General features: G+C 48.6%; 6 protein-coding genes, 2 long non-coding RNA genes and 1 other non-coding gene across 18 annotated transcripts; 5 read left to right on the top strand and 4 right to left on the bottom strand.

The window, feature by feature from the left end:
- The first annotated feature begins 15,738 nt into the window (after positions 1 to 15,738).
- On the top strand, positions 15,739 to 91,608 carry LOC128325635 (PC-esterase domain-containing protein 1B-like). Of its 4 annotated transcripts, XM_053251233.1 has the most exons (10): positions 16,585 to 16,795; positions 35,015 to 35,087; positions 59,416 to 59,558; positions 75,922 to 76,041; positions 76,130 to 76,209; positions 77,335 to 77,555; positions 80,114 to 80,273; positions 83,610 to 83,847; positions 88,225 to 88,530; positions 89,855 to 91,608. In XM_053251233.1, exons 3-10 carry the CDS (start codon positions 59,462 to 59,464, stop codon positions 90,109 to 90,111), a joined length of 1,479 nt encoding a protein of 492 aa, XP_053107208.1. In that variant the 5' UTR covers positions 16,585 to 16,795; positions 35,015 to 35,087; positions 59,416 to 59,461; the 3' UTR covers positions 90,112 to 91,608. The 4 variants fall into 4 exon arrangements, with proteins under 4 accessions (XP_053107209.1, XP_053107208.1, XP_053107207.1 ...); XM_053251234.1 differs by lacking the exons at positions 16,585 to 16,795; positions 35,015 to 35,087 and adding an exon at positions 15,739 to 15,832; XM_053251232.1 differs by lacking the exon at positions 35,015 to 35,087.
- LOC128325636 (uncharacterized) lies at positions 35,332 to 37,457 on the bottom strand. Its single transcript, XR_008307526.1, has 2 exons — positions 37,220 to 37,457; positions 35,332 to 36,192 (listed from the first exon to the last, which is right to left on the bottom strand). It is a non-coding gene; the product is annotated as an uncharacterized LOC128325636 (long non-coding RNA).
- Positions 50,974 to 51,045, top strand: TRNAQ-UUG (transfer RNA glutamine (anticodon UUG)). The gene has a single exon. It is a non-coding gene; the product is annotated as a tRNA-Gln (tRNA).
- Positions 91,609 to 100,047: 8,439 nt separating the features above from the next.
- On the top strand, positions 100,048 to 116,793 carry PCED1A (PC-esterase domain containing 1A). 7 transcript variants are annotated; one of them, XM_053258655.1, is made up of 8 exons: positions 100,048 to 100,479; positions 103,728 to 103,842; positions 107,125 to 107,204; positions 109,020 to 109,252; positions 109,758 to 109,908; positions 113,057 to 113,303; positions 114,987 to 115,208; positions 115,787 to 116,793. In XM_053258655.1, exons 2-8 carry the CDS (start codon positions 103,770 to 103,772, stop codon positions 116,005 to 116,007), a joined length of 1,227 nt encoding a protein of 408 aa, XP_053114630.1. In that variant the 5' UTR covers positions 100,048 to 100,479; positions 103,728 to 103,769; the 3' UTR covers positions 116,008 to 116,793. The 7 variants fall into 7 exon arrangements, with proteins under 7 accessions (XP_053114630.1, XP_053114626.1, XP_053114627.1 ...); XM_053258651.1 differs by having other exon boundaries at positions 100,048 to 100,552; XM_053258652.1 differs by lacking the exon at positions 100,048 to 100,479 and adding an exon at positions 100,495 to 100,702.
- A 3,856-nt stretch (positions 116,794 to 120,649) lies between these two features.
- Positions 120,650 to 127,536, bottom strand: LOC128326397 (N-acetyltransferase family 8 member 3-like). The gene is made up of 3 exons (XM_053253136.1): positions 127,473 to 127,536; positions 127,299 to 127,345; positions 120,650 to 123,798 (listed from the first exon to the last, which is right to left on the bottom strand). Exons 1-3 carry the CDS (start codon positions 127,534 to 127,536, stop codon positions 123,112 to 123,114), a joined length of 798 nt encoding a protein of 265 aa, XP_053109111.1. The 3' UTR covers positions 120,650 to 123,111.
- Positions 127,537 to 129,416: 1,880 nt separating this feature from the next.
- LOC128328322 (probable N-acetyltransferase camello) lies at positions 129,417 to 136,093 on the bottom strand. The gene is made up of 2 exons (XM_053258191.1): positions 135,995 to 136,093; positions 129,417 to 134,656 (listed from the first exon to the last, which is right to left on the bottom strand). The coding sequence occupies exon 2, from the start codon at positions 134,593 to 134,595 to the stop codon at positions 133,930 to 133,932; it is 666 nt and encodes a 221-aa protein (XP_053114166.1). The 5' UTR covers positions 134,596 to 134,656; positions 135,995 to 136,093; the 3' UTR covers positions 129,417 to 133,929.
- Positions 136,094 to 137,280: 1,187 nt separating this feature from the next.
- LOC128328458 (N-acetyltransferase family 8 member 3-like) lies at positions 137,281 to 142,361 on the top strand. The gene is made up of 2 exons (XM_053258473.1): positions 137,281 to 137,739; positions 139,228 to 142,361. Exons 1-2 carry the CDS (start codon positions 137,333 to 137,335, stop codon positions 139,913 to 139,915), a joined length of 1,095 nt encoding a protein of 364 aa, XP_053114448.1. The 5' UTR covers positions 137,281 to 137,332; the 3' UTR covers positions 139,916 to 142,361.
- Positions 142,362 to 151,595: 9,234 nt separating this feature from the next.
- On the bottom strand, positions 151,596 to 190,095 carry CPXM1 (carboxypeptidase X, M14 family member 1). Its single transcript, XM_053258441.1, has 14 exons — positions 189,640 to 190,095; positions 184,206 to 184,304; positions 177,617 to 177,726; positions 172,632 to 172,771; positions 171,542 to 171,626; positions 167,829 to 167,979; positions 167,512 to 167,600; positions 165,773 to 165,896; positions 161,795 to 161,991; positions 161,472 to 161,651; positions 159,667 to 159,964; positions 158,800 to 158,939; positions 154,670 to 154,772; positions 151,596 to 153,284 (listed from the first exon to the last, which is right to left on the bottom strand). The coding sequence occupies exons 1-14, from the start codon at positions 189,950 to 189,952 to the stop codon at positions 153,022 to 153,024; spliced, it is 2,292 nt and encodes a 763-aa protein (XP_053114416.1). The 5' UTR covers positions 189,953 to 190,095; the 3' UTR covers positions 151,596 to 153,021.
- A 32,117-nt stretch (positions 190,096 to 222,212) lies between these two features.
- Positions 222,213 to 226,252, top strand: LOC128328444 (uncharacterized). Its single transcript, XR_008309221.1, has 3 exons — positions 222,213 to 222,327; positions 223,800 to 223,920; positions 225,992 to 226,252. It is a non-coding gene; the product is annotated as an uncharacterized LOC128328444 (long non-coding RNA).
- The last annotated feature ends 9,446 nt before the right edge of the window (positions 226,253 to 235,698 follow it).

The raw sequence follows: 235,698 nt of genomic DNA, 5'->3' as shown, positions 1-235,698 counted from the left end.
CTTGAGTCATTTTTGCCTTTAAAAGGTTCTTTACAGCTTTCCCCCAGCATATTCCAATAAAGTAATACATTAGTACATTCAGCTACTTTAAGTGACAGGATGGCATATGCAAAATTTGCTATCTGTGGGTAATCCAGAAGGGTGATTTTATTTGGCACAGACGAATCCACCAACAACCAAACTCTTCAAAACATACAATTGATACAATTTTTATACATGTAAGAGACATTTTTATTAATTTGCTTACAAAGGGGAATAGTTTGAAATTTGTAAGATGTCATCTTCAAATATTACTCATTTTATAATTAACATATATGGTAAATTTGAATCATAGTAAGTTTGAATCTGAGAAACATCTTCTCTTGGGCATGATGTCTTTTTTGAATTAGTGATCTGACTACTGAGTATTACAAATCTGTTCAGAACACTTAAAATCTGGTGATTATATTCAGAATTTGTTCTTTAAAATACACACACACACCTTCCCCCCAGCATGTTCTGGTATAAAACGTACTTCATTCAGCTCAATTCAGTGGCAGGATTATGTATGCATAATTTGGTATCTCTGCAGCTAATTAGAAAGTATGGCTTTCTACTGCACAAGCACACCCACAAACAAGCTCTTCAAAATATATAACAGATTGTTTTCTTTCTAGTCCTCAGCATTTTTCCTATGAAGGATTTCTTTCTCATTTTTTTGACTTTTTCTTTCTTTGTGTCTAATTCATGCTTTCTCATCTTTATTTTGAGCAAGTCTAATAATTATCTCATTTTTTTCTATCTAATCCTTTCCCCCCCCCTTATTATTCTCTCTCATCTTTCTATTATTTAGTTCTATTTTTTTTAATCCAACATTTATTCTATGTTTTTCTCTCTAAACTTTGTTTTGTTTTTAGGAGATTATCAAAACATAATGGGTTTGCCCAAGGTTAAAAGAGCATTGACCAAAGATGATTATCTTAATTAAAGACAGATAAGAGTAAATTATTCACACAATACACCTTGATGTATAGAATTAATTGTAGTAGGAGGGGGTGACCCTGACTGGCACTAGTTCTGATGACTTTAAAAGGGAATAAGACACATTCCTAGAGGAGAAAAGCTCTATCAATGGCTGTTAGCCATGATGGCTATATAGAACCTGCATGACCAGAGGCGGTCTATCTTTGAATACCAGTTGCTGGGGGAGAACAGCTAGGGAAGGTTGTTGCCTTCATGACCTGCTTGTGGGATGGATTCCTCAGAGCAACTGGTTAGCCACTGATGGAAACAAGACTGTGGACTACCAGGCCTGCTCAACTTCAGCCCTCCTGCAGATGTTGGCCTACAACTCCCATAATCCCTGGCTATTGGGTACTGTGGCTGGGTGTTATGGGAGTTGTAGTCCAAAAACAGCTGGGGAGGCACAGTTGAGCAGTCCTCAGACTGACTCATCCATCAGGGCTCTTCCGGTGTTCTCACACAGAATGTGTTGCATATGGATCTCAAAACATTAGGTTTAAAAACAAACAGACAGATTTTTCGGGTACTGCCAGGACAGAAGCAAGCTGAGGCTCTCCTCCAGCTGCTGCTGGACTACGACTCCCATCATCCCCAGCTGCATTGCACCCCATCCTAGGATTTGGTCTGCAACAAACTGGAAAAGCAAGACTCACCCTGATCTTTACAGTGCAAGGTACTTTTTGCTCTTAATGCAGAGCCATGCAGCCTCCTGGAGAGGGGGCAATTGGAGCAGTGGTCCTCCGGGTGAGGAGAGTTAACTCTTTGTTGACAGAGATCCCTACAGACAGGACCTTTTCTTGTGGGCCAGAGATATCCGGGCAGGCATTTCAAATGCAATAAACACTTCTTTCAAAAAATCTGCTCACACAGCTTTGCAATTGCTCAATAACAAAACCACACAGATACGTGTTGTGAGCCTCGCTTATCTAAACTTCCATCCAGACCCGCTGTTCAGACCTAGTGGGGCAGAATTCCCTACAGCCTGCTTGCACAAGCCCCACCACCTCTGCCTATGGCCCTAAAAGCCCTGGCTGGCTGGAAGCAACCCCTTTTAAAGACTCTCTTTTAGCAGCGGGGGCACGGTGGGGAAGCCGCTTGCCTAGGGAGCAAGAGGCTGTGAGTTGGAATCCCCACAGGTGTGCTTCCCAGACTGTGCCTAGTCAATAGATATTTGTAGTCACTTATGTTGGGCAGCAGTGATACAGGAAGGTGCTGGAGGCAGATGTGTAGAATTATGCTAGCTTTGTGATAGTAGTGATGCATAGAGTACTTGGCTAACTCGCAAGTTTATAAAGATGCAGAAACAAGAAACAATATATTAATTTGTAACAGTGAAATACCTGGCTGAATCACAAGTTTATAATGATCTGGAGATAAGAAACAATATACCAATTTGTACTAGCTCATTTCTGTAACCCAATAAGCCATGTGATCTTGACAAATTAGGATGCATAGGTAGTGCTTACGAACAGTATGTATGGAGGAATGCATGCTTGAGCAACATCAAGCGTGCCCCAGCCCCACTCCCTCTCAAACACAAACAATGTTGGGAAAGACGTCAAAGGCCTGAAGAATCGGTGAGGAGCAGGGGGGGCTGCCAAAGACTTTGTAAATGAGAAAGAACTGGGAAAAGAACAAAGAGATAGGATGAGTACGTCTTGTGATCACGGAAATGGAATTGGACTGCAGATGTACCAATCAGAGTGGAAACTTCCCTTTATAAGTCAGGCAGGATACCAGAAGACCCCTGAGAAGCACCACCACCCAGAGTGAGGCCTCCACACTTCTTCCAACACCCCTTTCAAAGACTGATCATCTTTGGAGTGGGGCTGGTGTGTGTGTGTGTGTGAGAATTAGGAGCTAGCTTGCTGTTTAACTGACTATAATAAACATGAATCATTGATTGACTAAAACCAGCTGGTGTCTGTGTCCGTTTCCTGGGGCTACCTTGTTGTTGGGCCATGCAGTGCTAAAGGACTTAGAGTAAAATAAAGAGGTCCCACAGATGCTCACTTCAGTGGCAACGGCAAAGGCATCATCTCATACTGGCTGGAGGAAGGAAACCCCTCCTGTATTCTACCAAGAAAACCACATGGCCCTGTGGTTGCGACACCAACTTGACAGCAGAATCTTCCCTTTCTTTTCATGCTGCTAAGGAAGGCAAGTCGATTCCTTCCTGGGTGTTACCCCCAAATGCAGGCCTTTGTGCTCTATGCCGAAAGCAGTGGGTGGTCTTGGCTGGAACCTCTCTGGCCATGCAGAGAAGTCCAAATCTAGGGGGAAATGCAGTTAATTATAATCCAGCTATCTACCAGTAATCAAGTGAGAGATAGCTCAGATGAGATCAGCTCAACTATTCCATGCAGCCTGTTAACCCTTGCAGCAACCTCCAAATGACTCAGGAAAGACTGAACTGAAGTAAAATTAACTTCCTTTCATGTGAAGGAGTATAAGGAAAACCACTGTATAGTGAGTTGAGGTTAACCCTGTCCCCCGCTCCCCCTGTGCTCCTGGGAAACAGTGTGACCAGGTCCAGATGGTGAAAAATGTCAATGGACCGGGTCTCACGATCAGTGAGACCCGGTTTTAACCTGTGAGCGGGAAGGGAGCCCTGGGCAGCCAGATCGGCCCCCACAAGCCCCAGTATGCCCTGCGCAAGCACGCAGGGCATACTGGGGAGACCCCCGAGCCGGAATGTGGCTTTTCGCCTCCCGGCCAGGGGTCTGCTCATGAGTAGGCACGGCACAAAGCCACGCCGCGGCTACTCACGATGGTAAAAAGCAGGTTTGCTGGAGCACTCACTCCGCAAACCTGCTTTTTACCAGGGGTTCTCGAGCGGGTTTGCCACTCAAGAACCACCGGGCTCGGCTGCGAGCCCGGTGGTTCTTACAGTCACCAAAAATTGGGCTAGCCTCTGCTAGCCCGATTTTTGCTGATCGTGAGAAGCGCCCCAATATTCATCACCCCCAAAAGTGGAAATAAAGGACACTTTTTACCCCCAAAAAATCTCCCTGAAGTCTCCACTTCGCATATAATTTGCATATGTAAACATATATGTGTATGTTTTGATTCAAATTTGAGAATAAATACAGCTGACCACTGTGAAACTGATGCCCAGGTGAGCTGTATGTTTGTTGAGTCTGCTGTCTAGGGGCAGAGTTCTCAAGAACCTGGTTTCTTAACTGTAAATTTGTCTTCTGGTTAGGTTTATGGTACACATTCACACAGTCAAGAACTGTGTTCTACCCAAGTTTGGGAGCTGTGTGTGTTCACAGTTTTTGGTTGTGTGGAAGCAAAGTAGGAGGAAAACTGGGTAGCTTTTCCTCCAACCTTGTTTCCACACAGTCACTTCTACCCAGGTTTTCTTCCTACTTTGCTTCCACACAACTGAAATTTGGGAGCATGCACAGCTTCTAAACCTGGGCAGAACACTGTTTTTGATGGTGTGAATGACCCCAGAGCGTTCTCTGTCCTATTCTCCCATGGGTCACCCAGACAGCCCTCCCAACCAGGCCATGAATTTCATGTCTTGGCTCGAGGCGGGGCAGCCAGCTAGCTGCCGAGCGAGCCAGCCTCTTTGCCTGCTGGAGCAGTGGCGCATGCACAGCCTCCCACTCACTTGCTGATCTCTACAACACAAACATTTATACAGTGGTCCCTCTACTTACGAAATTAATCCGTTCCGAATGCACATTTGTAAGTCGAAAAATTCGTAAGTCGAAAAGCGGTTTCCCATAGGAATGCATTGGGAACGGATTAATGCGTTCCGGAGCCTAGAAAAAAGACCCAGACCCCCAGTAAGGCTTGCAAACTGCACAGGAACATTTCTTTTCAAGAATAAACAGGCAGTAAACAGGCAGGCAAGTCAAGGAAACCGCATGTAAAATTCGTAAGTCGAGAAAACCCCATCTAAAAATTTGTAAGTCGAAAAAAAACGCATCTAAAACCGGATCTAAAACTGCCGTTTGTAACTCGAAAAATACTTATGTCGAGTAGTTTGTAAGTCGAGGGACCACTGTATATGGCTTTTCAACAGAAGGTTTCACAGTGGTTTTCAAAGGGGCCGGGGGAATCGATGCTTCCCTGTCCCCAAAGGTCTCACAATCAAAAAAGAAATGCAAGGTAACACCACAAGCAGTCTTTGAAGGAATACTGTGGAGGATCTTTTTTTTTTTTTTTTTAGTCCCTAGTCTCAAGTGTAGTGCAGGTTGTAGCTATTTGCATGAATGTGGAATGATTCCCACCCCACTTATGTTATTGCTTTTTCTAGTGAGTTTTTGCTAAGTCACTACAACAACTGAAGAAGAAACAGAGGTTTAAACAGTTAAAAAGAAGCAAAGATTAAACTGTTAAACACACCCAAACAGAAAGGCTCCCTGCAGGGGCCTGTTTGTTATCTTTTAAATTTTTAGGCTCTTATCTTGAATGAGAAGAGAATGGCATTCAGTTAAAGACAAAACCCCTGAGGATGAAAAGGGGTGAAGTAAAATAGCTTGACATTTAGGTGGCACAACCACTTGGATCGTCGAATTGAAATGAACACATATTCTTCCCCATTCATCCTCCACTCCCTCTACTGTGTCCTCCCCGCTTTTGAATTTGAGATTGTAATCTCCTTGAGGCAGGTGTTTGTCTTCTGATATTGCAACAATGTTAACAAGTGTAAAGTGATGCTAATTGGGGCAAAAAAAAAACCCCACCCTTCAAGTATATGCTGATAGGGTCTGAGTTGTAAGTGACTGACAAGGAGAGGAATCTTGGGGTCTTGGTGGACAGCTCCTTGAAAGTGTGGACTCAGTGCAGCATAGGTTTAAAAAAAAAAAAGGCCAATTCCATATAGGGATCATTAGGAAGGGGGCTGAAAATAAAAATGCTAATATCATAATGCCCTTCTACCAATATATGGTGCAGCCACATTTGGAGTAAAGTGTGCAAGAAGGACGTCGTTAAACTGAGGGTGCACCTTGCCCCATAAGTCCCAGCCTGGTCCTTAAGATCTTCTTCGGAGAGGCCCTTCTCTGGGTGTCCCTGCCAGACGAAGTGAGGTGGGTGGCTACTAGGGAGAGGGCCTTTTCAATGCTTGCACCCCATTTATAGAACAGCCTGCCCAGTGAGGTTTGCCTGGCTTCATCGCTTTGTTCTTTTAGACGTCAGGTAAAGATCTTTTTGTTCACTCAAGCCTTTTTAATTTTAAATTTAAATTTTTTAAAAAATGCAATATGATTGTAACTGGTTATTTTTAAAAAGGTTTTTTAAATTGTTTTGGTATTGTCTCTCTCCCCCTCCCACTTTTTTGTCTGTTATGATTTAACGTGTGTTTTTATATCATGTTTTAATGTTGTGTTGTAAGCCACCCAGAGAACAATTTGTTATGGGACGGCTAACAAATAAAGTTGTTTTATTAATTATTATTATTTATTATCATTAAACTGGAAAAGGTGCAGAAAAGTGCAACCAAGATGATCAGGGACCTGGAGCATCTTCCTTAAGACAAGGCTACAGCATCTGGGGCTTTTTAGTTAAGAAAAGAAGTGTACAGGGAGACATGATAGAAGTGTATAAAATTATGCATGGAGTAGAGAAAATGGACAGAAAGAAAATTTTCTCCCTTTCACATAACACTAGAATCAGGGGTCAACCCATGAAACTGATTGCCAAGAAATGTAGGACTGACAAAAAGAAGTATTTTTTCAAACAGTGTGTAATTAACCTATGGAATTATCTGCCACAAGATATGATGGCAGCCAACAGCCTCGGTGGCTTTAATTTAAGAGGGGTTAAGATCAATTCATGGAGGACAGGTCTATCAATGGCTACTAGTCTGAGGATTTAAGGCCACCTCCAGCCTCAGAGGCACAATGTCTCCAAGTACTAGTTGTAGGAGATCAGCAATGGGAGAGAGGTGGCATGCCCGCACCTCTTGCCTGTTGGATCCGGAAACAAACTGGCAGCTAGTGCATCTCTTTCAAAATGGGTGTGATGTGATCCCACCAGGCGGCTCCAGATAAAACCCTAGCTGCTGCATTTTGCGCTAGCTGCAGTTTCTGGATGTTGAAGAAACTGCCCTTGAAGGGCAGCCCCACGTAGAGCACATTACAGTAATCCAGCCTTGATGTGACTAAGACATGGGTAACCGTGGCCAGATCTGCCTTCTCGAGAAAGGGACACAGCTGGCGCACTAGCCGAAGCCGTGCAAAGGCACCCCTGGCCACCGCCTCCACCTGATCTTCCAAAAGCAGAGCCGGGTCCAGTAGTACCCCCAAGCTGCATACTTGCTCCTTCAAGGGGAGTGCAACCCCATCCAGAACCGGTAAAATCTCCTCATCCCAATTGGCTCTCCTACTGACCAACATTACCGCCATCTTGTCTGGATTCAATTTCAGTTTATTAGCCCACATCCAACCCATCACGGCCTCCAGCCCCCGATTCAGGACATCCACCGCCTCCCTAGGATCAGATGACAAGGAGAGATAGAGCTGAGTGTCATCCGCATATTGCTGACAACTCAGTCCAAGTCCCCGGATGACCTCTCCCAGCGGTTTCATGTAGATGTTAAACAGCATGGGGGACAAGACCGAACCCTGTGGGACCCCACAGCCCAATGGCCACGGAGCCGAGCAGTAGTCCCCCAGCACCACCTTCTGAACCCTCCCCTCAAGAAAGGACCGAAACCACTGCAACGCAGTACCTCCGATTCCCATACTCGAGAGGCGGCCCAGAAGGATACCATGGCCGATGGTATCGAACGCTGCCGAGAGGCCCAACAGAACCGACAAAGTGGTTATCCGCAAAGTGACATGCAAACTGATCACAGCGGGCTGTGGATGGTTCCTCCCCCATTACCTAGAGGATTGTGTGCAGCAATGTCTTAGCTATACGAAACAGCTCCACTGGTCTGCACTGAGCAGATGCAATGGAGGCGGAGAAAAAGCATTTCTTTTCCGCCCCCACTGCCAAGGAGTAGTCCCTATAATGGGCTCTAGCCCGTGTTCGGTCAGATTCGTCACGACTCTTCCTCCAGCGTCGTTCCAGCCGTCGCCCTTTTAAAGCCATCCAAGCTGGTGGCCATTAACACATCCTGTGGCAGAGAATTCCATAGATTAATGATGCTCTATGTGAGAAAGTACTTCCTTCCGTCAGCCTCAAATTTCCCGACCTGCAGTTTCTTGGGGTGACCCCTGGTTTTAGTGTTGTGAGAGAGGAAGAAAAATTCCTCTCTTCTCCACCCTCTCCACTCCATGCATAATTTTATAGACCTCGATCATGTCTCCCCTTAGTCACCTCTTTTCCAAAGTAAAGAGCCCCAGGTGCTGTAGCCTAGCCTCATAAGGAAGGTGCTCCATAAGGAATGGGCTCACATGTAGTCACCCATCCATATGCCAGCCAGGGCAGACTCTGCTTAGCAAAGGAGACAATTAATGCTCACTACCAGCTCTCCCTGCCCAGATGCAGCCTTTGGGGGAGAAAAATCTCTTTGAAGACAAGGCTGTGGTGTACAAAGGTTCCTCATTGCAAGACTCTGCAGACTTTAAAAGAGGAACTGAAGTCTTCTCTAAGTTAATTTAAGATCAGTTTTCCAGCCAAGCTGAAATCAGACCAAAGATCTTAGTAAAAACCAGATGTTAATATTTGCAGTTAATGGTTCTTCGGCACCACTGTTTACTACTATTTATTTCTTATTCTCTGTACCCATGTATACGTATGCTTGCCGACCCAGGATCATCCTTCATGCATCTGATGCAGTGGGCTGCAGTCCACAAAAGCAGCTGCTGAAAGAAGTGTTGATTTTGAAGACTCTGCTCATTTTTCAAGGTTTTGACCTGGGCTCTTTCCAGACTAACCCTTCCTGTGTGGTGACACCGTAGTCCCTGCGCTGACAGCAAGGTGCCGTTCACATTTTTGATGCCTTGCTTCGGATTGTATCTTTGCGATTTAGTGCTACAACATTGTAAGTCCGTGGCAGAAAAATGGCTGTATTTTCCCATTGTAGGGATTTGAGATGCTGGGGATCATTTTCAATACAATCCAGCCAAGCCAAAGCATTTTACTGCTGTTCTAGGGTGATATCTGGAAGGCCCCAGCAGTTCCCAATCATACTTAGGAATATAGGAAGCTGCCTTCTACCAAGTCAGACCCTTGGTCCATATAGCTCAGTATTGTCTAGACCAGGGGTTCTCAACGTTGGGTCCCCATATGTTATTGGACTTCAACTCCCATAATCCCCAGCCCTAGTGGCCTTTGGTTGGAGATTATGGGAGTTGAAGTCCAATAACATCTGGGGACCCAACGCTGAGAATCCCTGGTATAGACAGGCAGGCAGCGGCTTCTCCAAGGTTAAAGGCAGAAATCTCTCTCAGCCCTGTCTTGGAGATGCCAGCAAGGGAACTAGGGACCTTCTTCATACAAGCATGCAGATGCTCTTCCCAGAGGGAAATATCTTACAGTGCTCACAGGTATTATCCCTTTCGAGTACAAACCAGGATGGACCCTGCTTAGCAAGATGGAAAATTCATGCTCATTACCGCAGTACCAGCTCTCCTCCAATCAAACTTCACCCCTGCATCAGAGCAGCATTTGCATTCTTCATTGTACCGCATGATTTTTCGCAGCCACATAGAGAGATCCTCTCCAGGATGGTCTGTCTTCAGCTTGGCCTTTAAGGTCTCTCAGTGGAGCATTCATTCATTGCTGTCCTAATCAAGTCCATCTACCTTGCTGCTGGTCGTCCTCTTCTTCTCTTGCCTTCAACTTTCCCCAGCATTATGGACTTCTCAAGGGAGCTGGGTCTTTGCATAATGTGTCTGAAGTATGATAGTTTGAGCCTAGTCATTTGTGCCTCGAGTGAAAATTCTGGATTGTACCACATACCTTCCCTTTTTTGGTTGGAGCACTCTTTGACCTGCATTACAAAAAGTTCTCTACAACCAACTACACTTTCGAAACCGGAAACAATGATGGTCTAGAAGCTATCTTTGTATGACCTCTGTATGACCGTATGTTATTTATGTATATATTTGTTTGTTTGTTTATTCTTTATTTAAAATGTTTATATTCTACCCTTCCAGCACAACACTGCTCAGGGAGGCTCACAACAATAATCATAATAAAAGAGCACACAATTTAAAAAGATGAATTAATCGGCAGCAAAACAGTATAAAACATAGTGCTAGAAATTGGAATACCAATTGAAACAAAGTTTACAACCAAAAATCACAGGCAGCAGATTAAAATGCTCAAAATCCCCTTTAAAGAGGCGGGTCTTTACATCCTGTTTTAAAGTCCTAAGTGGGGGAACCCTGTGAAACTCTTCTCGAAGGGCACTGCAAAGCCGAGGGGCCACAACCAGAGCCAGCGTGGTGTAGTGGTTAGAGTGCGGGACTAGGACCCGGGAGACCCGAGTTCAAATCCCCATTCAGCCATGAAAACTAGCTGGGTGACTCTGGGCCAGTCACTTCTCTCTCAGCCTAATCTACTTCCCAGGGTTGTTGTGAAAGAGAAACTCAAGAATGTAGTACATCGCTCTGGGCTCCTTGGAGGAAGAGCGGGATATAAATGTAATAATAATAATAATAATAATTAATAAAGGCCCTGTCCCTTGTTCCCACCAACTGGATCTGTCAGTGGCAGGTCCAAAAACAGGGCCATGACACAGAACGGAGGGGACGGGCAGACTCACGGGGTGAATGTGTGCCTGCTGCTCCTCTTGAGCTTCCTTCCAAGATCAAAGTAAAATAGAACTTCTCAGCTCAGAGTAGGGTGGTCATCCAGACATTGTTGTCCATTCCATTAGCTGCATTTTTCTCTAGCCCAGACAAGAACCACTGATTTCATAGCAGGGGTGTGTTGGATGAGAAGCAACTCATCAGAGGACATTGAGCTGTATCAGCCTCATAACAATGCATCACAATAGCTATTCCATTGTTGTGGTTCTCTCTCAATGCATGTCTACAGTCCTTTGTAGGCAGACAATAACCTGACCTCCCTTTTACGCATGAAACTCACTTAATGGTTTTGGGCAAAGCAAGGTTCTCAGTCTCTGGTTTCATTTGACTCTGATTTTCCTGCTGTTTAAATTGTTTTGTCTCAATTGTTTAATGTTTAACAGACTTTCTATTCCATTACTCTTATTTTATTTTGTGCCTGTGTGCCCCATTGAAGGTTCTTTTAAATGGAAGGCACACAGATCTTTCAAAATGAACCAATACACCCCAGCAGGCCACAGAACGCCACCAAAACAAAGTGTGCATTTTCTTCTTCTTTTCTGTATTCATGTTTGTTGTTGGTTTGATGTGATTGTTTCACTGGTTGCCTTAGCTATGTAAGCCGCCTTGTGTGAGGCTTTCAGTTTGGAATGGGAAAGATGGAGGAACATAGGAACATAGGAAACTGCCATATACTGAGTCAGACCATTGGTCCATCTCGCTCAGTATTGTCCTCACAAACTGGCAGCAGCTTATCCAAGGTTGCAGGCAGGAATCTCTCTCAGCCCTATCTTGGAGATGCCTCCAGGGCGGGAACATGGAGCCTAGATGCTCTTCCCAGAGCGGCTCCATCCCCCTGAGGGGAATACCTTCCAGTGCTCACACATCAAGTCTCCCTTTCATATGCAACCAGGGCAGATCTTGCTTAGCTTAAGGGGACCAGTCATGCTTGCTGCCACAAGACCAGCTCTCTTCCCAGACCAGCTCTCTTCCTGAGGAGCTCCTGATCCACCACTCACTCTCTTCACCACTAAACCTGCACTATTGACATATGATATTTAATGGGTACAGCGTACACAGGTACAAATCTATACATGTGTTTATTCACATGTTACGTTGACCACAAGTATATACTGTATCTTCAACTCTGTATGCTAAATTTCAGGGGTCTGGATCCAGGTTCCCTTTTAAAATGAACACAGGTACAGTCATTGACACAAAAACACACACGTGTGTACAGACATCTGAACACGGGTACAGCATCACCTCTGGGTAGGGCTTAGCTCTCGGTATAGGACAGACTTTGCCTAACCACCTATCTCCACTCACAGGAGCCAGTGTAGCATTGTGGCTAAGCAGCTGAGCTAGCTATGAGTCAGGGGGCTTCCCTGGTTTGACTCTACCTCTTTCATGAACTCACCAGGTGGCTCTTAACAGGCTGCTCCTCCTTAGCACCAGCTGCAACATGGTGACAATCATATTGATTACCTTTCAAAGTTATTGTTAGGATTGCAGGATAATACCAGTGAAGTGCTTTGAGACCTGAAAGCACTATACTCAAGTCTCCTGCTAACAAGCACGAAGTGTTCCCTTTGCTAAGCAGGATCTGCCTGGTTTGCGTCTGAATGGGAGACTACATGTGAGCGCTGTGAGACATTCCCCTTAGGGCAGGGGTGGGGAACCTTGGCCCTCCAGCTGTTTTTGAACTAAAACTCCCACCATCCCCAGCCACTGGGGATGATGGGAGTTGTAGTTCAAAAACAGCTGAAGGGCCAAGGTTCCCCACCCCTGCCTTAGGGGATGGGGCTGCTCTGGGAAAAACACCTGCATATGCAGAAGCTTCCAGGTTCCCTCCTCCCTGGCAGCATCTCCAAGGTAGGGCTGGGAGAGACTCCTGCCTGTAACCTGGAGAAGCTGCTGCTAATCTGTGTAGACAATACTGAGCTAGATGGGCCGAGGGTCTGTAGAAGGCAGCTTCCTATGTTCCTAGATGTCAAGCTTTTGAGAATAAACTGACTTTGCGCATTTATATGGGCACTGACATTGGGTGCCCAATATTGAGCCCCACTTGCTTTGTTCTTTTATCAAGGAGTGATGGAAACGCTTCAAACGGGAACCTCATATGATCCAAACTGTGTCTTGTGTCTAAAAGAACACATCGTTCAAGTACAAGGGAAACAGATATTTCTCTTTTTTTGCTACTTGTGCTGTGCAGGTGAAACATCCCATTGTGTCATTTTCAATGTTCCATGTTTCATCGCTTCAAAATAACTTCTGCAGAATTTCAGGATAGGTTCACATAGATCAGCCACCTAATGGCACAGCGGGTTAATGATTTGACTAGCAAGCCAGAGGCTGCCAGTTCAAATCCCTGCTGGTATGTTTCCCAGACTATGGAGAACATCTATATCGGGCAGCAGCAGAGATATAGGGAGATGCTGAAAGGCATCATCTCATACTGTGTGGGAGGAGGCAATGGCAAACCCCTCCTGTATTCTAGCAAAGACAACCACAGGGCTCTGTGGGCTCCAGGAGTCGACACTGACTTCACAGCACACTTTACTTCACATAGATGGAGAGGAGAGCTGGTCTTCTGGTAGCAAGCATGACTTGTCCCCTTAGCTAAGCAGGGTCTGCCCTGGTTGCATATGAATGGGAGACTAGAAGTGTGAGTGCTGTAAGATATTCCCCTCAGCGGATGGAGCCGCTCTGGGAAGAGCAGAAGGTTCCAAGTTCCCTCCCTGGCAGCATCTCCAAGATAGGGCTGAGAGAGATTCCTGCCTGCAACCTTGGAGAAGCCGCTGCCAGTCTGTGTGTAGACAATAATGAGCTAGATGTACCAGTGGTCTGACTCAGTATATGGCAGCTTCCTAGATCAGGGGTTCCCAGCCTCCAACCCCCAGATATTGATGAGGCTGCAGTCCAACAATATCTGGCAGTGGGGAGCATGGCTGGGAACCACTAAAATAGGACACACACTTGATGCTTTTGCCAAGGTGGCCAATCTATCATACCACACCGTCATATGAGCCAGTGAACCACCATGTTCATGCACTGGGACCCACTGGCACACACAGAGGATTTGTTCTCACACAAAAAAATATCATGCATATGAGACCAGCCACTGGCTTTAGCTGAAGGGAGCATAGAGAAGAACTTCAAATGACCGACTGCAGGATGTCACAAGGCCCAGCACACCATTCTGGGTGGTGAGAATAGGGACATAGGAAGCTGCCTTCTACCGAGTTAGACCCTTGGTCCATCTGGCTCAGTATTGTCTACACAGACTGGCAGCAGTTTCTCCAAGGTTGCAGGGAGGAGTCTCTCTCAGCCCTATCAACGTACTGTATGCTTTGGTAGTTTGTTGGTTCAATAAAAAAATCTTGTCCTATTAAAAAAAATAAAATCTTGTCCTATCTGGAGATGCTGCCAGGGAGGAGGGAACCTGGAACCTTCTGCATGCAAGCATGCAGGTGCTCTTCCATTCCCTAAGGGGACTACCTTACAGTGTTCACATATAGTCTCCCATCCAAATGCAAATCAGGGCAGACCCTGCATAGCAAAGGAGACAATTAATGCTTACTAACTAGCCTGAAGCCACCTAATGGCGCAGGGAAATGGGGAAATAACCTGCCTAGGGAGCAAGAGGTTGCCGGTTCGATTCTCCTCTGGTATGTTTCACAAACACCTATATCTGGCAGCAGCGATACAGGAAGGTGCTGAAAGGCATAATCTCATACTGTGTGGGAGGAGGCAATGGTCAACCCTTTCTGTATTCTACCAAAGACATCCACAGGGCTCTGTGGAGGGCAGGAGCCAACACCAACTCGATAGCACAACTTGACCTTTACTTAACTAGCCTGAACTACCAGATCCTGGTGGCCTGCTCCAGGAATAATGAATTATATTGTATTTACCTGAATCAAATAAGACTCTGAATTTAAGACTGCCCCCTTACAGTAGAGGTTAAATACAGATTATACCTGCATGTACTCAAAAGGAACAGGACTCTGAACTTAAGATGACCTCCTGATTTATAATACCAAAAAATGGGGGGGGGGACTAGTCTTGGATTCAGGTAAATACAGTATTACATTTAGAGTCTCCAAGAAGGACTCCTTTATTTGAGCTAGACGTTCCAGGAACACAGCAGCCACTTCTGCTGGAGGCAGCCTGTCTCTGCTCTGCAGCACATCCAAGGTTTCGCTTGCAACTTTTTGCTAAACACAAACTGAGGGGAGTTGCAAAAAGTTGCAAGCCAACCTTTGGATGTCCTGCAGAGCAGAGATAAGCACTGAGCATCACTGATGCACTTTTGTGTCCCCTCAAAGTGCTTCACCTCATTAAGCTGGCATAATCCTTACAATCACCCTGTAAGGTAGGTCAGCATTATTATACCCATATGTCAGGTGGGTGGGTGGGCTGTGCTCAGGTTGAGAGAGTGGCTTGCTGAGGGCTACCTAGATGATTCCATTCCGTGCAGAATCTGAACCAAACCAAGAACTTGTTGATTTGTAGCTCAGCTATGCTGCAGTGTGGGTTGTCTTAAGACAAGGGTTCTCAAACCTGGGTCCCCTGATGATGATGATGATGATGATTACATTTATATCCCGCTCTTCCTCCAAGGAGCCCAGAGCGGTGTACTACATACTTGAGTTTCTCCACCCTGTGAAGCAGGTTAGGCTGAGAGAGAAGTGACTGGCCCAGAGTCACCCAGCTAGTTTCATGGCTGAATGGGGATCTGAACTCGGGTCTCCCCAGTCCTAGTCCAGCACTCTAGCCCCAAACCACGCTGGCGACTGACTATCTGCCAGACCCACCCTGTCAAAAGTGGCAGCCTTTTGACAGACCACCTGTGTCGGTTTGCATCAGACACATTTCAGAGCCTGGATCTGAATGGGTGGGGAAACGAACTGAAAAGCTCTGGAATGTGGCAGTTTCGGTTTCTGTTATCTGCCGGGAGGGTTTCCCTTTGCAGTAACCTGGATGCGCTCTTTGTTTCACCGCCTCAGAGTGTGTGTGTGTGTTGGATTTTTTTGAAAACAAAACGAGCATTAGAGAAAAGTTGTTGCGACGAGCTCTCCGACACTGGCCTGGCTGGGTCTCCAGGAATAAGTGCGCGTCTCCAGGTGACTTTTGAAAGCAACTTGTGTGTGTGGGTGTGTGGGTGTCAGTGGGTTGATGCTGAGGGGCGGGGGGCGGCGGCTAGGGCAGCCCCGCTGGCCTCCGAGTAAGCCCCCGCAGGACTGGGCAGTGGGCAGTCTTGCGCGTGCTTGCTCGCGAGTATGCCCAGTGGACGTCAGTGTGGTGGGATGCAGGATCGCGTCGCCTCCCGGGCTGATTTCCGCTGACTGCAGTGAGGCTTGACTTCCGAGGAGATCGCTGGTGGCACCGAGGGCGGAGGCGGGTCTCCGAAGGGGCAAAATGCATTCCTGAGCGGGTGGGCGGGGGTACCCTACCTCTTGGATTTCTGAAACAGAAATGTGGGGCGGCTTGAGGGGCAGCCACCTTGGGGGCACTCCCCCCACCTCACGCAGTCGCCCTTGTGTACCCTCCCACATATCGGACTTCTCAATCAGGGGGAGGAGGGCAGCTGCGGAGCGGGGGGGGGGGGGCTGCCTTGTCCGCGCCCTCGGGGGAGGGAGGGCTGGCGGCGGCGTCTCCTCCCCGCGACCCGCCAGCCCCTTTTCCCGGGAAATGGCCAAAGCTTCTTCAAAGGGAACTGACCCGTTCTATTCCCGCCCCCCTCGCCCTTTCCTGCCAATCCCAGCAGAGAGAGGCTGGGCTCGCCCGGAGCGACAGCGCGCGGAGCAAATGGGGCGGCGAGAAACCCTCCGCGCCCTGCCCGCGGCTACAGCTGCCTGCGGGCTTTGGCGCTCAAGGCTGCCTGTAGCAGCTTTCCCCATTTCCCGCTGCAGCCCGGGAGATCGGAGGCGGCAGCGGCTGCGCTGAGCCTGCTCGGTGGCATTCTGCAGGATCGGGCAGGCTCCCGTTCCCCCTGGAGCGTCAGAATGTAAGACCCAGGTGCTGCAGCCCCCAGAAATGAGGAGGAGTTTTGCGAGAGGAAGTCCAGCATCCTAGGATAACTTTTGGTGAGTTGGGGGCAAATGCGGAAGGGGGCTGGTTGGCCCGGGCTTGAATGTTACGCCTGGCTTGAACTCGCTGGATGGACTCGGACCTAGAGGCTGGCAGCCAGACTAGATGACTCCCGAGTAGTCCCATTCAAATTAATGGAACAAATTATGTTGGCACAGCTAAGTTCAGTAGGAATGCTCAGGAGTAATTTAGTCTGCTTGTTAGTATCTGCAATATAAGAGTATGTAGCATGGACCCACCTTTTTGGGCTGTTGTAAGAAATGCCACCGAATAACTTTATTTTTGAAATGGCATTACTTTCTTTCAACAGCATTTCCAAAGTGGTGTGCAGAAATAAAACCACTATATAAAGTATAAAATCATATTTAAATTTTTTAAAAAAAGGTTTCCACCTTGATCTCTCTTCAGGGGGAACATCCAAAGCAAGCAGTTTATAATAGCATAACCCCCTGCCAAATAACAATGAATCAAGCATATTACTTACAATAAATACAAAGCACAATTATAAAAGAACCCAGGTTATTTTATAACCTGGAACCACAGGAACCAACCTTGGGTTCCTAGTCCCAGTGGCCTTTGAGGATGATGGAAGTTGTAGCCCAGCTCTATCTGGGGACCCAAGTTTGGAACCGCTAAGATAACAGATTCAGAGTAGCTATTAAAGTCATTGAGAAGGCCTGGGTGACTATAAAGGTCTTTGTCTGGTGCTGGAAAGACAACTGCCTAGGCCCCTAGCGAGCATGAATATGAAGCCATTTGAAAAAATTCTAAAAGTGAACTGAGAATTTCTAAAAACATCTAACTGCAAACGGTCCTTTCTTCCTCTGCGGGTGGGATTAGAACAAGCAGGAAAACCCAAATTGAGTAGAGATCAAGCTGTGGGCAGGAGACGTTGTGCTCCAGGGGTTGTGAGAATTGGAGCACTAGGATGATTTCCATCAGGCATTCCCAAGTTTGGGCTCCCACATGTTGGACTACAACTCCCATCCTGCCCAGCCATTGTGGATGGGGATGATGGGGGTTGGAGTCCAACATCTAAGAACCCCTGAGTTAGGTGAAGCAGTGCCAGCCCTGAAGGGGGCAGTGTCAGGCAGAGCGAGGTGATATAGGTGGGCATGGATGCTGCCAGCTGCAGCCATAATCTGCTCTTTCTTACACATGGGTTCCTTCTGCAGAGCTGCTGCCGGCAGCTATGAGGCTTGCAGAATCAACAGTGATTTTTAATACAACCTCAAATTTCACTAACTGGAGCTCATGGTCCTGCAGGCACTTTCTTTGCAGTATCTTTGCTTTTGATGCACTCTGGTGGGGTTTCCACCTCTCTCCCCCTCTCAAAGGCAGGGCCTTTTTTGGCTTTTAAGAGCTGTGGGGCAGCTTGGGAAAGCTATGCCTGTTGAATGTCTACCTATTAAAATTGTCTCTCTTTGGGATGGGGATTTAACAATGAGCTTCTTTGTGGTGGCTACGTTAGAAATATATCTGATATTTAAAAAAACTCTGCCAATTTAAGACCAGAAGGCTATTTCAATGTGGCTCAAGCTCCACAAAGCCGGGGAAATTGGAACCTAAGGCTGATGCCTTAGCAGATATTCTGCCACATGATCTGTAAGGATGTTGTGCAGTGTCACAGATTGTGCTCACTTATAACTGGCTTTCCCAATGTCTCCCCCTCTCTCTTTTCCCTAAGAGTTTTTATTCCAAAGCTGCCATCATATACCAAACTCTACTGTTGTGAATGACACCTGGTTTTGCATTCTGTATATGCTCAGAGGGAAAGTGGCAAAGTCATACCATACACAAACTGAATAGGTTCTTGGAGATGGTGACCATATAGGATCTGGACGCGCAAGCAGAGATAGAGGGAGACACACTCAGAAAGTTCAATGGGCTTTATTATAGAAAGTTGCCCATCAGGATAAAATTCAAACAGTTCATTCAAATTAAAAACATGTTTCCGATTCAAAGTGTAGTGCAGTGTGCCTAGCTAACATATGTGTGTGCAATCAGTAATTACAGCTATTTAACAAATCCTAATAAAACATTTGGAGAGAAGCAGAGAGAGAAGAAAGAAGGGAGCAGGCTGCTTGAATAGGCATCTCACCAGGTTCACGGAGAAGCCTTCAAAGGACTTGTCTGTTGCTGGGGCTTGGGAGCAATGCAGGCTTCAAGCCGTCAGGCAGGCTGGTGGTAAATGCTCAGAGCAAAGCGGAGAGAGAGAGAGCACCATGGCTGGGTAGTCTTGACTTCTCACTTGCAGCGGAGGTCACTGACGGTTCCTGTCCACGGAAAGAATTCCTGCTCTAGCCTCGCGGCTTGAGCAGTAAACTCTGGGATCACTCTTGAGCAAAGATCTGCTGGTTGGGCAAAGCCTGCTGATTTGCCCTGTGCCCATGTCCAGAGACCTCATTTCATAGCAGCTGGCTCCCATAGACCTGCACTAGGAGTTCTTTCAAGACAGCAGTCTCTTATCATAACACTTCCCTCTTAGGACAAAACTGTTTCTTTGTTAGACCAGTTCAGAGCAGCTTCCTCTGCATATGGTCTTTTTGTTGTCAGGATGCAGTCTGCTCCTTTTGTTCTCCAAACATCTGCATTTCTTAAGGGGTTGGTCTGTCTTTCTTGCTCCAAAGAGTGTTAAAAAGTCAAAAGAAGGAAGAAGCTAAGCGATATATGTGAGATATGTGACTTCTTGCGCACATCTACTTAGTGTGTGATTCTAAGAAAAAGAATGTTTAAAGTAACAGCCAAGAGGTACATGCTTGAGGCTAGTTCATCAATGCATTTGACTAAGGCAGAACAATATAGGTGACATCAGCATGATAAGCCTTCTGTCATAGGAAGTAAGGGATTAGCTTCCAGCTTGTCTCCTAGAAGTTGATCATTTCACTGGAGGGAAGTCTTGCAACAGTGCCTTGCAACAGTGTGGCTACGAGTTCTGGTCCAATATGAGTGGCCTGCGCCATAACACTACAAAGTCTTCACAGCTTCTCTGGCGCGGAAGTTAAGATGGGCACCATAACTTTCAATTTCCATTCTTTTTAGAGCACGAGTGAAAATGTAAAGCAGGGATTCTTAGCATTGGGTCCCCAGATGTTATTGGACTTCAACGCCCATAACCCCCAACCAAAGGCCACTGGGGCAGGGGATTATGGGAGTTGAAGTCCAATAACATCTGGAGACCCAGCGTTGAGAACCCCTGATGTAAAGCATCTTAACGTTCATCTTAAATCTAAGGTTTTTGGATTACTGAATTTCCAGGCGTTTTGAAATATCCCATCACTAGGCACTGCCCCTGCAATAGAATCTACTAGCTGGCTCCCCCAGCTGATGTCACACTTCTGGCAAAATGAGTCAGCACCATAGGGTCATCTAGTTCGGGATTGTCTACACAGACTGGCAGCAGCTTCTCCAAGGTAACAGGCAGGAGTCTTTCCTAGCTCTTTCTGAAGATGCTGCCAGGGAGGGAACTTGGGACCTTCTGCATGCAAGCAGGCAGGTGCTCTTCTACTGAGCTATGGTCCTATCCCATAAGGAGAATATCTTACAGTACTCGTATGTAGTCTCCCATTCCAATGCAAACCAGGGCAGACCCTGTTTAGCAAAGGGGACCATTCATGCTTTCTACCACAAGACCAGCTTCCCCCGCCACAGACTTGAATGGGGTGAGGGGGAAAGTCAAACCTTAATGACTTACCCAGCAAAGGATTTACTTCCTGGACAAGCCTGAACAGATTACATCAGACTTCTTGCCTGTAACCTTGGAGAAATTGCTGCCAGTCAGTGTAGACAATACTATGCTAGCTGGACCAAAGGCCTGACTTGGCAAGGCAATGTCCTTTGTTCCTATGTTCCTAACTGCATTTTCCATTTTGTCACCCACTCAGACGACACCCAGTTTGGAGAGATCCTTTTGGAGCTCCTTGTAATCTCTCTTGGATTTCACTACCCTAAAAAATTTGGTGTCATCTGCAAATTTATTTTATTTTTACATTTGGCCACCTCGCTGCTTACCCCAACTTCTCGATCCTTTATGAATAAATTGAAAAGAACTAGTCCCAGTACAGAACCCCGGGGGGGGCACTTCTTACTTCCCTCCATTTAGAAAACTGAGTTTTGTTCTGGGCGGCAGCATCAAGGCAGCATGTGCATACATGCATTTAGAATGAGGCCTTCCTGATTCGACCTGAGTTGGATCTAAAACTAACTGAGCGGACATTAAAAAACTTGTGAGTGTGCGCACATGCGCACGCCTTAGAGGGAACAGTGCTTAGCAGTGTGGTAAAAAGGTAGACATAGGCGTGAGGTGGGACTAAAATAACTGAGACACACAAATAAAATACAGTAGAGTGAAAGAAGCCATAAAAGGGAAGAAGATTTCCTTCCGAAATTGGAAGGCCTGTCCAAATGAAGAGAACAGAAAGGAACACAAACTCTGGCAAAAAAATGCAAGCTGACAATAAGGGAGGCAAAAAGAGAGTTTGAGGAACATTTAGCCAAAAGTATCAAGGGGAATAATAAAAACTTCTTTAAGTACATCAGAAGCAGGAAACCTGCCAGGGAGGCGATTGGGCCATTAGACAATGAGGGAGTGAAAGGGATTATTAAGGAGGATATGGAGGTTGCAGAGAAGCTAAATGAGTTCTTTGCATCTGTCTTCACAGCAGAGGATACTGAGCATATACCTGTTCCTGAACCAGGCTTTTCAGGGATGGAGACTAGAGAGCTGAGTCAGATAGTAGTGACAAGGGATGATGTACTAAACTGTCTGGAAAAACTGAAAGCTAACAAATCACCAGGGCCGGACGGCATCCATCCAAGAGTTCTCAAAGAACTCAAATGTGAAATTGCTGACCTCCTTGCTAAAATTTTCAACTTATCCCTGAAATCGGGCTCTGTACCAAAGGACTGGAGAGTAGCAAATGTAACACCCATTTTCAAAAAGGGACCCAGGGGCGATTCGGGAAATTACAGGCTAGTTAGCCTAACGTCCATTCCAGGCAAATTGATGGAAAGCATCCTCAGGGATAAAATTGTAAAGCACCTAGAAGAACAGGCCCTGCTGGGAGTGAGCCAGCATGGCTTCTGCAAAAGTAAATCTTGCCTCACCAACCTTTTGGACTTCTTTGAGAGTGTCAACGAGTGTGTGGATCAAGGTGATCCAGTTGACATAGTATACCTGGACTTCCAAAAAGCTTTTGACAAAGTTCCTCATCAAAGACTCCTGAGGAAACATAGCTGTCATGGGATAAAGGGACAAGTACATGTGTGGATTGCTAACTGGTTGAAAGACAGGAAACAGAGGGTAGGTATCAATGGAGAGTTTTCACAATGGAGGGAAATAAGAAGTGGGGTCCCCCAGGGATCTGTACTGGGACCGGTGCTTTTTAATTTATTCATAAATGATCTAGAAGCAGGGGTAAGCAGCGGTGTGGCCAAATTTGCAGATGATACCAAACTCTTCCGGGTAGTGAAATCCGAAACGGATTGTGAGCAGCTCCAAAAGGATCTCTCCAAACTGGGGGAGTGGGCGACAAAAATGGCAAATGTGGTTCAGTGTTAACAAGTGTAAAGTGATGCACACTGGGACGAAAAACCCCAACTTCAAATATACGCTGATGGGATCCGAGCTGTCGGTGACGGACCAGGAGAGGGATCTTGGGGTTGTGGTGGACAGATCGTTGAAAGTGTCGACTCAATGTGCGGCAGCTGTGAAAAAGGCAATTTCAATGCTAGGGATCATTAGGAAGGGGATTGAAAATAAAACTGCTAATATTATAATGCCCTTATACAAAACTATGGTGCGACCACACTTGGAGTACTGTGTACAATTCTGGTCACCACATCTTAAAAAGGACATTGTTGAACTGGAAAAGGTGCAGAAGAGGGCAACCAAGATGACCAGGGGCCTAGAGCACCTTTCTTATGAGGCAAGACTACAACACCTGGGGCTTTTTAGCTTAGAAAAAAGACAGCTGCAGGGAGACATGAAATCATGCATTGTTTGGAGAATTTGGAGAGAGATAAATTCTTTTCCTTCTCACACAACACTAGAACCAGGGGTCACTCCATGAAATTGATTGCCAGGAGGTCTAGGACCAACAAACGGAAGTACTTTTTCACACAACGCGTGATCCAATTGTGGAACTCTCTGCCCCAGGACGTAGAGACAGCCAACAACCTGGATGGCTTGAAGAGGGGTTTGGATAACTTCATGGAGGAGAGGTCCATCAATGGCTACTAGTCAGAGGGCTGTGGGCCACCTCCAGTCTCAAAAGGCAGGATGGCTCTGAGAACCAGTTGCAGGGGAGTAATGGCAGGAGAGAGGGCATGCCCTCAACTCCTGCCTGTGGCTTCCAGCAGCATCTGGTGGGCCACTGTGAGAAACAGGATGCTAGATTAGATGGGCCTTGGGCCTGATCCAGCAGGGCTGTTCTTATGTTCTTATGAGACAAGACCAGGTTTACTTGTGGCCAAAGGTTTCAAAAATACAAAACACAGTACAGGAACAGAAATAATGAGTATTTTGCTGTGCTGTATGGGAGATTAATACTATTTATGTTGACTCTTGAATGGAATGCCTTGGAGGGGGCTCCTGTCTCAGATCATCAGAGCTGGGAGGCTGGATCCCACATAATCAAAGAATGCTTGTAGATAGTCCTGCTAATGGATCTTGAGGTCACAGGCCTTGGAATGTGTAAACTGGAGGGCTCATTCCATCTGCATCTTGTCAATCTCGGTGCCTGGTACCTGTGCTCCTTCTTGAATTAGGAGGAGAAAGAGGCCAGGAGCCCTTCTGGTGACAGCAAACTGATGGAGTTCAGTGTTGATAAGCCCACAGTCTGGAAGAAAATGGAAAATGAATTATTGATAGGGTCCAAGTTACATGGATCAAAGGAGATTAATTGGTGTATAATCTATTTGGAAATAGGAAACCCAAAGAGCCAATGGGAACCTTAGGCAATCTTGTCGGATGAAGTAAGGAAGAGGTTTGGTTTTGGGAGCATAAAGTAGACAGGTAGAAGAAAAGAACATTTCTTTAAAAGAAGAAATGTTCCTTTGCTTCTTTCTATTCTATTGTTACCTTTCTGGGACTTCTGCCACTCGGATTCCCTCTCAAAATCACCTCTCTCTCTCTTATATATTACTTTATAAACATGTTACTATTATACTGCTATATTCCAACATTTCTATGTTATCTCTATCTATAATCAGTTTTTATCTCTGACCAGTTGTATTCCTTTGTAATCAGCTATACACAAATTATTTTATTTATTTTTAAAAAATATTTCGCCCAAACTTTGCGTCTCTGAGCTGTAGAATTCTGTAGATTTAGCTGTAGATTCTCTAGTTCTTCACTTAGTTTGTTATTTTACCAAAGAAGAGGTTTCCTGAATCTCTTTGGAGAAGCTTGGAACTCCTCAGGCTGCCAGAAGGATAAATACCGTTTTCTTTTAGGGGTGTAAGTTGAGAGAGTTTAGGCTCATTTGGGAGGGAAATGAATGGGATTTGCAGGCCAGCAACAGCTGGGGACCCCAAGGTTGTGACCCCCTGAACTAGGAAATACTGGGTAGATTGATAGCAGCAGTCTTCCTCATAGGCATTCTAAATGACAAGTGCATTGTCTGTTTCCCCTAGAACACAATACTTTCCTCACTTCCTGCTACCAGTTCATAATTCGTATGCCTTAATTATTCTAGGAAAATGTTTTAAGTGGCTTCTGGGATTTGGTCCCACAAAAGCCTACTGAGTCATAGAAAGAACCACTTCTTTCAAGGTGGCAAATGAGAGGAGTGAGGAAGAAGGTGGAAAAGTTGTTTGCGCTTAAAGGAATGGGCTGTAGCTCAGTGACTTTGCATGCATGTGCTTTGCATGCAGAGGGTCCCAGATTCCATCCTTGGTGTTTTGAGGAAAGGTTTTGAAAGACCCTAAGCGCTGGAGAGGCGATGCTAGTCTGTAGCCCGTGAGAGGTGATGGCCACTAAAGATGGCCATGCTTCACTTAGAAATGGCCAAAAGTTGCCCCGCAGAAGCATTGAACGTGTAAGCAGAGCCCAGGGATGGTGTTTTGTAGATGGAACGTACCTACTGAAGCAGTTGCTTGGAAACATGTATTTTATTTATTTATTATTTAACACATTTGTATACCACCCAAAATGTAAGTCTCTGGGCGATATACAACAAAACAAATAAAAAGGTTAAAACATTACAATGATTTAAAATTTAAAATGTTAAAATTGTTAAAAACCAGGGTGGATTTGATTTAAATCAAACTGATTTAAATCATGATTTAAATCACTAGCAGGGTGGATAAAAATAATAAAAATCCTATTTAAATCAAAAAAATCCTATTTAAATAAAAAAAAATCCGATTTAAATCAAAAAAATCTGATTTTTTATTTAAATTGGATTTTTTTGATTTAAATTGGATTTTTTTGATTTAAATTGGATTTTTTTGATTTTTATCCACCCTGCTAGTGATTTAAATCGTGATTTAAATCGTGATTTAAATCAGTTTGATTTAAATCAAATCCACCCTGTTAAAAACACAAAACAGTATCTAATTAGGGGTGTGAATTAAATATATACAGTGTCTTTGTGTGGAATATTAGGCTAAAAGATGGGAGCAAACAAGTGTGGGGAAGGAAGATGATCGGAGGTAGGTTGGACATACAGGATTGGAATGGAGTCGTGCAGCGGTCACGAACGCAGAGCATGAACAGGTTTTGCAGTGGCTGTGTGGGCTGGGGCCGTGTTCCTCACGGAACGGCCCAGGAGACAGTGGCAGCTGCTGTCAGACCTAAGTGTGGCTCCCTGACCAATTGTTGATTGGGCGTGTGCAAAACTTCAACCAAAGCTAAATACTTGTATGAATTCTTACTGGCATCAGGTGGAGGTGACCATTCTCACTGTGCAGTGCTAGGCTTTGCCCAACACTGGAGGGGCTCCCTTAAGGGAAATGGAGCCCCCTTGAGCCACTGCGCCATCTTGGAAAGTGTGCACGGAGTACTGGGAAGTGTAGTCCTTCCTGGGGCTTTCCTCCTAGAGCTCTTAAGAAGGAGCTCTGTCTCTCTTTAAGGGTCGTCCCAGCTCCGAGAAAAGTACAGTATTGCGCAGAGATCAGAGCAGTGGGAAATGGCTCTCGCATGGAAGGTGTTTTTTTGTTGGTTGGTTGTTTTTTTGCCAGAGTGGCTCTCACTTGAAAAATAGTGAAGATGGTCTAGGGTGGGAGCACTATGGAGTGATGTTTTGGACCAGTGACCATTTGACACAAGGACTGGGTCCTTTATAGCAGGGGTTCCCATCACTGGGGTCCTCAGGTGTGGTTGGATTACAGTTCCCATCACCCTCAGTCATAATGGCCCTTGTTTGTCGTCCAGCAACGTCTTCCAAGTGATGAGAACCCCTGCTATAAAGGATGAGACTTTTGCTTCCAGAAGAACAAGACCATGATCTGCTTGAAGTCCATATGTGTCCAGGGTGGTCTTTGTCATGAGCCCTGTCTCCTAGTAAGATCATTTGGAGAGGTCTGGTTAGAGATGCTGCCAACTCATTTTGTGGCGCCTCAGGGTTGGGCTTTCTCTGGCTGTCTTGGGGCTCTGCAATATACTCCCTGTTGAAATAAGAGCTTATCCTCTGCTTGCTTTTAGGAAGACCCTCAAGACGTACCTGTTTTCCCAGGCTTTTAACTGAAATTTAAATTTTTTATGTTTTTATTCACTGAGATTGTTTTATCTGTTCTATGAATATTGTTTTACATTGCTCTTACATTTGTTATAACTTTGTATACTGCCTAGAGATGTCTCTTTCAGGAGGTATAGAGACATGATAGATAGATAGATAGATAGATAGATAGATATGGTCCTGCCAAAGACTCACTCTTTTCCTAGAGCCAAAAGATCACAAGCTTGATGCTGTGTTTCTAGTCGACAGCTTAGTTTAGCTCAGGTAATGTAGACTTGACTTAGCAAGCCAGAGGTTGCCAGTTTGATTCCCCGCTGGTATATTTCCCAGACTATGGGAAACACCTATATCGGGCAGCAGCGATCTAGGAAGATGCTGAAAGGCATCATCTCATATTGCGTGGGAGATGGCAGTGGTAAACCCCTCCTGTATTCTACCAAAGACAACCACAGGGCTCTGTGGTCGCCAGGAGTTGACACCGACTCAACGGCACATTTCAGCAACTTCTTATATTGCTGCTGCCTGATGTAAGACTAGCATATACCTATGTGAGTGGATAATGATAGGTTCTGTGAACAGTTAAATAGAATGAATGTGTGTGCACACGCTTGGATAAGATTACAAGTGCATCTAGAGAGTGGCTGTGCCCTTACATATGTAATCATTTGATGCAATGCAATAAACTGCTGTGGAAGCCATTTCCTGTGGCGTAAGATCCCGCTCTGTGAGTCTAGTAGCCAAGAGTTGGATATGCTCTCATAGACCATTTTGTGTCTCTAATAAAAGCTCTAATAGACCTTTTGTGTCTTAACAAGTCAGCATAGACAGTTCTTAGCTAAAGTCCAGACTCTACTGAAGGCAGCTTCCTATGTGCCAAGCTTTGTTATTGTTGGGGATGAGGATCAAGGGGGAAAGCCCAAGATCTTGCAGGGAGAGGGTGGGAGGGTTTTGAACTGGGGGGCAGAGGAGGTGGCACTGTCCGCTTACATCTGGGGTGGTCAACTTGAGGCTCTCTAGCTGTTTTGGGGACTACAGTTCATGTGTATTGTGGCTGGGGATGGTGGGAGATACAGTTCAAGAACAGCTGGAGAACTTCAGAGAGGGAGTTTCATGTGTCAGACAGAGTCATTGAAGGGAACAGAAAGGCCTGGGCAGCAAAACAATGCTGTATGATATTAACCCCTAGCCCCAGGTGAAATGAAACTACACTCACTGCATTAGCCTCTATATTAGTCTCTAGTTGACACTCCAAGACTTTGGGATGGGCTCCCTTCCGAAATAAGCGCCTCCCCATCTCTGGCATCTTTTAAAAGGGAAGCTTTTAATTATAGAATTATATGTTATAATTATAGAATCTATTATTGTTTTAAACAGTTGTAATGTTTTAATGTTTTAACTTTGTTTCTAATCTGTGTTGTTCTAATGTAAATCACTCACAGATGCTCTAAATAAAGAGTTGCCCCTTCCCTTTCCCTTGCTGTCATTTGGATTGTAACCCCCACAGGGCAGAGATTTGCCTCTTGCATATATACATGGTGATGGTGGCATTTAAAAACAATAGCCTCCAGGCCTTGTTTCCTTTAACAGGGATTCCCTGATGTTGTTGACTACAACTCCCACAAACCCCAAGCAAAAGCCATTGCAGCTGGGGAATCTGGGAGTTGTAATCACAACATCTGGGAATCCCTGTTAGCAGGAACACTGCCTCCAGGAGTGTGTGTGTGTGTGTGTGTGTGTGTGTGTGTGTGTGTGTGTGTGTGTAAAAACCCCAATAATAAATTGTATCTAAGTGTAAAATGTTTTAGATGCATTTTCCTTAAAATATATTGAAATATTGCTCCTCCACTATGGGTGTTATGGAGCTCTGCCTAAAGTAAGTGATGGGACATAATGATATGCCATCCTTGTTTGATGGTCCAGACCAGGAAACAGGTTCTGCAGAGCTGTGGCCCCGTTTGAACTCTGCCCTTGCTAGTCTGGTAGCCATGTTGGCTCATTAGGAAGAAATCTAAACAGGAGCAGTAGCACCATTCCTTTATTAGAATAAATCTGAAAATCCTAGATGTTTAGAGTTGGAATGGATCTTGGTCTCCTGGTCCAGTCCCCTGCTCAGCACAGGGATCTCCTACGGCATCTCAGACGGATGGCCCTGCAGCTTCTGTTTGGAAACCTCCAGCAAAGGAGAGCCCCCCACTGCATGAGGCAGGCTGTTCCACTGCCAAACAGCTCTTAGGGGCAGAAGCTTCTTCCTAATGCCAAACTTTAATCTACTTGCTTGCAGTTTCAGGCCCTGGGTTCTAGTCCTGCCCTGCAGAGCAGCAGAGAGCAAGTCCGTGCTCTCTCTCTCTTCTGTGTGACGGCCCTTCCGGGATTTGAAGATGGCGGTCCTATTGTTTCCCCTTAGTCTTCTCTTCTCCAGGCTAAACACACCCAGCTCCCAAGTCATTCATCACAGGCCTTCATTTCTAGACTTCTGGCCTCCTTGGCTGCCCTCCTCTGAACTGTTCCAGTTTATCAACCTCATCCTTAAAATGTGGGGCCCAGAACTGGACGCAGCATTCCAAGTGAGGATCGGAACAAAGTGGAATGTTTACTCCCTGTCATCTGGACGCTGTGCTCTTGTTAATGCAGCCTCAGATGACTTTAGCTTATTTTGCAGCTGCTCTTCCTCCAAATGGACGTTAAACAAACAAGAAGCAGAAGAGAGGCACATGTGGCCGATAATGAGCATGCTGGGAGCCCCCTGTGCTGTATTGCCGCTTTAAGGTGGCAATTCAAGAGACGCATGGCTGACCCACAATGAACTTAGTTTGTGCCCAGTGCAAAAGATACCAGGCTCTAACGTAAAAAAGCAGCAAAGAATGTTTTTGATCACTGGCTTAACTCTGACCCACATTTCACATGAGGCTGTCACAAAGTTCTTTTATCAGCAACATCTCCTTTTCATCTTTCTTTGTCTAATCCCCAACCTAAGGAGAAATTCTGAGAAACTTGAAAGCTTGCTTACAGAGAGCTGCTTTGGATGACACTTTACTAGCCCATATGATTGGCAAGAGACAGACTGAGAGGGGCCCCATCATGACATCTTTCATGGATGTCCAGTGCCCTCCTGGTATGCCCCTTTATTGCGTGGAGGTAGACTGTTTGCACAGTGGCCACTTGGATAAACAGCCCACCCCAATGTGACAAAAGGATGTGTCAGGAGAGTGTCAGAACATCCATGGAAGATATCACAAGGCACCTCCTTTTTAAACTCATGTACTGGTAAGTTGTTATCCAGACCAACCCACTGTGACTTTTTAAGCTGGTCCCAGTAATGGTGTTGCATTTCTTCAGCTGTTGAAAGATCTTTTTTGGCCTAGAAATGAGAGACTGTTGCAGCTCACTTCTGTGCTTCTTTACTCAGAAGTAAGTTCCTCAGTGTTTAGTGTGCCTTACTTACTGCCTGCTAAGGTATGTGTTTATCTTAAAGACTAACCAGTTTGTTCCAGGATAGGGTTTGATAGCCAGATATGTGGACAGTGAAGATGTTGTGTAATATGGTGACTCCAACATGAAGATAATTTGTTTTTTCAAGATGAGATTAAAAGATAAAAGATCCTGATAGCAGAAGTGCAAGATGTGATTTTAAGCTGGCGCTTAAAATCAAAAAGTTCACAGAGCAGCTTTTCAAATGACACCTGAGGAATAGCCAACAGGAGCTGGATAGTATCAAATTCGGCAAGTGCCATCCCTTAAGGTGCGAGGGTGTAAAAGATTCAGATAAAACAAGAAGGGGACAGAGCAGAACCACATCAAGTTCAGACAGAAGGCTGTTCTAGCTGGTCAAAGAGATCAAAGAGCTAAAAGAAAGATAGCAGATAAGAGATCCAGATAAGCCTCTGAGCCAAGATGGGTGAGCTGGAGTGCTTGGTAGCTAACACAGAAATAGATATAGTGGGCATAACAGAAACATGGTGGAACTGTGAGAACCAGTGGGACACCTCTCTATAGAAAGGACATGGAGGGGTGCCTTGGAGGTGGAGTAGCACTGTATGTTAAAGAAGGGATAGAACCTAACAAGCTAGAAAACCTAGGAGGACTGGAGTCCTCCACTGAAACCCTGTGGGTGACAATACAAGGCCTGAAAGGGAATGTGCTGCTAGGGACGTGCTATCGCCCTCCCGATCAAAACAGTGACTGGGTGTTGCGGCAGGAAATCAGGGAGGCGTCAAGGAGAGGCAGGGCTGTAATAATGGGTGACATCAATTACCCACACATACCGGTGAAACTCAGAAAATTAGAATATCGTGCAAAAGTCCATTAATTTCAGTAATGCAAATTGAAAGGTGAAACTGATATATGAGACAGACGCATTACATGCAAAGCGAGATAAGTCAAGCCTTAATTTGTTATAATTGTGATGATCATGGCGTACAGCTCATGAAAACCCCAAATCCACAATCTCAGAAAATTAGAATATTACATGGAACCAAGAAAAGGATTGAAGAATAGAACAATATAGGACCTCTGAAAAGTATAAGCATGCATATGTATTCAGTACTTGGTTTGGGCCCCTTTTGCAGCAATTACTGCCTCAATGCGGTGTGGCATGGATGCTATCAGCCTGTGGCACTGCTGAGGTATTATGGAAGACCAGGATGCTTCATTAGCGGCCTTCAGCAATTCTGTATTGTTTGGTCTCATGTCTCTCATCCTTCTCTTGGCAATGCCCCATAGATTCTCTATGGGGTCAGGTCAGGCGAGTTTGCTGGCCAATCAAGCACAGTACACTGTATACTTTTCAGAGGTCCAATATTGTTCTATTCTTCAATCCTTGTCTTCTTGGTTCCATGTAATATTCTAATTTTCTGAGATTGTGGATTTGGGGTTTTCATGAGCTGTACGCCATGATCATCACAATTATAACAAATTAAGGCTTGACTTATCTCGCTTTGCATGTAATGCGTCTGTCTCATATATCAGTTTCACCTTTTAATTTGCATTACTGAAATTAATGGACTTTTGCACGATATTCTAATTTTCCGAGTTTCACCTGTAGACTGGGGAAATTCCCAGTCAGGTAAAGACAAAGAGGTCAGATTTCTAGATATGCTGAATGACTGTGCCCTAGAACAGTTGGTCTTGGAACCAACCAGAGAGAAGGTGACCTTGGACTTAATCCTGAGTAGCACCCAGGAACTGGTGCGTAGGTTGTTTGTTTGTTTGTTTTTCTATACCACCCTTCCAAAAATGGCTCAGGGCGGTTTACATGCAGAAATAATAAGTAAATAAGATGGTTCCCTGTCCCCAAAGGGCTCACAATCTAAAAGAACACAAGATAGACATCAGCAACAGCCACTGGAGGTACTATGCTGGGGGTGAATAGGGCCAGTTACTCTCCCCCTGCTAAATAAAGAGAATCACCATGTTAAAAGGTGCCTCTTTGCCCAGTTAGCAGGGGTTATGTCAGTATCAAGGACCCTTCTGGGAACAGTGCCCATAGTGCGATCAGATTCAGCATACATGTGGGGAGAGAATCACCAAGAAGTCTAACACAGACTCAGAAGAGGAAACTTCTTCAAAATGAGGAGTATGGTGAAAAGACAGTTGAAAGGGAAAATCAGGAGAGTCACTTCACTCCAGAATGCATGGAGTTTACTTAAAACCACGATACTAGAAGCCCAGTTAGAATGTATACTGAAAAGGAGGAAATGTACTATCAAGACCTGGAGGATGCCAGCATGGCTAACAGGTACTGTCAAGGAAGCCATAAAGGAGAAGAAGACTTCCTTCTGAAATTGGAAGGCTTGCCCAAATGAAGAGATCAGAAAGGAACCCAAACTTTGGCAAAAGAAATGCAAGGAGACAATAAGGGAGGGTAGGTATAAATGGAGAGTTCGAGGAACATTTAGCTAAAAGCATCAAGGGGAATAACAAAAACGTCTTTAAATACATCAGAAGCAGGAAATCTGCCAGGGAGGCGGTTGGACCATTAGACAATGAGGGAGTGAAAGGGATTATTAAGGAGGATATGAAGGTTGCAGAGAAGCTGAATGAGTTCTTTGAGTCTGTCTTCACCGCAGAGGATACTGAGTATATACCTGTTCCTGAACCCGGCTTTTTGGGGACGGAGGCTAAAGAACTGAGTCAGATAGAAGTGACAAGAGATGGAGGTGAGTCTCATGATCAGTGAGACTCACCAAAAGCGGGTTAGCAGGGATGGCGGGCTTAGTTCTCACAGCCGGGGCTGTGGGGATCCAGGGGGCGTGTGGCCCCTGGAAGGTCCAGGATGCCCCACGTGAGTGCGCAGGGCATCCTGGAGTAACCCTCAGGGCTGGGAGTCTTGTTTCAGCCTCCCGGCGGGGGTCTCCTCATGTTTTGCTGCGGTGCAGAGCTGCATCGTGGCAATACATGATCAAATATATGGGGTTAGTGGAGCGCTCGCTCCGCTAACCTCGTCTAAGGGGAGGGGTATTCCAGCGGGTCACCTGATTTGGAGAAACCGGCTCAGCTGTGAGCCCGGTGGTTATCACGCTCGGTCGCAATCTGGCTAGGCTCCCTTAGCCCGATTTCGGCTGATCGTGAGAATCGCCTCATGATTTTCTAAACTGTCTGAAAAAATTAAAAACTAGCAAATCGCCAGGGCCAGATGGCATCCATCCAAGAGTCCTTAAAGCACTCAAATGTGAAATTGGCTCTTCTAGTGGTCATCTGTCCTTTTACACGCCCTCCGGTCCTCCCTGCTGGGTCTGCTAAAGGCGGACTCCGTGACTGAGGGGATGTGGAGTGGCATATAACGACTGGGGCGGGAGAATTGAATCGGGAGAAACTGAGCTTGTTAGGTTCCGACGAGGTCTCTGTGCAGGCACATTGCCCATTGGTGTAAAAGCACAAATGACCACTAGAAGAACCAGAGTTACAGATAAGCAGCCTGTAGTTTCTGTAGCCAAAAGGGGTGGTGGCAGCTGCCTTTTGAGCCTACCGATAATACAGAATGGTTTTAGGAGAAGCCTAGCCAGGCAGCTCAGCAGGGATGATTCAGCTTTCCTTTCCCTCAGTTGAGCTTGCTGTGAGACAAAGGCTTTAATCCACTACGACTTCATATCCATGATTTGTGTTCCAGGTAGCAATAGCACTAGCACTTACATTTATATACCGCTCTATAGCCGGAGCTCTCTAAGCGGTTTACAATGATTTAGCATATTGCCCCCAACATTCTGGGTACTCATGGTCCATGGTCCATGGTCCGTGAGGAACATTGGTCATGGTCCATGGTAGACCATGGTCCGTGAGGTCCCCGTCGTTCCCTGCTTTTCCTGAGAATCCCCAGGTGGTACTCCAAAACAGGGGGCTCTGAGAGCTGATTCAGATGTTTGTACCAACCAGCTTCAAGCCAGATGGCATTGCTTTGGAGAAATGCCACAGCCCAGTGCAGGGCCAGCGTAGTGGGTTGGGCAACTTGGAGGCTGACTGAGAGCCCAGGACCATCAAGGAGGGCCCACGGCCACCCCTGAGGCTGTGATGGAAAAAAGATGGTGTCGCTGCGGGGAAGTATTCTAAGCTCCTCCCACCACCAAAGGAAGTCTCCCACAAGCCTTTGTGGGCCCTTGCCTTGTCTGCAGTGGTGGCCCCTTGCTTCTGCATCCAATGACCCAATGTTGGGAGCACTGTACTGTCGGAAAAAGAAGGTGACTGCTGGCACAGCTGCTCCCCTTCGCACCCCTCCCCCAATTTGGCCAGGGGCCCTACACAAACCTGGGACCAGCCCTGCTTCTATTTGGCGTTGAAGTGGAATCTTCTCAGGCTCGGAGGCTGACCCTGTTTGTCCTGTGCAGACTGCTGGAGGGTGTATATTACTATTTACAGAGCAGTGCCAGTGTACGCTTTTAGAGAAACAATTAGTGCAAAAAGCCCCCCGTACACATGCTGTTGTAGCCTGAGACCAAAGATACATCATGTTAAAAAGTGTGTGTGTGGTGGTGGTGGTGGGGGACCCCAAAGATGCATCATGTTAAAAAGTGGAGATTTTCTCTCTTGCAATACAGGGGTCCTCAAACGTGGGTCCCCAGATGTTGTTGGACTACCACTCCCATCATCATCTGCAGCCAAAGTGGCTCCTTCTGTGGGCTGATTTAGATGCAACGGGAAAGCACGGCTTTCCCAAGTTGTGGCTTGCAAACCAGCTTCAGGCGAGCGGATAACCTGAGCTCTGTTCAGACGTTTAGGCTGTTCGCGTGTATATCTAGAGGTCTGTGTCGCACGTACATTATTAAGAGATTTAATATACCGCCCAATCCACAGACTCAGGGCAGTGCACAGACAAGAACAGCATCTGAGATTTAAAATTTTAAAAGAGAGAGAGAGAGAGAGACACAGAGAGAGAGATTTAAAGGGCAAACACCTGGCGGAAAAGAAACGTCTTCAATAAGATCTTAAAGGCTGAAAGGGAGGAGGCAGACCGAATCTAGGGGGGAAGAGAATTCTAAAGTGAAGGGGTGGCAACAGAGAGAGCCCTTCCACGGGCCCTAGTACTACAGACCTCTCTGAAAACAGGGGCTGAGAGAAGGGGAACCTGAGAAGATCTCACAGGATGGGACAGAACTGGCCGGGAGAGGCGGTCCTGAAGGTAAGCGGGTGCTAAGCCCTGAAGGGTTTTAAAGGTGAGAACCAGCACTCTGAATTGGACCCGGAAGATGGTTTTGTGTGACTGACTGTGCATGCATTCAATTTAAAAGTGAACCTGGCTACAGGCCCCCTTGAGTACAGGGTACAGATAGGAAGTGTACTTGTTGTACATATGGGCAGTACAATGTGTGAATAATGTTGTGTGTGTACATGGCACACAGATTGTACAAGTGTTGAACATAATGTGTGAGTAAGGCTTTTATTTATTTACTTACTTACTTACATTTATAGACCACCCCATCCAAAGGCTCTGGGCGGTGCACAACAAGTTTAAAAGGACATAAAAACAAACGCCATTTAAAACACACTGCTTATAACAATTTTAAAACAATTAAAAACCACTTAAAACCAATTAAAATACTAAAAACAATTAAAAAAAATTTCTGTGCTGGTCTTCTGCCCCCAGATCTATGAAAAGCAGCTTGGCTCTTTCTCCTGTCTTGGAGGGGTCTGCCCCTCGCCCCCGCCAGTTTCCAGTTCCAGAACTGTTCAAGAGTTGGCCATTCTTCTCATTGTCCGAAGCCAGAATAATTCCTTACAGGGGAGCAGTCTTTACTGACTAAATAGATGTTGTAAAATGCAAACCAAATGGTTCAGGGTTTTGTTTTGTTTTAGTTTCCTTTGGCTCCGGAAGTTTTTCTGTTCACCAGCTGTGTCTGCTAATTTCTGCAGACACTCTTGCTGGCCACAAGTTTCTTATGTTAAACACCAACTCCAATGCAGGCGAGGATTTTGGATTCTGACCTTGCACATGCCATGTTTGAGTGCTCTGCTTACGAATGCTGATAACCCTTGGTCTTCAGAAGTTAGGCAGTGGGATTCAGTAACAGTTTTATTCTCCAGAGGTAAACAGATTGGTTCTTTCTTTCTTTCTTTCTTTCAAAATGTTTCCACCCAGCTGTGGGTGCAGGATGTGGGTGGCTTCTTTCGTATTAGTTAATCAACAATGGCATTAAGGATCTAGAGAAAAGTTGTATTATAATTTTTTGTCTCCACTTACATTCTGGTCTACAGGGCTTGTTTCTGTTTCCCATTTGCATCAGCCTCTGCAGGGAGACAGTGGTGAGTTATTTTTACACCTCTAAAATAATGTGCCCTAATTGTATGAACATAATAATGTGCTTATATTGAATCTGTCCAGCCCAGAATTATTTACTCTGAGCAACAGCCCTCTCACTTGAGATCCTTTTTGCTGGAGATTGAACCTGAGACCTTTTGAGGGTAAACTATGCACTTTGATGGCTAAATGGAACCTCCATGATCAGATGCAGTGTACTCTTGAATACCAGAAGTTAGGGACTGTTACAGCCCAGTCTCAACCGTTCCCATGATTTTAAGCTTCACCCCTGCCACCAAGTATATTTATATTTCTATGTTCTCTGGCTGAGTTCTATGGAAATAGCCATCCAAACCTGTTTCATTCAGTTAGGTCATGTGGAAAGGCTTCTAAGCTTGAGGTGGGGGAAAACAAACAGAGAGGCTATTCCCATGATCCCTGGAAAGCGGGTTAAAGGAGCTTAGCCCGCTTTCCAGGGATCGTGGGAACCACCAGGCTCGCAGGCAAGCCCGGTTTCCCCAAAGCGGGTAACCCGCTTAAATACCTCTCCCCTTAACTGAGGTTAATGGAGCAAGTGCTACAACACACGAGTAGACCCCCGACCGGGATGCTGCAAGCAGCCTCCCGGGCTCAGGGGTCTCTCCAGGATGCCCTGCATGCTTCACATCTTGGAACTTCCAGGGGCCATGCGGACCCCAATTCCCGCAGCCCCTGCTGGCTCCGTGACGGAGCTGGCCGTCCATCTACAAGCGGCTGCTCATCTACAAGCGGCAAAACCCACTCTCCCCACAGACCACATTAAGGTGATTCACAGCAATCGTGTGAAGCGCCTCTATAGCTACAGACTGTTAAATTTAAAAAAGAGAAACTTTACTCTAGACAATTCAAAATGGTAGTTCTTTAGGAAAATTTAGTACAAAGAAACAGCAGGCATATGAGCTGAACACATAAAGTAGGAGAAAAATGCATCCAATCTAACCTGCACCTAATACTGCCCCTTAACCTAGAGTCCTTACCAGGAGTTTTCTTATAATAACCTCTAATCAGCTTCTGCAGTGAGACAGCCTTTTCCCCTTGCTCAGCTTCAAGTTTGGCTCTCCCTTTCCAGTTCTGGGAAGCTTAATTCCAGACTGTTCCTTTAACTGGTTTGAGGGTGATTCAGATCTCAAGAGAGTTTTCAGCTTAACTTTTCCAGTGACTTTTCAGCTCTTAATTTCAGCAGCTCTTCTCAGCAATTTTCTCCTGGCTCTCCAAGTCCCCAACTTGAACTGAACTCTCTGCTGCAGGCAAGCCTCCTTTTATTCCCCCCCACCAATTCCATTGAATTAAGTGGGATTGCGTAAGGCTACGATCTTACACACACACACAGAGTTACTATCTCCCACACAGTGGGACTCAAAAACACAGTGGGATTTACACTCAAAAACACTAAAAAAAAAGAAGAAAAGAGTGAGATTAAAAAAAAATACGTGGAGTGTGTTGCACAATCCTTAACCTTTGTGTTGCATCTGCATTATGCATAGCACCTTGCACCTTTTTTGTGCTGTGCACACAAAATAATTTTTGTCAGATAGTACTAGTTAGTTCCTTTGGTACTTTTGTCAAAATAATACTAGTTTATTTGGTATGTTTTCTGTGTCCAAAAAGCTCTTTGGTATTGAATCTGGATTAGTTAAGTTATTTGGTTCACATAGATGACCTGAACCTTGTTGAAAAATTGTACAAGAGGGAGAGCATTTTCCTATTATATGTCAAGGTGGTGAGGGTTTGTGCACACAGAACGGACAAGTCTAGTCTTGCCCAGGGCTCTGGTTAATTTAGGGTGTGGATGCTGCTGCATGTACTTCCTTTAGTGGCCATTGTCTGAGAGCTGCAAGTTTCTGAAAATGCCAGCTTTAGATAAATTTGCTGAGAAAGAGAATGAGAGAGAATGAGAATGTGTTAGAGCTGAATCTAATCAGGCTCATAAATATGCTTTACAACTTTATTCAAGCCCAGGCAACAACTCCACTTGATTCTGAAAGAATTAAATGGAGCTAAGAATTGAATAGATCGATCTCACAAAATCGATGAGATATGATTTTAGCTGAAACTGCCAAAGTATCTTATGATTGAGGCGTAAGTTAGTCCAACAAAAAATAGTTTTTTGGTCTTATTGGACTCCGATTAGACTTTGTGAATGTGGGTTGAGCAAATCTGACAGGAGAGGCAGGACTCTTACCTCTCTTCCTTAATTGTAAGGTAATATCTCCATTCTGGAAAAAGATAAGTGACTATGTCAACTTAGTTATAAAGGTAAAGATGTGCCGTCGAGTCGATGTCGACTCCTGGTGCCCTCAGAGCCCTGTGGTTGTCTTTGGTAGAATACAGGAGGGGTTTACCATTGCTATCTCCCACACAGTATGAGATGATGCCTTTCAGCATCTTCCTATATCACTGCTGCCCTATTTAGCTGATTTCCCATTGTCTGGGAAACATACCAGCGGGGATTCGAATTGGCAACCTCTGGCTTGCTAGTCCAGTAATTTCCCCACTGCGCCATTAGGTGCCTATTATAGCAAGGGAATATTCTCTAGAGATCCTATTTCAGTTTTGTTGGGATAGAAGGAATATCCTTTAATCAATGGAAATGGCTCACTATGGCCTTTCTGGTGGCTAAATGCATTATTCTAAAAAATTGGAAATGTAAATATCCTCCAGATATTGAAAAATGGCTGTTTGATTTACTTACTCTAGCAGCCCACAAACGTTCTTGTATTCTTGTTCTTCGTGGGTTCTTGTTCAGCCCATGAATACTAGACCTTGTTTTTCTAAGCATGCGGGAATTTGGTCTGGGTTTTGGAATTATTTGCATTGTGAGTGAGCTGAATGATTAAGGTGGGTACTTATGTGACCAGGGCAGTAAAGGTATTTATCAATCTCAGATGCTGTGGCAAAAGCCATGGTCTTCTCATTTGCATCATGCAGGTCTGAGGGGGAGGGAGTCTTTATGGTGACCAGGTGCAAAGGCTGGCCGTGAAGTTTGTGTTCTTTTTTTAGCTGGGTTGAAGAGGAACTTTTCACAGCTGCAGCTTGTTGTGTGCGGAGAAGGAAGCCTCTTCTCTGAAAATTTTCCATCAACCATTAAAACAACCTTGCAAATCCACAGGCCAAGATATGACTTTAACCGTTTGTGGCACATTTGGTGCCCTAAAAGGAAAATGAAATAAAATAAAAGGTACCCACTGTCTTGCCATTTACACAAAAGTTCCTCTCTGGTTGTCTGGAGGAGATCCTTTCACAGGTAAATGGCCAGGCTAGAGACTATTTATAAGCCTGTATTAAAGGAGTCCTGCATCCTGCCTGCCTTTGCATCCGGTTTGCAAAAGTGTATGTCTGTGTGTTTCTCTGTGCTTCGTAGATGCAGACTGCTTCTTATAAAATCACAGAAGGTTCGTGTTGAATGGAACCTTGTAGGTCTTCCAGTCCCTGCACTGAGCAGGTGGGAGACGGGACTAGAATCAGGGGTGCAGAACTCAAATACCCTGTTGGGCCAGAACCAACCATGATTTGGTATGCAGGGACCGAGGTAAATTTTCAGCACATTAATCATCACATTAGAAGTATTAAAAATATTAATGAAAACAATTATTAGTTATCCATAGCATGAGGGAGGGAACAGGAGGCTCCTAGCAACCTTTCCTCTTCCCTGTCTCCCAGCTTGCCAAGGTCAGTTTTGAAAGGGGGCTGAACCCACCAGATCCATGGGGCAAGGTGGCATTTTACACCTTAGCTCAGGCACCACGATACTTTGGGCTCCCCTGCGGTCAGCAAAGACGTCCCTGTGGGCCCGATCTGGCCCTTGGGCCTTATGTTGTTCAGGCCTGGTAGATGCACACTACAGTATCCCTGGACCAGGCTGAATGGAACAGAAAAGCAGAAAAATGCATGCCAGCCCTTCTCTTTGGGGTTCAGCTCTTCCAAGGGATGTAAACTTGTGCTGCTTTGTTTTCTTCCTTACTGGTTCAGAGAGAATTTGTGTTTGTGAAGAAAAGTGATTAGAACATGCAAGCTGGGAAAACTGATGCGGTTTCCTTAGTCACCTTTACTGTTGCCTGCAGAAATGTTGTCTTGTGAGACATGAAGTTGCCCCTTTCCAATCAGTCCAATACACTGTGCAGTCTGAATCAAGTGAGACTCGCCTTTTTTGTGGCCCAGTTAGTGTTCAAAAATACAGGATGCAGACATTCAAGTCCTACTCCACGCTTCCTTGGGTTGAATGTTAACAAAACAAAAAAGAAGAAGAAATTATTTCAGAGCTAGGTTATGGTGTTACCTGACTTTCTCCTGTCTCTTTGCGGGGGAAATGTCCAGTTAGGGAGCTCTGGGGCAGTTTGGGGTAGAATATTAACAACTGCAATAAATATTAAGGGATGTTGCAATCTCTGGTATTATATAGACCTTGCAAATCTTTGGGGCAGAAAACAGAGGGGAAAACATTAATTGTTATGTCAGTAAAGCTGGAGATGCATTTGGATAGGACACCAGGATTGATTAAAGCCACATCGAATAGTATTCCCAATTATGTACTTAGTTAACAGAGCCAGCCACGTTTTATGTGTTCTTCTGCAGCAATTTCCCTAGGATGCGGAGTCTGCTAGTGATGTCTGCTTGATACTGATTTGTTGTTGTCTAACCAGGGGTTCTCCAGCTTGGACCCCCGGAGCCCATTCCCATCCTTGGACCATCGTGGCTGGGGATGACGGGAGCCCGTAGTCTAAACACTGGTTCAAATGCTTCCCCCCACCACCACCTTCCTTCATCTTTTATGGTTAATGCTCAGATAATTTTGATCCATCTCAGAACTGGAGCGGAAGGCAGGAGTTGTTGCCACAATTGCACAGGGCTTCTGAGGCCCACACAGCACAGTTCAAGGAACACCCCCAAGGCTGGATCTGAGGAGGACAAGCTGGTCTGGAGATGCAGTGTGAGATCAGGAGCAAGCCCTTGGGAAAGGGATGTGATCCTGGTGCGTGCGCATTTTGATTGGCCACCAAGGCCAGCATAACATGTGGACGTGGCTGTTGCCAGCTACTGGCAGGGTTGATAAAAACGGATTTTTTAATTAAAAAAAACAACAGATTAAAAAGAAAAAAGAAAACCAGATATTTAAAATTTAAATTTTATTCTTTGATTTAAATTGGATTTTATTTTATTTTATACATTCATTTAAAAAAAACCCTAGGTCAAAGATATAATGCATATTAACAGAATATTATATTCTATGAACATGTTAACAGCAGTATATGGGGGTGAGAGATAACAGACCTGATCAATCCTATTCTGCAGGTGGTGTACATGTAGCGCGCACACACACACACACACCCAGAGTCAAGCCCTTGCCGCCTCACCCCGAAAAGTGCAAAGACAAAGAAGGACAATGAATGAATAGAGGATTTGGGGGGATGGAGTAGATCTGAGCAAGGCAGAGGAGTCTGGATATACATTACATGCAAGGGATAGGGGAGGGGAATAGAAAGTGAAACTAAAAGTGAACAGAACTTATTCATGCAGGCCCAAGGAAATGTTTTCCAAGTGTATCCTCCATTGTAGAAGGAAATCTACATGGCAACAGGCCATAAAAGAGACCCCACTTGAGAATATTTTAATGAAGTTCCTGTACCTGTGGGTAAGACGGGCATGTTTGCGAAACAGAAACAGTACAACAAAGAAATGCAAGGCCTGATTGCCCAAATGAACAGCATTATGAGATCTGTGCACCTATTATAGTGTGTACCTACCTTCTAATAATTAAACCTACGTCTATACAAAGATACTTATTGTGCGGGGTTCGAACTTGAGAGACGATTTTGATCTGCTGGTTCTGAATTGGGTCATGACCCTCTTCCTGGACTTCCCTTCCGGGTGGCCAGATTGCTGACATCTGGACCAACTGCAGTTTACGAACTACATATAATGGCAGCCCCACGTAGAGCGCGCGACAGTAGTCCAGCCTGAAGGTTACCAGCATATGTACTACTGTTTTGAGGCCGTTCATCTCAAGAAATGGATGCAGCTGGCATATCAACCCAAGCTGATAGAAGCACCTCTGGCCACTGCCTCAACCTGGGACACCAGGGAGAGGTTCAGATTCAGAAGCACCCCCAGACTGCATACCTGTTCCTTCCCGGAGAGCGTGATCCGCCCGCCCAGGGAGGGCTCCATGATAGTCTGTGGGGGCAGCAGGTTGAGCCCCCTCTCCTTGCAAACCCCCTTTTGATGCTACACACTGAGATTATTCTCGCGGCTGCAGGCAAGTGGGCTAAGGGAGTCCAGCCTGCTTTCCTGTAGTTGTGGGAACCGCCGGTAGCCGTGTGGCTCCTGGTGGTCACCCTGCTTAAGTCCTAACCCCCTAAATAAGGTAGTGGGGCGAGTGCTCTGCTAACCCCGTTTGACTGATCGTGTCCCACGGCTGCGCGGCAACACATGAGTAGACCCCCGACCGGGAGGCTACAAGCAGCCTCCCAGCATGGGGGTCTCCTCAAAATGCACTTGCACGGGGCATCCTGGGACATCCGGTGGCCGGGTGGCCCCCCAATCCCCGCAATCCCAACCGATTCCATGACAGAGTCGGTAGTTGTGTGGGCAGCCAATTTGGCCGCCCAGGGCTAAGCCCGCTCTCCCCACACACCACCTTGAGGCGCTTCACTCTGATGGTGTGAAGCGCCTCACTGCTCATGTGCAGAGCCTCATCGGCTCTTTTGCTTCATGGCCCCACTTGTTTGTGTTTCCTCTACTTAGCTCAGTACATAGCTTCTACTTGGCATGCAGAAGGGCTCCGGTTCAATCCCTGGGATTTCCAAGGAGGGCTGGGAATAACGCTCTGAAACCCGCTGCCACTCAGTCTAGAGACAGTACTGAATACGAATACATATTTGTATTCCTATATGAAGGAGCTAGATGGATCAGTGGCCTGACCCGGTATAGGGCAACTCCCTAGGAAATCTACCTGTGTGTGTAGGCGACGTGCACAAAAGCTGCTTCCACAATAAATCTGCTAGTCCTTAGGATGGTGCAAGGCTCTGTTGCTGCAACAGAACAACACAGCTATCCTTCGGGAGTTTGCTCAGATAATAGGTTTTCTCTGCTAATAATTTTTGTTCTCAGTGTGTCTTCTAGCAAGTCGGTGCCATTTTGTTCAAGGTTAAGGTCTTGGCTTGATGGCAGCCCACGGTAAAGTTCTGATACCTGAATCTTGTAACAAATTATTTTGTTTTGTCTTTGTTTTCCGGTCTTGGTGGGCGATGAGATAAGAGTGCACTTCAAGGAGAGCACTGGACATAAATATCCAAAGGAATTTCGGTGGCATTCTTGATAAATTCCATGGGAACAGATCATTGTGAAAGGGCACCAAATGAGTTCTCCGGTAATTGGGTGCTTTGGGGAATATTTAGTACTTCTGTAACCTCCAGTGTTTTGTGGGGGAAAACCATGGGACATTTTCTTTTTACATTTTGGGTTGTGGAAAGGGAAATGCTGGATGTTCAAGTTGGTTTCAGAAAAGGCAGAGGAACAAGAGACATCATTGCTGATGCACACTGGATAACTGAGAAAGCCAAAGAGGCTCTACACACGATCTGTGTGTAGAGACCAGCCAGGCTCTGCAGGGAGAGCAGGCTTAGCAGGGGCGAGCAGGGAGCTTGCCTGCTTGCCTCATGGAGCCGGTAGGGGCAGCAGCGATCAGGGGCCGCCTGGCCCTCGGAAGTCCTGGGATGCTCCGTGTGAGTGTGCGGGGTATCCCGGGGAGACCCCCGAGGCCGGAAGGCTTGTTGTAGTCTCCTGGTCAGGGATCTACTTGTGTGTGGTTGCAGAACCGTGCCGCAGTGGTGCTTGCTCCGCTCACCTCGTTTAAGGGGAGGGGTATTTTGTGAGGTTTGCTGCCAGGAGCTGTGTGGCTCCCATGACAGCGCATGACCAGAAGGAACCAGACTAGGCTCTCTTAGCCCAGTTCCTCCTGGTTGTGAGAACAGCCTCGAAGAATACCAGAGAGAAGTCAATATGTGCTTTATTGACTACAGAAAAGCCTTCAATTGCCTTGACCATGTCAAGTTGTGGAATATCCTTTGGGAAATGGGCATCCCAGAACATCTCATTGTTCTCATGAGAAACCTAGACACAGGGCAGGAAGCCACAGTCCAGATAGAACATGGTGAAACAGACTGGTTCCAGATCGGCCAAGGAGTAAAACAAGGCTGTCTACTTTCTCCATCTTCATTGAACTGATATGCTGAACCAGGCCTGTCCTTAGGGTGGAGCGACTGGGGCCACCACTCCGGGCCCTGCGTCTGGACAGGCCCGTGGGTGTAATGGCGTCAGGCAACACACTCCGAGTGAGCAGAGCAGCCTGTCTCTCTGCTCCGCCGCCTTGTGCTCGCCTCGGCTCCTTGGGCAGCGGTGGGAGCCATGTGTGCTTGGGGGCGGTCCTTGGCGTGTGGCAGTGTGCACAAGGGCCGCAGCAGCAGGGCAGTGAGAGGGAGCAGAGGCTGCTGCGAAGCGAGGGAGCAGTAGCGAGGCAGCTCCTTCTCCGTCCCACACAAGGGCAACATCCAAGCGTGAAGCACTTCCTCCTTCCCTGGGCAGCACAGGAGGACACGACGAGGGAGGAAGAGGAGTTCCTGGCTCCTGAATTTCTCTGTAAGTTGCCCTCCTTGGGGCTGTATTGCAATTCACTGCAAGTCCTTTCTCTTCCCTCTCAAGTCCTTGGTCTTAAATAAATCTTGCAAAGGAATCAAAGCAGCCCCTGTGTCCTTTTCCCTGAATGAGCTGCCCCTCATGGTCTGTTCCCAGCCTTTCAGTTGGCAGCAGGGTGGAAGGAAGACAGGGAGGGACTGCGGGGAGGAAGGAAACAGAAGTGAAGAGGGGAAAGGAACAAGGAAAGGTGGGAGGAGAGAGAAATAGGAGGAGGAGGACGTATAGTGGAGGAGAGAGGAAGGAATGCGAGTCAGCCAGGAAAGAAAGAAGGGTTGGGGGGCAGTAAGCAAAGGGAAGAGGGAAAGAGAAGCGAGGGAGGGGAGAAGGGGGAGGGAGAACCAACAAGGGGCAAATGGGGAAGGGGGGTGAGCCAGGAGTGTCCTTGAAAAGCACAGGAGTGGGGGGTGAGGGCATTGCTGGCCTTGAAGTGTGGGGGAGAGCAGCTCTTCCATTTTATCACTCTGTGTAAGGTCCTTGATTGCCAGTATGAGTAATCCAGTCTGCATTCATGATCTTGTTGTTTGTGGCCAGTGGGGCTGGTGTCTCTCCCCACTCTTGTGCTGAACATATACTGAGAGAAGCTGGATTGGAAGAAGAAGATTGTGGTTTTAAAGTTAGGGGAAGAAAATCAATAACCTGCGCTACGCTAATGACACCACTCTGATAGCTGAGAATGCGGATGATCTGCAAGCTCTAGTAATGAAAGTCAAGGAGCACAGTGAAAAAATGGGACTATGACTAAATGTCAAGAAGACTAAAGTAATGACAACGGTTACAGCAACCAGTCTCAGAATTGACAATGAAGACATTGAAGTGATGGATAGCTTCTGCCTTTTAGGATCGACCGTCAACAGTAAAGGATCCAGCAGTGAAGAACTACACCGCAGACTAGCACTTGGTAGGGTTGCCATGAAGGCCTTGGAAAGGATATTTAGATGCCATAATGTGTCTACACCTACAACGATTAGAATCTTTCGTGCAATGGTTTTTCCTGTTGTAAGAGATTTGACACCCCAAAATCCCTGCAACCAGGAATAAATGAGGGCTCCAAAAATCCCCACACTGACTAATGGGTTCTTTTGATGGTCCTGGTTATCAAGAATCCCAAGACTCAAGAAGACACGAGGTGAAGTGAGGAGGTTATATTTAATCAAAGCAGATTTATTTTCTTACCAATATTCAGATGAGTCGCAGTGTATACACACAGTGATTTTCCTTTCCCTCAGAGCAACTAACATAATATCTAACTGACACCCTATAGATCGTCAGAGCTTTCACTCACTCTTTGTGGCTTATCACCTGAGCTTACCAAGAGAAACTGATGTTCCCTTTTTACGAGGTATCGGGTGTGTCAAGTTGGGCAATCTTCCTCTATTTTCTTCACCTTCTGTCTCCACTGGTCCCATTGACCCCCTCTTGCTCCAGATCAGGGTCTTAAGTACCCTCACCCTATCTGCCCACGCACTGACGGTGATTGGACAGAGAAAGGGGTCTTGACCATTCATGACCTTCGGCTAACCTGTTCGATTTGACATTTAATGTCATTGGCTAGGGGAGATGTGGAAGAGGAAAAAGGCATGGGCCAAGCGACCCCCCTCCAAATGGAACACCGAGCCTTGGCGTACTTTTGATCTGAGAAATGAGGAAGTGTGCCCGGGCCGACAGGCTGACCTTCTCTAATTTTAGACAAAAGCACTAGATGGGGGGCTGCTCTTGACAGCATGGACAATTCGCTGGAACAGGGGAACTTGGCATTTACCCAAGGGTGTTAAGATCAAGGCCTAGACTGTGGCAAGCAAACAAACCCATGTCAAGCATCTATCTAATACAATATGGCTAACCTATCTATGCACTTATTCAATATAAAATTGACCTGAGTAGGCCTTACAACTGTGACACTCTGTGGATGCGAAAGTTGAACTTTGAAGAAGCAAGATAGAAAAAGCATTGACGCTTTTGAACTTTGGTGCTGGAGAACACTTTTGAGGATACCATGGACAGCCAGGAAAACAGACAAATGGATCATAGAACAAATCAATCCAGAATTTTCACCTGAGGCACAAATGACCAGGCTCAAACTATCATACACTGGACACATTATGCGAAGACCCAGCTCCCTTGAGAAGCCCATAATGCTGGGGAAAGTTGAAGGAAAGAGAAGAAGAGGACAACCAGCAGCAAGATGGATGGACTCGATAACAACAGCAATGAATGCACCACTGAGAGACCTTCAAGGCCAAGTGGAAGACAGGTCATCCTGGAGAGAATCTCTCCATGTGGTCGCTAAGAGACAACACTGACTTGATGGCACCTAATTAATCAGTGTCCTAGGACCTTTCGTTTGAGCCAGTCTTCCCTGTGGGATCCCAGATGTTGTGGACTATAACTCCCGTAATCCCCAACCAAAGACCATAGCAGCTGAGGATGATGGGAAGCAACATCTGGGAGTCCCTGTTACAGGGAACACTGCTTTGAACTGTTAACGCTTATTTTAGCTACATACAACCCAGGAAGTATATTTTTCTCTCTCTGATGGATTGTAGAACCCTGGGATGGGGCAATTTGATAGCAAGCTTGACCAAAGTTTTAGACTTTGCCTGTACTAAGCCTCTAAAAGTAAGGAGGCAGGCTCTCTCTCTCTCTCTCTCTCTCTCTCTCTCTCTCTCTCTCTCTCTCTCTCTCTCTCTCTCTGTAAGAGAGCTGGTCTTGTGGTAGCAAGCATGACTTGTCCCCTTAGCTAAGCAGGGTCTGCCTTGGTTGCATATGAATGGGAGACTAGAAGTGTGAGCACTGCAAGATATTCTCCTCAGGGGATGGAGCCGCTCTGGGAAGAGCAGAAGGTTCCAAGTTCCCTCTCTGGCAGCATCTCCAAGCTAGGGCTGAGAGAGACTCCTGCCTGCACCCTTGGAGAAGCCGCTGCCAGTCTGTGTAGACAATGCTGAGCGAGATGGACCAATGGTCTGACTCAGTATATGGCAGCTTCCTATGTTCCTATGTTTGTGTTTTTACTGAATTGTCAAGTGTCAGGAAGGTGCATAGAACAGATGTGGCTCCAATGTATCAAAAATAATTCAGGAAATATGCTTACCATACGGCCTCAGTGTTTTTAAGATCAAAAGGGAGTCGTAGACAGGCAAATGTTTTGAAAACAAGTAGCACTGGATACAATAAAACCACAATTTGCCTTATTGTAGCAGATGTTATGGGGTGATGCATCTGACCAACTGAAAAAGGTAATTTTGGGGTACCAACCAATAATTGGAAAATAAACAAGGGAGTAATTAGGGGAAAGCTTACCCAAGGTGGAGTACCAAAATAAGGCAAAGGGGGTATATGGGCCCCTTTTTTATTACTCTGTCCTTTTGGTCTCTCTTGTCTCTTTATATCTCCCTTGCCTGGGGCTCTGGATAATCCTGTGTGGTTGTGACACTGCCGGGTTGTTAACTGCTCCTGTCAAGTTTGGTGAGAATAAAGTTCTTTGTATTGATAACTTGTGGACTGCCTTGCTTCCTTGGGTCAGTGGGCAACAAATTAACACCCTGGACTTCTGATTCCCTTTGATTCCCAGTAGAATCATTTCCTTTTAAAAACTCCTTTAAAAATTACCCCAGCTAACTGGGCAAAGTGGCAACTTTTAAATGTGGTGATTCTCTTTATTTAGCAGGGGGAGAGTAACTGGCCCTCTCCACCCCTAGCATGGTGTCTCTCGAGTGACTGTTGCTGGTGTCTATCTTATATTTCTTTTTAGATTGTAAACCCTTCCAGGACAGGCATCCATCTTATTTATTTATTATTTCTCTATGTCAAGTCAAGTCATGTCAAGTTTTATTTACTGTCCTAGACCAAGCATGCAAAAAGCAAAAGAAATTTATAAGAAACTCTATGAATTCTCATTATACACCTTAAAAGCAATATATCAAAATGTAGCTATGGAGTTAAGATTTGAAACATTCTCATCAGAAAGTAGAAACTTAACAAGTTGTTTTCTCTGTGTAAACTGCTTTGGAAACTTTTGTTGAAAAGTGGTATATAAATATTTGTTGTTGTTTAAAAAAAACCAACAACAAACCCTTACAGGACAGATGTGTAATGGGCACATCTCACTCCCCAAGCACAAACATACACAGAGTATCAGAATTCAGTGCACATCTGCAATGTTGGGAGAGAGCTGGTATTTCACCTGCCAGCCAAATAACAGTTCGCCAGACCTGGGTAACTGCAGCTTGGGACCCACCTGGGAAATGGGGGTGTGAGTTTGCACACACAAGCCGGTTGTAAGATGTAGGTTGCTCTGTATAATATCATTATTAAATTTATATCCCCGCCTTTGTGTTAATTGAAATGTCCAAGGTGGCTTACATAAGTTGTACGTCGGTCCATCTAAAAAACATAAAAATGGAACAAGGAGTAGCAAACAAAAAGAATCCATTGTATATGCCAAAGAGCCGGGGAAAGTAAGTGTGTGTGTGTGTGTGTGTGAGAGAGAGAGAGAGAGAATCTTGAGTAGTGTTAACTTAGTTCTACATGTATCTTTTCCTCTGCAAGAAAAAAAGGTAGATTATGGGAGGTGATTTTGAGCAGAAAAACAACCCCCGGGTTATGAGTGAACCTTTCTTCTGCTTAAACTTTCAGGCTTCAGAGGCTATTTTGGTCTTTAAACAAGAGTTGGGACAAGGGAGTTGAAAGACACACATATCATGTCTTATTTGAACCTTGGCTTAGATATTTTGCAGCCTGATTTGTTGTGCAAAGGCAGTAAATTTACATGTTGCATTGTACACACAGAAAGAGAGGTCTGTATACTTGTACAGTCATTTGCACAGAAATGTGTATGTGTGTTTGTTTTGAAAGTCCACATGAGGACTGAACCCTTGAACATAGATAACAGCTTGAGTCTGTGTGTTAACAGCCTTCTGCCTGTAGATATGCAGCCTGCTGTCTATGTGTTGAACGTAACATGTTGGTAACTGCATGCACATCCAGATCAGAGTTGTGTGCTCAGTGTACATAGAATGTACGCTCATTGAACATAATGTGTGAATCAGGGCTACTAACTCATCAGCTCAAGCAAGAGACTAATTGTGCTGGACTATCAAACAGGAACTGAAAGAATCCCCATGTCCACACAAATGTGGGTGAAGGAGATTGACAGGGTTATGGCCCTGATCCCACTGTGTTCCTAAGCTAGGTTATGTTGGGGAGAGCAATCGGTTGCTGTGACAATGCTGTTTTTGACCCTGTAGCAGAATATAGCAGGCTGTGGCTTTGAGGCATATGGTGGGGGAAGGATAGAGAATGCCCTGAAGGGTGGCACCGAGAAGCGGGTAGTGTTATGGGAAAGGCAGCGTGAGCTGTGCTGTGGAGAATTCAGGATATGCATAGGAAACGGGAAAGGCCTTGAAAGCCAAACTTGTCACTCACAGTGGACAAAAGTGTAAATGGTAAATGATTGGACAAGAAAGTAAGTGTCTGTGTCTGTGTGTCTGTGTGTAAGACTAATCTTCACTCTGCTTAGGTGGCTGGAGGTCCTGCTCCTGCTTTGTGCCTGTCTTTTGCATGGTGAGGAGAGCTGGTCTGGTGGTAGCAAGCATGACGTCCCCTAAGCCAAACAGAGTCCACCCTGGTTGCATAATAAGGGGAGACTAGAAATGTGAGTACTGGAAGAGATTCCCCTCAGGGGATGGAGCCGCTCTGGGAAGAGCAGAAGGTTCCAAGTTCCCTCCCTGGCAGCATCTCCAAGATCAGGCTGAGAGAGATTCCTGCCTGCAACCTTGGAGAAGCTGTGTAGACAATATTGAGCGAGATGGACCTATGGTCTGACTCAGTATATGGCAGCTTCCTATGTTTCTGTGTGGTGGTGCTGGACACTCCCTTCCTTTCCCTCCCCTCTGGCTCTTGCCAGCTCCTCAGATCATGGCAAATTATAGCTGTCCTGTGGCTCTTCCCAGGCACACAGGGTGTGTGTGTGTGTGTGTGTGTGTGTGTGCATGCAGGTTCTGCCTCAGGCACAACTTCTGAGAGCTGGATAGAAAGGACAGTTGGTTCCATGGTGTAATGGTTAGCACTCTGGACTTTGAATCCAGCGATCCGAGTTCAAATCTCGGTGGAACCTTGTTTTGGGGATCGGGCTGTGAAGCAGTGGCAGGCACTAGACATCTCAGAAGCTGCTGGGAGCTCCTGGGCTTGTCTGAAGTAGCTCTCCAGGTGTTTGGTCTTGCTTCTCCCCTTCCGGCCAATACTGTCAATTTGGCTGGCAGAGGGTGGGCATGGTTGCACCATTTTTAATATCTCTGTTTCTTTGAGTTGCTTTTATTTTCTCTCCCATTAATTTCTCTACAGTTTCTTCTTCCACAGAGGAACCTCTCTTTGCTCCCTTTCTGTCCTGCAACAAAATTCTCTGGAAATTTAAGGGCTTTGATGTGAAAATCCCTTATTCTGTCAATGTAAATTTGTGTACGAGCTACCATTCTGTGATTGGCTCTGCCTCCCCATGCTGCCGTTTTGTGATTGGCTCTGCCTCCCCATGCTGCCGTTTTGTGATTGGCTCTGCCTCCCCAAGCTGCTATTTCATGCTAGTAACTCTCCAGGATTTGCTCCCCCCCCCAAAAAAAGACACACACACACACCTTGTTCTTGGAAATCTTAAGTCCGCATGCAATTTCCACATGGAAGGTCCCAGCTCAATAATAACATAAGAAGAACATAAGAACAGCCCTGCTGGATCAGGCCCAGGAAGGCCCATCTAGTCCAGCATCCTGTTTCCCACAGTGGCCCACCAGATGCCGCTGGGGAGCCCACAGGCAAGAGAGGGCAGGCCTTCTCTGCTGCTGTTACTTCCCTGCAACTGGGACTCAGAGGCATCCTGCCTTTGAGGCTGGAGGTGGCCTATAGCCCTCCAACTCGTAACCATTGATAGACCTCTCCTCCATGAAGTTATCCAAACCCCTCTTCAAGCCATCCATTTTTGGTCTGAGAAGGCACCGGGGCCGTAAGGAGGTATGCTTCCACCCTGCTGGACTGTTTTAAAAGGCAGCGCAGATGGGGGAAATGTGGTGGGAGGGGTAAGAGCACCCTCCCCTGTCCTTAAAAGAGATCCCCTCCCTTCGAACTGGCTGAACCGCTGGTCTTTCAAACTGGTTTGGAGGTCCATTAAGGGCCTCCGAACTGGTTCCATGCACATGCCTAGTTGGAACAGGGCTTTACTGTCCGGTAACCTCTGTACAGATTCTACCTAGGGTCACCAGAAGGCTGTGAAATGTTTTAGATGGGTTGGCCAAAGCAGCTCGGCCTCAAGTGAAGGACATTAGTCTTGGTGATGTGATAAGCACCCCAGTCCTTTCCAGAATTTCTGTCTGCTTTGCAGTATTGTTTCCTCTGTTACTCTGAACAGGGCCTGTGCCCTTGTTTCAATCATCATAGCACAATGAGATAATGCCTGCCAAGGGTGTTATGAACGGAACTATACTGCATAGTCCACGAAGCCTTGCTGATTGCTACATGCGTCCGTCACAGAAGCTAGGTTAGCCAAACCCAAACTCCTGAATTGGGACCATAACCTGAGACAGAACTGGAGAAATTGTGCATTTATTCTGCAGGGTATTTGACATGGGTACCTGGCCCTTGGCTTCTGTGATGGGAAAGTAACCTAGCTAAGACCCTACCCCACCTCCCCTCCTTTCTCCTCCTCCTTTGAAATTCCAATGAGGGACTTATTAGCCTTCAAGAGTGATGTTATCAATCAAGGCTGAAGATGGGAGTGGAGGTGAGAGAGATGCAGGGGAACACCAAGGAACCTCCCATCCCAGACCATGGCTACAGGAGATAGGAACAGTGTTCCCTCTCACAGAGATTCCCAGATGTTGACTATAACTCCTGTAATCCCCAGCCAAAGGCCACTGCAGCTAGGGATGCTGGGAGTTGTAGTCAACAACTTCTGGGAATCCCTGTTAGAGGGAACAGTGGATAGGAACTATAAAGATGAACCAGCTGTGGTGCCAAGGGGAGAAGATAAGAACTGGACAAGATCTTCTGAGACAAGGGCCCTGGAGATGGCATAATTGCACCTCAGGGAAGGGGGGAACATCCAAGACCACCAAAGACTGCCAAGAGTATGACAACCCGAGGTCCGGACCAGAAGGGCTGATACCCAGAGAGACACATCCCCACCACCACCAATGCTGCATGCACCCCGCCTCTTCACTCCCAAGCAACTCTGCTCATGGGTAAAGCTGTGGGCTGGCCATCCACCAGCACTTTCCTGCTCCTAGGGAAAGAACTCTCCCTTGTTCCCCCTTTTCCTGTACAGCATTTGGTCTGTAAGCTAGGCGGGAGTGTTCCCTGCTTGCCAGGACCCAGTTTTGTTGTAACCCCTTGGAACTACTTCTTAAAGTAAAATTCGCAAAGGACATCCATTGAGTCTCCTCATGCATCTGTAGGCCTGTGGTGTGGGTGAAAACTGCATTGGTTCATAACAATGAAAGGGTGCTCGGACAAGTATTAAATGTCCAAGCAAGGTCACCAGTCTCCCAAGACAGCCACCAGTTCAAATTAAGAATGGATGAGTTCAGGGGAGGAAAATGGATTATTTGACAGGTCAGAGGTCACCATTGATCAAATATAGAGAATCTATTTTTCAGTTAGTACAGAAATACCAGGTCAAGACGGAATAATTGACCAATCGGAATCCCAAAGGAGCTGAGTATGGCTTCTTCTGGTATAAGTATGAGTCCCTGGGGAGTACAAGGGGTTTGGCTCTTCTGTAGTTTCATGGGGGCTTGCACATTCTCCTTATGCTTCTTCTCATTTCTGTGGAAGAAAATCTGACCAGATTCAAAGACCCCTTGCCAAGTTTAGAACACGGTCTTATCTTTTCAAAAGAGGAAATTACATAATTGTTTCAGGTTATTTAAACATTTCAATCAGTCAGCTGGATAATTTGCACACATTTATTAAAACAAGGAAGTTACAGTGACAAAACCATATCCACCTTGCATGATCAGGTTGTTGTGGACAGGGTCTTGCAAAGCATAGCTGCAGTCATTGTCTGCTAAAGCATTATTCAAATCTCCATAGACCTTTCCCCATAATCTAGCCAAACCTCAAGCTTGGCTATTTTCTGCTTGCCAGCTAAGCTGGTTGTCTTTTTCTTTTTGCAAAGTGTTGCTTGCTCATATAATTCTAGCATCAAGCTAACAAAATGGCTTCAGTTTGGTCAAGCGAGCAATTTCCCACAATTCTAACATGCTTCCCTGAACAAACTTCCCCTTCTTTGGGGACTTCTTTTGTTTTCTTCACTCTGCATGTGGGCAGGTGTCTGTATAACCTGGACATGCTTTTGTGTGAATGACTACTGTTGTGTGTGCATTCAACATAGTGTGAAGAGCTGTAGGTGTGCACAATGATGCACAGGTTGGACAAGTGTTGAACATACTGAAACATGTGAATAGGGGTATTGTAACTTGGTATTTCTCCGCCTTTTCTTGGAGGGTACACTCTACCTCAAAACATGAGTAGTAGTGGAACTCCATGCCCCAGAAGATTTCAGGGCTTGTTGAAGGCCTGGCTAATTTGGCAAGCCTTCAATTAACAGCTTGTGAGTTTCTTTTATTTGCCAGCTCTCTGTTGTTATGTTTGGTTTTCCTGCTGCCATTAGAGTGATTGTAATTTTATTTGTGAGCCACCTTGATCTTTTTCTTTTGGTTTGACAAGCGGAATAAAGATCTCCTCCTAAATCAACCAACTTGCTTGAGCTCTGCTTACTACTTTCTGCTAGGAAGTGCTTTTTGCAGAAGGGAAAATCTTCTAGTGAATGTCTTCAAATGCAGTTTATGTCCTCTGTGGACACCTGCGCCCACACCAGTCCAGGTGCCGATCTGTGGACCGGAGCACGGATCCCACACTGGCCTGAAAAAGGTCCTGAGACTGCATGTTGGGGATATAACTCTGGAAGAACATACTGTGTGGGGAGGAAAGGTCTGCCCGCCAACAGATCCAGCTTAGCTCTTTATTCTCTTTATGTGTTGCCAGTTCACAGCAGCTGCCAGAGCGACTATCTCTTCCTTTGAAGTGGCTGGTAGTCTAGTTGGGGAGGAAGGCTCTATGATCTGCTTCAGTATCTTCACCCTCTCTTACTTTGCCTCCTCTCTGCCCACACCCCTCCCCAGTGTGAAGAAATCTGAGGGTTAAAAAAATCAGAATGGAATAAAGTGGAGTGGTTTTCACCTCTGGAAGGCAGGTACGTGGCACCATTTGTCAAGACTCTTGTCTTGTTTCTAATTGTATGTATGTCCCCCAGCCAGGAAATTATATTCTTTGTTTAATCTAGAGACATTCGGCTAGACCAGAATGTTCAGAGTGGTACATTTTTGCATTCCAGTGTCAAGATAAATATGAGTGATGTTGAGTGCTGATTGGATGGTTACCGGGACATGAAACAAGGCATTGTATGGCATGTGGCCGGAGGGTGTGGCTGGAAGGTACATAATGCAGCTGCCTTACAAAAGCTAGAGCAGGTCTGAATTTTGCCAGGGCCTGAATGGGAGGCCTCCTGGGAGCTTTGCAGTGTTCTCGCTCTCTCATTTTTTCCATCTCTGTGTGGGTTTTGTTCTGGGCGGCAGTATCAAGGCAGTGTGTACGCACATGCATTCAGGGTGGGCCTTCCTGATTCAACCTGAGCAGGATCTAAAATTGAGCAGACATCAAAAACCATGTAAGTGTGTGCATGCCTTAGAGGGAACACTGGAACCTTGGGTGCACTGCCTTAAATTCCGTCGTGGAAGAAAGGCAGGATATACATGAAATAATTCACATAAGTATAGGTAGTGCCATGGAGTTGGTGTCAACTCCTGGCAACAACAGAACCTGGTGGTTTTTCTTTGGTAGAATACAGGAGGGGTTTCCCATGGCCTCCTCCCACGCAGTAGGAGATGATGCCTTTCAGCATCTTCCTATATCACTGCTGCCCAATATAGGTGTTTCATTCCCATAATCTGGGAAACAATACCAGTGGGGATTCGAACCGGCAACCTCTGGCTTGCTAGTCAAGTCATTTCCCGCTGCACCATTAGGTGGCTGTAACTCACATAAGTAGTAGGTGCCATTAGCCTGATTCAGACATTGTGCTGTACAGGTGTGTGTGTTTGTGTTTGTGTATGACTGTACCTGTGGTCATTTAAAAAGTGAACCTGGATACAGGCTCTTCAAATGCATGGTATAGATAGGAAGTGTACTGCTGTACCAGTGTTCACCATAATGTGAATGACTGTACCTGTGTATAGATTTGTACCTGTGTACACTGTACACTCATACGAGTGTTGAACAGAACGTGTGAATGGGCCTATTGTGTCTGCATCTATTAAGCCTTGCAAAGAAATCTCCAAGAGTTATTCACTGAGTCTCTGCACATGAATCCTCAAGATATAGCTGCTGGTGGGGGTATGGAGCTGAAAACTGGAACTTTAAGAGTGGGGTTGCCAGATATAGTTGGACTACGACTGATGTCATCCTAGGAGACAATGGGAATTGCAGTCCAACATCCACTTTAGCAGTCTTCCTGTCCTCATTACCATGGCAGATATAAACATGCATTTCAGCTAACCCACCCAAAAATGTGCCAGTGTTTATCTGTGTGGTAACTTTTCTGACACCTCCTGCTTAAAACCCCAAAAGTCAGAAGGATCGTGAGGCCCCGTTTTCACGGTCTGTACTGTGTAACAGAACAACATTCCTATACAACATTGTTGTGACTCTCTGGTGACAGAGGAAGTGATTACTTAATGTATACTTCATTTCTTGATGTACATATGAAAGCCAAGTTAAGTGAAACAGGAAGGAAAAATAAAGGTTGATGAGTCATAAGTTCAAAATGGAAAATAGAGAAGACTGTAGAATCTTAGAATATATTGAAGACTGTGGTTGTGATACAGAGTGGAAGTGAAACTGAGCACATTACATTTTAATGTTCATTCCTTTTAAAGAGGTAAAGTAGGACTCCCTTTAAATCTCATTTTAAACTGAAGGTTTTATATGTTTAAATTGATATATGTTTAAATTGAAGTAAAAGTGGGACCAAAGAACGATGGGATGGAAGAAGTATATTATTTATTTATCACATTTATATCCTGCTCTTCCTCCGAGGAGCTCAGAGTGGTGTACCTGCTTATTTTTATTTTATAGTAAGTGGCCTTGATATTGTTACACATGCCCCAGTCTTCATGACTGTACTGCCATTGTATTATGCTGTACCCCAGCATTCACAAGTTTTTGCTGTTTTTATTTTAATCATTTCTGCTGTTATAGCTCTCTTTTATCCATACTAAATGTGAATGCAGGAATGTGTAAGTCAGCAGCAATGGAAAAGAAAGCTATGCCAAGGGCACCAGACACTGAATGTGAGATTCTGGCAGGTTTATGAATGGCCTTGCTGGGTCAAAAATCCCAGTGGGAGTGCTAGATGAGCAGGGTCCCTGATATCTTATTAATTGCTTTTATGTATTCGCCCCATAGACTAAGGAATAATGAGCTTTTCATTCTGTAATCTTGTACATATCATGATATGTGTATTGCTGCGTTTTACTCAGGACACCTGGCATATGTATTCCATATAGCAGTTCTGCATAATTACAATCTTGCCCTATCCTCTCCTTCTTCAAAATTCCCATTTTGAGAGACTGGTAAAGACTTTGTGACCAAAGGACCAGAAAGGAAAAGTGATGACTGTTTAATAATAATTAGTGTTGAAACCACCAAGGCCGAAGACTTGAGATAGGGCAACTTATCTGAACATGCTGGGGTGCAGAAGATGAGCTGCTTTTGTTGATGGGATGAAAGGAGGACATCTGGAGACTCAAGCCTAGATGTGAGGGTTGTCATAATTATAAATTCTGATGGATGGATGGATGCGAGGACTGGCCCCAAGAGCAGTCAAGGACTAAGAAGAATATGAAACCAGAAGACTCCAGACCAGTAGTCCCTCTAACAGGGATTTCCAGATATTATCGACTACAACTCTCAGAATCCCCAGCTGCAGTGGCTTTTGCTTGGGGATTATGGGAGTTGTAGTCCTCAACATCTGGGACTCTCTGTTAGAGGGAACACTGCTCCAGACCCAACTTTCAGAGGGCAGGTCCAAAAGACTGGTCTTCTCCCTCGCCAACACTGCAGTCTCCCTCCATCCCAGCATCGTGCCCCCCACCTTTTCTTTGAAACATAGCATCTTCCATCGCCGGGAGAAACCTGGAATTGGTCATTCAGTTGGTTTCCCTGCACCTTTGGTAACGAATTTTACCTCCAAATGTGGCTTCACGTTTGGAGTACTGAAGTACTCACATTTGGAGTACCGGAGTACAAACGTGACTTCACATTTGGAGTACTGCATGTTTTCACATTTGAGGTTCCTTCAGAACTCTTGGGTGGATGCCATCTGGCCCAGGTGATTGGTTAATTTTTAGTTTTTTAAGACCGTTTAGAACATCATCCACAGATGTTCAGTCATCCACAGACTGAACTGCTAAAGAGTTTAGGTAACAACTGAGAGTATATAAGCTTCAGGGTGTATGAATACGCTGGTCTGACAGGGCACTGGTACATTGGCACACTGGTCCATATTCTCCACATTGATCTGCAGGAACAATGGCATATAGGCCAGGTAGGTAAGTCTCACAGGGAGTAAGCCCCATGCCCTTCTAAAATAGAAACTAGGGTTGGTTGGTGAAGTCTCCAGGTGAAAGGTTAGGTCAATCTCCTCCGCCATAGAGAGTAGTCTCCACCCAACAGGCTTAAGGGGCTTATAGTCCAACCAGCTAGCTGGCAAGGTTGTCCAGGTGCCCCTCCCTGGTACAGATGAGCCTCCCCACCACAGGGAGTAAGTAAGTCTTGACAGCCCAGGGAGTGAGGGCCAAGCCCAGCCATTTGGGGATCGATGACACCTCTGACTGCAGCCTGATCAAGGAATAATCCTCACAGACTGGGTAACTTGGAAGTGACAGGGTGAAGGCAAAACCCTTTTGCTTGCAACAATATGTAAAGTCAAAATGTAAGAGATAAGTGCAGTGACAGTTCACAATAGCAGGGATAGTAGATTAAGCAGTCTTCCTGGCTTTGCTGAAATATTAACTAAAAGCAGGGTTTCCCATCCTTGGGATGGCAAACTTTACTTGCCAGATGTTGTTGGTCTACAACTCCCATCATCTTCCCCAGCCAACCTCCCCCCACCCCCAGCAGTGGGGGTTGGGTCTGCACTCCAGATCTCTGTTCAGCCCTGAAGCGTTCGCTGTGCTGGAGGGCAAGTTGCTGCTTCTTAGTGTAGCCCACCTTGCAGTGTTGTTGTAAGGGGGTTGTTTTATGGATAGATGTCAAGAGATGTGCAGCTCACTCAATGCTGAAACAGGCCATCTGGCTGGCTGGTGCCTTGAGAATGCAGACCTGGCACTCTAGCAGAAGTCTTCTTTCCTCCTCTGAGTTGGGTCTGTCTTTCTTCTTGCAGCAAAAGAAACGTCATCTGGCTGGGGTGCAGTGCCCCAAACGTAGCCATGGAAGGTCTCCCCTTGGGAAGAATCCATGATTTCGTTATGAAAGAAGTCCAGCAGCTGCTTCACAACAAGTTTGTAGCAGTCCTCGGTGATTCCAGTGAGTACAGCTACTAAAATGTCCGTTTACAACAGGAGTTCTCGGGTTTAATCTCTAGATGTTGTTGGACTACATCTGGGGACTGTTGTGACTGGGGATGAAGGGAGTTGTATTCATCATCATCGTCGTCATATTTTTACACCTCCTGATATGTACATCTCTAGGCGGTGTACAAATTTAAAAACCAGTGTTATGTGGTCCCTTCATGTTGGAAATATTTGTTGAAAAGCAGTATATAAATATTTGTTGTTGTTGTCGTCCCAGAGACCAGTCTGGCTGCCGCATTCTGAACCAATTGCAGTTTCTGGACTACGTACAAAGGCAGCCCCATGTAGAGCGCATTACAGTAGTCAAGCCTGGAGGCTACCAGCATATGTATCATGGTTTTATTGTTTGTTTGTTTGTTGAATTTATATACCGCCTAGTATAAAAATCTCTAGACAGTTTTAAGGTCATTCACCTCTAGAAATGGATGTAGCTGACGTATCAGCCGAATCTGATAAAAAGCGCTCCTGGCCACTGCCTCAACCTGAGAAACCAGGGAGAGCTTTGGGTCCAGGAGCACTCCCAAGCTACATACCTGATCTTTCAGTGGGAGTGTAGCCCCATCCAGAGCAGGCAGATCATTTATTTATTTATTTATTTATTTGATCTCTACCGCCCTTCCAAAAATGGCTCAGGGCGGTTTACACAGAGAAATAATATATAAATTTTTAAGTTGTGCTGAGGTTGGGTTGAAGTTGTAATGTGTGTGGGTTTTCTGGAGATGGGGAGCCAGGGAGTGCCTTCGTTGAAGGTGGGGCAGCTATTCCGGTGGTGGTGGGGAATAGAAGAAGAAACTCTGGCAGGTCAGCAGGCTGTTCCGGGGGAAGGGTGGTCAGAAATCTAATAGCTGTCCCCCTTTCCGGCTCTCCTGCCAGCTCTTTGATCTCGGGGAGCACTGCCAACATCCCACATAACCTTACCTTGCTTCTCTGCAATGCCAGGTCAGTCCAAAATAAATCAGAACTCATCCATGATTTGATCATGGATGAAGGGGCCGACCTGATGTGTATTACTGAGACTTGGTTGGGGGAGGCTAGTGGTCCAGTTTGGTCCCAGCTTCTCCCGCCAGGATATTCTGTAGAGGAGCAGGTGAGGGGACGTGGGCGGGGAGGTGGAGTGGCTGTGGTCTATAAGGATAACATCTCCCTTACCAGGGTCCCTGTTAGGGTATCGGATCATATCGAATGTGTGTACTTGAGTTTGGGGACCAGGGATAGACTGGGACTTCTGTTGGTGTACCGATCGCCCCGCTGCCCGACGGAATCCCTTACTGAGCTCACGGACTTGGTCGCAGAACTCGCGTTGGAGTCTCCCAGACTTTTGGTATACAGAAGATTTACGGGTACTGAAGCGGCAAGGTAGGCAACTGGAGCGCAAGTGGAGAAAAACCCGACTCAAATCCGACAGATTACGACATGGAGCACATTTAAAGATCTATGCTCAGGCGATACGTGTGGCAAAGAAGCGGTTCTTTTCTGCCCGTATTGCCTCTGCGAGTTCATGTCCGGCGGAGTTGTTCAGGGTTGTGAGTGGACTAGTATCTGCTCCCTCTCCCTTGAACCAGAATTTGGAGGCATCAGTTACCCGCTGTGGTGTGTTCAATGAATTTTTCGCAGACAAAATCTCTCGGATTCAGGCCGACCTAGATGGAGACTCCACAATTAATTTGATGTCTGAACTGGAGGTGTCCGACAACTCCTCTTATACGATTCAACTGGATCAATTTCAGTTTGTGACTCCTAATGATGTGGACAAGCTGCTTGGAGCGGTGAGGTCTGCCACTTGTCCTCTTGATCCTTGTCCAACATGGCTTGTTCTATCTAGCAGGGAGGCTGTTGTAGGTGGCCTGGTAGAAATCATAAATGCTTCTCTGAGGGAGGGCAGGATGCCTCCTTGTCTTAAGGAGACAATTATTAGACCTCTTCTAAAGAAGCCTGCGTTAGATCCCTCAGAGTTGAGCAATTATAGGCCAGTTTCCAATCTCCCATGGCTGGGCAAGGTAATTGAGAGGGTGGTGGCCTCTCAGCTCCAGGCGGTCTTGGAGGAAACTGATTATCTAGACGCATTTCAAACTGGTTTTCGGGCGGGCTATGGGGTGGAGACTGCCTTGGTCAGCCTGATGGATGATCTCCAATTGGCAATGGACAGAGGAAGTGTGACTCTGTTGGTCCTCTTGGATCTCTCGGCGGCTTTCGATACTATTGACCATAGTATCCTTCTGGAACGTCTGAGGGTGTTGGGGGTGGGAGGCACTGTTTTACAGTGGTTCCGCTCCTACCTCTCGGACAGATTCCAGATGGTGTCGATTGGAGATTGTTGCTCTTCAAAATCTGGGCTTAAGTATGGTGTCCCTCAAGGCTCCATACTTTCTCCAATGCTTTTTAACATCTACATGAAACCGCTGGGAGAGATCATCAGGGGATTTGGAGCTGGGTGTTACCAGTATGCTGATGACACCGAGATCTACTTCTCCATGTCAACTTCTTCAGGAGCTGGCATATCCTCCCTAAATGCCTGCCTGGAAGCAGTAATGGGCTGGATGAGGGAGAATAAACTGAAGCTGAATCCAGATAAGACGGAGGTACTTATTGTGCGGGGTCGGAACTCTAGGGATGATTTTGATCTGCCTGTTCTAGACGGGGTCACACTTCCCCAAAAGGAACAGGTTCGCAGTCTGGGAGTACTTCTGGATCAACATCTCTCCTTGGTTTCTCAGGTTGAGGCGGTGGCCGGGGTGCTTTCTATCAGCTCTGGCTGATACGCCAGCTGTGCCCGTTTCTTGAGATCAATGACCTCAAAACAGTGGTACATTTGTTGGTAACCTCCAGACTGGACTTCTGTAATGCGCTCTACGTGGAGCTGCGTTTGTACGTAGTCCGGAAACTTCAGTTGGTTCAGAATTCGGCAGCCAGGTTGGTCTCTGGGTCATCTCTGAGAGACCACATTACTCCTTTGTTGATGGAGTTACACGGGCTGCCAATAGGTTTCCGGGCAAAATACAAAGGGCTAGTTATAACTTATAAAGCCCTAAACGTCTTAGGCCCTGGGTATCTAAGAGAGCGTCTTCTTCGCTATGAGCCCCACCGGCTGCTGAGGTCACTTGAGGAGGTCCGTCTCCAGTTGCCACCAACTCGTTTGGTGGCTACACAGAGATGGGCCTTCTCGGCTGCTGCCCCGAGATTGTGGAATGTGCTCCCTGCTGAGATACGATCCTCCCCATCTCTGGCAATTTTCAGAAAACACCTGAAAACACATCTCTTCAACCAGGCTTTCTCAGCTTTTTAAAACTTGTTTTTAAATTGTTCTGATTATTTAATTGTTGTTTTATGATATTTTTAATTGTTAATTGTTGTTTTATGCTTTATAATTTTTGTTTAATTATTAACTGATTTTAATGGTGTTTTAATGTAAACCACCCTGAGCCTTTTGGAAGGGCGGTATAAAAGTTTTAATAATAATAATAATAATTAATAAATAAGATGGATCCCTGTCCCCAAAGGGCTCACAATCTAAAAAGAAACATAAGATAATAAGTTAGACACCAGCAACAGTCATTGGAGGTACTGTGCTGGGGTGGATAGGGGCAGTTACTCTCCCCCAGCTAAATAAAGATAATCACCACATTAAAAGGTGCCTCTTTGCCAAGTTAGCAGGGGTGCAGAGCTCTAAACCATCTCTCAGTTCCCAGCCCCCACTCCCCCAGTCAGTACCTCCATCTTATTTGGATTCAACTTCAGTTTGTTATCCCTCATCCAGCCCATTAGGGAAGATATGCCACTTCCTGATGATGTTGGCATGGAGAATTAGATCTGGGTGTCATCAGTATACAGTAATCCCTCGACCTACAAACTACTCGACCTATGTTGTTTTCGAGTTACCAGCGACAAAAAAGACCGTAAGTAGTTGCCGGTTTAGATTCAGCTTACTCGACCTACGAATTTTTAGATGCGGCTTCCTCGAATTACGAATGTTTTCAGACTTCCGTGGTGCGCTCCTCAACTTACGAAAATTTCGACCTCCGAACGTGCGTTCGGAATGGATTATTTACGTAAGTCGAGGGATCACTGTATTGAGAACACCCAGCACCAAATCTTCTGATCTCTCCCAGCGGTTTCCTGTAGATGTTAAAAAGCATTGGAGACAGCATGGAGCCTTGTGGGGCTCCACACTTTAGTTCTCACTTAGTAGAAGAACAGTCTCCAAGTGTCTGGAATCTGCCAGCGAGGTAGGAGCGGAACCATTGTAAAACAGTGCCACCCAATCCCACCTTCCTCAGGCGGTCCAGAAGGATACCAACCATGATCGATGGTATTGAAAGCCGCAGAGAGATCTAAAAGGATTGGCAGAGTCACACTCCCTCTTTCGATAGCCAGTTGGAGATCATCCATCAGGCTGACCAAGACAATCTCAACCCCATCGCCCACATGAAAGCCAGTTTGAAATGGGTCTAGATAATCTGCATCATCCAAAACTGCCTGGACCTGAGAGGCCACCACTCGCTCAACCACCTTGCCCAACCATGGAAGATTAGAAGCAGGTCTGTAATTAGCTAACTCTGAGGGAGCCAGTGCAGGTTTCTTCAAGAGTGGTCTAATTATAGCCTCCTTAAGACAAGGAAGGCCTCCTTCGGACAAGGAGGCCTCCTGCCGTCCCTCAGAGAAGCATTTATCATATTTACCAGACCCTCTCTGATAATATGATTATCAGATGAGATAAGTCAATTTGGGCAAGGGTCAAGAGAACAGGTTGTAGGATGCACAGTCCGAAGCAGTTTGTCCACATCCTCAGGAGTCACAAACTGAAAACGATCCAATCTAATCCCATAAGAGGAGCTGCTGTCCACAATAGACTCTGTAGTAACTGTGGAATCCAGCTTGGCCCGAATATGAGAGATTTTGTCCACAAAAAAGTCATTAAAAATGTCACAGCTAGTGGCCGATGATTCCAAGTTTAAATGCAAGGGGGAGGGGTACATACTAGCTCCCTCACAACCCTAGACAACTCAGCTGGATGTGAATTTGTGGAAGCAATGTGGGCAGAAAATAACTGCTTCTTTGCTGCCCGCACTGCTGGAGCATTGGTCTTCAAATGTGCTCTGTGTTGCACCTAATCAGACTCATGCCGACTCTTCCTCCACTTGCATTCTAATCATCTATCTCACTGCTTTAGCTCCTATAACTCATCCGAATACCACGGGGCTGTCTTTAAAGCAAGTTGTAGAAGATGCTTGTATTGACAGAATCATTAGCAGAGCCAACCCTAAACCCTTTCAAGGCTGCTTGGAATCCTATTGGATCCAGTAACCTCCTCAGGTGGACCAATCTAATAGGTCCTTCACCCCTGCAGAGGTGGGTTGTGGCTGTAAGTTCTACCTTAACCAGATGGTGATCTGTCCATGACAATGGGGAGATGACAGGAGTCCCCACCCATGGAACACCACCCTGATCATAACAAAAGACCAAATCGAGTGTGTGACCATCATCATCATCATCATCATCATCAAATAACAACAACAACACCTGTCTGACTGTGTAAACAAGAAATTATAATTATAGCTATTGTCGCAGAATATAGGCTGTTCCCAGTAAAGCTGCTTTTTGTAATTGGCTGATGGTGATTTCTGTGGCCCCTATGGTGTTGAGGTCTTTTGGAACTGCACCCACAGCAACAACATTGACAATAAAATTCTGGCATCCCAGGTCCTTGGGAAGGACTCGATGTCTGGATAAAACAAACCAGTCAATAACACCTGTCTGACTGTGTAAAATAATAATTATTATTATTATTATTAATTATTACATTTATATCCTGCTCTTCCTCCAAGGAGCCCAGAGCGGTGCACTACATACTTGAGTTTCTCTTTCACAACCACCCTGTGAAGTAGGTTAGGCTGAGAGAGCAGTGACTGGCCCAGAGTCACCCAGCTAGTTTCATGGCTGAATGGGGATTTGAACTTGGGTCTCCCCGGTCCTAGTCCAGCACTCTAACCACTACACCACGCTGGCTCATGTGTTGGACCAGAGACCAATTGGGATAGGTCCATAATCGTCATGGCCGCTATGAACTCTTGAGCCGCTCCCTACAACCTGGTCCTAAAATGAACATTAAAGTCCCCCACCACTAACAACCTGGGCCACTCCAGTGTCAAGTCGGCAACCAGGTCTATCAGCTCAGTTAGGGACTCCACTGGGCAGTAGGGTCATTGGTACAGCAGCAGAAGTCCCAGTCTATCCCTGGTCCCTAGGCTTAGGTACACACATTCAGTATAGGCCAACTCTCTGACAGGGATCCCGGTAAGGGAGATGGTATTCTTATAAACCACAGCCACCCCACCTCCCTGCCCACATCCTCTCACCTGCTCTATCATGGAGTAACCCTCTGGGAGAAGCTGGGACCAAACTGGACCACTGGCTTCTCCCAACCAGGTCTCCGCAATACATACCAGGTGAGCCCTTTCATCCATCATCAAGTCATGGACTACCTCAGAATTATTTTGAACCGACCTGGCATTACAGAGTAATAAGGTGAGGTTCTGTGGGTGGGTGGCATTGCTCTCCAAACTCAAAAGGGGTGGTAGGCCTGCTGGAAGGGGGAGCAGCAATTAAATTTCTGAATTCCCTTCCCCTCTGGCCGCTGCCCACCCTAATAAGGGCCAGGAGATCAGACATCCAGTGGGTGCGGCTCTCACCCCCACCAATCAAGCAGTTTGGCCAGGTGTGGAATATCAAAGCACAATTAGAGTGAGCTCAGCCCCAGACAACAAACAGGCTGCAAAGAGGAGGAAAAGAGCACAGGAAAAGCCTCGGCTAAACCTTTTTCCCACCCAGAAGGAGAGTGAAGCTAGGAAAAAAAACTCCTTAGCCCACAGCACATCTTCCAGTTACCCTTGTAGTCCAACAACATCTGGGAACCAGTATTCCCTCTAACAGGAACTCCCAGATGTTGTGGACTACAACTCCCATAATCCCTAAGCAAAAGCCATTGCAGCTAGGGATTCTGGGAGTTGTAGTCAACAACATCTGGGAATCCCTGTAAGAGGGAGCACTGCTGGGAACCCAAGGTGGACCCCAGCTGGTCTTGTGGTAGTAAGCATGAATTGTCCCCTTTGCTAAGCAGGGTCTGCCCTGGTTTACATTTGAATTGGAGGCTATATGTGAGCGCTGTAAGATATTCCCCTTAAGGGACAGGGTAGAAGATCCCAAGTTCCCTCCCTGGCAGCATCTCCAGACAGGACAAGATTTTTTTTAATTGAACCAACAAACTACCAAAGCATACAGTACGTTACCAAAGCACAGTTATATGCAAAGTGGTTGTTTGTACATCATATATCTACAAAGATTTACACACAAGGATTTGGTAACCCACAGGTTATAAAGTATATGTAGGCAGTACTGTAACTCAGGGGGCGGGATTTCAAGGCACATCAGGTAATCGGGGGAGGGGCGTGTTATGTGCAACGTTCATTTCCACAATTTGTCCCATGGCTGTTTAGAAGAGATACTCTTGTCTCTTTGCACATAACCATACAAACTTTTCCAGAAGAGATTTACTGTCTCATCTGCGTGAACCTCTTGGCCGCGTCTTCCCTCCCTATTCCTATGCAGGAGCATTGCATAAATGACATACAGGTTTACTAACCTGATTACGAGAAGGGGAACATTCCAATTCCCTACTATGAGGGCACCCGTTCCATCTCGTTTCCTTGAAGGTTTCTTTCTGGGACCTCGAAAGGAGGTTCTATCGCTCAAACCCGAGGTTAGTTCTTCCCAAGTCTGTTTTTCCAAATCAGGCCACTCTAACAGCTTGCTTACTCCCTGCCACACTCTTTTGGCTACCACACACTCTTTTAAGAAATGTGAGTGGGTTTCCCTGAATGTTTTGCCTAGCTTGCTAGCTTTCTGTTTGCAGGTGATTTTAGGACACTCTTGCTGGTGGGAGAGACTCCTGCCTGCAACCTTGGAGAAGCTGCTGCTAGTCTGGGTAGACAATACTGAGCTAGATGGACCAGTGGTCTGACTATGTGGCAGCTCCCTATGTTCCTAAGCTTGAGAACCCCTGGCTTAGTGGGTCATCTGCCTGGTGGTTAGGCAGGGAAGATAGATAGGTAGATAGATAGATTTGATTGTGCCACCTCCCTCTGGCACCACCCACTACCCTCCTCCCTGCTTTGAAGATGTGGGTGGCTGGGCATCAGCCCTATAGTTGCTCTGTACTTCTCCAGCTGCAGGACTGGGAGGGGGGAAGGGGGTGGTCTGGCCGCTTCGAGTGTGAGGCATTCCTTGTAAATGCAGGGGCCCAGCAGCAAGCCCTTGACCTTTTTCCTCCATCTTGGAGCGAGAGTGGGAAGGGATAGGCTTGCCTTAGCTCTGTGCTGGCTGAGACCCCCAAATGCCCATTCCGTGCAGAGCCAAACCAACACGGCTTCATCTCTTCCCTCCACCTCAGTTGGAGTGGGGGGTCGGAAGCCTTGCCTTGCCTGTGATGCTTGCATGGACTCAGAGGCGGCCTTCATATGTCCAGTATATGTGGAGAGACACCTTCCCTGACCCATGGTTGTCTGTTGTCACCAATAAAATGTTGGGCATGGGGCTTTTACATCTTTTCCCTGGGATTTGTAAAGGCGAAGGCTATTGTCATTCCGCGCCTAAAGGACATTGAGTACCAACGCCTAGTTGACCTTGGAAATAAATGTTGCTCCCCTTTTATACCTTGGCATTTCTCTTCCAGCTGGGAAACAGGCTGCTAGATATCTAACCACTCTTTACTTTGTTAAATTTAGGTCAGCCTTTGCTAGAGCTAGGCTGAATGTACTACCTTCAGCTTTGCTTCAAAGGAGGTTCTCTAAAGAACCCCATTTCGGGGTTGTGTCCATGTGGGGAGGGCAGCCTGGAAACCGTCACTCATATTCTACTCTATTGTTCCCTTTGTTGTGGTTCTAGGAGTGAATTACTAGATTCACTCTATTGTAATTATCCATTACTAGAGCAATTCTCTGGTAAGCCTGATTCCTTTTATCTTAACTACTGTTTGGCTGATTCTAACGATGAAGTCACCAAAGTGGTAGCCAAATTTATTTGTGGGGTGATGAGACAGACCTCCCGCCACGATCTTTTATAGATTTGATTTCATGGCAGTTTTAGTTTTATCTGTATACGTATTGTTATATTTACTCTATTTATTGTAATTCTGAATGGCTGTGTAATTGTCACTTTTGTTTCTGTTTGGCCCACGGCTGCAATAAAAGAACTACTACTACTACTACTACGATGACTCAGAGGCCCAAGAGACAAATCCCTGTCCTTCCCTTCCCTTCCCGTTCCAGGTAGGGAGGAGGGCTAAGGATGAACTCCCACCCCACCCTTGGGCTTGCAGGGAGCAGGGGGTTGTCCAAGAGCTTAGACTCCATTTTGGAAGTGCAGCATGAGGTCAGGAACAGAAGACCACAACCCAGAAGAGGGGCCTGGCATCCTTGAATTTTGGGTTGGCAGTCATGCCCAACATGGCAGCAACCAAGAGCTCTTTTAAGGAAGGATTGCACCAGGAAAGGCTGGCTCCCAATGGAGGGGTTATAGAGGAGCCAGAAGCCTGGCCCCTTCCTTGAGCTCAGGCCAGTCCTAGTCTAGAGCAGGTGCCTGGGCTGGCCTCCCCCTCCTTCTGAACAGACCCACTAGATGGAGGTCTTGAGCAGCCGGGCATCTCCAGGGGGTGATGGATGAGGCTCTAAAAACAGGAGCCCCACTGCACTGGGTCCCCAGAGCGTAAGAGTCCCAGAGATTGACCGGCCCTGACTGCAAAGCAGAGGTGGGCAAACGTGGCCCTCGAGCTGTTCTTGAACTACAACTCCCATCCAGTGGTCCCTCTAATTTTTAGCGTACTTTCCAGTTGGCTTATGCGATTACCCAGCATTCTGTGTGCGTGTCCGTCCATATGTCCATCCGTGTGTTCCCCCCATAAATTTTTCAACACCTGGAACAATATGAACATAATTGGGTATAGTTGTAGGGACACACAAGGACACCTCAGTGGCATAGTTCATGGTGATGTCATCCACCTCTATCCAAGATGGTGGATGCATAAACCTTTGAGGCGCAATTGGGCTAACTTGTGAACCGCCTAACTGATTTGAACCAAATTTGCTACAGCTGTAGGGACACATAGGGATGCCCAAATGGCATGGTATGTGATGATGTCATCCACTCCAATTCAAGATGGTGGTCACGTGAACATTTGAGTTGCAAGCGGGCTAATTTGTGGACTGTCTAACCAATTTAAACCAAATTAGGTACAGTTATAGTGAGTGACACACAGGGGCACCTCAATAGCATAGTTTGTGATGATGTCATCCACACCAGTTCAAGATGGCGGACGTGTAAACTTTTGAGGCGCAAGTGGGCTAACTTGTGAACCTCTTTCCTGCTGTTGCTTGCTTGCAACTAGTATTGAGGCATCATGCCTCTGAGGCTAGAGGTGGCCCTCAGCCACCAGACTAGTAGGCATTGATAGACCTGTTCTCCGTGAATTTGACTAAGCCATTCAAGCTGGTGGCCATCACCACATCCTATGGCAAAGAATTCCATAGATTAATTATGTACGGTGTGAAAAAGTACTTCTTTTTGTTGGTCCTAAATGTTGAAATTCATTCATTCATCTTTATTTGTACACCGCCCCAAACATCAGTCTCTGGGAGGTTTACAACAACATCAAAGAAGTTAAAACAGAAATAAAAACCTTAAAACAAATTAAATAACAGTCTAGTTAAAAAGCTTGGGTGGAAAAAGTGTCTTTAAAGACACCAGCTAAAAGTTTTCAGGGATGGGGAGGCTCTAATTTCAGAAAGGAGTACATTCGAAAGCTTCGGGTCCCTGAGCAGCCACAAGACAAACTGCTGCAGACGGACCTCTCCGGAAGATCTTAATGGAGATCACTGAGATCATGATCTGATGGGGCTCATCGTGATGAAGATGTTCTCTTAAGTACCCAGGGCCTAAGCTTTTTAGGGCTTTATAGGTTATCACCAGTTCCTTGTATTTTGCCCGGGAACTTATTGGTAGCCTGTATCACTTCTTTAGTATAGGAGTAATATGGTCTCTTTGAGATGACCCAGAGACCATCCTGACTGCTGCATTCTGTACCCACTGCAGTTTCCGGACTACGTACAAAGGCAGCCCCACATAGAGTGCATTGCAGTTGTCAGGTCTGGAGGTTACCAGCATATTTGCCACTGTACTGAGGTCATTTATCTCACGAAACAAACGCAGCTGGCGTATCAGCCGAAGGTGATGGAAACCACATCTGGCCACTGCCAGACAGTTATCAATAAACAAATAACTCTTGCTGAGAGTACCCAGTCCTTCAGTGCTCTGGTGTTCCTTCCTTCATGTTAACTGAGCATAGCTCAGTTAATTTCTCCCTTTCACAAGCCTGCCTCCTCCCTCTTGTTAACTGTGAAACTTGATCTGCTGAAACAGAACAAAATCCTGTAAGCTGTACATTTAACTGGTTATTTATTACTTACTTATTTATTTAATTAACACATTTTTATACCGCCAAAAATGCAAGTTCTCTGGACGGTTTGCAACAAAACAATAAAAACAACGAATAAAAAAATTAAAACATTTCAACAATTAAAATGTAAAACTATTAAAACACAATTAAAACAATTTCTAATTAAAAGTCTGGGAGAACAAATGTGTCTTGACTGCCTTTTTAAAAGGTTGTCAGAGATGGGGAGGCTCTTATTTCCACAGGGAAAGTGTTCCAAAGCCTCGGGGCGGCAACAGAAAAGGCCTGTCCCTGAGTAGCCACCAGACCGGCTGGTGGCAACTGCAGATGAACCTCTCCAGATGATCTCAATGGGCAGTGTGGTTCATAGCGAAGAAGACACTCTCTTAAATAGGGCCCAAGCTGTTTAGGGCTTTATAGGTTATAACCAAAACCTTGTAATTTTGCCCGGAAACCTATCAGCAGCCAGTGTAGATCTTTCAAGCTAGGAGTTACAGTGAGGGAAATAAGTATTTGATCCCCTGCTGATTTTGTCCGTTTGCCCTCTGACACAGAAATGACCAGGCTATAATTGGAATGGTAGGTTTATTGTAGCTGTGAGAGACAGAATAACAACAAACAAACCCTCAAAAGCCCAGTGCCCAAAAGTCAGCGATGGATTTGCATTGTAGTGAGGGAAATAAGTATTTGATCCCTTCACAAAAGATGTCTTAGTACTTGGTGGCAAGACCCTTGTTGGCAATCACAGAGGTCAGACGTTTCTTGTAGTTGGCCACCAGGTTTGCACACAACCCAGGGGGATGTTGTCCCACTCCTCTTTGCAGATCCTCTCCAAGTCAGAAAGGTTTCGAGGCTGATGTTTGGCAACCCGAACCTTCAGCTCCCTCCACAGATTTTCTATGGGATTAAGGTCTGGAGACTGGCTGGGCCACTCCAGGAACTTCATGTGCTTCTTCTTGAGCCACTCCTTTGTTGCCTTGGCCGTGTGTTTTGGGTCATTGTCATGCTGGAATACCCATCCACGACCCATTCTCAATGGTCAATGCCCTGGCTGAGGGAAGGAGGTGCTCACCCAAGATCTGATGGTACATGGTCCCGTCCATCGTCCCTTCGATGCGGTGAAGGTGTCCTGTCCCCTTAGCAGAAAAACACCCCCAAAGCATGATGTGTCCACCTCCATGTTTGACGGTGGGGATGGTGTTCTTGGGCTCATAGGCAGCATTCCTCCTCCTCCACACACGGCGAGTTGAGTTGATGCCAAAGAGCTGGATTTTGATCTCATCTGACCACAACACTTTCGCCCAGTTCTCCTCTGGGTCATTCAGATGTGCATTGGCAAACTGCAGACGGGCCTGTACATGTGCTGCCTTGAGCAGGGGGACCTTGCGGGCACTGCAAGATTTCAGTCCTTCACGGCGTAGTGTGTTACCAATTGTTTTCTTGGTGACTATGGTTCCAGCTGCCCTGAGATCATTGACAAGTTCCCCCCGTGTAGTTCTGGGCTGCTTTGTCACCATTCTCATGATCATTGCAACTCCACGAGGTGAGATCTTGCATGGAGCCCCAGACCGAGGGAGATTGACAGTTATTTTGTGTTTCTTCCATTTGCGAGTTATCGTGCCAACTGTAGTCACCTTCTCACCAAGCTGCTTGGCGATAGTCTTGTAGCCCAGTCCAGCCTTGTGCAGGTCTACAACCTTGTCCCTGACATCCTTCGACAGCTCTTTGGTCTTGGGCATGGTGGTGAGTTTGGAAGCTGAGTGATTGCTTGCTTCTATAGAGAGGTGTCTTTTATACAGGTACTGTAACAAGCTGGGATTAGGAGCACTCCCTTACAGAGGGTGTTCCTCATCTCATCTCATTACCTGCATATAGTGAAAAGACACCTGGGAGCCTGAAATCTTGCTGGTTGATAGGGGATCGAATACTTATTTCCCTCACTACAATGCAACTCCATTGCTGACTTTTGGGCACTGGGCTTTTGAGGGTTTGTTTGTTGTTATTCTGTCTCTCACAGCTACAATAAACCTACCATTCCAATTATAGACTGGTCATTTCTGTGTCAGAGGACAAAATCAGCAAAAATCAGCAACGGACAAAATCAGCAGGGGATCAAATACTTATTTCCCTCACTGTATATGGTCTCTCCTAGATGACCCAGAGACCAACCTGGCTGCTGCATTCTGGACTAATTGCAGTTTCTACGTACAAAGGCAGCCCCACATAGAGCACATTGCAGTAGTCAAGTCTAGGTTAGGAAGGACACACAGTTCAGCTGTCAGTTTCTTAGCTTCTTTACAACCACCTTGATCGTGCTCTTTCCTTCTGGTTCCTGAGCTTCAAGTGTTTGGTTTTCGTCGGGAACTGATCACCCCTTTGTCATCTGCTATAAAGCACAGTATGTGCTACTCCCAACCAGGGTTCCCTCTAACAAGGATTCCCAGCTGTTGTTGACTATAACTCCTGTAATCCCCAAGCCAAAGTCATTACAACTGAGGATTTGGGGAGTTGTAGTCATCAACAACATCTGGGAATCGCTATTAGAGGGAACACTGCTCCCGAGCTGCCACCTTCAGCCATAGGGTAAAAGAATATCCTGGGGCAGGTGTGCTGTGGTTGGCTACAGAGTTGTCTGAATTGCACTACATTTTGGAAGTGCAGTATGAGGTCAGGGACAAGACCACAACGGAGGGACCTGGCCCCCATGTATTTTTGGTTGGTTGTCAAGGGTCTAACATGGCAGCGGCCAAGAGCTCCACTGTGGAACTGTTGAACCTGCGAAGGCTGGCTCTAGAAGAACCAGGAGCCCAGCCCAGCCCTGACCCAAGACTTCACCGTAACAGAGTGGGTGGGGTGGGTGAAGCAGGACGTGGTGGGAAAGCAATGGTGTTTTGCTCTCCATTTATTCCAGTGGGTGCTTTCTTGACTTCTACCACTTCTGAAGTCAGTGTAACGTTAGGCCACAGTCAGGGGTGCCGCTTTGGTTTGGAGTGGCAACACACCCCTCTCTGCCCATTCTGGGCCTTTGCACCAGCTTAGGTTACACGGGTGGTGGAGTCACGTCAGTGCAACTCTGGAGGGTCTTGGGGAGAGCTCAGGAAGCACGGCTGCGGGGGACTTATGCCAGCCCTTATGCTGCTTAGACGCTTGGTCTGGTTGCAGTATCTTCACAGGTGGCTCCTGATTTCACTTTAAAGTTTGGTTAACTTTAGCTGCCCAGAGAACAATCCTTATGAGGGGGCCAGCAAAGAAACAAAGCATAAATAAATAAAATCACTATGCATAAATCAATCAAGTGATTTGTTTGAATTGTCTTATCTGGCAAAGCTTTTCTGAAGGGACAGTGAGCCCAGAATGCCAGCAATGTCACTGAACAGGACAGAGATCAGGTGAAGAGATCATTATCTCTAGGAGTTAACAAATAGCTCAAGGTGTTTTCCGGAGGCTGCTGTCTGGCACACCCCATCTGTGTGTGGGGAGGGAGGGGCTGCCAAAGAGTCCTTTGCCAGAAGGAGATCAAGTCTGAATTATGCAGCTGGCTGCAAGGGTGCGAACTGTTTGTTGGGGGACTTCGAAGTGATGCTTCCTTGCAGATGAGCAATGCTGTCTGCTGGGGCGTTTGCCTCTCCTATCCACCCAGGAAGCTGCCTTGTATGAAGTCAGACCGCTGGTTCATCTAGGTCAGTATTGTCAACCCTGACTGCCAGGGTTCCAGGCAGGGGCCTTTTCCCAGGCGGACAGCGGCAGCCCAACATGTTGAGGGTGCGGGAGGCGGAAGGGCCAGATGTTGTACTGCCTGGTCCTGCTCTCTTTCCCAGGGCAAGCAGTCAAAGATCATTGTGGGAGATCCAGCTAAGAATATAAGAACATAAGGACAGCCCTGCTGGATCAGGCCCAAGGAAGCCCATCTAGTCCAGCATCCTTTTTAACACAGTGGCCCACCAGATGCCGCTGGAAGCCACAGGCAGGAGTTGAGGGCGTGCCCTCTCTCCTGCTGTCACTCCTCTGCAACGGGTACTCAGAGGTACTCAGTTGTGGCAACCCCAAGATGGGCCCCTCTGTAGGGTTGCCCCAGGGCTCCAGAACACACTCCCAAACGAAATCAGAACCTCCCCATCTCTGGTCATTTTTAGATGACTTTTGAAAACACACCTCTTTCATCAGGCTTTTAGTTTATGATCTCTTACAGTTTTGTTGGTGGTAATTTTAATTTGTTTCTACATGCTTTTTAGGTCTTAATTGTTGTTTGGTTTGAATTCCAAACCACCCTGAGATTTTATATAGGGCAGGATAAAAATATGATAAATAAATAAAGGGGGCACTGCCTGAAGAGAGGCACCAGCTTGCTGGCAGTTTCTTCTTGTTCTGACACCCTTTCAGAGTTTTGCAAGTTGAGGGGGTCCAGGATGGGAGGCTGCCCAACAACCGTCCATCTTGGGCCTGCTCTCTTGGTGATTTGCAAGGGAAGAGAGGCCAGAGGCTGCTAGCAATCTCCCTCCTCTCCCCACACTCCTTGTAAAGGCTTGCAAGCGTCAGATCCAGCCTTTGCAGGTGCACAGAGAGAGTAGGAAGGGCTGCTGGCAACTTCCCTCCCAAAGCTTTGCAAGGGCTCCAGGCATCAATCCTGGTTGGGAGTCCTCCGTGCAAGGGTCAGGGCCAAAACTCCCAGTCTAACCCTGGCAGCAAAGTGAGTCCCTCTTCCTGATACTGGTGTGGGCGGGTGGCAGAAGCAGGCAGAGGAAATGGTAGAGGGCCTCTTGCCAACACCCCAGTGATGTACCGCTAGCGGCAACTGCCTCTTTTCCCCTCGTGGCAGGACTACCCCATTGCCAGCTTTGCCGGAGCTGGGTCTGGCAGACTGCGGTTCACTCAGTACTCTCCGCTGGATCACGCTGGTTCTTAAATGCACCAAGCATTCGAGGACACCGTGAAAGATGTAGGTTTTTTTTTCTTAGCAGGGAATATATGTTGTGGTTGTCTCTTGTTCCTTATTATTGACCTATCTTTTCTTCCCCCTTTTATAGTTCACCGATCGGTTTATAAAGACATGATCTACTTTCTGCAACACAATGAGCTTCTTACTGTTAAGCAGCTGCAGTTTAAGGTGATGTCTCTTTTGAATCTGGAGTAACGAGTATCCCTTTAGGAGTGCCCCCCACCACACACACACTTACACTTTGTTAACTATTAACCAACTGATTTTGTTAACTAACCCCAATTTTGTGAACTGTTGATACAGTTGCTGCACCACTGGGGCTGTCAACACCCATCTAAAGCATTTATAAGTACAACATCACAGCACCTAACACGAGCTTTAGAACTTCCGTGGTGACATTCTGACATGTGCATCGCAGTTGGGACTTGTCCTTCTGCAGAGACGATTTGGCGGATGGTTTTTGCTCATGTCTCAGCATATATGGTGTTGGGAATTCCCAACCCACCCACCCCCCTCCAACCCCAACACACAGATACCCCAACCATCAGATGGATTTGAGACCTTGTGTACTTTAATTGGTCCTGAAGGCACCATTGTGTGTGGGGGGGGATGTCTCTGATTGTTTGAATTATACAAGAAACACTGAAAAAAAGGACTGAACACATTAATGGAGGATGGCTGTTAGCCATGATGGCTAAAAGGAGGCTCCATCTGAATACCCAATGCTGGGGACACAGAAAAACCATCTGGGGAAGGGCAGGGTGTAGCTCATTGCAAGGGTCCCCACCCTTGGTTTCCAGATCCTGTTGGATCACAGCTCTCAGCATCCCCAGCCCCAAAGGGAGATGTATTCCAACATCGTCTTCCAACAGTGCTTTGCATGAACAAGGTCCCAGGTCCAATTCCTGGCAGTAGCCCACCACCGGCACTCTCTTAAAAACCGGTCCAGCCAAGTGGCAGCGTACCTCCCTGCCACCCCGTTCCCTTCTCGGTCTGGACGTGACCAGAAGTACCCCGTGTGTGTGTGTGTGTGTGTGTGTGTGTGTGTGTACGTTGGGCACGTGCGGAGTACTTCTGGTCACTTCCGGACCTAGGAGGGAACGGGTGGCTGAGAGGTATGCTGCTGCCCCGCCTAACCAGTTTTTAAGAGAGCCGGGGGGGGGGGGAGTGCACCCTCCCCTGCCCTTAAAGGTCCCCCCTGCCTTTGAACCGGCCCCCACTGGTTCCATACACACCCCTAATTAAAATAGATGCGAGAGGCCTCTCGCATGATGCTGATCTCTCCACATGTAGGGGGAGTCCTTTGAAAATGACTGCCGAGTGGAATGGAAAGGACTACACAACGGAATCCATTATCGCGAGGTCCGCCAGTACTGCACCCCTCACCACCTTGTGCGTCTCTACTTCATCACCCGCCTTTATTCGGCCTACTTGGAGAGTGTCCTGAGTGACTTCCGGACCGGGCCACCACCAGATGTCTTGATCGTCAATTCCTGCCTCTGGGACCTCAACAGGTAACAGTGACGATTGTGGCTAATCTGCCTAGCCAGAAGTCTCCATGGGCCTCCAGGGCTTTTGGGGTCAGATTCGGAGTAGGGCTACACCTTACTCCCCAGATTATGCCTATCTGCCTATCATATTTTTATCCTGCCTGATATGTACATCTCTAGGTGGTGTAAAGGTAAAAGGTAGAAAAAGGTAAAGTGTGCCGTCGAGTTAATTTCAACTCCTGGCGCCCACAGAGCCCTCTGGTTGTCTTTGGTAGAATACAGGAGGGGTTGACCATTGCCTCCTCCCGCGCAGTGTGAGATGATGCCTTTCAGCATCTTCCTATATCGCTGCTGCCCAGTATAGTACCAGTGGGGATTCGAACCAGCAACCTTCTGCTCATTAGTCAAGCATTTCCCCGTTGCTCCACTCAAGGTGACCTAGGTGGTGTACAGAGTTAAAATACAACAAATGTAAAACAGTTAAAATTTCAAAAGATAAAAACGATTTCATAAGATAAAAACAGATTAAATAATTTAAAATGTATTTCCATTAGAAGCCTGAGAAACAAGGTGCATCTTGAGGGTCTTTCTAAAAGCAAACAGAGAAGGAGATGCTCTTATTTCAACAGAGAGCATGTTCCAGAGATTTCTGATTGCCAGGGCATGCTGTGCACTTAAATCAGTGGTGGCCAAAATTGCCCTCACCCGCCTCAAGCTGCGCAGACTGATCATTCACCCAGTTGGGGATTTGTTTAAGCCCCGCTAAAGATCATCCAAGCTGGTGGCCATCACTACATGGTGTGGCAGAGAATTCCATAGGTTAATTATGTGCTGTTCCAGAATATCTTCTTTGAGATATGGTGACTGGAACTATACACAGTGTTCCAAATGTGACTACACCGTAGATTTGCATAAGGACATTATATTGGCAGTTTTATTTTCCACCCATTTCCTGTCTGGCCAACTAGAACAGTGGAGCAGTCTGCCTTATGCAGTGGTTGAAAATCTTCCCTGGAGGATTTCAAAGGCTGAACGTCCTCCTAACGGGTCCTGTCACAAATCCTGCACCAGAGTTGGGGCGGGGTTTGAACTAGAAGCTCTCCAAGGTCCCTTCCAGCTCGAACATTCGATGATTCTAAGTCCCCGGTTCAAAATTCACCACCACTGCCATCTTCTCACTGGATGACTTTAGGCCAACCAGCCCCTCTCAGCCTCTGCCTCCTTCTGCAATACAGAGATGATAATGCATACTTGCCTTACAGGTTGTTGTAAGGATTATAAAAAGATAATACACGTGAAGCACTTCATGCCCTTGAAAGCACTATTCAGATGATGATGGTGGTAACAACTATTACGATTAAATGGGAAATGCGGGGGGGGGGGAGGAATACCTCCCCCTCCGTTTCTGCCCCCTCCCTCCTATGGACAGATTGGAACATACAAAGCTGCCTTCTCTGAAGTCGGACTGTTTATTTATTCGATTTCTATACCGCCCTTCCAAAAATGGCTCAGGGTGGTTTACACAGAGAAATAATAAATAAATAAAGAATATGGCTGCCTGTCCCCGAACGGCTCACAATCTGAAAGGAAACACAAGATAGACACCGGCAACAGTCACTGGAGGGATGCTGTGCTGGGGGTGGATGGGGCCAGTTACTCTCCCCCTGCTCAATAAAGAGAATCGCCACGTTAAAAGGTGCCTCTCTGCCCAGTGAGCAGGGGTTAATCCCTGATCTGTTGATCCATCCAGATCAGCGCTGTTTGTGCTGGCTGGCAGTGGCTCCCTAGAGTACCCAACAGAGGACAGTCTTTCCCCGCCCTACCTGAAGATGCAGCCAGGGATTGAGCCGGGGACCCCCTGCATCCAAAGCATCTGCTTTGCCCTGAGCGATGGCTCCTTGCTGAGGACAGCCCCCAGAATTCTGGGGTAAACGGAGAGAGGGGAACGTGTTGGTTGGAGTGTTTCCTTTCTCAGCATCATGAGTGTTGGTTGTGTTGTGGTGTTGTCTCCCCAGAAGGGGTATGATTCCTCTCTCCCCACCCCCGTACCCCATGTTAGCAAGGAGGAGGGGCAGCATCTCCCCAAACCGTCTCCTCTGGGCTGGTTCCTCCCACTTCTGTCGGGGGACCTCTCTGTTCTCTGCTTCTGGGCGCTTCCCATCCTAGTCCCAATAAATAGTTCATGGCAGACCCTTCAGTCTTGTGAGAGGTTGCTGCCCCCTTCCGGGATTTTGCCGGCCAGACAAGTGAGCTGTGCTCCCCCGCCGCAAAGGTTGCACCCCCAAGCTCTGCAGCTACTAGGGCGCTCCAGCTGTGGCCTCCCTGCATGCCCAGGTTTGTCCCCTCTTCGCCCACCCTCGTCAGACCCTGGCATGTGCTTCCCCCCTCCCTGCTCCCAGCCAGCCAGGCCTGTCACGGACCCCCAGCAAGCCCCAGCAGCCCCCACATGTGCTAAGGGACAATTCTTACCCTGCTCCCCGCTGACTCTGCATGTTCATGTTGAGCTGCCTCGAGCCGGGCTTGGAATGTGTCTCCCGGCTGTGCGCAACGCAGGACCCTGACCGCCGCCTCCTTCCACACAGATACGGGAAAACTCTCGCGACTGCCTTCCGAAAATACCAGCAGAACCTGGAGACGTTCTTTGAGAGACTGACCGACGTCCTCCCTCCGTCCTGCCTCGTCATTTGGAACACAGCGATGCCATTAGGACCAGATGTCACAAAGGCCTACCTCGAGAAAGGGGTAGGAAGGGGCAGGGGCCTCTCTGCTGGGGTGGCATCCAGGCCTCGTTCTCCCAGGGCCAGGAGCAAGGGGTGATGGGAATTGTAGGCCAGCATCTCTAGGAGGGGCGCAGTTGAGGAGTCAACTGGGTCAACCTGTGGCTGGGCCATTTCAGGCTGCAAGCGGGGAATTGCATGATAGGCTCGTACTCCATTGAAAAGAAAAACACTTTCTGCAGAAAATCAGCGTGCCTTGCTTATTGGCTGACATGCTTTCTGTATGCAGGGAAGTACTTTGTTTGGAGTGCTGTTCCACCACATGAACCGCCACCTGGGCTCTCAAGTGGCACAGCCCAGACACGGGCGGACCACTTCGGCGAGAATTAGGCCTAAGTGTCTTGGATGGTTGATATGTTGGGAGGTAGATATGCTGGGTCAGTGTATTAAAAGGGCAATTGGCATCTTTTCTAAGCCAGGTATACATGCCTTTTTAAAAAAAAAAAAGGTGCATGGACATTAAGTGGGAGAATCTGCCTCTGTTGGATGTTCTCTTGGCCCCACAGCTATTAACATGCTAAGATCACTATCACTAATCCTAATCCACCCATGCAGCGTATTAGCTCGAACTCCCCTCAGGTGCAGAATGGGATCTTTTGGCTTCCACTGCCATTTTTTGGATTTTTAAGCGTGTTTCTAGCTCTCATGGTTTCTTAGGTTGGCAATATGTGTCTTGTCTTTGGCAGAGGCTCAAGGGATGACTGCTTCCTGCCCTGCGCTATTGCCATTCTCTCTCCTGTGGCTTAGTTTCAGCTGCGCTCATTCTGTTGACTGCCTGAGGCTGTGCTGGAATATATGAAGAGAGTACCTCTGAGTGAAGTGGAGTCCAGTGAATACACAAATGCACCTGAGCATGTACAGAGGACATTGCTTTCAGTTCCAAAGAATCACCGTTTGCCCTGGTGCATCTGAGATTTAGAGGCAGGTCAGGCAGGGTGGCTGCAGCTCTCTTCTTGAAAAGCCACAACCTCTCTCTTTTAAAGCAATGAGCCATATTGGGGGGGGGGGAGAGATGGGGCAGGCTTGGCCACTACGGTCTTGCTGGCTCACAGAGTGGGTCTCTGTGGCCTCAGCTGGAGGGAAGGAGTTCGAAGGCACCCTTTGTCTTTGCCTCATCCCTAAGCAGAGCTCCAGGGGGCCTCCCCGCTTTGGCTTCGTGCCTCCTCTGCTTTTCTCAGCTGCTCCAAACCTGTGGTAGCAAGCATGACTTGTCCCCTTAGCTAAGCAGGGTCTGCCTTGGTTGCATATGAAAGAGACACTTTATTTGTGAGCACTGGGAGGTATTCCCCTCAGAGGATGGAGGCACTCTGGGAAGAGCATCTAGGTTCCTAGTTCCCTCCCCGGCAGCATCTCCAGGTAGGGCTGAGAGAGATTCCTGCCTGCAACCTTGGAGAAGCAGCTGCCAAGATATTCCCACTTTGGCTGCTCTGGGAAGAGCACCATCATGCTTGCATGCAGAAAGTTCCCTCCCTGGCAGCATCTTCAAGACAGGGCTGAGAGAGACTCCTGCCTGCAACCTTGGAGAAGCTGCTGCCAGTCTGGGTAGACAGTACTGAGCTAGATGGACCAAGGGTCTGACTCAGTATAAAAGCGGCTTCCTATGTTCCTCTTCCCCTTTCCTTGCTTGTAAGAGGCTGCAGCGTCTCAAAGGTTCCTAGAACTCCATGTTGCCTTTGCAAGGAGGCCATCGCTTTATGCACGCCCAGATGGGGGCCATTGAAGTCAACCTCCCATAATGCTGTTGGCTCCTGCCCCTCTTTCCACGGCCCCACTGAGGTGAGGCCTGCTCCCTCCCCCAAGAGGCACAGACAGTAACAGGAAAGACTATAGAATCTCAGCATAAAAGTGCTGTTCTGCCCCCCTTTTCTCAGGGGTCTTCGGGTGCCCTTCTCATGAGAACTCATGCGGATACGGAGGGTCTCCTTTGGCCAGCCTGGCCCTGCAGCAGCCAGTGCCTTGCAGGGAAGGAAGGAGCCCAAATGCTGGGATTGGGGCAAGTGCAGTCTAGCACGGGGCCATCCCTGGCTGCTGTCGTGCTAGCACTTTGGAGAGGTCCAGGTGGGTGTGTGGCTTTTTCTGCAATCGGAGGCAGGTTTCAGAAAAGGTCGGGTAAAAACCAAGTGGAATCATAATAATCCCTGCACTGAAGGCAGCAGTCTCAAGCCTGAGCTGGAGAGGAGAGCTGGTCTTGTGGTCGCAAGCATGACTTGTCCCCTTAGCTAAGCAGGGTCTGCCCTGGTTGCATCTGAATGGGAGACTAGAAGTGTGAGCACTGGAAGATATTCCCCTCAGGGGATGATGGAGCCGTTGTGGGAAGAGCAGAAGGTTTCAAAGTTCCCTCCCTGGCAGCATCTCCAAGAGAGGGCTGAGAGAGACTCCTGCCTGCAACCTTGGAGAAGTCGCTGCCAGTCTGTGAAGACAATACTGAGCTAGATAGACCAATGTTGGTCTGACTCAGTATATGGCAGCTTCCTGTGTTCCTGTGTGAGCCTGCATGCTCTAGCCACAGGGTGCCTCGGTAGTACTAATCGGGAATTGGGGGAAGTCCTGCTTGAATAGATCGACCCTGGAACAAACGGACGACGTATTTCAGTATATGGGTGCAAATGTTAATGGTCTCAGACATCTTGACTTCCCCAGGTGTCACTGAAGGGGCCTGTCAGTCAGTCATGGGAGGGGCACCCCAGGGGTGTCGATATAATTGAACAAGTGTCCCTGGGGCCCTGAGGGGTCTTGACTCTCCCACTCCTGTCTCTCCGAAGGAGGAGGAGGAAATGCAGGGGTCCCCATCTTCCCTTTTTGCTCCAGGGGTCCCTGCCCGAACCTTGCTACACCCCTGTGGCCTCTGTTTGCAATGCAGTGGTGAGCATGGAGAAGGTGAGCCCTCCTCACTCTCCTCATGAGGGTGAACTCCTCATGTCAGTCAGCTGATGAGAGGAAACTGAGCAAACCAGAGGAGGAGGAGGTGGAGGAGATCTCCCACTTTCCAAACGTTGCAGGAACTGAACTGGGAAGGGAAACCTCCACAGTGCCTTGCCTGAACTGCTCCGATGCTATTTGCATTCTCTCCCCAAAAAGCAAAGGGGATGCAAAGGGCTCTTCTTCTTCTTCTTCTTCATGGGGAAAATGAGAGAAAGGTAGGTTTGTTGTTCAATTCCAAGAGCTCAGGACTTGGACAGAAGAGAATTCTGGGAATAAAAGAGTAACAGTTCACACTGCCTGGTTTCTGTGTGCCTAGACGGCTGCCCACCTCCCCAGATTCAACTGTGGTTGTGCTTCCTTTCTTCCTCTCACAACTCAGATGAAGAATCGGTCAACTCCTACAGATGTGATCAAGGCCAACTTCATTAGCGCCACCGTGGCTTGCACCTACAAGTTCGATGTCCTGGACCTGCACTACAACTTCCGCTTTCTCGAGAGTAGCCGTTGCCAGGATGGGGTCCATTGGGATGCCTGGGTGCACCGGCTCATTACCAAACTCCTGCTGACCCACATGGCTGATGCCTGGGGAGTGAAACTTGAAATGAGGAAACCTCAAGGTGAGTGGTGGGTGTGGGCAGAATTGGATGGAAGACAGACAGATGCCAGCTCCGTCATGGAGCCGATGGGGGCTGCAGGGATCGGTGGCCATGCGGACTCCGGAAGTTCCTGGATGTCCCATGCGAGTGCGTGGGGCATACTGGAGAGAGCCCCCAAGCTTGCAGCCTCCCGGTCGGGGGTCTACTCATGTGTCGCTGCGTGCCATGGCGACACATGAGCAAAAAACCAAGGTTAACGGAGCGATTGCTCCATTAACCTCATTTAAGGGGAGGGGGATTTAACGAGTCTAGCTGCCGGGAGCTGCACGGCTCCCGTTGCAGACACGGTCGCCCCAAAGCGGGCTGGGCTCCCTTAGCCTGCTTTTGGGTGATTGTAGGAATAGCCGCAGGGTCTTCTCAGTTGTGACCCCTGGGCTATGGAATGCCCTTCTAGAAGAACTTGGTCCTGCTCCCTTCGTTAGGGTTCTTAAAAAGAGATCTCAAAACCCATCTGTTTAGAAAGGCTTTTAAAATCCTTGAATTATAAATTGATGGACCTCTTTTATTTTATCTTTGTTGTTTTTTAATTTGTAATTGGGGTTGTTTTCATTGATTTTCTTCTATGCTGTGTTTTGTTTTATTGTGTTACATTTTATTTTACTTTTACTGTTGTGAGCCACCCCAAGCAGTATTGTTGTACTGGAGGGGTGGGGTATACATATTTTAAATAAATAAATGAGAGTTTCGAAGCTTGCATCGCATGAAGCAGGCTTGAGTCCTAGCATGATTTTTCTTGCTCCAACCGTGACATGGATACCTCGCTGGGATGCTGGTCAGGGTGGTGTGTCACCACCACAAGGGTACAAACTTCAAAGGAAAACTGATTCTTGAAAAACTGGGCAGTGAAGCTAGGCGTTGGAGTGTCCCATAACCAAATAATATGCACCACCCTTTGGGGACAGCATGAGAGCAGACATTCTCTGCACGCCCACCCCCATGCAGCCCTGTGTGCTTACTGGTGTGGGGTAAGGGTCTTCTTTATGGGAAGCAGAGCCACGCAGTGTCCCAGCAGTGGCTGGGACGGGGTATGGCAGGAGGTCATGCTGGGAGAGGTGGTCCTTTCCGGTGCCATGCTTCCCAGTATTCCTCACACACACACCTCCCACCACAACCTGCATTTGCTATCCCACCTATCACGGTGCAATGTGGGGCTCTGCTTCCATCCAGGGTCCCCCTCCCCCAGCTGTGGATGCACTCCGTACTATGTGCTTGTGGGGAATGAGCCTGTAGGGAGTAGCCACCTCCATGCGGTTCTGAAGGGGTGGCACATGTTGTTTGCTAACCTAGAGCCCTTAAACCCTCTTTCAAACTATTTGATTGAATATTTAAATAGGCTGGCCTGAAACCTGGCTACAGGCGGTATACAAATGTGTTAAATGAATTATACTCTCCTATGGAGTAAAACCTATGGTTTTACTGCCCCTTTTTATACCCCATTGTTTACCCCAGAACTAAAACAGTGGATCACTTGGACATTTGCAGAGATCTTTCTCTGCTCCCCTGCCTATCGTAAAAACAGCCCTGCTGGATCAGGCCCAAGGCCTAGCTTGGCCAGCATCCTGTTTCCCACAGTGGCCCACCAGATGCCTCTGGGAAGCCCACAGGCAAGAGGTGAGGACATGCCCTCTCTCCTGCTGCTGCTCCCCTGCAACTGGTATTTAGCTGTTTACAGGTGGCCTATACCCATCAAGACTAGTGGTCATTGATGGACTTGTCCTCCATGAATTTGTCTAAGCCCCTTTTAAAGCTACCCAAGCTGGTGGCCATCACCATACTGTAAGCCACATAGGTTAAATTCCATAGGTTAATTATGCGCTGTGTGAAGGGCTTGGTTTTCTTGGACCTAAACTTCCCAGAACCTGGTGTTCCTGTTTCCAAAATTAATCGTTCCTTTTGATGTGAATTCGGTTCGTCCCTGGGTCTGCCTTTTTGCCAATCAAACAGACACAGTGGGAATCTCTTTTGAGGCAATTTATTGCACTGCAGTTGCAACAGGTAATCAGAGGGCTTTACGCTCTCAAACTGATTACAAATTGGTTATAGGTGCATCTCACATTTATACAAACTATCTGAATGATGCTGATATCCTAGACATGGCAACAAAATGGTGGACTAAGTATCTAGTACGCATGCGAATGATTCATTGTTCATCTGGTGATCACTCCTTATTTGGTTACATCCTGTTTTCTTAACTGTCAGCAAAAGAACAGTGAGAATCTTGTGAGAACCAAGTTTCATAGATACAATTTAGTGGAGAGAGATAATGACATTGATCATGAGAGGCCGTGATGGCTCTGAGCTGAGCTGGGGTTACTTTAAGTCAAACTGAGGTTTTCTAAGTAAAATGGAGTTACTTTGGTTTTCTAAAACACATCAATTTAATCATTGCTCCATAGTCGGCCCTCCACCCTTTCTAACCCACTTTCTTTTTTTCTCAGCTCCTGCGGTTGCTTCCTCACTTGCCTTGACCTTCTTGAGACCGTCCCTCCTTTCTTGGGCTTATTTTGCCCTCGGCTTCCCCTTCTTCTGTGCCATTGGCCCAGGCTCTCCAGTTATCCCTCTCCTCCTCACAAATGAATCGTCCCAGTTCCAAAATCTTGCTCACCCTTTGTCCTTTTAATATCATAAAAAAACTAAGCTTCGTAGGTCTTCCTCTCATTTGAATCAGCCCTCCTCTTAATTCTCGGCTGCTGCGTGAAGACATCTCCCTGGGTTATCATCCCATGCTCGCTCCAGGGCAGGACGTATGCAAATTAGGAAGCTATAAAAGGAGCTGGATGGTAACCCCACCCAGTTCTTTTTGTCCTGCCAGCGCTCCAGGAAAGGACCCTCAGCCTTGCTTTGTTTGCTCCTCTTTCTTCAGATAAGTTTTTCCTCCTTACTCTGGCCCTCTGCTTGCTCTTTATTGTCCCTATTCTTCTTGAAGTGTGCAAAGCTCCCAAGTTCCACGGAGAGCAGAATGACTTGCAAATGACTGAAAAAGTCACCAAGGGGCTGTGGATGACTCACCTGGAAGTCCCTGTGTGAACCCCTTGGGGGAATGGGCAGAAAGTAGATGGCCATCCAACAGCTAGTTTCCAGTTGGACCACCAAGAACCTGCTGGTAGCTGGGCTTCTTGCAAAGCATGCTGGGCCCAATCCAACAAGGCATTTCATAAAGTCTGTCCGTCCATCCATGGATTTCTAGCCCTCCTTTCTTCCTACAAAAGGCCCTCAAGGTGGCTTACAAACACAATTGAAAACAGCCGTCAGATAAACAGTACTAAAGACAAAAATGATAGATTAAAAGACCAACCAGGTAAAACAGCTGGAACACCAAGGAAAAGCACAGAGACAAGGGAAAACCAAACGCCTGGTGACATAAGAATGTTTTAACAAAGCCTCAAAATACCAGGTGGGAAGGGGCCAGGCAACAGCTGAACCACCTGGGGGCTGCAACCAAAAAGGCCCCCTCTTGGGTAGCCACCACTTTGGGATTTGTAGTGATGGTAGAGCATGAAGCAGGCTGGCCTCTGGTGGGCTGGCAAATGGGTGGGCAAATTCACTTGGGGAGAGGGGTGAGCAAATTCCCATTTCCTTGAGCCAAACCACTTTTAAGCCAGAGGGCAGATGCTGGAACAGTTAACCCAGATTATTTACAGCTAAACAGGGAAGGTATCATAGCCAGGTGGCCGGGCATCTGCTTTGCATGCAGAAGGGCCCAGCTCAGTTGCTGTCAGCAGAATCTCCAGAGAGGGCTGGGAAAGGCCTTTTTGGGGTCTGAAGCCTTGGAGAGGCTGTGCTGTTCAGTATTCTGTTGGGAGTACTGAGCTGGAGGGTCTGACTCAGTAGAAGGCACCTTCTCATGTTCTGAGAACAAGGTCAGGTTTAGGAGAGGAGAGCTGATCTGGTGGTAGCAAGCATGACTTGTCCCCTTAGCTAAGTAGGGTCCACCCTGGTTGCATTTGAATGGGAGACTAGAAGTGTTAACATTGGAAAATATTCCCCTCAGGGGATGGAGCTGCTCTGGGGAGAGCATCGAGGTCCCAAGTTCCCTCCCTGGCAGCATCTCCAAGATAGGGCTGAGAGAGATTCCTGCCTGCAACCTTCGAGAATCCACTGCCAGTCTGTGAAGACAATACTGAGCTAGATGGACCAATTATTTGACTCAGTATATGGCAGCTTCCTATGTTCCTAAGTTCGTCTTAAGTGGTCGGGATAGGCTCTTTTGCTTTACACATTGATAAAGCATTGATAGACCATAGAGGGTTGACTTTAAAAAGTAAACCATTCCAGACTGGAAGTAGCCCAGCCTATCTCCAGAATAACACCTTTTCTCCCCACCTCTTAACTTCACAGGAATAAAGTGTAATGGAAGTGCTACACGTTCGTATGCTTCTCCACAGCGGCCGTTTTATGAACCACTGTCATGGCAACCCTTTCCTGAACCTTGTTCACAATTTCCTCCTCCACGGCCACCGCCTCCTCGGCTTTGGGAGACTCCGCCACCATATTCTATGCCCTTGCCCTATCGCCCACCTGAAAATGGCATCTTCCCTTTCCAGTTGAGATTCAACAGTGATCCCGATTTCCACCATGACACTGTCCCCAGTCAAGGATTTTTCAACTTTGAAAATGACCGGGGTTGTCCACCCCATTTGGAAGGTATGTTCCTGCTTTCTCTCCCCAAAATGCTGTGTTCTTCTGGGGCTCTTATTCATGGCATCGTAGAATGCTAGAGTTGGAAGGGGTTGTGGAGGTCTTCCTAGTCCAAAACACACACACAGACACACACCCCAATGAGTGCATATGGGCCCTTGCTCTTGGGGAGAAATGGGTCTGAAGGGTGGATTTGGAGGAGAAATGAGCAGTGATTTGTCAGCATAACTTAAAACATGGAGATGGGAATGAGCAAAAGAAGACAGAAGGGGATAGAGAGCAGATGACTGTGAAGCTGTTCTCACGATCAGTGGAAAGCGGTCTAAGGCTGCTTAGCCCACTTCCCACCAATTGTGAGACTCACTGGGCTCGCAGCCGAGCCTGGTTCAGTCAAAGTGGGTCATCCGCTTAAGTAACCCTCCCCTAAGCCAAGGTTAGCGGAGCGAGTGCTCCGCTAACTCGGGCTTTCCAATCGTGAGTTGCCGCGCACTCGCGCAGGGCGCGCTGGGGAGGAAGGGAAGCGTTACAGCCGCTGATCAACCACCACCAAAGGCCAATTCAAAGCAGGCACGTTTCCTACCAAATAGCCAGCAGTGAACCAGGGGTAGGCAACCTTGGCTCCCCAGCTGTTGTGGAACAATTTATTGTGGCTGGGGATGATGGGAGTTGTAGTTCAACAACAGCTGGAGAGCCCAGGTTGCCTGCCCCACTCAGTAAGCCCTGATGGGGCCAGACGGACTTTCTTTGCAGGGGGTTCCGGAGGGTTAGCACCCCAGCTGAGAAAGGCCCTCTTCTAGAGCCACCAGCTGCACTTCAGTTGGCGAAGGCACAGGGAGCGGGACCTCGGCAGTGGAGAGTAAGGCGCGGGAGGAGGAGAGCTTACCAAGGAGCTGCTCCTGCATCCAGGGCTCTGCTGCTCACATGCAGTACCCTCATGTGGAGGAGAGCTGGTCCTGTGGTAGCAAGCATGACTTGTCCCCATAGCTAAGCAGGGTCTGCCCTGGTTGCATTTGAATGGGAGACGTGATGTGTGAGCACTGCAAGAGATTCCCCTGAAAGGATGGAGCCACTCTGGGAAGAGCATTGAGGCCCCAAGTTCCCTCCCTGGCAGCATCTCCAGATAGGGCTGAGAGAGAGTCCTGGCTGCAACCTTGGAGGAGCCGCTGCCAGTCTGTGAAGACAATAACTGAGCTAGATAGACCAATGGTCTCTGACTCAATATATGGCAGCTTCCTATGTTCCTGTGTTTCTATGGCTTAGTCTGGATTCTCCTGTCTTTGGTGCCTCTCCCCTGGGTTTAATTTCACTCTGCTCTTTTGCTTTCCCACAGGAAGGCCCCCCAGTGACTTCCACAATCCTGGTCCCGTTGAGCCTGAAGAGTGGCGGCACCTTTCACCTTATGCTGAGTCTGAGCTGCTTCAAGAGCCCCCCTATGGGCACCGCAATGACTTCGTCATGCGCCGCCCTCCCTCGCACCGGGGCCGTGGGGCCTTCCCCTACCGCAGGGCTCGGTTTCGCCGCCCGCCACCTCAGGAGCCTCCCTTCTATAGCTGGAATGGCTCTTGGAGACCTCCCTGCTCCACGTAGCTGCAGCTCTCTTAGGCGGTGCGTGCAGATGGGAGGGGCCCGTCCATCGGAGGCTGCCGAGGGCTTCTGCCTGCACCTCCCGCACCGGCCTACGGCTCAGCCAGGGAACCCCTTTGGTTGCGTGCTCTAGATGGGACTGCACCACTCCTCGGACGCAGGGCTCGAGCCGAAGAGCTGCTGCCCTCCCGATACTCCTCTTTCCCCCCTTCCTCGTAGAAGCCGGACGTCTTCACAACCAGCTGTCTCGGCCATGGTCTGAAGTATAGCTTCTCATAGGCTCTTGCAATACTGGCCTCAACCTCCTTTATTGGTTTTTAGCACAATCATGCTGTCCTTTTCCAACGTTCATGTAGCAAAGTCCTGGTACAGCAGGGTTGCCATATTCTGGCTTTCCAAATCCGGGTGCCTAATTTGCATATTATGCAAATTGGCTTGAACATGATTTCTGAGCAGAATAGTGACTGCACATTTTGCTTCAGAACTCCGCTTCTACAAGGGCTAGAGCTTAGCTAAGAAAGAAAGAAAGAAAGAAAAAGAAAAAGAAAGAAAGAAAGAAAGAAAGAAAACCTGGGCGAATCTGGGTGGGCTAAGCAACCTGGGTGAGATGCTTAAAATCTGGATGAAACCCGGAATTTCGGGGGGGGCGGCATGGCAACTCTATTGTAGAGTCACTTTAAAAGTCAGAGTTTCCCCAAAACAGTATTAACTTTTCGGAGGATGGCAGGGACTTGAGGCCAAAGAGAGATGGGGCCATGTCCCCACGGCCTCTGCTGCCCAGCTCCTTCCAAGAGCATAGCTCTTTGGCGGCATCTCCATTTAGCATGACCAGACCCAGATCAGGGGCTGAAGTGTGACGATAGCAAGCGGGGGGGAACTGATCTGCATGTTGTGCTTTGGAACTGTTGAGAAAGCAGGCTGCAGTGCCTTGCTTCTGGCTCGCGGCCCACTAGCCCACCTGCTAGGGGCTGGCCAGTGAAACCACTTGCACGGACTGGCTGATCCAGCCCCAAGGAAGGGCCGTCCCTTTAAGTGCCTTAATCTCTCCTCTGCTGTTGCCTGTTGCCTTCCCTGCAAGGGGATATGTGTGTATGTGAATGTTGATGTTTTGCACTAGAGTTCCCTGACCCAGATCAGGCAGGGGGAAAGACATAATCCAGCAGGAAGGTCTCTTGCACAAACCCCATTGAAGCGAGTGTGAGAGACATTTTGCACACTTCAGTGGGACGCATGCAGGAGACGTTCCTTCTGGATGGTGCCCACTCCTTGAAACAGCTAAGAGGCCAAAAGCTGTCCAAACTGAATGTATTTTTTAAAGACATATTTTAAAACCCTCCAAGTGAAAAGCAAACCACCTCTCGTAAGCTAAATGTTGGCTTACTGGCACAGAAGAGGTTGTGTGGGATGGAGGGACTTTACTTTTTAAAATAATTATTGGAGACCTCTTTTTTCAGAAGCAACATTTATTTGAATGTAAGAATAAAGGTCTTTTAAAAAATATTTCTGAGACTTCTCGTTTGTTTGTTGTGATGCAGTTTGGGCTGCCACTCAGAATCAGGAATTCCCTGATTTGAACCTTCCCTCTGCCACTGACTTACTAGGTGGCCTTGGACATTGCTTTCTCTCTCAGCATCAGTTTTGCAGCTTCAGTATGGAGATTGCATTGCTGATCAGAGTTGGAAGGCTACTCTACTTATGAGGTGAAGGCCCGAGAGCATAGCGAACAGAGCATAGTGGGCAGGGATAGCAAACAGTTTTGCAGGAGTTTAGCGGGAAGTGTGCAGGGGAGCCTGGAACAAGCCCCTGCGATCACAAGGAGCCTGGTGGAGAAGAGAACGTAAGTACATATCCCTCCCTCGTTTCCCTCATATTCTTGGGAAAGGCTGTTTGGACAGTTAAATAGTTGACCATTACAGCTGAGACCTATCCTAATAAACTATCTAATAAATGGACAATAAGCTCCCTAAATACTGTAAAGAGCCAATTAAAACAGTATGAAGATAGGTCAGCAGGGGAAGGGGCACTTCCCAGTGTATTGCACAGAGTGCCACATGTACGACTATTTGCCCCATGGGCAGAAGTCATGGGTGTGTGTTCGGTGCAAGGAGCTCCTGGCTCTCAGGGAACAAATCCGTTCCCTCGAGACCAAGGTGGCGGATCTGGAGAGGCTCAAAGAGACAGAGAGGCATGTGGACGAGACCTTCAGGGATGTGATAGAGGCATCCCACTCCAGGGCTGGTAGCTCCTCTGCTGTCAGGGAGAATGAAGGTCTCAGGCAAGGAGGACATCGGTCTGAGGAAGAGGGAAATGCTCCTTTAGAAGGGACTCCTTCCTTGGATGATGAGCCCATATCCTATCGCACAGGGGATACTCCTCTGGGGGGTGGGGGCCTCCTTGTAGTGGGTGATTCAATCATTAGAGGGATAGAGAGATGGGTTTGTGACCCGCGTGTTGACCGCACGGTGACTTGCCTGCCTGGTGTGAAGGTTGTGGACATCACGCAGCTTCTAGACAGGCTCCTAGGCAGTGCTGGGGAGGAGACAGCTGTCGAGGTGCACGTCGGCACCAACGATGTGGGAAAATGCAGTCGGGAGGTCCAGGAAGCCAAATTTAGGCTGATAGGTAGCATTTTGAAGTCCAGGACCCCCAAGGTAGCATTCTCAGAAATGCTACCTGTTCCACGCGCAAGTACAGTGCGACAGGCAGAGCTGAGGGGTTTCAGTGCATGGATGAGACGTTGGTGCCGGGAGGAGGGGTTTAGATTTGTTAGGCACTGGGACACTTTGGGGCAAGCAAGGCCTGTACAAAAGGGACGGGCTGCACTTGAACCAAGATGGAACCAGACTGCTGGCGCTTAAAATCAAAAAGGTTGCAGTGCAGCTTTTAAAATGACACCTAGGGAACAGCCGATGGGAGCTGGGCAGTATCCCATTTGGCAAAAGCCATCCTTTAAAGTGTGAGGCTGCAAAGAATTCAGATAAAACAGAAGGGGACAGAGCAGAACCGCATAAAGAGCAGACGGGAGCCTGTGCCAGCAGGTCAAAGAGTCAAAAGAACAGCATACATCCGGGGAGAGATTCAGCATATAGGTGCTTATATGCCAGTGCCAGAAGCCTCCAAGCCAAGATGGGTGAGCTGGAGTGCTTGGTTGCTAACGCAGAAACAGATATAGTGGGTATAACAGAAACATGGTGGAACAGTGAGGACCAGTGGGACACTGTTATCCCTGGGTATAAACTCTATAGGAAGGACAGGGAGGGGCTCCTTGGAGGAGGGGTAGCACTGTATGTTAAAGAAGGGATAGAACCTAACAAGCTAGAAAACCTAAGTGGACTGGAGTCCTCCACAGAAACCCTGTGGGTGACTATACGAGGCCGGAAAGGGGACGTGCTACTGGGGACGTGCTATCGCCCTCCGGATCATAATGCCGACAGTGACTGGGAGTTGCAGGAGGAAATCAGGGAGGCATCAAGGAGAGGCAGGGCTGTAATTATGGGTGATTTCAATTACCCACACATAGACTGGGTAAATTCACATTCAAGTCAGGACAAAGAGGTCAAATTTCTAGATACGCTAAATGACTGTGCCCTAGAACTGTTGGTCATGGAACCAACCAGAGAAAAGGCGACCTTGGATCTAATTTTGAGTGACACCCAGGACCTGGTGAGTGACGTCAGTGTCATTGACCCTTTAGGGAACAGTGACCACAGTGCCATCAAATTCAGCATACATGCGGGGAGAGAATCACCAAGGATGTCTAACACAAACATTTTGAATTTCAGAAGAGGAAGCTTCTCCAAAATGAGTATGGTGAAAAGAAAGCTGAGGGGGGAAATCAGGAGAGTCACTTCACTCCAGAGTGCATGGAGTTTACTCAAAACCACAATACTAGAAGCCCAGTTAGACTGTATACCCAAAAGGAGGAAAGGTACCACTAAGTCCAGGAGGATGCCAGCAAGGCTAATGGGTACCATCAAGGAAGCCATAAAAGGGAAGAAGACATCCTTCCGAAATTGGAAGGCCTGTCCAAATGAAGAGAACAGAAAGGAACACAAACTCTGGCAAAAGAAATGCAAGGTGACAATAAGGGAGGCAAAAAGAGAGTTTGAGGAACATTTTAGCCAAAAGTATCAAGGAGAATAACAAAAACTTATTTAAGTACATCAGAAGCAGGAAACCTGCCAAGGAGGCAGTTGGACATTAAACAATGATGGAGTGAAAGGGATTATTAAGGAGGATATGGAGGTTGCAGAGAAGCTGAATGAGTTCTTTGCATCTGTCTTCACGGCAGAGGATACTGAGCATATACCTGTTCCTGAACCAGGCTTTTTAGGGATGGAGGCTAGAGAGCTGAGTCTGATAGAAGTGACAAGGGATGATGTTCTATCTAAACTGTCTAGAAAAACTGAAAGCTAACAAATCACCAGGGCCAGATGGCATCCATCCAAGAGTCCTCAAAGAACTCAAATGTGAAATTGCTGACCTCCTTGCTAAAATAGTTAACTTATCCCTGAAATCGGGCTCTGTACCAGAGGACTGGAGAGTAGCAAATGTAACACCCATTTTCAAAAAGGGATCCAGGGGCGATCTGGGAAATTACAGGCCGGTTAGCCTAACGTCCATTCCAGGCAAATTGATGGGAAGCATCTTCAAGGATAAAATTGTAAAGCACCTAGAAGAACAGGCCCTGCTGGGAGTGAGCCAGCATGGCGTCCACAAAAGTAAATCTTGCCTCACCAACCTTTTGGACTTCTTTGAGAGTGTCAACGAGCATGTGGATAAAGGTGATCCAGTTGACATAGTCTACCTGGACTTCCAAAAAGCTTTTGACAAAGTTCCTCATCAAAGACTCCTGAGGAAACATAGCTGTCATGGGATAAAGGGACAAGTACATGTGTGGATTGCTAACTGGTTAAAAGACAGAAAACAGAGGGTAGGTATCAATGGAGAGTTTTCACAATGGAGGGAAGTAAGAAGTGGGGTCCCCCAGGGATCTGTACTGGGACCGGTGCTTTTTAATTGATTCATAAATGATCTAGAAGCAGGAGTAAGCAGCGATGTGGTCAAATTTGCAGATGATATCAAACTCTTCCGGGTAGTGAAATCCAAAACGGATTGTGAGCAGCTCCAAAAGGATCTCTCCAAACTGGGGGAGTGGGTGACAAAATGGCAAATGCGGTTCAATGTTAGCAAGTGTAAAGTGATGCACTTTGGGACGAAAAACCCCAACGTCAAGTATATGCTGATGGCAGAGCCGTAACTAGGGAAAACGGCGCCCGGGGCAAGCACTGAAATGGCGCCCCCCCCACCGTGCCCCCCCGCCAGCCCCCCAACATACTACATTATACTTAGGTTTTTCCTCACAAGCGCCCGCCGCCACCGCCAAGCCAGGCCACTGACTGGCCGCCAGGCACCAGCAAAGCATGGGGGGGGGCACAGGTGGCGCGGAAGGGACCACTCGTGGGAAAGGGGGCACCGACGTGCTCCCTTGACTGCTGCAGCGCTGCTGCACTGAGCAGGAAACATTTGTATTAACAAAAATTTTTTAAAAAATTTTAAAAAATTGGTCATGGCGGCGCCCCCCACATGACCAGAAAAGATGGCGCCCAGGGCACATGCCCCCCCTGCCCCCCCTATAGTTACGCCTCTGGCTGATGAGATCCGAGCTGTCGGTGACTGACCAGGAGAGGGATCTTGGGGTTGTGGTGGACAGCTCGTTGAAAGTGTTGTCTCAATGTGCGGCAGCTGTGAAATAGGCAAATTCAATGCTAGGGAGCATTAGGAAGGGGATTGAAAATAAAACGGCTAACATTATAATGCCCTTATACAAAACTATGGTGCGACCACACTTGGAGTACTGCGTACAATTCTGGTCAGCACATCTTAAAAAGGACATTGTTGAACTGGAAAAGGTGCAGAAGAGGGCAACCAAGATGACCAGGGGCCTAGAGCACCTTTCTTATGAGGCAAGACTACAACACCTGGGGCTTTTTAGCTTAGAAAAAAGACGACTGCGGGGAGACATGATAGAAGTCTATAAAATCATGCATGGTGTGGAGAAAGTGGAGAGAGAGAGAGATTCTTTTCCCTCTCACACAACACTAGAACCAGGGGTCACTCCATGAAATTGATTGCCAGGAGGTCTAGGACCAACAAACAGAAGTACTTTTTCACACAACGGCTAATCAACTTGTGGAATTCTCTGCCACAAGATGTGGTAACAGCAAAGAACGTGGATGGCTTTAAGAAGGGTTTGGATAACTTCATGGAGGAGAGGTCTATCCACAGCTACTAGTCGGAAGGCTATAGGCCACCTCCAGCCTCAAAGGCAGGATGCCTCTGAGTACCAGTTGCAGGGGAGTAACAGCAGGAGGGGTGGCATGCCCTCAACTCCTGTCTGTGGCTTCCAGCGGCATCTGGTGGGCCACTGTGTGAAACAGGATGCTGGACTAGATGGGCCTTGGGCCTGATCAACAGGGCTGTTCTTATGCTCTTAAACCAAAGTAAGGCAGCACCTTTTTAGGATGAACTAAAACATCATAAGGAGTGTGTTATGTGCCAGCTGGCTCAACCTGAATCTGTACCTGGAAATGACAGGCCAAAATCTAAGGTGGCTACTAGGCAGGCTCATAAAGCAAGAGATTTCTTGGTATGGGGAATTCTGAACTCTCTGTGAACTTGCTGAATTATGGGAAATGACTGCTAAAATTTTGTTTGTAGTTACTCTGCTATAGTGTGTTATTGCTTGTATTTGGTGAAATGTATATACCCTTTTATTATGCTTATCCTATAAACAAGTGCCCTGAGCTGGTAAGATGAATGGATTGATTGTATCACATCTGGGTCCATGATTTCCTTCTTCCTCTATCTTCACACTTCTCCCTCCGCCTTGAATTACTGAGGCGCTGGTAATTGGAATTAGAACAAGTTGTTCTAGTAAGAACTAATCAGCCTACTTTCCTTTCACTGTCTTTACAACTGGACGAAATTTGGTTCAAATTGAAGCCCACAAGTTAGATCTCTTGTACCTCAAATGTTAATGCATCCACCATCTTGGATCTGGGTGAATGACATTATTACAAACTACACCATTGAGGTGTCCATGTGTGTCAGTCACTACAACTGCACCAAATTGGTTAGACAGTCCTCAAATTAGTGCACTTGTGCCTCAATAGTTAACACATCCACCATCTTGGATTGTGGTAGATGACATCATCACAAATTACACCATTGGAGCATCCCTATGTGTCTATACAGCTGTAGAAAATTTGGTTCAAATTGGTTAAGCTGTTCACAAGTAAGCCCATTTGCATCTCCAAAGTTTACACGCCCGCCATCTTGAATCAGTGTGGATGACATAATCACAAACTATGCCATTGAGGAGTCCCTGTGTGTCACTCACTGTAACTGTACTCAATTTGTTTCAAATGGGTTAGGCTGTCCACAAATTAGCCTGCTTGTGCCTCAGATGTTCACTTGGCTGCCATTTTGAAATGGTGGATCACATCATCACACATCATGCCATTTGGGCATCCCTATGTGTCCCTACAGCTGTAGCAAATTTGGTTCAGATCGGTTAAGTGGTTCACAAGTTAGCTCACTTGCACCTCAGAAGTTTACACATCCGCCACCTTGGATCGGGGTGGATGACATCATCACAAACTACGCCGTTGAGGTGTCCCTGTGTGCCCCAATTGTGTCCCAACTGTACCCAATTTGGTTCATATTGGTCCAGGTGTTGCAAAGTTGGTAAGCGGGGTGGGGGGGACACACATGGACACACAGACACACACAGAATGCTGGGTGATCTCATAAGCCTACTGGAAAGTAGGCTAAAAAGACCAGAGACTGCTGTTGGAGTTGGCATGTTTTTGCATCTGAAGGACATTTGCCTGCTAACAAAAGAGACCCTTGTGGGAGCAGACAGGGAACACTCCTGCTGATAAGAACTGACAAAACATTCAGGCAGGGGCGTAGCAAGGTTGGAGTAGACCCAGAGACAAGATTTTTAAATGCCACCCCACTCACTGAAGCTCAGCTCATTTTGTACATTGTGGACGATGCAAGTCATTTAATGGTACTAGAGAAAGACCTGCTGTTCTGGTAGTTCCAGGTCTGAACACTCACCTCAGTTTCAGAGGATGAATACAACTGAAGGAAGCCCGGGTGGGTGCGCGGCTGGGGGAGTCAGTCATGTGACTTGCCTCTAGCAGTGGGCCCCCAGACAACTGTCTCCCCTTGCCCTATTAGAGTTACTCCCCTGCATTCAGAATATGCCATCCTTGAATGTGAGAACACTTGATTTGTGATAGATGCCTTTATGACTGGCTGCACTGACACTTTTGCCATGTTTGCTGATGCCAGACACATGCTACAGATCAAAGATTGGAGCTGTATACAAAGACCAATGGCAGGAAGCAGGGGCAGCTGTCTCTGGGGCTTGCACTCTTGACTAGCTCATGATCTTGCTTGCTAGCCAGTGGGCATGATCCAGCCACAGGCATAGTCCTTGCCGGTGACCACTTCTGTGAGGAGGACTCAGGATAATGACTGACTTGTCAATCAATCTTTATTATGGGCTTTGACCTACAAAAAGTAGATTCGGAGGCGGGTCTCACGATCAGTGAGACCCACTTTTGCCGGTTTTGCAGGGAGAGTGGGCTAAGCCCACTCTCCCCGCAGATGATCCAGGCAGGAGCCATGGGTGGCCGGATCAGCCGCCCTCACGATTGCCGGCTCCAAGGCTGGGGGGAGCGGGGGCCAATCGGCGAGCGTGCAGGGCATACTGGCAAGACCCCGGAGCCAGGAGGCAGCTTTTCGCCTCCCCTCTGGGGGTCTCCTCGTGAGTAACCACGGCGCGGAGCCGCGCTGCAGCTACTCACGATCTTGAAAACCAGGTTTGCGGAGCACTCGCTCCGCAAACCTGGTTTTAGGGCAGGGGTACTTAGGTGGGTTACCCACCTAGGAACTACCGGGCTGGCAGCCGAGCCTGGTGGTTCACACGATGGGGTGAAATCCGGCTAGCCTCTGCTAGCCCGATTTCTCCCCATCCTGCGAATAGCCTCTCTGACTTGTCAGTCCAATGCGTTCTGGACCTGTGCTCCGAGGTCCACCTGAATCCACGCGGGCCGGCCCTTCCGCCAGTCCAACTCCAACTACGAACACAGCTACTGCCAGCCTCCCTCAAGCCGCACAGAGGTGGTAACGTGGGTGCCTCTTCCCTCGCAATGCATCGCTCCATTCCTTTCTTTCCCCTTCTGTCCTCATTCGGTCCTGCTTCCCCCTCTCTCCTCCTCCTCCCTTGCCCTCCCCTCTTCCTCACAGATGTTAGACCTGGTCAGCAGTTAGATACCATTAGCCACTGAGCCATCACACCTGCCCCCCCCCCACCTTGCCAGCTCATCTCTTTATAATACTTTCATTAGCCTCTTTGAAAGAGGGCAGTATGCCTAATTACCTTGACTCCAGCATAGCTCCAGAGCATACACAGAGTGAACGGTGACTTTGGTGCACAACAAGCACAAATCATGTTATGGTATATACCCCCAAACTGGGGGTCAACTCTATTTATTTATTTACTTACTTACTTATTTAACACATTTGTATACCGCAAGTCTTTGGGCAGTTTACAACAAAACAATTTTTTTAAAAGATTAAAACATTACAATTTAACAACATTACAACAAACAACAACAACAACTTAACAACATTAAAACTATTAAAAACACAATGGAAACAGTGTCTAATTAAAAGCCTGGGAGAACAAATGTGTCTTGACTGCCTTTTTAAAAGTTGTCAGAGATGGAGAGCCTCTTATTTCAGCAGGGAAAGTGTTCCAAAGCCTCGGGGCGGCAACAGAAAAAGGCCTGTCCCTGAGTAGCCACCAGACCGGCCGGTGGCAACTGCAGACAAACCTCTCCAGATGATCTCAGGGGGCGGTGGGGTTCATAGCAAAGAAGGCACCTAGCCTCCGAGTGTGGCTTCTGGGCAGCAGAATGTTAGTCTGGTCCTCTTTGGGACCTGGGTGTGTGTCGGGAGAGCTGACGTCTGGCCTCCTCTGAAGCAGAGCCCTCCCTGCAGGTTTCTGAACCCAAGTTCCACTTGGCAGTTGGGAAGGATACCAGGGACAGAACAACGCCAAGCTGGCCCTGACTGTGTGAAGAAGAGCTCGGGCCGCCATTTGCCAGGCGAGGCAGACTAGGTTATCTCCAAGCCCAGCTGGTGCAGAGGCCTTGAGAGACGGAGCCTGCCTGAGAATGCCCCCCTGCCTGCCTTTCAGCGGCCTGCCTCCCACTCCCAGCTGCAGCTGGAAAACAAGGACCTGGCTGATTGTTGGGAAGGAGGAAACAACCCAGCAGAACACCCGGAAATGTATGTAGACCGGGGCTGCTAAGACATCCACCACTAGGGCTGTTGCTTTTTGGATGCAACTTCAAGCAAGGAAGTAAGAAATATTTCCCTTTCTGATGGGCAACTTCTGTTCTCTCCCAGAACTCTTCTGTCTTTCATTTTTGGGGTTCCTCCTTTTTTCTGACTGAACCTAACTTGTTATGAAAGAACCCTTGAAGAATGGGCTGTTTTTTCTTCCTGGCAGGTAGATATTGCAGGTATCTTTACTTTTACTAGGGTCTGCAGGCTGTGTATGGCTTTGTGAAATTTATTTCAAGAGAGAGAGAAGGCTGGGCGCTCAGCTTTGGGTTCCCAGGTGGTGTTGGACTACAATTCCCATTATCTCCAGCAAAAACAGCCTTCCACCATTGTGGCTGGGGATGATGGGGTTTGTAGTCCAACATGAAGGGAAGGGATTGGGGCTGCAGGGGAGCAACCGCAGAAGATGGGTGCTGCCTTCAGACCCTGTGGTGGGTTTCCTAGAAGCACCTGGTTGGCCCCTATGAGGAGCTGATGGTGGACTAGTCCACTGGCTCAAACCCAAGGTTCACCTACGCCAGGGGTGGCCCCAACTTGAGGCTCTCCAGCTGCTGTTGGACAACAACTCCCAGCATCCCCAGCAACAGCTTGTTAATGTATTTCAGCTAGGAATGATGGGAGTTGTAGTCCAACAGCTGGAGACCCTAAAGTTGGCCACCCCTGGAGTAGGTGAACGTTTGGTTTGATCCAGTGGGGCTCTTCTGATGCTTGTTGAGGTTGAGTCACAGTGGGGGCGCTGGGGGCGCGCAAGGGCCTTTCTGCTTCTCCTCCAGCCCCAGCGGAGGCGGCCAGCAGGAGCAGGGGCAAGGGCAAGTCCCTCCTGGGGTGTTCTGGCGCCTGGGCGGAGCTTTCTTCTTTGCACGTGTTTGGTGCTTCCAGCTTGCAGGCAGCAGCAGCAGCAGGAGGACAACTGGCTAAGAAGACTGGTAGGGCTCAACAGGAGATCCTGGGCTGGGTGGGGAGCCCCTTGGCAGTGGTGGGCCTTGGGCAGCCCGCAACCCCCCCCCCAGCTGCTTTGCTCTGTACTCTTACACGGGAGTCAGCCCCACTGGGCTTGGCAAGGCTCACCTCTAAGTCAGCGTGCATGCACAGAAGAATGGCCGCAGCGGTCCTAGTAGAAAGCCTCTTCTGCTCATTGCAGTCGGTGGGGCTTTGGAGCAGAAGGAGTTGGGGGAATCCCTTCTTGGAAGGGAGGAGGAGGCTGCAAAGTGGTATGATCATACCTGCTGGTATTAGTGGATTGCAGCCGCCTGATTGCAAACGTGTTTCCTCCGAAGTAAGTCCCACTGAAATCCGTAGCGCTTACTCTCAGTTTCCAAGCAAGTCTCCACCAGATTGCACCCTGGCTGAATTTGTTCTTGGATCGCAGTCTTCGGTTGCTGACCCTGGGATAATTCTATCGCGATTAATTGGACTATCCCAGGGTAAGGTATTTGAGAATTGCAGCCGTTTGCAATAATTTTGTTGTGAACCACCTTGAACTCTTTAGATTGGGCGGCAGAAGAAATAAGAAACTTGGCACAATTGTTTTTTGCACCCATCTCCATTTGTAGCCTGTAAAGGGAGGGCCAGAAACTCACCACTTAGGAGCAAATCCTGCTTTCTCCTCAGCTTGGTTTTGCTTTTGAATCCTAGCAAATGCAACAATTTTTGTCTAACTTGTGCCTGGGGCTTGGGGGCCTTTTTAATACACCAGAAGTAAGTTTTATTTTATGTTGTTTTCCCACCCATCTAAATCTGATTTAAACTAAAAACCAATATTTTTACTTCCAAAAAAAAAAAAAATCATCGATTTTAATCAACCCTGCTTATAGGCATGTTTGAAACATAGGAAGGAGTCAGAAGAGCCTTGGTCCATCTAGCTCAGTACTGTCTGCTCTGACTGGCAGTGGCTCTCCAAGGTGTCAGGCAGGGGTCTCTCCCAGCCCTACCTGGAGATGCTGCCAGGGATGGAACCTGGGACCTTCTGCAAGCACAGCAGATGCGTTATCACTGATCAGCAGCCCCATTTGATCAAGCACTTGGACTGTGGCCCCCATTGAATGCCTATTTGGACTGGAAAGAATAGAGTTCCGATCTTAACTTGGCCGTGAGGCTCACTGGGTGACCTAGACTCAGCCCCTGGCTCTGCCCAGCCTACCTTGCAGGTTTGTTGTGAGGATGTTTGAGCTTCCTGGTGGCGTTCAAAGCCAGTTCATGGTTTTGTTTTGAGTGTTTGTTTTTTGCTACTAAATTTACCTAAATGTTTTGAAGCATCTTGCCTAACAAATGTAATTGTGGTGCTTTCTTTTTGTGTGTGCATTAACTATCTTTGCCAAATAAAAATGTCTTTGCTGGTACAGGATAGGTAAAGACAACTAGATAAAACCTACAGTTTAATGGCCCACACAAGTAAAATCAGTCATAAACTGCTTTGCGGAAAAGAGAAATTTTCAGAGCCTGTATATAAAACCAGGAGGGGAGTGTAGGATCAACATGATGGTTTTGGTCTCTGAGGCTGAAGGTGGTCTATAGCCACCAGACTAGTAGCCATTGATAGACCTCTGTCCTCCATGAATTTGTCTAAGCCCCTTTTAAAATGATACAAGCTAGTGGCTATTGCCACATCCCATGGTAGAGAATCCCATAGGTTAATCATGCGCTCTGTGAAAAAGTACTTCAAAGGTCCTACATTTCCCGACCTTCAGTTTCATGGGGTGACTCCTGGTTCTAGTGTTGTGAGAGAGGGAGACAAATTTCTCTGTGTCCAATCACTCTACTCCATGCATAATGTTATATATCATGTCTCCCTTCAGTTGTCTTTTTTTGAAACTAAAAAGCCCCAGATGCTGTAGTCTTGCTTCATAAGAAAGGTGCTCCAGGCCCCTGATCATCCTGGTTGCCCTCTTCTGCACCTTTTCCAGGTCTGCAATGTCCTTCGCCCTGGATTATGACCAGTGGACCAGGTATTTTCATTTGGTGGTCTCCCTGAACCTGTCACCTGAGGCAGGCAGCCTTATGTGAACTCCTGGGAGTGTTGCTTCTTGTTCCCCTGATCTGCAGCTATTGTGCCACCTCTTTCCCAGGACGTAATGCCACAGGCATGTCTGTTTGTTCAAAGAGCAGGCCTTGTATTTCTTTGAGGAATTGTGGGCTGTGCCTAATACTTTCCTCCTTCTCTTTCTATGTTTCCCACCCGTTCCTGGGGGCAGCTGGACTTTTCTTCCCTTCTGGAGAATTGCAGCCCATCAATCATGCTACATTTTAATTCGAAAGAGGTCCGTCAGCTCCTGCACAACAAGTTTCTTGTCGTCATAGGTGACTCAAGTGAGTAGGAACATCTTGACTGTTCTGGATGTTGGAGGCTCTTTTTTTTTTTAATGGGGGTTCCCTGGTAGTGGATCATTCCAACCACCGCTGGTTTGATGGAGTTGGAGGCCTGGTTCACATGGGCCAGACTTCCTGTGGTCCAGTTGCTCAGTCTAGACACCACCACTGTTTCGCTTTCCCCCTTCATTCTTTTTTCTGCTCAGAATGGCTCCGCCTTCCCCAAGCTGCTTTTTCTCCTGGGAAGGAGACGGATACAGGAGAGGGTTAGATCCAGTATTGGTTCCTCCATGGAGAGAAAAGTGAAGAGTGATTTAGAGCAGAAGAATATCAGGAATGGGTCAAGCGGCTCTTCCCTCTGTGGAGGCTGTTTTGTTTGGCTGGACCATACTGAAGCCATTTTGCTCTTATCCTGGAGCTGCCTTAAGCAGAAATGCCTTGCAAGTAGAGGACAAGATGACAGTTAGGCTTAGCACAGCAACTGGAAACTGCTAGCTTGGGGTTTTTTAGCTTGAAAACAGATTTTGGAAGAAGTCCCTGAAATTTAAATAACACTTGAGCAAACAGTAACAGCAGCTGTTCTTTGCAAAAGAAAAAAGGGGGGGGGAATGTTTGGAGCATCCTATCATGCATGGACACAATGATCTGTTGTTGTCAGGTTTGGAACTGGCGTGAGCTCCCTGACCCGTTTCAGCGGAACTGCTTTTGTACTAATAAAGCAACTTAACTTGGATTACCAAACTCAATGTGAAGGCGGAGTTTCTTCCACAGGTCTCTGCCTATTCCTCTGCTTCTGCTTGCAGCCTTCGTTTCCCCAAAAGAGTGGGTGGGGGGCCATTTCAGAGGAAGCTGCCTACTACCGAGTCAGACCCTTGCTCCATCTCACCCAGTGTTGTCTACACTGATTGGCAGCAGCTCCCCAGGTTTTCAGACTCTGTGACCTTTCCCAACCCTGCTACCTGGAGACGCAGTCAGGGATTGAACCTGGGGCCTACTCCATGCAAAGCAGCCGCGCTGCCACTGGCTACAGCCTCATACAGCCTCCGTATACGGAGTCAGACCATTGGTCCTCCTGATCGGTCAGGATTGTCTACACTGACTGGCAGCAGCTCTCTCAGGTTTCAGGCAGGGGTCTTTCCCAGCCCTACTTGGAGATGCTGCCAGGGATTGAACCTGGGACCATCTGCATGCAAAGCAGATGTTCTGCTACTCAGTCCCTTCCTCCACCCTCTCCAAGGTTTGGCATCTCATCACGTGTTTCCAGTATGACATCTTATTTGGCCTTAAGACATGGGTTCTCAAACTTGGGTCCCCAGGTGCTGCTGGACTTCAGCGCCCATCATTCCCAGCCACAATGGCCATTGTGATCAGCACTCCCTCTAACAGAGAATTCTAGATGATGTTGACTACAACTCCCAGCATCCCCCAGCTGCAGTGGCCTTTGGCTGGGAATTACGGGAGTTGTAGTCAACAACATCTGGGATTCCCTATTAGAGGGAACACTGATTGTGACCTTAAGGGATCTTGGCATTTTTAGTTCAGCACATGAAGACTGTGCTGGAAGCCCCCATTGCCATCCTAGATTTGGGTGTAGGATTTAAAAGCGGAGGCAGCTGAAATTTTACCAAGAGACTGAGTTTTTTCACAACAGGGAGACAGACTTTGGTTCAGATGTGACTTATTAAGGTACCAAACGCTGACACGTGTCCAAATTTAAGTCTTTCAGCTGTTTTCTGTACAAGATGGCTTACAAAAATGTCAAGATATAGAAATTTGCTTTTAAAAGGATTTTAAAAAGAGACTTCATTGGGTTTCCCTTGGCAAATTGCTGCTCTGAGCCCACTCCATTCTCTGTATGATAATGCTGGTGGTTGTAAGCCCTGCTGAAGAGCGTAGTTTCAGGGTCTAACAGGGCAACCTCATAGCCCCCTTACATCGACATCCTGATTACACTGTAACTTGGTCAGGTTCCTTGAATCAGCCAGCACCAAAGTTGGAGGAAAACATACCTGAAAGCCAGTAGGCCAGAACAACCCCATTAGCCAAATCCCAAATGACAATGGTAACATTGCTGGCACGCACCAGTCATGGGGTGCGGTGCTGAAGACATTCTCTGTTCCCTCTAAGGCGTGCACACAATCACAATCACGAGTCTTCTGATGTCCACTCAGTTAATCTTAGATCCCACTCTGAATGCATGGGCACACACAGTGCCTTGATATTGCCACCCAGAACAAACCTCATTCCACACAGAGATGAAAAAAATTAGAGGGACCGCTGCCCCCATGTAGGCCAGGCATGGCAGGGTCCAAGCTCCTTGGCATCGCCATACCCCAAACCACCCTGTTGACACAGCATGGAAATGCCCGCCATCTTTGTTCTGCCCCAAGGGCATCGTGGGCTTAGAATGCATGTAGACGAGAGAGTTTGTCCTTTTGCATTAGCCTCTTGGGCATACTGTGCACTGTTGCTGTGTGGTTTAGCCACAAGCCCATGTAGGTGTCTAGAGCTGTAGTCTGCGGCCATTACCCAGGAACACCTGGTTCTGTGATGAGCAGGCATTCACCCGGAGAGCTTTGTTGCTCTCGGCCAACCCAGAATAAGCAGCTCTGCCTTTTGTTCCTAGTTTGTACCCCAGACTTCCTGAGAGCAAGAAGAGGGCTCCCTCTGAACTGTTCCATGGGTAGCAAAGCCCCAGATGCTTTCACCACCTAGCAATCGCTTTTGCACAATTCATAACCTTCAGGAATCCATTTCCTGGACTCTGATCTCTGCTTGAACTGCAACTGTCTCCGAGTGAGCCATCTCTGCATGTCTGGGATGTAAAAATGAAGCGACTAAATTAGTGGAGAGTTTGACTGTCCTGAGTGGCTCTTCCTGCGATCCCAGGATTGGCAGAACAATCTTCTTCAAGACCTTTTAATAGTGAGCTTTCCAGGAACTCCCTTTAAGATCTCAGGAAGTGGGCAGTTTGTTCTGCAACAAGGTTTAGCCTTATTGTGATGTTTGAGGGTGTCCAAAGCACCTGGTCGCAACGATTCCTTGTAAGAACCCAGCTAGGCTAGTATCTATCATGGTTTCTATATATTGGGGAGTGGGTGTCAGGTGTGGGGAGGCTGTGAGAAAATGGCTGCATTAAAGGCCACATTAGCAGCTTCATGGCGGAGGTGAGGAATTCGCTAGCCTCTGCACTACACCAGCACCCCCCTCCCGCCCCCTGGCAAAGCTGGAAAGGCCTGAACGGGATGTAGCTGACTTTCCCCCCCTCGCCTCCTTTTGCAGTCCAGAGGTCTGTCTACAAGGATCTCGTCCAGTTGCTGCAAAGTGATTCCTTGCTCACCTCTTCGCAGCTGAAAACTAAGGTACCCCACTGCAACCTTTTTAATTAATTAATTTTAATTTAGGATGTTTGTAGGCTGGTTTTTTCCTGTTGTCTTTTAATGCATAAAGCAGTCAGCATGATATACCTATGATTCCGTTTCTTCCCCTTTCTCTGTTGTCTCCCCTTTGATTGTGAGTTCCTTGGGGCAGGGACCTGTCCTCTCATTGTTTGTAAAGCATTGTGTATTAGGTTGGCATTAAAACAGTGAAGTTGTTAGGGCATATAGGAAGCTGCCTTCTACCGAGTCAGACCCTTGGTTCATCTAGCTCACTCTTGTCTATATTGATTTGCAGCGGCTCTCTGAGGTTTTAAGCAGGAGTCTTTCCCAGGCCTCTGGGGATGCTGCCAGACACTGCACTTGAGACCTTCTGCACATGAAGCAGTTGCTTTGCCGCTGAGCTATGGCTCTACCCTCTATTCAGATTTAAAGACAAACTAGATTATAAACAGCTAATGGGGGAAACAGCTAATGGGGGGGAAAAGCAAAGTGCTTTCATCTTCCCCTATGGCGGAGGTGATCACTCCTTTCCCAAGAGACCAGAGCTCAACACTCCGCCAGGGGGGTTGGCTCCAGAATGTTTGGAACCGGAGGGCGAGGTACCCTCCCTTGCTGGGGCTGTGTTCCCCTGGAAGTTGCAGGACCTGCGAATAAGTAATTCTCGGCCACTTCCTTCCTGTGACCTTCATACAGAATGGAAGTGGCATCGCTGTTGGGCAGCAGGAGAGGGGGTGGCGTGGACTGGTATTCCTTGAGCTGGCCCAACTGGCTAGTTCTGGGTATTGATGGGGTTGGGCTTGTGTGTGGACATCCCCCTAATCTCTTAGAGCAGGGGTGGGCGAACGTGGCGCTCCAGCTGTGGAACATAGGAAGCTGCCATATACTGAGTCAGACCATTGGTCTATCTGGCTCAGTATTGTCTTCACAGACTGGCAGCGGCTTCTCCAAGGTTGCAGGCAGGAATCTCTCTCAGTCTTCTATCTTGGAGATGCTGCCAGGGAGGGAACTTGGAACCTAGATGCTCTTCCCAGAGCGGCTCCATCCTCTGAGAGGAATATCTTCCAGTGCTCACACTTCTAGTCTCCCATTCAAATGCAACCAGGGTGGACCCTGCATAGCTAAAGGGACAACATCCCCCCCCGCCCCATGTGTGGGAAGGAGAACTGCTCTTGTGGAAGCAAGCATGCGTTGCCCCCTACATGTGTGAGCACTGTAAGATATTCCCCTTGAGGGATGGGGCCACTCTGGGAAGAGGACCTGCTGTTGGCATTTGTGTGTACAAACATTGCCTTTGTTCTTCAGCCTCAATTCTTGCTCTGTTGACACTCAGCTACACCTGCCTGCTTGCATGCAGAAAACTCCAAGTTCCCTCCCTGCCAGGATCTCCTGATAAGGCTGGGAGAGACTCCTGCCGGCAACCTTGGAGAAGCCGCTGCCAGCCTGGGTAGACAGTCCTGAGCCAGATGGACCAAGGGTCTGACTCAGTATATGGCAGCTTCCTGTGCTGCTAACTCAAGTTCAAGTTCTTCAGTGTTACAGCCACAAGCCAAAGCAAAAGGAAAAGGTTACAATTCTATAACAATAGAGTACATATAATTAGAACAGGTCAAAATTAAAATTGGTTAAAATTTTTAACAAAACCGGAAACATAGTGATAATAAAAATTAAAACAATAAAAAGTCCTTACTAACCATCCGGTGACGTATATTTATGGCAGCAGCCCAGAGTTTAGCCACGTTCAATGTAATTAAAACACTCTGCTGACTCTCCCCGCTTCCCGCGGCCCTTTCTCTGCAGGGAGAGATCTGCTTTGAAAACGACCACTTGGTGGAAGGGGGTGTGCTGCGGCAGCTACACAACGAGACCCATTACCGCGAGGTGCGGCAGTACTGCACGCAGCACCACCTCGTCCGCTTCTACTTCATCACACGGGTCTACTCGGAGTACCTGGAGAGCATCCTGGCCGACTTCCAGGCTGGGCCGCCCCCCGACGTGCTGATCCTCAACTCCTGTGTCTGGGACGTCTCGAGGTAGGACTCTCCTCCAGTGGTGGAATTGGCTGGCTGGTCGTCTTCCAAAGCAGGGGTTCCCAACCGCGGGCCCCAGATGTTGCTGGACCACAATCCCCATCATCCCCAGCCCCAGTGGGCAGAGGCCAGGGGGGTGAGATGATGGGAGGTGTAGTGCCACGGCGTCTGGGGACCCATGGTGGTCAACCCCTGTTCAAAGGGACCCTCCTGGCTTATGTCCCAACATAAGAGCAGCCCTGCTGGATTGGGCCCTCTCTAGTCCAGCATCCTGTTTCACACAGTGGCCCACCAGGTGCCGCTGGGAAGCCCACAGGCCAGAAGTGAGGGCATGACCTCTCTCCTGCTGCTCTTATTCCCCTGCAGCTATAGGATTCTGATGGCTTATAGCCATCAAGCCTAGTAGTCATTGATAGACTGGCCCTCTGTGAGTTTGTCTAAGCCCCGCTTAAGGCCACCCAAGCAAGTGGCTGTCGATAAGCCTGATGCCCGTCCCTTCTCCTGGCAGGTATGGCCCATCCTCCATGCAGGAATACCGCAAGAACCTGGAGACGGTCTTCAACAGACTGGATGCCGTCCTCCCTGTCTCCTGCTTGGTCATCTGGAACATGACCATGCCGCTAGGACCCAGGATCACCGGGGGATTCCTGAGTGGAGAAGTAAGAGAGGCTCTCTGTCCGGTCAGGGAGGATCTTGCTTTGCTGGTACTTGGTTTTTAAAATACGTACCGCACTTCATCTTGTAAAAATAATTCAAAGCCGTTCACAACAAAGGACAGAAACCGCAGATAAAGCCTCAAATGCATAAAGGAACACAGCAGTACCACAGGGAGGAAAAGCTAGCAAGAACTCATTTCTGCAGGACCCAGAAGCACATTGAAACCCAGAGACCTCTGTTTCCCAAAGCCCAGTTGATGAACGCCAGATCTCTGCATGGTGTCGGAAGTAATGCAGTTTGGGGGTCTGATGGCATTCCACCAACTTGGCATTATCTCCCCGGCTTTATTTGGCAGAGGCACACGGAGCCAGACCACAAGATGCTGAAGGGGGCTCATCCAAGTGGAGGTGGTGGGGGCCCTTCATGCTGGAATTCCCAGCCTTGTTGGAAATGCAATGGCCATTGTGGCCGGGGATGATGGGAATTGCAGTCCAATAATGGTGGAGCCCAAGGTTGGGAATCCACTGCAGTCTGGGGTTGCCCGGAGCTGCATTGATCTCTCTGGTCACTGACGCGTGCAGATGGGTTGGGGCTGGTTTCTTGTCTTGCACCAGGCTTTGGAGAGGAGAGCTGGTCTGGTGGTAGCGAGCATGACTGGTCCCCTTTGCTAAGCAGGGTCTGCCCTGGTTTGCATTTCAGTGGGAGACTACATGTGAGCAGCACTGTAAGAGATTCCCCTCGGGATGGGGCCGCTCTGGGAAGAGCACCTGCATGCAGAAGGTCCCAAGCTCCCTTCCTGGCATCTCCAAGATAAGGCTGAGAGAGACTCCTGCCTGCAATCTTGCAGAAGCCGCTGCCAGTCTGTGAAGACAATACTGAGCTAGATAGACCAAGGGTCTGGCTCGGTAGAAGGCAGCTTCCTGTGTTCCCATCATCCCTTTTGCCGCTTGTGGCTGGGGATGATGGGAGTTGCAGTCCAATAACAGCTCCCCCCACCCCAGGTTGGAAATCCCTGCTCTTTTCAACTGCAGTCTGGGGTTGCCATGTGCCACTTTGACCCCGCTCTGCAGGTGGGTTGGTTTCTTGCATTGCACCAGGCTTGGGGGCAGCAGCACTGCTGGCTGTCTTGTGATTTTTCTCCTAGGCTGACATGAAGGGGAGTTTCTCTCCTGATGGTCTCCAAAGGCCAGTCTCCAAGTCCTGGGAGTCTCTGTCTGTCTGTCTCCTGCTCAGCACAAAGGGTGAACCCTCCCACCTCCCCTCCTGAGAAGGGAAAACAGTTGCCTCTGACCGCTCTACCTCCAGTCCCCTGTTATGTCCAAATCTGGCCATGGAGTTAAAGGTTCTAAATGAAATAGTTGATTTAGGAAATACATAGGAGAGGAAGCCTACGTGCCTAGCTGCTCACTGCATCCGGAGAGTGGGGAGGAAGCGTTATGTGAGATGAGGGGTGATCTCTCGGCTAGACCCTCTGGAGGAAGAAATCGCTAAATTGCCCGTTTAGGCCTGGCCCTTTTAGTGTAACTTTTATTGTGTGTAACAGGCAAGCAACCAGCGAGCCCAACAATCTGAGAGTCACAATCCTAATAATCAGCAGCGGCACTAAAATCAAAACCACTCGCTTTGCAGCCTCAAGCAACTCACATTCTCGCTCACACGATGTTCACTTACAAGCTTATCTGTTACTTGGCCTGAGTCCCAGAAGCGACTGGTGCCGATCTGGTAGGGACAAGAGAAGCTCTGATTGTGCTCACTTGTCCTCTGGTTCTGATGGCTTCTCTGGTTCTCCTCTCAAAAGGCTGTTTCCTTTATAGTCAGAATGTGAGGAGGGGTATTCCTTCTCCTGGTCACCCCCATTCCAGGAGGTCGGGGTGAAGAGATCCACTAGCTCAGCAGCTGGAAATTCCCCCAAGGTTCCTTCTGGGGGTCAGTTCCTGGCTGCCTGTCATCTTTCCACCTCGGAGTCATGTCAGTTCTTCCACATCATCGGGAGACGTCTTCCTTATGCCATGGGGAGTCGACTCGCGTGGCTTCTGATTGGTCCCAGATGGCTGGTTAGTCCCTGCACTTCCATCCTGTCCTCATTCACTCGGCCAAAGGCTTCAGTAGTTAAGCATCCATTTGTTGTTGATTGATACAAAGCAAACATACAGGTAGACCTTGGTATCCGTGGGGGTTTGGTTCCCTGGTTCTAGTGTGGATACCGAGGCATTGGGGCCATGGGGAAAGGGAGGTGAGGTTCCCAAAGGTCACGGAAAAGGGAGTGGGGGAAGCAAAAGCTGCTGTAGTAATGCGGGGGCGTGTTGCCTATCCTGCTCCGTGGGTCCCCCGCTAGGGCTGTGCACGAACTGTCTGACTGACGGTTCAGCGGCAGTGGGGGGGGGTCCCTTTAAGGGATGGGGGGGGTCCTCTTACCACCACCCTGTGTTTCCCCCACCGGCGCTGTCTCCAAAATCGCTGGCACAGGGCTGTGATTCTGGAGACTGCGCCGGCGGGGGAAACGGGGTGGGTGGGTAAGAGCAACTTCCTGGTTCCTTAAAGGTAACCCCCCCACCTCCAAACCGATTCATGCACATTCCTATCCCCTGCATTCCAGCAATGCCCCCCCCCCACATTCTGCTGTGAAGATTGTGAGTTTTACACTGTTTGCTTTAAAAGTGAGCCACAAAGCGGCTTCGGTGCTCAAAATGGCAGTCGGAAATGACCTCAGAGGTCACTTACGGCTACTCCCAAGCTGCGGATTTAACCCTTTCTCCCCATTCTCTCCCCATAACGTATACCAAGGTCAGGTGCCAATCGCTCTTTGCTGTCTGTATAAGGTTAAGCAAATACCTCTGTGAAATCTGTCTGGTCATTTAGCAAAAAACGGGCCTGATTTTACCAGCTTCCTACCATTACGATTGTTACCCTCAAAACAATTCTCCCATTCTTCCACACATAACAGAAGAAGATGGAAGCCTGTCTCTCAGGTGAGAGGATGAAACCTGAGACTGTCGGTCTAGCAAAGGGGAATCGGAGCAGAGACGGCATGGTCAGCGAGGGGATTCCCTTGCTTGCCCTCTCTCGCCCTGATGCCCCTAGCGGTCAATAGAATCGATGCCTTCAGAGCAGCCTCTCCAACTCAGTGCCCATTTCTTTCTTTCCTCCCAGCTGCCGCACCTGTGCCAAACCCTCCGCAATGACATCATCGAGGGCAACTTCTATGGCGCCACGCTGGCTGGCTTCCACCTCTTTGACGTGCTGGACCTGCACTACAACTTCCGCCGGGACCTGGGGAACCGGGTCAAGGACGGCATCCACTGGAACAACGTCGTGCATCGCAGGATCACCAACCTGCTGCTGACCCACGTGGCTGATGCATGGGGCGTCGTCATCCCGGGCAAGAAGCCTCAGGGAGGTGAGTGGGCAGGATCCCGGCCCCTCGGGGGCCTCTCTTCTGTTTCCTGCCCCCTCCGTCTTATTTGCCTGTAAGCGTCTGGTTGGGTGGGTGATGGGTTGCTCTGTTGAGAATCGAGGGCCGTAGCTGCTCTTTGGAGGCCTAGGACATTTCTCCCCCCCCCCCGCCCCCCCAGTAGGTCACACAATCCTTTCTTGGCTATCTGCCAGAGACAGCCTTTCCCTCCCTCCCTTCTCCTAATAATTTTGCTAGATTGTAGTGCATACAAAAATGCAGCTGGAAATCTAGAACAAGATATGTCTACAGCAAACAAGGGGAAAAGTAAGATATCTGGCAACTACACTGTAGCACAGGCCTTCTCAACCTTGGGTCCCCAGTAGTTGTTGGACTACAACTTCCATCATCCATTGTGGCCATTGTGCCTGGGGATGATGGGGATGGTAGTCCAACAACTTCTGGGGACCCAAGGTTGAGAAAGCCTGAGTTGGGGGGGGGGCTACTGTATCTGCTACAGGCCCATCATTTGGGGCAGATGTCCGATGTGCAAGCAGAGCGGACTGCCATTCTAGCCAAGTTACCATCTGATCAGCAGCCCTTGACTGTCCCTGTGGCTGCAGCTTTGGCCCCTGACAATATGGAGCCCACGGCAAGACCGTAGGTAGGTCGCCAGATGTGAGGAGCCGGTCTGGTGGTAGCAAGCGTGGATTGCCCCCTTTGCTAAGCAGAGTCTGCTCTGGTTTGCATTTGAATGAGAGACTACATGTGTGAGCTCTGTAAGATATTCCCCTTAGGGGATGGGGCTGCTCTGGAAAGTGAATCTGTATGTTTGCATGCAGAAGATTCCAAGTTTCCTCCCTGGCAGCATCTCCAGATATTTATTTGTTTTATCTTTCTATTTACCAAATTTCTATATAGCCCCAAACTTAGTCTCTGGGCAGTTTACAATAAAAACACAATTAAAACAAAATTTAAACATTAAAACAACTTAAAACTCAAAACAGGTTAAAAATATTAAAACAGTAAGTCTGACTAAAAGCCTGGGTGAACAGATGTGTCTCGATTGACTTTTCCAAAGTGGTCAGAGAGAGGGAGGCTCTTATTTCCACAGGGATTGCATTCCCAAGCCCAGGAGAAGCAGTGGAGAAGGCCCGTCCCCGAGTAGCCACCAGACGAGCCGAGCTGGTGGCAGTTGTTGACAAACCTCTCCTGGCGATCTTAACAGGCGGTGGGCATCATGGTGAAGAAGACATTCTCTTCAATACCCAGGGCCCAATAATAATAATTCGATTTCTATGCCGCCCTTCCAAAAATGGCTCAGGGCGGTTTACAAAGAGAAATAACAAATAAATAAGATGGATCCCTGTCCCCAAAGGGCTCACAGTCTAAAAAGAAACATAAGACAGGCACCAGCAACAGTCACTGGAGGGATGCTGTGCTGGGGGTGGAGAGGGCCAGTTACTCTCCCACTGCTAAATAAAGAGAATCACCATGTTAAAAAGGCACCTCTTTGCCCAGTTAGCAGGGGTTTAGGGTCCAGTCATTTAGGGCTCTCTAGGGGATAACCAGCCGATCGGGCTGAGATTCTCCTGCCTGCAACCTCGAAAAGCTGCTGCCAGTCTGTGAAGACAATACTGAGCTAGATTGCTGGGGGGCCGTTTTGAGCCACCTCCCTTGTTTCCGCAGGCCCCGTGTGGGAGAAGCCAACGGTGTCTCTTGCCCTCCTGCCTGCATGCCCCCCTCCGCGGGCGGCCCCTGCCTATCGTGACCAGCGCGGGCCCCTTCACCCGGATGGGCCTGACTTCCATGAGGACTCCTTCTATGTTCCCAGCCCCAGGGGGCCCGGCCAGCCCATCGCTGGATTCATCAGCTTCGAGGATTCCCGCTTCCCCTCCTTCCACCTGGATGGTACATTCAGAAGATGGCCCCTTCCCTCCCTGCATCCTTTGGTGCTCTTTGGCTCTCTCCCCCTCCGGACTGCAAGGGATTTTGTTTGAAGCTAGGCTGCTTTTTGTGTTTCGCTGTTGTCCGTGGCCGTCTGCCTTACATCCCCCCCCCTTCTGCAGTGGGTGGGGCTAGACGGGGGTGAAGAGTCAGCCATGCATTTTGTGGGTCTGTTTATCCAGGTACCTGAATGGCTTCCTGCCCACCCCTTGAAGTGAACACAGCCTTCTGAGCACCTGCCAGCCAACACTTACAGTACCGTGTGGGAGGGGTTCTCAGCCTTGGGTCCCCCGATGGAGTACAGCTCCCATCATCCCCTGCCACCGTGGCTTTGGGCCATTTTGGCAGGGGGTTGGGGCTGTTGTGCCCAGTCTTGAGAACCCCTGGGGTATAGGGACTTGTGTGTCTTGCTCAGTTCTTGTGACTGTTGCCCTGAACAGTGTGTTGGTCCCTGGGCTCCTGAGCAGGATTCCACTGTCTGCTGATGGTTCCCCCGCGATATCCGATGCTTCATGTTCTCTGTGTTTTGGCTCCCTTTCTAGCTGTGGCGCTTAACAACATCCGTGAGTTCGACATTCCACCCAGCCAGCCTCACTTCTCGGCGTACCCCTTGCACAACGAGAACCTTCCCCCCTGCTCCAGCCGACGGAGCAGACGGAGGGCCAAGCATCACTGCGGCTTGACCATGCACCGGCAACCCTTCGGTGGGCGAGAAGACGTCCCATACAGGAGGACCCGCAACGTCCCCTATGATCACTTCTAAGGAGAACTGGTTGGAGCGGAGCGAGGAGGCATACCGGGAAGGATTTTATCTCCACGAATGCCGCCCCCCGAGGCCTGTGCCTGTTGCACTAATATCGATTGTGTCACGTGGGGTCCCTTGTCTGTGGCCAAGATATTTGCTTATGATAGTCGGGTTTCTGTTTAAGATGTCGCAGTTTTTATGTACATGTGACTGCGGGGCCTTTTGTGAGCCTTCAGGTTTTGAGCACGTGTGGGGCTTGTTTCTTTCACACTATGCTGGCTGGTCTGGGAGGTGTTTCTTGTATTAAGTACATCTTTGGAACTCCTGCCCACAGGAAGACAGATCCTTGATCCCTTCGGCATTGTTAAGCCCACAAGGATTCTGGTTTTGAATGAGCAATCTTGCAATTCCTGCTTTGTAGTTGACTGTCTTTCTACAAACAAGCTGGACATTTTGGTTAGCCTCTTCTCTGTCTGTCTTCTATTTTAAATGTCCTTCCTAAAAGTGGGAGTGGCGGCGGCGGGGGGGGGGGAGATGCCTGAACCCTCTCGCCTTCCCTCTTCAAGCATGCTTTGAGGGCACAGTGGATGTTACTCAGGACAACGTCAAGCTACTGACGTCGCTGTTGAATGTGTTGGTATGCAAGTCTTGATTCTGCAACCTTAAAAGAAGCTGCAAATCTGTTGTCCTTTCTGTTTGGGTTGTTGTTGGTTTATCATTATGGGTTGATCTTCCATTTAAAAGGGAAGCTCTTTAATTTGCATGTTCCGCTCGTGTTTTGATATTAAAACCTTCCCCCCTACACTGCATGGCTTGTTCAATTCGACTCCTTGCCTGTACAGTCTGGCCTGTAGGTGGCAGACCAAAGCACTTGATTGCACAGTGCAAAACTCTTTGTTCAGTTTTTGAGCCAGGCTAGAAATGCAGCCCGTAGCTACTTATCAGAGACGGTTGGGAAGGGAATCTTTCTCCAAGTTGCATGCTTCTTGTAGACAGGGCTTGCATGTTTTTGCAATGTGACCTTTGACCACAGACCACCATAGGACAAAAACATGTTCCCTCCTCTTCCAGTTGCTTGGTGATGGCTACAGAATGATTGTCTTGAGCCAGCTGGGGTGGTTGATGCTATCTGGGGGGGATGAATGCAACACAAAAACTGCTAAACAATTTTATCAGTGTTGTCAGAGGAATGGAATTGAAAGTTGGCAGGAATGTCCTCCAAAGATTACTCCATGGAGAAAGTACAACCATTTGTTCATTCTTACTTCAACCCTTTCCTCTGTGCAAAAAAGACTGCCATTTTACTCTACTCATTTGGTGGTAGGGATAAAGGAAAGGTGATAGCACAGAGAAAGCTGTAAGTGCGACAATGCCATCACCTATTTTCCACCTCTAAGTGGGGCAAAAGTCACTGTGAGCATTAGTCATAGGAACATAGGCAGCTGCCATATACTGAGTCAGACCCTCGGTGCATCTAGCTCAGTATTGTCTACACAGACTGGCAGCAGCTTCTCCAAGGATGCAGGCAGGAGTCTCTCTCAGCCCTGAGATGCTGCTAGGGAAGGAACCCGGAACCTAGATGCTCTTCCCAGAGCGGCTCCATCCTCCAAGAGGAATGTCTTACAGTGCTCACATGTAGACTCCCATTCAAATGCAACCAGGGCAGACCCTGCTTAGCAAAGGGGACAATTCATGCATGCTACCACAAGGGCGCTTTGCAGGCTAGACCCTGCAACGGGGTCAGGATGCCTCTCGGAAGTGTGATTCTACGCTTTCTGCATCCTGACCGCAGTCCCTACATGGACAGCTGGGTGCCGTTCACATTTCCAATACTTTGTTTTGAATTTAATCGCTGCAAAATGGAGCTACGGCGTCTACATCCGGCATGGAAAAGCTGCTGCTTTTGTTGGGTGGTTCGTTGCTGCGAGGCTACTCCCCCTGCTGTTTCCATTCTGAATGGAGGCATTTTGCTGCTAATGGGCAGCTGGTCTGGAAAGCGCCCTGACCAGCTCTCCTCTGAGATGGTACCACTGGTCTGGATTTGGGTCCTGACTCATGAACTAGCAAAGAGGGTGACCAGATGCAGAGGAGGAGAGGATTTTTAAAAAAATAAATACATAAATAAATAAAATAAACCAAGGGGACTTCTACCACATTTGGTGTTGTCCTTCAGCTAAACAATAGTGGGGAAGAAACATTGGAACGTGATTGGATGCCCTAGCATTATAACTTGGTTAGAGCCTTTATTTTCTGATACATACCAGTGTTCCAGTACATCAGCTGGGTGGGTGGGTATGTCCTGACCTTGGGGCCCCCAGATGTTGTTAGACTGCCACTCCCACCATGGGATGATGGGAGTTGTAGTCTTAACAATATTTGGCGACTCAAGGTTGGGAAACGCTTGCAGTACATCACGAGGACAGGACTTGTTTGGTGCATGATTACAGTTGCCAGGACACTTGATCAAAAGCAGGCTGAGGTCATGAGAGTATGCCTGGGGACACTGCAGGATATGCCAATGAAAATGTATAGGCACAAATGGGATGGATTCGTGAGCAAGCTGGACATCTCAATTGAATTCTGCAGCAAATCAATGCAATCCTCCGGCAGAGTTGTGTTTCAGTAGGTTACAGGGCTCTGATGCTGGCTTCTTTGTTCTGGTTGCTGAAAGATGAGCAATGCGCATAATTCTGTGGTCTTCGTGGTAAGGCCTGGGGGCCCCCATCCACCCTTTGTGCAAAGCTTGGGCCAAACCTGAATACTCTGCCCTGCACCAAGCAGAGATGACCTTTCTCGCCATGCAATGCTGCACTTTGAGCTCCTGCACCATCATGGTGGGGCATGCACAGAGTTCTTTCTCCCTAGAGCTCTTCAGAGAGGGCTCCATGGCTCTTAAAGGGCCCTCCCAACACTGAGAAAAGTGCAGTATTGTGCAGAAGTCAGTGCAGTGGAAAATGGCTCCTACGATGAAGGTTGTTTTTTTTTTTTTTAACCAGAGTGCCGTTCTCCCCCACTCCCCGCCCTGGCTTTAAAAATCATGAAGGTCTTCAATCCTTCAAGGTCTTTTAATCCTTCAAATTCTTTTTGATATGTAGCACTAGGATTATGTAATGAGAGCCAGCGTGGTGTAGTGGTTAGAGTGCTGGACTAGGACCGGGGAGACCCGAGTTCAAATCCCCATTCAGCCATGAGACTAGCTGGGTGACTCTGGGCCAGTCACTTCTTTCTCTCTCAGCCTAGCCTACTTCACAGGGTTGTTGTGAGGAGAAACTCAAGTATGTAGTACACCGCTCTGGGCTCCTTGGAGGAAGAGCGGGATATACATATAATAATAATAATAAATTATGTAATGTGATAATACTTAATATTCAAATTGCAGGTCATACACAGGGTGAAAAAAGACTTAGGATGACACATCATATAAAATCTTTGACTTGTAATAACTGGATGGCTTTAAGAGGGACTTGGATTACTTCATGGAGGAGAGGTCTACCAATGGCTACTAAAGAGGGCTGTTGGCCACCTCCTCTTGAGTAGTATTAGGAGAGGGCATGCCCTCAACTCCTGCCTGTAGGCTTCCGATGGGCCCCTGTGTGAAACAGGATGCTGGACTGGATGAGCCTCCTTGGGTCTGTCTGATCCAGCAGGGCTGTTCTTATGTTCTTAAACCATAAACATGGCACTTTGTGCTGAGCTTATAGTCGGGCCTGGATGCTGCCTGGCTCTGAGAAGCGGGCTGTTCTTTGCCTTTTTCAAACTAGGCTTCATCACGAAGAAAGAGTGTGGTGAGCTAGACCCAGTCTGCTTTATACACTGCAAACTTGGCTGAGGGGAAAGGATGTGTTCGTACTACAGCCGGGCGGGAAAGGCTGAAGGACAGTGGACAATGGGGAGCATTGCAAAACACTTCTCCACGTTGTCATGGCCAACCTGAGGCTCTCCTACTGTGGTCGGACTACAACTACCATCATGCAACTGGGGCCAGTGGGAGTTGCAGTCCAAGAGCCTTGGGTTGGCCTTCCCTGCTGTAAGTTACCAGGTGGTATGACGAAGGAGCAGCATGATCACACCAGTGTGTGCTTTTTTTGAGAGGTATTAATTTTAGCACCAAAATAGAAAGTGAGCAGAGCTGATCTTGTGGCAGCAAGCATGGATTGTCCCCTTTGCTAAGCAGGGTCTGCCCTGGTTTGCATTTGAATGGGAGACTACATGTGTGAGAACTACAGGATAGTCCCATCACCCCCAGCTACAGTTTATTGTGGTTGGGGATGATGCGAGTTGTAGTTTAACAGCATCTGAGTGAGATGGACCAATGTTCTGATTTGCTAGGAGGCGGCTTCCTATGTTCTTAAACCCCATCCGGAATATGATGGGAATATGAACTGGAACAGGGCATGGTGCAGTCAGTGCAAGCGATAAGCACAGCCTGGAACATATCACACACAGAAATCCACCCAGAGACAGAAACACACAGAACCACCCAAGTTTGGGATGGTATAGAAATATTTTAAATAAATAAATCAGCCGGCATGATTATATGTGATGCTTTCAGCTTATTCAAAACCTAGAATCTGCATGATCCCAAAGGTTCTGGTTTTCTACTTGTAGCTAATTTGGCAAGAACAAGGGCCAATGTGTTAAAAACTGAAATCCTTACACATATTTTCCAACCCCTTTATTGCCCGGCTCTTTGAAAAGTGTGCTGTACTGGTGGGAGAACATGCAGTTGGGGTAAACACTGGAATGAATTACAGCGGTTTATTTTGGCATTAAGTGGTTCACCCAGAAAATAAAGGAAAAATGGAACTTAAAAAAGTTCACCCCTGCTAACTTGGCAAAGAGGGACCTTTTAACGTGGTGATTCTCTTTACTGAGCAGGGGGAGAGTAACTGGCCTGATCCACCCCCAGCACAGTACTTCCAGTGACTCTGGCTGGTGTCTGCTTTTTGTGGCTGGTGTCTGCTGTATTTTTAGATTGTGAGCCCTTTGGGGACAAGGAGCCATCTTATTTATTATTTCTCTATGTAAACCGCCCTGAGCCATTTTTGGAAGGGCGGTATAGAAATCGAATAAATAACAATAACCAAAACAATAACTTAGACGAACATCCATAAAAGAAACCTAGAAACAAACCATTGTTCTCAATACAAATGATAAGCCTGTACACAACTATTATTTATTATATTCAATTACTATACCGCCCTTCCAAAAATGGCTCAGGGCAGTTTACACAGAGAAATAATAAATAAATAAGATGGAACTCACAATCTCAAACTATGCAGTTAATCAGATTCGTTCCCCTTTCTGCTTAGATCACTTGGATGCTCTTCTTGCTCCCAGGAAAAGACATCGTTAAGGAAAGTGCACAGTTCAACAAAGAAATAAAACTTGTCATCTCCCGTACTTCAAGCTGTGGAGTCTGTAGAAGTCTCCAGGAGTCCAAAAGCAAATTAATCGGGCAAAATTAATACAGTGAAGTTCAATTTAAAAGCGGGAAACAAGGGAAGGCAGAGAGGGAGCTTCTCAAAAGTTTCCCTTCAGGCTGAAAAACCATTCGTCCATAAAAGGAAAGTAACTAAAGCCCAAAGGGGCCCCACCGGCCTTACCCCAACACTCCGAAAAGGCTTCTTAACCTACCTGGCCTTTAGAACTTCATAATGTACCTTTATATGCCAACCAAGTTACTCCAACCTTTTGGGCCTCTCATTAGTGGGCTACCCAGCCATCTGCATATTAATTAATAAAATACATTATTTATCGGGTAATGATGGCTTGGGCCACTTCCCAACACTCTCCTTCGTTGTCCTCAAAGTTTCTGTTGCAGGTATCCGAGCAAGCGCCGCTTGATACAATGTGTGAAGGAGGTTAGTTATCTGGATCCCGTGATCCATTCGTGCTAGCTATTCAGCCTGAAACAAGGGAGTCAAGGTCTTCCCACTGGCTTCTGTTGAGACTTCCATTCACCATTGTTAACCCATCCAGAAGGCAACATGGTTTTCACTCCATCAAACTGCTTATCTGGCTGAAAAGCAAATGACGACTCGGAACTGCCAGTTCTAGACTCGGGTAGCTGGATCCTTATAGGTCAAGTCTCCTCCTTGACATATCTGGGTAAAATTGTCACATGTTCTTCATTCCTGCCCACCCTCAAAAACCAAAGGAAACGAACACATCCCTCCCAGGTTTGATCATATAAGCTGCCAGTGCTTCATAGCTACTGACCTCCCCACCACCACACCAGACCAACTTCTCCACGGTGGTTCTCCGTGCTGCATCTGCACGGACTACACAAGCAAGTTCCAACTCTGCAGTTGCCAGGGCTAGGCTGGTGTCTGTGCTGCAGTTTTGCCAAAGGTGCTAGTGCTAACACAGAATATGAGGAGTTTGTTTCCCAGGTAAAGCCACACTGCACTGGAAATCTCCGATGTGCTTCTCAAGACTTTTCAGTTGCCGAGTTGCAGAGATGGGGAATGATTCCACAACGACAACAAATATTTATATACTGCTTTTCAACAAAAGGTTCCAAAGTGGTTTAGAGAGAAATAATAAATAAAATGGCTCCCTGTCCCCAAAGGGTTCATGATCTTTAAAAAACCATGATAGACACCAGCAACAGTCACTGGAGGTACTGTGTGGGGCCTGGATAGGGCCAGCTACTCTCCCCCTGCTCAATAAAGAGAAACACCGTGTTAAAAAGGTGCCTCTTTGCCCAGCTAGCAGGGATCGAGGGGCAGTCACTGCAGATGCTGCTTTCTAATATTTGCATGCCAGGTACATGTTGCAGGGTAAGAAAAGGCTTCCCGTCAAATGCAGAAATTGCACCAAGACTTGGAGAAACTGGTGCAGGGGTGGCCTTTGACTGTAAATACTTTTAAAAAGAAGAGTCTTGGTCCGTTAGAATTAGGGTTAACTCCCATTAAAGAAAAATTAACTTTAATCAAAATTTGCACATGAATAAACATGGTAACTTTTATTCATGTACTGTATAGTATTAGTTGAAAAGCTAATGTAGAAGTAGTAATTGACAAGAAAGCATTACTGTGTGTCAGCATCTTCTTACAAAGGAGGGAAAGCCTCTCCTGTGTGTGTAAAACAGGGGATGCCTCTTCTAAGGTAGGATCCTCATCTGGTCACGTAGCGATAGAGGTAGAGGGAAAGCTGCAGGAGCCTAGCCAATCGTGAGGGGTAGATCTCCGTGACCTTGTGGAAGCCCAAGCCCTCGTACACCCGCTGGGCAGCATACTGCACCATCAAGGAGTCCAGCACGACTTCCTCGTACCCATGTTCCTGGGCAAAGCCGATGGCAGTCCTGGTGAGCGCCTTGGAGATCCCACGGCCTCTGTGCTGCTTCTCCACGAACATGCGCTTCAGCTCCAGTGCATTGCCCCAAAGAGACGGATTTGCTGGATGGCGGGCACCCAGCATTGCCACCACCTCCTCACCAGTCTCCACCACCCAAAAGCAGCAGTCTTTGGGTTCCAGGTAGACTCGCTGGATGTGCAGCAAATCATTGTGTAAGGCCTCGTGGGTGAACTGTGCCCAAAGGGCCTTCTCGCCAAACCAGCCCAGAACCAAAACGGCAGACACAACTCCAAGGGACAGGAGGAAGGAAGCAGAGGTCAGGTAGGCTACAAGGAAGATGCCCAGAAGCAGCAGGTGGGTCTGTGGACACCTGAGGGTGTGTCGGAAGCCAGCAAGAATGTGTTCATTGATCCCTTTGGGGTACAATCTACGCACCACCTCGTAGTCTCTGTCCTCATATTTTCGGATGTGGTACTTGCCCATGATGGCGTTTCGTTGCCTGGAAAACTGATCAAGTGGTTGTCAGTCATTCAGACTGGAATTGGGTGGAGAGAGGTTATTTGCTTTAGGCACAGCTCAAAGTGTTGGATTTACGTTTAAGCTCCTGACAGATTGGGACCTGGATTTCTGATGGACCTCCTCTTCCTCTGCAAACCTGCCTGGGCATGAAGATTTTAGTTGGGAGGTCCTCCTTCGTGCCCCCCCACCCCACCTTGAGAAAGGAGGAGACTGGCAACTAGGAAGGGAGATTTTGGGTGGAGACTCTCCCCAGAGGCTTGCCTGGCATCTTCATGGCTAAGTTCTAAGTGCAAGGTTAAGACCTTTGTTTGCCCAAGATTTTAGTAAATGGAGATCTGGTGTCTGCCTATGGCTGCTGCTGTTGGATGTTCGCAGCTATTAGTTTTTGCTTGTTCAAATAGAATGTTTAAGTTATTTTAAATGCATAGTAATTCCTTAGAAATAAAGGCATAAGATCAAGAGGATTATATTTATTTATTTGGTTGGTATGTGGCTTATGTGAATGCTTACTTAAAAAAAAATGGGGACAAGAAGTTGAATTTAACTACATCTGATCAGTGGGGTTTTTCCCTCTTCTCTGAAAGGAAATTGGGAAATAGCTTACTTTAGTAAAAATGTGTTAATTTTGTTAGAAATCAGGAGGATAGACAGGCAGAGAATTGTTTTGTTCAGAAATAGAGCAGGCTGGCTTTTTTCTGGAATGATAAAGTATAATGCACCACCTTTATGCTCTGCTAAAAGCAATTTAATAAAACAGACCTATTTGTTGCTTCATATGAGGAATATTGCTGGAACTAATTTGGGTTTTGTTCCGGTATGCTTTACGTCCTGTTATTAAAAGTATTATCTAAACAAGACCAGAGTGAAGCAGCAGATTCTGTGCCAGGAGGTGGATTCTGGAATTAGCTAATTTGAGGGGGGAATCCAATGTTCAGAGGCAGTCCACCAGATTGGGTGTGTGTGTGTGCCAGCCTCCCTCTTTCTTGGGCACCCCCCACTCTGCCCCCTCTTACCGTGCAAGGCTCTGGCCGCTGCAGCAGGTGATCCTCCTCCTTTCTGATCACAGCCCAGACAGGTGGTGGAGAGGCACCCACCCGCAGCCAGCCAGCGATTCAGCCTCTCCCTTCTCCCTCAGAGCAGCCAGCCAGAGGGCCGTGCTGCACCCCCACCACTTCCAGGCTGAATGCATGCCAGCCCCAAGAGGAGGAGGAGAGGAGCAGGGCTGCTGCCACTTGTGCTGATTCGCCAGGGGTCCTTTCGCCCCTGCCAGCTGGCCTTGCTTCGTGCATCTCCCCTGCCGGCCCTGCAGTGGTGGCTGCTGCCACCTTCTAGATTGTGAGCCTTTTGGGGACAGGAACCATGTTATAAACCTTTCTATTAAAACTTTTCTGTTGAAGAGTGGTATATGAAGAATATTAATCTGATATTCAATTTTTCCCCACAAAAGGAAAAGGACACCCCATTGCTTTATGTATTTAGAAAATATCCCATGTTAAGGCAGGGTGTGTAATGGTTGGCCCCTTTCAACTCTAGGAAACTGTTCCAAACTCTCTTGCTTTCCCAGGTCGTAGAAAGTTCCCAGGGCAGCCTTTAATGTCCTTTAGGAGGACGGATTTATGGAGGGACTTTTTTTTTTGGTAATATCAGCTTACAATAAATATACAAGCAGGGGAGAGAAGAAGCCAGCAGCAGCAAACAGCAACATCCCCTCGACCTCAGCTGCTTCTTCCTGGCTACCAGCACTATTCAGACTTCTTTCTGAAGAGCACATTACAGCCACCAAGCTTTTTCTCTGCAGCCCCTCTAAGCATTTAAGGTGTTTCCAGCACCTTGCGGCTACCCTCCAGCACTGCCTCGACTGATGTAGGAGACAGTATAGAACTGTAATAAACGCCGATTGCAGCAAGCCTCTTTCAGCCATTGATGCACATGAAAGCCGCATTCTGAGCTATTAAACTAACCAAAGAGTGGAGCTCCTCGACTTTTGCAGCTGAGAAGCTGCACCACATGAGCCAGCCAGGGAACAAATGCTCATTGTGCCTTTTGACAAGGCCGACACCCCTAGAGATGGAAAGTAGGCAATACCATTGCAAGACATTCTGTGTGTTCTCATCCTTTTATTGTCCTGCCTATCAGGCCTTCACAGGCCACCTCTGCAAGGGTGTTTTTAAAAGTCCCCCCAACACAAAAACTATTATAAAATTTGATGGATGATGTCAGAGGAATGGAAATGAAAGTTGACAAGGCATGTTCTCCAAAGATTACTCCATGGAGAAGGTACACAACCGCTTTGTTCATTGTTAGCCCAACTCTCTCCTCTGGGCAATTTTACTCTAACCGTTTTTGGGTAGGGATAAAGGTGGGGTGATAACACAGACAGAGCTGTAAGTACATCCCCTCTTTTCCATCTCTAGGGGTTAGATGCTGCCAAAAATTGCTATGAACATCCATCCCCTGAGATTATACTGATGGCCAAAATGTGTGGGCCTGCCTCATGGACTAACAGTCCATGTTATTCAGCAGAGTATCAAGGGACACTGAATAAACACAATGCTGGATGCATGCCCCACCAGAAAAGCTGTCCAGCGATTTCTGTCTTAAAAAACAAACTTGGAACCTGCAAGCACAGCATGTTTTGGAAAATGGGAAGCAGCTTCTTCGCCTCTTTCTGACCTGTAAACCGGATGGCCAAAACATGAGCCCGCTCTGGTTTTTCACTGCAGCATTGCCAGGAAAAAAAAAATGCAGTTAATTAATCTGAAATAATAATTAACAGTCCAACCCTGGTAAGGTTGTCTCCGAAACTCCTTATGGTCTAATTCCGATCAAATGCAATCTTGCTTGGTAAATGTTTGATCACTAAGTCTGAGCGGAGAAATCCTTGCCCTTGCAGTTCTTGGAAGGAATCTGAATACAAACCAGCAAAATTAGTACATTCCTGGAATTTTATTGTGGGGCAGGATGCCTCTGAGTACCAGTTGCAGGGGAGTAACAGCAGGAGAGAGGGCATGCCCTCAACTCCTGCCTGTGGCTTCCAGCAGCATCTGGTGGGCTAGTGTGTGAAACAGGATGCTGGACTAGATGGGCTTCCTTGGGCCTGATCCAGCAGGGCTGTTCTAAAAGTTCTTAGCAAGCAAAAAGAGTCTCTATTGAGAGGAGCAGCTGCCACTATGTCTCAACCCAGAATATAGTGAGAATGTTTGGGGCAATCGTGAGCAACCCGAGAGTCTCCAGCTGCAATTGGAGATGGACTACCGCTCCCATCATCCTCAGCCCCAATTTATTGTGGCTGGGGATGATGGGAGTTATAGTCCAAGAGCAGCTGGAGAGCTGCAGGTAGGCCAGCCCTGCTTTGGGGCATGGAAGCTACACAGTAACATGCAAGGATACTGTAAGCAGATTGCGGCAGGGGGGATATTTGGCAAGCGGGAGAGCAAGAAGAACCCTGAAGTCCCCTGCTCCAAATGTCACCCTGGCTATTAACTCACCGGATGACCGTAGGAGGCAAAGTGCAATCTCTTCGTCTCGGAATCTCCTTGCAATATGGAGAGAAGTCTGAAGTGTGCAGTGCACCGACCCTCTGCTCTAAAGCAAAGTTTTTCAGACTTCAGGGAGCATTTTTCTCACCCAGACGCATCTGCCAAGGAGCACCCCATCCCTACCCTGTCTCAGGACACCTGCATCCTGCAGATGATTTTGGGCCGTTTCCCAAGCTTCAGGCTCCATTTATGCGGGGCACAGCCAGGCCTCCCTGTCACTCTCTATGCACCGGGTGTGTGACTTAAAACACACTCAACCTTCCCCTGAAATTCCACACATGGCAAGGGCAGATTGACAGCTGTGGCCCAGCCTGACGTTCATCTGAGGAACTCATGATTAGCTGGAGTACATACAATTAAACTGAACACATGTTCTTCCCCTGGTTTATCCTCCCCTCATCATCTTCCAAGGCCTGCTTTGTGCTGAATTTTAGACTGTAAGATCCTTGGGGCAGAGACCAGTCCTGCTGCTCTAATCTCTGTAAAGCACATTTATGGTGCTGCTGTATAAATAACAAGCTTTTGAGGAAGCCCACAGTTCCACTGAACACAGCTTGCAGAGAGAGAGAGAGAGACCCCCACAGCTTTAATGCACTATAAAAGTGCCCAAAATTCATTATATCCCAGGAACCCTTTGCACACTAGAAGCCTCACAGATATACGGACAGGACATGGAGTGCAAAGCAGATCATGACCAGTTGTACTTGGGTCAGCTAAAGAAGAACAAAAGTTAGATCTAACAAGGATGATTGGGGATGTTCAAAGAGAACATGGCAGCCTTCTCTTCCCCAAGCCCCAAATGTGAGTTGCCTCTTTTCTGGTTTAATTTCATCGCAAGATCCCTTCAATCCTCCAGCGGGGTCGGGAGGATGCCAACGTAAGCAAGAATGCAGAGCAGAAGGAAACCCCACTGTATTCAGTGGGGCTTATTTCTAGGGAAGTGTGCACAAGATTGCAGCCTCAAACGTATCACACTCTCTACTAGCACAGAATGAACCTCATGGTGATAAAAATGAACAGACCATTCACATGTTGTCATCAAGAGTGTCTCATGCCGATTCCCTGCCCTACGTCTGTCCTTCTATGACCTGATGCCGGCAAAGAGAGGGCTCAAAGTTTGGGTCCGGGAGGGAGGGATTATTCAGGGCATGAGTGACTGTAAGCAGAGTCCTGGAGAGGAGAGGGGAAGAGGCAGGAGGGAGCCCCAGTGCACAGCCTGCTTAGAAGTTATGACCTTGCATCTCTCCAAACCTGATAAAAGAGATTTGGAAAGCACATGCTGGTAGCCTCCGTCCTGGAAAAGGCCGGATTAAGAATGCTGGGCTGCGTCAGAAGTCCACTTTTGCATATGGACTTGGGCCAGGGCCCACCTCCCCGCTCAGCCACAGGCCTTGTGTGGCCTTGGATGGCTCCTTTTCACTGCCACCTGAGAAATGGGAATCCTTGCCCTGTGTTGCACCATAAAGAGCATTAAGACCCTCCGCTCATGACCACCCTCTTCGGGTATTAATAGCAGCAAATCCATCTGAGTGAATTTGCAGAATCTTGCCCCGTATCCAAGACATTTTGGCAGAGAACCCACATGGTAACCCTCCTCCTAATTAGCACAGGGCGCAATCCTCCAGGAAGCCAAATTCAAGGGAATGGGAGTGCCTTCCTTGTGAATCGGGACCTGTGGTCAGACCTTTCTGCCTCCCTATGCTATCCTAATCATTGTTATTGCCTAGATTGAATTTCGAGTCTGAATTGTTTGATTGTTTAGTGTGTTGTGTAGTGATCCATTGTGTGTACTGATGTATTGTGCTAGTGAAATTCTTAAATGTTTTTGTTTCTGTTTTCAAAGTATTGTGGTAAACTGCTTTGGGTGTCGCAGTGATAAACAAACGTGGTATTGCCAAGCACATCACAAGCAGGGTGAGAACAGAAGCAGGATTCTCTTGCTTGGGCTAGAACTATGGGTTGCACAGCTCCCACTCTGACAAGGGAAGGTTTCTTCTCCCCCCCCCCCCCTGCTTAATAACCTGGAGACAGAGGCGGCATAAAATGAGCAAAGACCATGGCAGGCAATTCCTTGGAAGATAATGAATAATTTATTTCCCCAAAGTTCCACAGCACGGATGCACACAGTAGTCACACATTCATGGACCACGCAGCGAGGCGAGACTCAAGCTTTGGAGAGTGACGTGAGAATGGGCAGTCCAGGGGGGACATTCCCAATGCAGCTCCACCCCCCTGCCCCAGAAACATGCAGGAGTTGCTCAAGAGCACCCTGGAGACTTGGGTCCAACTGTGCCGTCCGCTTTCCCAAACAAGGCTCTGCGGGGGAATGTATAGTAAGACCAGAGAGAGCCACTGTGGTGTAATAAGAGTGTTGGAGTAGGAAGACGCCACTTCAAACCCGGCGGGGTGACCTTGAGCCAGTCACTCTCTCTTCGCCTCACCTCCCTTCAGAGTTGTTGTGAGGACAGTGGCTGGGACAGAAATGGCACCAAGGCAGGAAAACTCTTCATTCAAACACAGGAGTACCAGAAGCTGGTTCAGGCCATACAATCGAGCAAGACAGACAGACAGACAAAATCCACGCACACAGCATGCTGGGATATCTGGGGAAACAAAAAGAAGCCTTCATCTGGCCGACGATGTCGAAAAGACATCCAAGTAGGTACCAAGTGAGTTTTTCTAAAACAGATTCCATCTCAGGGAATATTTTTTCTCACGGAGAGCTCCGGGAGAGTGTGATGCCTAGACCGCCTTCTCCCAGCTCATGATCAAGGGAGATGCAGAAGCGGAGCAACCATCATGATCGGGCAGCTGAAGAATCTTCCCTGTCAGGAAAGGATGAAAGGTCTGGAGCTCTTAGCTTAGGAGGAGGAGGGAAAAAATACTAAGGCAGAATATCACAAAAGCTTATAAAATTATGCACAGTGCAGAGAGTAGTTTTTCCTACCCTAACTGGGATGTGGCTCAGTGGCTGAGCCGCTGCCAGTCAGTGTAGACAACGCTGAGCTCGGCAGGCAGCGGTCTCCTCCTGGAAGGCTGTTTCCTAGAATATTAGAATTCAGGTACTGTTCCCTCTAAAGCGTGCGCACATGCACGCGCTCACAAATTTTCTGATGTCCGCTCAGTTCATTTTAGATCCCGCTCAGGTTGAATCGGGAAGGCCCCACTCTGAATGCACATGTGCACACAATGCCTTGATCCTGCTGCCCAGAACAAAACTCATTCCACACAGAGATGGAAAAAAATTAGAGGGACCACTGAATTCAGGGTGAAGAACATGAGAGCAATCCTGCTGGACAGATCAAAAGTGCATCCAGCCCAGCTTTCCATTTCTCAGCCTGATGCCTCCACAGTAAGCCCTCAAGCAGGGCTTGAATACAAGGCCCCAGATCCCCTACGGTGGCCCCAAGGGAACAGACTTGCTACCCAAGAACCAGGAGTTCAGTGCAGTGAATGCACATCCATCACTTCTTTGAACACATCTCAGACACATTACAATACAAGGGATAGCTGCCACACTCCTGGCTTTCTGCGCTTGTTACTGCTCTGGTTTCTGCAGCTTGTTTCCTTGAAAAGGAAGGCCTTAGAGCCGTTATGCAGGCATTTCCAGGAGCTCAGTGGAATGATTTCAGGGATGTAACACAATACAATGGTATTTTTAATATGATACTTTACGGGTGGTGTTACACCTGCATTAGATTTCAAACAATATATTTGCTAATGAAATATGTTGGAAATGCAAACCCCCACCCCACCGTTTGATGGGAATGTGAATTGGTTCAAAAACAGCTGGTCTTGTGGTAGCAAGCATGAATTGCCCCCTTTGCTAAGCAGGGTCCACCCTGGTTTGCATTAAATGGGAGATGTGTGAGCATTAAGATATCCACCTTAAGGGATGGGGCCGCTCTGGGAAGAGCATCTGCATGCTTGCATGCAGAAGGTTCCAAGTTCCTTCCCTGGCAGCATCTTCAAGATAGAGCTGAGAGAGATTCCTGCCTGCAACCTTGGAGAAGCCGCTGCCAGTCTGTGTAGACAATACTGAGCTAGATGGACCAAGAGTCTGACTCGGTAGAAGGCAGCTTCCTATGCTCCCCTAGAAGAGTTTGCTGGTATTAAAGACGTAACTGGATATGAATATCCGTGTATTACCTCTTGTTATGTTGCTTAGCTATTTTAAAATAATAATCATAATGGGGAATGATCTGTCGTAGCGGCCCTGCAGGCTTGATGGGCAGGGCAGTGTGTGGAGAGGGAGACTGGGAAGCCACCATTGTTTCTCTCCCCTCCACACAAAAGCCTTGTTGCTGTCAGAAAGAGGTCTAGGAGGGTAGCACAGCCGGGTTCTGGCCTGCACAACAGAAGGCTCATCAGAAGCCGGATTCAGCCCATGGGGACTTGTTTGCTGGACCCAGGCATGGCCGAAGGACTCGTGGTGTCTGAGGTGCAAAATGCTGCCTCGTTCCAGGGCCCTGGTGGGGAGCAGCCCCTACTATCTGAAAGGTTATTTATTTTAAAAACAACCTTTGCTAGCTTTGAAAGTACATGGCAGGGGAGTTTGCTGCAGGGGTAGTTAATAATTGCTTTTGTTAATAATTCACTTAAATGAAACAATTAATGCTCTAAAAAATCACCTCGGCTGCTGCACACCAAGTCACGGCTGGCCCATCAGGGTATTTGAGTTGCACAGCTCTGGCTTAGCCCCTGATAGCTGGTAAAAGAGGCACCTTTTAAAGTGATGGCTCGGATATCCAGCAGGGGGAGATCAACGGCCCCTATTCAGCCCAGAAGAGCAGCCCCCCCAGAGGCGGCTTCTGGTATCTCCTGCATGCTTCTTTCTGAACTGTGTGTGGGAGCCCCTTCAGGACAGGGGAGCATCTCCAGGCCCTTTGGTAGCACACTGTTTGGAATTACTTCTGTTCACAGAGCAAAAGGCACATTTCAAAGTGATGGCTCTCAGATTTAGCAGAGGGAGAGCCAGGCCCTATACCTCCCAACAGAGCATCCCTCCATTGACTGTTACTGGTATGTAGCTTTTCTTTCTTTTTAGACTGTGAGCCCCTTTTCAGACAAGAAAACCACTTTGTGAACCTTTTTGCTGAAAAGCTGCATATACATATTTTGTAATAACAATAATAATTCGTAAAAGGCAAGGCCTAAACTTGCTCAGCGGCTTTGCCAGAACTGCAACAGTTAGTCTGCTGGAACTCTCACTTTCTACTGCGCAAGCAGCTTAAATATACAGCCCAGTTTGCTTCCCACACTTTCTATTCTAGCCAATTAGATTAGGAGGACCTACCTGGAATAAGGGTGGGCAATTTAGCTATTATTATGGGCTGCACAACTAGTGGCATTTTATCAGGGGACTGACCAGTAAGCATTGATTTAAGGGCATGAGGTCAACTGCACCACTCTGGAGATGCATTAAGAGTCATGTTAAAATTTGACCAATTTTAAACATTTCCAAATCTACATTTTAGTTTATAAACCAACCGTAGATGTAGGACAGATTAAGAAAGAGTACTTCTTTACACAGAACAGAGTTCATTTATGGGATTTGCTACCACAAGATGTTGTGACATCCACTAGTGTGTACAGCTTTTAAACAGAGACTGGACCCATTCATGGAGTGCAGCTGGCCTTAGTAGTTAAGGGAAACCTCCAGATGCAGAAACAGTATACCACTGAATACCAGTTGCAGGGGCAGGGAAGAGGGCTTCTGTCTTCATATGCTGCTGGTAGGCTTCCTGGAAGCATCTGGGTGGTAAGGCAGTGTGGGAAATGGGATGACGGACTGAGGTCCATCAACCTCCAGGTGGGGATTTTTTGATGTTCTTGTGAGAAGTTCAGGACCAGTTTCTGTGCTCAGTATTGACAGGGAAAGGTTGCTGGGGAGACGTCTTTCAAATTCTTCTGCCCAAGAATGTTCTTATAAACATATTGATCCACATGGTTTTTAAAACATATCGATCCACGTGCTGCACACCCTGAGGAAGCAAATAGAAATCTCTGCATCAAGGCAATGTGATGAAAAGGCCTCTAGATATTCCAAAAGAAAACTGCCCGTGGTGAAGTTAGCAGCAGTCTCTACTGGCACTCTGGGCCAATCATGTGCCACACGTATCAGGAAGCATTGTTCGCTCAAGAAACAAGGCAAAACAGCCTAGGGGTGAATTTAGGGTCACTGACATGAGGCCAGACGAGAACATCCAAGACCAGTGGAGAAGACCACTTTCGGAGCCACTGAAAACATCATCCGTTAAGCTGCACCCCCTTTAAAATCAGCGTTCCCACTATCTTGAAAACATATTAGAAGGGGGAAAGGAAAGGGACCTTCTGAACACACTCATCAGCTTCCTTCATCATCAGAATTCCTTGGGCCAGTGTCCACTGAGGGCCCTTTGCAACAACCTGTACCGGAACCAAGTACCAAAGCAGCGAGACATCCCTTTGTTCAGCAGCAAAACCAACTATTGCCCATTTTCTTCATTCTATGTAACCCACAGCACCAAACGCCCAAGGGGCAAATGAGGTGAGATTCCAGATCCAGCCAACGATCCCGGACCATGCCCCGATTCCCTCCTCAGTCTACAGAAGGGATATCGTATCGGTATTTGGAAACGGTACAGTTCGCCAACCTGCCGTAGATGGTGGGTAGGATATAACGGTGGTACATGGAGAAGCCAACATCCTCGTACATGGCCCGAGCCTCATGCTGCACCATGAGGGTGTTCAGCACCACTGACCGGTAGCCCCGCTCTCGGGCAAAAGAGATCACTGTCCTGCAGAGGGCTTTGGCGATGCCGAAGCCGCGGTAATCTTTCCGCACTGACATGCGCTTCAGCATGAGCTCTTCCTGGTGTTCCTCAGAAGGCCTGGCACCCACAGTGGCCACCACGCTGTCGTCCACCTCAGCCACCCAGAAACCAGAGCCTTTGTTACTCTGGTAGGTGGCCTGGATATCCAGCAGGTCTTCCTTCAAACAGTGGTCGATGTACATGGACCAGATGTAGCCTAGCAGCTGCCGGCCCGTGGCTAGCAGAAGGGTAACAGCGAGGATGGGCAAGAGGAGCGATTTGGAGCTGGTGAGGAGCAGGCAGAAGGTGCAGGCCAGAACTAGGACCAACCAAGGCTGCTTCAGCATGTGCACGCACAGAGTGGGCACATACTCACTCATCCCCGTGGCAAACAAGTCCCGGACCGTCTCATAGTCCTCTGCACGGTACTCACGGATGTGGTAAGTCACCATGGTGGCCTAAACAGTGATGGACGAAGAAGAGCAGCAAGGTGCCGGGAGAATCCTGGCGCCGCTGCAACCAGAACAAAGACATTTGTTACCAGAGGAGTAGGAAAAAGCTGTCTGGGGCAGCAGGGTGTGTGTGCATGCATGCACATGCATGTAATGGCAAGCGTAGTCTGAGAGTAGTTGTTAGAGCAGGGCTGCTCAATCTTGGTTCTCCTGCAGATGTTGGCCTACAATCCCCATAATCCCCGATTATTGGCCACTGTGGTTGGGGATTATGGGAACTGTAGTACAAAAGCAGCTGGAGGGATAATGTTGAGTAGCCTCAGGTTAGAGTGTTGGACGAGCACCAGGGAGACCTGAGTTCAAATCCCAATGCAGCCATGAAACTCACTGGGTGACTCTGGGCCAGTCACTTCTCTCTCAGTCTAAGGTACCCCACAGGGTTGTTGTGAGGATAAGATGCACTGTGCTCTTCAGAGGATGAGTGTGACAGAAATGTAAAAAAAGGAGAAGTAGGTTTCCTGGAAAACCAATCCACTTCCAATCCTGGAAGTGATGGGCTACTGTGGGCTTCCCAGGGGCATCTCGTGGGCCACTGTTGGAAACAAAATGCCGGACTAGACCCATGAAATTGATTGCCAGGAAATCTAGGACCAACAAATGGAAGTACTTTTTCACACAACGCAAAATCGACTTGTGGAATTCTCTGTCACAAGATGTGGTGACAACCAGCAACTTGAATGGCTTTAAGAGGGGTTTGGATCACTTCATGGAGAGGTCTATCAACGGCTACTAGTCGGAAGGCTATAGGCCACCTCCAGCCTCAGAGGCAGGATGCCTCTCAATGCCAGTTGCAGGGGAGTCACAGCAGGAGGGAGGGCATGCCCTCACCTCTTGCCTGTGGGCTCCCCAGAGGCATCTAGTGGGCCACTGTGCGAAAGAGGATGCTGGTCCAGATGGGCCTTCTTGGGCCTGATCCAGCAGGGCTGTTCTTATGCACTGGCGCATGCACTCTTTCTCATGGCTGCAGTCAGGGGGCCCCTTGATTTGGGATGACCTTGTTAGCCCAACAAAAGGTGTGTCTGCCAGGCCCTGGCTCACTCATTCGCCCACTGGGAAAGGGGGAGGCCCCATCTCCAGAGGCAGGCCAGCACCTCGCTCATGGCACCCCGTTTCACGGGGAAGGGCAGCCTCTGCAGCCGCTGCGCCTGAGCCCCTGGAGAGGAGCTGCTGCTGCCATTCTGTGCAGGCTGCCAGTCAGTGCAGGGCAGGCACTAGCAGAGGGCAGCTCTGCCCTCTGCTCCTGCCGCCGCGTGTTTTTCGCCCACGGCTCTTTCTGCCGCCCTGGTCTCCCCACCGAGGCGGGCGGGGGAGATCTTGAGCCTCCCGACCCCCGACTCACCTTCCCCCGCAGTAGCAGCAGCTGCTTCCCTCTCGCTCTACCGCCGCCTAGCACGATGACATCACTTCCCACCCAGACCGCACGTGATCTACCCCGCCCCGCTCCAACATAGACTTAGAAAAAGCCCAGAGTAGCACACATCTCTATGACGGGCCCCCTGTTTTTCATTCGAAATAAAAGGGTGAGGAAGAGGTAGGCTGCCTGCGTTTCCTACAAGACTATGTTTTGTTTGGGGCCCAAGCACGCCCCGCTGCCCTGTCACCCCCGCAGAGGTCGCAAAAGGATGTCCCATGAAACACCGGAAATTCCCTTCGCAATTGACTCTGGCATTTTTATCTCTCTGGTCCAGATTCGGCTCCCAGTTGGCCGCGCTTCCACCCCCAACATCCAATCAGCGGCACAGCCTCTGCTGGCGGAAGGAAAAGCTGCATCTCTATGGTGAAAACCACTGAGTTGGAGTTGAATTCCACCTACATTGCCCAACTTCCGGTTTGGCCGGAAGTTTCGTTTTGTGCGGTGTAAAATCTGAGAGGGGTTTTGGGCAGAAAAAAAAAGGAGCTTCGTTTGACCGTACTGAGCATGCTCAGATGCACCGGGCAGGGCTCGTCGAGGGGCAGAGTTGATTTAAAAATCAACACAGATTAAAATACGTAGATGTGAAGGCATGGAAGCATCCACTTTTAAGTTTGCTTCTTGATTTAAAAAACAACAGTTTGAGGAAGAGTTTAAAAGGGGTTCTCAAACTTGGGTCCCCTGATCTTGTTGGACTACAATTCCCATCAATAGCCTTTGGCCATTGGGGCTGGGGATGATGGCAGTTGTAGTCCAACAAGATACCTGGCCAGCTATTGTTGAACATTAGTTGTTGGACTACAACTCCCATCATCTCCCGCTACAATAAATTATGGCTGGGGATGATGGGAGTTGTAGTTCAACAACAGCTGGAGAGCCAAGGTTGCCTACCCTGCTTGTCTGTGTTTTAGGAGCTCTCTGCATTAAAAGTAGGAAGCTTATAAGAACCCATTTTTAGTAGGGGAAGGTAGTTCGCCCTGAAGCCAGCCTGGTGTAGTGGTTTGAGTGCTGGACTAGGACCGGGGGAGACCCGAGTTCAAATCCCCATTCAGCCATGAAACTAGCTGGGTGACTCTGGGCCAGTCACTTCTCTCCCAGCCTAACCTACTTCACAGGGTTGTTGTGAAAGAGAAACTCAAGTATGTAGTATGTGAGTCTGGGCTCCTTGGAGGAAGAGCGGGGTATAACATGTAAAAATAATAACCCAAACCGTCCAGATTTGATCTCTGCTCCTGCTGACCTTTGGAACCCCGGCCCCAAGCAGTTATGTTCTGCAGCAGGTGCTGGCTGGGGCGGGCCTGGGGAAGAAGAAGAAGGTGTGCCGCAGCGGCACTCGTGGGAGCAGCAGCAGCAGCTTCGGCCTTGGCGGGGAAGGCGAGGAAGCCCTGCCCTCCCCCCCCCCCTCCTCCTCCTCCTCCTCCTCCTCCGGCTGGCGTGCGTGCTTGCAGCCGCGGCCAGGCCGTGCGGGTGGGTGGGTGCAGGCGCCGCTCTGCCCTCTGGTTGGCTCAGCTGCCCTTGGGCGAGAAGGGAGACGCTCAATCGCGGCTCCATCCACCGCCGGCCGCGCTCTTGCAAGTAGCTGCAATGAGAAGAGCCGGCTCTCCGGGCCGTGTGATCAGAGAGGAGCGGGATCGGGATCGGGATCAGGTGCAAGGCTCTGGCCGCCGCAGCAGGTAAGAGGGCGCAGAGGAGGACTGTGCATGTGCTCAAGAGAGAGGGAGGCTAAGAACGACCCCCCTCCCCGGCTGCCCTGGAAAATTGGATTCTCCCGCAACTTCGCCAATTCCAGAATCCACCTCCTGGCACAGAGACTGCGGCTTCACTCTTGTTTAGCGCATGCCTTTGTTTCCAGGAAGTAAAGCACCCCAGAACAAAACCCAAAGGAGTCCCCGCAATATTCCTCCGATATGTAGAAAGGCAACAGAAACCTCTGTTTCAGACTTTTAGTTGTCATTTATTATTCCAGAAAACAACACCCCAAACGACCAGCTCTCTTTCTGAGCAAGTCAGTTGTCTGTCTATCACTCTTAAGTACTCTACCAGAACTAACGCATCTTTACAAAATAAGCCTTGCCCCAATTTCCTTTCAGGCCTGCTGGGTTTTCTCAGGAGCTTTACCAGGCCAGTGGGTCTTTCAGTTCTAAGCTGCAAAGATACATCTGGGTCTGGGTTGTGTGATAAGACAGGAAAAGAAGGGGGAGCATCTTCTAAAAGTTGGAACACCACAGGGGGTGGAATCATTTACTCCTCCAGCCAAGGGACATTGATTGATTGATTGATTGATTGATTGAGTGTCATCAAGTCTGTGTCAACTCTTAGCGACCACATGGAGAGATTCTCTCCAGGACGATCTGTCTTCAACTTGGCCTTTAAGGTCTCTCCATGGTGCCTTCATTGCTGTCGTCATGGAGTCCATCCACCTTGCTGCTGGTCGTCCTCTTCTTCTCTTGCCTTCCGCTATTTCCAGCATTATGCTCAGTGCAAAGTGCACGTAGTTCAGTGCACGCAGAGGGGGTTGGGAAAGAGGAGTGTATGCAGCTTCCTGGGAATCTCAGTCCACTTTTATGTACACTTCTAGGCTGAATGATTGCAACTACAGACATGGAGAATGCTTCTAGTTCTGTTAGGTTTTTAAAGGACAAGGCACCACTTCTGAGCATGAGCAACTCCCTCTGTTCCTAACACTGAACCTGGCTTCAGTCAAGGCTGGGGTAATGCAAAGCTGAAAAGCATCTGCATGGCTGACGGTGTGTGTTGGGTGCCAGCAGCCCTCCCCAGCCCCCTCTTCAGACTGCAACACTGGTTTGTTGTGTCTCTGAAAAGGGATGGATTTGAATCCCCTTTCCAAAGCTTTGTGCAGGCTTCTTTTGGGAGATGAAAGGTTTCATTGCTTCCCTCTCCAGCACGGCTGGGGTCATAGTGCTGAACAGTCTCTGATTTGCCTCTTGAGTCGCCTGTCCTAATTGCACTCATTTCTACTGCATTCCCTGCCCTCAAGGGGAGGGGGCTTAACCATTTAATTAGTTCCTCTCTTTATAATAGTAGAGTTTAGCCATAAAAGCCGCTGGAGCTGAAAGGTGGCTTTCAGTGGGCACCAGAAAGGACCTTTCCCCACCAAATTCCAGTCGCAATAGTGGATGACCACCCATTCAATTTTCCAGGGAATGTGACTCCATCATGGGCGAATACCACATCCGAATATATGAGGACAGAGACTATGAGGCGGTGCGCACCATATTCTCCGATGGGATCAAGGAACATGCTCCTGCTGGCTTCCGGCATGCTCTCAGTTGTCCTCCGACCCACCTGCTGCTGCTGGGCGTCTTCCTCGTGGCCTACCTGACCTCTGCTTCCTTCCTCTTGTCCCTTGGGGTTGTGTCTGCCCTTTTGGTTCTGGGCTGGTTTCATATGAAGGCCCTCTGGGTACAGTATGTTGAAGAGGCCCTCTGCAGTGACATGCGGAACATCCGGCAAACGTACCTGGAACCCAAAGATTGCTGCTTCTGGGTGGTGGAGACTGGTGGGGAGGTGGTGGGGACGGTGGCTGCCGCTCATCCAGAAAGTCCATCTCTGCAGGGCAACGCGCTGGAGCTGAAGCGCATGTCCGTGGAGAAGCGGCACAGAGGCCGTGGGATCTCCAAGGCGCTCACCAGGACCGTCATACGTTTTGCCAAGGAGCGTGGGTACAAGGAAGTCATGTTGGGCACCTCCATGGTGCAGTATGCTGCCCAGCGGGTGTATGAGGGTGTCGGCTTCCGTAAGGCCAAGAAGATCTACCCCTCTTTCTTGGCTAGGCTACTTCAGTTCCATGTTTATCTCTATCACTATGAGATTGCAAGATCTGGCTAGCACATTCAGAAAGCAGCCCAGGGAGTTGAGGACAATACGAAAGCTTCTGCTGATGCAACAGATTATGGCTTGCTTTCTGACCAGATAGAGATCCTGTCTTGGAAGAGGCATAAGAAGAGAGGATAGCTGCTGAGAAGCACAGGGTGTCAATTACTGTTTTGATTCCCAAGAGCGGAGACATACAGTATGTGATCTTTTTGTAAATCTTTGTCGTGTTTAATTAACAAAGGCCAGCCCTGGTTCTAATAAATGGATGCCTTCAATACTCTAGAAGAACTTCACTGAGTAATTGACCAATACTTTTTTTTTAATGGTCAAAGGCCATCATTGGGAGTGCCTGTGCCAGCTTCACTGTGTCTTGAAAGGGCATTGCGGGGTACTTAAAAAATCTGTGGCCTTGTCCCACAGCCCACAATCATCCCCCCCCCGCCCGGAATAATTACATGTGCTTTTAAAAGTCTCTAATATTATAATGCAGCCCTTCTGAAGGTGGAAGCAGCAGAGAGCCAGGGGAGGCCGGGAGCTCTCTCTCCCCTGCTCTGTGCAGGTGCCTCCACAGCTGCCCTTCCTTTCTGGAAGAAGCCATGGAGGAGGGAAGTGGGGGGCTGTTGGGATTTGGGGCTCTGATCTGGGGAGTGATGCCACATGCTCCCCTCTTAAGGACACTCCTGATGTCTTGGTGCCATTCCTGCATTTGACCAATAGCACTTTCTTGCCTCCATGCACCAACTTGGGAATGCCATGGTAACTAATGGTGACTATGGGGAGACATGATCGAGGTATATAAAATTATGCATGGAGTAGAGAGAGTGGACACAGAGAAATTTTTCTCCTTCTCTCACATTAGCAGCATGTGCAGTGAGTGTCCTTCTGTTGTGGAATAATTCCCTGTCTCTGGAAACCTGTTCCATTCCTATCTGCACTGGAACATAGGAAGCTGCCTTATTTTGGTCCATCTAGCTCAGTATTATCCACACAGACTGGCAGCGGCTTCTCCAAGGTTGCAGGCAGGAGTCTCTCTCAGCCCTATCTGGAGATGCTGCCAGGGAGGGAACTTGGAACCTTCTGCATGCAAGCCTCCAGGTGCTTTTCCTAGAGCAGCCCCATCCCCTTAAGGGGCATGTCTTACAGTGCTCACACAGTTAGTCTCCCATTCAAATGCAAACCAGGGCAGGCCCTGCTTAGCAGATTATTTCAATTTATTCTCACCTGTCATGTTGCTGAAATGGGGATACTAACTTGATTCATCACCTGCCCTGTATTGTTTAAAAAGCCAGTTTTCCTGATCAAAAGGACAGGGAGAGATATGAATGTGTCTGTGTTAAAAAAAATACTAGTCCCTATGAAAGGCTGCAGATACCAATAGTCTGGGCAGGAGAGGAATTCCTGTCCAGGCATGGATAAACCACCTTGCATACAGCACAGCGTGCCGCTCATGGAAGGCCTGATCCTGTTGTCTCCATTCATCCCCAAATTGTTCCCTTATTGTATTTTTTACTTATTTAACATACTTACTCTGTGCCCTTCCAGTACACTACTGATTCTCCCGAGCTTGGAGAGGCTCTGACCTGGCAGCGATTGAACAAGCCTTAGTAGCAACAGAGCCTCTTCAAGCTCGGGAGAAGTGAGGGTGTGATTTAGGGGAAGAACAGAGACATTCTTGGTGTCCACCCAGCCCTTCCAGTGGTGGTGTGCTGCACTGTATGTGAGTCACTGGCTTCTAAATTGCCCTTTGCTTGTTAAATAAATAATCAGCCTGAGGAAGGGTCCTGTGCATGGATACCACCACCCACTTTAAATTTGCTGGGATTTTCTGTATTTTAGGAGCTCTGTTTACAAGAAGTAGAGCAGTTACAAAGAGTGGTGTTTGTGCAGATGTTTTGTATATCCTTTGGTTCCTCAAAGACTGTGCCCAGGAACCGCAGGCTGCTCTGTCTAGATGCAGCCAACATAGGCTTAAAGAGACATAGGCTTGAAAAAAAAAGGTGTTTCCCAAAGAAATCTGTGTTCAATAAGTAGATGTGTGGTGCTGCCTTATTCTGAGGGTCAAACTGGATGTGGTATGGGAGGTCCGTGATCTCTCTCCCTCTTCCTTGCGGTTAAGGTTGTTATGGCAGCTGCAGGGTTGGGAGGGGAATCACACTGAGGCTACAGTATTTGTGGGTCTCTGTTCATCCTTTCTCCTGCTCCATTTCCCATATTTAATGTGCGTGGTATGTAGTCCTCAGAGCTGTGGTTGGCAGAAAGGTGCAAGAAGGCTTCTCTGTTCCAGCCACCCGGGATGTGGAACTCCCTGCCCTGTGAGATTATAGTTACTTGCTTCCTCTGGGGTGTGGAAGGCTTGGCTTCCTCAACAGGCCTTCGGTTTGTGACTACCGAGGTTTATTTGCTGGCTCTTTTTTTTGGACTGTGTTGTACTGCTTTTAAAATATTACTTCTTTTTGGACTGCTTTACTGTTTATTGCAAATGCTGTCTTCAGCAGAATGGAGTTGCAAGGTCAAAAAACAAGGAGTAGTTCTAAGAAAAGGTATTGCTTTGTGGTTACAATCTTATGCAACCTCTTTAATGGAGAGGGAGGTTAATTCTGTGTCAAGATGCTTGGGATCCTTCTGCACTTCCATATGCCGGTCACTTCTACTCTTCAAACAGGCTTCAGACCAATCTCATGGTGTGGCAGCTCCCAAGAAATGGTTGGCAAAAGGAGAAAGATGATTGGCCTGGGTTCTTTTTCTGTTTGGATGGGTGCGTGCTTTGAGTTGGCAGAAAGAAACTCGCCTAGCGCACTCTTGTGCCTTTAACTGCCATTTGATCTGCAGGTGAGGATGTTTAATCTCCACGTCACTGCAACCTTCACTTACTGCAGAGGTTCTTAGACTTGGGTTCCCAGATATTGTTGGACTACAACTCCCATCATCCCCAGGGGAAGGGGCTGTAGCGCAGTGGTAGAAGGTCCCAGGTTTAGTCTTCGGCAGCATCTCCAAGATCAGTCTGGGAGAGACTCCTTCCTGAAGCCTTGGGAAGCTGCTGCCAGTCAGAGAAGACAACACTGAGCTAGATGGCCCAATGGTCTGTCTCAGTAGAAGGCAGCATCCTTCGTTTCCATGTAGGTAGTTCACAAGAAGACAGAAGCCCTGAATAGCAGCAGTAAGAGCTCAATCAGTGTCTCAAGTTGATCGGTTGGAGCACAAATTGTCTCCTTTCCTAAGTGGCGTCTGCTCTGGCTTGCATTGGGATGGGTGACTACGTGTGAAAACTAGCTCAGAAGGTCCCAGGTTTACTCCCTGGCAGCATCTCCAGGTAGGGCTGGGAAAGTCTCCTGCTTTAAACCTTGGAGAGCTGCTGCCAGTCAGTGTAGACAAGACTGAACTAGATACAGAGTCGTATCTAGGGAAAATAGCGCCTAGGGCAAGCACTGAAATTGTGCCCCTCCAAACATCATCTTTCAGATAACTTTACCATAATATCAGCTCAAAAATACAAGTCAAGCTTATGACCCCCCATCCTTGGTAATATTATCAATGTCCTCCAAAAATTATTTAGTGTAGTTGTCTCGTATATAACCTTTCTTTCCATATTTTTATCTATGAGGACCTCCTGTATATGAAATGGTTTATCTTCACCAAAAGCACTGATAATAACTACACCATTAGACAATTCAATGGAACTAACTCTAAATAAAATGCAATAATATCCAAGAACTCATACTACACATTTGGTGTTACTTTCTCAAAGAATCACATTTGCTGACTCCAACTGGGAAGAAGGCAACGTTTTCTGAATTTTTTTTTTTAAAAAGGAAAAGCTAAACCAGTGAAGAGAAAGCAAAGGCAATAAGGAAATGTTTAAACTGATATGAACTTTGGGAAAAGCGGATCAAAAAAATTTGTGCAGATAAAAGATATTGAGACACAGTATTTGAAAACAAAAATTTTCTGCAAGATTAAAGGGTAGTAAGGAACTCTGGGGAGTTCCCAGAGACTACAGCAACATGCAAGAGACTTGCTAACAAAGCATTAGCTAGCAGAGGATGCATGTCAACTAACAAATGTGCCAGATTTCAAGCTTCTTGATTACAAGGTTCACTAGGGCTCCCCCCTGAAGACTTATGGTCAGTTTCAGGACTCCGATCTGAGAGATGCAGCTAAATGAAGAGGTGCCAAGTTAATTTCCATGCCTGCTAAGAAGCCACAGCTTCTCACACACAAACAGGTGGTGGGATTCATGATGAGTGGGAGTTTCAGGTGCTCAATGAGCAAAGAAGCACCTTTGAAAAAGTGGCGATTCTCTTTATATTTAGCAACGGGAGAGCAACTGTCCCCCATGCAGCACCAACACAGACACTAGCAAGCCACGGGAAGGATGCTATCTTATGTTTTTGTTTTTAAGACTGTGAATCCTTTGGGACACAGAAGAACCCTCTTTTTGCTTGTTTTTCGGTGTAAAACGCTTTGAAAACTTTGGTTGAAAAGTGGTATGTAAGTATGCACAGTACTTCCAGGAGGGAGCGTGCGACTTCCAGACTGACCTGCTCACTGGCAGCTCTGCCTTCTATAAGCTACTGGCACTACAGTGCAAGGTTCATTCTAAGGTGCACCGTGACATCTTTCATGCAGTGCAAAAAATAGATATTGTGCAGTGGAAACCATGTTCTTGTAATAGGGAAGTAGGTTGTTAAAAAAGAAAGAGGAAATAAAGATGAACACAGTTGCCTTTCAATACAAAAGCAGTATTAGTCCCTAGCTTACCCCCTTTCTTCCTTCTTTCCTTCACCTTGCAAAGAAGGGAAAGAAGGAAGGAAGGAAGGAAGGAAGAGGGTATGTATCTCTCGTCTGCTTTGCCTCTGGCTCATTTCCCCCTCTCTCCTTCCCTTCCTGTCTGTCTCCTTTTCTATTGATTCTGTTTCCCTTCCGTGCATCTTTCCTGCTTGCTGTTAGGCAACTCTCTGGCAAAGGGGGATGCTGTGGATGGACTGCACCTGCACCCACTGCTCATTCTGTAGGAAACAAAGTTCAGATTAAATCTTGGCGCAGCCAGACAGGTCCTGCAAGAAGTAGAGAGCCTGGACAAAGTCCAGAAGAAACAGGAATTGTGTTCAAGCAGGGAGAGAAGAGAGCAAACGTGGGTGACCAGGAACCTTGGCCAAGTGGCTACCAACCAGGAGCATAAAAACCATTTGCTTAAGGGCATGTCGAACATGCTTACTTGAGAGTAAGCCCGCCTGAACTCAAGGGGCTTGCTGCTGGGGTGTGTGCTTTTTGTATCATGCAAAAAAGAAAGAAAAAAGTAGGTTTTTGCATCACCAATTTTAAAAAGAAAACGCTGCACTCCTCCTCCTCTCATCTCCAGGGTCTTTGGAAAGGAACGCCGCTGTTTGTTCACAAACACGGAGGAAAGCCCCCACCCCCCCAGGTGAGAAACTGCAAGAAAACATGCAAAATACTGCAGGTGGTGGGCGAAGGGAAACGGGTGCAAAGAGCCTGCACTGTGGCTGTGTGGTTTTGTTTGCTTTTTTAAAAAATTGATTTTTGCCCTATCAAGAAATTGGCTGCACGCTCAGAGAGGCTTCTCACCCGGTAGCTTTTGAAATCTGCAATCTGGAACTGCACTGCACAGTAAGGAGCCTCATTGAAGCCTGTGAGGTTTACTTCTGAGTAAATGTTTCTAAGCAGTAAAGTAGGCCCAGGGGCTCCAATAAGGCTTCCTCCATAGGGAGCAAGGACAAATAGTTGCTCACAAGTAAGTCCCCTGATATGCAGGCTAGTGATCCTCCGTGCAGCTTGGGGTGGTGGTGGCTGCACACACATCTGAGTTTCCTGACCCACCCTAGACCCCCACCGACCCTCCAGCCAGGACCCTTGACATTTGGGGGGAGCGGGAGGAGGAAGATCCAGGAACTGAGGAACAGAAGTGGTTATGCTGCAGGCGGGGCATGCACGCCACACACACCCCATGATGAGATACCAGGGCAGCAGCAGTCAGTTTACTTACAGTTACTTTGGACTCACTGGGAATCAATCAAGACGAATGCAGCAGCCAGCGCAGGGCAGGCAGTGCAGTGGTGGTGGGCAAAGGAGCGGCACGAAGCACCGAACAGCACGCAGCGACATGAACGCCCAGCAGCAGTTGCTGCTAGTAGTCATGTGGTCGTGGTGCAGGCATGCACAGCTGCCCAACACCTTTGCCATCCGCTCGGACTCTGAGATATCGCACTCGCGAGTGCGCTGGCTTGCCCTGTGCCTGTGCGAGTGGGGTGGTGGTGGTGTGGGCACCACCTGGAGCTGGCGGAGACTCATGCCGCCGTGGCAGCGGTAAGCAGCGGGCCCACCCGGCGCCACTGCTGCTGGAATCGGGCGGGGGGGGGGGGTTAAACCTTTTAAAAAAAATGGGGTTGTGGGGCAGGCACTTTGTGCCCCCTCCAACTTGCACCCGGGGCACATGCCCTGGCTGCCTCATCCTGATTACGCCTCTGACTAGATCATTGGTTTGATTTTGTAGTAATCAAAATACCTTTGGTTTAAAAGAAGAGTTAAGATGCTTTACATTTTCACTTGTGTTCTAAAATGAATGGAAATTGCAAGTTAAGGTGCCCATCTTAACTTCTGCACCATATACGCTGTAAAGGCTTTGTATGGTCTACTATAGGATGATGGCTTTAGAAATGAGGCTCCATGCACCCGCAGTTGCTCTTGATCAGAGATGCATCAGGCAGAAATTCATCAGGGGCATCTCTAGGAAGTGATTGTGGAAGGTGCACCTGCTAAATGACTGCCTGGATTCACCCTTCCCCAGGCCAATGTCCAACTGAAAGACCAAAGCAAAGTGTGGGTGCCTGGAGCCTCATTTCTAAAGCCATCACAATATAACAGACTGTACAAAGTCTTTAAGCCACCTAATGGCACAGCAGGGAAGTAACTTGCCAAGTGAGCAAGAGGTTGCTGGTTTGAATCCCCACTGGTATGTTTCCCAGATTATGGGAAACACCTATATCGGGCAGCAGCGCTATAGGAATCATCTCATACTGTGCGGGAGGAGGCAATGGTGAACCCCTCCTGTGTTCTACCAAAGAAAACGACAGGGCTCTGTTGTCACCAGGAGTTGACACCAAATCATCGGTACAACTTTACTTTACAAAGTCTTTACAGCTTATATGGCACGGAAGTTAAGATGGGCACCTTAACTTGCAATTTCTATTCTTTTCAGAGCATGAATGGAAATGTAAGCATCTTAACTTTCATCTTAAACCACAGGTTTTTGGATTACTGAATTCCCAGGTGTTTTAAAAAGGAAAATCTGATTAGACACTATGGGCAAAAAAAGCTTACCAAGAGTCTTCCCATTCTTAAGCAGTATACCTCTGTGTTCAAAGATAGTCTACCACCACCTTATATGTCACTGCAAGGGCTGTCATCTTGCCTCTGCCTTCCATTCCCTGGGAAGTACAATTACCACCTTACTGCCACCATACGTACCTTCACAAGTCCATACCCTGCTCCCTCTGCCTCAAATAGCTTGTGTCGTAAACTTGTCCCACTAACCTGGAGCTATAAATATCAGCCGCCAGAGAGTGAAACAGACAGGGGCGGAAGTCAAACAACAAAGCCAGGCAGTAAGCAGTTTCTTCAAACCATAGTCCAGTCCGGGGTTGTAACAGAGTCCAAATCGTAACCCACAAACAGAGTCCAAAACGGTCCAAGGTCAAAACACAGGCATGGCAATCAGGAACACAGCCAAGTCTCTCAGTAAGAACAACGTTGACACCAGCACAGCGGCCGTGGCAAAGCCAGCTAATATAGGCTGAAACCATGTGCTGTTAATCATGGATCCCTGACTCAGCAGCCTTGCTAGTTAGTTTAACCGTTCTGCCATGCGGTCCTTTATCTCCTGCTGTGCTGTCTTTTTGAGCGACTCCTCTCCACTGCTGAGACCGGCTGTCCTTCTTCCATAGGAGCTGCTACAACAGGCTCTAACTCTTCTCCAGCCTCCCGGGGGCTGGTCCCACTCTCCTCTGCAAGTTCTGGACCTTGCACTCCCACCTCGGCCGCCATCCCGTCCTTCTCTTGCTCCTCTTCCTTGGAGTCCGTCCACGTGCTCATGACAGCTTGTAAGGACCCATGCCCCCTTGCCACCAGCTTGTGCTTCCCCATAAGCATTCACCCTCCCTTGAGTTCTCTTCCACAACCCGTCGCCACCTCCTTGCTTCCCCTCTCAAGTTCGTACGCCACTGTGCCACAGCCATGGAAATAGCGCTGGGAGGAAGTACCCTTCCCAGAGGTCTCCCCATATGCTTTCCCAACATCCCTGTGTGAATTCTCAGCCATCCCCATGGGCTCTGCTTCCTGCAGACAGAGGCGCTCTTACCCCTGGACTTTGGGGCCAGAGTCCAGGGCCTCCACAGCCCCATGGGCCCCCCAAATCCTCTTTAGTTTATCCTAGGTGGTGTGGTTGCCCGGTGGAGCATGATGATGCATAATTTGCAGGGGGTGGGGGCTCCAAAGGCCTTTAGGTCCAGGCTCCAAAATTACCTAGGTGCACCTCTGCCTGCAGAAGAGGCCCTCCCGGCACCAAGAATGGAACAAACTGCACCAGACAGATGGCCACAGGGGAAGCAGCACCAGATCCACTGGGATTGAAGCAGCGCTCAAGGAACAGTTGCAGTAGCCAACACTTGTTTAAAAAGGCACTGAAGACACATTTATTCACCCAGACTTTTAATTAGATTTTTGGTTTTAATTTTTAACGGTTTTAAATGATTTTAATTGTTTAATTGATTTAATGTTTTCAATGATTTTAATTGTAAACTGCCCAGAGACACACGTTTTGGGTGGCATTAAAATATGTTGAATAAATAAATAATAATGTTAGACTGATGAAACAACTCTCCCATCTTAATTATATTAGCAGAACTGTGACAAAAGGAAAGGTACTTTGGTAGGATTTTTTTCTCCACCATAGAAGCAAGTGGAGGATATATTTTCCTTTCTATTGAAAAACTGCTGATTTTGATCAGTATTCTTTGGAGGGTACTGTAGTATCTTAAGTCTGCTTTGACAGAAGTTACTACCCATGCCTCTCCAGACTAACACACATAGAATTGCAGGTTCAGTTATCAAAATGTGGCTGGAAAAGGAATGCATACTCCAGTCCAGCATCCTCGTTCTTGCAGTACTCAGGTACAAGCTTCCAGAAAGTTCCAAAGAAGTAAAGCAAGGAAGTCCCAGAAACTAGCCAGTGCCGACTAACTATTATTGTGGTGCTGACTGCCCTTGCACATGGAGGTTCTACATGAGAGCCAAACAGCCTGTGAGTATGGAGGCTTCATTTCTAAGGTATGGTTAAGTGAAACTTCCATATTCACAGGCAGTTTGGCTCTGATGTAGAACTTCCATGTTCAAGAACAGTGTACACCAGAATGATAGTTTCTTGGTGCTGGATGGGAATGGCTTTTAGGATTTCCTTGAGGGTTCTTTCTTTGGAACTTCATAGTATGGAGTCCTTGGTCCTAATATTATACATTTTTATTTAGAAGTAAGCCCCAGATAATAAATGGGGGTCCCGCCCTTCTATGTTCTGCTGAAAGGCTGAGAGGAAGGGCAAAAAAGAGAACCCACATTCCTGTCTAGGATCTCTGCTGGTTCTGATTCCTATGTGCTTACTCAGAAGTAAACTTCAGTGGAATCAGTTGACTTCCTTCCTAGTTATTCCAAGCTTTGCTGAGATGCTTTCCTTTTTCCTTTGGTGAGGGTGAGAGAAAGGGGCCAGAGGGAGAACATAAATGCCCATAGAAAGAAAGAGAGGTGGTGGTGGGGGGACGTTTAACTATAAAAGTGCCAGAGTGCTCACAGACTGTCCTTATCAGGCACCTGTATTCAGAACTAGGAAATCACTTGCTAGAAATTGCCAGGACTTGCCCCTCCCAACTTTGGCTTCAGAACTCTCAGTGGGCAGACTCCATTATGCTCTTAGCTAACTTTCTCTTGGTTATTTTTCCTGTTGTTATGGGGATTTCAAACAGTAATTACTCAAAAACCACTAGGTAGATGTTTTTCAAACCAGCAAAAAGCACCAGTCCAGTATGGACTTTAATTTTTAGGGGATGCCCAAAATCCAAGTAAACATTTAAAAATATACACTGAGCATATTCTCACGACCAGCATAAGTTGGGCTAGGAGAGCCTAGCCCAATTTTTGCTGCTCATGTAAACCAGCGGGCTCGCCGGTGGTTTACAAGCGGCTCACCTGCTCGAGAAGCCCTCCCCTTAGCCCAGGTTAGCGGAGCAAGCGGGTTAATGGATCGTGTGCTGCTGCGGCGCAGCAACTCATGAGGAGACCGCCAACTGGGATGCTAAAAAGCAGCCTCCCGGCTCGAGAATCTCTCCAGCATGCTCTGAACACTCGCGCAGGGCATGCTGGAACTCCCGGGGGCCGCACGGTCCCCAAACTCCCAAGTCCCCGCCGGCTCCGTGATGGAGCCAGCAATCGTGTGGGTGGCCGATCGTCTGCAGGGAGAGCGGGCTTAGCCCACTCTCCCTGCAAATCCTTTCAAAGCAGGTCTCACTGATCGTGAGACCCGCCTCACTATCTGTGGTGAAAAAATGTCGCCAACACTTCGAACCCTCTTTTTAGGAGTTAAACGTTTAAACTACTGTATCTCTGCCATTTTGCAACCCATTTGCACCACATTTGGAGGGATGGTGCCTCTTGTCCCCTTGTTGATTCATGCAAGATTTCATGGGGATTGGACAGATACCTTTGATTTTATACTCAACGGACTGTCCAGAGTTTATAACGGCAGAATGTTGAAACCATTCCTCATCTTAACTATATTGGCACAACTAGTGTAGTTGTGCCATATGACTGTGCCAGTATAAGAAGACAACTGCCTGTCTACTCTGCCACAATGGCTGAAGCCCATGGGGTGTGTGTGTGTGTGGGGGGGGGGAGAGCCAAGGTTGAGCACTCCTGGCTTCTGCATATCAAATGGCTGTTAAGGACTCAAGAGGCGGGCTGGCCAGGTTGCCCCCCACTCCTAAGTTGGCAATCCCATCAGGAACTTATTGTCCCTAGGAAAAGTAAGCAAAGAGCAAGCAAGTCCATTCCAGGCAGGGTTTGGAAGGTTAAATAGCACCGTTTATTTGGTAACAATCTGTCTGAATGCCGCTTGGCTAGCAAGGGCATTTCAATGCCAGCATTTTCATTGCGAACAGTCTTCACAAAGCAGATTCCTTCCCTACTGCCCCCCCGCCAGGCAGAGAACAACCCCCACCCCCTGCAGATGGGAAAACCAGGCTGTGTCTGCTCCATGATGGAGTCAGGGCCTGCCTGTCTGAAAATGGCAGCCACATGCCACTGGTTGGTGCGGGCGTCGTGGGGATAGCCTTCTTGTCGCCAGTCCTTGTTTTCAAGAAGGTGGTGTCGAAGGTGTATAAAGCTCTGGAAAGAAATGACAACCTGCCTCCATTCCTAAGCGCCTTCCTCTTGCCCATGGGTGCCAGCATTTTGAAAACTTGCCACCATCTTGGATTTTTTCCAGCTGTAGGTTGCCATAGTGCCTCTAAAATGTGAATGGAGGGGTGCTGTATCACTCAGCTAGAAGGCGGCTAATCTCTTTGTGCAGGCGTTTTCCAAGTTGGGTCCGCAGGTGGTGTTGGACTACAACTCCCACCATGGGAATGATGGGAGTTGTAGTCCAATGCCACCTGCGGACCCAACTTGGAGAATCCTTGTCTTAGTGGGCTCAGTGTTCCAAAAAGAGTTTCCCAGAGGTGGGAAGGAAGCCATGGAGGTGGCAAGGCCTGGGCTTCTGGCGGGCCTTATCCTTATCAATTGTGTTGAAGGACTCAGCCTTGGGTCCCTGGATGTTGGAGCAACTCCCACCATCCAGCCTTTGACCATTGTGTCTAGGGGGATGATGGGAGTTGTAGCCCAACAATGTCTGTGGATTTGCATTCGAGAATCCCCGAAGGAGGTGAAGGAAATCCAGGGCTATGTGTGCGAATCTGATAGGCAGACGTACTCTTGGGATGAAGGCCTGTACTGAGGTCAGAAGCCATGGACAGGCTGAGAAAACTCTGTTGTCTAAGGAACAACTGGGACATTAGCCCAGGGTTGCAGAGGGGGGATTTGGTGAAGGCAACCACCTGCAGAACGTCATCTCCCCTGCCAGATCATCATCATCATCATCATCATCATCATCATCATCCCTTGAGAGGGACTGGCAACCTTTAATTGTTGCATAAAACTGAGCATTATTGCCAGGTGCCGCTTTTCCCTGCACAGTGGGCAATGAAGAGAGAAGTCACACCCAAGGGCACTTCCCCTTCTGCACAACTTTTAAAGGCACAGGTGCCCCCCTGACAACCAGATCCTGCTGCCCTGCCCGCCTACTTTGCCTGAACCTGACATCCACTCCTGGTAAAATAGTGGAAATCTACACGCAGGCAACTCCACTGGGAATGCAATGCATGCACTCAGTACTGCCCAGTACTAATGAGCAAGGCACCGTAATGTGAACAGACAGCACTCTTTTCAACCAGGATGGATCCTGACTTCTGTTTGCAAGGCCAGGGCTCCACCCTGGAATGTGTGAAGCTATAATAAAGAAAAGAGTTTCTCTGTGCACAAGCACAGTGTTTTGCATTAGCCCCTGAGTAACCACAGCCAGTTCCCACAATTCCAGGGGTGAATTTAGAAGTAGGCTTAGGCCTCTTTCTAGGACTCCAGCGCTGTTTCTGGATTCCTAGAAAGGAATGCACACCTTAAAGCAGGGCTTCCTCGCATGTGCACACTTTCACGACGCGTTCAGAGACTTTGTGGGTGTCAACTGCCACACCAGCCAAGCTGGCAAAGTATAAAAATAAGTTGACCTGGATGTTTTGGAGCCACCTCTCTGGACTGATATATTGGGACTGATATACAACTATATATTCTCTCCCCTAAAGCCTGGGAACCACCACTGGGCTCTGTGCCAATGGCACCCATCAGGACCAAGACAGGGAAAAGCCCTGGGGCTCAGGAAGGAAGCGGCAAAGACAGGGAGGAGAGAGCAGGGGCCCCACAGCGCTTTCCGTGTGCAGGGGCAGTCTGGAGACGGTTCACTGCCCCCCCACTCACTGGGCCCGCCTCTGAGAGCGCAGTTTCTTCAGCCGCAGCTGGCGAAGGCGCAAGACAAGGTCCTTTGGGATCTTCCCGCCTGTGGCCAGGATCTCCCTCAGCCGTTGTTTGGGCGTCTTGGTCAGGCGGAAGTCGCAGATGGTGGGGTTGTCCTCGTAAGAGACCCGGCAGCTCCGGGTGACGGGGTGGTAGCCCTCGGCTGAAGCGGTGACCTCGTACTCCCCAGGGTTTAGCAGGCGCCAGTAATCCCCGTCAAAAGCTACCGGAAGCCAAAGAAAAGGGGAGTTAAGAGCATAGGAACCTGGGAAGCTGCCATATACTGAGTCAGACCCTTGGTCCATCTAGCTCAGGATCGCCTACACAGACTGGCAGCAGTTTCTCCAGGGCTGCCGATAGGAGCCCCTCTCAGCCCTATCTGGAGATGCCAAAGAAGGAACCTGGGACTGTCTGCATGCAAGCAGGCAGGTGCTCTTCCCAGACTGGGCCCATCCCCTCAGGGGAAGATCTTCCAGTGCTCACACACGGAGTCCCCCATTCAAATGCAAACCAGGGTGGGCCCTGCTTAGCAAACGGGACCATCCACGCTTGCTGCCACAAGACCAGCACTGAGCTCCATGATGATGAGATCTTTCAAGGCTGGTTACATTGGGAAAGGCTATCTGCTAAATGCCATGTGTCACCACCCACCATACAGGAGAGAGTTCCTCCTGGGCAGCAGCAGGGCAGCAAAGCTCATTTGCTAGAGAGGTTCTCCTCCACTTCTTCCTAGCACCCGATGCACATTTGGTTGGGCTGCCGGGCAGTGAGAGGGTCCTCTCGATGGTCACGCCCAGGAGATGGAATTCTGTCCCAAGGGAGGCTCACTTTCCCTCCTCCCTGGCAGGTCCAATCCCTCCCATTTTGTCTGGCTTCTAGCATCCCTGCCGCCTGACCGGTTTTACTTTGGCCTTGCTGCAGCAATTTTCAAAGGCCTGCTGTCACTGGAGGGCCAATTGGTGCATCAGCCGAGAGAGGAGTGGAGGCAGCCCAATGCATTCCAAAAGCAACACCTCTGGTGGTGAAGGGCTGCCCAGAGCCCTCCTCAGGTAAGGACACCCCCATCACTGGAAACATAGGCAGCTGCCCTATACTGAGTCAGACCACTGGTCCATCTGGCTCATTATTGTCTACACACAGACTGGCAGCGTCTTCTCCAAGGTTACAGGAAGGAGTCTCTCTCAGCCCTATCTTGGAGATGCTGCCAGGGAGCAAACATGGAACCTTCTGCTCTTCCCAGAGTGGCTCCATATCCTAAGGGGAATTATCTTCCAGTGCTCACACTTCTAGTCTCCCTTTCGTATGCACCCAGGGCGGACCCTACTTAGCAAAGGGGACAAGTCAGGCTTGGTACCACAAGACCAGCTCTTCTCTCCGGAAACCAGCTCTCTGCACTCAGGAGTTGAGTGCAACTCTTGGTTTCGGTTCGTGCCTGGAGCAGTTGGAGAGCATCTGTTGCTGCTGCCATCATGGCGCTCAGCAAGAAAATCACAACCTGGCTCAGGTAGCTATTTGCTTGGAATAGGATCCCCCAATGCGACCTGCTGCTACCACTGCAGAGGATGTGAGTGATCCATGCTCAGTAGACCTGCTGGGGATGTCCCATACCTGTCCTGATGTCATGGTTGATGCCATCCACGGCAATGATGGCGTCTGCAATGCCGGCTTCTGTGTCTTTGTCTCGGACAATGCCTTTAATGCCCCTCCGGATCTGCAAGGACATGCACAATTAGCGCCATCTTACAACAACATAATGATGGAATCAGCCCTTTCATGAGGCGAGGTGAGGCAGTTACCTCGCACGCACACAGGGGCCTTTTCGCTTGTGGCCCCTGTGAAGCCCTCCCAGAAGAGCTTCGCCATGCTCCCTCCCTCGGGGTTCTTAAACAAGTTCTGAAAGCCCTCTTGTTCCGAGAAGCCTTGGAATGTGTCTTATTACAGCCCGGTGGGTTTTTAATCTTTTTAAAGTTGGGTTTGTTTTTATTATTTTTATTCTACATTGTGTTTTGTTTTATTGTGTTACTTTTTATATTACTTTTTACTGTTTTGCTCTTGTGAGCCGCCCCAAGCAGTATTGTATTGGAGGGGCAGGGTATAAATATTTTTAATAATAACGAGGTGGGGGGCAGCATTTGTTCTCTGTCTCAGCCACACAGAGGCCGTGAGCTTCCACTGGCTTGAATGAGAGCATGATAGCTGCCACCTGCCTAATCTCTCCTGGTGTGGGTGAGCCTCTGAAGCAAATCCTAAGATTTGGCAGGCTGAGAAAAGAACAGCCCTGCTGGATCAGGCCCAAGAAGGCCCATCTAGTCCAGCATCCTGCCCACCAGACAGATGCCTCTGGAGAGCCCACAGGCAGGAGGGGAGGGCATGCCCCCTCTCCTGTGGTTGCTCCCTTGCAACTGGGATTTGGAGGCATCCTGCCTCTGAACCTGGAGGTAGCTTATAGCCATCAAGGTTCACATGGAGAGTGAGAGCGGGTCTTGCAGTAGCAAGCATGACTTAGCTAAGCAGGGTCTGCCCTGGTTGCATATGAATGGGAGACTAGATGTGTGAGCACTGTCAGATCTTCCCCTCAGGGGATGGAGCCGCTCTGGGAAGATCATCAGAAGGTTCCAAGTTCCCTCCCTGGCAGCATCTCCAAGCTAGGGCTGAGAGAGATTCCTGCCTGCAACCTTGGAGAAGCCGCTGCCAGTCTGTGCAGACAATACTGAGCTAGATAGACCCATGGTCTGACTCAGTATACAGCAGCTTCCTGTGTTCCAATGGGGAAGACCGCCCCTTAAGCAGCCATGCAGGGTGTTAAAGGTCAAAAGGAGCACTTTGGTCTGAGCCCAGAAACACGCTGGAAGTTCAAAGCAGACTTCTTAGAGCAGCAGCAGGGCCCAGCCTAGTATCTGGCTGTTGCATTCTGAACCAGCTGAAGCTTCGAAACAATCATCAAGGCCAGCCTCGCATATCTCACTGGCCTCACAGCCTCCTGTGCCATACAGAACCACGGAGCTGTTTCAGTGGCTTTATCTTGCAACGTTACATGCTGGGTGGAGGCTGGAACCCGCCTTATCATCCAGCATGTTGTTTGGGGGTGACTTGAGTGCCCTCTAATGGTTGTTATTTTCGCTCTTCTCCGACTAGCTATTCCTGCCATCTCTTGCAAGAAATCCTCTATTTGGGAGTAGGGATGCGCATGGAACTGGGTGGGGGAAGTTTGCAGGTGGGGGGAGGGGGCGGGGGGGGTCGGACTTTAAGGGCAGGGTGCACTTACCCCTCCTTCTGCTTCCCCCCCACTGGCGTTCCGTTATCAAAGGCTCCTTTGGGGTGGCAGCATACCTTCCTGCTGCCCCGTCCCCTCTTTGCCCGGAAGTAGAAGGAAGTACCTTAAACGTGGTGCATGGCACCTCTTCCTTAAAAGGGCCTCCAAATGGGTTCATGCACATTCCTACTAGCGGGTCAACTTATTAGGTTGTCTTCGAGCCAGTTCTTTGGTCATAGGAACATAGGAAGCTGCCATATACTGAGTCAGACCCTTGGTCTATCTAGCTCAGTATTGTCTTCACAGACTGGCAGCGGCTTCTCCAAGGTTGCAGGCAGGAATCTCTCTCAGCCCTATCTTGGAGATGCTGCCAGGGAGGGAATGTGGAACCTTCTGCTCTTCCCAGAGTGGCTCCATATCCTAAGGGGAATTATCTTCCAGTGCTCACACTTCTAGTCTCCCCTTCATATGCAACCAGGGCAGACCCTGCTTAGCTAAGGAGACAAGTCAGGCTTGCTACCAACAAGACCAGCTCTCCTCTCCCCTCCCACCTTTCCCCTGCTAAGAAGCTTTGGCTGCACACGGTGTTGCTGAGAAGCCCTGCTTTTCAAAGCTGTTCACGGAGAGGCTAAGCTAGCTGCTGAGTTCATGTCGAAGACAGAATTCAAATGAGGGAATTCTAAGGGATTGAAAATTGTAGCCTGGCCTCTTACCCGCTCCACGGCAGGGATTTTGTTAATCTTTTTGGTAGCTGCTTACTGTGCTACTGTTTTATGTCTTTTCATAAATCATAAAGCTGTACATAAACCAGCTTCTTTCGTGTAAGCATTTGGATAAGAAAAGCCGGATATAAATAATGTACCCTCATTAAAAGCATAACTCTTAAAGACCAACTCTGTAATGTTCCCATTGCTGCCAGGATCCATCCATGAGGCCCCGATCCAAGTTCATTGGTCTGTGTAGTTGAGCCATCAGGACAGAGCTTGTGAGCTGCCCCAGCTGCCCCACGGCAAAGCCTAGGCAAGCCAGCCTCTTGGGGAAGGACTGAGACTCACTGGAAGAGTTGCTGCTTGGCAGCCTCCATCCCTGGCAGCATCTCCAGGTTGGGCTGGGAAAGGTCCCTTCCTGAAACCTTGGAGAGCTGCTGCCAGTCTCAGCAGACAATGAAGTCATTCACACAACCCCAAACTAGGCCGGACAAGTGTCCGATCCAGGTTTGGAAGCTGTGTGTGCTCCCCATTTTCGCCTGTGTGGAAGCAAACAGCTAGGTAGGAGGAGGGAGAAGTGCTTGTGTGGAATCCAAGGAGGAGGAAAAAGCTGGGTAGGACAGCACTGCCCAACCCAGTTTCCATACCCAGGATTTGACCAAGGTAAGAGGGAAAGCTGTCCTGCCCAACTTTTCCTCTGACCTGGATTCCACACAAGCGCTTCTCTCTCCTCCTACCTAGTTGTTTGCTCCCACAAGCTGAAAATTAGGGGCACACACAGCTCCCGCATACAGTGAGGAGAGCTGGTCTTGTGGTTGCAATCATGAATTCAGTGGCGCTCTTCCCCCTGGACTTCAGGGCCAAAGTCCAGGGCCTCCACACCCCTGTGGCCCCCCAAATCCTCTTTAGTCTGACCTGAGTGGTGTGGTCGCCACCGGCCTGCACTGCGCTGGGTGGCCAAGTGTGATTCTGACCTGATGTTTAATTTGCAGCAGGAGGGGTGCCTCCAGTGGAGGGTGGTGGTGGTTCCAAAAGCCTTTAGATCCAAGCTCCAAAATTACCTAAGTGTACTTCTGGTCCCCTTTGCTAAGCAGGGTCCACCCTGACTTGCATTTGAATAGCACTATAAGATATTCCCCTTAAGGAGATGGTGCTGCTCTGGGAAGAACACCTGCCTGCTTGCATGCATGCAGAAGGTCCCAAGTCTCCTCCCTGGCAGCATCTCCAAGAGAGGGCTGAGAGAGACTCCTCCGTGCAGCCTTGCAGAAGCCGCTGCCAGTCTGTGTAGACAATACTGAGCAAGATGGACCGATGGTCTGACTCAGTACATGGCAGCTTCCTAGGTTCCCCAAACTGGGTAACTGGGCACAGTTACCTCGGCTAACTGGGCAAAGAGGCAACTTTAATCATGGTGATTCTCTTTATTTATTTGACATATTTTTTATACCACCCAAAACTCATGTCTCTGAGTTTTTTTAGCAGGGGGAGAGTAACTGGTCCTATCCAACCCCAGCACGTTGTGGGCGTCTATCTTACGTTTCTTTTCAGATTGTGAGCCCTTTGGGGGGGACAGGGATCTTCCTTCCTTCCTTTGTTGTTGCTCTATGTAAACCGCTTTGGAAACATTTGTTGAAAAGCAGTATATCAATATTTGTTGTTGTTGGGTAGGATACTTGTCCTATCCAGTTTTTGGTAGTGTGAATGACCTCATTACTGAGCAAGAGGGACTGCCTTGGTATAAGGAAGCTGCTTTTGTAACCTAGGTAAGACCCTCCAACCTGTTCCATGTAGACCAGCAAGGATTCTTTGTTGTTCTCCCATTCGCGAGGCAGTTCAGACTCGTGGGGAAACTTGTCGCAGGACAACTCAACTGTGATTTCAAAGCAGTTTGTGTGAAGGTAACTGAAGTCGTTCATACCTGCAGAGGTGAGATAGAGGCGACCAGACAGGTGAGATAGAAAAGCCCAGCGGGCAGCCACTGGGGTCAGTGAACCCTGAGTGGATGCTGAGAGCCTCTGGTATTCCTCTCCCCACTGCTTGGCTGATACCAGGAAGGCACCATACAGGAGTGGCCTGCCTGAGACTCTCCAGCTGTTCTTAGACTACAACTCCCATGATGCCCAGTCTCTCCTGGTTGTTCTCAGCCTCTCCTGGTTGTTCTGTTAGGGAAAACCTACAGGTACCCATTTACTTTACTTTACTGAGAGAGACTGCTGCCTGCAACCTTGGAGAAGCCGCTGCCAGTCTGGGTAGACAATACTGAGCTAGATGGACCAAGGGTCTGACTCAGTATATGGCAGCTGCCTATGCTCCTATAGGATGGAGTCTTCCTGTCCAGTGAGAGCCTTGCACACGATCACTTCCCCCACTTCCCACCTTGCGTTTTACTCGCAGGCAATCCCACAATGGCTTCTCAACCTGGGCAGGATGCGTCTCCTACTCTATCCATGACCGTGAGAGCTGCTTGAATGTCTCTGTTCTCAGACTTAGGTCCCCAAATGGGTTGGACTACAACTCCCATCATCCCCAGCCACACAAACTTGAGAACCTCTCTCCTAAAAGCTGAAGACATCAACCGTCTTTGCTGCCCAAGGAGGATGGTGGGGTTCTGAGCGAGCCCTCTGGCCCCAGCCTGCTTCACCTACTTCCGGGCACGGTGTGCCAGTTGGCTCCGTTGATGATGTTGCCCTCCTTCATGAAGTCGTCGTAGTGGCAGAGGCGGCGGTCGTCTTCCACCATGGCGAGGTTGGAGGTGGCGTAGACGGTCGCAAGCCACCGGAAGACGTTGTCGTCGGCTGTGGGCGTGAGTTCCTGGGCTTTCCAGTAGGTGCGGGTCATGTCAAAGGGGTAGGTCACCACCAGCTCCCCTCCGTGCAGGTTGGCGCTCAGCACAAACGGGTAGCGTTGCATCCAGTTGATGACCGCCCGGGTTTCCGGGGCGACCTGCAGCGAGGAAAGGGAAGAGGCACCAGTGAGCCGCACTGCTAAGAGGTGTCGGGGATGAAACTCCAGCGGCATCAACGCTTAGGGCCTTTAATCTGAGTGACCACAAGGGGCATTAGGAAGAGTGTCCGTGAGGAAGGGTCTTCCTCTTTATTTCCCCTCGGGCTGTCTCTGGGTCTGATCTGGCTTGCCACGACTGGTGGGCTGATATTCTCCGGGCCTCTCGCTCTGCCTTTCTCCCTCCCTCCCTCCCTCCCGGACTGCTCTTCAGTCTCGGCTGGGCTGCAGACTCCATCAGCCACGTGGCTTCCTCCTCCTCTGGACTAGGAAGACAGAAGGCTCAGGCACACAGGCCTTCTATCCAAGAATGCCACTTCCCCAATCAAGCTCCCCTGCTTTTCGGTCTTAAGCCACTGTCTCAAGCTCCTCTTCAACGGGCTCAGCTGTTACTCCTCCAACAAGAGGCCTCCCAAGCCAAAAGCAGACTCCCAGCCAGGTCTAAGAGGCTGCCAGCAGCAGCAGCAGCAGCTTAGGCACAGAGACAGCAGCCTTATCCTGAGCCGGACCATTGGTCCATCTAGCTCAGGGGGCCGGAGTTGAGCAGGCCAGATCTAGCTTGTCTTGCCTGCTCTGGCTAGCAGCAGCTTTGCAAAGTTTCAGGCAGGCGTCTTTCCCAGCCCTACCTGGAGATGCTGCCAAGGAGTGAACCCTGGGGCCTTCTGCATGCAAAGCAGATGCTCTGCCACTGAGCTGTGGCCCCCTCCCCCCAGAGGAAGATCTTGGCTCTCTTGAAGTCACCCACCCAAATGCAAACCAAGGCAGACCTTGCTTAGCAAAGGGGATAATTCATGCGCACTGTGAAAAGATGCTGCTGAAAGGCATCATCTCACACTGTGCGGGAGAGGGCAATGGCAAACCCCTCCTGTATTCTGCCAAAGACAACCACAGGGCTCTGTGGGTGCCAGGAGTCAAAACCGACTCGAAGGCACACCTTACTTTACGCCAAGATCAGCCCTCCTCCCCCTTCATAAGCTTCCTTTTTTGCTTCCTCTCTGGGGTAGCCTAAATAGTTATGTGGGGAAGTTATGGGTGGTGGCCCGCATCTGGCTTTGGGGCCTCAAGTTACTTTCAACCCCCCTGCCCCCATGGCCTTTCCCTTGCTTATCTACTATTATGAACATTTATATGCTGCTTTTTCAAGAAAAGTTCTCAAAGCGGTTTACTCCAGAATTCCTTTGTCACAAAGGATGCCAACTGTTGGTGTGTTCACAATGGCAAACCCCTTTCTGAGCCCTCTGGAAGAAAATGTCCCCAGGGTTTCCAGGTTCCTCCATGAGGACTTGAATCTTGCAGAAGCTGATGACAACAGGGTTCTAGGCAATGACTCCTGGAATGGCGGGACATGGACTCACTGTGGCCTGCGAAGGCGTGGCCGGCCGCCAGTGACCGTGCAGAATCCTGGTAGGTCTTAGCAATATGGCCAACGCCGCATGGGGTTAGAGCTCACCGTGGCATTGGCAAAGGTGTAGTACTCTGGGATGGGGATGTAGTGGTTGGGGAACTGATGGGGCACCATCTCGTTGTCCTCCGCATCCCACAGGGCCGTGTTGAGGTCGGCAAAGTTGTGGTTGAGGTCGATGCCTTCGTACGTCCAGCGGCCCATAGCCCAGCCGGACAGCTCCGAGCCCTGCAGGGGGGTGAGGAAGGCAGCCTGAACACCCCCCACTTCTATAGACAGCACTGCCCCTTTCCCTGCCTCCACGGCCTCCGTCTGGCCGCCCCTCCGGGCTATGCCTCCGGTGATGCCAGACGGCAGCGGTTTCCACCCACCAGCTTGTAGGCCGTCTCGTAGCCGTCCGGGTTCATAGAGGGCAAGAGGTGGATGCGGGTCTCGGTGACCAGCCGGAGGACCCGAGGGTTGCCCTGCTGGTACTCGTGGCACAGGTACTCCATCAGGTTGAGCAGCAGCTCTCGGCCCAGGGCCTCGTTCCCGTGCATGCCGGCCACGTAGCGGAACTCCGGCTCCCCTGCAGGCAGCAAAGAGAGCAGGCCAAGGTTCGTCTCCCGCACCCCACCAGAGGGGCAAACCAGAGGGGCTGGGATTGAGCCTCCGAGGTGCCTGGTGGATTACGGTGGTCATTCCCCACCCCCCCGCCAGACAATTACTTTACATAACCCCAGGATGAGTCCTGGCCCTGGAGATGGATTCCGGGACTGTCGTCAGGACTGACGTATCTAATATTTGTACACATAGGGTTGCTCCACACTAGAGACCCTTAGTTCTCCCAAAGAATGACTTTTCTGCAATGAGCTGGGAGTAGAATTAAAATGGAGAGCTGGTCTGGTGGTAGCAAGCATGACTTGTCCCCTTAGCTAAGCAGGGTCTGCTCTGGTTGCATCTGAATGGGAGGCTAGAAGTGTGAGCACTGGGAGATATTCCCCTCAGGGGATGGAGCCGCTCTGGGAAAAGCATCTAGGTTCCAAGTTCCCTCCCTGGCAGCATCTCCAAGATAGGGCTGAGAGAGACTCTTGCCCGAGACCTTGGAGAAGCCACTGCCAGTTTGTGAAGACAATACTGAGCTAGCTAGACCAATGGTCTGACTCTGTATATGGCAGTTTCCTATGTTCTTATGGGCTTAATTGCCCCTACTTATTATTCAATTTCTGTTCCCTGGAGGGGACTTTAACTGTTTCCAGATACACTAGTCAGGAAGCAATTCAACAGGCAGTACTTGCATACAGGAAGGTTTTAATTCACAGTTGCCCTTCAAAGCCTCAACACAGTTTTGCCTGTGCATACTATACTGGGCAGACTGGAGCTACAATTGCATTTTTATTGCATTAAAAATAACCAGAAATTAGATCGGGGGAGGGGGGACAAAATGGGAGAACAACACAGAAAACAATGGAATGCAATGATCTGATAAAGATATTGACTGCATTGTCTGTAAAAAGCAAGTGAACAAAGGACAGCAATTCCAGAGAAAAGGGCTAATGTGGAAGTAACACGGGTGTCCATGAAAAGCAACAGAGGCTGTTCTTGCACTCTAACCCAGCCTAGGGAAGTCCAGCCTGGGTTAGGTTGCGCATGAGAACAACCAGTGGAGCAGGGCCACCTAGCCCAACTTTTAAACCCGGCTCTGAGCTTGAACAAGCCGTTAACCAGGACCCTGGGATTGTGTGCTTGCTGGGACTACATTCAGCCTCAGCAGACACAGAGATGGGTGCCTAGAGTGTCCGCTCCTTGGGGAATCCCCCAATGAATCCTGCATGTGGCACAGTGCATTATGGGATATCTGGAGGCTGGGACGCATCGTGCCAGCCTGCCACACAGCATGGATCATCTGGGAGTGCAGTTCGCGCTCCCAGAAACAATCAAGCACTCGTCTGGAGGCGAGTGGGGGGCAGGGAATGTGAGTTCAACCAGGCTTCCCTCTGCACTGCCCGCCCGGTCACCTCACAGATTTTAAAACTGTGCTTAAGTTCTAAGAAGAGGGGTGGAGGGAATTCTGACACGAGGTGTTTGCTTGAAAACTACCCTCTGTGAGCTTCAAGCAGGGCCCCCACCAACCTCTAGTCCTTCTAGACTTGTGCAGGGTGTGTGTGTGGTTAGGGCAAGGCCCTCTTCACATGCCAAGACACACCCTCTTTCTTCTGCCTACTCACATGTTCCAGGGCTGAGTCTTGGAGGGTCTTTGACTGAAAGGAAGCCTGGAGAATGGGGACCTTTTCCACTCGGACTCTGTGTTCCCTCTCTGTGCTTTAAGGGGCAGGCAGCCAAAGTTAAGACTACCTTTTCCTGAACTGGAGAGAGTGCCTTTTCTAGGTCAGGAGAGGCTATTCCCAGCCAAAAACAATTGAACAACACCTCTTTGGGCCAATTCAGATGTTACAGTTTTTTTAAATTACTTGGCAATTATTTTTCATCTTTGCAACCTTTCTCTGCCTACTAGGCAAGAGCCTCAAGGCCATTCAGAAGATGGATCCAACCAGACTGTAAATGTGCAGCAAGTGGAAGGTATCAAAATAAGGACATCACCCCTCCAAGCTTGGCAGATCAAGACAGAGGATGGGGCTGTATCTCAGTGTTAGAACTCATGCTTTGTATGCAGATGGTTCTAGGTTCAATCCCTGGCAATACCTCCAAGGAGGTGGAGAGCTGGTTTTGTGGTAGCCAGCATGACTTGGCCCCTTAGCTAAGCAGGGTCACCCTGGTTGCATATGAGACTACATGTGTGAGCACCGTAAGATATTCCCCTCAGGGGATGGAGCCACTCTGGGAAGAGCATCTGCCTGCTTGCATGCAAAAGGTTCCAAGTTCCTTCCCTGGCACATCCAAGATGGGGCTGAGAGAGACTCCTGCCTGCAACCCTGGAGAAGCTGCTGCCTGGGTAGACAATACTGAGCTAGATGGACCAACCAATGGTCTGACTCAATATATAGCAGCTTCCTATGTTCCTATGAGGGCTGGGAAAACTCTTCTTTCTCTGAAAGCCTGGAGAGACGGGTTCTATCTAGATGACAATTTATTCCAACATGAGCACAGTTTGCAACAAGAAATTTTCCAGGGCATCCATATGACATGTAAACATCTTGCATAATTTCTCAGGACCATCTGTTGACAATCCACAGAAAACAGGCATTTCTTTTACATATGGTACTGCTTTTATTTTGACTTGGAAAAAGGAAGATTTTTCATGGACTGTCAACAGATGGCCAGCAGATGGCGCTAGGAAATTACACAATCTGCTTAACTATCATTTGGCTGCAATTTGTGTTTGCATTGGAATAAACTTCTACCTTCATTCAGTGGAGAGTCCTGAGCCAGATGGACTAATGGTCTGATCTGGGATAAGGCAGCTTTCTTTGTTCATCAGAAACACCTATAGCTCAGTGGTAGAGCACCTGGATGCAGACGGTACCAGGTTCAATCCCTGCCTGGCAGCATCACCAGGTAGGACTGAGAAAGACCCCTGTCTGAAACTCCAGAGAGATGATGCCAATCAGTGAAGTCAGCTAGACGGGTCTGATTCTGTAAAAGGCAGCTTCATATGTTGTTACAAAGCCTGCCAGAGTCCTGTACAGAATCAGCCTGGTGAGCCCTCTCAAAATGGAATTCTACAGCAAAGGCACCAACGTGGAGAAGGCCCTGCTCCTTATGGTTCTCAGTTTCACCTCAAAAGGCCAAAGTAAACAGAAGAAGGTCCATACATATGGGAGTCAGTGCTCACTAAAGCCTGGTTCTCAGTGAAGGGGTCAACCTGTGTGTGGACTGCCACTTCCAGAATGCAGGTGGGAGCTCGCTTTGAATGCTTCTCCGTACAACAAAAATTCCACAGCATATAGAAAGTTAGCCTGTCAGGAAGAAGGGTTCTAACCTAGCTTCCCCTCTGACATGCTGTCCTTCTATGTAAAGCAAAGGTAAAGTGTGCTGTCAAGTCGATTTCAACTCCTGGTGCTCACAGAGCCCTGTGGTTTTCCTTGGGTAGAATACAGGAGGGTTTTACCATGGCCTCCTCCCGCACAGTATAAGATGATGCCTTTCAGCATCTTCCTATATCACTGCTGCCTGATATAGGTGCTTCCCATAGTCTCGGAAACATACCAGCGGGGATTTGAACCAGCAACCTTCTGCTTGCTAGTCAAGCATTTCCCCGCTGTGCCACTTAAGGTGACGGTATCCTTCTATGTACCGGGGGCCTTTGCTGGTCACTCACCCGGCTATGCAGCTCCGCTCCTGATGTAACTTCCCAACCATCTTTTCTTCTGGTAGAGCTGGCGTGAGCCAGATTGCCTGATGCAACTCACCTGCTTCGTGCTGCCCAGGGTTGTCCGAAATCTCCATGACGTACATCTTCAGGCCCCGATAGCTCTTCCCGATGCTGTATACTCGGGTGATGTTGGGGCAGGCGTCATTCACTTTCTTCATCAGCTGCAGGAATGGAAATATATCACCGGTCACTATTCAAGTGCAGATTACGATCCTGTCCTATTCTAACAGTTCAAGCTGAGCAAACCCAGATTTCCTTTCTCAAGCTGGGGGTCCCAGATGTGGCTGGACTACAACTCCCATCATCCCCAGCTACAATGGCCAAAAGCCAAAGGCCACTGTGGCTGGGGATGATGGGCATTGTAGTCCAACAACCTCTGAGGACTCAAAGTTAGGAGCTCCTGTCTTACCTCATTTTTATCCTCTGGCTGCAATTCCCCACGGGAGAGAAGGGCGACACAAGGGCGATAGAGAAGGGCCAGTCTGCCTTTATTTCATCCCCCGGCCTCCACCAAAGCCTGGTGGTGCAGGCCGGGCTTGGAAGGGCTGACGTGGCTGAGTTCCACCACAGTGAATCTCACAGGTCTTCAAGGAGCTGAACTTGCATCTCCCACCACTGGACTAAAGCTGGTAGGAAACCTCACACTCCTGCCAAAGGCTGCCTGAAACTGCAAAAGCTTCACCCGAGATTTCCAGGTTCTTCTATTTCATCTCGGAAATTCAGTGCCAGGGACACTACAAGAAGCCAAACTTAATAATCTGAGTAACAGTTAAAGGCAACAATGGAGAATATAAATGAATGAGGAGAGTGAATTTGAACAAACGAGTTTAATATTCAAGAGGATGCCTTCTCCATTATGAGCCCCACTGATGCCTACTGGGATCACCTGGGGAGGTCCATCTACAGTTGCCACCAGCTCATCTGGTGGCTGATCAGGGACGGGCCTTCTCTGTCGCCTCCTTGAGGCTTTGGAATGTGCTTCCTGCTGAAATAAGAGCCTTTCCATCTCTGACAGCTTTTGAAAGGGCTGTTAAGAGGCATTTATTCACCCAGGCTTTTAATGAGATTTATAGAATCCATTGTTTTAAAACTGTTTTAATGTTTTCATTTTGTTTCAATCTGTGTTGTAAACTGCCCAGAAATGTGAGCTTGGGGCAGCATATACATATATTACATACACAGATACGTAAAATAATCTAGGAGGTCGGTGTTTCCCAGATGCTTTTTAGCTCTGTCCCACTACCTGCCACCCACTAGTTCCTGGACTGGGTGTGTCTTACACACACTTAAATTAAGGTGTCACTTGCTCTTTAAGCCTATCTGTGACTGTATTGATGGGGCACTCCAAGGCCAAAGGTTTTTTTAAATGTGCAATCAGACATAAAACATGCAGTTCCAGGAAGAAAAAAAGTGCACTTCTGAAAAGCCTTGTACACTTCTGAAAGATTCAAGTGCTGCTTCCATGCAGAGGGTCCCAGGTTTGATCCCTGGCAGCATCTCCAGGTAGGGCTGAGAGAGCCTCCTGCCTGGGACCTTAGAGTGCTGCTGCCAGTCAGAGCAGGCAAGACTGAGTGAGAGGGAGGCACGGCTGGTGGGCTGGGCGTGGTTGTGGCAGCTGCGATGGGGAGCACCGGCCCTTCCAAATTTGCGACTACCCCACTGCTGGACAATACAAGGCCAAACCTCTGTGCTGTTTCCCAGGGGATGGAGTGAGGAGAGACACTGGATATTTTATTTTATTTTGCTGTACAATTTCAAGAGGCTAAGGAAATGCACCTTTCTCATGTCTTTATAATTGTGGTGTCTGAAATCCAGTTTATCGCTGGTCACCGGGGCGTGGTCCCAGAAGTAGATGTTGTTGGGGTCTGCAAAATAAAAGGGGGAGGAGAAAGTAGCAGCAGGGGGCCAAGCCCCTGCCCCCCCATTCTCCAACTATTTTGCAGGGGGGTGACATTTCTGGTTGCCCATCAGCCACAAGATCTAGCCCCCAACCCAGCACAGACCGCTTCTGTCCCTAGACCTTAGGGAGACAGGAGGCAGCAAGAGGCTGACCCTGGCGGGGGCTTGGCCAGAAGGCTCCCCCTCCCCCCTACCTGGCAAGATGCAGCCCAGGACTTCCATCCTCAGGCAGTTGGTCCCATTCTCGAACCAGGTCTGAGGATTGATGCGGATGTAACGAGCCACCACTGGGACAGGGAGCAGGCTGAGGACCGGTGTCTCTGGGTCTTTGTTGCCAGGGAATATCTGGAGGGAGTGAAAGGGAGGAAGACAGTCTGATGCTCACAGCCAGGAATGATGTCCCGATGTGGCCCTCTCGGGCAAGTGCCAATGGCCCAGGACTGCACCCTATGATATCCCCCTGTTGATCCCTAGGCCCTGCTATGTTCCTTCCATCCATGCCCCGTGAATTCCCCTATGGGGCTAAGTGCTGGGGAGTTTCGCCACTCCCACCACTGTGACACACTGCCCCCCCTTCTGCTTCCACTGCTGCTGCTCTTCTTGCTGCCCGTCGTGGCAAAAGCAGCACCAAGGAGAGGAGAGCTGGTCTTGAGGCAGCAAGCATGCCAAGCAGGCTCCACCTTGGTTCCCGTTTGGATGGGAGACTAGATGTGTGTGCTGTAAGATATTCCCCTTAGGGGAAGAAGCCACAGCTCAGTGGAAGAGCACCTGCATGCTTGCATGCATGCATGCATGAAGATCCCAGGTTCCCTCCCTGGCAGCATCTCCAAGATAGGGCTGGGAGAGACTCTTGCCTGCAACCTTGGAGAGCTGCTGCCAGTCAGTGTAGACAAGACTGAGCTAGATGGACCAAGGGCCTGACTCAGTATCAGGCAGCTTCCTATGATCCTATGTGAAGTGTGCACAACGCAGAGCCACAGTGCCCATGCTCCTGAATTTGCCACCAAAGCCACCCTCCTCGTTTTTCTCCCTCTCTTGCTGCCTCACTCCTTCCCTCCCATAGCCCACTGCCCAGGAAGCCCAGTGTGTGTGTGTATGTGGGGGGGACACACACCAGGATGCTCTGTCCAGGGCCCCCTCAAGCCTGGAGCTAGCCCTGCTCACCATCTAGCAAAAGACCTGTCTGATGGACTGGCTGGAGGGGGGCCGGGTCTCCCCTTTGCTGAGGAACTGGGAGGAGGGGGGGAGGAGGTGGCATCTCATGCCAAGACTTCTCTGGCTTTTTGGCTTTAAAAAACCCAAAATCGGAAGCCTAGGACCGAGGACCCAATCAAGGGCAAAGAGGGACTCGGACCAAACGACGTGACACAACCAGGAGTCACCGTTTCTCCCCAGCAGTGCAGAGCTGGAAAATTGTGTGGAGACCTCGCGGTGTTGGCCTTTCCAGGCTCGCGGCTCTGCTTCACTGGCTGCTGCTTTTAGGGCAGGGAGAGACTAATGTGGGACGTCATTGCCCCTCCCCAACGGCACCATCACTGGGGAGACACACGGTGGCTGTGCCATGCAGCTGCCCGCAGCACAAAGGTTAGCATCACCGGAACATACACCTAAATTCCTTGAGATTACAGTAGCTGTTGGAAGAAATGGATGCTGTAGGAACATAGGAAGCTGCCATATACTGAGTCAGACCCTTGGTCTCTCTAGCTCAGTATTGTCTTCACAGACTGGTAGCGGTTTCTCCAAGGTTGCAGGCAGGAGTCTCTCTCAGCCCTCTCTTGGAGATGCTGCCAGGGAGGGAACTTGGGACCTCGATGCTCTTCCCAGAGCGGCTCCATCCCCTAAGAGGGGAATATCTTCCAGTGCTCACACATCAAGTCTCCCATTCATGTGCAACCAGGGCAGACCCTGCTTAGCTAAGGGAAGAAGTCATGCTTGCTACCACAAGACCAGCTCTCCTCTGGTCTCCTCACGGCCGGGGTGTGTGTGGCGGGGAGGACTCAGTGAAAGACTCCTGACAGTCAGTGTAGACAATACAGAGCCAGATGGTCCAATGGTTTTGACTTGGAATAAAGCAGCTGCCTATGTGAGAGGGATGGATTAGGTGAAGGCAGCTTAAGGGTGCCCCCCCCACCTCTCTCTGGGATCTGGGGTGGCAGCCTTCTAGGAGCAACTCCTCTTTGCCTCCTCTTGTGCTCTTTATTTGTCAACAGTGCACAGACGACCAAAAAGCCACCCATCTCCAGTGTGCTCACACCCACAGGGAAATCACCCCGGGTGGCCCTGTTCCTGCTGGACCTTCCCACCCTGGAGAAAGTGTGTGCAAGAGTGTTTGATGGGGGCTTGCTCTGGGCTTGGCAAGTTGCAGGTTGCGCAGCCTTGCCCTTGTGGAAAGCCGCCAAAGGGCCGAGTGGCCAGGGGCACGGAGGACTTGTCGTCACGGCCAGAGGGGGAACCAAGGGCCCATTCCAAGCCGGCCGGCTTCGTTTCCTGTTCTGGCCATGGAGGGCATCTCCTAGCCTACTCCTGGCTCCGAATCCCTGGGATGGAGAGCACAGATCTTAGAGGGGGAGGGAGTGAGTCAGGCACCCGGTTCCCCTTGGCTGAGGGCACAGAAGTGGTGGCCTTGTCTTTGGTCTGCTTGGCATAGCCTTGTGGCACAAATCCCAGGCTTGGATCTTTGCAACGGCCCTGGTGCCAGGATCCTGCTCAGTTGCATGGCCCTCTTTTTCTAATTAATGGTGGAATAGCAGCTGGGCGCTTTCCAGATGACACCCTAGAACGGCAGTCAAATGCTTCGGCTGGGCAGGACCCCCCAGAATCTCAAACTCCTACAATGGGAAAATGCTGCTATTTTTCTGCAACGGACTTGCAATGCTGTAGCACTAAACCGCAAAGATAACATCTGAAAGAAGGCATCAGAAATGTGAACGGCCCCTTGCTGTCAGCGCAGGGACGGCGGTGTCACAACACAGGATGTACGGAAGCACACTCGGCAGATCCGTAGTGACACTGTGGTAGGGGCAAATCTGGAAAGTGCCCTGGGGAGGAAGAGGGGAAGGGGCAAGGCAGGAGGGTAACTCACGGCATGCTAAATCAAAGCAAATACTTGGCAGGGCACGGGGGTGGGGGGTGGGTGGGTGCTATCTAGTATGCCCCCCTGGAGGGGTCTGTGTGATGATCCCACCCTGGAGAGAATGCCAGAGTCCAGAATTTTGCACAGCATTGGAGATTCTGAGAATCTTGGGTTTCATTTCAAAAGTTGTGTTTTTTTTAAATTCTGGTCCTTAAGAGGCCAAATTTGAAAATGTACAGGCAGCACCTGAGGACATTATAGTCAGAAGGAAAAGTTGTTCTGAGCATCTGCTTTTGTATTCCCTTTTACAGGAAAGCACCAGAGCCAAACAGCTTCAGACAAACAAGCTCACCTTTCACTCAGAGCCCCATCTGTTCAAATGGCTACCAATGAAAACTTTCATCTAAAGCATTAGCAAATCTTGCTCGAGTGTGTGTGTGTGTACATGTGTGTAGTGTAGAGTGTTGGACTTAGACTGCAGAAATCTGGGTTCAACTCTCCACTCAGCCACAAAGTTTACTACTGATCCTCTCTCAGCCTAACCTGCTTCACAGGACTACTGTGAGAATAAAAGAGTGGAGACTCTTAATCCAGACTCTTCTAAGCTCATTACAGGGAGGATGGGATCATCATATGAGGTTTACATAATTTATTCCAGTCGCAGAATGGGTGCAGAATTTGGGTTCATAGCCAATTTATAGGACTGCAAGCGAATTCTGCAGTATTATGCAATGGCATCCTTTGCCACTAAACGCAGGGCCACATGCCCCAGCCAGTCCAGCCGGTCACGGCCCAGAATCCTGCCCCCGGCCCCTCAGACCCCGAGGAACTCACCACCTCCTCGCTCCCGTTCTTGCAGGGTTGCCACGTATGAGTGTCGTTGCTGAACTGGATTTTATATGAGGTCACCCAGTCGTAGCTGGTGGAAGAAAAGAAGATGGAAGAGGTGAATGCACAAAGGGAAAGAGGACACAGTTTGGGGGTTGGGCAGCGAGCGGAGGGGAGACTCCTGCATTACTCCTGCACACACTTCCCCCAAGGTTTCTCCCATTTTTGGGAGATGTAAGAGGAGGAGGAGGGAAGCAGGTAAGAGGGAGTGAGATCACTTGCTGCATGGTGTTTGTGTGAGTCTTCTCCCTCCAGCACAGAAACTGATGCCTGGAGCAGAATCCAGCACATTAATAATAACAACAATAATGATAATTAATAAATAAATATTTAAGGCATGACTAGTCTTTAGGGTTGCAGATACAGATGTAGATAATTAGCAATAGACAGGGCCTTCTCTGTTGCTGCCCCCAGGCTTTGGAATGCTCTCCCAGTGGCCATTCGCTCCTCAGACTCGGTCACAGTTTTTAGAAAGCTGGTTAAATTTTGGCTTTTTTTATCCAGGCCTTTACATGATTGTTTTATTGCTGCTTCTTTGTGTTTTTATCCATGTATAGTTTTCTGTATTTGTATATTATATATTTTAATATCAGATTGTTTTTATATTTTTAGATAAATACATTTAACTCATTTTTATTATGTGTTTTAACTTTTGTAAATCGCCTTGGGATTTTTAATGAAAGGCGGTATATAAATCTAACAATCAATCAAATCAAATCAAATCAAATCAAATCAAATCAAATCAAATGAAAAGATAGTTACTAGTCCTTATGGTTTACTGGACTGTGCCCAGTAAACGTTCACAAGCTGCTAGGAGGTGGTTGGTGAAGCTGATCAGGAATTCAGGGTGTGGGTTTTAGCACAGGCAGAATAAATTACACAAAAGAAGCACAATATGTGCAAATGTGCTTGACTTGCACAATTTAAGGAGGACACCGAATCTGCTAAAGAATCTTGATTTTCTGTTTTGAGGGTTAAGTCTGTTCTGTTTATATTCTTGAGCTGCACTTGTCCTCTTAGCCACTCCTCTGCTTACGTCCAGATGGAGTTCAGCCCTTGCGTGATGACCCCGGTGAAGCGTGTCGGCCGCCTGGCATCCATCTCCAGCCACTGGTCCTTGTCCTCCTGCCCAGCACACCAGCCACCGTCATAGAAATCCCCGTCATGGATACCAGACTAGAGCAGAGGAAGGCAGAAAGCGTGAGTGAATGGACTGCAAACGCAGAATACAACCACTAAAGGCATCCAGTCCCTGCTAACTGAGCAAAGAAGCACCTTTTATAAAGTGGTAATTCCCTTACATTTAGCAGGGGGAGAGCAACTGGCCCTATTCAGCCCCAGCACAGCATCCCTCCAGTGGCTGCTGCTGGCGTCCACCTTGTTTTTGTGTGTGAGCCCTTTGGAGACAGGCAGCAGAGACTCCATCCCAATGAGGCAGGGGGAGCCAAACGAGGCTGTTGTCTTGAGGTCCCAGTAGTCGGATTGCACTGGTTTGTCCCCACATTAACGAGGGCCACATTCCCTGCAGGCTGGCCATTCATCAGGTAGAGCTGTGTGGGATCCCACACAGCTCTACCTGACAAATGGCCAGCCACAGGCAGTATGACTCTTGTTAACGTTGGGGTGGGCAGAATGGGAGAAACGAGCAATCGGGATGCGGGGAACCAAAGGCAGATGTGCCTCCTTTGACGCTCCTTGGCTTGTTAGGATGGTGCCACTGCTGGGGACAGGGAACCCTCTTCTTTATTAATTTTTCTATATACACCACTTTGAGAACCTCAAATAAATATTGGTAGCTGTATAGAAAAGTTGCATATAACTTTTGAATATACAATACAATGTGTAAGTTGTATATGAAAGTAGTTGTATTTATTTTATTTTTTTACATTTATATCCTGCTCTTCCTCCAAGGAGCTCAGAGCGGTGTCCTACATACTTAAGTTTCTCCTCACAACAACCCTGTGAAGTAGGCTAGGCTGAGAGAGAAGTGACTGGCCCAGAGTTCACCCAGCACGTATCATGGCTGAATGGGGATTTGAACTCAGGACTCCCGGTCCTAGTCCAGCACTCTAACTACTACACCACGCTGGCTGCTTATAGCTGAGGTAGTCTTGCTGAAACTCAGCCTCGGCCCATGGGTTGGAGAGTAGAGGAGATGTCATCAGGAAGCGATCCAACCGTTGTTTGAGGCAGCAGTATATTTATGACACATAATTATTCCATCTCAAGAGGTGGTTCCTGGGATCCCTTGAAATGTGGCAAAGGATACTGCAATGCATGTAAGCTGTGAGTTGCACACTAGCATTATTGGACAGATGCCAGCGATCCTGGGGTGCATCTCTCAGACTGCGCACAGCACCAGGTTTTCCAGTTCTCAGGTAGGGATGTGCAGAATGTTTCAATGTCAAAATGTTTCGACTCGAAATGCGCCATTTCGAGTGTTTAAAATAAAGGGCCTGGTTCAGGCTCAGAGCAGAACAACCCCGTTTGATCGAAACGTTTTGCCATTTCAAGTGCCATTTTCCAGGCCTGTTTTTCTCTTGCTGATTGGTTTTCTGGCACTGGCTTCCAATTGGCTTGTGATCTCCTTGCTTCTTGATTGGCTTGTTGTCATGCAAATCAAGTTTTGACATGGGCAACTGTGCCACCTTTGGCTGGGGGGAGGGAGGAAGGTGCCAAAAGGAGGGAGTTTCCAAATGTAGGGATCCTATCCTATGATAGGCGGTTAAAAATGCAGGCTCCCATGGGGGTTTTGGGGAAAGGTAAAAAAATGGTTTAAAATCATCCCCCTGCCCATTTGCTTTGTGGGTTGAGTGGTAGGTAGCACCCATCATGCCCTACCACCGAACCACCTTGGGTGTCCCTAAGAGCTACCTATAGGGAACAATGGGGTGTTTCAAGTTTCCCTATTGTTCCCTATGGCCAAAACACTTGAAATGTTTCAAGTTGTTTTGTCGAAACAGCCAACTTGACCACTGTTTTCGACGAAACATTTTGTCTGTTTTTGTTTCAGGTTTTTTTTAGGCCCCCCTGAGCGAGCCTGAACTCGAGCCGAGTGGTGTTTGGGAGTGTGCAAAACCAAACATGCCTGGTCCAGTTTGGACTCAAACCAGGCCAGCTGGTTTTGTGCACATCTCTAGCCCTTTAGTAAGCAGGGCATTCTATCCAAATTCCAGGAAGGAATTCTCCTGCTCTGCATTCATAAGGCCTTGCTTGGCATCTGGCACCCATGTCTAAGTAGGTTTTGCTGGAGGAAGCTTGATGGAGAAGGTTTGATGGATACAAGATAGAATCACTTTCCTATTTCTAGTGGCTGCTTGTTCTACTGTTTCATCTGTTCATCTTTTGATCTCACTTCCTTCGGCTTTCAATGTGCTGCTTTGAAAATACTGTATGGTTGTTTCATTGCATGCCAAAAGAGCAGCTGGTGGAAAGGTGGGGTGGACATCTTTCAGGGGAACAAAACAACGAGCTTTGAGCTTTTTAGGAAAAGCAGTAAATAAATCTAGAAAATAAGCAAACAAATGCCTGGCAAAGCTTCACCTGCTAAATTTCTGTGTGCTGTTTTGCTGGGGGAAGCTCAGGAGCCGGGCCTGTGGAAAATGCTGGGAACTTTGCACACTCTGGAAAATGAATAAGCACTATATACATCTTAAACCAGGCAGAGTTCCCAACCTTGGGTCCCCAGGCGTTGTGAACTGCAACTCCCATAATCCCCAGCCACAGTAGGCCATTGTAGCTGAGGATGTTGGGAGTTGTAGTCCAACATCTGGGGTCCCAGGTTTTAGTACATGAACTAGCTGGGGTGGCTGGTACCATCTGGAAGGAAGAATGCTCATGCTGGTCTTTTACAAGAACTACACCCTTAGAGATGGAAAACAGGGGATAGCATTGCAAACTTTCAGTGTGTTCTTCTGCATTTATTGTCCTGACCATCAGGCCTGCAGTAGCCAAATGTGTAATGATATTCTATAAGGTTTTTCAAACACAAAAATTACCACAGGAGAATCCCATTCTTCGCAGGGGTTCCATTCTGTAGAGGAGCTGTGGAAACCGAATCAGCAAATAATGGGGTGTTAGAGTAATGGGAATCGGGGGTGGGGTGGGGTAGTAGGTTCCTGGGTGCAAAAAATTGGCCGAAAATTGTGGGTTTTGCCACAATTTGCCTCCAGATTATCCCCCCAAATGCCCTACCATGCTGCAAAGTGCCCTACTGCACTGAAACCCGTTGTTTTGTCCCGGCTTCATCCATAAAATGGCTCCCGATAACTCTAGCAATCAAAATGGGGGCCAGAAATGACCTCCAAGATCAGTTCCAGCCACCCCAACCTGCGGATACACAGGTTTAACCCTTTGTTAATCGTTTCCTCCTGCATATACTGAGCTGAGGTGCTAATTACCCAACCACAGATATGCAAATCCACGAGTGCTGGACTTGTGAATAGCGAGGCCCACCTGTATAAAATTTTATCATTGTTGTCAGGCGAATGGAAATGAAAATTTGTATGGAGAGAGCACCACAATTTGTTCATTGTTACCCTTACACTGACCCTTGGCTCTGTGCAAAATGACTGCAATTCTACCCTAATTGTTTGAGGGTAGGAATAAAGAAGGGGCGTTAGCACACAGCAGCAGCAGCAACAACAACAACAAATATTTATATACCGCTTTTCAACAAAAAACTTTCCAAAGTGGTATTCATAGAGAAATAATAAATAAATAAATAAGATGGCTCTCTGTCCCCGAAGGGCTCACAATCTAAAAAGAAACATCAGATAGACACCAGCAACAGCCACTGGAGAGATGCTGTGCTGGGGGTGGATCGGGCCAGTTACTCTCTCCCTGCTCAATAAAGAGAATCGCCAGGTTAAAAAGGTGCCTCTTTGCCCAGTTAGCAGGGGCTAAGCAACCATGCTATCATCTATTTACCTTCTTCTCTAGGGAGGTAGATGTTGCCAAAAGTCACGATGAGCATTTGTTCCCTGAGATGTTACCAATGGCCAAAATTTGTGGGCCATCTTAAATGTAGAAGTAATAGGCCCTCAGGCTTAATTTAATCCAAGGCTCAGCCTTGAATTCAGTTTTAAAGGTAAGGTAAATTGTGTTGTCAAGTCGATTTCGACTCCTGGCACCCACAGAGCCCTGTGGTTTTCTTTTGGTAGAATACAGGAGGGGTTTACCATTGCCTCCTCCCGCACAGTATGAGATGGTGCCTTTCAGCACCTTCCTATATCGCAGCTGCCTGATATAGGCGTTTCCCATAGTCTGGGAAACAGACCAGCAGGGATTCGAACTGGCAACCTCTGGCTTGCTAGTCAAGCATCCCCCCACTGTGCCACATAAGCCATATTCTCTCCAAGACGGTGGTATACATGAGACTGTCTGCATCACAGGCACATAGGAAGCTGCCTTCTACCGAGTCAGACCATCTAGCTCAGCATCGTCTACACAGACTGGCAGCGGCTCTCCAAGGCTTCAGGCAGGGGTCTTGCCCAGCCCTACCTGGAGATGCTGAATGCAGGGACTGAACCCGGGACGTTCTGCATGCCAAGCAGATGCTCAGCCACTGAGCTGCGGCCCCATCCTTGGCAGGCAGGCTAGGCTGAGGGATGGTAACTGACCGGCAGTTTCTGCGATCCGCCCAGATCAGAAGCCCAGAGATGAGACCAGCTTATTTTTATGGGAGTTCCCTCTTGCTATGGACTCTAGAACAGGGATTCTCAACCTTGGGTCCCCAGATGTTATTGGACTTCAACTCCCATAATCCCCAGCCCTTGTGGCCTTTGGTAGGGGATTATGGGAGTTGAAGTCCAATAACATCTGGGGACCCAATGTTGAGAATCCCTGCTCTAGAAGGTCACCTGGGGCCTACTCTGGTGCAGGAGGTGCCCACAGTATTCCTGCCCGTTCCAAAGAAACCGACCCCTCCCTCTCCCGTGCCCAGAATACCAGTGGGGATTCTCGAACTGGGGTGCAGACAGAAGCCCCCTCCTCTTCCAGCCAGCCCCCCCTGCATCTCACCTGTATATTGAGGCGCCCCCGGTGGGCTCCGAGGCCGTAGCGCTTGATGCTGGAGGCCCGCAGCTGCGAGTCCCGAACTCTGAGAGACTCCAGTCCCAGCGGGGGGCATTCTGCTTTGAGACAGTGGAAGGGAGGGGGGCAAGAGAGACAAAATCAGCTCAACCAAGCCCTCCAGGCTCCTTTCCCCCTTGAGCGATCCCCTTCCCCTTGAAGCGGAGCACAGGTTCTCTGATGCTGCTGAACATCTCTGTGTGAACAAGGGCTCTGGTCCGTGGTTCACTCAGCGTAGAGGCACCAAGTGCAAAAGAAGACTTGGAATTGATGGCCAGGAAATCTAGGACCGACAAACGGAAGTACTTTTTCACACAAAACAATATACACGCCAGTGCTTCATCCAGCCAGAGCTGCTGCGACAGAACAGGTAGAACTGGAGAAGGTGCAGAAGAAGGCAACCAAGATGATCAGGGGCTTGGAGCACTTTCCTTATGAGGCAAGGCTACAACACCTGGGACTCTTTAGTTTAGAAAAAAGACAACTGTGGGGAGACAGGATAGAGGTCTATAAATCCATGCATGGTGTGGAGAAAGTGGACAGAGAGAAATTCTTCTCCATCTCCCATAACACTAGAACCAGGGGTCATCCCATGGAATTGATTGCCGGGAAATCTAGGACCAGCAAACGGAAGTACTTTTTCATACAAAGCATAACCCACTTGTGGAACTCTCTGCCTCAGGATGTGGTGACAGCCCACAACCTGGATGGCTTGAAGAGGGGTTTGGATACCTTCATGGAGGAGAGGTCTATCAACGGCTACTAGTCAGAGGGCTACAGGCCACCTCCAGCCTCAAAGGCAGGATGCCTCTGAGTACCAGTTGCAGGGGAGTAAAAGCGGGAGAGAAGGCATGCCCTCTACTCCTACCTGTGGCTTCCAGCGGCATCTGGTGGGCCACTGTGTTAAACAAGACGCTAGACTAGATGGGCCTTCTTGGGCCTGATCCAGCAGGGCTGTTCTTATGTTCTTAAGACAGAGTACAGGGCCAGACGTCCCGCTCCAGCCCAGTCAGTCATCCTTGTCAGTGACTCGTCGTCTGAAACGCCTTTACAACACATGTCATCATACTAACCTCAGGCTCATTCAATGAGTAGCTGACCAGCAGATTCAGGGCAGGCAAATGAAAGCAATTCTTCTCACAATGTATAGTTAACCTGTGGAACATGCTACCACAAGATGATGCTCACTGACTTAGATGGCCTTTTTTTTAAAAGCCTATCAATAGGGCCTACCACTATCTATTAAGTATGTGAGTTAAACAGCTATTAGGTATGCTACATTTACAGAGAGCCTCCAAGTCCAGAAGAAGTATACCTCTGGATATCAACTGCTGTGGGACAAACAGCAGGGGAGGGCCAGCTCCATCTGGTTTTGCTTGTGAGCTTCCCAGCAGCATCTGGCTGGCTGCTGTTGAGAAACAGACTGTTGAACTCGATGGCACCGGCCGAAAGGAACTCGATGGCACCGTGCCTGAGGTGAGGCTCTGAAGGCTGCCTTGCCCCACGGCCCTGGTGGGGGGGGGGGTCAGCCCCTTTTGATTCTTGCAAGCTTCGAAAGTGGTGCAGGGTGTGAGGAGGAGGGGAGGAGAAGCTCCTCTTCTCTCCTTGGGCTTCTCGCAGACTTCATGCCCCTTGCAAAGCTTGCCAGGGTCAGATCAGTACCGAAGAGCGGCTCTGATGTGTGTGTGTTTGGGGGAGGAGGGGCGCGTTTTGCCACCCGGCTTGTGCCCAATACTCCGCTGACCGAGGCGAACACCTCAGCCTGCCTCACGAAAGGGCCGCCCCCGGATGGCCCTTTAGGCTGATCCAGCCTTAACGATTTATACCTGCAATTTATCCTCCCCTTGAGCCAAAGAAGTGGGGTGGTGGGTTAGGTGGGCTTCAGACTGAGAGAGAGAAACAACTAAAAGGTTTTGATGTGTGGGGAGGAGAACAAAGCTAAATCCGGAGCCCGAGCGAAGGAAATTGAGCAGGAGGGAGTGGGGCTGCCTCCAGTCATCATGGGACATGAAACCACAACGGTTTCTTGCATGAGTCAAAGCCCCAGAACCGAACATGATGAGAATGCCAAGCAGACTCCTCAAGAGGAAGTCAGGGGGAGACAGTCCCGGGAGGGCCCCTAATCCCTTTCCGCAGGCACCAGAGGAATTCTGCAAGACAAGCACATTTAGGCAGCAGAGGTGCCAACTTTTGTTCTCTGGCAGGGCCCCTCTGCCTGTCAAAGCTGCTCAGCGAGCAGGCCTTGAGTTGAGGAAAGTTTGCCCAGGACTGCCTCTCCTTGCCAGAAGCAGCTTTGCTTGCTAAACGTTGTGGGGCTTTCAAGGCACAAGGGGCCTGCCTGATTAAAAAACAACAACAGCCATCCCAAAAGGCAGATGCCCTTAGTTTGCTTGGCTGGGCCCAAACATGCAATCTGTTGCATAATTTGCATTAATTTTGGTGGCAGATGCACAAAAAGTGTGCATGTGGAGGGGGAGAGAGGTAGCATCCCTAAGCTCTGTTTTCCCTTTGCGTCACATGGTGGGGCATCAGCCGTGTTGCAGATCTTGCTGAAAGTATGTTCATTAGTCTGGACATTTGACCTTGGACAGTGGATGGAAGGACAGCAGTGGAGATGCATCTCTAGGCACAAACCCCACCTCTGTTTCAGGGAACTTTCAGTTAGCTGGTCCTAACTGCAACTCTCCTCAACATCACTCTCCAAAGTGTCCCTTTCCTGGTTTGTGAGTATAAATGTGTAAAGATGTGTGTGTGTGTTTGTGTGTTCTGTGCATGCTGCTAGTCCTTAGAGCAGCCTAGTAGAACGTCCCAACTAATTGTCCTGGTGCAGCAGGAAAGCAGCCATTTTTGAAGCTCTTCCCTTGGGAACATGGGGAGTTGCCTTATGCGGAGTCAGACCCTTGGTCCACCTTGCTCAGTATTGTCTACTCAGACTGGCAGCGGCTTCTCCAAGGTTGCAGGCAGGAGTCTCTCTCAGCCCTATCTGGAGATGCCAGGGAAGGAACTTGGAACCTCAAGCATGCAGATGCTCTTCCCAGAGCGGCTCCATCCCCTGAGGGGAATATCAACCAGTGCTCACACATGTAGTCTCCCATTCAAATGCAAACCAGGGCAGACCCTGCTTAGCAAAGGAGACAATTCATGCTTGCTACCACAAGATTAGCTCTCCTCCCCTTCCCTAGGTGGTCCTTTGTGCAACCATGAAGGACATATTTTCAGGTGGCACAGAGGGCATCTTGGGGAAAGAGGAGGGTGTCACAAATGGCCACTTCTCGGCAGCACTGATGCAGTTCACTGGGAAGTTCTGTTCGGTGGCTTTCCCGCTGCACGGGCATTTCCTTGATCTGAATGTCAGCCATTGATTCCTGTATTTGCACTAATCACTTTTCAATCAACACGCCGTTCGTTCTGCTTGTGAAATAGACAAACAGGCTATTCAGCCCCGTATTTTCAGTCTTTGAACAAATGTTAAGCTCTTGGAGGGGGCACTTTTCACAGGGCAGTGTTGGAGTGAATTTCCACCCTGCCTCCTGTCTTGCTGTGGAGTCCAGAAACACTGCTGTTATTGGGTTGTGTGAATGGTGCCTTTCTCTTCGCTTCTGCTTTAGCAGAAAGCGTTCTCCCTTTCCAGCTGGCAAGTGTGATGTGCGCGCACACACAGAGACACACAAGTTTCAGCAGGCGATGCCAGAGAGCAGGGAGGGGGTCCAACATTTTGTCCGGCTGCTGCCCAGTTAAACACAAAACTCTCAGCAATCCCACATTAAACCTCAAAAGCCCAAGGAAAAGCAGCCGTGCTAGCTTTCCAAGGATAACTGGAGGGATCCCAAACTGGCCTTCAGGAGCTTGGAGATCCAAGATGCCCTTTATGTAAAAGGCTGGAAAAAAAAGAGGGCCCGCATGTCTTGATGCAGTGGCCGTTTTGTGTGGATGTGCAAAGAGAACTTGCAGGCGCGAGCCTGTATGTGTGAGACACGCATTATATGAGGCACAGGGTTCCATCAACCACACACGATCACTGGGCTCGCCGTAGCTCTTGAAACAGTGACCATCTGGCTGTGTAATTGTGCAGGGTCTGATATGTTTTGCTGTGGCACTCCAAAACCAGAGTGCACGCTCACGACTGTAGTCGGCACACGCAGGAGCTTTTTGTGGTGTTGCTAGCACTGCTTTTCTGCCGGCTCCCAGAAGCCTCCCTGCCTATGTTTGAGATTGCAGGTGTATAGGTCTCACTTTTGACATGCTCAAGAGCCTCACAGCATCGTGAGTCCTCTGTTTGTTGGCATATTGGGAAATAGTCACTCAGTAGGCAGTGAGGCCGTTACCCCTAGATTTAGCAGCTGCAAAAGAGCCAAATTTCAAGAGAGCCCACCTTGCACCTTCCCCATGCTGGGATACCTGAGTAGACTCCCGAAGTTAACTGGCAACAGTTAACTCTCCGTTCAAGGTCTCTCTGCACGATTGACCCTCCTTTGGTTTCCCTCCCCTCCACAGATGCCTCAAACGAGCTAAAAGCCAATTATCTCAGCAGGGAAGTCAGATAAGGCTCCACAAATGTGCATTCCCTCCTTATCAAAAGAAGGCTGGAGTGGGCAATAGGAACCCAGAAAAGTACCCATAAAAAACGCTGATTAGTTCACTGGGTGTTTCTGACTGAAAAGAATTCCCATGTTTGCACGCTCAACCACTCTATTTGCATCATCCTATTCACTCATTGTGTTGTAGTGCAGCACAGTAGACAAAACAATCTCTTTTGAGATTCCCCAGAACAGCCCTAGTCAAGAAAAAAGATCCATTGGAATGTTGCCCCAGGACATGGAGAAGGCACCCTTGTGGATTCACTTCTATCATCCAACCCCTCTGGCCTTCTCACCCCTGCTTTGGACCAAGCTGTCCCTGAGGAATGGGGTCCCTCGGTTGTCCAGGCAGCCCCAACAAGGTCTCTGTGCCAGTAGAAGCTCAGCTCCTTCTCTAAGCCTCTTTCTCTAGCCTGCCTGGGAATTAATACAATTAGGATTCTAAGCTAAAACGCTTCTAGGATTGCTTTAATCACACATTTCTTTCCACTCTACCCCTCCCTTCAATAAACCCTTCTTTTCACTTTTGAAACTTCAACCTTTGTGTACATTTAATCTGACGTGGAACTGTCCTACCCAGAGCTAATTTCCCCACCCAAAGCCCAAACACAATTTTGGGGGTGTTTACCAATCACCCCGGGGCAGTTCCATTAACAGGGGCTATGGCTCTCCAAAGCTGTGCTGTGATCACGCCCCAAGATACTAGCCCTCATGGTTGAAAGCAAAAGGTTTGCTGGGTTTTCTGAAGCTGGAGAGGTAGAGGGCTCCTTTGCATGGTGACTGCCCTGTGTGTGGCCTACTCTTTGGTTTCTTCTTCACTGATCACCACTTTGGGCCTGAGTGTCACTCCATTTGTCAGGCTAAATGTAGGGACAGTGGGTAGTTCTGCTCCCTAAACCAGGGGTTTCCCCTGTAACAGAGATTCCCAGATGTTGTTGACTACAACTCCCATTATCCCCAGCTGCAGTGGCTAAAGCTGCAGATGGGCATTGTAGTCAAACAACATCTGGAGACCCAAGTTTGAAAACTTCTGCCCTCCTCCACAGAAATCACGCCCTCTGAAATGGAAGACCACACCCCCTTGAGCCAAAGGGATAATACGGGGTCTCTCTCTCTCTCTCTCTCTTGTTATGACACTACCAGTGTACAAGGTACAGTTCACTAACACCCTCATAAAGATGCACATGGCTCCCAGTCCGCTCTCTGTCAGCTTATGGGCATGCCCCAGCTGTCTCCCCAAAACAGATCTCCCTCACCATTTGCTCACACACACACCAGCTGGGAATCACACCATCGCACGTAGATCTTATATTATCTTGTTCAGTCATGGCCCCAGTACACCTCACCAATAAAACCCTGTACTCCTCACCAATCAGTCTTATCCCCAGATTGCAGGTGCAGAGCTGGGGGCAGAAGTGGCTTGCCTAACTCCCTAGAGAGTGGTGGGGGCGGGAGCGGCTGAGAGAGCTTGCTTCCTATTAAATATGAATATTAATATATATATTATTATTATTAATAATAAATACAATATTTATACCCTCCTGCCCCTCCAATACAGTACTGCTTGGGGAGACTCACAATTGTAATCAACCCTTAGGGAGAGAGCATGGCAAAGCTCTTCTGGGAGGCCATTTCAGAGCCAAGGGGCCACCTCCGAAAAGGCCCTGTCTCTTGTCCTTGCCAACTGAGCCTCAGTCAATGGTGGGGCCACCAGCAGGGCTTGAGCTGATGAGTGAAGGGCCCTGGCAGATTCATATGGGCGCATGTGGTCCTCCAGGTACTCCAGCCCCAAGCCGGGTAGGGCTTTAAAGGTCAAAATCAGCACTTTAAATCTAGCCTGGAAGCAAAGCAGCAGCCAATGAAGCCTTCCTGGTTCAGAGGAGACGCCGCTGAGTGGTGCCAGATCTTGGCAGGTTGAGTTTTGGGGAAGTGGGCAGGGGGAGGGAGGGGTGTTTACGTACGTGACTCCTTGGTGGCCGTTCTCTCTTGGACGGAGGGCTTTGCTTTCTTCTTCAAGACCTTTTTCTTGATCACTTTAAGGCGGACAGATTTTTTCCTGGCTGGAGAAAGGCAAAACCAGAGACATCTGGTCACCCCCTTCCTCCTCTGGGTTGCAGCAGAAAGGTTGGCGGGGGCTCCGTGTACAAAAGTGGGGAGGCTGCAGGGCCAAGCAGGGCAGAAGAAGCCGCATGCACGATTGCAACTGGAGCCAGGATGGGGCCGGATGCTGGCGCACTTGCTCCAGACACCATGCTCAGCCACAGTTCTGGATTGGGGACACTGCATGAAATGGACAAGCTCAAAGCAGGTGTGTGGGGTGGGGGGAGATGCAAAAGGGGGCAACGGGTCAAACCACAGGCAGGGGAGGGGTGGGGGAGCAGGGGCGGATTGTCGGCGTTTGGACCTGGCTTTATGTCCCTTCGCCATCCGTGGATGTTATATTTCCTAGCAAAGGTTCTGGGTGACCTCCTGATTTGGATGTTCTCCTGGCTAAATTTGACCCCAAGCCAGAAGTCTGTAGTGATGCTTGTGAGAAAGTGGTGTCCCGTTTAGCAGGAATCCTGCGTCAGTGTGCACCAGGCAGCCTAGGGCCCGCTATGCGCAAAGGTTACTTGAGTAAGTCACCTCTGTAAGGTTACTTACAGAGAGGAGAGCTGGTCTGGTGGTAGCAAGCCTGACTTGACCCCTTAACTAAGCAGGGTCCACCCTGGTTGCATGTGAATGGGAGACTAGAAGTGTGAGCACTGGGAGATCTTCCCCTCAGGGGATGGAGCCGCTCTGGGAAGAGTAGGAGGTTCCCAGTTCCCTCCCTGGCAGCATCTCCAAGATAGGGCTGAGAGAGATTCCTGCCTGCAACCTTGGAGAAGCCGCCACCAGTCTGGGTAGACAATACTGAGCGAGATGGACCAATGGTGTGACTCTGTATAGGGCAGCTTTTTATGTTGACAGAGACACCGTTTGTCAAAAAGGGAGATTATCCTGTGGCTGCTGGGAACACTACTGACTTGCACGAGGATGGAGGAGAAATGCCTCTCCCCCAGCATTTGGATTTGAGTTAAAAGATGGTTCAGTCAGCAGAGAAGGTGCCTTTCTTGCTCAAAAGGCTACGCACCACTTTAGCGTGTTCACGAATCTAGAGGTCAAACGAATTGTGCTGGGGGTCTCTCTCCCCTATTCACACATGAAGCAAAGGCAGGCATATTTTTATCAGGAGTACAGCTGGCCCCGTCACTGCCCGCCAGTGTTCCCTGCAATGGGGATTCCCAGATGTTGTTGACTACAACTCCCACAATCCCCGGCTGCAGTGAGCTTTGACCACTGCAGCTGAGGATTATGGGAGTTGTAGTCAACAAGAGCTGAGAAACCCTCTTACTGGGAACACTGGGGCCAGTCTTCTCATGGTGTGGTTTTGGCATGCTTCTAATTAACCTTCTCCTCCCATGTCAATTGTTTTAAATTGCTGCTGCTGCTTTTATGTTTGTGGTGTTTTCCTGGTGCTTGTTTCAGTGATTTTAGTTGTTATTCTTTGTATTAACATAGGAACATAGGAAGCTGCCAAATACTGAGTCAGACCATAGGTTCATCTAGCTCAGTATTGTCTTCACAGGCTGGCAGCGGCTTCTCCAAGGTTGCAGGCAGGACTCTCTCTCTCAGCCCTATCTTGGAGATGCTGCCAGGGAGGGAACTTGGAACCTTCTGCTCTTCCCAGAGCGGCTCCATCCCCTGAGGGGAATCTCTTGCGGCAGTGCTCACACATCAAGTCGTCTCCCATTCATATGCAACCAGGGTGGACCCTGTTTAGCTAAGGGGACAAGTCATGCTTGCTACCACAAGATGAGCTTTCCTCTCCCATGTATTCTGCATTTGTGTTTTACTTTATGTACTTTACACTGTCTTGAGTGTGATTCCCCCACCCCCCCCACACACACACATAGAAAAGCTGGGTACATCTTCTAACACCCCAGCGCCCTTTTCAGGTGCAGAAGGAAACACGGATGTGCTACATCAGCTCCTCGGATTGGCTGGCAGTATGAAGCCCCTGGATCGGCAAGGCCTGGTATAAAGACTGGGATCCTGACTTTCTGCCCGCTGGCTGAGCTCCTGTCTCTGCAATTTAGGATTAGAGAATGCACACTTTTAAATTGGTGCCCAGCCTGTAGGTTCAGGGGAACATGTGATGTGCACATTTCCCCCACACTGTCTATGTGTGTGTTGTGTGCATGGCATGCACATATGTGTGCGTATGGGAAAAAACTCACTCGTCAAAACATCACACGCTAGGTTCCATGTAGTGGAGGAGGGTCACGCACCAATTTTTACGGAGTTCTGAGTAAGAAGTTACTAAGGCTTTTGAGGAAAATCGCCTCTGGCAGTTTCTTCCTCCAGCATGGGAGTGAAACCGCTTCCTCCCTTTCCCTGGCTGCCCCCTTGGGGGTCCTTCTGCAGCCACAGAGAAGTAGTGTGATGTGAAACAGGATGCGGGAGGCCCCCCCCCCCAACAGTGATTGCTCTGTGCTGGCCTCTCCTGGCCTGGGTCCACGATCCGCTCCAGCCACCTTCCTTCCACCGCTGTGTCACACGGGGAGCTGGAACTGCAACGCCAGCCAGGGTGGTTCCGGAGCACCAGCCGCTGCGTGGGAGCCTGGAAGAGAGCACACTGGCCCACGGCCACAGGGAAGGCCTTCCCAGGAAAGGAGCCCCCTTCTGCATGCAAAGCAGGAGGAGGAACAGAGGAAGCGGCCTTCTACCGAGTCAGACCCTGGGTCTATCTCGCTCAGGATTGTCTACACTGACTGGCAGCGGCTTCTCCAAGGTTGCAGGCAGGTCTCTCTCTCAGCCCTACCTTGGAGATGCTGCCAGGGAGGGAAACTGGGATCTTCTGCATGCAAGCAGGCAGGTGTTCTTCCCAGAGTGGGCCCATCTCCTAAGGCGAAGATCTTCCAGTGCTCACCCATGGAGTCCCCCACTCAAATGCAAACCAGGGTGGACCCTGCTTAGCAAAGGGGACAATTCATGCTTGCTCCCACAAGACCAGCTCTCCCCCAGGCAGATGCTTGGAGGGGGAATGGCGTTGCCCTGCGCAGGTCACCATGCACGCTGCCGTCCCAGTTCAAGGCATTGTGCCCCACACCGGGGGAATCAGGACTTCCATGGGGTTGTTGCAGCAGTGCCAGGCTGTGCATGCTCATGCCACGTCTGTGAGTGCAGAAGCGACAGGACTGCGGCCTCATCTGGCACCATAATGCCTGGAGCACTCAGCGACAGGACACCTGCTGCAATACAGTGTGATGAAGGACTTTGCCAAGCCAGAGACCACACAGCACCCCTCCTGGCGCGACCAAGGAAAGGGCCCGGAAGCTGCAGAGGAGGCAGCAAGCAGCTCAGCCGGGACACCACAGCAGCCCACTGAGGGCCACCAGAAGCGCACAGCCCCGTTCCATGCAAGACTTGTGCCATATCACAAACACCGCACAGAAGTGGGAGGTCGCAGCATACAGGCCGCCTCCACAAAGAAGAAGCCCATGGCCACAAAGCACACAGCAGCGCCCCCACAGGACTTGGTATAGCACAAAGGAGCTTGTGGCTCAGGGGCAGAGCAGCTCCTTTTCATGCAGACAGTCCCAGTTTCAACCCCTGGAAGCATCTCCGAGGGGGCCTGGGAAATACCCATCCAAGTCTGGAGAGCTGCTGCCAGTTGGGGAAGACAACGTGGAGCTCGACGGCTCGAGAGTCTGACTCAGTATAAAGGCAGCTGCTGTGATACCTTTCCAGAACCACAAACCACAATGTTCAAGATGCGGCAGAAGGACAACCCACACGGCTCAGCCAGCATCCAGCCCCTACTGCAGCTCAGGCGTGCACAATGCCCAACGCAGGGCTGCGAAGTATTTTATTCACAGCCTGGCCCCACACAACACAACTCCCTTCCCAGCTTGGTCGCAAGGCGTGCAACGCACAAAACCATCACGCACAGGCAGCAACACACAGGCCACGACACACCATCAACCTTCCGCATCACGAGGCACAGAAACGAGGGCGCAGCGTGTAGTCCCAAAAACCACCACCGCCAAACACAAAGCCTATCTTGTGGCATGCTGTTCCGCACCAAGTACAGCCTCTGCCACAGCCCGGCTGTGCGGAACTAAACTCCTCACGCCCCCAACCCCCCAACCCCAGATCACAACCTCGGATCGCAATCTACCCAGACAGGCAGCACACCACAAAGAATGCAGCTCTGCTCAGCACCACAGAAGGAGCCACATTTATCGCCAATGGAAGGCAATGCATGCAGACCTCAGAAGAAGCACTGAGTGTTAGGAAACTCCAGTACGTCCCACACAAGGGCTGGCCTTATCCCAAACAATAATAGAACACAGGCCAAGAGAAGAAGGACTGCATAAAAAGCTGCCTTCTACTGAGTCAGGCCATTGGTCCATCTAGCTCAGTATTATCTACTCTGACTGGCAGCAGCTTTTCAAGGACTTCAGGCAGTAATCTTTCCCAGCCCTACCTGGAGATGCTGCCAGGAATTCAATCTGGGACCTTTTGCGTGCAAAAACAAATGCTCTGTCACTGAGCTACAGCCCCCATTCCCTGGTTCCAGGACTGCCACTGAATGCACAGTTCCCAACAGAAATTAGCAGCGGAGGATATAGCCACACTGTGCGCATGCACATGCATGTATACAAGCCCCAAGCAGCGCCCTGGTTTGCATTCACAGAGGTGACTACTCAAGACTGAAATAGGAACATAGGCAGGGGCCATATACTGAGTCAGAACATGGGTCCATCTTGCTCAGTATTGTCTACACACAGACTGGCAGTGGCTTCTCCCAGGTTGCAGGCAGCAGGAGTCTCTCTCAGCCCTCTCTTGGAGATGCTGCCAGGGAGGGAACTAGGAAGCTTCTGCTTTTCCCAGAGTGGCTCCATGCCCTCAGGGGAATATCTTGCAGTGCTCACACTGCAAGATATCCAGACTGCAAGATAGTCTCCCATTCATAAGAGAAAACTTGCACCCCATAACCAAGTGGGTTTACAGATTTGCAAGCATTAATGCCCCCGTGGACAGTGGTTGCTGGACACGGGACATGGAGTGGTCCTTTCTGGTTTGCTATCCATCAGGAACCAAGAGGGTTCTCCAGCGTGGGTCCCCAGGTGTGGATGGACGACAGCTCCGTTGTGGCTGGGGATGATGACGATGACGATGATGATGGGAGTTGTAGTCCAACGCCGTCTGGGGACCCCACCCAGCCGAGCCTGAGAGCCCCTGCTGCGAGTAGTTCACAGACATCCCCCCAGCAGACAGGTGGGCAGCGCGAGTGCGGGATGAAGCCCCCCACCCACCCCCAGAGAGGACCCCCCCACCCCCGCCCGGGGCTGGCCACGGGCGTCCTACCTGCTGTCTTCTCCGGCACTGGGCTGGCTTCGCTCGCAGGGAGGGTGGTGGCCGCCAGGTCCTCTTTGCCAGGCGGGGGCGTCGTCCGCAGGCGGCGGGCCGGCGTGGTCGCAGGGGTCCCCGCCGCAGCAGCAGCAGTGGCGCGGGGTGTCGCCGGCGGGCTGGCAGTGGCGCTGGCGCCAGGCTTCTCCGGCGACGCCGGGCGCGGGGTCACCGTGCGGGCTGCCCCTGGGCCCCCCCAGGCGGCCAGGGAGAGCAGCAGCAGCTGCAGCAGCAGGAGGAGGAGGGGAGCCAGGGCGCAGCGAGCCCGCATCTTGTGCTGCTGGGACGCGCGGAGCAGCAGAGCCAGCCTCGGCGCTCGCGGCGGAGGGATGCTGAGAGGGAGGAGGGCGGCCCTGGGGAAGACCTCCTCGGAGCCCTCCCCTCTCGCACGACGAGGAGGCCTTGCCGGCCTGCCCACCCCTCTACCGCATTGTCCGGAAGAGCTGCGACCCACCAAAAACCCTCCCCCCCCCACCCACCGCTTCTTGGCGGCGCCTTGGCCTGGCTGGAAGGGCCGCCCCTGCCTGCTGTCTGGGGGGCTCTGGGTGGGTTCCCTTGAAGCTGGGACATCTTCTCGCCTTTCCAAGGGATCGGCCCCACAGTCTCTTCGTTGGAGTCGGCTCGGGGGGTAGATTAACCCTTTCGCATTACAGCGGCTTGAATCTTGGTGGTTGCCCTTCGATTTCAGTTCTGGGGGTGTTGTGGAAAAGCCCCCTTTGGAGGGTCTGGGGGGCGGGGTTGCTCCAGAAAGTGGGGCAGGAGAGGAGCTTTCAGAAATGCAGGGCTAGGCTCACGGGGTTGCTGCGAAAAGGGGAAGCACAGCATGGATTGCTTGATGAAGTGCTGTCAAGTCGGTGTTGACTCTTAGTGACCACATAGAGAGATTCTCCCCAGGATGGTCTCTCTTCAACTTGGTCTTTAAGGTCTCTCGGTGGTGCATTCATGGCTGTCGTAATTGAGTCCATCCACCTTGTTGCTGGTCATCCTCTTCTTCTCTTTCCTTCAACTTTCCTCAGCATTATGGACTTCTGAAGTCTATAATGAAGAAGGAGAGCTGGTCTTGTGGTAGCACGCATGACTGGTCCCCTGAGCTAAGCAGGGTCCGCCCTGGTTGCATTTGGATGGGAGACTTGATGTGTGAGCACTGGAAGATCTTCCCCTCAGGGGATGGAGCTGCTCTGGGAAGAGCAGAAGGTTCCAAGTTCCCTCCCTGGCAGCATCTCCAAGATCAGGCTGAGAGACTTCTGAAGTCTATAATGAAGAAGGAGAGCTGGTCTGGTGGTAGCAAGCATGACTGGTCCCCTGAGCTAAGCAGGGTCCGCCCTGGTTGCATCTGAATGGGAGACTTGATGTGTGAGCACTGGAAGATCTTCCCCTCTGGGGATGGAGCTGCTCTGGGAAGAGCAGAAGGTTCCAAGTTCCCTCCCTGGCAGCATCTCCAAGATCAGGCTGAGAGACTTCTGAAGTCTATAATGAAGAAGGAGAGCTGGTCTTGTGGTAGCAAGCATGACTGGTCCCCTTAGCTAAGCAGGGTCCGCCCTGGTTGCATATGAATGGGAGACTTGATGTATAAGCACTGCAAGATATTCCCCTCATCAGGGGATGGAGCCGCTCTGGGAAGAGCAGAAGGTCCCCAGTTCCCTCCCTGGCAGCATCTCCAAGATCGGGCTGAGAGAGATTCCTGCCTGCAACCTGGGAGAAGCCGCTGCTAGTCTGTGAAGAAAATTCTGAGCTAGATAGACCAATGATCTGACTCAGTATATGGCAGCTTCCTATGTTCCTATGAAGGGAGCTGGATCTTCGCATAATGTGTCTGAAGAATGCTAGTTTGAGCCTGGTCATTTGTGCCTCGAGTGAACATTCTGGATTGATTTGTTCTGTGATCCATTTGTTTGTTTTCCTGGCTGTCCATGGTATCCTCAAAAGTCTTCTCCAGCACCAAAGTTCAAAAGCATCAGTGCAAAATCACAGCAAAGCATAAAAGTGCAATATTCATTCCCTAAGCAAAGTGCCCCCCGCAAGTGCAGCTATGCTGCCTCATCGTGTGTGTCTGTGTGTGTGTGTGTGTGTTCCTGGGAGGGATGAGCGAAGTACACCGGGAGGTATACACCAAGTAGAGTCACCCAAAGCCCAAAGGTCTTCCCAGCTAAAGCAAGCAGGCACCTATATTGGGCAGCAGCGATACAGGAAGGTGCTGGAGGCAGACGATCACCTCAGTGACAACGACAAAGGCATCATTTTGTACTGCACGGGAGAAGGCAATGGTAAACCACTCCTGTATTTTACCAAAGAAAACCGCATGGATAGACAAAATGGAATGATTGTTGATGTACTGCCAGATGATGGGCCCCTCAGATTGGATGGTACTCAACAAGCTACTGAGGAAGAGCTGAAGATCTCTCAGAGTACCGATGGTGTTTATGATGCAGTTAGGCTAAAGCCTTTTGGATGTCTAGCAGCTGATGTTGCCCTGCGGGAAAAGAAACTCCAAAGCTGCAAAGACAGAATTACAATGGGAACGTGGAACGTAAGAGGCATGAATATGGGAAAGCCTGACACAGTGAAAGATGAAATGAATTGACTACATCTTGGGCATCAGTGAATTAAAATGGACTGGAATGGGACACTTTCAGTCAGGAAATCATACTGTTTACTACTCAGGACATAAAAACCAAAAAAGGAACAACGTTGCTTTCATAGGAAGGATATAGCAATGACAGTACTTGGGTACGATGCAGTCAGTGACCGACTAATATCAATTAGATTTCGTGGACAACCCTTTAACATGGCAGTTCTTTAGGTCTATGCCCAAGCGACTGATGCAGAAGATGAGGGAGTTGATGAGTTTAATGCTCAAGTTCAGTCTGACATTGACAGGACATGCAAGCGAGATGTGCTGCTGGTGGTTGGAGACTGGAATGCCAAAGATGGAAAAGGTAAGGAGGAAAACACAGTTGGCTTATATGGCCTAGGAAACAGAAACGAAGCAGGAGCACGACTTATTAGTTTCTGCCAAGCCAAAGATCCTTCATTGCTAACACATTCCTCAAACAACCAAAGTGGCGCCTATACACATGGACATCACCAGATGGAGTACATAGAAATCAAATTGATGACATCATTGGTGGAAGGAGGTGGAAGAGCTCAGTTATAACAGCAAAGACATGGCCGGGTGCTGATTGTGGAACAGATCACGAACTGCTCATGTGCAAGTTTCAAGTCAAGCTAAAGCGGAAAAACAAAGCTATCCAGCTTCCACAATATGATCTTGCGAATGTACCCACCATTTTCAAGGAGAACATCAGGAACTGCTTTGAAGTTCTGAACCTCATTGATAGGGAACCAGAGGAACTGTGGAATGAAATCAAAGAAGTTGTTAAGGACGAATGTAAAAAGAGACTGCCAAAGACCAAGAAACAGAAGAAAGCAAAATGGATGTCAGAACAGACTTTGGAAATTGCCAAGAAGAAGAGAGAAGCCAAAGTCAAGAAAGATAAAGGCCTCAGAAAGGAACTTAATAGGGAATTTCAGAAAGCTTTTAGAAGAGACAAGGAACAGTTCTACAATGACATCTGTAAAGACCTTGAGGATGGAAATGGACACGGAAAAACAAGGCAAGCTTTCCAAAAGATCTCTGAACTCAGAGGGAGGTTCCAACCCCAAATTGGTATGTTAAGGAATGCCAAAGAACAGATAGTAACTGACTCAGAGAAGATCAAACAGAGATGGAAGGAGTATACTGAAAATCTGTACAGCAAGGACATCAACATCCAAGATACTCTAGAAGATATTCCCTACTTGCAAGAACCTCTAGTATGGGAAGATGAAGTTAGATCAGCATTCTGGTCATTACCAAGTCAGAAGGCTACAGGAATTGATGGAATAGCTACAGAAATATGGCAGGCAATGGAAGAAGGCAATGGAAGGACATCAACATCCAAGATACTCTAGAAGATATTCCCTACTTGCAAGAACCTCTAGTACGGGAAGATGAAGTTAGATCAGCATTCCAGTCATTACCAAGTCAGAAGGCTACAGGAATTGATGGAATAGGTACAGAAATATGGCAGGCAATGGAAGAAGAAACAGTCAAGGCTCTAACCAAACTATGCCAGCTAATCTGGAGAACACCACAGTGGCCAACAAATTGGAAGAGGTCAGTCTACATACCCATACCAAAGAAAGGAGACTTAACGGATTGCGCAAACCATTGCACAATATCCTCAATTTCACATGCTAGCAAAATCATGCTCGGGATCATCCAATGCAGATTAGAGCCCTATGTGGAAAGGGAAATGCTGGATGTTCAAGCTGGTTTCAGAAAAGGCCGGGGAATGAGACATCATTACTGATGCCCGTTGGATAATTGAGAAAGCCAAAGAATAACAAAAAGAAATCAATATGTGCTTTGTTGACTACAGAAAAGCCTTCGATTGTGTCGACCATGTCAAGTTGTGGAATATCCTTTGGGAAATGGGCATCCCAGAACATCTCATTCTCATGAGAAACCTATACACAGGGCAGGAAGCCACTGTCTAGATAGAACATGGTGAAACAGACTGGTTCCAGATCGGCAGAGGAGTAAGACAAGGCTGTATACTTTCTCCCTCCTTATTCAATTTATATGCTGAACATATACTGAGAGAAGCTGGATTGGAAGAAGAAGATCGTGGTTTTAAAGTTAGAGGAAGAAAATCAATAACCTGCGCTACGCTGATGACACCACTCTGATAACTGAGAATGTGGATGATCTGCAAGCTCTAGTAATGAAAGTCAAGGAGCACAGTGAAAAAATGGGACTACGACTAAATGTCAAGAAGACTAAAGTAATGACAACGGTTACAGCAACCAGTCTCAGAATTGACAATGAAGACATTGAAGTGATGGATAGCTTCTGCCTTTTAGGATCGACCGTCAACAGTAAAGGATCCAGTAGTGAAGAACTACGCCGCAGACTAGCACTTGGTAGGGTTGCAATGAAGGCCTTGGAAAGGATATTTAGATGCCATGACATGTCTACACCTACAAAGATTAGAACTGTTTGGACAATGGTTTTTCCTGTGACACTCTATGGATGCGAAAGCTGGGCTTTGAAGAAGCAAGATAGAAAAAGCATTGATGCTTTTGAACTTTGGTGCTGGAGAAGACTTTTGAGGATACCATGGACAGCCAGGAAAACAAACAAATGGAGCATAGAACAAATCAATCCAGAATTTTCACTCGAGGCACAAATGACCAGGCTCAAACTATCATACTTTGGACACATTATGTGGAGACCCAGCTCCCTTGAGAAGTCCATAATGCTGGGGAAAATTGAAGGAAAGAGAAGAGGACGACCAGCAGCAAGATGGATGGACTCAATTACGACAGCAATGAATGGACCACTAAGAGACCTTAAAGGCCAAGTTGAAGACAGATCATACTGGAGAGAATCTCTCTATGTGGTCACTAAGAGTCGACACCGACTTGATGGCACTTAATCAAGCAAGCAAGCAAAGAGCAAAGCACCCTCTCTTGTAACCTCAGAGGTGGGCAGCCAGGCTAATGCTGGCCTGGTGCAAGGTTGCACAACTAGCTCTAGGACTCCTGGCCTGCTCAACTTAGACCGTCACCCCCCACCTCCTTTTTGGACTACAACTCCCATGATCACCAGCCACAGTGGTCAACAGCCAGGGATTGTGGGAATTGTCGGCCAACCTCTGCAGGAGGGCCAAAGTTGAGCAGCCCTGCTCTAGTCGGAAGCTTGCATTCCGGACTCGCGTTGCGCTGGTACAACAGGGTGCATGTGGTGGCCACAACCTGTGGCAGGCAGGCCTCCAGCTGTGAAACCTCTTCCTCAATCCCTGTATGTTACAGAGCATGATGCCAAGCTGTCTGCTCTCCTTGTTGCACAAGCAGCACATTGCTTGTGTAAGAGGACCCAGAGCACAAGAGATGGAGCGACCTTGATCATCTGCTCAGCTACGCCACCTTCTTGTGTGGGGGCATCTTTGCACTAGGAACATAGGAACATAGGAAGCTGCCATATACTGAGTCAGACCCTTGGTCCATCTAGCTCAGTATTGTCTTCACAGGCTGGCAGCGGCTTCTCCAAGGTTGCAGGCAGGAATCTCTCTCAACCCCATCTTGGAGATGCTGGGAGGGAACTTGGAACCTTCTGCTCTTCCCAGAGCGGCTCCATCCCGAGGAGGAATATCTTACAGTGCTCACACTTCTAGTCTCCCATTCATATGCAACCAGGGTGGACCCTGCTTAGCTAAGGGGACAAGTCATGCTTGCTGCCACAAGGCCAGCTCTCTAGTGTAGAGATAGTCTGGACTGGAGCAGTGCTCCCTCTAACAGGAATTCTCAGAGGCTGTTGACTACAACTCCCAGAATCCCCAAGCAGAAGCCGTTGCAGCCGGGCATTCTGGGAGTTGTAGTTAACAACATCTTAGAGGGAACACTGGACTCTGGACTGGCCCCAAAGAGCTTGAGGCCCCAGTTTCCAGCATGCAAAGTCCTCCTCTGTCAGAAACACTATGCAGCCTGCATGGATATTTTGCTGTGGATGCTCACAGGACTCGGCAGCCCAGGTCAGCTCCCCACCACAGGCAGATGCCACGGAATGCACTCAAGCATGCAGCAACCCAGAGTCGCCTGACGAGCTCTACTGGGTTGCATGCTATTTCCCTCAGGGGAGTGCTGACTATGCAGCACAATATAGGGAAAGGACCATAAGAAGAATGCTGCAGGATCCGGCCATCCTAGTCCAGCATCCTCTTTGGAACAGTGGCCAGGCAGAGGCCTCCTGGAAGCCCACAAGCAGAGCATGAAGGCAACAGTCCTCCCTGTTGCCCAACTCACCAGCAACTGCTATTCAGAGATAGACTGCTTTTGCACATGGAGGTTCCAGAGAGCTAATTGCCACTGATTGCTGGGAGCAGGACCTTTGCCTTTAGCACAGGCCTCACACCGTCCCAAGTGTGCTTGCAGTGATAGGAAGAGCAAGCCTTGCCTGCTTTTCTCATCTGAGCCGCTCATGACCCATCCCCCCAACTATCCAGCCTTCCATGGCTTAAGAAGCATGATTTGGCTTTTCTCTGTTCTCCAATTGTGCAGCCTCCAGCATACCATGGACAATCCCCGTTTCCTTCTGGAACCTGCCCCCACCACGTCACAATTCGGTCTCATAGCCCAGGGATTCTCAACGCTGGGTCGCCAGATGTTATTAGACTTCAACTCCCATAATCCCCAACCCCAGTGGCCTTTGGTTGGGGATTATGGGAGTTGAAGTCCAATAACATCCGGGGACCCAATGCTGAGAATCCCTGCCTTAGCCTTTCGGAGCGACCTTGATCATATGTTGCTAGTTTGAGTTCCTGTAGCTATCAGTCTTCAGGATTTAGATCCATACCCAATTATAGGCCTCTAGGGTGCATCTTGCCTCTAGTGCACATGCCTTTGAAGGCACACACATGGACATTAAGGTAGCAGGTGGCGTGGCACCCTATCAGCCTTTTCACATGTTGACAATTCATTTTGAGCAGTTGATGATCAACTGTGGGACAATTCTTGCATCTCTTTCACTGCGAGAACAGCCCACTTCTTGGCTTTTAAAACAGAGCAGGAACTTCTGTTGCAGATAGAGTTGCCCCGCCCCCTGAAATTCCAGGTTTCACCCGGATTTTAAGCATCTCACCCAGATTGCTTAGCCCACCCAGATTTGCCAGGATTTCAGCTTCCATTTAAAAAAAAAAAGGAAAGGAAAAAAAGCTAAGATCTAGCCCTTGTAGAATCGAGGTTGTGGAGCAAAACGTGCAGTCACTATTCTGCTCAAAAAGAGAGCCAACGTGGTGTAGTGGTCAGAGTGCTGGACTAGGAATGGGAAGACCCAAGTTCGAATCCCCATTCAGCCATGATACTAGCTGGGTGACTCTGGGCCAGTCACTTCTCTCTCAGCCTAACCTACTTCACAGGGTTGTTGTGAAAGAGAAACTCAAGTATGTAGTGCACCGCTCTTGCATAATATGCAAATTAGGCACCTGGATTTGGAAAGCCAGAATACGGCAACCCTAGTTGCAGAGTGAGCGAAAGAGCAAAAACTTCAGCAATGGTGGGGAGGGGGATTTGGGTGGGGGCGGGGAGTGTGTTTAGGCAGCAGTAGTCCCTGCTATTAGAACTGGGTTGGTATCTCTTCAAGTGTTGCGGGGAAAAGATCCCTCTAGAATCCAGCCTTCCTGTTTGATTCAGCCACTTTGCTTTCATCCGTCTATCACTTGGATAGAGAATGGGGCGTCTTGCCAGAACCAAAGAGGATTAGACTCAATTCTCGCCAATATACTTGTTGTCTTAACTGAATGAAGTCAAACAACAAGGGTACATGCTCAAAGAAAGCGCTTTATTTCATGTCATGAAAGGCACGAGTATCATCAGAGCGCATCTGGATGATACTGCGCGCCGAGTTATACAGCAGGTAAATTTTTATAGGTTTCAAACATACATGCATATTAATAAAGCGATTAATACACGTCATTAGTTATCAAACTTACATATTCCAGAGGTGTCATCTAGAGCCTGAGAAGATGATTAACTACCTGGCTTCTGACAACTTTTATCCCTATGGTATCTTTTCATACCAGTCAGACCCTCTTTCAGCTGGTGAAGGAATTCAACTAATGGCCTGTGCTTAACCACTCCTGGTACCTGTTGCCTCGGTGGGCCCCTCAACCCACATTCTTGGGAGGGGGGGGGCTCTTGCTCTTACCTCTGGCCTTCAGTTAGCTTCATATTCCATTAGGGATGTGAACCAAACTTTTGAGTTACACTTTAATACATACTTTTATATATTTTTATATACTTATTTGTAGGCCTGAATTAAACATTTCATTATCACAAGCATGTCTCTGTTTTCATCTGGGAAACAGTGGAGGGCCTGCAGTCTTCGCCAACACACATCCTCCCCCCAACCCTGTGGATGTGAGACGGGAGGAATAGAGTTGTAGTGACAGGGTCTGATCTTTCGAGGGTCTGGCTCTCCACTGGCACAGTTTGCAGGTTGGACTCCAAGCAGAGCGATGTGGCACACGGCCGCACACAGCTGGGAGGAGCAGAGGGCTGCATTCTTGGGCCATGTGCTTGCCTAATGCGCTGGCTCCAGATGTCTTGAATTCCAGGCAAAGGGGCTGACCCCAACAGCTGATGCGGGAACCCTCCCTCCCCAGCACTGTGGGCCAAGCAGGGTGAACATTCTGCGCCCGCCCTGAGCTCAGCATTCTGTGGAAGGACACCGTATACCACGTCTGGGCCAGAATCCACCCACAGCTGCAACAGATGTGGAGCAAGATCAGCTGGTGAAAGAACAACACTGGGTTGATTTCTTTTTTAAAAGCACAGCAAGCTTGTCTTCAGAAAACTTTTCTTGGGGGATAAATCCCCCCCCCATTTTTTAAAATCACAGGCTTCCTTGACATGACAAAAGTACATTCTGCAAACAACAGCAGCAATTCCAGAAATTAAACATGTTGATTGACATCGCTGGACTAACACTGCGCTAGTGCAAAGGATGTGCAGGGATGCTGTGGTGGCGGGTTCTGCTGAATCGGGAGAATTTGTCTCCTGGACTAGTGTTGCACTGGTGCACCAGGGCTCACTTGTGCTGTGGCCGGCCTCCGGCTGCGAAACCTCTTCCTCGGTCCACATGTATTTGCAGGGAACGACGCACAGCCAGCTGCTATCCTTGTTGCAGAAGCAGGCCAAGAGCACCAGAGACTCAGCAACTTTGAGCATCTTCTCAGCCATACAACCTTCTTGTCCGAGTGCATCTTTGTTCATTGCACTAATGGAGTCCCTCAGGGCTCCATTCTGTCACCAATGCTTTTCAATATCTACATGAAACCGCTGGGTGAGGTCATCAGGAGGTTTGGTGCTGGGTCTTATCAGTATGCTGATGACACCCAAATCTACTTTCTCCTTTACATCTTCAGGAAATGGCATTCATTCTCTAAATGCCTGCCTGCAGGCAGTAATGGGCTGGTTGAGGGATAACAAACTGAAGTTGAATCCAAGCAAGATGGAGGTGCTCATTGTGGGGGCTCAGAATCGGAGGTGTGAGTTAGATCTTCCTGTGCTGGGTGGGGTTACACTCCCCCAGAAGGAGCAGGTGCACAGCTTGGGAGTACTCCTGGACCCAGGCCTCACCCTGGTATCTCAGGTGGAGGCCATGGCTAGGAGTGCTTTCTATCTGCTTCAGCTGATTCAACAGCTGCACCCATTCCTTGAAGAGCATGACCTCAAAACAGTAGTGCATCAGCTGGTAACCTCCAGGCTTGATTACTGCAATGCGCTCTATGTGGGGCTGCCTTTGTACGTAGTTCGGAAACGTCAGTTCAAAATGCTGCAGCCAGATTGGTCTCTGGGGCAACCCAGAGTGACCATATTATGCCTGTTTTGAAACAATTGCACTGGCTGCCAATATGTTTCCGGGCAAAATACAAAGTGCTGATTATTACCTTTAAAGCCCTGAATAGCTTAGGTCCGAGTTATCTTAGAGAGCGCCTTCTTCTGCATGATCCCTACTGCATGTTAAGGTCATCTGAGGAGGTCCGTCTCCAGTTACCACTGGTGCATCTGGTGGTGACTCAGAGGCGGGCCTTCTCTGTGGCTGCTCCTGGGCTGTGGAAGGCACTCCCGGCAGAAATCCGCAATCTTAATTCTTTATTGACCTTCAGGAGAGCCCTTAAAACCTGTCTGTTTGGCCTGGCCTTCCAGGGTTTTTGAACTGCTGTAAACGGTTTAAAATTGTTTTAAATGTTTACCCTGGTTTTCCAGGGTTTTTAGCTGTTTGAATGTTTAATTGGTTTCATTCCACTTTTATAGTTTTGGTTTTAATTGTTAACTGGCTTTAACTGTTTTTATTTTGTTGTAAACTGCTCTGAGCCATTTTGGAAGAGCAGTATGTAAATCAATCAATCAATCAATCAATCAATCAATCAAATAAGTAAATAGTGCAGCAATTCACAGGAACATAGGAAGCTGCCTTATGCCGAGTCAGACTCTTGGTCCATCTAGCTCAGTACTGTCTACCCAGACTGGTAGCAACATCTCCAAGGTGTCAGGCAAGAGTCTTTCCCAGCACTCCATAGAGACACTGTGAAACCAGGTCCTGTCGCCAGATGCTCTTATATAGGAACACAGGAAGCTGCCAAGTCAGACCATTGGGCCATCTAGGTCAGTATTGTCTGCCCAGACTGGCAGCGGCTTCTCCAAGGCTGCAGGCAGGAGTATCTCTCCATTGTATCTTGGAGATGCTGCCAGGGAGTGAACTTGGAACCTAGATGCTCTCCCCCAAGCAGCCCCATCCCCTAAGGGGAATCTCTTCCAGTGCTCACATATAGTCTCCCATTCAAATGCAAGCCAGGGTGGACTCTGCTTAGCAAAGAGGACAATTCATGCTTGCTGTCACAAGCATGTGGTACTCTGGATGTCAGCCCATAATAATATTCAGCATTATACCGGCGCTTTCAAGGCGTGTCACCTACATGATCTTGCACTAACTCTGTGAAGGAGGCCTCATGTTGTCCCGGGAGCTCAGCGACTGCAGCTTCCTTAAGGCCACCTTCGTGAGTTTGTGGCCAGGGTGAGGTCCCAGCCCAGGAGCCCCGGACCTGGAGCTTCAGCTCATCACCACCATGTCTGCACCAGCTTTGGAAGGGGATGCATCTACTCCTCTGTGCAGTCAATCTCTCCACAGTCTCAGGGTCCAGAGCACCAGGCTCAGCATTCCATGTGAGCAAGCAGAGTCATCTTCTCCCTGCCAGCAACAGCCTCCTATGCCTCCCCCTCGAAAAACTCCCCCAATGTTGAGGGTCCTCTAGAGCTTATAACATGAGAGGCTGCCACTGGAAGCAAAACTCAGCCACCCCCTTCTGTGCACACGGAAGCATTTTGCACATGCGCAGGAGTCTCTCTGGACCCCAGCCAAATCATCTTGGGGTCAAAGGTGATGTAATGTGGGGGCACCAGGATGGGGAACCTTGATGGTGATGATGTTGTTGATGATTTTGCTTAAATCGGCTGCGGGGAAGGGAGAAAACTGAATGGTGCAGGGGAATCGGGGCTGACCCAGTGGGTCAATTCAGATTGTTCCCTGTCCAAGTTGCTATTAACCACCAAGTGGACAATGTTCAGGGACAGACTTGTGCCTATACGCTTCCTCTTCCACAATTAAGAACAGCAGATTGTAACTGTGGGCTGCAGCCCGGCCGGCCTGCTGATGAGGCATGGCGAGGCTGCCTCAGGGGGCGGAGTGATGGAGGTGCCCCCCCCCACCTCGGGTTGCTAACATTCCATTGGCTGAATACGGGACACAAGTGGAGAGGGGCGTCTTGGGGGGCGAAGTCATCTGTGGGTGGGGTCATCCTAGAAGCCTGAGTAGCAATGCATTTGTAACAACAATGGCAACAACAACAACAACAACACAAGCCCCATGATTCCACAAAGCTTCTTGTTCACACAGATCTTTCCACGTAGACATAGAGCAAGTATCAGGTGAAAAATTAAGAGAATCCCCCAGGTTTACACACACACACACACACACACACACACACACACACACAGAGCTTCTCTACTGAAAACCTCGCGGAAAGGCTTTTTTATCTGCCAGAAGTGGTGAGTCAGTTAGCAGGAGTCTGTAGGTCTCTTCACATTTGATAAGTAAACCATTAGCAACTTGCAAGATGGAAATAAAGCCAGGCTATTGCTCCTGCCACTTTGCAGAGCAACTGGGGCTTCTATTGTGAACGTTGCTGTTTCTTTTACATTATAGCATGGACTTCACCCAGACTTCAAAGGGCTCCACTTGGAGGGAGGAAGGAGCGCCCCAGGCTCTGCCAATAATACGGGGAAAACCACATCTGGTTCTGGACAAGAGGTTTTTGCCTCCGATACGGGATATGATACGGGACGGTTGGGAACGCTACGCCCCCTGGCAGCCTCCCTGTGCTGCCTGCCTTGCTGCTTTCTCCATGAGGGGCCTTCCGGGCACCCCATCTGACCTGTCCGCGATGGCAGCAGAGCTGGGCCTGCTGCCCCCTCTTTGCTGCCCCCTTTCCTCCCTCTCCCATTGCAGGGGTGGGGAAACAGAGCAGAAGGCGGAAGTGTGGAGATCCTGTAGGGAGCAGGAGGAGGAGGAGGAGGAGGAAGAGCGACACTGGTAAAGATTTGGGAGCTGATGCTCTGCCAGGGACCCCCTCAATGGTCCTCGGAAGAGGAGCCAATGACCAGCCAGATCCCACACAGTTGGAGCTAGAGGTCACTCCCTGCCCTACGCCTCGTGGGAAGCCCCTGGCCCAACCGGGGCTGGGGAAACTCTAGCACCAGACCTGCAGGAACGCCATCACCTGCTCCAGGCCCACGTCATGGGGTGCTGTGGAGGAGTGCCAGGCTGGCAGCCTGCAGGAGGCTGCTTCATTAGAGCAGGTCTCCCTGTGAGTCAGAGCGGCCGGGAGGCCTTTCTGGATCCTGCCCCTCCGCAGCGGCGTGCCAGTGCTGGTGCAAGGGTCCGCTCAGGCTTCGCTCTTCTTCTGGCTCGGTGTCCCAGTCCCACCTGCCCTAGACTCCCGTGCCCCCACCTTGTTCTCTGCCCTTTCCTCCCTCCTCCAGCACCTGTGTGGATGCTGCCAGCCCAGACCTGCTGCGACCTGTACCCTGCGGGTTGAGGAAGGGCTTTCTGCTGCCACCTCCAGATAGGGCTGCCGTATTCAAGCTTCCCAAATCCAGGTTGCCTAATTTACATATTATGCAAATTAGGTGGCAACTAATTTGAATTTATTTATTTATTTATTTGACACATTTGTATACCTTCCCTTCCTTCTCTGCCTTCCCATGGGATCGGATCCAGAGTAAAATCCGGGCAATCCAGGCAGTGCGTTTGAAATCTGTGTAAATCCGGGTGGAATTTAGCAGCCAGGTGGAGGAGCCAAAATCCGGGGGCTACCCTAAATTCCAGGGGACATGGCAACCCTACCGCCAGATGAGGAGAGATGGGGGCGGGCTGGGGCACACTGGAGTATGGTGTAGCAGTGTGTGTGTGTGTTGGCGGGGGGAGCCCATCCTGCTGCCACAAGGGTTTGGGGGGGGCAGCTTGTGTCGGAGCAGACTGAAGGTATCATTTACGGGCAGCTATGTGGGAAGGAGAAGGTTACTCTTTCTCTCCTGCAAGCAGATGCAAGCAGATAACAGAAGAGGACATCTGGAATTCATTTGCTCTTGAGTCTTCCTGGTGTCTCCCCCATTCTTTGCAATGCTCAACAATGCCCCTTTCTCCCTCCTTATGCAACGGAGTGTGCTTTGGCCTTCTTCTCCCCCTCTCCTTCCTTGCTTCTTAAAGTTTCCTGTATTCGCCTTCAATTTTCCTTCCTAGGAAGCCGTTAATAGAGATGATATTTAGACTTTGAGAACTGGCTCAGTCGCTCTCAAGCCTGAAGCCACAGCTAAAATAAAACCCTTCATAAAAGAGAGAACCTAATAACCCAGAACTGTTCCTGGAGCTGAAACAGACCTCCAGTGACCTCATTTTCTAACAACCCCATAAGCTACCAGCTGCTAGGTTTTTATGTTAGTTTGCTTTTAAGAGGTTTTCCATGTATATGGTCAAAGAAGAAAGTCCTTCTCCAAAGGAGGGTGAAAATTCCCAACTGCACACCAGACAGATTCTCTCCTCTCTGTTGTCCTCTGCTGGTTCGAATAAGACATGACTTTAAGATATGGCCTGGGACCGCATTTAAGGGATATTGAAGCCCTGTTCTCATGTTTATGTTCAATCCATGTACAGTCTGTGTACAATGTACCCTTGTCCAGATCTATATGCACACAACAGTAGTACATTTCCTATCTGTATCCTGCAGGCGAGAGACTGTATCCAGTTTCACTTTTAAGATGAATGCAGGTATTCACACAACAACAAGTACATGTGTACAGACACCTGAATGCTCGTACAATATTATGGCTGAATAGTGAAAGTGATATGTACCAGTTTAGAGCAGAATTACTCATTTTGCGATATAAGCATGAAAATTGGTGGAAACATACCTGACAACTTCATAAGTGATTTCAGACATGGGGTTAACACCAACTTTCAACAGGAAGGGTCATTTTTCAGGATTGCTGCCAAGGGGTTAATGTGATCCATTATCCCATACAAACTGCATTTCTCATGATGTTACATGAGGCCAAAATTTCACAGGATTGTACATATCCACATTCAATAAAATAAAATAAAATAAACATAAAAATCCTGTGCAAGCAAATAGTTCATTCAACATAAAATGTGTTTCAACATGGGCATGACGGCCAAATTTCAGAACTTTAATCAACAATATGTATTTTAGCCACCTAATGGTGTAGCAGGGAAATGGCTTGACTAGCAAGCCAGAGGCTGCCGGTTCGAATCCCTGCTGGTATGTTTCCCAAACTATGAGAAACCCCTCTATCAGGCAGCAGCGATACAGGAAGATGCTGAAAGGCATCACCTCATACTGCATGGAAGGTGGCAATGGGAAACCCCTCTTGTATTCTGCCAAAGACAACCACAGGACTCTGTGGTTGCCAGGAGTTGACACCGACTCGACGGCACTCTTTACCTTTACCTAGACAGGTAGGAACAATTGTTTCCATTGTGTTTGACACCAAAATGAATGTCTGAATGTTCCGTGTGTTTGATGAGAGAGTAACACATCAACTGGGCAGTTGCTACGGCTCTTCTCACATTGCATTAGCCTTAATTGAACAACATCAAACTGCATTAGAGTCCCTTGTATGGCTATTGTTCTAACTGTCAGCAGGTGGTGCTATTGATTCATTTAACTCTTCTGTAAGGCCCTTGTGAAATGAATAATAAAACAAAGGCAACTTTGGAGGATCAGGACGAAGAACAACTAAAAAGCTGAGGAATTGAGAATGCTCTCCCAGGACTGATCTGTCCTAGCAGTCAGTGCTCAAGTTCTGAAGAGTGTTTGTTACTCCCCCAGTAATTGGAACCAGATGCTTTTCCCCACAAGGATTATTCAGCCTGGAGCAGACTAGGTCACATTCTTGTGCTGCAGTGGTTGTCCCTGGGACTTGATATAGCTAGATCACAGCCTCCAGCAAAGTCAGCTTCAACTTCTCCAAATGAAAACGTTCCTCAAACTAACTTTATTGGCCTCAATAACCTTTTACTTCCCCCCACTCTGACTTGTTTCCCCAGCATGCCTTTTGTGGCTTTCATAGCTGTATAACAGGAAGAAATTCAATAGGTGCAGCTTCCTCATCACTCCACACCGGGAACAAATCCCACTCTTAGATTTCTGCCTGTCATGCAGCTGTCGCAAGAGACCGATCAGAAAAAAAAGTGTCAACCCTAACCTTTAATAGTGTCTTGTTATCATGCCAGCGCGCACACATGTATGCCACACACATCTGCATATTATGCTTTTGACTTGGGACTTTTGACATTTGCTCAAAAATGAATAGCAAACAGACTGCAGTCTGGATGGAAGCAAATTCTTACATTAGGCTACTGCAGAGGAGCAACAGGCTCAGAAGCAAGGCTTTCAAAAATAAGAAATAAAGTTTCCTTGTAAATTGCAGAAGCACAATGAGAATGGCAGAATGTGGCAACCCTGAAACAATCTTATTTATTTATTACATTTCTACACTGCCCCATCCAAGAGCTCTGGGCAGTGCACAAGTAATATTCAAAAACAAACAGCATTTAAAACAAACTGCTTAAAACAATGTCAACACAAATTCAAAACAGTTCAGAGCCATTTAAAACCATTTAAAAATACTTAAGAACAATTTAAAACCCTTGGAAGGCCAGGCCAAACAAGTAAATCTTTAGCGCTCTCTTCAAGGCCAACAACGAGCCCAAATTACGGACTATGGATCTTGATAGAAATATCAACAATTATAGGCCTTAGTGTGGTTAACAGACAGATTTAACAAAACAAATTCATGCTTCTACAGAGGACTGGTATCCATCTATCTTGTTTGTGAATAAGACCTCATTAGTTAAATGGTTTCCTAACAGACAAGTGTCATTCAGGGCAGAACTACTTATGGGGTAGTTCCCTCTGTCTGCGATTAAATTCTGGAACAGTGAGCCACTCTGGGTTTTTTCTACCATGTGCTAGTTATTATAAATCTGTTTATTGTTTTTAACCACAAAAGTATGATTTTTTTTTGTTTTCAGTAAAAACATTTGAAGGGATTAAAAACCCCTGCTAACTGGGCAAAGAGGCACCTTTTAACGTGGTGATTCTCTTTATTTAGCAGGGGGAGAACAACTGGCCCTATCCACCCCCAGCTCGGCATCCCTCCAGTGACTGTTGCTGATGTCTATCTTATGTTTATTTTTAGATTGTGAGCCCTTTGGGGACAGGGAGCCATCCAGAGGCGTAACCAGGGTGGGGCAGGCAGGGCACGTGCCCTAGGCACCAGTTGCAGGGGGGCGCCAAGTGCCTGCCATGCCCCACCCCCACCCCAACCACCAAAGTTGATTTTTTTTTAAAAAAATTGAAAATCGCCCCCCCGCGCCCGCTGCCATCCTCTCTGAGTCCGGGGACAGGGCACGCGCCCCCCAGGAGCCTCCCTGAGCACTGACTTTCCCATTAGTTTCAGGGAGCGTTTGCTGCCTGAAAGCGTCTATTCCACTTTCTCTCCCTCCAGTTATCTGAAAGATGGGTGTCAGATATTTGGGGGTTGGGGGGCGCAATTTCAGTGCTTGTCCTAAGCGCTTTTTTCCCTAGATACGCCTCTGGATCCATCTTATTTATTTGTTATTTCTCTGTGTAAACCGCCTTGAGCCATTTTTGGAAGGGCGGTATAGAAATCGAATGAATGAATGAATGAATAAAAAAGAGTTTCTATTTTGCACAACATATAGTTAGGATGCTCAAATCCTAGAACTTTAGTGCTGAAAGGGGTCTTGGAGGACCCCCTGCTCAGTGGAGGAAACTGCTATAGCATCCCTGACAGACGGTTTCCCAGCCTTGATCTGAAAACCTCCAGAGAAGGAGAGCTCTCCACTTCATGAATCAGACTGTTCCACGGCCCAGCAGCTCTTACCGTTAGGAAATTCCTTCTGCTGTCTAGCCTAGATCTGCTAACACGCGGAATACATGGGCGCTAGTTGTGACGATGGCCACTAGGCTAGCTGCCTTTTAAAAACAGGCTAGCAATATATAAATATCCAGCATAGTTGTAGCTGTGGCCATAGAAAAGTAATAGAAGGTGCCTCGGTTAATAGCTCGGAGCCATAAGTGGAACTTCCATGTCAAGAGGCAGTATACCTCTAGCAGAAGCTGAGGGTAAATAACACTGGGTGGTTTTCTTATTTATTAAACTAGAATACTGTAAATGCGGCCGCTGCCAATGGTGTGTTTAAACTGCCAGGGGATTGTAAGAGGATGGACTTTGGTTTTTTGATGGTGGGGGTGTGAAAAGCCGTAGTTTGATGGTGGGGACGGGGAAGGAGAGAGACTGTCTGGCCATATGAATTCTCCTGCAAATCCTGTCCGCTTCAAGCACTCTGTAATCACGGTTCAGTCTCATCCAATGTGCAGCTGGGGGCAGAAGGAAGCAGCCAAAGCAGGCAGAGGGCTGGGGTGAGTCTCACGGGCCCCCCTCGACCCCAGCTTCCTTTCTCTGGTGTGTTTCAGCCACGGCCGTTGGGAAGGCAGCTGTGGGTTGGAGGGGCGCTGAGGAGCTGCTCCTGCCGCCTCTGGGTTCATCTCCAAGAACCTCTGGTTGCTCGAGATGCTGCTAAGGCAGTTTCAGCCTCATTGCTGGAGATCTTAATTTAACTGCTTTGGGAACTTCTGTTGTGGAAAAGCAGTTTATAAATATTGGTCGTGTTTGTATTCATATTATAAGCCCCCCAAAGCATCTGGGTGGACCACTCTTGGAAACAGGTTGTTGGAGTAGACGATGCATGTCCCCTTGATCTGATGCAGGATACGTTTGGAGAAAACACTCTCTGGCACTTCCCAGACTAGCTGCTCAAGAGCAGCAAAATGCCTCCTGTTGCATTCGAAATGTCAACAGCAGGGGGAGCAGTCTCGCGGAAACTAACCACCTGGAAAAAACAGCAACTTTCTTATGCCGGATATACAACGTCCTAGCTCTACACTGCAGCAGTTAAATGCGAAACGAGGCATTGGCAATGTGAATGGCACCCTGCTGTCTGCGTAGGGGCTGGGGTGTCACAATGCAGGAAGTGTGGAAGCACACTTCTGAGATCCGCTGTGACCCCGTTGCAAGGTCTAGTCTGGAAAGCAACTCTAGGTAAAACAAAAACGTGGGGGAGTCATCTATGTCTCCCTTACTGGGATTTTCAGGAGCGGAGGGGCTGTGGGAGGGGGCCTGCAGACTCCTAGGATTGACTGGCCCCTCTTTCCGTATGAATCTTCTGACCGCTCTGTTGATGCCGGCTGTGACCTCCGGCCACCACTTCTTGGCTTGGCTTCTGGCCATTTCCCGAGACTGGAGAACTTCCCTCCATGCGCTCCAGCGGCCTCTCAACCACTGCAGGACCACAAAATGTGACCAGGAGGCGTCCGAGGCGGAGGGATCCTTTCCAAGGCAAACACCCTGGCAGCCGGCCCGGTGACCACAGGGCGGGCTGCCCATAGCAGGAGCTGCCACTCAGGGCCGTTCTGCTGCTCAGGGGCTCCTGCAGGGAGAACACTGGCTCCTGTGTATGGTTTGGAAAGTGGGGAACATCACAGGGGCAAAGGTGAGCCACTCATTACGCCATCTCCAGTTGCCAAAGGAGACCGTGGCAAGCCTTTGAGCCACACACATACACTGTCCTTTCTTCTCTGCAAAACCAAAACACAATGGATTGGGTTCCGTGGGTCATCGCTTGTTGGGATCCACCCATAGTTTAGGGGCAGAGCAACTGTTTTGCATGCAAAAGGTCCCAGCTTCAATCCCTAGCAGCATTCCAGGCAAAAGGGTCGCAGGTAGCAGATGATGGGAAAGATCCTTCTCTGCTTGAGAACCTGGAGAGCTGCTGCCCGTCAGAGTAGGCAAGGAGAGGTCTATCAACGGCTACTAGTCAGAGGGCTATAGGCTACCTCCAGTCCCAAGGCAGGCAGGATGCCTCTGAGTCCCAGTTGCAGGGGAGTCACAGCAGGAGAGAGGGAATGCCCTCAACTCCTGCCTGTAGGCTTCCAGCGGCATCTGGTGGGCCACTGTGGGAAACAGGATGCTGGACTAGATGGGCCTTCCTGGGCCTGATCCAGCAGGGCTGTTCTTAGGTTCTCATGTTCTTAATACTGGGCAAGATGGACCGAGTGTCTGACTCAGTGCAAAGTAGCTTTTCACATTGGTTCCAGGACTGTGTACATTCTGCATTTAAAAACCATACATGTTTGCTTCTTTCACATCATGAGGGTATTCTCACGATCAGCGGAAAGTGGGCCAAGGGAGCGTCGCCAGCTTTCCACAGATCATGGGAACCACCAGGCTCGCAGGCCAGCCCGGTTCCCCCAAAGCAGGTAACCGGCTTAAATACCCCTTCCCTTACACGCGGAAAACGGAGCGAGTGCTCCGCTAACCCCATTTTTTTGATCGTGTATTGCCATGATGCGGCTCCATGCCATGGCAACACACGAGGAGACCCCTGGCTGGGAGGCTGCAAGCAAGCAGCCACCCGGGCTCGGGGGTCTCTCCAGAATACCCCGCGTGCCTGCGTGGGGCATCCTGGAACTTGTGGGGACCATGCGGCCCTCAATCCCTGAGGCCCCCACCGGCTCCGTGATGGAGCCGGCAGTTGTGTGGGTGGCCGATCCAGCCGCCCAGGGCTCCCTTTCGATCAACTGCAAAGAGAGTGGGCTAAGCCCGCTCTCCCAGCAACCCCCCTTACGCTGCTTTCCACTGATCGTGGGAATCGCCTCCATGTGTTCTACCGGTTAGCTGGTTCGCCAACTGCACCCTGTCCTGGAAGTGAGTGACCTTAAGGCAGTAGGCACCTCCAAGCCTGACTACTGCAATGCACTCTACATGGGGCTGCCATTGTATGTAGTCCAGACGTTGCAATTGGTGCCGAATGCTGCTGCCAGATTGGTCTCCGGGATGTCCCATAGAGACCACATTACTCCAGTTCTAAAAGATCTACACTGGCCACCAATAGGTTTCTGGGCAAAATACAAAGTGCTGGTTATTACTCCGAAAGCCCTTAACCGGCTTGGGCCCACAGTATTGAAAAGAATGCCTTCTTCGTTATGAACCCTGCCACCTATTAAGATCTTTAGGGGAGGTTTGTATGAGGGCGCGCCACCATCTCGTCTAGTGGCGACTCAAAGGCAAGAGCCTTCTCGGTGGTTGCCCCGGGACTGCGGAACACACTTCCTGCTGAGATTCGAGCTGCTCCGTCCTGGTTGGCTTTTCGGAAACAACGGAAGGCATATCTCTACAGCCAAGCTTTTTAGTGCGTTGGTGTTTTTATGGCTATTTTTATCTGGTTTTATGTTTTAACTGCTAAATTCTTGGTTTGTTTTATGCTGTAAACTGCTTAGAGACTTTGGTAGTAGGCAGTATACAAATATATTAAACAAACAAACAAACAAAGAAGAGTGATGTGCTAATCAGGGCATATACATAACAATATAAGACTAGCCCTGTGGCCACTTGTTTAGCCCCAGAGGCCGCCCCCTCCCCACTGCAGTTCCAACTTGCATTGGTTGTTTGCTTCATTTCATTTAGGTACTGATATCATATGCTGCTTTTCAGGCCCATGTGATTGACATAAAATTAGAAAACAACCAGGCAAGCCCAAACAGAAGACAAGCAAGCAGAGCAGAGCAGGAGGGGAGCTGGTCTGGTGGCAGGCAAGCAGGAATGAGCCCCTTTGCTAAGCAGGACATGTCCTGGTTTGCATTTGGATGGGAGACTACATATGTGAGCACTGTAAGATATTTCCCTTAAGGGGGATGGAAGATGCTCTGGGAAGAGCATCTAGGTTCCAAGTTTCCTCCCTGGCAGCATCTCCAAGATAAGGCTGAGAGAGATTCTTGCCTGCAACTTTGGAGAAGCCACTGCCAGTCTGTGTAGACATTACTGAGCTAGATGGACCAAGCGTGTGACTCAGTAGAAGGCAGCTTCCTATGTTCCAGGAGAGAAAATGAAAACCCAACTAAAGACACATTGTAAAACTGATCCTGTTCAAACTGGATGTTTTATAGCTGCTTCCTTCATACGCACAAGGAAATCTTATGTAGAGGTTTATTCAGCAACAACCTCATTTTCTCCTTCTGTTTCCCTCCCTTTCCCTTTCTGACTCTGCCTCCCGCCCACACTCTCTACAGGGTGTCCCCCCCCCGCCCCCGAGAAATGTCCAACCAAACTGAAATGGATTCCTGGATAGAATACAACACACCTCTCCCCTTTATAACAACTCAAAATTGAATTGATTTAAAATTTAACAACAAAGTCTTGCAGTCTTTTAGGTGGTCTCCTGCCACACCCACTACTTCTTATTCTTGGGTTGCCTGGCTCAGGAGCTGCTTGTTCTTCTGGTGCTAAGGACTGTCCATCACGTTCATCAGCCTCAGCTGTGAAGCCTAAACAGGAGGCAAGATCAAATGCCTCTCCTGTTCCTCTATTGACATCAGACTCCCTTCCCTCTTGTCTCATTGGATGAACTCTTCCATTTCTTCCCATCATCCAATGGGACAGAATCTCCTCAGATTTTATTTGTTTTGGTCCCTCCAGAATATCCAGAGCATGATCCCTTTCTCACTTTATAAGGCAGCTGTCCTCGAACAAATCCCTCACCTGAAATGGTCGCTGTTTGCGCAAAGCTGTTTCCACGTACTGTTCATGCTCCCTTACTCAGTCACAAATCTCTGCATCCGCAGGTGAGACAGCACGAAAAGCCTGATCAGCTGCTGCCCTTGGGTGGGTTTGGTGGTCGCTTTGCCTTTGCATCCTCTCAGGAGTTCAAAAGGTGGTTTTCCTGTAGTAGAATGAGGAGTGCCAGGGCGTAGCAAGTAGAATGAGGGGGCCAGGGGACAAAAACTGCTTTGAGGGACCCCCCCCTTCATCTGAGCCAAGTGCGCATGCCCCCAGCACCCTAAGCCATACCCCCTGTGTCTGACATCAGGCGCAAGGGGCGGAGCAACCAACATCTCCCCACCGCTGCCCCTACCCCGCCCTGCCCCGCCGCCCCCATTTCTGTTTATCTCCGGGGGAGGGGGTGAGCCAGGCGGTGGGTGCTGTAGCTGGCCGGCTGGCCTCTCCAGCCAAACTGCGTGCATCCACAGTTCGTACATGTACGTCACATGCCCGTGACATCATGGGCATGCGATGTCCATATCCAAACTGCACAGTTGCGCAATTCAGCCAGAGAGGCCCGGAGAGGCCGGCCGGAGAGCTACAGTGCCCACTGCCGCCGCTCGGAGGCCCTCACCGCCCCTAGAGGCCAACAGAAATAGCCACAATGGGGGAACGGCGGCGGCAGGACAAGGGATAGGACAGGGGCAGTGGGAGCAGAGGAGGGAGCGTCAGGGCGGGGCAGGGGTGGCCTGCTTGGGGGTGGCCTGCTCGGGGGGCCCTTGGAGGCCCCCTGACCCTCTGCACCCAGGGACATTTGTCCCTGTTTGTGCAATAGGTGCTACACCCATGTGGAGTGCACATGTGGCTAGTGCAGACAATATTGAACTTGGTGGACCAAGGGCTTGGTGGAGGAGAGCTGGTCTTGTGGTAGCAAGCATGACTTGTCCCCATAGCTAAGCAGGGTCTGCCCTGGTTGCATCTGAATGGGAGACTTGATGTGTGAGCACTGCAAGATATTCCCCTCAGGGGATGGAGCCACTCTGGGAAGAGCAGAAGGTTCCCAGTTCCCTCTCTGGCTTCTCCAAGATAGGACTGAGAGAGATTCCTGCCTGCAACCTTGGAGAAGCCACTGCCAGTCTGTGTAGACAATACTGAGCTAGATAGACCAATGGTCTGACTCAGTATATGGCAGTTTCCTATGTTCCTATGTAAGGGCCTGATTTGGTATAAAGCAGCGTCCTATGCTCCTATGTCCCTAGGAAGACCCTGGCACGAGATGAGCACCGTAAGAGGAAAGCAAAGCTTCTCCTTCTTCAGGCGTCAGATGTATCAGCAGCTCTTGGCTAGCATCATTTCTTCTCCACAGCATCTCCAAGAGGCAGCAAAGGCTGGGGGATTTCAGGCCTGGGGCCAGCTGAGCCTCCTTGAGAAGGGTGTTCTGGAACTGGGGTGCCACAACCAAGAAGGCACTGCCACTGCCTGCCCCCCCCACCTCACTTCAGATGGAAGGAGACCCACAAAAAAGGCCTCTGATGAGGATCTTAATACTTGGGCAGGTTCATGTGGGAGGAGGCAGTCCTTGAGACAGCCTGGTCCTAAGCAATTTAGGGTTTCAAAGGTTAAAACCAGCATCTAACCCAGCCTGGGTTAGGCTGCTTGTGGGAACAGCCTTACGGATGAGTAGATATACATACTCAATAGTTTAAAAGAATGATAGTGCTGAGACACTCAAGAGGTACCAAATCCCTCACTGGAGAGCAAAGTCCATGCTTGGACGGGGGTTATGCAATTGTGGGGTACTCACACCTCAGCCTCTAAAGTTGCCTTTTACGAATAATGCTTGTTGCAGAGAAATATGAGAACGTTTGGGTTATAACGTCTAGCTTATTCTCTTGCTCTGTCTTGAGGAGAGCTGACTCCGCGATGAGCCACTTCTTCACTTTTGGTTCAGATCATGAGATGAAATTTGCTCCCAGGTCCAGCATTTTGAGAGACGGCTGGCAAGCAAGAACAAATCTGACCACGGGTGAGACCGACCAGTTCCCAGCATCTACATTGGTTTATTTATGCAAACCCTGGTGTGGCTCCACTTTGACAAAAGTCACTGCCCTGGAGTTAGCAGGTGTGTTTACTCACTTGCAGACGCAGCTGTTCTTGTCTTGGCTGTCTATGGTGTTAACACAAAGGGATTCACGGAGCAATCACCAAGGCGATGGCTCCATCCAGTGGCTGGAGCCGTGAGCTAGCAGAGGAGGCAGGTTTTGCCTGCAGTTTCAAGCTTCCCTCGTGAGAGCCCAAACTCTCTAATGCAGCAGTGGCCCCCTGAGACTTGCTGGGGCTGATGGAAGCTGCAGTCTCACAACTGCAGGAGAGGCTCAGGCTGACCACCACCCCTGCTCTGCAGGAGGTCCAAGGGCTCAGCTGCTAGAATGGCTGAAACCAATGATTGGACTTTGACAGTTCTGACAGCTCAAGCTGAGTGCCTCTGAGCATATGCAAAGTGTATTTTCTCTGCTCAGACCCCCCCGCCCCCATCGACTGCATACAGACAGGCCCCAAAATGGGAGTGAATACAGGCATTTCTGCCGCCGAGTGAGGTCTGCTTTCTCTCTACCTCCAGATCAAATGCTGATTGCCTCTTCCTAGTGGTTCTCCCACCTTGGCACTTGAGGCTATTTGCTTTGTTTTCCTCCCAAGCATCTTGCATATTTAGTGGTGCTTTATATATTTTTTCATGTTTTTAAAGATTTTGTACAGTTCTTTACACTTGGAAAATTGTCCCCAGAAAGCAGGGAGGTGACTTTGTGATTTGTCTGTCTTGTTTGTTTATTACATTTATCGTATTTTTATACCGATTGTATTTATTTCAGATTGTATTTACATACAATTTTACCAAACAACAACTGAAACCTAAAATCACGTTAAAACAAATTAAAATTACCACAAATAAAACTTCAAAACTTTAACACATCAGTGCTATGCATGTTTAAAAAGCGAAACTTTAAACAGTTTAGAGTTTAGTTAAGGCATCAGTGCTCCTCCAGCCTTGACATAGGAAGAACAGGTTTGCTCTCACTCAGTCTGTTAGAGAAAATTGTATGTTTGGCCAAAAGTACATGTTCATGAGCGGTTCACCACTAAACTGATGCATGTCTGTACATACTCTCTAAAAAACCCTGAATGCAGAAACTTTATCCTGCTTTATACCCTTCCATTCAGACTAGGCAGTTGGTGACAACCCCAGTAAGCTGTTTCAAAGCAAAAGTTCTTCGTCCGCAGTTTTTGGGAATGGATTACAGTTGTCACTCTAGCATCTTCTTTGTAAATGTGGAATGCTCCAAAGTATCCTGGGCATTGGAACTGTGCCTTCCTTTCCCCAAGCGGCCTCTGAGGTCAGAGACTGGGAATGCCTCAGTGAGGCCATGCATGGTCAGGGGCATATCTAGGGTGGGGCAGGCAGGGCACGTGCCCCGGGTGCCACTTGAAGGGGGGGGGCACAATTTTTAAAAATTAATTATTTTTTTAAAAAATGGCCATTGAAAACAAAATGGCCACCACACATGCTCAAATGGTCCCTGTGAGGCCCTAGAGGCCAGCAGGGGGAGGCAGAACATTTGCAGACCCCCCCCCCCCACAGCCTTTAGGAAGCCCCCTGAAGGGGCTACAGTTAATTTTTCTTTAAAAATTTTAATATAAGTCACTGTATACATATTCAGTTTGGCACTATGTACAGAGAATCAGGGTTTGTGAATACTGAGCTGAAGCTTATGAGCTAGGATTGTATTCATTTGTTCTTACTTTGCTTCTTGTGATAAGTGAGTTAAATATGATGTCTTAATAATATGGCCATTAATGGTGAGTTTGTCTTTGAATCAGTGTGAAATCCTTAGTATTAAGACCCACTGGGAGTTTCTTGCTCTCTTTCTCTCATTTTAACTGTCTTTCTGAAATACTAGAATATATTCCAAGCAGTCACACAGTTTGCTCTGCATATCTTTTAATTATTTTCAGAGTATCTGGGAAAAGTTAAATTCTCCATTTATTTTTTAAACTTATGTAAAAGTGATGCTACAATGCATAGTAGAGAATTAGACAGGCACTTTTGTTTATTTTGCCAAGTACACCTCCACGTAGTATTTGGGTATTTCATGAGCCCCAGCATACTGAAAGTTGTCATTTTCCAATATTTTCTGGTCTGGCTACGTCCACTGCTAAATAGTTTTTGAAATATTAAAAGATTAATGAACTTGACTTGTATTTTTGAGCTGATATTATGGTAAAGTTATCTGAAAGCTGGGTGTCAGATGTTTGGACAGGGGGCGCAATTTCAGTGCTTGCCCTAGGCGCTATTTTCCCTAGATGCCTCTGTGCATGGTCAAACATGTGTGCAGTCTTGGGGGGCTGTGTGTACTACATTTGCTGTCCTATGCATGGCTCCTCCTGATGGCAGTAGCTGAGGTTGGAGTTCTGCAGGCAGAAGATGAGCTGGCCAGGGTGGCAGGCCAGGCCCTCAGTATTGATACCAAGGCAATCCAGAGGCTTCACATGGCCTGCCATTTGCAGGGACTGATGCATCAGCCAGATGTCCTGGTCTGAGACCAGACTCTGACACACAAATGCATCAAGTCCTAGCTTGCTCACTTGGCTAAGCCCCAAGCTCAGGCCACAATATTCTCAGTTCAATCCCCAGAATTCCTGATGACAGAGCCATCCATCCAAGAAAGGAAGAAGGAGAGTCTGCATTGCCCATGATGCAATTGCTCCGGTTTATGACATCAGAAGCCTGTGAGGTCATGTCTCAGAGGGTTGGATTGGAAGTGGGGACTGCATGAGCAAAAGGCCACACTCTTCCCACTAAATGAGGCCAGAAGGCAACGCTGGGTGCTGCTGATATTCAAGCAAGCAAGCAAGCAAGCAAGCAAGCAAGCAAGCAAGCAATTTATTTTGGTCTTTGACCAGCATAAGATAAAACATAAGAACAGTATTAAAAGCAGTCTATGCCTGCCAGTAACTGGCAGATTACAGCTAAAATGTTATTGTTGTTGAACTAAAATCTATGGGGTGTCATCATATTAATTAAAATATGATGAAATAAAGGTATAGAGATCAAGAAGTTATAGACTGTGAACATAAAACTAAAATCTATGAGAAGTTGTAAAATAGTTAAGATTGGAGTTAAAATTTGATGAGAATATGATACAATAAAAACTGTGTAACTGGGTAGCCGGGGTGGCAGTGCAGGCCTGAATTGTGCCGGGCCTGGCTAATTCTCACTGGCAGCCAGATCCCGGCGAATTGTGTTTGCCGAACTTGGCACAGAACAGGCAACATTATGTTGGGGTTGCAGTCAGAGAGTAAGTTGGGAGACGTAGAACTGGCCTGTGAGGCCTGGCAACCTTGTAAATAGCGGGAGAATGAGGGTACTGCGGATGTCTCTATAGAACAGGCAGTGTAGGAGGACGTGCTTGGTAGTGTCAACTTGCCAAGTGTCTCCAGGGCACAGAAGGAGATCTTCTCGTATCTAACACAGCCAAAGGGAGGGTGCTGCAGTGAGCAGAGGTGAAGGCTCTCCTGTGGTTAGGGGCCTCTAGCTGTGTTAGATATTCAGCAGGTGCCTCTATATTCCTTAGGTTTTCAGTGATAAGGAGGTCTGGGGCCCTGCCGAGGTCAGTTTGTGTCATGGGCATGCTGGAAGACTCCGAGGAGGAGCTGGAGGAGGGGACAGAGGTTACAGTAGAGGAGGGAAGGCAAGGACCAGAAGTTGCAAAGGAGAGGGGGTCCAATGCACGGGGAGTTGAAAATGAGTTAGAGCTGGGTGAGGCAGCTCTTGTGGAGGAGGCGCGACCGGTCTCAGCTGTGGAGAGGTGTCGGTTCAAGAGACAACAAGAGTTAAGGAACAGCATGCGTAGAACAATAGGCATAGCTGCTGACTCAGGATCTCTTGATTAACAGCACCGGGGGCTGGCCTATTTAAGACAACTGCACCACGGCTATCCTGCTGATAGCAACGTTAATTTCCTGTGAGCTCATCGGCTGTGTTCGTGTATTGCCTTGACCGTGTTTGGACCTTGGACTGTGTTGACCTTGCCTGTGGATTTTGATTTGGACTCTGTTGGATTGATTGGATTTGACTCGGACTGAACCTGGTTTGGAGAATTTCTTCCTGTAAGACTTTGCTATTATACTTCTGCCTCTGTCTGTTTTATGCTCCGTCTGGCTAGCCTGACAGATTTATGACAGTTTGGCACTCTGTGTCCATTAGGTGCAGTTTGAGAAGTGTCCCAGCCTGCTCATAACCCAGGGAAAGTAGTTGGGGGTGGGGAAGAGCCTGAGTGATGTTAGTTTCACCAACAGGGTTAGCTTCCAGTGGGTTGGTATCCATCTTCCAGCATTAAGGGGCTAGGACCATTGGGAAGAAGGATAGCCAAAAGTTGAGTATAGCCAGTCATACTCTGGTGTCCACTTTCACCAGGCCTGCTTCCAGTCATAGACCAGCATTGGAGACACAGTGAGGAACCTGGAATATTGCTCTTGGGAATTTGGACTGGACCAGCTCCAGAGGGGTGATGTTGAAGATGGGACCCAGCTGGGCACTGTAGAGAAGTTGCGCCAGTGACTTTGCTTCAAATAGTGTGAGGGCTGCAGGTATGTAGTGGCCACCTTTTGATTGGAAGAATTTTAAGATGGCATCAGAGCTCCTCTGGGCTTTTAGGGCAACATCAATGCAGTGGGATTTCCTGGTGCCGGAGGCATGGAAGACCACCCCCTAGGTATTTGAAGCATGACACCTGCTTGATTGTATTCTCGTTTATGTGCCAGAAGCATGACTTTGGTCTCCTGGCAAAGGCCATGATTTTGGTTTTATGGTAGTTTATTTTCAGATGGTCTTCTTTACAGTATCAGGCAAGACTCAGTGCTCTTCTAAGTCCTACAGGGGTCCTAGAGAGAAATGCCATGTCATCCGCACAAAGCGGAATGGAGATGTGGTTCTCTGCCAGCTTGGGGTGGATGAAAGTCGAAGTTATTTAAGTGGCCCACCATGGTGTTTATATAGAAGTTGAATAGAAACAGGGCACGTATGCAATCTTGTTTGTAGCCCTTACAGGTAGGGACGGCATTGACAGATTACCTTGGGGGTTGCATCTGACTTTCAGAGATGTGCCATCGTGAAGGGTATGTATGAGAGATAGCAGGCATCAATCGATTGAAGAGGCTTCCAGTTTTTCCCACAATTTGGCTTGCAAATTGGAGTCAAAAGCAGACTTGAGGTCTATGAAGGCAGCTTACAGGGGGACTGTGTTGTGGGTGGAGTATTTCTCAATTAGGTGCTGGAGCACTAGGCACTAGTTGATGGTGGACCATCCCTTCCTGAATCCGGCCTGCTCCTCTGCTAGGAAGTTTTCTTGTTCCAGCCAGTCTCTTGGTTTCTAAGATAGGTGTCTGGTGTAGAGCTTGCTTATTGTGCTGAGCAGGCTGATGGGTCTATAATTTGCTGGCCCATCCCTCCTACCTTTTTTTGAAGATGGGGACAATCACTGCTAGCCCCCAGTCCCTAGGGATACAACCGTGCTGATCAATAAATGTAAATAGCAAGGCCAGAATGGGAGTCCACCATGCTGAGTTATTTTTGATTCGATCAAGTGGGATTGGATCATCTCCAGGAGTCTTCCCAGGTCTTAGTTGGGAGATCAGATCCTTGACCTCTGCGGGTGTCTCTGGTGGCCAAGCAGGCAGGTCCTCTATGTTGTGCTGAGGGCATCTGTGGTCCCCTACTTCATCTCTGTACAGTTCACTAAAGTGTCTTCCCCAGGCCTCTGGTGGAATGCAGCTGTCCAAGTACATCAGGGCATTGCTGTAGTGATCTGTGGTGATGTGGAAGAATAGGGCCGAATCATTGGTTCTGACTGCTTGGATGAGACGTGACCAGGTGTCTTTCATGGTGCCTTTTTCATTGTGTTTGAGATTTTTGTGTTGTCTCTTCTGCTTAAGGAGGTCCTGCACAGATTAAGGTCCTGTATTAGCTTTGTAGGCATTGTAGCTGGAGATTAGAAAAAAATTTTTTTTTTGCTTCAATGCATTCGGAGTCAAACTATGATTGGAGCAGTGCAGGTGCTGTTTGAAGCAAGGAGTGTTTTCGTGAGTTAGGTGCTTTTGTAATTCCTGCACTAGGTAGCTGTAGTTCTCTGGGATTTGAATTGGAGGGGTGTGAAAGGGGTGTGAGGGGTGGAGCAGGGAAAGGTGAATGCCTCTCTGAGGTGAGTTGTTCTGTAATTGCTTTGTCCAGTTGGGGGGACCATCTGATGTGGCAGGCACTTCCCGCTGGTAGAATTTGTGGTTGGTATAAAGCCTCTGCATGGGGCTGCTGAACAAAGGGTTTTAGGTGTAGGGAGACTGGGAAGTGGTCACTGTCAAACTGGGGGATGATTTCAAAGTGGTCTGTAGATTGGAGCCGTTCCCCAGAGACTATTACGTAATCAGTAACACTCATTTTGTTCCTGGCCCAGAAGATAAATTTGGCAAGCAGGTCATTTTTGAAGGAGCCATTTAGTATGTAGGGGTTGAGTCTATTGGCCATTTGAGCCAGGCAGAGTCCTGCATAGTTTGGCTTCCTGTCCTTTGAGTGGCATGTGAAGGGGAGTATATCTATGTCTGGCTTTTGGGAGGAGGAATTCTCCAAAGTGATCTTTCTGCTCTCTCGCTGTGAATTACAGGCACGGGCGTTGCCTCAGAGTTGGGGAAGGAAGGAAGTTTATTCACCCCCTCCTTCACCTACCAGTGGGAGCCAAAAGCCTGAGCTCCTGTCCGGGAGACTGTCAGGCCCACAAACGCCATTCCGACGGATCTGCTCAACTTCGGAAGCCTCTGCCTTAAATAAATCCCTGCATCTCAGACACTCCTCCCCGCTTTTGGCCGGCTCCGTCTTCCCTGGCCAGGCCCGTGTCCTGGACACCCAACCCCTGGCCTCCAAAGGGGGCTTACTCCCCAACTCCACCCCCTGCCTTATCATTCCTCCAGCTGCTTGCAGCTGTGGAGCTGCTATCCTGGCTATTCCCTCTCCACCAATCTGCTGCCTCTTGGGTGACGCCTGCCCATCCCCCAGTAGATGTTGCACGTCTCTTTGAATCCTCTCTGGCTTCTGAGAGGTAGTTGCCGGGGCTGTCCTGGCGCCTGGAGCCCCCGGATTTTCTCGGCACTCTACCGACTGGCTGGGCACACCTCCCTGTCTCAGGGAGGAGGGGAGGAAACCCCGGCAACCTACTTCCAGGTTAGGCAGGTAGCACTGATAGCATGCATGTAGAGTATTATCGTCAGGGCCTAGTCTGGCGTTGAGATGGCCACCTACTACTGTATATGGATTGTGGAAGGTAGAGAGAAGGTCAGTTAAGTAGCTTTCCAGATCAGACCACAATTTCCTGACCTGGGATTTATGCCTTGGCAGAGGTAGGTAGATGTTGATTACTAGCAAGGTACAGTGTCTGAAGTGGATTGTTCCAGCCATAGTGTGTTGCTTAAATGAGGGGAGCCTTACTGACATTGCACAGAGCAGTAGAGATTAATACTCTCAGACCACCTTTAGGTCTGCCCCTTCCCACACTGGTTTCTGCTCCCAATGAGTATGAGCTGAAGCCATTGAGCATGAGGTCCTCGGATGTCCAGGTTTCCTGCACCATTATGACATCATATCTGGAGATGACGTCTATAAAGGAGACATCCCTGCAACTAGAGTGCCAACCTGCTACATTCCAGGTCAGGAGGGAGACCTTATGCTGGTCTTTTGAGCTTCAGTCTGTGGTTATATTAGCAGGGATCTGTGTAGAGGTTCCCAGTGGGGTGTCTTGAAGAGTGGTAGGTTGAATGCACAGAGCTACAGAGTCGGAGTGAGAAGTCAGAGAAGTCAGAGGGAGATTTCTGGTGCAGTCGGCTCCAATGATTCTTCAAAGGGTGCAATGGCCAGCTGCTGCCCTTGTGGTTCTGACAAAACTTCCAGGGGTGTGTTGGACAGCTGAACCTCTTGTGGCAATGATGGTGGGCATGTAGATGACTCCATAGGGCCCCCTGGGGATGCATGTGGTGACTGGAGCTCTTGAGTTTGGATGGGTGATGTAGGGGTCCCTACCTTTGGAGTAGATGTATCTGTATCTTGAGGCAGTGAAGCAGATGTTGGGCATCTCTCCCCATTTCTCAGATCCTCAGGGCTCGCATGAGGCAACTGTGGCTCTTGAGGTGTTCCTTCCTTTGGGCACCCTTTCTTTTGGAGATGCTGTCTCCACATGGTCTGCCTGGGGCTCTTCAGCATCAAGCTGAAGTATGCATGGAAGGATTGTAAGCTGAAGCTGGGCAAGGTCAGAGATAGCCCCATGCCTCAAGATGGCTAGCACTGGAGGAGGGGCCTCAATAATGTCCATTTCGCTGTCATTGAGTCAAAGTTGGAGGCAGAATTAAAGTCAGAGTAGTGGACTGACAGTTTCCTCCTTGATCTGGGCAGGGACTTTGTGCTTGGGTTGGTTAAGGCAGTTGTGCTATTAAGTCTATGTGGCTGGAGAGGATGAGTTTCCTTTGCGTTATATCAGTGTCTATGAGTTCAGAGTCTGAGCAGGAGGAGAGTGTTGTCAGATGGCTGCGTTTGGGCTTGAACAACCATGAGCAGCTTTTTCAGTTCTGCATGACCCAAGTCTATGGATTTATGACTTTTACTCTCTCCGGGCCGTAAAGGGTTAGTGTGCCGAGTCTGGTTGGGTGCAGCAGAGATGTTTGCAGGTTGTTTACTGAAGCCCAACCTCGTTCCCCTGGAGATATTATCATCAAGGTCATTTGCAGAAGGCACAGCTTTGCTTCTAAATTTCCCTGCAAGTAGTGGTTTTATTGCACAGTCTTTGAACACTCTTAGTTCTCATGTTGTAATTATGAGAGAGATGCACCCCACCCCATCAAAATGAGTTAGATGGAAGGGTGGAGTGATTAAAGGTAAGCAAAATTATCTTCATCTCTGGACAACTGGGTAAAAATTGGATTGAGTCCAGGTCTACATATCTTGGTTGGCAGTTGAAAAGCAGACGGGGAATTTCTTATGGCATTGCGAAATGACCATCTCAGTCCCTACATGGGTGTAATTTGAAGCAATACCTGAGAAGCCAGATTTTAAGGCAGGAGCCCATGCTTTGTGCTGCTAGCTTGTTGCCATCTTGGCCACCATCACTGCTGATATTGACTTATTGGGGATCAGTTGAATGAGCTGACGGATGCTTCAGGTCTTACAGCCAGTAAGACTCAGTGAAGGTTGGATAGGCCATGACAGCTGAACTCTTATCTCTTCAAAGCAATCCAGCACAGCAAAGCCCCAGCACGGATCCCAGCAGCCTCGAAATAAATATGGGAAAATGTGAGAGAGAGGAAGAGGCGATGAAGAGGAAGAGCAAAACTGACCTGGTGGTGATGGAGGTAAGAGGGGGTGGATAGGAGGCCAGATTTCATTTCTAGAGAAGCCAGGTGCTGGGCTGAAGAACTGCCTTGGATCCTGAATGCAAAAGCTGTGGCTAGAAATCAACACACCACTTTCCATTTCACAGGTCAGAATGGGGAATGGTAATGCTCATTGCCTGTCGCCCTGTGCCACTGGTCTGCTTTGCAGGAGGCTCTTGTTTGCCTGCTCTACATTAAACCAGCAGTTCTCAGACATGGCTCCCCAGATGTTGTTAAACTACAACTCCCATCTCCGTGAAGGCCATTGTAGCTGGAGATGATGGGAGTTGTGGTAGGACAGCATCTGGGGGCCTAGGCTTGAGAACCCCTGCATTAAACTGACCACAGCAGTAGACTTCGTATAAGCAAGCTAAATGGCTGTTTAATCTCACAAAGGATCTGGTACTTGTAATTTGAATACATTCTTGCAACCTTTACAGTCTGGATAGGCTGTTCTGATGCGAGGATAATTGAAGAGAAGCAGTTGATTGGCAATCTGCATTAATGTGCATGCATTGACTCACATGTGCAGTAGAGGCAAGAAAATGTATTCACCCTCAGAGATTTAACTTCCAGAGCCCCTGAGGAGGGAGCCCAAGGAACTCAAATGCATGAGTGTGGATGCTAACAAAATATTTGAAAGGTTCCCCTAAGATAACTCACACACATATATTGGAGAAATAAGTGAGAGAGGAAAACCAGAAGGAAGAGAAAAAGGCAGGGGAGTGCTCCTTTGGTAAGTGGTATGTAGTGATAAGTGTGTGTCGGGATAGGTGGCTTGTTTCAGGAAGTTCAGATGAGATGCTGAGTTGTGCTCTTGCTGAGGCATTGCTTCGATCTGCTTTGATCTTCCATATTTCACCCATGAGCTGGGCCCACAAGTTCTGTCCCTTGGTACCATCTTGGGGGATGGATGCTCACAGTGATGCTTGGCAACGTCTTCCTGCTATTGATGGAAAATAGGTGAGAGCATCGTTGCACTTTCTTCTGTATTATCATCCCTTCTTTATCTGTATCCCCGAACAATTAGGGGTCATTTACACTAATTGTGAATGAGGGGTCATTCACTAATTGTGAAATTTCAATAAAACTGTGGCCCTTTCTTCACAGAGGAGAGGGATGGGGTAACCATGAACCAATTGTTGTCCTCTCTCCAAGGAGTAATCTTTGGAGGACATTCCTGCAAATGGTCATTTCCATTCCTCTGACAACATTGATCCAATTTTATAGTAGTTAATAAGGCTGTTCTCACAAGCAGCATAGTCCAGGCTAGGCTGCTCGTGTGGAGCGCTGAGATCCATGTGGATCCCAGCACTCCCGCCCAACCTAACCACTCCTTAGCCCAGCTCTTAGCCAAGGTTAAAGGTGTGAGCGTGCCCTTAACCCGGCTACTAGCAGCGTGTGTTCCCTCGACCTGCACACATCTAGAGGATACACAGCCTTGGGCACCTAGAGCACCTGTCAGATGGAGGAACCCCCCAAGGCAGAGCGATTGTGGTGCAGTGCCTTGTGGGATATCCGGAGGCCAGGAAAACGAGGCCTGGCCTCTGTTGATCTGCGCTGCTACCAGTAGTGCAGACCGTGGGTGCGTGTCTCACGTGCTGAAGACACAATTATCGATCGTCTGGGAGAAGGTGGGTCGAACCCTGTCTCTCCTGGCATCTGCCCTCCTCGCCTTGGTATTGGTCACGAGAATGACCTCACTGTGTTTTAAAAACGGTTAAAAGTGTTAAAAACACCATTGTAAATTGGGCCAACTCTAGGGGTGTAGACCAGCGGTTCTCAACCTGTGGTCCTCCAGATGTTGCTGAATGACAATTCCCATCACCCCCAGCCACAATAGGGTGGGGATGATGGGAGTTGTATCTCATCAACATCTGGAGGACCGCAGGTTGGGAACCGCTGGTGGTGTAGACCGTGTCAAAAATCACAATGAGCATTCGTGTCCCCCCCCACAGAAGGTACTGATCACCCCAGCTGACTCACGTACTAGTTCTTGCCTTGACTTCTCCTAGTTCTCACTCCAGCCTCCTCCTGTCTTTACTTCCAGGGACATTTGGAAGACTCTGAACCGCACATGGTCCCTGTGTGCCCTGGGGTGGATGCATTCAGCCAGTTTGAGCGAGTCCTGGATGTTGTGGTGTTCATGGGGGCTCTCTACTTCCTCTCTTACAGCTCCCTCTTCCTCTTCTACCTCTTTCTCCTCCTGCCCTTAGCCTTCATCTTTGAGGAGGAGAGGGTGCGCCTTTGAGGCAGGAGGAGGAAGATGTACCCTAGAGTCTGCAGCTCAATAAAGAGTGGTTTGAGTGCATCTTGTGTTACTGATGGGCATGTTGTCTAACACAAGGGATCTGAAACTGGGGTCTGCAGATGTTGTTGGACTACAACTCCCATTATTCTCAGGCTGGGGATGATGGGAGTTGTAGTCCAACAACATTTAGGGACTCATGTTTGAAAACCCCTGGTCTAATGTATTTTTGTTCCTTTTTATTAATTAATTAATTTATTAATTATTTCTCTGTGTAAACCACTTTGGAAGCTTTTGTTGAAAAGCAGTATATAAATATTTGATGTTGTTGTTATGGACATGTTAGATTCCACCTTCCTGTTATTAAAATAATGCCCAAAGTGGCTTAGTGGAAAAAACCTATTATAGCCATAGCCTATTTATTTATTTATTTATTTAACATATTTTAATACCATCCAAAACTTATGTCTCTGGGCAGTTTACAACAAAATGAAAACGGGGGGGGGGACATTAGTTAAAACAAAAACAAAAAGTTTAAAACATTACAACAATTTAAAAATTCTAAAAGAATATTTTAAAACAGCATTAAAACCATTAAAACAATATTAATTAAAAGCCTGGTTAAACAGATGCATCTTTAAAGACTTTTAAAAAGCTGTCAGAGATGGGGAGACTCTTAGTTAACTAGAGACCGCATTCCAAAGCTGCGGGGCTTTGGAATTAATAAAAAACACAACACAAATAGGATAAAAGGTGACTATGGGAAGGCATGATAGAGGTCTATAAAATTATGCATGGTGTGAAGAAAGTGGATAGCGATAATTTTTTCTCCTTCTCTTACAACCCTAGAACCAGGGTTTATCCCATGAAACTGATTGCCAGGAAATTTAGGACCAACAAAAGGAAGCACTTTTTCACAAAACACATAATTCTGTATGGAACATGGGATTCTTTGCCACTGGATATGGTGATGGCCAGTAGCTTGGATGGTTTTAAGAAGGGCTTAGACAAATTCATGGAGGACAGGCTATTAGTCTGGTGGCTATAGGCCACCTCCAGCCTCAAAGTAGGGTTGCCTAGGGTCTTTTATAGAGGACATGCTACTATTTGGGGGACAAAATGACTTTTTTTTTTGCATTAGGAGGAACAGAGACCATTTTGAGGACCTGTAGTGAATAACCTCACCTCCCTCTAAAGAGTTAACAGGAACTCACAGGAACTGTTGTCCTGACAGACAGTCTGGTGAACTCCAGGGCTCACCCAATCAGTCCGACAGGTGGGTGGGACTAGAGAGCTGTTGCTGGGACTTCTGGGAACAAGAAAGGATGTCTTTGCAGAAAGTATGGAATTAAAGGGTTTCTTTAGGAGTGGTCTAATTAATCCGATTAAGTATTTTGGATGCCTTATGGAGTCATAAAGGTCAACCAATAATTTATGAAATCATAAAGGTCAACGAATAAGCACAGCCACCTTCTGCTGGAAATTTTCACAACCAGTTGCTCCAGAGCTCAATCCTGCAGGGAAGATTCAACAGTGTTTGCCAAATGGTAATAAAGTGTATGAATCTGAAAGCTTTCACAGAAGCTCCGGATGCTGTCTTACTCATGGCCCACATGTTCATATAGGCTTCTGTGCCCCTTCCTAGTGCGATCTTACTCTCTGTACATACATCGAGCAGAGAGCTCACACAATTTTCTCAGTGCCACCTGCCAGTTCTTTAGTTTCACAAACACTAAGTGGCACCGAGGCATGTATGTTGGTGGAAATCGGCCCCAGATGGAACCGTGGGGCAGAACTTGTCTCAGAGATGCTGGCTGCTGCCAACTCATCCCAACTGGAGTTCTTGAGCAAATCCAGGAGTCTGTGGTCCCAGGAACTCCAGGGAAGTGGTATAGGGTGTACCTACCTGTAGGGTGGCCACCAGGTCTCTTGAGGCTCAGTGGTCAGTGCCTTGGTGTTAAAAGGGAGTGCCTGGCAAATTAGGGGCTATGAGCACAAGTTCCCAACCTTGCATGCCCAGACGTTGTTGGATTACCACTCCCATCATCCCCAGCTACCTGAATATTTGCATATGAATATGCATATACTGTACCTATGCATATGCAATATAACATTGGTGTTGCAGTGCTGGCCACCTCCCAGGCCCTTTGCAAGGGGCATCGCTAATAGGGAGGGCTTGGGAGGGTGATGGGTGATGAGGGGAAGGCAGCAAACTCCTCCAGTGGCTGCAACACACACGTTCCCTTTTGCAACCCGGCAGCTAAAAATCCGTGCAGTGGTTTGGCCAGGATTGTTGAGGACATCCCTGTTCTCACAGCCTGCTCTGTGGAATGCAGTTCAATGTAAGCAAGTGAAAAGTGATAAGTGATGCATATTGAGGGGGGGGGGGAACCCAACTTCACATATACACTGATGGGGTCTGAACTGTCAGTAACTGACCAGAAAAGAGATCTTGGGGTTGTGGTGGAGAGCTTGTTGGAAGTGTCACAGTGCATGGCAGCTGTGAAAAAGGCCAATTCCATGCTAGGGACCATTAGGGAGGGGACTGAAAATAAGAATGTGAATAATATAATGTCCTTATAAGAATCTATGGTGTGGCCACATTTGGAGTACTGTGAACAGTCCTGGTCACCGTATCTTAAGAAGGACATTGTAGAACTGGAGAAGGGAGGAGAGCTGGTCTTGTGGTCACAAGCATGAGTTGTCCCCTTGGCCAAGCAGGGTCCAGCTGACCATTAAGGCCCAAGGAAGATGTTTCAGATTAAAGGGCTGAGGGAGATTTGCAAGCTACTTGTGCATAAACATTACAGAATCAGTGTCGAGAACCACACCAGCTGTTTAAGTTCTATGGCATTATGATTCATCTCTTCAGCTTCACGAATGGAACCAGCAATATCCATCAGTCGAACTGGGCAGAGAAACATGATGGTGCCATTTGGAAAAGCAGCCACAGTCCTTGCTACAGAATGCCCAGGATGGTGTGTTCAGCAGGAAGTGACTTGTCCACAGCAGCCAATCCTAGACGGCTGAACCCTCCATCATGGACATTCTATAACTGTCTCTGCAGCTCCTGACCTGGGCCTTCCAGATTGCATCAGAGCAACTGAAGAGGCAGAAGCTGGAAGGTTGTGCATGTTGTATTTCTGTTTTTTAAAATCAACACTATCTATATAGACAGTAGATAGGGACAGAACAAGAGACCCCAGAGGCAATGATAGTGGGTTGAACAGGGACAGTAGCAAGGAAGCACAAAGCCCGGCAAATATGGCCACTCCCATGGACTCTGCTGGACACATCACAGCAGCTCTGAGGAGACAGCACCTTCTAGCTGAGTGAGTGAACATCACATACATGTGAAGGTGGTGATGGGGGGATATTTTGAAACAAGAGCAAAAAGGTTCCTGGGTTAAGTGACCAAGGATGAAGAAAGATGTCCCTGCGGCGAACTCAGTGGTGAAGCAGGAAGCGGAAGAGGAAGCACCTTGCAGCATACTTGTCTGCTGTACCCATGCAGGATGGTGCCAATGTGGATGGATCTTTTGTTCGTCTGCCCCACCCCACATGCTAGTAAAAACATGAGCACGTGTTAGAATGGGCCGGTTTAGGTGATGCTTTGCCTGGCAGGCTTGCTCCACATGGCAAAGATGTGCACACTACTGTACACGGGTGTGCAGGTCTCCACACCAGCATGTGGAGTGCTGCTGCTCAGACAGGTGGGGACAGGGTCCAAGCACTTAAAGTCATATGTATTTGGAGGAATGTGGGAAGAGGAGCCATGTGGAGGAGCCCCTCCCCCTCGAGGAATGGAGTGCAGTGTGATATGTCTGTGCATGTTTGTGTAGCCTGCCCATCTTCAGCAGGTGGAGCAGGCCAGGCAGGCAAAGTATGCCTAGTGCCTCCCCTGAAATACATTCCCAGGCTTGCTAATATAGAGAATATCCTGTTTTTCGTGGCCAGCCCTCCTCCTGCCTTTTGGGACCCACTTTCTTGCTGGAAAGTAGTCTTAGGAGGTCAGCTTGCTGTCCGGTTGTGTGAGTGTCCGGTCCGGGCTGTCGCAAGTCATTCCTCTCTGTTTTGGCCAGAGAAGTGCTCGACAGAAGGTGCCCCACTGGGAATACATCAGAGCTGCAACCTTGTTCTCCAGTGTCTGCAACATTTGGGGGGTTTCCAGTTTAAAGGTAGGGGGCCATTCCGGGCTGTTGCTGGTCGTTCTGCTGCTCCAGCCCATTATTGGCAGTGAAGTGGTTAACAGAACTACAGTAATGGAAATATTTCAGGGCTGAAATTACTTTGCTTTGGTATCTGCAGCACATCCCACTGTTTTGGGCTTGCAGGTTGAGTTAGGGATCCCTTCTGGGGTGGTCCAGGCTGTTCTGCCATTTGGGTCCATTTTGGACAGTGAAGGGGTTAATAAAAGTGCACTATTGGGGATATTTCAGTGCTGAAATATTGCCCTCCAGTGTCTCCAGCCCATCCCACTGTTTTGGACTTGCAGTTTGACAGTTGGTGGGTGGGGTGGGGGAGTTTCAGGCTGCTTTGCATCACAAAGGAATTGTGATGCATTCCTGCTTAGCATTCCTGGTTAAGGTAGGTGTTGCTCCCACTGCTCAGATAGGTCTTGGGCCTGATCCAGCAGGGCTATTCTTATGGGGCCTGATCCAGAAGGAATGGGGAGCCAGCCACGCTCCCCAGCAACACCCCGCAACATTGACCTCAGCCCCCAATATTTTAATCCTGGGGGTGGAGTCTGTGGATGATTGATGGCTCATCTGATCTCATAGGCCCATCCCAGATTTGCCCATTCGTACGTTCAGCTCAGCATCCTAACCTTACACCTTTCCCACCCTCCAAAGGTGTCAGGAGCCTGTCCGTCCGGTGTCCGAGTCAAGGTCTCTGTCGAGGCCGCTGGGAGTTCCTCGGCATCCTCTCTGGCCTATCTCTCCGAAGTCTTTGTTGCGGTCTTGGGCAAGGTTGCAGGCAGCTCCTTGGAGTCCTCCCCGGGGTGCAAAGAAAACACAAGAGAACACTTTACTACAAGTATCAGGTTCAAACTGCCTCCCCACAACCTGGGCTGCTCACCAGATTTCCACGGGTCCAGAGCCCAACAAGGTACAAAGCCTCCTCCACAGAGGGATAGTGACTGGGCATAGAAGTCCAGTCTTGAGCAGGGAACAAGGGTTGATCTGGAACAGCCTGAAACTCCAAAGCCAATACGAAACTGGAATCCCTCAGAGTCAAAGACTGGGGCTCACGTACGCTCGAGGAATGACACTTTGCTTTCAGCAATTTGGTCATGGTCTGTTGGAAGATTTATAGCGCCTGGCTAATTGCCCTCCTCCCACAGCCAGATGCTGTAAATCTGCCTTGTTACAGAGACGCTCACTTTGCCTTGAAGCCTGCAGCTGTGCATCATGTTGCCGCCGACGCCTGGTACTCCTTCTTTCCTGGGGTGTGTGTGTTATCTCTTGTACCTCTAGCAGCTCCAAGTCTAACTGTCGACCCCCCCATCCCATCTGCTTCTGATGGCCCCTTGGGAGCTGCAGCCTCAACTTGGCCTGCCTCAGCTTTTTCCTGCAGCCCGATGGACAAACACTCCCCCTCTTGCTCTGCTGGAGGGTTGCCAACTTCCTCCTCCTCTTCAGTATTCGAGGGTAAGGGAATGACATCACCCTCTTCGAATGGCTGCTTCCCGCATGGCACTCTTTTCAACCAAATCCGAATTGACATCTGGCGGCCATCCAATCTGTACCAATAGGTCGACTGTGAGGGGTACCTCAGGGCCTGTCCCCTCATGGAGGATAGATGGCCGTGCCCTTTCGACCAGCTAGAGAGTTGTTGACGTGCCAGACTGCCTGTGAGAAAGACCAAAGACCTAGCCCATTGATGTCCCTTGTCAAGGGCGCACGCTCCCGCATTAAATCAGAGCAACAGCTAGAATGAGTGAGATTAAGGCTTTTACTTGCAGCAAAGTGGAAGCAAACATACATAGGATCAAGTCAATGGAAATTACCCCACTCGAATCGTCAGTCCATAAACCATAGTCGAATGCCAAGTCCAATATGGGTGGATGCCAGGAGAGGGGTTGGTTGCCAGTTCCGTAGTCCAGGGGGATTCCGAGTCACGAGCTGATAGCCAGGCACAGAGTCAAGATCCCAGGAGCAAACAGGAGCAAGGTACTCAAGAACAGAGAACTGGAACTTCATGTCCAAGTGATCAGTTGAAAACAGCGTGGTGCATAGTAAGCAATCTGAAATTGCATCCCTTCAAGGCCAAACACCAGGTGAAGCCAATTAAGGTCCCGCCTGCCTTCAGGGTGACAGACTCAGATGCCTCCCCAATCAGACTTTCTGCGGTCACCCCAACGCTCCACGTAGCTCGCCAGTCTGCTGCTTGGTCCCAGCTCCTCCCCAACAGGAGAAGGCAACAGCTCCATGGCAGCCTCCTGATGTTCCACAACAGGTGAGCTCTCCATCCATGGGGCTTCCTCCTCAGCAGGACCATCTCAGGGGACTGTGGGTCAGGCAGTTCCTCCTCAGACTCTTCTGAATCGGACCACTGCCTGACATCCATGGCTGTTGGGGACTGGGTGGCGGAAGCTAGCTCTTCACCTCCAAGGGGGCTGCTCACAATGATCAATACTGGAAGAAGGGAGAGCGATGGGGATGGAAGGACAGATGCCCCACCTTCACCCTAGCCCGCCCCTGCACCCCAATGCTAAATCTCACTCTAAGGCTCAGGTTAAACTCAGCAGCCCATTGCTGATCCTTGTCCAACTCCCCAGAGCCCCCCTTAGTGAGGATCTGCTGCTGACCATGAGCAGGGAGCCTGCCTGGCCTGGACTCTGGCTCCCAGCTCTGAACAATCTAGTCTCATCTGACCCCCACATCAGTTGTGCTGAACGCGGGGGGGGGGGGCATCGGGGGAGGGGGGTATCTCCATCACTGTGCTTAGACTTTTTCAGGTGGCCGCAGCGGAGTGGTCAGAGGCGGAGGACGCAGCAGGCCTCATCTGGGCTCCTGAAGGTTTTTCTTTTCCTGAGAGAACAGCCTCTTGTTCTCTCAGGTTTTGCTTTTTGCCTTGTGGGACTGCATGCAAAAAAACCAGCAAAAGACACTGGTGGCTGGCGCTCCTGGTTTCCAGGACGGGGTTCGAATCCCTGCGGTGTCCTTGCTTGCTTGCTTGCTTGCTTGCTTGATCCCAGGACAGCTGGCGTATCCTTCCTCTTCTCTTCTGCACTCTGCTGCTGCCTACGTACCTGCCAGGTGAAGTGGGCCAGCCAGTGTTCTCTGGAGCAGGGGCTCCCCGATGTTGTGGACTACAGATCCCATCATCCTCAGCTGCTGTGGCCTTTGGCTGAGGATGATGGGAGTTGCAGTCAACCACGTCTGAGAATCCCTGTGTGACAGGGAACACCGCTGGGGGCTCAGTCTTTGCTGGGCTTTCAGGGAACCAGCTACCATCAGCAGTTATCAGGTGGTGGCTGGACAGAACGGCTGAGCTGGGAGGGACCATCCGTGCAGGAAACGGCTCCAGCATCCCCGACATTCTCCTGAACCAGGAAGCTCGAGGGCTGAGAAGAGGCTTGATGGTGGCTTTTGATCCCCAGCAGCATCACTGTGTTGCAAGGACAATATTTTGTGGGGCATCACTGGCCTGGGGGGGGTGTTGGGTTTGCTCTCACTTGGCCCTGGCCATCCATTGGCAGCCATGACATGCATGTGACAAGTGCCCCCCCCCCCCGCAGTGATGTGTGGATCTGGTGCACCTGCATGAAGCCAGTTCCAGAGCAGTGGGGGCATCCTGGTGGGGGCATCATTCGGGCTGCACAGGTGATCCACACTTCCCCCTTCCCGGGAGGAGAGGCCACTGACTGTGGAGTCTGCTAGTTTTACACCAACTGGAGGTGGATGAAGTGCTGTGCTCAAGGCACGGCTCCAAGCGGGAGCTTGTGGTGGCCTGAGGCTGCAGTGGAGTTGATGGCATCAATGGGCAAGGATCCAACGACTGCTGTGTGGTCTGCACTGGCTGCTGTCCCAGTTCCAGCCCGTGGAGAAAACTGCTCCAAGAAGTTTGGTCAAGGAGGAAGAACCAGCCACTGCTCCTGCTCCTGAGCGAACTTGGGTCCCGCCTGTGCTACCCCGGCAATGTGCTGCCTTCCCCAGTGGTGACTCTGCTTTCTGCTTTGGAGATCGCCCTGCAAGGCTGCCCCCCCTGCTTTGTACTGTGCTAAGCAACAGGGAGGGGGACACCCCCCCGGCTGGCAGATTTGCGACCCCCCCTCCTGCTAAATAAAACAGAACCCGAGGGAGAAATGCTTTTGGAGCCTTAGTCACTGATTTTGTCCTTGGTAGAACAAAGGCTAAGGTGGAGAAGAACCCCAAGAAACTAGATTGAGCCCAGAGGGAAATAGCAAGCCCCCCCCCCAAGAATTCTGCTACCAGACTGCTGCCCCAGATGTGATTGTCCTGAGGGGTTGGAGGTTCTAGTTTGGAACAGGATAGCTCAGTTTTATTAATTTCTATAGCATGTTTGTAATTGATTGAGGTTTGGGGGATATTATATAATACTGTTGGCAGTAAAGGAGCCCATGTACTATGGGTGTCTACTTGAAAGGAGTCTTGTGAGTTGTGTGCTTCTTTGGGGCATTAGTGAAGGACTGGAGCAGAAAGGCTAGCATCATAGTTATTGCCGTTCATCCTGATGCTAAATGGACCCTAATCTCAATCTGCAGCCCCCACCCCCAGAACTTTGTGCAGGAGGGAGGAGTGGAGTGGGAAAGGAAAGGGAGGAGATGGCTCTGTAAGCAAAGCATAGATCTCAATCTGCAAAATTGGTAAGGGGCTCCCAGCAACAAAATGTTTTCAGAAATGCTCCCCCCTTCCCTTCCCCCCACAACAAAATATTCCAGTGAGGCAATGGTGTGCTTTTTGTGGATTTTGTGTATAGGACAAGACTCTGGAGTATAGAAACTCTTTGTAATGTTCAGTGTGTCCATCCAGTTCTTAAGACAATTCTTTGACTCATTTATTACAAGTGTCAATGAGAAGAATTATTAGGTCCAAAGAGCCATACCATTAAGTTGAGGTGTGTATGCGGGAATAAATTGATGTGAAATTCCATTTTTCTCCATATATTCTTTCATCTGATCTGATAGGCATTTCCCTCCATTATCTGATCTCAAGCACTGGGGTTTTCTTCCAAATTTGTTGTTCACTAATGCGACATGCTCTTTAAACTTCTCAAACACTTTTCTCTCTCAGAGCATATACATAGGTAAATCTTGAGAAATCATCAACAAATGTTAGTATGTATCAATTTCCAGCCATGCTTGGTTGCAATGGACCACAGAGATCTGAACAGACCAGTTGCAAAATTTGCTCTGATTCAGTACCTGTCTTTGCAGGGAAATGTGTTCTTACTCCATGCAACACTGACATTTGGTGGCCGTTTCTTTACAGGTTTCAGCTTAAAAATCTCTGATCAATTCACTCATCTGAAGATCAACTTTA

This window comes from Hemicordylus capensis, chromosome 5 (genome assembly GCF_027244095.1).
Source record: "Hemicordylus capensis ecotype Gifberg chromosome 5, rHemCap1.1.pri, whole genome shotgun sequence".
Lineage (NCBI taxonomy): Eukaryota > Metazoa > Chordata > Lepidosauria > Squamata > Cordylidae > Hemicordylus > Hemicordylus capensis.
Note: the sequence above shows the minus strand (reverse complement) of the source record. Positions and strands in the feature narration are given on the sequence as shown.

Excerpts from the sequence above, each read along its gene's own strand:
- LOC128325635 (XM_053251234.1), top strand. The coding sequence starts at position 59,462 with ATGGAAGGTCTCCCCTTGGGAAGAATCCATGATTTCGTTATGAAAGAA. Across the intron at positions 59,559-75,921 it reads AGCAGTCCTCGGTGATTCCA|GACTACCCCATTGCCAGCTT; the intron begins GTGAGTACAGCT and ends CCCTCGTGGCAG. Across the intron at positions 76,042-76,129 it reads TCGAGGACACCGTGAAAGAT|TTCACCGATCGGTTTATAAA; the intron begins GTAGGTTTTTTT and ends CCCCTTTTATAG.
- PCED1A (XM_053258649.1), top strand. The coding sequence starts at position 101,241 with ATGCTTGTTGAGGTTGAGTCACAGTGGGGGCGCTGGGGGCGCGCAAGG. Across the intron at positions 103,843-107,124 it reads TGTCGTCATAGGTGACTCAA|TCCAGAGGTCTGTCTACAAG; the intron begins GTGAGTAGGAAC and ends CTCCTTTTGCAG. Across the intron at positions 109,253-109,757 it reads TGTGTCTGGGACGTCTCGAG|GTATGGCCCATCCTCCATGC; the intron begins GTAGGACTCTCC and ends TTCTCCTGGCAG.
- LOC128326397 (XM_053253136.1), bottom strand. The coding sequence starts at position 127,536 with ATGGAGCCTGAAGCTTGGGAAACGGCCCAAAATCATCTGCAGGATGCA. Across the intron at positions 127,346-127,472 it reads TGCAGGTGTCCTGAGACAGG|GAGATTCCGAGACGAAGAGA; the intron begins GTAGGGATGGGG and ends CCATATTGCAAG. Across the intron at positions 123,799-127,298 it reads TTGCCTCCTACGGTCATCCG|TTTTCCAGGCAACGAAACGC; the intron begins GTGAGTTAATAG and ends CCACTTGATCAG.
- LOC128328322 (XM_053258191.1), bottom strand. The coding sequence starts at position 134,595 with ATGGTGACTTACCACATCCGTGAGTACCGTGCAGAGGACTATGAGACG.
- LOC128328458 (XM_053258473.1), top strand. The coding sequence starts at position 137,333 with ATGTTCTGCAGCAGGTGCTGGCTGGGGCGGGCCTGGGGAAGAAGAAGA. Across the intron at positions 137,740-139,227 it reads GGCTCTGGCCGCCGCAGCAG|GGAATGTGACTCCATCATGG; the intron begins GTAAGAGGGCGC and ends TCAATTTTCCAG.
- CPXM1 (XM_053258441.1), bottom strand. The coding sequence starts at position 189,952 with ATGCGGGCTCGCTGCGCCCTGGCTCCCCTCCTCCTCCTGCTGCTGCAG. Across the intron at positions 167,601-167,828 it reads CCTGGGCTGCATCTTGCCAG|ACCCCAACAACATCTACTTC; the intron begins GTAGGGGGGAGG and ends TTTATTTTGCAG. Across the intron at positions 153,285-154,669 it reads CAACCATGACATCAGGACAG|CTTTTGACGGGGATTACTGG; the intron begins GTATGGGACATC and ends GGCTTCCGGTAG.